The sequence below is a fragment of the Falco cherrug genome, chromosome 6 (assembly GCF_023634085.1).
Source record: "Falco cherrug isolate bFalChe1 chromosome 6, bFalChe1.pri, whole genome shotgun sequence".
In the NCBI taxonomy this organism is placed as follows: domain Eukaryota; kingdom Metazoa; phylum Chordata; class Aves; order Falconiformes; family Falconidae; genus Falco; species Falco cherrug.
This window is the reverse complement of record NC_073702.1, coordinates 65,534,270-65,822,627: the sequence shown is the minus strand read 5'-3', so window position 1 is coordinate 65,822,627 and position 288,358 is coordinate 65,534,270. Positions and strand designations below refer to the sequence as shown.

Sequence of the window (288,358 nt, the reverse complement as noted above, 5' to 3'; positions counted from 1 at the left end):
TGGGAGACAGGGACAAGAACTAAGATGCAGTGGGTTCCTTCCTTTCAGAGGGAAAAGATTAGGGGAAAAAAGTGCAGAGCAAATTGGGGCTGGGGCAAGGAGGCATCCTGGGGGGTGGTGGAGGGTTGAGAATGCTTTGGTAAAAAGATTATTTCAGGCTGCCCAAAACCAGTGATATCAGGACTTGCTAATCAAGGGAGGGGGGATGAAAATTACAAGTTTGAGGTGTGGAGACAGAACTGGTTAGATGAAGAGACTGTGAAGATGGTGATGGCTAAGAAAGTATAGAGGCAAACTAAGGGCAGAAGGGCACAGCCTCTGAGGATACTCCCCTCCCAGCCCTAGAGCAAAACCCAATAATTACTTATCCAGCATCTCTCTGCTGCTAATAAAATCCACTGGCAGTGCCCCACTACTTTCTTGTCCACAGAAGATCTCAAATGATTCTTTGCTTTTTACATTTTAAACCCTAGAGGTCAGTGGCAGAGATCTGTGCGTGTATCAGAAAGTCACCGCACCGCTGTTGCCAAGGGGGAAAGGAAGGGATTTTGTTGTGATTACTTCTTGCCCATTCCTTTTCCTCCAACAGAAGCTGCAGATGTCCAAGTAGACAATGTTTAGAAGACACTAATGTTGTAAAAGTCTAGCATTTAAATTTTAGGAGATTTACTTTTGCCAGAGCAAATTTAATTTGGTTTCCTTTTGCATAGACATGATGATGCAGTCTTTACATGATCACATGTTGTTTTTCCTTATGACTTGGTGTGCCAAAATCAACATATCTGTCCTTCCTGGACTGCTTCTTTTGTGACCCTGGATCCCATTCTTCCATGTTTTTCTAACCCTTTATTAAGGATGGTTTTACAAGATCCAACTTTTATTCCCCATCTGACTTCCTAAACGTCTTTCAACTTCATAATAAACAAATTACCCAGGGGTGAGGTACAGATGCTGCCAGCCTGGGAACGTGGTTTTCCTATGTAGAAATATCAGAGAGACCATATAAAAAGAAAAGTGAATTCTGGAATTACAAGATTAAATGATCCCAGGGAAGCTGTGAGATCTTTCTGTCTCTCCCCAAGCCAGGATCAGCTATACTTATGTTCTTCACATGAGATACATAGCTGTCCTGTTCTTAAACACATAATGTGATAGACTTTTCCAAGCAGTCTGTTGTAGTGCCTCACCAGCTTCACCATTATCAAATCCTTCTTAAAGTCTAGCACAGATGTGCCTTGCTACAGTCTAAGCTTATTACCTCTTCCCTTGTCCTTGTTGGAAATAGGGAAGATGCTATTCTCCTTGCAGCAGCTGTGAAGAAGCACATAAAGATGGGTTGTCCTGTTCCACCCACCCAAAGTCATAGAATTACAAAAGCACATTGTAAAGTACTGGGTAAAAGGGACAAAATAAAGTTGCACAACTTCTGACACTTGGGGTGTTGTCTTTTCAAACTTTTTTTTTTTTTTTTTCAGTATAACTGTTAAGGTGTAGCAAATGGCAGGTGTTGAAAACTAGACTTTTATTACTAATAACTGCACGGCTGGGTTCAGATTTTCTCATGATCTGTGATTCACTGGCCATAAACTGTGACGTGTGAAGCTCTTCAGCTATAGCAGTGGCCACATCTATCCCATCTGACATGAGCAGGTGGTACAGCTGTACAGGTTGTGACAGCTAGAGACAAGGAATATCTTTTCATGCATACAGAACCAGGAGTTGTTCTGTCACCACTTCTACAGCACAAAAGCCAATGGACCATTGTCTTCGTTCCACCTCTCCACATTACCAAGTTGCCACTTTTGATAATTTTTCTTTCCTGGGGTTTTTGCTCTTTTGGAGGCTTCCACCATCCCAGTAGAAAAGGGGTCCAGCTCTGTTGAGTTAGCTGACCATATGAGTTTGCTGTCCCTGTTTTGAGACCATCATACATACAGTGTCACATGTGCTGGGATCCGCACACTCTTTAGAGGAGGAATGGCCTCAGCTAGCAATAAGTGAACCAAGTTACAGAGCCCCTACTTTAGAGAGGTATATACACCTGAAAGCATTCTGAATCTTGATTACAACAAAAAAGGCAGTTATTACGTGTTAGATATTAAAAATAAATAAAAAACCTTTAAGTCCTTCAAGTAAAGCCAGGTTTATAGATTCAGTATCTTTACCTTTGAAGCAAATAGCAAAATACCAGTGTATTTTTAGGGGTCAGGACAGGTCAAGGTGGGCACAATTCTAACCTTGCATGAGTTGCAAGTTAGAAGCAACTCCAGTCATGATTTAGTCCAGAAAAAGAAATAGGAGAATGGTCTCCTAAGGTATTTAAAGACCTTTGTTATTTGTATGTAAATGATTTCTCTGTTTCCTTTTTTTCCCCTTTGCAGTTATTTGCTGAGGTACTGATAGCAGACCCTGTGCTGGTGCACAAGATTGCCTTGTCACTATTAGAGGTGGGAGCAGATAAAGAGAAAAAAGACAGACAGAGGAAAGCAGCTCTTTACCCTGGATTCCTTCTCCACACTGCTGGAGCTTGCCACGCTCTGCCGTCGGCTGATGGAGGTAGTGACAGAGCGCGCGGTTAGCCAGGTGAGCGGGTCAGTAGTGCTGTTTCAGCTATGGTGACCTCAGAGAGGTGTGGTTTGTAGGGAAAACGTAAATTATTTTAAACAGACCACCTAGTGTAGTTGGAAAAAAAACACATAGAGGGGGAGAGTGTCTGCATTTGTGTTGTAGGAGATATGTTTACTTGTTATGCAGAGACTGAGTCTACACAGGGTTTGCAGATGTTCCTTAGTTTCCCAAGTTGAGGCCACGCTGCTCCTCAAAGCTTAACAGGAGAGGCCCTTTCCCAGTGAAAATACCAACGTTTTGTCAAAAGGAGGAGGAGGAGGAGGAGGAATTCACTGATCGAATGAACACGAAGATGCCTCCTTCTACAGAATTTTACACAGACGATTATTTTAACTGCCTTCTTATGGAGAGTAGTGCAATAGAAGAAAAGAAGTACACACAAGAAGTACAAGCTTTGTTCACCAGAGGTAGGAAAGCATAAAAATTGTTCTGGCTATTCTGATCCTTACAATGATAAAGAAATAATTTGCACAAAAGCAGTCAGTGTCATGCATTTTTGGAGTTATCAGCTGGAGGAGATGACAATTTGTATAGGAAGACAAAGAAGATAAGGACTGAGCTAATGGGGAGCCTACAAAGGGTAATGTTGAGCTACTGGCTTGAAGGCAGGTTATTGGTGAAATTCCTATTGTCCAGCTCCATATTACTTGACATTTTTATCAATGATCTCCCTAAAAAACATAAGAGGGTGTTATTAAATTCAGGACATTGTAGTGCTGGTGGGTAAAGCTGATATGGAAAATAAATGGAATATCTTACAGGAAGAACTCACAGTTCTAAGGACTGGAGTAGCAGAAAGGAGATAAGCATCAGTAACACAAAGCTTAAGGTTATGCATAATAATAAATTCTTCTGTGAAATTTGAGCTTATTAGTTGGAAGCAGCAGAGAAGGAGAAAGAACTGGGTGTATAGCTGGCCTTAGGATGATTGTGAACTGCCAACGTATCGCAGCTGATGGGGGAAAAGCCATTATATCTTACTGTGAATCAGGCAATGAGTTTTGTAACAATTAGAGAGAGGGAGAATTGATGCCGTGTACGTGATTCTGGTGAGGCCTCGTCTAGATCATTAAGTATAATTTGGAGATTTGTGTTCAGGCAAGATAAATTCAGATTGGAACGGGAGCAAAGATGATCTAATAGCATGCTGAGGGGAAAGAGAGAACACATTTTACACAAGAAATGAAATATGTTGGCTTGTTTATCCTAGCAAAATGACGGCTGAGAGAAGATAAGATTGTTCTCTATAAATACACCAGGAAGATAAGCACTGGGAATGGAGAGGAGCTATGTAAGCTAAAGGCCAATTTTGACAGCAGAACAAATGGATATAATCACTGTGAATAAATTTAAGCTGGAAATTAATAGGGATTTCTAAGAATCAGGTAACAAAGTTCTGGAAGGGAAAGAGCAAAAAGTAGAAAACTAAGTTTTAAAATGGGGCTTGATTCATTTACAAAAAGGGTTTGTGGGATGCGATCGCTTGTAATAGCAAAGTTGGGTATGTAGGACAGATGACATTCCAGTTGTGGTTTTTCTTTGTTTTAGCCTTTAGCTTTCTTCTTGAAAATTTAGAGTCTGTACCAAAAAGTCAGCAGCATTTATTTTCAGCAGCTGAAAACCTAGACATCTTGAAGATATGTGAACCATGACCTTTCAACTTAGTTTGGTGGAAAACCAAATTTTCTGTCACAACTCTTTTCCCTTAAAATAAGAACTTTTTGAGCTATAATTTGGTATCTGGAACTTCCTTGGGCAAATTGACAAAAAGGTTAATTCACTTCAATCCAAGCAATTCCACAAAGCAAGAAGGTCTCCTTTCTTGGCAATTTGTGTTTCTTGTTTGGATGCTCACCTTTCTAATAAAATAAAGATTCTAGTTAAACTTCCTCTTCTGGTTGAGTTATCTCTGTGTTCCTTCACTCCCACACATACATACATACACACACATATATTTTCTGGCAATTAATAAAGTGTAAGGTTACACCACAACTTTTCACTTAGCTGAAAAATTAATATCCAATCACCTTTTTTTGTGTGAAACCTGTAGGAACTTAGCACTTTGAAAGCCCTGTCTCTGTGTCAGATTTCATTAATATTCACTAACTGATTTAAAAGTTATTCAGAGGACACAGATGGGCAGACCAGCTCATCACATGGCTGCATTTCTTTCAGGAACAGGGCTGTGAGGACATACTTATCTGAGATGACATACTTAGAAATTCCTGAAAAATAACTGTAAATTGTCATTTTCCAGGATGGGAATTCAGGGGAAAGTTAAGACAAAAAGTAAGACCTCATGATGCATGTGTAAAGTCATTAAGTACAACTTTATCTTCATTTAATAGAAGATGGTTAAACCAGTCCAAATACAAGTATAAACCTATATAGGTTTTAAAATATATTTATATATATTATATATATATATATTTATAGTTTGATGTGACATTTTGAGGTGCTGTTTTTACATCTTCTTTTGATGGGATGAAGTTCATAGTTCATTATAACATGAAGTATTAGAGACTCAGATTCAGACTGAAATGACAGAAAGGTTAGTAACCTTCCTTTCCTGCTGCGGGGTAAAATGGAGTGCACATACATTTGTGGATTCCTCTGTCTCATACCATAGCTTCTATCAGACTTTTGGGGGGGACCTGCCAGATTACTCCCATTAGTTGACTGTCTCTCCATTCCTGGAGTGCAAGGTCATTTACATCTCAAAGTACATATTTATGTTGTGTGTTCTGTTCCTTACAGCCCTTGTTGCTTCTCTTTGTTCCTCAGTTCCCCAGTATTCGTCTTCTACCGTCTGATGAAAAGGGATAGCCTTTGGTAAAACAGCAGAGCTAGGCAATGTGGCTTTAGTTTGACTTTTCCTTCTTTCTGGTTTTGTTTGACACAGTCACATTTTTACTGTCTTTTGTTTTTCTCTGTTTTCCCCCTTTACACAGTAATAATAGGCTGATTTGTGTGCCAATGTCTGTTCTGCACAGACTATCCATATGCCTGTACTGGTCAACTAAGACAACAACATTTATAATAATTACAGAGAGCTCTTTGTTTTAAGACCTTAGAGTTGATTTTGGCTGTGCTCTGTATGATAATTGATTGATACTCAATGGTGTCTTTCATATATTATTTGGTCTCTTCCCCTTTTCTTCCCCTTACTTTGCAGGCGGGGAATGCTAACTGATGTTAAAGGACTAAGAGCTCTGTCTTCTAGGTCCTATTTGTGTCTTTATCACATTCTCACAAAACAGTGTCTCTGTGACCTGTTTCTTGACTGATAAAACACCTGCCTTTGATGTTAGGGGGAAGCAAGGGAGTATCTTATTCCTTTGAAGTCTGTATCAAAAAGTCAAAAGCTTTCTTTTTAACATCTTCTTCCACTATATGGGAAAAGCCATCACAGGCCATATCAGTGTTTCTGTGGTCTTGCATCTGAAGGAGTGCAGTGATGGATCTGTGGTGAGGGAATACAAAAAGCAGGGCAGTGCCCAACTTCTAACACTTGGTGCTTCAGAGATTTCCTGAGCTAGTGGTTGCATCTAGACCATATGTTTACTGGCTGCTGATGGACTGCCTTCGTAATTTATAATACAGGGGAGCTTGTATTTGGGTTATGTCATAGTGGGGGCTTCTAGAATAAATATTTCTTAAGTTATGAAGTCACTGTTTTAATAGTAATGAGTATGAGCTCTGCTTGTCTATTGAAGCTTCCTCTCTGGCAGTCAGTCCTCTTCCCAATTTCTAGTCTAAAATAGTATTCTTCATCTCTCTGCCAAACGCAGTCCTTTCTAAATAGGAACAGTTAGCATATTTCCCTTGATTTTCCCTTATGACATTGTAGACTTACAACTTACTGTCCGTTGTTTGTAAGTGCTGTCTGTGTCAATTGAATGTGTGATACTGAGCAACCATCAGGTGTCTGGGTGCAACGCTTCTTTGCCTCATACCCATCATACCATTGCAGACGCCAAGTGTATTAAGTTGAATGTAGGTGTCTCACTGAAATGAACCCAATGGATGTGGGTTTCTAGGTGTGTATTGCTTACAGCAGGAAGAAAGCTAATTTTTTGAATACATCCATGTGTTTTTGTTTCTAGGTTATATAAGGCTTTTGCAGTGGAAGCAGGTTTTACGGAGTTCCATTTGTACTTGAGGCCTGTGCTCTTTGAATCTGCATCTCAGAGGGAGAAAGCAGACCACCTCCCACCAATACTCATTACATCTCTCCTGGAAGATGGCAGCTGTGTTGACAGGTAGACTGAACTTTTTTTGTGTTTCATGGGGCAAATCTCTTTTGATTAGACGGGACCAAGCCTTCAGTCTGCTTAGGTTCGCATGTAAGCTAGAAAAACTTCAGTATGTAACATACATAAAATTATTCAGGCTGAAAATGTAAAATGCTGCATGTTTTGTTTCCTTTTTGTATAGAGTCTGGGATTGAATAATGCTAGTTTAAAGCTGTTGAGCAGTGAAAGTGAGGAGACACTGAATTTGTGTGGAACACTGGCAATTTCACAACTAAAGTGTATTTTCTTTCAAAATGAGGGATGCCTAATGGGGCTGGCCTGAAAGTGATTGCCCCAAACCCCACAGGTAGCAAAATGGGACCTCAGAAACTGTTGTGAATAAACTTAATTCTGAGCATGAAGAAAGCTTATTCCTCTAGAATTATACTGCACTTGAGTGACTCACTGAGTACTGGACCCAATCTCTGCACAAGGAAAAGGTTATTTATTATCTTCCTTTTTCCTGTGGGGAAAGTGACTAGAACAAGCGGATTTTACAGTTCCTGTGATTTAAAGAGTTGGTAAATATGTGTGCGTATACACACACATAAATACCCCACTTTGTGTGTATGTTTGTGTGTATTTCAGATCAGGGTTTAGCAGGAAGAAAGGAAACAACCTGTGAATTCTCTTACTAGATTTGGGGAGGGCATCCTGCCAGCTGTCCCCTGTGGCTAACATGAACAGCAGGGTTCCCTTTTCACCTGTACATATACCACTGGCAGTCCCATGCTGTTGTCTGCATCCTATTCACTTGCATATACTCTAGCCTGCTGTGAAAATTGGGCTGTTCAAAACAAGTTTAGCAATTGCAAGAAACCTGGAATGAAACTTCAGCTGCTAATTGAACAGGGGCAGTGATGGATATCGGAGCCCAGAAGACAGTACAGCAGCACAAAAAAAACCCCAACAAAACACATTAGGAACCAATACTTGCAACAAGGCATGATTAAACGGAACAAGCAGATTTTTTTGCTGGTTTAGATCAAGCTTATCTAGGAGGAGCTAATAAGTCACTGTAAAGTGAACCACAAAACATCATGACAGTATGTTCTTTTTCTTACATAACTACTTCTGGAAACTAAAGAAACACCCTTATATCACTAAATTAGGGACTAGAGCAACCAAATCCATTATGTGTTCTAAATTTAAAGGGGGAAAGAAATCACAAGTATTTCTGAATTTATCAGTATTTTCCTTTCATCCTCAGTTTGGCTTCTTTCTGTGTCAAACTCCATGTTTATAGATAATTTTGCTTTTATTGCAGATATATTCCATCTATCTTACCATTAAGCATTCAAGAAATTGACAGTCAAATTGAAAAATTTAGTTTCTGTACAAGAGATGGTGTTATGCAGGTGACTGATTTAATCTGCAGAATAATAAAAAAGTGTATTCTGTTATTATTTATTTGCTGGACTACATGAGTCTCTCCGTCATGTGTTTACTAGATGCTGTAAACTTCTCTACTGTTTGTCTTTGAGTGATACATACCATTTAGTTTACTGCTTTATAATTAACATCATAAAATTGTACTGAAAACCTGATTGTTAATGTGTCCTAACGCAGGAATTTTTACTGGGATGAAACTCTTCTTAAGTCGGTAGAGATTAGTCTGAGGAACTTTCTTCAAAAAAGCAGGATGCCTGTGTGCAGCTGTGTGCACACATAGTAACAACATTTGGTTTAGAGCATCCTGTAATGAAAGAAAACGACCTTAGTCTTCAATGCTATTTTTGCATACTTGGTCCTTTCCTCTTTGTACAAGTCTATAAAAACAGTGTTGCAGGCTGCCAGGCCATGGAGGTTTCTTCTTTAAAGCTCTCTGCAAAGTCACCTCTTGCCATCAACTCAGTCATGACCTGTACTTTGCAGCAGGGTGGCATGAAATTAAAAATTTGCCAAGGAAAACCAAGTATATTTTATTTGGTACTTACTCCTTTCCCAGCCTGTTTGCACTTGGCTGCACTGGCTGGCACCATCCGGCGCTATGGAGCAGAGCTGAGAATACAACTCACTAAATATAAATGAATTAAATGTTTCCTTGAGCTCTGCATTTAGTCATGTTTCAATGATAACAACATATACAAATATAATAAAATGCTCTGCCTTACCCCTCCTTTTATTCAATTAAGCTGCTGAAGTACTACAAGACAGAGAGCAATGTTGGGAAAGTAACCTGTCTTTTGAATTGCAGAGGAAATGCCTAACATGTTGTTTTCCCTCTCCTTAGCTCTTTTGTACATCTGGAATAAAGAATATGCAACTTATCCTGGCCTGTCAGGTCATTCAGAAAAATGCTCTTTTTGTGGCCATTCAGCAAGCCTCCCCATACCCTGGACATAAAGGTTAGCAGCATCTTCTTCCTCCCATTGCATTAGTAATAATGGGGTTTGTCAGACTTTAGCCCATAAGAGGGTATCTGTTAATTCTGCTTATAATCAATGGGATGGCAGTCATGCACAACACTTGGAACAGCACCACTGGTGACTGCAGGGACTGCAGTGATTGTGTATTAGCATATGACATAAAAATAAATGGTGTCACGTCACTGATTTATTTAAAGTCTATTAGTTAGGCAAGTGATGAAGCACAGCTAAAAATATACCTCAAAAGAGGACTGAAAGAGCTTGGAGATGAATGGGATTAAAAAAGCATGGGTGAAATCTTCTAGTCTGTGGTATGCAGTAAGGCTAGCAATCACAACCTGACCTTGAAATATGCATTCTTCTGGGATGATGAAACCATCAGTTCCTGCCACTTTCATTTGTCCTGTCTTCTCAAAACAGAAGTATGGTCAACACTATTTGCAATGTGAAACGTGCATGTCAGCCTGATGCCATAATGTTGGTTCAAAAGCTACCTGCCACAGTCACCAAGCCATTACTGTTCCTTATATTTGGCTTTTTTTTTTTTCTTTTTTTCATTCTGTGTGTAATACATGCTGCTCAGGAGCTGCCCCTGCTTTATACCTGCTAAATTGTTGTAGGGCTCTGTGTTGCATTTTCTTACTCAGCTGTTGCATCTCTTCCAGACAGCTGTGTTATAGTGATGAGCTAAGTGACCTCGTATGCATTTTTGAATTCATAAGCGAATAAGAGATTCTTTAGGGTTTGTCTTGCCTTCTCCGTGCTTATATTGACATCTCTTTCCATGCTCCTTAGGACACCCCATGCACTCCACCTCACCCCCCTCCTGCATCCCCAAGGCTCCCCATGTTCAGTCCCTTGCCACCAGGCAGTATCCTCAGCTCATTCTTGTGTATGGGAATTGCCTGCATACTGCTGTCTAGCTGGGCCAGAAGCACTGTATATTTTGTGGCAGGTTCATAGCGTGCATGTGCTGGCTGCCTGGCTGTCATGCTGCGAGCCCAGCTGGCCACTGCCACCTGGGAACTGAGTGAGCCATGCAAAAGGGCTAGGGATCAAACTCTCCTTGCCTTTTCCCTGTGCAGGGGGGGATGTCTCACTAGCTGAATGCTGATTTTGCAAAACTGAAAGGAGCTTTATACCCCTGAGACCTCTCTTCTTATGTCAAATGTACTTAAAATCAGTCAGAGGGTTCAAAAGTTGTTAGAGGTGGGTTGAACCAGCTAAGGGAATGAGGCCAAAACATTTCCTGTGTGACATCAGTTTCTTTCTGAGTTTAAAAGTGTAAAATAGATGTTATCATGACTCCCGGTTGTCTCATTTTGGGTCACTCAGAGCTGCAGTGTGGGGAGGGGAGGGAAAGGCGTCTCATGCAGCTGTGACAGGGAAGCTTCTGAGAATGAACTACCATTCCTAGAGCAGTGTCTTATTGACATGGGAGGTGAATGTAAGGGAGGTCCTAGGGCCAGCATTCACTCTAGAGAGCGTCAGCTGCACCAGAACAAACTTGTTTCACCACTGCATGGTTTGCATCCTGTCCCAGCATGAGTAGAACTGTGATTCTGCACCGTACAGCTGAGATCCATTGATTGGCCCAAACGAACTGATATCCTGACGGCTTATCAGAAGAAAGCTCAGTATCCCGTGGTCAGAGCTGCCTGCTAGCTGCTGAGCAGCAACCCTTTGCACCACTGATCTCATGCAACTTTTGGCAGCACACGGATGCGTCCATGGAGCTGCTGCACTCTGCAGCCACTTGGTGAGCACCCAGACGTTGGCAGCTGGATGGCCAGCTGTGCAGCCTCCCAGGGCCAGCTGTGGTCTAGTTCATCCCAGAGGCTGGTTTCCATTCCATTTCACAGGGGAGTCTGAGATTCCCCATCTTAATTTCTAATCAGATCCTGCAGCACTGAAATCCTCAGTGCAACCAAGCAACTTCAGTTTCTTTTGCAAATTGATCCTCAGTGCTGCCATACAATGATATGCTGATAACAATGAGTAGTCTTACTCTGGAAATAGCTCTTCATCCCCTGGTTGAAAAGGATTAATCTTCCAAACATTTGGAGCTTTTACTCTCTAAATGCTGAATGGCTTCTTTCCCACAAAATGGCAGCAACCATATTTTTCATTTTCAGATGTTTCCCCTCCACTGTAAATCATTTAATGGCTGCTGCATCCATTCTGGATCAGTTTTTGCTGACTTACCCAGTCAGTGGGTATTAGCTAACTAATCAAACTCACACACAAAGGACAATTAATACAACCAACAGAGGCAGTGATAAGGAGGTCATCCATCTGTTACTCCAGATTAACATGTAAAACTGGAAAAAATCTTGTACGACTTCCTTACATAGGAAAAGGAGATGGGTGCAGGATGTCACAGGCTGCATCAGCACTGAGGGACCCACCGGTGCTGTGACTGGTATGGCTGCCCACCCAACCCAGGTCAAGGCCAGTGGTGTCTCCCTTCAGCCAATGTGAAGGAGAGCAGGTTGCGTGATGCCAAGGAAGCTGTGTGCTCTGCAACACCTGCCACAGGTCTGGTTGTTTGATAGCCGAGATCCATGGGCTGTGCCATGAAGGGCACAGGCTTAACCAACCCAGTCTCACCGTTCAGCTAGCCCACATGCAGACCAGCTGGTTTGGTACTGGTCTAGGACCTTCAGAATGGCAAACTCCTATGCATTTGTAACCTCAGTGCCCAACTGCTCTGCACCGACTTTGTTTTTAAGCTGAAATATTTCTCAGGAGCAAAGGCACTGCTCATGTCTGCCCATTTACTTTACTGCTGACCACTGGTTTTATAATACATGGTGTACATTCCCTGTGTTCAGCCAAGCAGGAAGAATTGTCCTCTGGGCAGTAAGTCCATTTTCTACTACAACAGAGCAAAGGTGTTCTTTGGTACATCCATCTGCAAGCTGCCACTAACGCAAGCCAAGCCAGTACTTAGTGAGAAAGAACTCAGCTCTCAAAACGTGGTGCTTTTTTCCCATTTTGGTCCCACTATATGCAAAAGACCATAGCTCTCCTTGATTTGTAGGGGAATTAGTGTGCCTTTTTAGCTCCCGTGGACTTCAAAGTGCCTGTGCCATTTTTGAAATATGACTTCAAGAACCTGGAAAAGCACAACTTGTTCCTACTTGAAAATTAGGATTATTTTTATATACTTATGCAGAAATTTCTGAGATTCTTCCCTGCCAGGAGCCACTGGGACTTAAATAGGTGATGTGTGGAGGATGAGCATAGTTTTTGTGTTCATGCAGAGGAAAACTGATTTTCCAGACAGGTGATCTAGATATACAATTATTTGTACATATTTGAAAATGAGAATATCTGGGAATATTCATATTTTATTTGCAGCTGATTGAATGTCAAGAATGTTGTCTGATTTATAAGTTAAGTACTGCCTCTGAGTCTGTTGCCGCTACAGTTTCATTATGCCCGTGCTCCATGAGGGTTTTTTTGTGACTTTCAATGATCCCAGTGAATTATTAATATCATAAAGCTAGAGTAAATGAAAGCATACAGAATTGCAGATCTGCATTGATTTAATAGGAAGAGCTGCCAGTCTTTATGAGAGCAAGCACAGCATTGATATTCATGATATTTTAAGAAGGAAACATAATCCTAACAAGTTGGAGCAGTTCAGCAAGTGGAAGGAGTTCAGTGCCTGGGGGTGAAATGGGATCATCTGCTACAAGCAACCACACCAGCCACTTCATTTTCTCTTGGGCATTCTTTAGGTTTACTCTGTTCCATTAAAAGTTACTTTGTTACAGACTGGTCCAGATACCTCATAGGAGTTCCTCAGCATCAGTGATTTTACAGTTGAAAATATTGCAAAATTATGACAAAAAATAAGTGGACGAGGGTAAGGCATTAAATATGACTTTGCTCTTCCTGGAGAACAGAGCTCGGTCTCGGTGCTTTTATGCCCACTTATTAGCTCCTTGGCCCAATTTCCTGGCTTTTACATGGGGTACTGCATACTAACAGGGTACTGGTAAGACACAGAGCAGTTTTTTGTATTATTCAGTGCTGATCAGCTGGGAGGTGAGCTGCTATGTGTGAAAACTATGTTAATTTAACAACCTGTGGTTTGAAGGTACAAATAAAAAGGCGTTGAACACATCCAGGTTAGCCCAGGCAGCCTCACGATTCCTGTTACTACTTTAACGCCAGCATGAGGAGGTACTATTTTTATATATATATTTTTTTCACTATCTCTTTCACCATTTATTTCTCTTGCACTGAAATGAAAAGTATGTAGACTGGGAGACTTTCCCCAGAGCTCATCTCATCTCTGATAGCTGAGCCACAAGATCCAGTGTTTTAGTATCTGTTATATGTAAGGAATTAATAAAATGAATGCTTTTGGAGAAGCTGTGTCTGATCTAAAGAAGTTAGTTATTTGAGTGGTTCAGAAGCAGGTTATCAGTTTACCTTTTGAGAGGTGACTTTTCTCAGGTCACATACTTTTTTCCCCACATTAGGCCTACAGAAGCATTCGTTTCCATTCAGCTGGAGAAATGGGCACCCTGAGGTATGATGCTGAAAGCTTTCACTCTAAAGAGAGGAGCACTGAGCAGCAGGCTGCAAAACTTTGTAAGTACATCAGTAGGCTCCTCCACGTTTTTGCAAGGGACTGTTTGGTTTGGGCATATAGGGGAAGTGGTAGCTTTGAGTTAGCATTGTACTTTCTGGTTACTTTAGGGAGAAAGTCAAACTGGTGGCAGATGTGGAAACTCTAGTGGAGGGGAGGGGGCTGGGATGTGGCCAGGGTGTGCAAGTCAGGTACAGGCTGCAGACGGTGGCCCAGATCCACCAGCAGTGGTGGGAGACTCAAGTGAACCTTCTTCCACTGCATCATCTCCCTGAGGTCTCCCATGGGCACAGTTGCAAGGCTGATGATGGAGAGGTGCGTGGAAAACAGCAGCAGTCTGCAGACGCATGGCTAACTAAAGGTTGTAGACACTAACGGGCATTGCTGCTAAACCATTTTTACGTTATTTTTATTTAGGTAATATTCTTCCAGCCAGAAGGTAAATTCTGACTATAGTTAAGCTGATAGGTGCGGAACTGTTCTGGTCTTTTTGATTTGAAGCATCCAACAGCTGTCCTACCTTGAGACAGACATTATGTCAGCAGGGTTCCTTTAATAAATATTTCTAGCAGTTTTATTATTTTTTAATTTTAGAGGATGTAAAAGTTATAAAAAATAATAATCACAAAGATACCATGATAGGTATAGATTTTGCCTTTTGCAAAAGTGTGTTCAGTGTGTATAGGTGAGAAACTAGGTGTATTAAACTTCTTGTGATTCTGTATCTTGTGCTGAATACATTACAGGTTAGGCATGGCCTTTAAGAATTTACTGGGCAGTAAAATCAAACTCCTTCTACACAAAACCTTAATGGTTATTCTGTTTTCTAAATAGTCAGCATAAATTATTTAGTTTAATGTACTCATAAGCTTCTTGCCAGATCAGTAGGCTATATGAGTGGATGAGGAAATAACTTCTAGCTGCAGACCCTTTTGGGAAATATTACAGAATTTCTGAACAAAATTATATGGACCAGACTTGAATAAAATAATTCCAAATTTATTTACAAGACTGCCTTAACTGTTTACTGGGTCTGGCACAGTGGTTGAAATCTTTCTTGGTGTTTAACCTCCTCAAAGTTTTGGAATGTCTTAGTTTAGATATTTGTAATACTGCACATAGTCTAGAAGGTTTTAAAAAATTGTATTAATAGAAAACGTTACAACTGTTTTGTCTTTGTTAGATTCACAGTATGTGTATGTCCTACATGATACTAAGAAGAAAATATTGTCTCATTATAGGATGAAGTTCTGAAACTCAAGAGAGGTATTATTCTTGAATATTGCTGTAAGTATATCAGATATAGATGTTTACTATATTTTTAATATACCTCTAGTATAGACATTTCCATACAAGCACATTATGTTTTAAACATAACTCTTGCTCTGAGGGCATCTTTTTCATGTGGATATGAACTTACAGACTTTGTAGTCAGAATATTATGAATATACTTATAAGCCATTTTGCAAGTGGAGGAACAGAATGTTTTCAGTGGTTTAGTGAGAGAACATTACAGGCAGTACAAGCCATATTGCTGGATTAATAGGAAATATACCACTTGGTTGCTTTATGAGGAGAAAGGAATGATGATGGGATGCTAAGCAGAGGCACATACCACCAACACTTTTTTGGTATTTCAGCAGAAATGCCAGCTAAACTTCATTGACATGAGCGATAAATTGTAGTGGAAATAATGTGTAGTAGATCAGAGAATGAATGAGTGGGATGTACTATCCTGTGAATTCAATCTAGTTTGTAAGACAACTTGGGAGAAACCAGAGGTTCAAACAGAGTTGGACTTGATTCGTTAATTTTTTTTTAAATCCTGTGTTCATATGTAAATGTTCAGTATTTTATGGTTCTAATTCCCAGGTAAATTTACATTTCTGGGACCTTTGTCTTGCACACAATATCATGAGATTGTGCACACATGCCAATAAAGAAGGGAAAATAAAAGGAAATGGGCTATTTCTAGTCTACTCTCACTGAGGAAGACCATACTTGATATACCACCCCAGGCTAGTTTATGTGTTACCTTTCCACTGGAGTGCACAGTGTGTTATGAAGCCACCTAAGAGCATGTGTTCCAGATCCACTCTGTCAAACATACATCCAGTATGTTCCAGATCCTCTCTGGGCAAGAACCTGGCATGTGGCCAGCATCCAGGTCTGTCTTCACCTCATATGCCCAGGTATGCAGAGATGCACCTGAGCAGCCTTGGGAAAGAGCACAGCAAAGAAGCAAGCTGCAAGTAGGGCAGCTGTTTCGGTAAGCCATGTTTTGCAAATGACGTAGGTTTGTGTCATGCTGCAGATGCAGACTACCTTTAACTCAGGTCTAGCTTACTAAGTGTGTAGATAAGGCCAGACCGATGGGTCTGGAGGCAGCTTGCAGCTAGGGGTTGAAGTGGAGTTTCAGCACAGCTCGGTGATGATGAAATCTGACTCAGGGTCACGCTGTCTAGTTCTCAGTTGTGCAATAAACTTGTCATCTCACTTAGCTCCTTCCTGCTTTTGCTTCCTTATTGTAATGTGAGTATCAACAGCTACCACAAAGCAGCTGCCGTCTTAATTTGCAGGTATTTCTAAAGCATTGTAAAGAAATCTGTATGATGAAAAACATTAAATCTAAAATTTACTTGGGTTCTTAAATGCTACTTGCACAATATTTATCATGCTGGTTGCCACAGAACAGAGGAATCACAGCCTGTAAATTTTGCTGAAGAAGATGCCAAAGATGTCCATACAGAAAGAGATTAGGTTCAACAAAAGTGGAGCTTATCTGGACGAATGACACCCTGCACAACCCTGGATATTTTAATTATACCTGTTTAGGCTGAGTCAGCGTGTGTCCCAGCATGCCCTGAGAGGTCAGCTCATTTGGTACTACAATAGCCTAAGGAGCCTTTTAGATGATTTCCCTGTCATCAGAGACAAGTATTTCATAACTGGACTATCTCAAAGAAAAAAAAGAGGACAAGACTTAAACAAAAACCTTGCAGCTGAACCCAGGTTTTTATGACGTTTGCAAGCGTGTTTCTGGGGTCCAGAGCCCTCAGTCAGTGCGTATGACTAAGTAAAGGTGAATACATGTTTGTAAGGGGAATGACAGTCTAAAAGTGCCCTGAGCAGTGTGTTCTGCCCATCTTCAGGTGTTTTTGGTGTATGCAGAATGTGAACAGAGTCTCCTGCAAAAGCTGGCATAGGGAGAGGGACAACTTTGGAAATGCGCTTGCTTCAAATCCCAGCACTACATGTAAGGGGAAAAGAAATGGATGATCTCATTTTCAGGATGTATGTCTCCTGCTTTCATGATTAAACCTGGGTAGTGAATGTTGGTTTACCCTTTAAATTTTACTTATTTAAGATTTAAACAAAACCTGTTAGAAGTTGCAGGCATGTGACTCCCTGGAAGTTAGGAGAGGAGGGGAAGAACACATGGTAGACTAGGGGGTGACTCTGTATCATCTTGTCCTTTCAGAAGGAACATTTTTTTGGCCACGCCACAAGGATCTCCTTCCTCAAAACGTGTAGCTAGTGAAGCGAGCCCTTCTTCTGACTCTCTGTTAAGTCTCTGGGTTCCCCATGTTAACACCATCGGGCAGATGGTTTCAGATTTGAAAGCAGTTCCCTAGCACATTGGTTTTGCTCTTGATCATCTTGTTCCCCAGCAATAGAGAGGCTCAGCAGCAAACACAGATTAAACATTTGTTAAGGTTCAGGCAAAAGCTTTAGTTCCAATAGCAAAGGCTGGGAGCGTAGTTACAAGCCCAGCTAATCATAAAATGTGGTTCAATGAGATGCTTGAGAAGGTGATGGACACCCCTCCCCTGCTGTTTAACTGCATGCCAGCTGCAGGCTTGTGGAGCTACACCGGTTTGGCGCTAGCTCTTACCTGGCTAGTAGTTGCTGGGAAGTAACCCCATCACAGGCCCACAGTATGGGTCGTTTTTTCTTACTTTATCTGCCTGCTGTTATTGAGTGTTGTCTAAGCCACTGTATTTTGTACTCCCATCTCAGATGCCCTGAGAAGCTTTTAAGCTTTATGATTTTTTGCATATTATCATAAAAAGTTGTACATAGGCCATTCTTAACACATTCACTCTTAGCTTTATTGGGAGACTTCTCTGGACACAGTAACAGAAGATAAAATAGTAATCCTAGAGTAAAATATTTAAGCAAACTTGTGTTTCAAGCTCAAGCTACCCCCTACCCCATGTTGTTTCAGTCTGGGGGTTCGTGAGTCACAAAGTGTCCATCTTCTGCTCTGAACTTGTTTGGGAGTTACAGACCAAGAGTGGTGACTTGTCATCGCAACCCTTTTGGTTGCCACCCTAATTTTTTGTAAGGACTGCATTAAACGATTTATTCATACAGGGGGAGTGGGGTTCAGCTGCAGAACCTACACTTCTGCAGTTCACGCCGTGTGCTACCTGCTACTCTTAGTGTCATGGGGACGTTGAGCAAAGAACAAAGCCATGGTGCATTTCAGGACTATCCATCTTGTGACAGAGAAGGTCTTGCAGAGCATCGACTCTGTTGGGTTATTCGGTGTACAGATCTGAGAGTCCTAGCACTGTGCACCCCAATCAGATATTGACTTGTGCCTCTTGGACCTGAACTTCTCAACAGCAAGAAAATATTTCAATACCCTACAGTACTTTACAGGGTTATACCACTACACTTCTTCAAAAATGTTAATATATGCATATTAACTTTTAAGCAGTTACACATTGTCCTTTTACACTTTAAAATAAAACATTGAAACAATGAAACATCCTAGAAAATAAGCATGTACACATATGTATGCACTTTAATTTTTTAAATAGCCCTGAGTTTTCTGAGGTTGCCTTTTCTCCTTCTGTGCTTCCAGACTTGCCAGTGTCTCTCCAGCAGCTTGTGGCCCAGCCACTCACTTTCATCTGGCTTGCTGTACCATGCTGCTTTTGTGTGTTTTATATACAAAGGAAGCTGAGGGCAAATCCGTACCTGCAGGAGGGAGGCAGAGGGGAAGGTGCCCGGAGAGCAGGAGTGCGGGGACGGCTGCAGCATGCCTTTTGTACCGGCATCAACCTGCCCCTGTGCAGGCCAGCACGGAAACTGGTCTCCATGCCAGAAAGGGAGCTGCAGGGAGGTGGAGAAAAGGTTTTAATTAATAACATCTCCTGCCCTATCAGGCCCTCTGTCCTTTCGTTGTCCTCACTTTATCAGTTATTACCAGTTGAAGTTTCATTTTCTGCTGTTGTTTAACTGCAGCTAAGAAGCACCTTGTAAACAGCAACTGTCAATTAGTTATGATGAAAGCAGAAATTTAGCTTCCATCTTGCTGCATTTAGAGGGTTATACCAGGACATTAATTCGATTTCTTTCTTACCTCCTGACCTAATCTTGTTGCCTGCATTTGTGGCTGCCAGGCACTTGGGGTTGAGCAGGTCCTACCTTCCCTGTCCCTTCCTCCCGGGAAGGAACCTGCAGCTGGATGGAAGAAACAGGGTATGTGGTGGACTGAGGGGAAGCTGGCTAGTTACAGGGGAGGAAATATAGGGAGGAAAAAAAGATAGATGGGGAGTGAAGAGGGAGAAAAAGTTAAAAAAACCCCCATGGGATAAAAAAGAAAGGAAGAAAGGAAAGAAGAGACTCTGGGGGGAGGAACAGAAGAAATGAGAATGGGAATAGTTACAATGAAAACCTTTCTGCAAATATATATATATACATGTACTTCCATAAGCCTAAAATTCATTAACATCAATAGGAAATCTTTGAGAATAGCCCACCTAACCTTAGACAGCTGTATCTGACCAGGGTCCCCTGATTACAAATAGGTGCTTCAAAAGGGATGACTTGTTTCAGACTCCTGCTTTTGGATGAGACGTGTGGTGTCCTGGAAGTGGCTCTTTCTTTCTCCAGGGACTCAGGGGAAGTGCTTACATTGTCAACATCTGCATTTGGTTGGGTGAACCCCCTACCCTTCCTGATTTTGCTGTCTTTATGTTACATAGAGTCCAGCTGCAGTGGCCCAAAGGGAAGGCTGTGGATACATGCTCTGCATCCACCCTTGCAGGCTTACCTAAAACTTAGCAGTATCCCTTAGAAAAAGGCAGAAGCACAGGGTGAAGCAGAAATGTTGTCTTACGGAAGACAGTAAAAGACTCCCGCAGTAACTGTCATCTTAAAAGTAAATGTTAGAAGCAGGAAGAAAGAGAAAAATGTAGAGCTGTGGCTTTTGTGGAGTGCTGCCATCCTGTTCTTCCCTTCCCCCAGCCTTTTCCTTTGTTCCCAGATTTGGCACGTGAAACTAGGTCACAGCTCTTAGCCATACATGTTTTAAAAGTACTAGTCACTATGTGAGCATGACATAGCATCTCTGGAACGTTTCGGGGTGTTTTAGTGTTTTTTTTACATAATGTAGAAAATCTGTTTTATTTGGGATTTAACTGTGTTTTGTCTGTTTCTTGGAAAATGGCACTGCAAATCATTCACGTGTTGCTGGGGTAGGCAGCACTTGGGTTTATCTGGATGCAGTGGCCTGTCCTTATTTTCTCTCTGAAGAAGTTAAGTGCCAAATCATAGCAGGGTGACATAGTGTTGGGACTCTTTTGCAAACACTGCCACAGAGAAGCCACCCTTAACGTCCTGTGGTGAGGTGGGGAAGTACAGCATCTGCGACAGGCTGCCCACGTCACTGGCCACCGAAGTCTGTCAAGACAAAGCACATCTGGACAGTGTGTGTGTTTCTGCCTTTGGAGGAAACCCTGCCCTGTTTGCTCTCTCCCTGCTGGTATCGTTTATGGGCTGTGATGTAAAGTGGAGGAAACAGAGAGTGTGAATACTAATTTCACCCTGAAAAGCGTCACTTGCCCGGCTTCCTTAGGTACAATTTGTGCTTATCATTCTTGTGCAAAAGTTAGTAGCACAGCTGGTTAAACAAACCCTGCCCAAATATAATTTCCGTGCTTAAAATATGGAGTATTTAACCTTTCCTTACTTCATCCCACCCAAACCAAAGGTCTATTTTTTGCATTCAGCCTTGATTTTTTTCAGACAAAAGAAAAAAAAAAATTAAAAACTCTTCAAAACTTGCTTCAGAAAGAGCTGAACTTAATGTCCAAGCTGAATTTGTATGTCTTATTTTAAAAGCTACTAGCTGCATATTGTACTTCATTTTCATGTATGTGAAGACAAGAAATGGCACATTGTATGTAAAACCAGGAAAATATTCATGTAATAAATGTTGTATTTTCATATTGTCTGGCAAAAAAGTGAACTGCCTACTAGTAATTGCACGACATATTTAAAAATAATGATAGAGATTTTTAGTGCCTGTCTGCTGCTTTGCCCTGCCTGCCTCCTGTTCTAGCCAGAAAAAAACATCTTCCTGGGGGAAAAGACCCTGAATGTCCTCAGCACAGCAGCTCACATCCTTGCTTTATAAATCAGATGCTTTAAGAAAGTTTCTTTCAAATTTCTCTTAAATTCAGCAGGTTTTGGAGGTCAAACCTTTACCTTGTATTCTACACATCAAAGCTAAATCATATTATGTCTAAAATACACTTGCTCCAAATCTTAGAAGCAAATGCTATGTTCAAGTAACAGTTTTATCAGATTTTTGAAAAATGTCTTTCTGGGAAGTGACAGGGAGAAAGAAGCCTCAAAATGCTAAAAACCTCTCACTTCTTGTGATAGGTCAGATCTTTCCACCCTCAACCATGCTTTTTGCTGTCTCCAGATGGATGCACCTTCCTTAACTTGTGGTTCATCCCTCACCCTATCGAAGCACTGATCATATTCAAAACGCTTTTTGCTAATGCCAAAAGGGATTTTGTTGTAGGCACTAAGGCACACACGTCTTTTCACACGCGTTGCAGTTTACCTTGTCACTGGAGACAGGGCAATAACCATCAGTGGTTTCAATCTGGATGTAGCTGGTATGTGCCACTGATGCAGGGTGTTGATGAGCAATGCCTGCTAGGAAGGAGAGCGCTCCGGTCCTCTTGGGTCAGAGGCAGAAATGAAAGTAAAAGGAAAGGAAGGATCCTTTCATTTAAAGATCAAAAGTTACTAAACCAAAACCTGGCCATGCTGTGTTGCCTTCTCCTATTTGTGAAAGTATTTCCCATCCCACCAGTTTATCAAGTACTGTCCCTGCCCCACGTACACAGAAGCAGCAGGCCAGGACTTTTATGTCCTCTGACTTATTTCTGCTGAAATGAGGAGGAGCGGGGACAGGAGGCAGGAGGTGCCTGGGCTGGTCCTGGCAATGCAGGAGCTGGTGCAGTGTGGGGGAAGGGACTGTGAGGGGAAGGCTGCCTGGCCACGTCTGTCTATTTGGATAGATATAAACACTGAAAAAAGTGGAAGCAGTTTCTAAATCAGAAACTGTGACACCAGATGGGGTGGTGACATCTGGGAGTGATATCCTCAGCCTGAACAAAATCCAGCATTGACCTTGCCAGATCTGGGAGCCCCAGCATCATCCCAGGGAGGTCTTGTTTGGTGCCCAGGAGTGCCTGTGGCCTGGGAAGCAAAAATATTTGCTACTTTGTTATGTTTGCTTAGGGACAATCATATGAATGGTTTTATTTGTGCATTTGTCTTGGCTGCAGGCTGCTCTCAGAGCTCTCCACCTAAGCCTAGAAATTGTTGGTGCATTTCACGACACGGTTTCTATCTCCTGGCTTTTGCTCAATTAGGAAATTCCCCAGACTGCTTTTGTGCTTTAAACCCAGAGCCTCTGACCCCAGACTGGGGAGGGATCAGCAGGATTGACAAGTAACAAATACTGTGTGCTTAAGGTAGATGGTTCCAGGTGCAAATGAGTGTAAAATGCTGATGGTGAGAAAGGGACAAAAAGAGCTCGAAGATGAGATTAACATCACCTGAAGAATAAAGTCAAGACAAAATTCCATCCTTCTTTTTTTCTTTATACTGCTCCATTTTACTAATGGAAGACTGTCATGTTTCGGGAGCGTGTCCACAGCATCACAGATCTGCTGCAATCTCACAGAAAGCAATGTACCTGCTGGGCTTGGGAGGTTTTCTCCATCAGGGAACAGAAAAAACATGGTCCAAAAATTGCTCTTTTGCCTCTAGCAAGTGTCTGTTAAGCCATCTGGTCAACCCATGATGAATTAAGCCATCTGGTCAGCCCATGATGATTTTGTCTCTACCAGAACATTAAGAAAGGCAGGCTTGGGTTCCTCTAGTATATCTGTCATTTGATTCTCTTTCCAAAGATTGAAACAGCTGAGGTGTGTGTCATCCTGCATGAACATGTATTTGTGCAGAAATAGTACTGGTTTCCCTAATAGTTTTAACCTGTTCAAGTTAACCTGTACTTGAGGAATGGGATTTACCTACCTTTCCTTTAGTGGTTAGCAGCAAGGTATGTAACTACTGGTATCTAAGCACCAGTTGGGTACCTCTGCTGTCACGGGACACCTTTGCTGGACACTGACTGTTACAAAGACACCTTCAGAGGAATTGCTTGTCCCAAGCTAAAATGCGTTCTCATTGAGTGGGATTAACTCCTCTTTGGAGATGCCTGAGACTGCAGGAGCCCAGTTAAATGGTGCCTGACAATTAGGCAGCTAAAGTTACACGAGACAATCCTGTCCCAAGTGCTGAAGTGCTTTGGGCATTTGCTTTTTCAGACACTGGATTATTCCCACAGCATAGGGAGCTGGAGTTTTGAAACGTGGCATGGTACACATGCCTCCTGCTCTGTGGGGGTGTGTGCTGCCTGGCTGGACTGTTTTCATGCTACCTAGAAATGCCCACGTTTATATATCCGTGCATCTGGTGCTGCTCAAATGCAACTCAGGAGTAAAAAGATTACCTGCACAGCTTCCCTTCTGTCCTGGCATCTTTTAAAAAATGGAAAATAGATTATGACAAGTGGGTAAAAATATTAAATTCTTTCTATCTTTGTATTTTAATGTCTCCAGATTTTACCCCTTATGTATTTTACTTTTTATGCGAGTAAGGTTTTTATTATCAGTTCTGAATTTATCTTCTTGAAATTTCATTTTGGAAGGAAAGAAAGGACTCAGTGAATCATAAATACTTATTACAGCTTTTATTTTAATACTGTGCTTGTGAATGTTTGATTTTGAAGTGCGTTTATTTTCTCTAACAAAAAGCACTGCCTGTTCTGTGGTGTGCGCTCATTGTACCATCAAGTGCGTATTAATGACTTCATTTCTATATGGCTGAGAAAGCTCACATAAATTAGCATGTTTAATGAGCTTTAAAACAATCAAGAAGACTGACTCAGTGATCAGTGAGAAACCACCTAACCAGATGTAGGAGGAATATTATGTGCAAAGTGTTTCAATTTCATATGTACCTAATGTGTGTGTAGCTACCACGCTTTTAAAACAGAAAATATGGACAATGATGGAGTCCTTAGTACTCTGCTGTCTCTATAACATGTCTTTTAAAAAAAATTAACTCCATTGCTCATGACTAGGAGACCTATTTTGTTGCTGCTGCTGAGGAATCATTTCCCTCTCCCCCAGGTGGGACCATTTAACTTCCTTAAACGATGGCAGCTCCTGCAGCCTGACAGGGAGAACATTGGGTTTCTATAACAGGTGATTCCAAGTTAAATCACTTCTGCTGTGGCTGTGTCCTGGGGGGCAGTTAAGCTCTGTGCACACATCTCCTACAAGTACCAGGTAAGAGCAGGAGTCTTGTAATGGTAATGACTTGTAGAGACCCATTGCTTTGATAAGCTTTTTGCTAGGCTTAAAGGGAATAAAAAAAATTCAAAGCCTCAGCAGAAAAATATTCACTACCTTGCAGAATTGAGCCCCAAGAGTATTTTGCTAAAAACAGTTGGAAAAGTTGTCCCTAGCATTCCTTACCTTATTAATTATTATATCATTATTACCTTATTAGTTACTTATAGGTAGTAACTAGTTTAGGTCTTTGGAGTGAGTAAAATGCCATCTCAGGACCTGATTCTGCTATAAGATACGCCACCATCCTTGTTGGCCTTTTATAATAATTGACTCTTTAATAAGAACAGCTAACAAAAGAACTATTCTTTTGAGTTACTTGTAACTTTTCATTCCTATGCCTTTTCCTCCATGACCTTACTACATCCTCCTAATTCTCCACCTGCCACAGTCGCTTTTCCTAAAGCTTGGCTTTGTAGTGTTGAGGGGGATATAAGCACATTCTTCTTCTGCCTTGCAGGGCAGGGATGAAAAATGAAGAAAGTCCTGAAGTACAAAACTCCTGGAGGGAAAATGGGTTTACAGAAATGAGATATTTTAACGTGCATTTCCTGACAGCTTACCTGATAAACTTACTGTTCTTGTGACTCCAGAGACTGAACTTCAAGACACACAGAAAATTATTGATGGCCTCCAGAATCCACTGGATCCCAACGAAGTAGCCCAGCTGCTAGCTGTTCACAGGGAAGTGATCTTTCTACAGTTTGATGCAGCAATCAGGCATCGACTATGGTAGGAATTACAGCCTGTTAGGGATGGGGCTGGCACCCTTTTGTATAAAAGGGCTCTTCTGTTGTTCACAAGAAAGAAACAAATGTAGGAAAAATTAATTTAAATTTTGTCCATAGTATCTGCTTCAAGACCATGAAATGTGCCCTGTGAGTGTAGAAATTTTCCTTTCATTAGAAGTGCCAGTCTTCCTTTAACTAAAAGTGGTGAGAATCCTTACATGTTTCATTGGTGGATCTCAACATACCATGTCTGAGTACATCTGTCATTATTTGAGAGTTATATCACCTTTATGTTGTGATTCCCAGTTTACTAATCAGGGAGTCTGGTAGCTGCTACAGAAGTAGACTTAGGAGTTAATCTTTTTGATTTGCTGTGGGATCTACATTCAATTTTATATTTTCCTCTATTGAAAGACACTTAATAAGCAGGTACAGGGCTTACGTGCTTATACCAAGATCTAGGTTTACCTTCCTGTAAAATGTTGTTATTTACTCCATCACAAAAACCCAACTAAGAGATACTTTTCACGTTTTTCTAAAAAGTCACTGTCTTCCCTTTTCCCCCCCCTTTCCTCCCATATGTTGTCTGCCAATGATGGTCACAGAGTGGTTTGAATATACTCAACGGAATAACCTTGGCAGAACCAAAACAGGGGCAGGACATGCAAAGGTAAATGTCAGCTCTCCTCCCCTCTGTAGGTGCCATGTGGTGGCGTGATGCAAGGCTTGATTTGGAGGAGTAGCCTGCATGGGGCGGGCAGGCCGTGGAGTCCACCAAAAGAGAAACAACTCCTGGAATTGCCTTTAAGTAACACACAGGACTGAGTTCAAAATGCTGCAGTTGCAGAACTGTTCTCTAAAAGCAGCCATGATGAGCTTGCATAAAACATCCCCGAAGGAACAGTGAAAGCCAAATATATAATGCCATAGCTGAGCACAGCTTCAAAATGGGAAACTACATGAAAAAGGAGAATACTTGCTGAAAAAAATGTGGAAGGATTAGCTAGGGGAGTTAAATCCTTGCAGATGGCATGGAGACTGGGGACATACTGGAGGCACTCAAGAAATGCATACCACGTGAAGAAAGACTTAAGAAAGGGTAAAAGGATGCTGGCATGGCTGAACAGCAGGATTAAACAGATTATTAAAGCAAGAAAGCATCCTTCAAAAAGCTGAACTTTCATTCAAATGAAGAAAACAGGACTATAAACTGTGACAGAATAAATTTAAAAGGATTCAAGACAGTCCAGCAAAGATTTTGAGGAACAATTTTGCTGAAAGCTTCAAGACTAAATAAATCTTATTTCAAATACACTGGGAGCAGGGAACTTTCCAGAGAGTCCAAAGGGGCAGTAGGTGATCAGGAGTGTTCAGTGAAGATAAGTCAACAGCATGCATTTTTAAAAATTATTTGTTTCTGCATTCCCTGTGGAATCACTTGGTAAGGTCCCCACACCAAAACCTTTCTTTATGCAAGAAGCATCAGAGGAGCTGCTGGAAGTGGAAGTGTTGCCAGGGAAAGTTATGGGACAAGCGGACTAAAATGAAGATGAACAAGTTGCCAAGACCAGACAATGTTCAAGAATTCTGAAAGAACTCAAGGATTTTTTTTTTATTTTTTTTTTTAAAAGAAGCCAAAGTACTAGCTATGGTGTTTAGCTTCTTGCTTAACACTGTCTTGATACCCGAAGACTGGAAGTGGGTGATGTGTTGCCAGCTGTTAAAAAGAATTGCAAGTGTTATCTGGCTAATCACAGGCAAACAAACCATTACACATAGTGTTAAAACTAGCAGAAGTTGTAATGAAGTGGATGCATGGACAAATATGATGTATTTGGGAAAAGCAACACTGCTTTTGGAAAGTGCAGTTATGCCTTACAAACATATTGAGGTTCTCTAAAGATGTTAACAGACATAAAGAGTTGGTACAATTTGGATTCCCTGAAAGCTTTAACAACTTCAACAGAGGCTCTTAAGGAGTCTGAGCAGCCACTGGATGTGTGAGGAGATGGTCACATTTGTAAATAATTTGTTGAGATTAAGGCTTTAAATGGGTAACTTTTGCAGTGAATAAAGAAAGTTACTAGTGGCTTCCCACAGGAGTTTAAGCTTTCTCTTGAACTATTTGAGTGCTCACGGATGACATTGGAAAGTGGCTGAAGCTGAGGTGGTACCATGTGGATGTGATACTGTGGTACCCAGTATACCAAGGGCAAGGGCTGGCCAGAGAAGGACTTACACAATATTGACTGCAAAATAAAACAGCAGATGGAGTTCAGCGTGTCAGTAAAATGATGCACCTGGGGAAAAAAAACAACCAAACGATCCCAGTGTATAAAATGACAGCCTCTGACTGGACCATTACTATGCAGTAATGAAATCTCAGAGTTATGACAGATAACTCTGTCAAAACTTCAGCTCAGTAGCAATAAAAAAAAAAAAAAAAGGCAAATTGATTCCCTTTAGGGCAGCAAAAATAAGAACACCACTACACTGCTGAATAAATCTGAGTTGATGAGCCTACACAGTTCTGGTGTCCACCTGAGGAAGGGCAAAGAAGTCGGCAAGGTTCCCAAAGGAGCCACACAGATGATGAAAGGCTGCTGGGTGGAACAAGTAGTACAGCTGAGGGTAACAGCTAGGTGTAAGAAAGATGCTATTTTCTTTCCTTTCTGTTCACACCTGTAAACTTCCAGTGATTCTTTCAAAGGGGCTACAAATCGCTGAAACTCCATTTCCTCCATGGCAGGGAGAACACGGCAAAGAGCTGGGGGAGAGCTCAGTAAAACTGTCAGTCAAAGGCAGGGGATAAAGGCAGAGGAGTATCTGCTCATGGTCTTTTCCAGTGTAAGGTGCATCCCAGCTGAACAGCAGGCAAGCAGCTCTGAACAAACAAAAAACCCAAAGAAAATGTGGTTCTTGCACAGGGCTTGTAATTAGGCTGTGGGATGCAGCAGGTGGTAAAAGTTCATGGGACTCAGAGTGAGACTGCACAGGCTCATGGAAGACAAATCTACCAAGGGTTATTAAACATTTAGCAATCACCTCCGGCTGAGGAAATGCCTGAGCTACAAATTCTTGGAGGCCATAGAATATCAGTGGGAAATATCAGCGTATGCTTGTTCTGGACATTTTTGCAATCTTTTTCGTGAATCCACTTTTGTTCCCTATGGAAGTCAGGGCTCTGAGTTGGATGGAACTTTGCTCTGGCCCGCTGTGACCACTCTTGTGCTATCCAGTGGAGTTGTGATTGTACGTATTTGTAGACTAAAGGTTTTTCTAGAGACTCGCAAGAAAATAAAACTACCTTGTGCTTTTACTTCTATTTTTCCTGATTAAAATTCTGTAAAGGCAACTGGTGAGGGAAATGTTTTTTTCAGATGAGGAATTGTGTGCTACCAGAAAGTAAGAAAAAATGCAGTATTATCAGATGCTTCATCTTTCTTGTTCCTTATGGCCAGTGAAATTAATTTCCATTTTCTCTGCACCAGGGCTTACAGCGTGACACTAAATCACATTTAATCTCTTTTGAACTTCTCTGCCAAGTTTGATCCCGGAAGCTGTTATTTGTCCCTGTAATTCCTCTGTTAGTCCTGTGATTGATGCAAACTCTGTGTCATTTTTAAAAGCACTTATGTGTGTCTGACAAAACAAAAGAACAAGATCCTTGTCTTAGAGTTGCCATTCAAAGGAGGATGTGCAGCTACAGAAAGGGTTGCAGTCTAGATTGCTTCTTTATATTCAAGCTCTGGTTGAACAGGGGCTCTTTGTTTTAAAAGCATGTGAATGAAGCACAGGAGAATTGAGGGTGACAAAGAGGCTGCAATGACAAAGTCATGCCTAAACTTGGTTGAGTAATGTATTTACATGACGCATAAAGTGTAGTAAAAAGTAGCTTCAGGTGTGGGATTGCACAGCACAATGCAATCCAAGCATGAGGAGCCAGCTGGGTCCCAGAAGTGCTATACAACCATGTTGGAATAGCATTCCTGTGGTTTAGCTGGGCTCTGGTGTCACATGCATTGCTGTGTGAGGCTAGGTGCATTTGCTAGGTGAGACCTGGTCACGTGAAAATCAGTGGGGAGTGTTGCTAAACCTAGCTCAACTCCAACTTCAAGTATCCTGTAACTTAGGTTCTAAAGTTCACAAGCACTTTTGAAAACTTTGAAAAGCTTTAGTGTCTCTCCCACCTTGTATAGGAAGCTGTCCTAATATCAGGAATAGCAAGCCTTAGAGCTCCTGAATTATTTATTATCTAGTCTATTAGCTACCTGAGCATCCCGCTCCATTAGCATAGACATATGTTTTGCTGTAAATGTCCCCAGCCAGTGGCCCTTTCACACATGCGTCTACATCATTAACATTTGTGTTTATTTGTTTTAATTGTCATTGCTGCTATCCCTATCAGTCGCTACCATGTTGGATTATAATGAGGTGCAGGTAATTTTGATATAGACCATTTGGAGAATTTTGAAGTCATCTTACTTTTTTTTTAATACAAACATTTTGATTCCTTTACAGAGAGACATTTTTGTCCTCGGGGAACATTTCAGCCTACCAGAGTGTTACAGACATGACACACCACGTGTTGCTTCCATTGAGTAACTCTGTGATTCAGAGTGCATTTGCTTCGTAGCTGAGGCTCCCACAGCTTCTGGATCCTCAAAGCTGCATGGTGAGCAAAGTACACCCTCAGAGGCACTCTTCCTCCATTTACACTGAGCTCCTTGGAGAATAAGGTCCTCTGCACTTCTTGCCGGTGTGCTTACTCCTTCCCCACAATGCTGCAAAGAACCTAACATTAATAGCTAATTGAAAAAAATCTCATGATCACAGTTTATTAACTTGATTCACCACTAGGAATTCTAGTAAACACTCTCTACAGAAGTGAGTAATTAAGATTTGAGGTGTAATGTAATCACACTGATGTCACCAAAATGAAATTATTCTGCATGATAGATGTTGGTGATTCTACTAACTTTCAGTTTAGGGTAATTAACCTTCTGAGCTCCCTCATTACCTGGCAGCTGTTTTGATTGACCAGTGAGTGTGTCATGGTTCTGTGCAAATATTTAGGTCTAGTGGTTTTCTTAGATATGACATCACACAGAGTTACATAATGCCAAATTACATACCTATGTGCTTAAGAGGCACCTTGAATGACACCAGCAATAAAAGCTGATGTTGTGTTAAGGAAAGTAAAGATGAGCCTTGCTGGTGATATTAGCATGTTCCAAGGCAATAGGTAGCTTTAAATAATCATTCTAACTTCAGTGTACTCTATGCTGGGTTGGATGGAAAAGCCCAAAGAGCAGTAGTAAATGGAGTTACATCTGACTGGTGGCTGGTCACAAGTGGTGTTCCTCAGGGCTCAGTATTGGGGCCAGCTCTGTTTAATATGTTTCCTCATTTTAATGCCATCCTGCTAATTATTCAATATCAGATACTACCTTTAATAATGCCTTTCCCAAACATGAGCGATAGGAATATCGTTTTCTGCCATCCCTGCTTTGATTTAGGTGACAATGATAGATAGAATCTTCGTAGCATGACTGAGAAACAGGATTTGTGCTGGCATGCAAAATCTGGATGTCTTTGATGAATAACATGTCCTGATGCCTCTGAGATAGAACCAGGAATAAATGATTGACGATAGGTAGGTAAGGACATGGGAGCTATTCTGTGGAGGCAGAAGTAGCACAGCATCTTGGTAGGAAATGTATTCTGGAAAGAATCTTACTGTTTCTTTCCCAAGGAAGGATAATAGATGCTTCTCTCTTTTCTAATACATGGCCTACTTTCAAAGTCAGAGCAGTGTATCACATACCAAATAGCAGCTGGGCCTCTGAATTGACTTTTCCTGATCAGATTACATAGGACTCTCATAACTAATTGAATGTTGTTCTTATTTATGAACAGTCATCTCTATTCTTTTAGGCGCTTGTGCATTTTCCTTGGAGGACATTCCTAATGGATGGAGGATTTTTTCCAGTCGCCATCAACAACACAATTAGTATAAATTACAACATGCAGGTACAGTGACACAGCAGCCTTGCGCTTATGTCCAAAGACATAAAGACAAGATGAATCTAGGATGCAGGAGGAAAACAAACTAATGCTATCTTGCTTCCTGTCTTTTTTTTTTAAAGAACAGAAGTGAACAAAAAACATCTCCCCCTTTTCTGTCCAAAAGCTCATCTTACCATTGACTTCACATTTGATCTTCAAGCAGAGCAGAGCATTTTTGTTGATAATTAACCTATACTTATCATTTTCCTAGTGTGCTAGAAATAGAGAATCAAATAATTCTTATGCACGGGCATATGTGTTTTAGGGCCTTAGTGCTAAAAGCTTGAAATCCATTTGTGTTTATAACATAGAAAGCCCGAGATTCGCTGTTACCGGTTAAGCTGTGTATGGCACACCTTCAGAGACTCTCCCTTCCTCTTCAGCCATGCCTGTGAGCCTCAAGGATGCAGATCGAAGAGTTGCTCATGGGGAGCTGATGGCAATGCAGTTTCTGATGGAGGATGTAGTGCAGAACAGCTACAGCTGTGCTGTGGGAGATCACGCTGACTGTCAAGCCTTGCAAGCAGGTACCTCTGAGAACTCAGTCCGTTTGGGACTGTACAGCTTCTATGTGGGACTCCCATCAGTTTTTGCAACCAAATCCCTGTGAACAGAAGTGACCTAGACCTAAGGTATACTGTAATAACCTCACCTATTCTTGACCATCTGGTAAGAAGCAAAAGGAACAATTTGTCTCCCATAAATCCTGAATGCTCTTGAGAGAAACCCTAGTGATATGATAGATGCCCCTGGAGGGTCTGTTAGTATCACCAGACTTCTGGAGAAATCAGAGACTGTCCCAACTTCTTCCCACACCCCAGCGAAGGTCCAGCTCTTTCTGTATCAAGAGCTACTTGGTGCAAAGGGGAAAGGAACGGGCTGGCCATTGTCTAAGATTGAATCTAGTCAAGGAGAGGCAAGGTACTTCCAGGCTGTACTTCCCTGAGTACTTGTGTTGTGGACGTGTATGTGAGGAATAGTAGGGCTTGTAGCAATAGGGCAAGGGGGCATGGCCTTAAACTAAAAGAGGGCAGATTTAGATTAGATATTAGGAAGAAATTTATTACGGTGAGGGTGGTGAGGCACTGGAACAGGTTGCCCAGAGAAGCTGTGGATGCCCCATCCCTGGAAGTGTTCAAGGCCAGGCTGGATGGGGCTTGGAGCAACCTGGTCTAGTGGAAGGTGTCCCTGCCCATGGCAGGGGCCTTGGAACTAGGTCATCTTCAAGGTCCCTTCCAACCCAAACCATTCTATGATTCTATGGTGCTAGGAATGTTGGTGGGGGCACCTGAAGACTGCCAGAAAATACACAAAGGTTTGGTTCAAAGAACAGGCAGAGATTCAGACTGTTTGTGATGGAAAACAGACACGCAGATCGATTTGTAAGGTAAGGTAAAATGAGCAGAAAGGACAAATTTAGTTATTTTAAGGTCTGCTTCTTTCAAGATCTGACCTAAGAGTTTGATTTCTGTAACAGTACATTTAGTAGAGACCAAGCAGAGAGTGCTGCTGTTGAAGCTATTCACTTGAGGAAAGCAGCAATAACCCAAAGGATTTAACTTCTGTGCAGTTTTACCCCCATCTCTGCTGTATATGAGCACTCATTGCAATCCAAAGGTAGGCTGGTTTTTTCCTGTGCCATGCTCTGAAGGACACTGATGTAAGGCCCCATTGCAAGTTCTGATTGCACAATAGCCTGTTGCATGCCTTGTCTTACTGTGTATCTCAGGAGATGATATTAAGCAAAGAAAATCATGTGAAATATTTGTCATAGCTTTTTGAAGCAAGACATTTCCCTGTGACTTCCAGCAGAACTGGGCAGAAGCGGTTGACTCAAGTGGTAATGGGTTGCAGAACAGCAAAAAGATGTGCAAACTTTTGCTGAGGCATCATGACTCGGTCATGTCACTTAACTTGCTGAGATCTTTTCTGATACTATGGAAGCAATGGGAAATATTAAAGGCAGAATGAGGCTGACTCAAGCTGAGGACTGAGGATATCAATACAGTTCCCCTCTACAAAGAGTTTTGCGAGCAATATGGGTAAGTAACCTTGGATGTAAAAATATTCCAGAGAGACTGAAAAGATGAAAAAAAAGTCTTTGCCTTCTCCATCCATTTTCCTCCTGTCCCCCCATTTCATCTGCCTTTTAAAATTTTTTTTTTATTTCTACCTTCCTTTATTTTTGCTTATAATTAACCTAGTACTCATGTTTTTCTCTAAAGGCTTGAGAGCTACCTTTTGTTTCTTTGTTTCAGTACAGTTGTTTTTTCCCCTCTTTCAAAGTCTATTCAAACTGTTTGCTGATGATGTTTTCCAAATGCATTCTTCTCAGCTGTGTGACCCACCTCTGCATTTCAGGCTGCATAAACAATGTTAAATACAGTACTTGAATAAATGGAAATTCTGGAAGCCTGTTAGATGAATTGTAGTAGAATTCTTCCTAACCCTCCTACTTGGCTCAACTTTGAGCAGTCGAGAATAGAAAATTGGAAGATTTCCATCAGAGAGGCCCTTCTGAAAGCAGAAAATGGAACATCACTTTTGAAAAAGCCTCGTTCCCGGAAACTACAAGAAAGGAAGTGAAAGAGCAAGATGACACAGCAAGGGTGAAATCTGTGCCTGAAGGCACTGCATAACACTGTTGTCATGCGACAGAGTACGGAGGAAGCAATGCTCAGTGGGCCTGTCCCTACAAGGCCAAAGCACTTGAGTCTGACAAGTCTGAATCCGTCACAGAATAACTGTGTGTGTGTGTGTGTGTGTGTGTGTGTAAATAGCTGGTATCAGATCTGCTCTGTTCTGGCCTCCATTTGTCTGTACCCCAGTGTCACCTCCCGTGCATTACCACCAGATCAGAGTGGGCACAGTCCAATGCTGGGGCCCCATGGTCTTTTCCTCTAACTAATTTATAAACTCTGCCAAGGGAGCAGCTCTGGGGCAGAGCAGGACTGGGTTGCAGGAGGGTTGGGAGTCAGGGGTGCAAGTTCTCCATGCAGAACAAGCAACAGCTTGTGCTTCCACCATGGGGCTGGGCAGGAGAGCCCCAACCTCAGTCTCTCCTAGTCTCTCCATGCCCAGAGCTTTCTTGTTTTGGTGCCCGAGATCTGGCTTAGCAGTTATTGCCTCCTGGGAGGAGAGGTGAGCTCCTTGCCCATGGCTTTGCTTACACTGGCCTTTGAGTGGGAGAAGATTCTGTAGCGGCACCTGCAACAGCTCCTTCCTAGCAGGCAATCTACCAAACTTACTGTACTCAAAAATCCCACAGTGTTTCCCTCTTCCATATCCCCACCCACCCCCTTCCACAGATAAGAGCTCCCTACTTCCCGCTCTGAGCTCTATGCTAACCTTTGTGTCATGGCATCAAGGGTTTAAAAGGCAGCATGATTAAAGCAGTAAAACGAAATGAGGTATATATACCTTGCTAATGGCTTCTAAGAGCAAAGTGTTCATCTGCCTCAGCACTTAGCATTCAGGAACACTTGGCAAACCCATGATCTGATGCAAAGGAGAGCAGGGGGAGGGGGTGGAGGGAATTTCTTGGTCTATTTCAACAATGGTGATAGACAAGTTCTTACCAGTGATCAGACCTCCCCTCTTTATCTGATTCACCTCTTGTTCCTTCCCCACTGTTTTAGTTTTGTACTATTATAAACTTGGAGAAATCATTGAGCCATGTAATAAGGCAGGAGCAGTGAAGAAGAGAGTGTCCTGTCCCACTTGCAGGTCGGTTGGGTTAATGCGGTGAGCTGAGACTCAGATTCTGCACAGGTTAGGAATGGGGGCAGGGGAAGAAAAAGCAAAGTTAAGGTCTAAGGTCAGTAAATGCAAACAGTGATTTTGAGAGAGAATGTGTTGAAATACTCATGTCTTGGTGATTCTAGCACAGATATCCTGTACCTGGCCATGAAAGCCATGGTCAGACAAATGGGCACAGAGGAGGAGTTTGGAGAGCCTGTTATAAGTGCTTGGCATATACTTGCCCCCAGAGGAGCATCAGAAATTGAACTGCAAGTGTACCAGCTAAAGGGAGGGTTATGTGGGGCATTGCGAGGGACTGTCTTCCTTAAGGGGAAAGGCTGTGAGAGCTGGGCCTGTTTAGCCTGGAGCAGAGAAGATTGAGAGGGGACCTTATCAATGCACGTAAGTATCTTAGAGGCAGGTGTCAGGAAGATGGGGCCAGACTCTTTTCAGTGGTGCCCAGTGACAGGACAAGGGGCAACAGGCACAAACTGCAGCACAGGAGGTTCCATCTGAATGTGAGAAAGAATGTCTTTACTTTGAGGATGACAGAGCCCTGGGACAGGCTGCCCAGAGAGGCTGTGGAGTCTCCTCTGGAGACATTCAAAACCCACCTGGCCATGATCCTGTGCGACCTGCTCTGGGAGAACCCGCTTTAGCAGGGGGTTGGATGAGATGATCTCCAGAGGTCCCTTCCAGCCCTGAACATTCTGTCATTCTGTGACCACACAACATCACGTTTTCCTACAATTTCTGGTAAATGAAGTGGTGGCCTGTGGAGGCTGTCACGGGGGAAAGTTTGGCAGATGTGGCTGGGAGGCTCTGCAACAGCACCTCTGCTGCGTGGACTTAGGTGTGTGTCCTGGGAGGGCCCAGAGCAGCAGGGGAATCTGCTTCTATCCAGAGTGTTTGTGGCACAGCACTAGGCATATGGTCACCCCCAAATGGTATTGACCTTGATACAGTATCTGAAAATACTGTGTTTAGAGAAGAACAGAAAGAGAATTGCTTTGGTTCAGTCTGCTAGTTTTGGCTAGCTGGCGAGTTGCTTTGTAAGCAATGTAGAAAGTTAGTAAGAGCTAAGTATCAAACTTGATTCTAGCTTCAAAAGCTTCTGGAAAGCCTAGAAATTGACATGGTCCATGATGTGCAGAAGAAAATTATCCAGGAAACAACTCTAGTGATGTCTGAAGAGCCAGATGAAAGCAATCTCCCCACTGGTAAGGAGAATCAATCAAAATACCCTTCCTGGGAAGTGTGGGAGCCCCAGTCTTGAGTGGGAAAAGTAGCCTTGATGCATAAAGGCAGCAAAGATTTGCCCTGCATGTGAACAGGAGAGCATGCTTGCTCTCAGCTCCCCACTTCCCTGTGCGCTCGTTTGGAGGCCAGGGGCTGGCTGAATTGTGGAGAAGGTATCACTGATGAAAAAGGGCTTACCCTCAGGAAACTCTCCTCTGCTCTGGAGAGCCCATTGTGAGAAATTCCAGAAACACATCAAGGGGAAGCTGTGCAGAGTTGTGTACTGGGACACTATACACCTTTCTGCAAGGACCTGCTTATTCTGTCTGTTCAACAGATTCAGATTCCCTAAATCTGAGTTCACTTTCTCTTTATACATTGAATGTTTAGCCATAATCATTGAAAAAACGATTGTGCAAACAAGGCTGAATACTATGCTGCAGTTTGCAGGCAGCCTGAAAAGAGACTGATAGGAAATTACTTCTCTACTCTGTCTCAGAGTGTTAATATCTTAGGCCTAGTAGTGCAATTTAAATGCCAGACTTTTTAGTATGTTGGGTGTTTACTTGGTACAATTACTGCATAGGTGTGGGCAATTTGGGTATTCACAGGCACGAACAGTAAAACAAAGAAAAAGTGGAAATAAAAGGGAAGAAAAACGTGTCCTAGTGCCACTGGATGTGGTTGCAGGCAGCAATGACCAGTGCACAGAACTGTTCAGTTTCACACAAAAGCCACGTTCTTTACTCAATATTTTCAGAAAACTCCAGTACACAATTGTGGGCCAGGCCGTTATTGACAGGACTGGTCCATAACAAAATTGCGTTTTGGCTTTGATACTGGAACGAATTTGATATTGCAGTTCAACACAGCCTTTGCAATCTGTTTGCAATGACATTTACTTTTTGTGGTAAACATTTTAGGAAAGCTGAGAAACCCTAAGCTATAAAGCGTACCCATCATCAAATCCCAGGGATTACTGAAGGATCAATATTTTGTGACAGTGGTACCCACTGATGTGTAGTTTTATTCTGTTGAGTTTGTTTGTTTGTTTGTTTTTCTTTGCTTCTTCCTCTGTACCTGAAGAGCTCTGGAAACACAGGGTAATGCAAGAAAATTTCTCAGTTGTACAACCATAGATAGTGCAGGCATTTGTTCAAAGGCTGATGGAAAGCTACCAAGAATCAGATACAGAGGTACGTATTCTGCATTTCTATCTAAGCAACAGCTAAATCATGTTTACAGCTTTATTTATTAAAGCTCTTGTCAATCAGTGACCTAAAAAAGAAACACATTTCTTAAGCTTATGAGCTTAGATTCAGATTATGTTGGTTTGCAATAGCAGCGTTGGCAGCAAACTTGTGTATTGCCCTACTGCCTTCTGACAGGTTTATTTCAGCTCTCAGGACTGTAATAATGTGAAGATGAGTTGGGGCTGGAGGTTTATATGCAACCGCAATGCAGGATTGCAGGACTATTCACGGATTCAGTAGTGGGAACTCTTCTTCCTGAGTCATTGCTAAATCAGGGGTCCAGCACGATGTTAGGAAGCAGTTTTAGGTGGGTTTGTTTGTTTGTTTTTTTTCCCCAGTGAAATTTAAATAAAATATTTATGGAAATATGACCACTCCTGGTTAAAAAACACACAACATGTTTTCTTAAGAGAAGGGATGATGGGGCCCAACTGCAACCCAGGAAGTTTCTGAGTTGGTAATTTAATTTCTCTACCAAAAATTCTTTTAGCTTCAGATGGAAAAAAACCCCAACATTATAGCTAGAATCAGTCAAAAAGCTAACAAATCTGTTTTCCATTAGTTCAGTGAAATTGTAGATTAGGCAAAAACATTTACATTGAATATTTTTCTTTTTGCTTCATTTTAATATTGCAGAGGCATTTTATTTACAATAAGGTGATCATGTTCCATTTTGATGGATGCTGTATATATAGCAACTCTTGTGACTCAGGCCACCTGCAAGGTTTCTTATTTTGTTTTCCTAGGTGACTTTTTAAAAAAGCCCTTTACAACAGTGTCTCACCGTAGTGGGCTGTGACATCGTGGCCAGAGAGCACCGCAACTTTGAGACTGCTCCGTGTTTTATGAAAATGTTCTCCAGTAGCAGCAGCATTTACTTTCCCCAAAAGAACAGGTATGCTCAGAGTGTTGATTCTACTCTTTGAGAATGGGGAAGGTGGTTTCTCTGGGTAGAGGGCAGCTGCTAAGTAAAAAATAAAGTCAGGCTGTCAGGCTGGGAAGTTGTTGAAGTGGAGATGGGCTGCACAAGCATAGCCACCATGCACCTTTGTGCTTTGCCTCAGGAGCCGCACGCAGTGCAGGGATGTGGCAACCAAAGCAGTATGGCCCTGACGCAGGTCGGTGATTGTGGTCTATCGGTTGGCAGCGCTTAGTGGTCTCATTTGGAACAGAGTCCCACCGTGCAGATACATGGTGACAGTCTTTGAGAAGAAAGGCAGGGGGGCTGTGGGGCGGCTATTTCTGTGCTCAATGCCAGACGTCATACCAGGAGGACTGGTAAAACAAAGATAACCTGAAGGCAAAGGTAGTGGCCTGCTGTTCTGCGGTTAATATTCACAATAGGTGATATACTGGTAACCTTCAAACTTAAACTTCTGCTGATGGGTCCCTTCCTTCATGAGGCATTTCCCCAGAGCAATTCAATCCTGTGCATTGACTGAGATAGAAAGTAGAAGTAGGTCAGGCACATAGGCTCAGCTGCAGCATGGGTACCAGGTATGCTACCTCACAGCTGCGCAATTCCTGCCAAGTTCTGAGAACCTGACTTCGCAACTTCAGCTGTGTTTTTCAGGATAGCTGGTATGTGTGGGTAGAATTTTTTAAAGAAGTAAACCCAGCCAATAAATCAGAAATGCTGTTTTGTGGAATCATGTGATATCCATGTAATCCGTTAGCTGACTTGGAGGCTTGGCTCCATCAGCACAGACTCCACTGCTAGAGGTACGTCAGCTTCTACAGAAACCTGTGCTAGGGAGAAGAATGCTTGGGTTTCAGGATGTTTGCACAGTAGTGTTAGAACACCTGCATTTTGGATTTCATTCCTAGGCTCTTTTTCTTATCTGTCCTGATCACTGACTACAAGATTTCAGTTCTTCTCTGGGCTTTTTGCCCCACTTTCTCATGCTTTTCACAGTTTTTTGCCCCTATATCCTTTTCTGTAAAGTGTCTTGTCAGCAGCCTCCCTTATTGCCTGATTTCACTGTCTTGTCCACATGTTTGGGAAGGCTGGTGTGAGAGAGAAAACGAGAAACACGTGTGAGGTTTCAGGTGGGTGGAAGGACACAGGAGGAGCCGGTAGGACTTTTCTGGAGCCTCTGGGCACTGGAGTCTCTCTCCCCAACTTTGCTAGCCCATCACCACCAAATCCCTGTCTCATCTGTGTTGTACTTGAAGGGAGCAGCCCAGGGTTGCCAGCTGCCTACTATCTCCGGGCTCTGCTTCAATCTCAGAAGGGATTTCCTGCTCCCAGTTCCACTTCTGGCTAGCCTAAAGCAATTAACAGGGGCTGTTGCAAGTCTGAAGAGCAAGCTCAGTAGAAACCATGAGAAAGGTTCAGGCACGATCAGCTAAACCGGGATAGCAGATAGTTTAAAAACTAAGAAGTCTCTAAGGAACATACATGAACCATGTAGGTTTTTTCCTCTAACAAAGTCTTAGGATGTGACCAACTTTTTGCCGATTTTACAAAAACCCCCACCCAAAACAGAGGAAAACTAGTGCTGCTCTGAATAAAGGTCACCAGAATTTTTCAGAAGGGCTAAAATACATGTATTTTTTCCCAGCATTCATTTTCAAAAGTCTCTCAGTAATGTTTGCTGGAAGACAAAAAAATCGACAAAAATTGAAATAGAAAATTTCAGTGAGAATCCAGTGAAGTTATTAGCATTTACTACTTAGATCTGGCATATGGAGGTGCCAGGCAACCTTGCAAGCATACTGTGCTGTTGGCTCTGCCTACAGTCTGCAGTTGTGCCTATTTCTTCTTTGAGTAATGTAATATGCTAAGAATGATTTTTAGCTTTCCTCAGCTGTGTTCATCCGGTTGTGAATGCTGTTTGGTGGTATGAAAACAACCAGACATTTATATCTAGCAATGACCTACCTATGTGAAATGGAAATTCTGTCATTTAAATCTGTTCAAGTTCTATCATGTACCTTCCTATTTGTGCCAACCTGAGTGTCCTTTCTGAGGGTTTGTTAATTGTCAAATATCAACAAATGGAACACATAATAGTTTTTATTAAATGTTACATGGTCTGTATTTACAAGCTTATCAGCAGACAGCATATTTGCTCCAATAAATGCATTACCTCATAGCTTACTGAACAAAGCCTAGTCACAGTTCTTCTGACTTTCTCTCCGGAGTCAGGGGAGGTTACACTGTGGGAGGCCAGGTTCACTGACACAGCAGTCATGCACAGGATCTTCTCCTAAAATCAGACTTGCTAATCCTGCTCCCTAATCGTTCTGCTCCTCTGTCCTCGGCACACATCTTCTATCAATTCTCATACCTGTTAGCAAGGAGATCTTTCTTTCCTGATGACCAGGAACAGATATTTTGAGGTTATGTATGAAACTTATGCATTTGCCTCCTTCAAATACTGGTTGCGAACTGCCACAATTCTTCCTACTGTTTTCAGGGAACAAATGTTTCTAAAATGAACAGGGATGAACAGGGATATACAAAATGGGTTATTCCGTATCATTAAAGGATTATTTTCATCAGGCCACTCACTTAAGAAGATATTCTTGCTCTACTTGATTAGGTACCACATAACATATTCAGAGCTCTGGATCATTTATTCCTTGGCTAGTGTTTGCTCATCCCTAGCTTTGCTCATTCTCTGTCTCTGCTGTGATAGATGACGGGGCTGTGCCATGGGATGATTATGGAAATAACTGTGCTCAGAGCCCAGCTCACTGACTTACAGGAAGAAAATCTTGGTCTCAAAGAGATGATTAGAAAAGTAGTACAGGATGAATATGAATCATTAGTGCAGAACCTATTTGTGACTTGTGTCCATCTAAAAGTAGGTACAGAATAATAGGGAGTACTTGACTGGTCTTTTTTGTGCTGCTGTATAATTTGCCAACAAGTGTAGCACTCAAAGGAATAAATTGCTGCAGTGTGCCAGGTGGATGAATGGGTGAATCATTTATCTCCTGCTGCTAGAAGCATCTTGTAAAACTGTCTGGTAGAAAAATAGCGTGCCTTTTCCAAGAGAGGAGGCGTATTCTCAATGGAACAGGTACCACATTAGAGAGAGTGATGGAAGCTCTTTTTAGTTACAGTGGAGTGAACTTTTTGGATATAATACTTCAAGTCTGTAATATTCTGCATTATTTTTCTTGGATACTTTATGTCTACTGCATAATTTTATTGGTTACTCTAACAATGCCTTTTGTTTTCAAGTAGTCCACTGATTTCTTTGGGGTGACATATATCATTACTTACAAAAATAAGATACCCCAATCGAGCCTGTAAAAACTGACCTGATTGTGACCATATGTATTATAGAGTAACCACCTGCATCAGATCCCCAGAGTATTGATGGATGGTCCACGAACCCATTAATGTCTGTGTCCAGGGCAATGGTCACTTCAGGAATATTGTGATTTCTTTTGCAACCTTGAGCGTGAGTTCAATTATCACCAGAGAGCCTATTTTGTCACCATGATGCTGCTACTTCCATTAAATACATACATCCCAGGACTGCCAATAGGTTGCCTGCATATGGTACAATTGAAATTCCATTTCTTGCAGTGCCTGGATGCAAGAAGAATATTGCTCTGTCTTCCTGATACACTGATTCTAGGAAAATAATTACGGAGAAAGACCATCTGGTTGTAGTTGAGAGACTTCTGAAATCTTCTGAATGTTGCTTTCCCATATGTGCACGTTTCATCTCTTATGGGCTCTGTTGATAATTGCAGGGAAAGTTGGATGTCTATCACCTTAGCATTGAGCAACGAGTGTTTGAAATCATCGGTGAAGTGAGAAGAGGAGGTGACAATATGATTGATCTGAAGAAAAAGTTCAGCTCCACTAAGAACAACAGTGACTTGGAAGAACATTTGTCTAAAGTAAGGAAATACATATATGCATCGGTAAATGAACACAAGGATAATATCAAGGTAAAGCTTGTTGAAGATAGCTTAAGTTATTATACTGTTTCTGAGACATCAGTTGTGTGAAGAGCATGGAGGTAGTCCATTACTAGACTCTGTTAATGGCTACTCATTTGTCAGGCTGTCATAAATCGGTCATCTTTGACTGTGTGTTCATGCTCCAAGTGCAGAAATGTTGGGCCAAACCCAGATCTTGGACCCTGAATAACTACATGTATTTGAAGTGAATTTGGTTCTAAACTTAGGAACTATGCTTTCAGTCTGTTCTGAGGGAAACTAACATAATGCTTTCTACACAGGTGAACATCAGAGAGGTTAAACCTAGATCTGAAGAAGCATAAATGTGAACTCACATTCAGCCTTGTGTCAGCATTGTCGTGTGTTGTCATTGTCCTTTTTTTTGGGTGGGGGAAAGAGAATGTGATGTTTCAATAAGCCTGATAAATGTGTTGATGGGAATTTTATCTTCTTGTTGTGCAAGCCGGTCACATAAAAGAATGGGGACAGAATCCTCTTTTCTATTTGGGGTTACTTAAAATAAAAAATATATTCAGCTTTATGTTTTGAAAGAGTGCCCCCAAAACTGATGGTCTGGGAGTTATAAACTAAAGCCTGGAAATTACTTTCCAGGCTACAACTTCCAAATCAATCCCTTTTATAATCAAACGTATTCCTCCTCAGCAAAGTTCAATTTGTGCTGAAATCATCATAGTCAGACAGTGAATACAAATGAGATCAAATGGATAATGGCTGAATACTTCTGTCTAAAGCAAATATACTTGCAGATCTCTCAAGCAGAGCAGTTTGTGAAGTGTGGATAACTGGCTAGCTGAAAAAGGTCTCATAGACATAGTCCAGCTGGCTGGACAAAAATGCACATCGCTCTCAGCTTATCTGAAGTAAAGCAAAAGTTACAAAATAACAGGAAGACTGCGGTGGGAAAAGAATGTTGCAGGTGGGAACCGATAACTACAGAACAGAAACTAGGGGCGGACTTGATATTTAGGTAACTAACCAATAATGAGCTTAACTTTTGTAATATGTATGAGCTAATTATAACAAGGCATAAAAGGTGACTGTAAGGGACAATAAATGAAGTCTGCTGATCACTCATATTGAGTGACTGTGTCTTCCCTCCGTCGCGACAGTGAAGCAGGATGTAACTGTAATGTCTACAGAGTGAGAAGGACTTTCAACACCCCCAGTGAACCCGGGGGATAGGGACACCCAGAAGTAAATGAGAAACCAGTAGAAATGGAAGAAGTCCACGTGTGAGAAGGCTGCAGGGAGACTTCCACATCCCCGCTTGGAGAGGACAGTGTGCAGAGGACAGTGAACAAGGACAGTGGGGAGCTTACATGCAGTTAAATGGTTGTGGCTTGAGCAGAGTTGTGGAAACGTGGTGGGCTGGTGCAGTCCGTGATCATGGACGGTTACAGGGTGTTTAAGAAGGATCAGCAGGTAAGAAGAGGAGTGAGAACTGTACTTTGTGTAAGGAGTTCATTCCCTGCACAGAGCTCATGCATGAAGTTGGAGATGTACTACTGAAAGGCTATGAGGAGGGAGGAACGTTAGTGATGATCAATGACTGCGGTGAGGAATCTGTCACAGACTGCTTGGTCAAGAGAATAAATTGGACGGGCCTGTCTATAGAGAGCTAAGAAAAGTGGTTTTGCTTTGAAGCCTTGGTGGACATGGAAGTTTTATCCATCTGGAAATCTACTGGAAGTGGAACACAGCATTGTGAAAGCGTAGGCAGTTCCTAGGCCGCATTAGTGATAATATCCTAAAAGCAAATGCTAGAGGAGCCAGTCACAGTAAATCCCTACTTCTGCTTCTCACAAACGGGGGAAAACTGGTGGTGAGTGGCATCTAGGGCTGCAAGGGCTATAAAATTATTTCAGGATCAGGAGAACGATTTTAAAATCGTGCTGCAGAGCTAGGACTTGGGACTTCAGGAGAGGAGATTGTGACTTATTTAGGGAATTGCTAGGCAGAATCCTTAGGAAACTGCCAAGAGGGGAAAAATGATGAGGAAAGCTGGTTAATTTTTAAAGAAAACTAAAAGAGACTTCAAAACCAACTACCCTGTTCCACCATAACACATGGGAATTCAGCAGAAACTTTGCCTTGCTTGCCTTAGCAAGGAGCTGCTTGAAGGACTAAAATACAAAAAGAAAGAATGCAAGCAGTGGAAATATGGGTAGGCAACAAAGGTAGAGTATCAGAGTTCAGACCCATGGTGATGAAATTAGGAAGGCCAAAGCCTGGCTGCAGATAAAATTAGGATGGGACACAAAGGTGAGTTGACACTGAATGGTAGAGCTTCTCTGCAGAGATATCTCTGCCAGGAGGGCCAGGACCTCCAGTGGTCCTCTGTAACAGTTTTCAGGCAGAAGTCTGCTATTTTGAACAAAAAAGAAGAAAACCTGATGACAATACTTTTCATGAATGCACTGATTTTGTTCTTATTAAGGATACTGTAATTAGGGTGAATCAGGTTACCCAACTTGGTACAAACCAGAATCCTCATTTGGCACAAGAGTGTTTATCACCATTAACAGAGCTTCATTTCAGTGAGGTTTACCTGTTCGCTGTTTTGGATTAAATTTCTTCTGTTTTTCCCCCGGTTTCTGGGCAATGCTCACATTTCCTGTTTCCCTGGAGACACAGTAATAGAAATCTACGGCCAAAGGCTGCGCTGTTTCGAGATGCACAATTAGAGCATTTGAAAACAAAACTGAAATACAAATAGTTGCATGCTTTTACAATTGTATTCACTTCCAAAGCATACTTTCTTCCTGGGGAAAGTAATCTTTGTGGGTCTACTCCTCCCAACATCTTCTTAGTAGGAACAGCTGCAGCTCTTGTGGGATGAAAATACCAGGCTAAGCAAGTGGGTGTGTAAGCTAAAGGCTCTGAGCTGTTGGAAGCAAACTGCTCAGAAGGCACAGCTTTCTGAAAAGCTTAGAGATGCTGAGAAGATGATATTTCCTGACCATTTCATCTGTTCTCTAATTTTCTGCAAAAAACGTAGAATGTTTTCTGCAAAACTAATGGTCAGATTGGGCAGGCTCACTATTGTTCGGTGATCCTATAGGAGCTCACTGTAACTGCCAATTTTAGGTAAAAATGCTAAACTTTCTCCCCTCTATAATATGGGTATAATGGTGGTCTTCAAATGTGAAGAGTGTGAAACAAATCCCTGATGTTTGCTTGAAGCAAGAGTTTAGGAAGCAGGAGTAGCCTATAGTACTCCTGGTTCTGTTGTTGACTTGGAAGACTACTCTGTATCAAAATCAACTATTTCAGAACTGACCAAAAGGTATAAAAAAGAAGACAGGCAGACATGAAGTGAAAAAGAACTGGATTGTTGGCTTGGGAGGTAGCTCAGTTGTTTTTTGGTTTTTATTTTTAATTGGTATCTGCTTAAACAAAGCAGAACACAGCATGAGGTTTCTAAATGTAATTACACAAATACAAGATGAAGCACAAAAATTACTAAATTAAACTGAAGTGAAGATGGATGGAGAGAAAAGAGCCTCACTGCTTTAAATGAGGCTGATTCAAATAGAACAAACAGGTTATTGATTGTTATATAGGCTAATTAGCTGCACATGTCAAGCAAAGAAAAGGCAGAATAGATCATATGTAACTTAAAAAGAGTGAAAACAAAATGTTTTTTGTGTGCTTGTTAATTTTAAACCCAGATGAAACTGGATGTGCATACAATTAGTTCAGTTATATGAGGGAGATGCTGAATCATTAGAATATTTTATTGATCAGATCAGTCAAAGATGGATTGAATTATTGCAAATTTGTGGAATTAAATAAGAAGTAAGAGCTATCTTCACAGGATTAAAAAGAAGTCTGAAACTGAGAAAATTAAATGGGGAAAATTGGCTTTTTTAAATTAGAAACCAGCTCATCTTGCTCAGACAGAGCTTTCTTGGATCTGACTGTGGAATGGTCCTGAAGATCTAAGGGCTTGTATTTCACTGTTCTCCACACCAAGTGCAGAGGATCCTGGACCTTGCTTTTTCCAGTTTAATGGCTGGAAAAGGAGAGAGGGCTGCTAAATCTGTGTCTGACATAGTAACATGTACATACACATTGGTGTTTGTGTTTTGAAACAAACAAAAAGACCCTGCCCAGAAGGAACGCAAGCTTCATCACACACAGTTAAGCAAGGAATAAGCGGATTAATAAGATGGACAGGTCTTTCTAATGCGTAAGATCAAATTTTACATTGCTCTGAGCTTCCTTGCACACAAGAACTTGAATTGTTGACATATGAATAAAGATGTGCAGTGACACCCACATGAAAGATTATCTTACTTTTTCCCCTTTAGAGAATGCCTTCTGTCTATCCTGTTCACTTTGCCTTAAAAAAAGGTCCAGCTTTTAGCAGAAAATAGGAACAATGCAATCCCACTTTACTAAAAATCTCAGAGAGATTTACCTTTCAAGCAACCCACTGCTATATAAAAGAGAGAAAATCACTGCTCTCCTTGCTTCTGTAATGTGCTTTGTTTACAGAAAGCTCTTCAAAACAAAAAAAAGTGTCTGAATACTAAGATGATGGGAGAACAAGAGGTGACTTCACTTCAGGGTCAGTTCATGACTGTAAGGAAAGCTCTTGCAAAATCTCAAGCAGAAAATGACAAGCTAAACCAATAGCTTCATAAACAGGTATCTGAATTCAACAGGTCCCAATTCATCAGTGCAACAAGCTGAATTCTCCTCTCCATCTCACTTGGTTTAATAAGGATTTTGTCTACTGTGATTCTAGGAAAGAAATGGCTTCAGAACTAACTGCATAATACAGTTGTTACTGAAGCTGGATGTGTATTTTGTGGCATTGAAACTATGCGTTCATCATCTGAGTGTTTTCACCATTGCAGGTAGAGAGAACTAGAGAAAAAATATAGCATCTTGGATAAAGTCTGAATCATGTACCAAAATGACAGCTACAGGCACTACATTTATGTATGTCATCAACAGTGCTGGATGTATGTTTTAGTAGAGGAAAAGATGTTACTAACGTTTTATTCCACAGATTTAAAAAAACACCCTTAAATCTCAGATCCTGAGGTTATTAGTCTTCCACCCAATCATTAAATTTCAAGGAAACATTCAGGGATGTTGTCATTAAATCCAGAACAAATTAATTATTTTTTTTTTCCACCTGAACACCTTCATGGCTGTATCACTGCCACAGCAAGCTGCCTTTCACTTCTACACATGGCTACACATGCTGAAATGGCCCATTCCTCAAAGTCAAACTGAAAAGCACACCCTTCCCTTGCAATATACTTAATGCCAAGCAACATTATTTTATAGCAAATAAGTCTTGTGAAACCAACGTTATTTCATTCTGCTGATAAGATTAGAAGTTAGATAAACATAATGCTAGAGATGTAATACATGTTTGGAAGTGCCTTGTAACGCATATAACTTTTGTATTTTAAATTTTGCAGGATCAATAAAAATGCCAAATGGATTGACAGCTAGATTTTTGGACATAGAAGCATGTGTTATTTTCATTAAATGAAGATGGTTTCTGACAGATGTCTACAGGTGTTGGTAGCAGGAACTATCAGTATTCAACATTTTTGTCAATGCCTTGGAAATAAATACAAAATTGCAGATTATAAAATTTACCAATGATATATGTGGGGAAGAATGTTAGTGAATTTGGTAAGGCACATTTAGTGAATAACGATGTGGGCAGAGCAGGAGTACAGAATCATAGGGATAGCTTGGTAACTTGGTTATTCCTCCAAGGAGTATTTCAGCGCCTGAGTAGATGAAGAACGAGAAGAAAGCAGGGCTTGTACAGAACAGGGTGACCGCATCCCTGGGCAGGACAGGGTTCGTAATGGATGACTGGCCATGTAGTGCAGTACTGGAAAGAATGGATGCTATAATCTTTTCATTTATAAAAAGGAGAATAGTGCAGACATATTAAAAATGTGTTTGTAGCTCTGTGTACCACATACTGAAATACTGTTGCTGGATCCAGAGCGTAGTACCTAAAAAAGATGAAGAAAGAATGGAGAAAGCGCAGAGGAGAGTTAGGAAAATTCTTTGAGGGCTGCAAGAAATGCTTTCTAGCAGAGGGCTCTTGAAAGGGACAATCTATTTAGCCTATCTAAAAGAAGAGTGACTCGATTACAGTCTACAGATATTTTTGTTGGGAGAGAATAGTAGATATATTAAAGGGTTCTTAGGGAAAGGTATAACAAGAGGTGGTGCCTAGAATTTGAGGCCGGAAAAACTGAAAATGGGAAATTAGAAACAACATTTTCAAAATGTGATTAACAGGGGAAATGACAATATGTCTGAGTGTCTTCAAGTCAAGATCACATGCCTTTCTGGGAAAAATGGTTTAGCCGAACCAACTTGCTCATTCCAGTACAAGGCTAATTAAGGCAAATGTGATATTAAAAAGTCAGATCTGATGGCTCGATTGTGCCATTCTGAACCTACTGGTCTATGAAACTCCAACCTCAGTAAGGCTTAGAGAGCCCCCCAATGAAAAATGTTTGGCTGTGGCTGCTTTTAGTTATTTGTGTTCAGATTTTTCACCACAGTGGCGTGCCTTTGGCTGATAAATTGGTTTTCTTCACTGACAAGCTGTCAATTTACTTCCAGAAGACCCACTGCATCTATCATCTTTCTAGCAGCTGCTTTTGTTGCTTCTGTTTTTGATTTCTGACATCAGCTTCTGATTCTTTCTCTTCTTTCTCATTTCTTTCCTTGGTATAGATTGTGATGGTGATGTTTACAAATAGCAGACTCCATTCCACAACCCTTGGCTGTACAGGAGGGTTTGACCTGATGTGAGTGGCTTGTAATACCATTTCATTCAATTGTGTTACAGGTTCTAAAATGTAGCCATACTTACTGGCTGTCTCTATGAGCTGCATACAAACAGCAATGTTTGAGAAAGCTCATTTCCCCGCTCTCTTTCTTTGTTTATATGTTTTAAAAACAAGTTCCACATGCAGACCATAGGCTGGCTGCAGAAAGCAAATTACAGCACACTGAGGAAATTGGAAGCAACTGCCTTCTTGTTTACTTGCCATTGAATGAATTCCACACATGAATGTTGTTGAGGCTTCTCTCTCTAACAAGCAACGATGTAAATACAGCATTCTGCTTCCCCTCCCCTTACCCTCCTCTTGTGCTTCCCTTTCCCACAACCAGATCTTATTTTGGGTTTAGGTCTGACTGTGGTCCTTTCATAAGATCATAGGATAATTTGAATTTGTTTACAGACATCTTATTATCTTCAGTATCAAGGCATGTGGGATTGGGTATCTCCCCATTCAGCTCAGCTGGGCGTGACATGTGGAGTGGTCATCAGGGTTTAAAAGCATAGCTAAAAAGGTAGGGGAACTAGAGAAAAACAATTTAAGTCTGAAACTTTAGTGATTGGATGTTGTAGAAGCAAATGCTGTTAGAAGTAGTACAGAGGAAGATACAAGAAGTGACAAGTACTTGGCATGATGAAAGGTGAAAACAATGAGAAGGTGCTTGAAGAGATGGAGGAAAAAGAGCAGAGAGTGAAATGCCAAACCAAGGAAGCTGAAAAATCTTCTAAAACGTGCCATCTTCAACAAAAAAGAGATACAACAGGTAAACTCATAATGCAGAGCTGAAAAATAAAAACAGTAGCACTTCTGGAGGGATGTCTCAAGTTTTAACGCTGTCTGACCAGATCTGAGGGTTTTTTTGTGTTTGAGCTTCGCTGTAGTCCTCCAAGTCCTCTGGATGAGGGTCTTGTAGCATGAGCCTTGGCACGGTGCTGGGCCCTGCCTGCTGGGGGCTTAAGGTTGTGTTCCACCTCTTGGTGGCACCTTGTGTTTCTGATGCTTCTCAGGGGCTTCCTGTTAAGCCTGGTTCAGTATCTTTGCTCTAGAAAGTGAGTATTATTCTCCTTGGTTTAGAGGTAAACTGCCCAAGAGTCTGTGCAAGGTGCTGGTGCAGTGGGAACAGGTGCACAGCGCAGACAGAACATGCTTGCACCCCTGGGGGAATTGGGGGGTGCAGCAGCTAGAGCAGCAAGCAGCTGGGCTCAGTGGCTCTGGAGGCTTTAGCCAGCTGTTCATTCCCTGTTGGGGTGTTCCCCAGTGGTGTGCTCCATGCCTTGGCTGTAACTGCTGTCCTTGCCACCAGACTAAATGGGAACTTTGGAGCCTTCCTTGGGCTCTGCCTCTCTGCCGGAGCCATGTTCCTGCATCTGCAGTGCCTGTTGCTTTCCTGGCTCTCCCTGTGACATTTCCCAGGTGGGGCTCTGACGCTAGTGCTGCTGCTGTCCTTTTGCTTTATCGACTGCATTTGACATAAACCCTCTGCCCTTACCTCTGTTTCCCAAATTCTGGTCTACCAAATGAACATATTGGGAGCTGCTTTAATCCAGTCTGGCCACAGAAATGGCATTAGTTTTCACTAAACTGATGCCGTTATGCTGCACTGATATATTGAGTTTAAATCTGTTACTGTATTGCTAATCATTGATTTAGTGTGAGTAACCAAATCCACTTGTAAGATTATCTCCCTGTAAAACAGGCTGTAGAGCTTTCACTACTTCAATTTAAAAACTGATTTGGCCAAGTAAATACAATCTCTGTGTTTAGCACAGCTGGTAGAGTGGGCTCTTGGCTGCGAAATGTGCAGTGCTGCTTCTGTAGTGTGGCCTGAACAAAGTATTTTTTTGGCAACCATTTGATTAGACCTTAACTAGATGAATCAATCTATTTTTGCTGCTGAAGTCTCCTTGCCCTTGCTTTCTTGGTCTAGAGAGAAAAGAAGCTTTGTAAATATATCTGAATGCCTCTCATGTAAATCAGCTCAAGTATATTCTGTCTTCTAAAGCATCAAGGTGAAAGCATGAGTTGTTTGTTTTCCAGAGTCAGGATGACAAACGCTGTTCTGCTGGGAATAATTTCTCAGGCTGCTGGCAGGAGACCACTGATTTCACTGGTGCCTGTCTTTGATGGGGCTCTGCACTGTTTTGCTGTGTTTACAAAATAACCCTTCAAGAGATCAGAGATGTCAACAGCTTTTGAAGACGGCAGAAAGGAAAATGGCAACTGCAGCGTGCAGGCTTTTATTGCCGTACAACTGTCCCAGTTGCAGCTAGCACCTAAATGGTGAGTAACACTAACAAACTTTAAATATAAACTTAGTAAATGACAGAGTCTGTGGGAGAGTAGGGGGAAGAGCTGCTATTTTTTCCACATACCTCTGCCCTGAAAATGGAGGTAGGGTCTTGTCTAATTGTGGTTACATGCAAAGAACAGTGAGAAAAGGCCTCTGTATTGTTTTTATCTTCCTCCAGCAACGCCTGAAATGCAGATTCCTATTAAACAATAATGAGAACGTCAATTTGCACTATTTGTGCTGTATTTTGCATTCAGAGGGATTATGGATATGTTCAGCAAAGCTGTAATTACAGATTATTTCAATCAGCAAGAAGCGATGGCCTCTTATTTGCAAGTGAGGATCTTTTCCTTTAAATCTAGGCCTCTGCTTTGGTGCAGAGCTGTCAGATGATGAATTTTTGTTGCTGCCATTAATCCTTTTACCACCTTTTAGATAAGAAGTCAGTTAACCCAAGAGTGCAGTTTAAAATGTGAGGCCTTGCAGCAAGTTGATGAACTGCAGCGTCAAGTTTATGACCTGGAAGCTGCAGTTTCCCAGAGGAATGTGACTGCAGATGAAGATGGATTGTGTGTTATAACCTGTTTTCTTGGGAAAGTAAGTCTTATGAGCTATGGTTCGTGTCTCTGAATCCCTCCTTGACCTTCGAAGCAATAGGCAACTTAAGCCAAATATGAAAGAGGAGAACACCTCCTCTGTAATGAAAGCATTTAGGTGAAGGAGAAAGACGTAAGACAATCTTGAAGAAAAATCAGACAACTCAAAAGCCATATGCCTTGTCACACCGCAGCTGCTCAAGCAGCACAAGAAACATTGACTCCCAAGTTAATAACTTTAAACCATAACTTGCATTGTCTTTTGCTTTTTAGGGATATCATGGGAAATATGAGGGGAGCTGCATTTAGGGGAGTAGGCAATTAGGAAACGAAGGATCCTAAGCTGTAGGAAACCAGGCTTCGTTAGTGGCTCTGGTGTTGGCACAGCTTGCTTACAAATCACGTGGGGAAGCCAAACAAGACTGTACCTTTGTAATTCGATTAGATACATGCCTATAATTGCAGGTATTTTTAGAGAATCTCAAAACAGCAGTGATAGCTCTTAACTGAATTAACCCAGAATTTAAACCTTTAACAAAAGTCTTTCTTCTCAGCTGTTTGTTAGCTAACTTTTTAATGTAATGCTTACATAATTCATATAGCTTAAAAAGCTTGTTTAGGGATTGCTATTCTTACCTGCCTGAAGTTGCTGCTTTTCTCTGGGATATCAAAATCCTACTACCAGTCTGACAAATGTATGCAGAAAAACTGATGACCTAAACCCTAGCAAATTAATTAAACAGGAAAAAACTTCAATGATCTTTCAAGGTACGTTTCCATACTGTGAAGAATATAAAGTACTACAATTTAATTAGTTTCCTTCTGCAGGAAAATGCTAGTTATTCCTGCCACAGGAAACTGAGAAATTCTCATTAGCACACTGTTGAAGATATGAACCAAATATGGGGAAATAAATGAACAGGGAGGGATCTTTAATTAAGACACAAATATACTTGGCTTCTCTGGCTTTAAACCAATCAAGTTCAGGGGGAAAGTTGATGCAAAACTTTCAGTGACATCGATGCTATAGAACACAATGAAAGCAGCTGTGACAGAAAGGGGATGATTTTTCTTTTTCTCCTGCTGTAAGTTACTATTGTCAAACACGAGGCAGAGCTGGAAAGATTGGCTGAGAGGCTTGGACTTCTCTGTGCTCGACACAGGAGGTCCGTGAAACTATGGACACCTACTCTGCAATGAATTGTTGCTACCTTTTTACTTGTGATTTTTTTTAATTTCTGTATCTGTAACAGTAGATGCATGTTGTGAGGTTTGGTGGCTTTTTTTTTTCCCTTTCAGAAAGGTAGAAAGAGGACTGCAGAGCTGTTCTCCCATAGTACAAGAAGTAGTTTTCCAGGTAGTAAATCAATATTAAATAGCTATATTTTTTGATGCAGTAATACTAGTACTTCTCAGAAGGCAATCCAGACTTGCATCATGTAAAGATTTGTTTTTCTATTAATCTAACTTGCACTGTGCCACTAACCTGACTTCAGACCTATAGCATGTGGCCAGGCCTATTTGTATAGGGGTGGCAACTGTTACTTGCAATAGCCCTGTTTTGGCTGTAAAGGTGATGATGTTTTTGAAGCAGGTCCTGTCAGCTCCAGGAATTGCCCTCATAAACTAAGACTTCAGCTAGTTTGTAAGAATCTGTAGACAGCAGCCTGAGCCATGTTCTCAAGCTTTCTTTTCCCCATTCCTTCCCCTCCATCTTCTCATCTTCCTCTCCTATGGACTAGGGCCCAGGGGTCCTCAAACTTTTTAACCAGGGGGCCGGCACACGGATGCAGTGGCAGGCAGTCATCTGCGGCTGCTTGGTTCCCCCCCAGCCCCCGACGGGGGGGTCTGTAAATACCAGGGGCCGGATTCAGGACCCTGGGGGCCGTATCCTGCCCGCGGGCTGTAGTTTGAGGACCCCTGCACTAGGCCACGGCCTGTCTCAGTGATGTAGAACAGTTGCTGTGCTGCTTCTGGGTTCATGTCATGCTCGTATAGTCAGTCCTCCCAAGCCCCTGCTCAGGATGCATGGATGCTGAACACAGTCTGACCAGACCGGGTAGTTGTACACTCTGGCCTTCTGCTGAAGCAGCAGGAGAGCATCTGGCAGCTGCCCAGAGTCCCTTGGACCTGAAACAATGCCAAAGCCAGCTAACCAATGTGATCGGAAACATCCTGGATCATGTCCGAGGAGGAAGAGGAACAGTGTCTGAATTAACAACTGCAGGATTACAGCTACACAGCAAAAATACCCTCGCCTTTTTACCTAAAGTTAGTAGGAAAGGTTAACGTAGGGTTAAGAAGTGGTATGGCAACACCACACTGTACATAGATACAAATCAGGGTTACATCATATCATGGCTGAGAGCAAGCAAAGCATTTGATTCAGTGGGGATTTTTTGAGTGGCTGAAGCGTTGGCATTAAGTAGCTGCATCTCTGATTTTTCAGAAAAAGACCAAGACTGGAATTCACTAGCAAATTTAGTGTCACTGGGAACAAATAATTAATACCCATCCACACCTTTTAATCTTGGCTTTCAATGGGTCCAGAAAAGACAGAGTTGTGGGGAAAATAGCCACATATAATGAAGTAGACTTGGGGCAGCAAGTTTTCAGTTTCACTGAGATGTCTCCTGCTGCAGGAACGAATGCTGATACACTCATTACTATGAATGAAAAGGGCATGGGGTGAGCTGCAAAAATTGCAGATAGTTGCAAATAGTTTTTGCAAACAGTTGCAACTATCTGCAAATAGTTTTTGTTCTACTTTAAGTCAAGATCACCCATGAACCACTTTTTCCTGACTAAGCAATCTATTATTCTATTAGTACTATTAGTACTATGCTGAGCGTTCACAACTTGTTGTAGGGTTTTTGTTGTGTGGTTTTTCTTTCTTTTCACTCTAACATTCTGCTTAGAGATCAGAAGCAAGAATTTCTGCATTTACTTGAGTTCTGCTCTAACTCTGTGTTGTTGACAACACTCATGTTCTGCAGCTCCGGTCCAAAGCAACAAGCTTTCAGCATCCACTCTGCATGGGGATGACCAGCAGCATCCTTTGAATTTTGACCCAAGCAGCAGTAATGAAACAGGAGGAAACACTCCAAGACCACAGACAGTAACAGCGGGATTGGGAATAAACTGATACGGCTGCAAAACAACCAAATGCTTTGCTAGCCTGCAAACTGTGATTTGTATATATACCAGCTTTCATCTGGATGGTAAATCAAATCCCTTTAAAGATTTATCTTTAAAAGCAAGGTAAGCAGGATGTACAGCTAGCAAACAGGGGAAAAAAAGTTGCAAGTGTTCCAAAAATTAAGGAAAGGAGGCAGAAGGAAGGTATTTATCTAGCAATGGTCCCGGAATAAAATTTTTTTTTGAGTATCATGCCATGGTTGGTGACTTTTTATATGTTACTTGTGTTTTCAGGTGCCTAGCAGACGGGAGGAGAGAATGGCAGATAGGCTATTACCACACCTAAATGAAAAGTCTCTTCCCACTGTCCTCCTGCAGCTACAGAAACAAAGGCTGGTCCAGAAGTAAACCTAAATGTATGTTTAATCAGTCCAGGGCCTTTTAGAAAATGCCACTGAACTGGCAGCCTTGAAGTAAGAAAGAACAATTTACATACAAATCAGAGAGAGGCAGTAATGCTCCAGTACTGTGTGTATGTACTTCAACATACTTGGATGCAGTGTTCCATAGCAGCTCCAGCCAGTTCACCTGCTCACCCATTTTAGGTACTGGGTGGTGCAGCTCCTCCTCTCAAGCATGAGCAGCTCTGCATCTCCTCCCTTCCCAGACAACACAGTGCAGTACAAAAAGGCAAGGCTATCAGCCAAAACTAAAAGGCTTCCTTTTATTGTGGTAACCTTGGAACATGGGTGGTGCAAAGCATAGCTAAGTGCTTAGAGCTAAAGCATTGGGTCTGGTGTTTGCCGGTTTGCTTTTTTTCTTCTTCCACTGCTTTCCTACTGCAAGCCCTGACCACCACATCCTGCCCCATGCACTGCTCTCAGCCCCAAAGGTTGCAGCCTGTACACTGAACCTTTCACGCCTGTTTAAAGATGACTCATCAGAAGCCTCAGCAGCTCCACCTTCCCTAGCACCTTTTCTCCCCTCCTCCTACTGAACTAGAAGAAAACAGGAAAAAAATGAATAAACTTATCTGCGTTTCTCTTGCATGGAAAAAAGCTTGCTTTTCTAGCCTAGCCAATAAAGGACACAAAGCTGTCTTTCAGAGATGTGTCAAACTGTATGGCAGCTTTTGATGAGTTAGAATACTAACCTGTGTGTCTTTTAACACTATCCACATCCCTGGATGCTTGTGAACATGAATAATCAACCCCCTCAGTACTTTTTTTTTAATAAGTAACTAAGATCTAGAATTAAACTCAGCAACCTTTAACAGCATTACACTGGTTTAACACATAGTAAAGGAACTCTACTTCTGTTAGAAATGCTGCAGTATTTAGAGATCAGGATTATTATTATTTAGAATTCCTAGAATAAGGTTGACATCCTTCACCATTACTGAAACAAACTTTTATTCTGTTCAAGCTTGCTGCTACATCAAAACAAGTCACAACATACTCTGAACACTGTGGAATCATTTATCAAATAACATGAATTCTTTTTAAGGTATGTATGCCTTATATGAAGGACAAGGTGACTGATAACTATCCAAGGTCAACTGTCACTAGAGAAGCCATCAAATGTGATTCTAGCACATTCCAGGGACCAAATGCTGATTTGGAAGTAGAGCAATAATCATCAGTATGAAGCAATTAGCCCCTTTTTACTGCTGCAGCAGCATCTATCTCCAGCTAATTACAGCTTCTTGATAAAATACTTCAAGTATTATTTGGCTTCATCCAGAAAAATTCAAAGATTATTTCTGAGCGAGTCCTATACCTACAGAAGACTACCTTCAAAGAACAGCAGTAACGTAAGACTGGTACTATGCTTCAGCTTTCAGTGTTGCACTGTAACAAAAACTTAATGAAGTCTGACTGCATGCAGCAAAGGGATGATTTCCTGGAAGGCATAGCAATTTTAAGCACATCAGGAAGCTCTAAGATTCCTCCATTTCTATACAGCCTTTCCAGAAAGGCTACTAAAGTTTTTGCAGTTTCCCCATATGAGACTGAGTTATAGTCAATACAACCTGTGACACATTCGCACATCACTCACGACCCACAAAAGCATCGAGGTCATGACATGCAACTGAGGTTACTTCACTCAGAGCTGGTTATCATTTTTAATCAGTCTGCAACTACAGCGTTGCACCCCCTCTGTTCTCTTATTTCCTAGCAAATATCCTCCTCCTACTCAAGGAATGAAGAAAGAAGGCTCAGAGCAATACTTTTTTCATACAGGTCAAAGATTGTAACACAAGAAGATGCTACAATGCAGGGGTTATTAACAGCCTCCCTGGAACCACAGACTGCAGTCCCTCTGCCACCTCACAGGTGACATCCAGCATTACGAGCTTTGCTATTGGGAAGAGGAGCATTAAGCCTTACAGGTTGTTGCAACCGGAACACCTAGTAAATGCCTTGCCGTTCTTTGGCTTTAAAGGGGAGAACAGGATTAAACGAACATGGAAAACACTACCTAAATAAGAATTCTTTTGGAGACAATTCTAAATCTGTATCAGTATTGCTGCACATACCAAATGCAAAGTCAATGCTGTATTTAGGAGAGCTAACTTACCTCTTAAAAACTTTCATTCTCCTTCTTTCCCCACCATGTTTTTCAATCGCTATGGAAAACAGCTCTTATCTCCAGCAAGTCAGTAGACAATCCGCCCCAGGATTGCTCACATTAAAAAAAGTTTACAAGTAAAATTCCATTCAACCGATTTTTATTTATCAATTTGGTTTTGTGATTACAACCATTTCAGTTTTCTTCCGCTGAGGACAAAATACAAACTTTTACAGCAACACCTGCAGAGAACATTCATAAGATAACAGCTTTATATTTGCACAATTTGGCTTCAAGAAAAAGCCAGATAACTTGAAGAGTCACTACAGTTCAGTGCCTAAAATTGATTTAGGGGCAAATACAACTACAGATCTATGAGCTACCTTCCACTTCAAAACACAAGGCCAAGAAAAACTGCAAGTTGTTACTCCAGGTTTTTTTGCAAGTACACAGCACAGATCAGCTGATACTGCTGTTTCACAAAGGAGCAATTACTTCCTATAGTGAGGCAGCCAAGCACATGCTGAAGACATATAACCGAGCCTCCCTCCCCGCCCCCCAAACAACTGAAAGGAAAACAATCCTAGCTACAACTCTGTAAACTGTGGATTATACCTTGTTGGCAAGGCTAATGAGCAAGCGGTGCATAATGCAGGCCTTCCAGAACGTCACTAAATTGGTATAGTACAAGCTCGAGTTTTTCAGATTGGCATCAGTACATGTCAGAGATCCTGGGTTTCCTAAAGACTTGGAAAGTAGCAATTGCTGGCACCAAGAAAAATTCAGTAACTAAGGCAAGGTATCCCTTCTACCCTTTTAAACAAAATTTGAGGCAAAAGATTAAGCAACTTTAAGGCACTTTAAAAATTATTTTTAGTTTGCTTTACCAGCATACTTTATCAGCAACCTAAATCATTATCAGCATAACTCAGGACAAGCATTTTAGCAACATTTAACAGAGCAGTAACTTTTTGTGGCAATGCCTTCCATGCTATGAAGTGTTCTGTAGCACTTTCCTGCAAGTTTCCCAAAAGATAGCCCTTTGAGGGCAAAAAAAGTTATATACTAGGCATACAGTTTTCTTTGCCGAGCTGAAGAACTGTCACACTTTAAGTACGTTGCTCACTTCAAAACACAGAATACAAGCTCATGGGTATCTTTTTAAACAAATAAATGTAGTAAAATAGTTCTGAGATAGGGAAAGGACAGATTATGTGATTTCACAATAAGGCCAAGGATATACCATCTAACCCACACACATACTGTTGCTGGAAACTGGCCACTCACTCTGCTGTTTTAATAAACCTGAGCTGATTGTCTTAGTTTTGTTTAGAAAACCCAAAACTAATGAACTCAAAGATACAGTACTGGTGAGTAACTTCTGTATTTTGTAGGAATTAGAGTTTTCTATGCAGCACGATAAAAACAATTCCATCCAAACTAGAAGAACACAAGAAGGCAACACTGTGCACTTTAAAGTTTCCAACTGAAGTGCACTTATTTTTGCTTCATATTTAAGTTCTACTGCTGTGACTATTATCTGCACTAATGCTATCATTTTGTATTGGGTGCCAAATTCCAGCCAAGCCAGGGCCAGTAAGACAGTACTACAGATTATCCTGAAACTCATAATCAGGGATATTATCAAAAGCTATGTATTATGTTCTACATCTGCCACTTTTTTCACAAATTTTATCTTTACCTCCATTTTTCCTGTGGGTTTATTTTCACAGGTGTTCAAGTCAGTCTACATTGGACATGACCTACCTTTGATACTCAGATCACACGGCTGATCCAGCCAAAGAAAAGAAAAATACTATTTGGCTGAATAGATTTCTTTAACCATTTTATTGCAGGGTGACACAAACCTGATGGCAGGAAGCAGGGAGAGAGGAAAAAAAAAAAAAAAAAAAAAGATGTAGCCCTGGCAGTCCCAGGACTACAGCAATCCTGACCAGGATCAAATCAGCAGATCATCTTAACTACCCTTAACTGCTCCTACAGCAAGCAGACATACAGAAGGGTAAAAAAAAACCCAAAACCAACACACCAACAAAAAGCCAACACAAAACCAAAACCCTGAAATTAATTGCCACAAGTTTAAGAACCATTTGAATAAGAAAAACCCCAGGATTGCCCAAACACCAGTATTTCAAGTATAAATGTAAGTTGTTGCCTTTTTATATAGGGAGTGAACTGAATTTTATCACTAGTTTTATGGTTGGTCTTTGTAGGCCAGAACAAAAGGTAAGCTACTTAGTGTAAAAAGTTTTTAACCTGGAATGCTCAAGTCATTCTCCTATATAAAGCCAGTATTAACAGTTTTATTTATTTTTTAAATAGGTGGGATGCTTTTATAGCCTACTGATTTCTAGTCTTTAAGGCACTAATCTTCATTTCCCCTTTAGAAGGATAATCCCTACATCCCCCTCTCCAGCCTCAACATTACCTGGAAAGGACATAGGATCTCAGTTTGGAATGCAGTATTTAATCAGGCAACCTCTATTCTTTTGTAAAAAAGTTTATGGGTTATGTTATTCTGTTAAGACATTATCTACTTCTACAATTTTGTTCGTCTTTCTAGCAGCATGCTGTAAGAGCCATAACCTAGTATAAATGGCATTTCACTCCCTGAAGTCAATCACCAATAATTCACATCCTGATAAAACCAAAGGGATACTGTATCAAATGTTGATTAAATTAGCTGTCACAACAAGTCATCATGAGATTGTCTACTCAAGACAGTGTCGCCACTGAATAAGAATCTCTGAATGTCTACTTTTGGCATATAAAAAAAAAAAGTCCCACAGCAGCAGCCACTAAAGGAAAGTAAGACAGCCATTAAAACCCATGCAGCATATTGCAAGTAATCCTGTTGAAGAGATTCATATCACCTCTTACCAAGTATAATGTTGCAAAAATATTCTTTTAAAGTCTTCTTTTAAAGATTGAAAGGAAATTATGAACTGCTGTCTTCCATGAGCAACAGAAAATATTTTGGTTCAGTGAACTACAGGTGTTGGGCTACTAGTCCATTATAAAGTGGCAGGTTCTAAAGTGTATGATAGTTTCGGTCTTTCGACTTGCAGAATTTGTACAGAAAGAAAACAACAGCCTGCAGACCCAGAACAAGGACAATTCCACCTATGAAACTCGCAGCATCAAATGTAGATTTGCGTGGAGAAGGTGCAGGAGTCACAGTAGCATTCGTACCTGTTAAACACCACATCAGAGTTTGTGAGTGCACAATACTCACGGAAGTTTTATAGATTTTAGTATTGGCTTCACTGTATTAAGATTACTGAAAACATCCAAGTACCAATAAGAAAACAACAAAAAAATCAAAAGTAAAGACATGTCAGCAGCTGCATTTAGCTTAGTGTTACTGAAATGTGATTAAATTGTACAAGGCTAGAGTTATTTATAGGCAAACTGCACTGGACCTCAACACTGAGCAAGTCCCAGCTGAACTTTATTTGTACAGGAGGAAAGCTTTGGCTTTTTGAAGTACATAGGAGTATATTATTGATGTGCTCACATTCAAAACACATTTTCCCACCTATGCTGCTTGCTCTAGTTTTTAGCTTAAATTCAAATTTAATTATTATCTTCCACCTACTGTACTTTACCCCAAGAGTTACACTTAAAGAAGTCAGCTGAAGCCACAACACATATGAAGCTGGAAATAATAGCCATCTGCTGACAGCTAGTTTTAAAGAGCTTTTCAGCATCAGTCATGAATATGCTATTTCATGAAGTAATAAAATATTTCAGCTTATTTCCATCACTGTAGCTCAATTTTCTTTTTTTATAGGTATCCCATTATTGTGCTCCAAGTGAAAAAAACTAAATACCACCTCCCGAAGATAAGCAAGTTAACAAGTGACTTCCAGCCACACTATTAAAAGCAGCCAGCTGATTTCATTTGACCAACACTTCCAACCGTTAATATCTCACCAATTAGCTCTTTCTCAGGGTATTACCTTGCTACATACATATATCCACGACCTTAACAAAATGAGATGCACCATAAAGTTAGAAGTGACAACAGCAGATACACCAATACTCCTTTAATGTTGTCACTTGGTAGGTCTTTCAAGATAATGCTTTTAAAGCAACACAAAGTATTTTATGCTGTAATTATGCTAGTAGTAGCAGTTACCTGGAATACTGGGTGTTGTAGTAGCTGAAGTAATGGCAGCATGTGTAGTTACGTTGGTGATGTTAGCTGTTTGAGAGAAGACAGTATGTACACATACCATAAACTTCAAGGGCAAAGTTTGCAAGCACTGAAGTTCTTATGTAAATCATTTGTCTTGTTTTGCTTAAACAAGGAGAAGCTTTGACCTCAGACTGCACCCCACACAATTCAGATGTTCAGCTGCATGGCATTAAGCCAAGTTTCTGCAATAAGTATTTTTTTCAGACTTGCATACCACCCTTATCCAAATATTTCAAGGTTCTCCACAGATCAGACAACGATTCTTTATTTAGAAAAAAGCACTAATATAAATGCTGGTATTTGAACAACAATCAAGACAGCTGCTTCAGGACACCTGAGAAACTGCATCAAGGAAAAAGGCTTTCATTAAACAGCCTTTAATCAATTAGCATTCATTGTACTAGAAAAATTACTTATTGTAATATCTCTAGATGGGAGAAACACTTGCAGGACAGCAAAGATTCCCCTTTCTACTCCTGTCCTGGGTCTCTGGCACATCCCACCCCCAGATTAGCATTACTAAAAATTAATCTATATTGCACTATGTGCCTGGGACAAGAAGCCAACATTTGTAGGTTTACTCACACATCACCCTCCTGTACATTAGGCTATTCTGAGCCTAATCAAGCATCAACTCATTACCTTCCACATCCCTTAAACATCAGATGCTTTTAAAGATTAGGTTTTTGGGGTGGGTTTTTTTGTTTGTTGTTAGGGGGTTTTTTTGTAAGAGCTTCACTGTTAAGATGGCAGCACATACAAGAACAGAAAATTTTGAACTGGTCAACAACAATAAGAAAAAAAAATCAAACTCACAGTAGCTCATGGTTAGCAGAAATTACTAATCTAATTCAAACAATTACTACTGAGCCAATTCTTAATTTTGTTGAAAAGGAGCATTTTCTCTGTTAACTTCTTCCAAACTTTGGGACCATTTCTGCATTCCATATGTCAGGCGTTTAGTATTCATGCTACTACAGTGATCTGTGGAAAAAGTCCTTGTCCTTTATTCTCCAGTTCCTAGTTTACTGCCATTCTATGTTCAGTAGTACTATATTACCTATAGTAGTATGAGCTGTGGTAGCAGGACTGGCTGTGGTAGTATTGGAAGATGCTGTGGTACTATTGGCAGGTGGTGTAGTAGTATTGGAAGACAGCGTAGTAGCACTGGAAGGAGGAACATCTGTAGGAGCTATTAAAGAATAAAGAGTTACATTAAAGAGACCAATGACAGTGTTTAACAAAAAAAAAACCCAACAAAACAAAACACCAAAGCCCAAATTGAACAGCAGCAGGCTGAGTTTTAGGGAATTTGTATAGCACTGAATTCTATTGTAGTTTTGGTTTGAAGTTACAAAGCAGTTGGAAGTTCAATCTACCACACTAACAGCAAAAGTTGCACAATTGAATACACGAACCTTGTCACAGGCAGCCCAATCAAGCCAGTGTCCAACTGGCAACTCAAGATTCCTCAAACCAAACAAGAGGGAGAAGAGTCCTATCGTATAAGCATAAACTGTGCATGCTTTAGACAATAGGAAACGAGATATTCAGTACTGCTTCCCAACCCCACTGCAACTAAAATTCAACCTGAGCTATCAAGTTCAACTAGAAAACAGAACGGTTAGCTGAAGCAGTATGGGGGGAAACTCAAAACATCCTCAAGAATTCAAAAGTTTAAGCTTTCTGTTCTGAGAGCTGTTGCTGGTTGTAGGTGCTCTCAGCTTCAGCATGTGCTATAAAAAACCCCAAACCAAACAACTGTGAAGCCTTCTGCAACCTACTGTATTAACTGAATTAATCACACATGGACAGCTTATCCAAACTGTTGCTTAATCATACACTGATAAATCAGCAAGCTTCCTGATGAAATACCATTATGTCCAGAAGCCTTTAATGCTCAGACTAATTTAAATGTGGTTATTTACATCTTGAAACAATTCAGCATGGTAGGCAGCCAGAGCTGACTTTCTAGAGATAAGCTGCATATATCAGAATCTACTGTCTCTCAGGTCCCATTTGCATCTAGTCAGTTTAAGTCCACCTTAACGTTCCTCCATGTCAATCCCAAATATAGTGCTAAGCCATGACTCTGCAAGTAAGAGCTGATAAGGTATACAGGCTCCTTTCACACCAACAAAGATCCTCTAATGAAGGTGACAATGTAAGTTTCCTTGAACATGCAAAGCTAAAATACAATAAACTTGTAGTGATGTTATCAGGTTAACAGGAACAGATTGTAGAAATTCTACTCTTAGATATAGAGTAAGGCATTGTAACAGCATGCTCTCTTTGCAAAGCACTGAGAAATGGTACTTTTAACAGTCCTGATTAAGAGATGATTGTTACAATTTTAGAAACGGGGTCATGTGGAATTATTTCTGACTTGCTGCCACCACCACAAGATGCCCATAGCAGTATGGAAGCTTCGTCTCTATTGATGTGAGCCAGCCTCTTTGGCCACACTGTTGAACTCACCTAGACAAGAGTATTAAGAGTTTTCATTTTCTGTTCTAGACCTTAAAATATGAAAATCCTATTTTGAAGTCTATTTCTGGTCAGCTTTCAGAAAAACTAAAACTGGCAGGCTTTCACAAAAGTGAAATTCAAGACTTAATCTAAATTATTCATACCCTGCAAATCTGCTTTGCACAGCAAGCACAAATTAATGAGAAGACTGAAGTAGATATGCAACAGAGCACGTTCCTAGCATGAAGAATTTACCTTACACAGTCCTATAACCCAGACCCTGCACTTCAGAACTGCATGAAGAGCTGTACTAGTTAACAATTAAAATTGGGAGGTTCTTAAGTTTTTCCTTTTTACTGCACCTCAGATGAAACAATGGACTTAACAGGTATGACTTTTTGTTGAATATGAAGCTTGCTGTCTTGAGGATGCTGACAAGTTCCTTAGAACGCACTGTATTTAACAGGAAACGTTATCCATGTTCACCTAAGAAGCCAAGCCAGTAGCCAGAGATGTTTGTCTAGTAAAGTAGATCAGGCTTCTTGAAACAGCAAATGTAAGCTGTTAACTGAATGCACAATGAAACTATGCATTTTAGCATCACATCACAGCTTTAAGCTAGAAGCAATGGGCTTATTTACATACTTGTATGTGCTTACGTAAGTTGTAGAAAGTATTACCAAGGTCTACAGGTGAAGGAGCTGTAAACACAACTGCTTCATATTCAACAATGTGAAAGCTGAGTATCTGAATACTTACAAGAACATTGTTCTACAGCTGTACAGCTCTGATTCTTCAAAACTATTTCTGTTTCATTTACACACATGCTTTCTCCTGTCAGAAAAGTAGAGACAAGAATATTTACAGTGGCAGAACTTTAAAGCGGTTGAGACATTGTTCCTAAATACTAATAAACTGTTCGTAGGACAAACTAAACACCATCTTCAAGCCAGGATAACAATAAAGCCACTTCAATATGTAAGACTTGAGTATTATATTAATAATTGGAATTTAGAAAAGTTTTAGTATTTTCTTTCACTAGTTATTCTACCACTCAAATCAACACTTAGGCAATACTTTTACATGGTTATACAACATTTTGCAGTAACAATACAGCTTGGTATTTTTCCTTCCTAGGCTATAAAATTAGACTGTGTTTCTACTATTTGTAGCATTTTTCAAGTTAAATGTTTTGCATCTCTATGGGTAGCATCATAAAGTCTGTCTTAAAAAAATCCTAAATGCAAGCAATTAGTTCCAGCTTTTCAAACAGATCTTTGACCTTGAAATTGTTGAAGGCACCAGTTTCTTATTCTCTGCCTGCATACCATCCCCTCCCTCAAAGAAGTTACACAGATCTCCTGCATGTTTGCTGTATGTGCCTGCTAGTCAGAGAGCACATGCAGATTCAGAAAAAGAGCTTCTTGAAGGGCACTCTTGTACCAGACAAGTTACATCCAAAATTCTTTTCGTTAGTTCCAAAGCATCTTAGCCTTTTTGCATAGCCTGTCTTGGTTACCTACAATCAAGTGCTACAAAATCACTATTACAGTCAAGCCATTCTCTCATCTTACTCTGTTTCCACCTCACATAGGAAATACAAATAATCCACCTGATGACTACTTATGTAATCTCTGTATGACTTTGTCAGCTGCAACCTCCTCCAGGGCTGTAGGTGCCAGATTTTACCTAAATGTAGTTAAATCCAACTCTCCTACAATGGAAAAAACATGGCTCAGAATTAGACCAGCTAATGCTTCTTTGGCTCTGTCATGTTCCCTTCAGTGGGCTGCAATTTTAGAAACACTACTCTTAACTAATCTTATTTAATGGACTCCTCTCCCTTATTGCACTTCAGTTCAGGAGTAGTGGTTGTGACCACCAGCTCTATGACAAAACCCCAAAAGGGACTGAAACACAGGTATACACGTCTGCATATCAGAATCCACTTGTGACTCCTTAGCAAACACTAGTAACTAGTTTGTTCTAAAACCAGTCTGAACCATCTAGAAAACATTAACTTATCAACAGTACAGATTTATATCAGAAGGCTTAAAAATCTGGGATTATTTTGAACATGTTCAGCTGTCACCACATAAGAACTTGAAATGTTTAACAGATACAACCTATGAATTAATGCTCCATTAGGTTATGAAACAAACCAGCTTATTTATGTAATGAACATTAATATAGATGATGAAGTAGGTCTAGTTGGGTTTAAAGTTCTGTATGGCATAGTAAGAATCTGCACTGTGTTGTCCTCCTTACTTTCACATGTGATCCACTTGCAGACGGCTACATTTGTATCATTGTCAATACATGAACTGCAGTCAGAAATGTTTTCACAAATACCTAAAAAAAGAAAAAAAAAAAGCAATGCACAGATTAAGACAAAATTACCACTGTCAAAAGAGCAACTTCACCCACAGAATCAGTTCTTAGATCCATACCCTACCATACGTACATCTCCCAGGTTAAGGTGCAATCCTTCGCACTAACCTAACTACAACTGAAAGCTGCAACTTAGGAATGCATTTGACAAAACAGAAATGCATTTCCCTCCAGACACTACTGACACTCCAAAACCAGACCCCACATGTACACCAAGATTTTGTCTCATACTCAGATAACGTAGAATATACTACTCTAATGAAGTTACCAAATTAATTTTTCAAAGTTAACTGAAACCTCAGATGGTAAGAGCTGTGCTCCTTTCAATTGTATTTTTCCTTTAGGTAATATAGCCAGCTATAAACAACCCTACAGCAGAAAGCAACCCAAGTATGGGAAATAAAGACAAGAACCTAGAGGACTTTGTATACAAACGCATATAAAGCGGAGCAGAAAGTCAACCTATTCACATTTTGATCACAGGAGAAGCCAGCAACCTAACCAGTCCAGCAGCTTTTTAATGTCAGTCAAACATTGTTGCCTTAAAACCACAATGACAACACATCCACCACCTGGATCAAATAAGATTGTCTTCCAATCTACGACTTTACTGCATTAATTTTAATTAAGACTGACTCATACAGCATCGTACTCAGAAAACCCACATACAACCCACAACTCCTTATACCCCATACGCTCCAGCACATTTCACATCATACCCACCTACTCCAGGCACCTTTGGGTGACCTTTCACCTTTCTCCTCTATTCACAGCTCTTCAGCAGTCAGCATGGTAATATACATCTCAAGATAACAACTACAGATACATTAACTTCATTATTTACTAAATCTGAAGTAAGACTGAATCTACCTGGCCTTTCTCTTGGTTACTGCAGGAGCAGGCTAGAAATACTGGTGCTATTTTTTCACTTTCAAGAAATGAAAAAAACATATGAAGAGACCTTCGTCGGTTTGCATGAATGAGGTATGCAACAGACTTGCCCTGTTCCCTTCAGAAGGCACTTTAAACCACTTCAAGAGCTATATGACAATTCCTAGGTAACAGATTTCAGGGAAGAAAAAAGTAGAAGTCATTTATTGTTCTGGGTATACACATGAAGAGCGATGACAGCATGCACAACACTCCTGATGAACGAATAATGCTTGCTTTTGTAAATGCCTCACTGGTACATAAAAGATGTAGCACAGTACATCTGCAGAGATAGGCAGACAGTCCGTGCAGCCAGCTAATGCCAGGTGCACTAGGACTTCTAGTTTCAAAACACCTTTCCCAGACTAGCATGGGGGAGGAACAGATTCACAGGAGTGAAAGATCAGGAGACGTTTATATCACAACAAAAGGTTTCAAGAATGCGCTGTTAACTTCAAGAACCAGTGGCAGGGTGTCAGGCGTTTCCCCAATGCTACTCCTGCTGCAAAAGGTTTTCTTGGGGAGCTTGTTATCACGTAGAAAGCCTCTCAACTCTACCCATCAGCAGGTGCCTGCTCTTCACTGGAAAAGTAACTCAGGTACCACGAACTCTGATCTGAAGTGCAGGCAAGCCCACGTTTGCTCCCAGGATAAACCTGCTTGTTGTACCGCCTCTTGCACATTCGGATATTCCCCTTACACTTGAGGGGGAAACCTGAAACACTAACAGAAGCCTGTCCCGCTGAACCGACACTGCCCTCTCCTGCTGCACGCCGAGGCTGCTCACCGCCGACGCGGCGGCCCCCAGCAGCTCACGCTGCCCACAGGGCGCCCGACACCGGCCCGCACCCCGTCGTCGGTGGGGCCGCAGAGGAAACGCAGAGGGGCCGAAGCAGAGGTTACTGGCCAGCTTCACACTTAGCTGCACCCAGCACCACTACACAACGTGGCCAGAGAACATTAAAGTGCTTCCAGAACAACTTACTTCCTTCGCACAGAGCCAGAAAGATCAGGCGAGCCCCGAGGAGCAGCAGGGCGGCCACCACCAGGGTAAGGAACAACCCGCGGCCGTGACAGACGCCCCCTACGTAAGTAACCCCCGGACCCGGCCGGCGCCAGGTTCGCAAGGCACAAACGCGCCGCGTACGTTTCACCGGAGACGAAAGTAGCCGCTGCCCGCTGCCCCGCCCGGGAGGGGCGCCGGGGGCGGCCCGAGCCGCGCTAACGGACCCCGCGCCTCACGGGCCCCCGCGCCCACAGCGAGCGGGAAACGAAAGCGAGGGGCCAGGAGGCGGAGAGAGGCGGGCGAAAAGCGCGGCGGGCTGCGGCCCAGCCGCCAGGGAGCGGGGGCGGCTCCCCCGCCGGGCGGCCGGCACCGCGGGGCTCCCCCGCCGGCGGCGGGCACGGAGGGTCGGCCCGGCCCGGGCGCGGAGGGTCGGCCCGGCCCGGGCGCGGAGCCGCCTCGCCGCCGGCACCAACGGGCAGCGCGCGAGCGCGGGGGGGGGGGGAGGGGCTGCCCCGTCAGCAACCGCCGGGAGGGGGGGGGGAGGGGGGATGGCGAGGCACTCACCAACGACCTCGACGCCGTTGGCAGCCCTCTGCGCGGCCCCCGCGGCCAGCCCGCTGAGGCAGGCCAGGCAGAGGGCGGTGAGGGGGAGCGCGAGTACCCGGCCCATGGCGGCGGCGAAGCGAAAGGTGGCGTCTCCCGCTCCTCGGTGCGTCCCTTCGCCAGCTCCGCTCCCGCCGCCTCCGCGCACCCTCTGAGCGCTGCCGCCCCGCCCCCCGGCGTCACGTGAGCGCCACCGCCTCGAGCCGGCCCCGCCCCCTCCCTTGCCGCCCGGCCCCGCCCCCATCCCGCGGGTGGAAGGACAGCCCACCCGTGGCTCCCCCCGTGCCCCCGCCGCCCCGCGGGAGCGTTTCCCGCGAGTCACGTGGTGCCCGACCGCCTGCCCGTCCCCACGGGGCCCCGCCCCCGCTGGGGCCGCAGAGCGGCGGTCGGTCATTGGCTGGGGCCGAAGCGGGAGGCGGGGCAGCGCCGCGGTGGAGCGGAGCGGGGAGCGGGCGGCGGGGCCGCCGGTGCTTCCCGGCCAGGCGGGCCGGGCGCGCCGTGGTGGCGGCGGCGGCGCCGGGCGGCGGCGAACGAGCCCCTCCCGCCCGCGGGCACCAGCCGCTCGGGGAGGGCCGGCCGCGGCGTGTCGCCTCTCCCTGTCCTGCGGGGCGGCTGCCGGCCATGGCTGGGGCCGGGACCGCCGGGGGCAGGGGGTTTGCGGTGGCCCGCGATGCCGGGGCCCAGCTGCTCGGCGCGCCGCACCCGGGCCCTGGCTCGCAGGCGCCGGAAGGTGCCTGGGCAGCGCTGCCTTGTGCCCCACTCCGGCCTGGCCCCGCTGCACTGCCAGCTCCAGGGCAGGGTTTTGCGGGGGATTTCTCTCGCAGAGGTGCGAGGTTCACCTCTTCCCCCCTCTCCCTTTTCTATCCTGAAAAAACTTAGAAATAGTACATCGTAGCAGTGTAAATAAAAGTTGCTGGGCGGTGGTCACACCTGAAGCGCAGCACCAGCATGCAGCGCAGGAAGGTGGATGTCCCCACGCCGGGGGGAGCGAGCGCTGGGAGCGTGGCAGGCTGTGGTGCCATGGCTGTAGCACTGGAAGGGAAGCTCGGTGAAAACCAGAAAACCATAACCCTGGTCTTCACTGCCGTCACCCCCAGCTGCACGGTAGAGAGCAACTGGGGGGGGATGTTTGACCATCCCATCGCTTCTTTCAGTGGACTTGGTAGTGTCGGGTTTGCAGTCGGAACAGGTGATCTCAAGGGTCCGGGTGATCTCAAGGGTCCTTCCCGACTCACCCTGTGATTCCCTCCTGACCACCGGGGAGAGTTTCCCCTCTGCCTGTCATACTCCCCATCTCTCTGTCCCTTGTTTCTCCCTAATGCAGCCTGAGTCAATGTATACCATCAACAGTGGACTATGCAAATAAAAATAAGGTTGTGTAAATCTGCCTCGACATTTTGTGCAATGCCAACGCAGGCAAGTGTTAGGAAACCAAGAGGAACATTCATGCTTGCTTGTAATCAAGGAGAGCCAAGCTCAAGCTATAAAGCAAATTGTAGTATGGTCCTGGTTTGACAAAGGCTCCATCAGAATGACAGGACAGATGAAAGAGAAGAGTTATAACCCGGAAAATTCTCCCCTGATTCTCCAAAGTGTGACCTGGACTTGGACAGTAAAGGGGAAAACGCCAAATAAATCCCTAGCTTAATCTTCCATTTACGTCCTTTTGTGGAGGTGTTTTATTGCCAAGAGCCAGGAGACCAATACGAATTCAGAAACTTTAAGGCAAACTACCTATCGTGATTATTGTGGGAGCTCCAGAAAAGTCTGCAGGACTGTTGGCAATATATAATTCGGGTACAGCGCTTTCTGACAAGCCTCCATACCATCATATATTGTGGTGCTTCTGCTAGCGGGCAAGATGGCTAATGCTTTACCTTCCTGCAAAGGAGTCTTAGAGTGAAAATACAAAAGAAAAAGGGCTGCAGAGAAAACAGCAGAGAATCAGTTTTGTGGTAAGAACAGGAACCTCATAGCAGCTGCAGTGAAATGACCGAACACGTTTTGTTGGATGTAAATGCCAGTTCCATCTGAATTTAGTTCTGAGAAGTGATAAGGTGGCTGAAGTCACACACTCACTTTAGTTATCTTTCATTCTGCGTATACTTTTTACTGGAGCATTACTGTAAAATGGTTCAGTTATTCTTGCAGTATGGTTACAGTTGCTGGCTTTTTATTGAGAAGAAATGATTTCCACATTCATTATTAAAATGCTGTGTCCCTGTTCTAACTTTGAATAAGCAGCATGTAAAATAAATTGAGGAGCAGCACAAATAGATACTGCAACGTCACTGAAACTACAGCGAGCACTGAATATGGGAGTTTCTTGTGGCTTCCACCCATCCCTCCTGGCCACGTCTGCAGATATTTTTATGTCGTTTTGGGACAAGGGACGCTAGACATGTGGCATTATTTGAACTCAGGTTTTCCTTTTCGCAGTTCTTGTGGGTTATGATGCTAAATACATCTTCAGCAGTTATCATAGTGTTTTATGAGGGATGCAGTGGCAGTTAAGTTGATGTGCTGGACTCATGAGGTGTCATGGTTGCTGCAATCTGCATTTCATGAGGACTACATACTACAAATCTCTCCTTGTGGGAAGGAAAACAAATAGGACATACGTTAAATGTAATGGGTAAAAGGCAAGACTCTAATCAGTGTGTGTGTGTGTGTGTGTGTGTGTGTATATATATATATATATATAGCAAAACTCGGGGAAAACGAAGTACCTAATAAAACAGAGCTAAGATTACCAGCAGAGCAAGAATTAGAGCTACAGCACATCTCCACAAGCGAGTGAAAACACATCTATCATGTAATTCTGGGGGCTGGTGGGAATCCAAGTGAATGATAAATGTGGCTTGTCTGTTTTTTTCTTGAAGTCAGCATCTTGGGACTTCGTTGTAGCATACAGTCAGCAGGATCATGGCAATCTGGGTTGTTGTTGTTGGATTTGAAATATCACATTCAACACAGTATTCATTTTTCATTGCACTGTTACATACTTAGTGGTTAGTAAGGCATTTACCTCTGTTTTGAATCTATAAGGAATTCCAAGCACTGCATTACTGGAAGTTTATGTAAAGTCCTTGGCAAAAATGTGTAAAACCTAAGGATCTGCAGATGTCCATTATAGGGAAGCACATTTTAAAGGTAGTAAACACCCAGGATTTGCAGCGGATCGCATTGTATCACTTGATGCTTGGCAAGATGTGATAATGGGGCTTTTGAAGAAGTTCCAGAGGAGCACGCTGCAGTTTGGGATGGTAGCAATAAATGAAAAAAAAAAAAAAAAATCAGTAGATAAACTGAAGGGAACATATATTTCATTCAATTTGCAAGCATTTGTTCTGATTTCCAAATTGTCATTTTACATGCATGGAAAGAGATGTGTATATGGAGCGTAAATACATGGTTGGTATTTTAACAAGGAAAATACACTGTCCAAAGAGGTTTCAGGGTGTTTCATATCAGTACGTAACGATGCATTATTAGATTCGGGTGCCATTCACCGCCTTTGTAATCATTCAGAAATAATGCATCAACTCCTGTGCTCAGAGCTTCATAACCTCAGTTAATCCTTGCATTGTGAGACAGGTACAGTAGCAAATCGCGCTGCGGAAATGTGACTTATTGGGGCTGGATACAGCCCCAAGGCACATACAGGGTTGCGCATGCCATGCTGTATGATGTCTAAGTGTTCATTTAAGGTGCCTGTGTGTCTGTCCCCAGCAGAAGTTCTGGGTGAGGACCTTGGCCCCTGCACTGTACGACCTGCTCACCTGAGGCAAGCAAGGTGGAGCTGTGTCTGGTGCCCCCTCACACATGCTGTGGTACAGGCACTTGTTCAGCCCCACCAGGTTGATTTTAACATAAGGAACAGATAAAAATAGATACGCACAGTGGTATAGAGGATGTAATAATAGTAAAAGATTTTTCTTAGCTCTTCTAGAGATAGTGGTGCAGGCCAATGCCAATGCTTGTAGCCTAAGGCAAGCCAAAGAGAGATGCCTTAAGAAGAAGAATGGAAGGCAACAGGTAGAGGCAAGATGGAGTGGAAGAGCTAAACATTTCACCCGTGCAGCTGGGACCAACCACAGAACGAGGTCAGGCTGGTTTAGGTAACCAAAGAAAAATAAGGCTAACGTTTAGATAGAGTCTTCCTGCATCAGTACATCCATTTTGTTTATTGGTAACATGCATTTTTCTGTTGGTGATGGTGTAATACAGCCCTGGGCTCTGGTCTGTGTCAGGACAGGAGCATAGCCCCATCTCCTAGAATGTTGGCTGTGTCCTGAAGCCTGGCTGGCTGGTAAAAGGTGCCTTGGCCAGCCTGGGAGCTTTTCAGGAGGAGGAACCTCAGGAGAAGCTCCCCAGCTTTTTCTCAGTAGATATGCTTTTAGGCTGAGGCTCCTACACTTGGCCCCTGCCTGAGCTGCAACCCCATGGGCTTTGCAGCCCTGCCCATGCCTGACCCAGCCTCCGTCTCTCTCTGCACCCTCAAGACCTAGACCAGTGCTTCTTTGCTCACAGCATCTGAGATACGGGCACAATTGAGCTCTGTTGAGCTGGCCACCCATTACTGCTTCTTAGCATCCTAAACCTTATCAGAATTACAGTATCAAGATTCTTGCTATTAAGTGTGTAAAATCATTCCACTTACCCATTTCCTTCATGCAACAGCTGTATCACATCATTTTGATCTATTTGATATGCTGCATAGTTGACATTTTCAGTTAAGTTCTTTCAAACCAGCCCTCCGGAGTACCTTTTTCTCCCTGGAATTGATGGCAGGAACTCTTTTGTCTCTGAGTTATGGCTGTGGGTCAACAGTGGTTTAGTTAAGTGTATCCCAACCAATAAGTATATGAAGGACAATAGCAGAGAGCTGTAGCCATGGCAGCCTAAAAAGGAAAGCAAGGCTGGTCAGTAGGAAGATGAAATATGCTGTCTAAGGCCCACCTGACACAATTAAAATTAATATACACTTGGGAGACCTCAGGGCTTCTCCAGATCAGTGTGGAGTACCTCCGTAGCTGAGGAGCCACACTAACAATTTCTACTGGCCTTAGCAGCCCTCCTGGATCAGATTCAGAAACCCTCTTGACCTCAGATTAGGTAAACTACATTGTAGTCAATGACTTTGTCCTCCACCTTTTATTTGATCAGCGCTTGAATTAGTAAGGGCTAACGATTGGAGCCTGCTGCCCATGGTTTATTAGCACACTGTCCTTGCAGTTTTAACACATATGCCTGTACAAAGATTTTATTTAGAGCAGTTTCTAAGAGAGTGTTTTGATGGAGTAAGAAGCCCAGCATAAAACACTAATAAAGTAAAACGTGAACGATACCAGGTTTTCTTACATAGCTAAAACGCTGTAATCCAGTAAGATAATAGTTTTCTCAGGATGCAGGTTGCTGCTGTCTGCCCTTTATAGAAGGGAGTTTTTTTATATGGTTGCTGGGAAGGGAACTTTTCCAAAACCACCAGCTGGCCACGGAAGCCTCCACCTCCCCATCTGCAGTCTGCTCCTGAATTTCCCAGCTTTTGGAGACCCAGCAGTGTGCCACTGGACTTGTATGTGTCTTCTGGATGCTTGCACACACCACTTCTCTGGTCTGGCTCTCTCAGAGGAGGCAATGCATTCTTGGTGACTTGATTAGAGATGTATGTTACCGTAGATGGCACAAACCATCATTTTGGATTGAGGTTAAGCCGATTCTTCCTTTCGTGTTTCATTGTTCATCACCTTGGGCTCCTTATGTATATCCAGCTTGCAGGTACTGGGGAACCAGGGTTGAAAGATGTGCTTTTTCTTTTAGGCGACCTCCTTAATACTGGATGAAAGATTTTACCACATTTTTTCTGGCAGAGTGTCCTGTCATGACCGGCACAAATACTGTAATTGTGGCTTGCCTGAAGGATCATTATGCCTGAAACTCAAAATATTTCCTGGTTGTTCTCTCCTCTTCTCGTTATAACATTTTCCATGTCGTGTAACTTCAACCCGTTGTCCCCTGCCCAGTCACCCCACACAGCTCTCCTAGATCCTGAGTGTGCAACACCCTGTATGTTGTTACATCCAGCCAGCATACTTGTTACCAGGTCTGTGACTTTTGGCACAGGATCAGCTTTCTGATACTTGACATGATTAGGCATTTGTCTGCCCTGCGGGATCCTGAGTGCTGCTTATTGCCAGTGCATCAGTTTCTGGGCTTTTGACTGCTGCCCAGAGAAGGTCATTTGGATTCAAAGCACATGCTGTGCTCTGACTCGGTCCCCCGTGGGGACGCCGGGGTGCAGCAGCGCTACAGAACAGACCTACTGTGGGTGGCCAAGCCCAAAGCAAATAAAAAAATCAATTAATTGGTCTTTTAGCATTGTCTTCTATAGCCTGCAGAACTAAAATTACTTTTCTGACTTTCATTTTCAAACATCTGAATATAATTTAAAATCCTTGCAACAAATATGAGCCACTGATCTGCATCCCAATAGTTGAGTTTGAAAGCCATATCCTTTCATAGCAATAGTCGCTACTACTTATGAAAAGTAATTTGTCAGGAAATGTGTTATTTTATTAATGAAACACAATAATGTATTTTCATCTTTGATCCAGAACTATGACGTGACAATAATTACTCTCTAGGCAGTTTAATTGATTTGAAATGTTCCTACAGAAGACAGTTCCTATATAGTAGTCTATGTACAGATTGCAGAATGCTTTAGAAAATAGAAGGATAAAATGTGTTAAAGGCTCCTTAGCTAGCTACAGACATATAAAAGTATTTTAGGCTAAAGAATCTTTTTGGTTTGTAGCATAAGTAAAGAAAAAGCTAAATCCCCTTGCTAAAATTAAGACGACCTCTATACTGACTCAGAGCATGTGGAATCAGACTAGGTCTGTGCCCTCTTCAGACACCCAGTTAAACATTTGCTGATCTGTTACACTCATTCCCATTTAGCAAACAAACTCAAGATTGTTACTTTTCATTAAATCTGTGGGTTTGAGCTTGGACAAAATTAGGTTTCTCCTAATACTTCTTTAATTCAGCATTTCCCATCTTACACTGGCACTCTTTTGTGAGGTTTAGCAGCTTATATGGTGAGCTGAGGAGCAAAGGTCACTCAGCACAGCACTGGAAAGAGAGGCGGGAGAGGTGTACACTGAAGGTGTCTGTGCAGCCCTGGAACAGCGGGGCTGGTTTAGCCTTGTATCTACATTCAAGCCCAATGACTGAATGCTCTTTCCTTTGAACTTCCAATGCACTGGGTTATAACCTTTCTTTCCAGGCTGCATTTTGGCCTTTCACACATCCTCCCTTCTTTTAGTGCTGACCTGCCATCCTCTGCTGAGGCTACCCATGCCCAAGCTCTGCACTTGCACATCAGAGATACTGCATATAAGACACCTTGCATATAAGAAATCACTGACACTAGCAATCATCGTGTATGGTATATTTGCATCCACACATAACCTTAAAATTCCACATTTTGCAGTAACTTTATAAGCAATATTTTTCCCTGTTTTAGTGGCAATACTCATCCTTTTGCTATTTGAGACTATCTGCCAAAAATAATTACTTAAGCTTACGCCTGCTCTAGAATTTCCCAGTTTTAGCCTGATGCAGCCCGACCTGATTTCAAGGGTGTTACTTGTAGTCAGTGCAAGATCAAATGTCTGGCATTCAGAGAGACCACAGTCCTACAAATATATTTTTTCCTCCTTCCCTCTGAGATATCTGAGTTACTATATGCAGACTACATCTGGTGTCTGAGCTGTATGGGGCAAACGTGGCAGGGCAATTGTGCTGCAGAGGTTGTGGTGGAGGCAGAATTTAGCCAGGAATGGTTATCTTTATCCCTATAGGTGTGTATCCATCTGTCCACCTGTGCTTTAGCCATATGTGCATTTCATCATGTCTGCTTGTCACTATATGATCGTATTAGCACTATTTCCCATAAACTGTAGGCTGGCACTGAGTTATGTGCACAAGCCTTTTCCTGTATTTCTGCAAAAGTGCTTTTTAAGAGCTTATGAACATTTTTTTAAGCCAAAAGAACATTTTGAAGCCATTCACATGTGTGAGAAGTGCTTTTATTTTTGCCTTAAGTGAAAGCCATCAAGGTCTGTAAAAAGCTGAGCGAAAAGTTGAGCTTTGCCTTACAGCAGGCAGGACTGCCAGCTGGGGATCATGGCTCCAAGGTCCCACAGTTCATAATCCTGCAGGCTACTGTAGGCCTTTCCTTATATGTAGGTACGGCTTCCAGTCTCTGGAGTACCTCCGTGCCCTCGATCAATTGCCTAGAGGAAGGAGAAAGTGCACATATGATCCACCCGGAGCCGGCTGTGCAGCCTCTGGCTGCTGCAAGGCCTTAACAAACCCAGGCGCTGGCTCCCCACCGGCGGGCTGCACCCACTCTGCTCTTTAAAAAGCTGTTCTTCGCAACGGGGTCGCAAACACCATCAGTTCTTGATTAAGTAGCTTCTAGTTGGCGCTTTAGGAGAGGTGAAAATACCACGGCTTTATGCAACTGCATTTATTTAAAGAAATAAGCATTGTACTATGTGTCCCAGCTACAAATGGCCATTACTTTTGAGAAGAAAGAAATCAAAGAGACACGCTGTCGGAAGTGAGAGTATTAGAAATGACTCCCTGAGAAATATCTGTTTCCTTCCTTCATAGCGCCAACCTGAATCCTGAAAACAGCCCAGCATTTTGCAGTCTTTACAATTTTCAGCCCATCCCCCTCTGCACTGTGGGACCACGAGCCGTGCCTCCTGCAGGCACCAGCACGGCGATGGATGCCAGCCGTGCTCCAGAAAGCTTCATGCCGTGTCCCCTCCCACCCCATCCCACCCAGGACAGTGGTACCAAGCGGGGTGGACACTGCAGGCAGCCCTTGCCCAAGTGGGGACATCAGAGCAGAGCAGAGATGGGAAGTGCCTGGCTGTCCTTGTCATATGCTGCTCTCTGCTCCCTCGGGATTAAACTCCCACCCAGGTTTAAGAGGGCCTGGCTAGAAGATCATGGATCCTGTGCCTTCCAGATTACACAGAGCTGGTGGCAAGGCAGAACGCTAGTGGTGAACACTGCTGGTTATATGTATATGCAGCCAGCGACTGTTTTTGGTTTCTTCTTGTAGGTTAGGCAGTTATGCTTTTCACTTCCTTTAAAAATGCTGGTTTTCTCCATGACGGGGTTTACGTGGAAACTGCACCGTGAATTTCTCCCTCTATACATAAACATTTTGCTTTCTTACATCAAGCAAACTGCTCAGAGCAATAATCTTCCTTATTGTATTCCTGAAAATCTAAAAATCTTAACAGGGCCAGCACTATACATCAACCTACCGAGAACAAACTCCCAGTGTGCATTTGCTAAAATAATTCCTCCAGCTCGTGAGGGCTGAGCAGAGCGTGCAGGCTTTGCTCAACAGCCCCCTGTCCATCAGGGCCCACCTTGAGCTGATGCTGAGCTATGCAGCCACAGGTCTGCAGCCTTGGTCCTGGGGATGCCCTGGCAGCTACTTTAGCTTTGCCATAGGGTTTTCCAGCTCAAACAAGCCAGGCCAGGGCAGGGAAAGGAGGGATGGGTGTCATTAGGTACTTCAATCTGACTCATCCATCCTACCCCTGGCTAGAGGCATTTGTGCTGTAGCTGCCGTAGGGATTTTGTGGATGCTTCATCCCAGGCGGGAAGGGCATACAAGGCCAGGGTGACCTCCTGTGCAGTGCAGTGGCAGCAAGCTGGTGCATACCTACCCAAAAGCCACATATTTTTTGTCCAGGTAGGGAGCTGGCTGGAGGGTGATGTAGAACTGCGAGCCATTGCTGTGGCGGCCCTTGTTGGCCATCCCGAGGATTCCTCTTCCCTTGTGACAGATGGAGAAGCTTTCATCTAGGAAAAGAGTTTGGGGATGAAAGGCTGCAGTTGTGTCGCTCCCTTTGCAGCTGTTGACTGTACAGCACCCTTTTGCCAGCTCCCACATACTCCCCTTTCCTCCTTCCTTGCTCTCCCTTTCCCTTCTCCTTTTCCCCAAAAGGTCCCAATGAGTCTCATAGAAGCAAAGTCTGGTTTGAATTAGCATCCTTCCTAGAAAGAGCTTCCCACTACTTTCTAGTCCTTAAGCCAGTAAAGAAGCTAATGAAGAAACATCCATTAAAAAAGCGCTCTATGTATTTCTGAGTGATGGAGCCAGAGCAGCGATGCCGCTGGCTCCCCGGTGTCGGTCTGTAATGCCTCTCACTGGAGGAGGTCGGAGCACTTAGCACGGCATTTTCTTGCGGCTGCTTGGGATTATTCCCACTGCACAGGTGGAGGCAGAGCGGGTGCTCCAAGCACAGCCCCTGCCTGCAGTGGAGAGGCAAGAGATGCTCCGGCAGCACAGACCTGGCTGTGGGGGCAGGATGCGCAGCAGCTCCCAGCACTTGGCAACTCGTGCGGAACAGTGAGCGGGAGGCTGCTTTAGCCAAGTAACGTGACAGAGCTGAATAAATGGTGAGTAGATACTTAGTTAAGAAGGCCGGGGTGCCCCCAGAGCAGAAGCTTTGTTCAGGGCAAGGAGAGGAGGCAGGCAATGGGAGCGAGAGCTGCGGGGAGGTGAGGAGGAGCCTCCATGCCGGCTGAGGAAGGACTGGTGAGGGAGAAGAGAAACAGCTCTCAAGAGGGATGGCTGGGGAAGGACAGGCATTAGGTGTGCTTGGGCTTGGGGGATGATGGCAAGGACTTGATTCCTTCCTCTCCACGGAGGGGAGTCCAGCTATAAGGTGGGGAGCAGGGTCCCCACTGACCTTCACCTCCTGTGTCACCCATCTCTGACCTGATCACACTAAGCAGTCCAGAGCTCCATCGAGCTCTCAAAAAGCTTGAAAGAAACTAGAAATATTTAATTTTTATTGTTCTCTGTTTTTTTTTAAATTCTTTTTACCCTGTTTGAGTGCCCTTCTCAGAAACTGATTCATAAAAATAGTAATTAAATTTTAACTGAACAGTTACTCCCTGACTGCTGCCTTGTGGTTGGCAAAATGACTTCAGCAGACTAATTTTGGAGTCAGATGCTTTGTCCTATGACATGATGCTCCACTCTGACTGATTCTCTGTAATTACCTCAGTCCTTTCAGCTCATTACAGTAAAATGTGGTTGCGTCCCATTAATTTCAGCAGGCACTGGTTGCAGTGCCCAGACGCGTGCCAAGCGCAGAGTCTCCCAGAACATTAACAGCTGACAGAGGCATCTCTCACCCTTTTCAGATATTGAAGATATTTGTCCCCTGGCCTCAGTGTAAAATAGTTTTGCGGGAAATACTGGGAAAGCATTCTAAGCCTTAAACTAGAAAGGCGCCTGCAAGGGAACGCCTTTCTCAAGGATGAAAAGCAATTTTTAATTAAAAGGTGGGAGGGAAAGAATTAGCAATCTTCTCCTTTAATACATCAACACATGAAGTATGTGCAACATGGATAATAAAACTCTTCCAGGGACACTTTCAAGGCTGACAGATTCCAAATTAAATCCACCTTAAAATTACTTAAGGAACTTTTGACACATTGTCACCTTCCCACCTGACATGTCAACTTCTTTCCTGGGTAGCACAGGGAAAGCCTAAGCTCTGCCTGGAGGAGGATGGGGGCAGGAGCAAAACGCCAGATGCTGGGCTGTGGCATGAAGCCCCAGCTCCGGCAGCGTGCGCGGGGCTGTAGCTCTCCTGTTTGCAGAGGTGCCTACGTACGCTCAAACTCATTTTCCTCTGCGGACGATTTCTACCCCAACAGAAAGTGCAAAGGGTGTGAGATGTGCGCTAGCACAGACCCATTGGGTAGCATTGCTGGGAAAGAGGATTCACAAACTTTTAAATCTTTGATGACATCCACCTTCCAAACAATTTAGCAGCCAGTCCTGTATTTTTCTAATAACAGCTTATCTTCTTTCTGAGGTATGCGTGTCCCTAAAGCCTAGGCTTGCTGCTGTTCCAGGAGCTCCAGCATCAAAGAAGTGACTTTTGCCCCTTCCTGCCTACTCTAGGCAGCCCGTAGCTGTACTGCCTTAAATCCCACACACTGGGCTTCCACTTCCAGCGGCTTTCGTGCCCGCCAGCGCTGCAACTCAGCCGGGCAGAGCGGGCTAGTGACCCATGTCCAGCCCGGTTTTGCTCCACCTGTCCTGGGACCTGGAGGTGAGAGCAGCTCCTCCTTGCGAGCGGGCTCTCCAGCATCTTGGGAAGGAAAGTTTTCAGCTACACTTGGCGTTTCTGATCTCACTGTTGGCTGCTGCCCAGCCTGCTCAAATGTCACATCATTTGTGCCATTGGCAGTGGGAAAGCTTTTATATAAGGGAACATAAATCAATTTCAGAAGTGCTTTAACTGTCATAAAACATCTTTATGGGTAGCATTTAATCTAAACAGAAGATCCCAAATGTCTATGTCAATTATACGGGTTGTTTTTCTTAAATATTGCAAGTTATAATGTTCTTTTTTCTTTACATTTTATTACTTCATACCAGTATGGGGGAACATTTTTTGTTAAACTTAGCTCATGTTTGTCATTTCTTGACTTTCATGGTTTTATGTGAGATTCAGAAGTAACTCCCCTCACACCCGCAGAGTCATGTAGCTGCTGGCATCGATGCCTGCAGCATGCCCAGGCCTGAAGAGCTGCCTGAGGTCCAGGAAATCTAGAGTTAAAGCCATTTAACTTTACTTTAAAAGCATTTAAACAGGTGATATTGTGTGCCTGGAGATCTCTGTAGCTAATCCACTTCTGCATTTCTAAGGTCTTGCCCACAAAGGTGAGTATTTGCAGTCTGGAGTAGGCAGCAGGTGACCATCAGCCCTCATTTAGGCAAGGAGAAGGGGCTAGTGGAACTAAGCCTTGGGCCAGGGACATCAGAGGACAGGGACAAGGTTACAGATCAAAAAGTGTCCTCACTAAAGCAGTCCACTCATGCTAATACAAACAGATAATAATTCTGGCTGAAAAGCAAACCCTTTTGCTTTAGGGAGATGAAAGGGAATTCCCAGGTTATTCTGTGAGTAAGATCAGGTCAACAACTTGTCTTTGTGGAAATTTGCCCTTTGCACAGTTAAGATAGTTGAGGAAACATACCTTCAAAGGTGGGACCATAAATTGACTCTCCTCTGTCTCCCTTTCCAGTTATGATGTCTGCAGGGTAGATAAAAGTAACCGTCAGAGACCAGGTGTTATTGGGGGTTGTCAGTGAGCAGCTCAGTTGAGGTCAGAGGCGTGGGTTGCGCATCAGCCTGGGGGAACAACTGCATCCATCTTTCTGTTTTGCTACTGAAATTTTAACAGACTTTTGGGAAAAGCTCAGCTTCCATCCCAAGAGACGGTCTGTCTACAGAGAACTATTTCATGTGGTGCATTTCATCGCTGCCCCTCTGAGATGGACCAGCATCTCCTGTTGGGAGAGCTCCCGCGGTGGCAGCACCCAGCCAAGGAAGGGGCGCCCTGGAGAAGGATGTCCGTCGGAGGGATTAAGGTTAGAAGAAGGAAGGTTGAAAATGCAGCTGTGATGCTATGGTGAGTTAAGACCACTAACTTGACTAAGAAAAGAGATTTGATAAGAGAGAAATTCCTATTGAACCAGATTTATGATGAGTAAGGCACTAAAGAAACCTGATGCATCTATTTATAATTTTTTTTAAAACAAAATTCTGGCTCTTACTTTATTTAGACATTGTCTTAGACTACCAGGTTATCATTAGTTCTCTACAGTAACAAACATGTACTTTTAGGTTGGTTTTATGGACTACATAGATATCTGAGTAGTTATTCCTGAAAAGTAGGAGCTGTATCTTTGAAGTATAAACATGAAACGTATTTATACACACACATTTGGAGCAAGGCAAACACAGGTAAAGAATACAGGTAGGTAAGATGTCCGATAGACCAAAAGGGAGTAACGAAGGAAATGCCTTCTGGTACACTATACTGACTTCCCTGGGGTTATCAGTCAGGCAAGCTGCGTGCCCAACGTTCCTGGTGCCTTTCTTCTTGGTGCCACACTCCAGACACAGTGCTGGCATTCAGACAGCTCACCAGCATGTTTGCAAGGGTTCTGACACTTGATTAATGCCGCCATAAGTTAATCTCTCTATAAAACAAGTAATAGTTTCTGATGGATATTCTTCTTTTTTTTTTTTCATGTTTCGAATTAGTTTCCTAATTACTTACCAAAGAACATAATGGAAAAGAGTTTTAATATTTTCAGTTTCCTAAATTCTTTTGAAAAGGGCTTGGATAATCAAAAGAACAAATACTCCAAACTTTTCCTATGTTTATAAAGTGAGATGTCTAAAAGAGAAAATGTTTTGGTTTTTTGTTATATATATACATATATATACACACATATATAGAAAATTTAAGATACTAGATTTGTCCTGGAGTTCAGTTATGTCTCCCATGGATGAAGACTGTTATTCATGCAGATCATCACACTCCCCACCCTCTGCCTTGCACTGTAACTTGGTTTTACTCAGGACCCCTGGAAACACACCTCCTCCTTGGATCCATCCGTTTTTCACTAGGCGATGGAAAAGGGAGTTTTTGTAGGTGAGCTCTCGGCCGTCACAGCGGGACTTTGCTCCTCCAGCACACAGAGCGCGGAAATTCTCACAGGTCCTGGGACATGCATCTGAAAAGAGCTGCAAAAGCGTGAAGAGGAGAATGTGTGAAATTCATAGCTGATGTCCACTGGGCAGATTTCTGTTCCCCCCCCCTTGGGCAGGTGAAACCACCGCACTGGGCAGAATTGTTCCTTGCTTTTGCTTTTCTCCTCTGTAACGTACCTCAAAGAGCAGCCTCCCGACGGGCTGCTCCTCAATGGCTATCTCCAGGTACACAAACACATGCTGTTTAAAGCAGAAAAACAAATGCAGTGAGGGAAAGGCCAGCTCTGTGTGCTGCACTCGCTGCCTCACGCAGGCCAGGGTCCAGCTGCCTAGGGCCAATGGTCTCAGAAAACGTCCGTGAGGTTGTCAATGCAAAACAGCATTCCCACTATTTTGTTCAAATAAACAAAAAAGTAGAGGATATTGCACTCATTCTGGACAGAAATAATCCTAACATCATGTTAAAGCAAACTACTGGGCAGGGCCTGCTGCTTCCTCTTGCATTTACTGACATGCCTATTGCAGCCCATACAATACAGGCAGGATTAAATGAATCTGCAGGAATACTGGCCACCCTGCCAAAATGGACATTCCTTGCCCTTCCCAGTCAGACTGGTATTCATTTTGCTATGACGTTTTCCTCTGCTTTCAAAACCATGTCAGTTTTTGCTATGACATCTTCCTCTGCTTTCAAAACCATGTCAGTGCTGGCAGCATTGCACCTCACATCACCACAGCATTTCGGGAGGTCTTGGCCAGGAAATGAGAGGTTTGGCAGTTGGGCCTTTGGTACCCAAGAATTTTGGTACCCAAGGATTGGGCGCTTTGGGATTCTGGAACAGCACAGTTGCAGCATGGTCAGCAATGCACTTTTGTCTGTTCAGCCCTGAAGCAGTAAATACATGTCAAGCATCTGGGCTAGCATACGTCCCTTCCTGGCTGCTGGCAGGTGCGGAGGCTCTGCCATCCTCCGCATGGGATTCTCCCCATCGACCTCTCCAGTCCCAGCTCTGGCCCTACCATCCTGGGACAGAAAACCAAAAATCTGCCACTGCTGTGCTCACTCTTTGTCCTGGTTTTGGCCAGGATAGAGTTAATTTTCTTCCCAGTAGCTGGTACAATACTGTGCTTTGGATTTAGTAGGAGAATAACTTTGATATCACACTGATGTTTTAGTTGCTCAGTAGTGCTTACCCTAAGTCAAGGACTTTTCAGTTTCCCACGCTCTGCCAATGAGGAGGTGCAGAAGAAGCTGGGAGGGGACACAGCCAGGACAGTGACCCAAACTAGCCAAAGGGATATTCCATACCAATGAATGTCATACTCAGTATGTAAACTGGGGGGAGGTGGCTGGGGCCTGCCGATCGATGCTCAGGGACTGGCTGGGCATCGGTCAGCAGGTGGTGCACAACTGAATTGTGCATCACTTGTCTTTCTTGGGATTTATGTGTCTCTCTCTCTTTTATCATTATAATTATTATTATTATTACAATTATTAAACTGTTCTTATCTCAACCCATGGATTTTACCTTTTTCCAATTCTACTCCCCATCCCACCGTGTGTGTGTGTGTGTGTGTGTGTGTGAGCGAGTGGCTGCGTGGTACTTAGTTGCCAGCTGGGGTTAAACCATGACACTCACCTTCCTCCCCTTGTACTCTTCTTCTAAACCAGTGCTACTTGGCTACTTGCCTGGCTGTTTTTCAGACGTTTCCTGTAGAAGTCCTCAGCAATTGCTTGGTAAAGTGCTTCAGGCTTAAAGTCATGATAGTCCCACTCACGGTGAGACCACTTGAGCAGCTCCTTCTCATCCCCCAGCAGCTGGCCGTCAACAAAGCACATCACGGAGGAGGCATACGCCCACACCTCACCTCTCAGCTCCTACATATCAGAAGGACAACAAAGCCTCCAGGGATTAATTACACACTTAGTGAAGAAGCAACCAGTAATATCCACTGCAGCTAAGGTGGCCTGTGGTATTTTTATGCCTTTCCTACTTTTAAAATCACAAATCCCACCAACTGGAAGGGATTGGGCAGAAGCTTTTGGTGAGGCGTGCTGACACTCACACAGTTATGTGCTTTAAAGGTCTAGATCCTGCTGCTACTCACACAGTTATGTGCTTTAAAGGTCTAGATCCTGCTGCTATGGGACATTATCGTGACAGGAGTCATCTGGGTGTCACTTTGGAGGTAGCTCAGGCTGAACAGGAAAAGTGCTGGAGAGCCCCATCTTCCCTCGAGGGTTTCTAAGAATGTAAGCCAGGGTGGAAAAGCTCACTTCCAAAATCTGCAGACGACACCAAGCTGGGAGAGGACTCATGTCCAAACCAAGCTGAGGACACCAGAGTTACCTTCTTTTTCTCCTGTAAATATTCACACCATGCAAATTCTACTAAAGGCTGTATTACAGGATCTGCAAACTTGCTTGGAAACTTCAGCTTCAGAGCCTGTATTTTCAAGGTAAGGAAAAAAAATTGCTTACAAGCAGTTCAGTACTCTCCCACACCCTATACTATCGCAGCTTGTATTTCCCTCATTAACTACAACCTAAGCCACATTCTAATTGAGTTATTGCTCTGCACCCCCCACACCTCTGGTGTAATTCCTGACACTTGGAGCAGTACATGCAAATTGCTCTAAATCCCTGTTTGCAGATGTGGCAGGTGTCTTGAAGGGCTGCTTCACAAATATTATTGAATTATGCTGGTACTCTCCCCACGCTTTCCCCCTCCAGGTGAGATGGATGTAAGCAGTGAGACATTTGAAGATGTTGCTGAGCATCATCAACTGCATTTTTTGCATGCATTTTTGCATGCACAGGGAGTTGTGACCCTCTACTGTCCCAGGAGATTGAGCCCAGGGCCTTGGGGCAAGTGAATGGCTTGGTGAAGGCTGCAAGGTGAACAGTTTCCAGTCCCCACTGCTTGTACTGTCTGCCTCTGGAGCACACAGCTCTTTAAGTACAGGACATTCCTGTTTAGCCTCATCTTCACGTGGGCCGTGGCATACGAGTGCCACAAAGTTTGTGGCTTCAAGCCAGCCCAGCCGGACTTCAAAAAAATAAAGCAAGAAGCAACTTTCTATTCAGCTCATGGTCCCTGTGCCTATTGTTGGGACATTGGCTGTAACAAACAACAACAAAAAAAAAAAGGTAAAAAGCCAAGAGGCACACACACCCTGCAGCTATTGGCTTGGCTTATCCTTAGGGCTGCTGATGGCAGAGTTTTGTCAGCTGTAAATAATGCTGGGGAACGAGCCTGGCAGAAAAACTCTGACAGGCAGGGAGGGCATACAGGTCAGTGCTGGGCACCCCGCGGCGGGGTGGCACCTGCCACACAGCCAGCCTTCCCATGGAAAAGTCTGCCGAGCCCCGTCAGGTTTGCAGCGTTTTGCCTTCTCATTTGCACCGATAGAGCTGCATTAAGGGACTTGTCATAAGCTGCCGAGCAAGTCGGACAGAGCTGCGATGTGCATCTCACCCAGCATCGCGCAGCTGTGAAATTTCTTGGAGCTGCAGCAACAAGGAGGCAAGGATGCTGCAGCAGAGACCCTCATGCCAAGCAGCACCAAGCCGCGAGCCCGTAAAGCCTTGGTGCCTGTGCCTGGCAGCACCAAAGAGCAGAACCCCCAAAGTCAGAATATTTTCTTCCTAAGAACCACCCCCTGGGTGCAGGCATTCCCCTGCTGATGTACTTCCAGCCCGCACCACTCCGCACTGCTCCCACCCGGTGCTGGGGTGATGCCCGGGGGTTACCTCTGCTGCGCACTTGGCCACGTGGAAAGTCGGGTCTCGGAGCAGCCCCACCACCGTCACCTGCCGCGGGCCCATGGCACCCTGGCCACCACCAGCCCGAGTCTGTCAACAGAGCCTGGCTCCACGGCAACGCCAGACACCGCCCCCCCCCCCTCCCCCCCACATTTCTAAGCGCTTCCCAAGCCCAACAGTTTCAATGTGTCGGGAATGCGGGAAACGCTCCGATTTCTGCTTTCTCCCGGAGGAAGGAAAACGAGGCCGCACAAAAACGCGGCAGAGGATTGGAGCCGGCTCTTCCCAGAGCCCGTGCCGGACGCCGGCAGCACAAGACCATTTACAAGAAAGGATGAGAGGATGAGGATCCCGTTGCTGGCGGCGGCTGACAGCAGGTGCCCAGCAAAAAGCGGCAATCGGCAAACAGGAGAGCAGAGCTTCCCCGTTACCTCCCAGCCCGTACGCAAGGATTTCCCGGTATCTCTGTGTTTAATTCCCCTCGGCGGCTGCTATGCACATGAATCTCTTTGCTCTTCAGACAAATGTAAAAATCCGGCACCCACAAAATCCCGTGGCGATGAGATTTACAGCTTAATTACACCCCGTGCAAAGTGCGCGCATCCTTTTGACGCAGCAACTCCTACCCACAGCCGCGCCTGCTGGGCGCTGCTGGGGCCCTTCCCGCCGGCAGCGCAGCACAGCACAGCACCAGCACAGCACAGCACCAGCACAGCACCAGCACCAGCACCAGCACAGCACAGCACCAGCACACGGACACAGCAGTTCCAGAGGGGTCGAGGCTCCCACAGCAAAGCTTCGTGCCGCTGCCCCAGCTCGGCTCCCTTTTGCCTAACGCAGCACGAGCAAAAGCAGTTTTGTGGGACAGCTGTAGGTTCAGCGCGGGATTCTGTCAGTGTGGCTAGGTCTGGTCCCCCTTCACCCTGAGCAAGGTGAATTTTAGAGGACACTGGTGTTAAAAATGACAAAACTGAATTGTGTGTCACGTCAAAAAATTGTGTAACTTTTCATGACATCAGGGAGCAATGGAACAATTGGCGCATCCCCAGGAAAAAATACATCTTTGACATGTCAAAATCCTATTGCACGTGAGACAGTTGTGATTTTCATGTGGAAAATACATTCTGCAGAACACACCCATGTTAAATACAATGCAAATTATATTAATTTATCGTATTAATAAGAATGTGCACTTTTTTCCAATTGTATATCCACACGGCTTTATAGAGTGGTAAATTTGTACATGACCACAGCGCTGGAACCAAAATGCCCCTTAGCTAGATGTTTCTGAACTACCCACGCCTGTAAAAAATTCAGACTAAGGAAGAAATCTGGGGTTCCAGAAGGGCTCCCCCATGTAGCCCTGAAGTTTCTCCAGTCTGTGTATGGCTCAGTGATATTTTCTTACAGCAATTCACTAGGGCAACAGCTCTGCAACTGTTTGGCTGGGATTTGTAGCAACGTTCAATTCGAAAAGCTCCATCCTCACACAATCAAAGATGGTGAAGATGATCAGTTTCTGAAGGTTTAGCTACCACAGCCGCTCCCTTACCTGAAAGACCTGTGCACCAGATGTTATAATTTTATGTTACGATGGTGTTTTGCTGAAAAAAATGTATAGAACCGAGGGAGATGAAACAGTTTGGACAAGGGGACATGTTAAGATCCTACAGTAGACAAGGAGTTTTTAATTGACACACAGGTACTGGGTGGCAGCAGACAAGCCGAGGCGTGATGGCAGCTAACAGCAGCTAACAGCAGCAAGCAGCATGTGCAGCTACAGCTGCGTTTTGTAGGCTGTGACTGAGCGAGGCAAAGGAAAGCCCTCTCCTTCCTCCTCCCAAAGCCTCTGCAGGCTGTGACAAGCAGGATCTAATTTTAGTAGCCAGACCATATGGCTTCTGCCTATAGCAAAAAAAAATAAATCTATAGCAGCCTTACGTAAAGTCGAGAAGCAGCATACCCAGAGTCAAATATAAGGTCAGCAATGCCGCAGAAAATACTCTTTGCTACCTATTTTTCTCTACATCCATATTTTTAGTTTGATACAGATTAATACAACTGGAGTTTATCTGGCCTTTTTAAATGTCTCAGTCCTCCTTTTTGTACTATAAAAACAAGTATTAACATCAATCTACTGCATATTATTTTTTAAAAAAACAGATTGATACCTGCATTTCATAAATGTGCTTAAACTTACAAATGCTGTTCCTGAAATTTATATCTGCACATATGTACAATTGGCTCCTGTTATTCCTTTTTCTTTTTTAAAAATAAAATATAGCTTTTTTTTTTTTTTTTTTTTTTTTACTGATAATTTCTAGGCATGGAAAGTCTTACTGTCAGTACGGCCAAGAAAGGGAATTAATCATAAACATGCTGCTAATGGTCAACTAATAGTCAAAAAGAAAAGCAACAATTAACCAAACAAGCATAATATTATTAGCCAACAAGCTAATAATATTATTAGCTGGACAGGACTGTTTTCTGAAAATTTATGATTGTCTTTTTTGAGAAAAAAAAAAAAAGAGCAAGCCAAGAGCTACCGTTTACTTGCTGTCTCTATTCTGATTTTTCTTTCTCCCCCTCTTTTTGCATCACTTTGTAGTTCAGGTACATTAAAATCTATTCAACAGTTTGTCAATTACCAAAATTATGAATAGACATGCCGTGCTGCATTTGGTATGGAAAGAAAAAGTTACTGTGAAGAAAAACATGGAAAGCACAAGAGGTTGTGCAGTACGTTTACAGGATGATACCGAAACCCTTTCAAAGACCACGCAGCAAATGTTCTTGGAAACACGAAATCCTTTGAAATGTGCACACATGCCCTGATGCAAGACTTGAGAGTTTTACTTTGGCGTGATTCTCAGAGGGTTTCCCTGCTCCAAGCCTCTGCCCCTGCTGTGGCTGTGGCTGTTTCAGTTCCTTTCAATCCAAGATAGCATCTGAAAGAGACTGGGAAAGAGAACAGAAAAGCAGACTGGGTTTATAAAAGGAATAAATACAGTATTTGGAGACACCCCCCACATGCAGGTACTGGAGATACTCTGGCAGGAAAGCTGCTCAGGGGTCACACAGCGACATTTTGGTGAAGGACGAGCCAGGTGACTGCAGCATCACCCTGCTGAAAGCTGCGTAAAGCGTAACGATGTGCTGGTCGAAGATGCAAATGCCAAATAACTTCACAGCAAATACGTGGAGAGGAAACATCGCACAGCTTATCTGCTGGGCCACAACAGCATGCTGTGGTGACTAGTGGGAGGGCCACCACCACTATTTCACACCAGGCCCTTGGGCTGCCACAAGTCTTTTCTGAGACACTGTGCGGGGGAAATGCAGTATTAGATCACCCAGCACTCAAAGCAAACAACGTGGGAGGCTTCAAAGGTCTTCCTACTGCCAGGGAATGGACAGATTCAGCTCCAGAAAGAAGGAAGACCTCTATAAGCTTAGCCTTCCAGGTGGAAGGCAGAAACTGACATCACTTCATCAAGAAATTCAAAGCAAAGCCAAAGGGATAAGCTGATTTTCAGGATGACAATACACCAACAGGGCTGTCCACAACAACCTGAAGCTCTCCAGGTGACTGCTCTTAACAGCCATGAGGCTTGCCACCTTTGAGGGCAGGGAGGACCCACAAACACGTATGAATCAGTCCCCTTCAGGAAGTCACCAACAGTGGGATACAGCTGCAGCTGTCAGAAAAAGTTGCAGGACCGGGTAAGGAGTTGCTAACTAAAGGAAAAATGTGTCCTGCTATTCCAAAGATGCTTTCAATTAGGTAGGATTAAATGAGTAGTAGCCAGAAATGAGCAGCAAGTGTACTACAGCAAGGTGCTGGTTCACCTAGAATATGCCTGGATGTTTTTTTCCATTTGGAAGAACTGCTTGGGCCAGAGACGAACAGCAGTCCCTCTGTTGCAGAAAACCATTTATTGTTCACCATATTTTATGGAGAATCTGAAAAGTGATGGAGCATATAGGACTGCTGTATGGCATTACCTACTCCTCCATTCTTGAACCTAACCTGCGATAGCAGAAGGATTGGGAAAGCGCCTGCACAGACGGACTTCTGACCATGGGAAGATAATCATAACTAGGGAGCACCCTTGACTGCTGCCCAAACTCCAGGGCACACCTGCTTTGCAAATTGGTCTCCTCCCAGCCACTCCCAAGTTGGACTCAGCTTCTCCTGGATGTGGACACTTGCAGTTGGTGAGACAGCCTGCCATGGAAGATGTGGCGAGACAGAAAATACACCAGGCTGCTGTGCTCACATGGACATTGGGTCATGATTAGGAACAAATCCCATACTAGGTTTCATTTCTGGAAAAAAAAAAGATAAATCCTAGCACACTAGGATAGGTCTTAGCAAACACTATTACCTTGATGATGACTAACCGGCTAAGATAGTGAAACAATTGTTTTTCAAATAAAGAGATGCAAGCAAAACCCTTTCCTGAACAACTGGCAAGATCGCTGCCAGGCCCAACATCCCTAACTTTAACCTGTGAACAGGCGGTCAGTTTGAGAGTTCATGGTGAGGCAGTCATCTCTTCCACTCAGGTGCTGAGAGCTAATTGTTGTACAACCCCTAGTAGTGCTTTTTTAGTCCCTCTCAGCAGAAAACAGAGCATAAAACGAGTATTAAAAAAACCACATGTGCAAAGTTACATATGGTGGGATGAAGCTTTTTGTATTGGCAGGGTAAGTACTCAGATATTCATCTATCAAAAACGAGATGCTGGACTGGAAGGCCCATCGGTCTAATCCTCACTGCTGGCGTCTTGGCTTCCACAGATGGAGCAGCCAACTCTCTTGAACTTTAGAATGCTGAGGTCAAGAAATACTACCCACAGCTAAACCATGGATATAAGCGGCAAGCAGAGTAAAGGTACACAAAATAGTCAAGTACACACTTAGCAGTGTGTTGCTCTACCTCTCAGGGATTTATTTCAACTTTAACCTGGAGAATCAGCCAAAATGTTCAGAAAAAGCTAAAATTTCATAAACTTGCATTTGAAAAAAGATCAGTAAAAATCCTTTTAGTGTTCAACTGTGCTGGGTAACTTACAAATGGAGTAGAAGAAATGCACAATGGTGTTAATTGCTCACAAAAATGGATCTTTCTGTAGTTATCTTATGGTCCTGTGTTTATGTCTAAAATCCTAATCTCATTTTAGCATAGTAAGCAGTGAGATGCCTTTGCTAGTAAGATTAGTCTATGTGAGAAAATGAGAAGTTAAGGTGTTTACTGGCTAAGGAGTAAAGGAGAAAAAACATAATTTAGAGAGCTGCTTTGAAATGTAGTTTTTAAGGTATGCAGTTTTTTGTTAGCATTTCTTAGCAGCAGCTGAACTAAAAAGTAAAGCCGAAGGGGTTTCCTTTCAAATTCAAAGCTATCCTAGACTTCGCTTATACTTCAAATGTGCACACAGAAGAGGGATTTTCATCTTCAGTAGAAATGCATTCACTAGAAAGGAAGCAAATGTTGTCAAAAAAACATTCGTGGTATAAGAAACCACACAAGCTTCTCAAGTGCAAGCTACAATGTGTGCTGACAGCTTGAGCAATGCAGGGTGCAAGATTAGTCACTGCCGTGCTGCTCATAGAAGCTCGTTTCTTCCAAACCCCAAACTTCACCTTTTTTAGTTACAGGGAGAGCATTAAGCAATCACTATGTGATAGCGGCTCATGAGTAACCCTAACATCACATTGAATTCTGCAAGGATAACTTCATAATAAACAAGTAGAAGTTAAAAAAAAAAAAGAGGAAAGTATTTAACAGGTACTTGTAGTCTTAGAATTTAGTTAGTAACTAGCTTTCAAGCATTTCACAATTCATAAATAGACGTCAGAGAAGGCACTCTGTTCAAGCTCCTGTAAACTTAACCACCAGCCAGTATTATGGCTGCACATTTTAGATAAAATGAGAAGTTGTTAGGATGAAACCACCGGAGTATTTATTGTAAGCTTAAACTTATACAATCAGTAAGATTTTCACAGATTTAACTGTAACAAGCTTTACTATATTTTTTCATCTGTTCTTACAGCATCAAGACTGCAAGCTTCTCCACTCTGAAAGGCAAGAAAAGGTGAAAAGCCTAAACAGACTTTTGCTGTGGTTTGGGTTTTTTTTGTTAGGGTTGTTTTGGTTTGGGTGGGGGTTTTTTTCCCCGCTGATTTATCCCTGCTGTCTACCCTTTTTACAATCCATTTATATAAAATCTGATCTAGTATTTGGAAAAAATGGAGGTCCTTACCCAAACCCCCGCAGCATGTGGTCAGTAGCCGGCTGAGTCATCTGGACCTGAAGGAGGAATGTCATCCAGAATTTGGGTTCCCCAGAACAAGACAGACGTTGACATACTGGACTGAGGGCAGCAGAATTCCACCAAGGTGATTAAAGAGCTGGAGCACAAGATGGAAAAGGCTGAGAGAGCTGGGTTTGTTCAGGCCTTAAGAGTAGAAGGCATTGAGAAGACCTTACTGCCATCTTACTTATGTAAGATGTAAGGTATGTAGTAAGAAGACCTTACTACAGCTAGTGGGAGGGTGTAGAGAAGAGACTTCTTGGAAGCACAGCAGTAGGACAAGAGGCAGTGGACACCAACCGCAACATGGGAAATTCCAGTTAAATATAGGAAATTTTTTTTCAGTGCAAATACGGTCAAACACTGGGACTGGTGGCCTAGAAAGGCTGTGGATCTCCACCCCTCGAAGTGTTCAAAACTCAAACCAGACAACAGCAACACGATCTAGGCACACCTCCTCTGAGGAAGGTGATGGACCAGATGGCCTCTGGAAGGCCCTTCCACCTGAAATTAGTCTATCACTCTATGCGCTGGGCTTTTACACCACTGACTCTCTCTAAGCAGCCACATAAGCCAAGCACGCACAAAGATCTTTTGTTCTGCTTTTAAATTCACCTTAATCTTTATATTTTTCATTTGTTAAAACATAAAACACCAATGCAAATCCCAAGGGTGACATTTTAAAACTGAAGTGATGACTGAGCATGTTGTTTTAAGCACCACTGGCATTTTAACTGGATTTTAACACACTAGCACACTATGTGAGAAGCATGTATTCTAGCATGGCATTTTATTAAGATGTCAAATCTTTTTTGTTAGCAGTCAGTCAGTCATTAAAAACAATCTGTACACATCTAATCTAGTCAGCGAAAAATAGCTGTACAACTTTAACGCCATATGCCCTATTTATATAGCTCATTATGCTCTGAAGTGATTCTATTCATCGTTCATGTCCCCACAAAAACAATGACCAGCTTTAACATATATTAAAAGTAACATTACATTCTGCTCTCAAAAGTACAAAAAATAACACTTTAAATATACACTGGCTCCTAAGCTTAGACAGAAACCTGTCAGGAAGAGAATTTTGCACTTCAATAGACAGTGCCTTCAACATCAAGAGCTCTTCAAAGTGCTTGGCAGTGTGTGAACGCTATCTCCACTTACTAGATGATGAAATAAGGCACAGTGGTCAACTACCTTGCCCACAGTCACACAGAGAGTGAGTGGTAGAACTAACAGAGCAGAATCTGGGCTTGTTGTTTGTCCAGTGTAACCATCACATCTCATTTTCACTATTTAAGTGCAATTTTCTGAGGAGCAAAACTTGTACGGCATACAGTAAACAGAAGGGGTAATCCAGGGCCAGTCAAAGGCTGCAACGATTTAAACCCAAACCAAACACATTTGGTAGTCAATAAATCAAAATGCACTTCAGGGAATGATCACATCGAAAATTATACATTAACCTGCAGAGAGAAAGCTCGTTAAACATAAGACATATGGTGTTAGCTTTGCAAAAAGTACTGGTTATCTTAAGCTTGACAGTAGTTCTGATAACGACTTCATCAGAGAAGTCGTATTTTCTCATCAACAGACATCTTTAAATGGTGTTCTTCTACCAGCAAGGTACACTTCTCTGGAGCGTCACGCAGAAATGCAAACAAGGGGCCAAACATCTCCTCAGTAGGCATGGACGTGTATGAGGCACAAAACCCCACACTAATCGCTTGTGAGGTATGGACTAAGTGGTACAGAAATACCAATCTGGAAAAAGAAAAAAAGTCTAAAATAAATAAGGTTAAGAAAACAGAAAGTCACCCATCAAAATCACCAAGAAATGCATCATCAGACAGATCATGCTGCAGAAAAGAAAGCGCAAGACACATAATCACTGCTTGGATGAGAAGCATGCTATAGCCTAGTCCTCTGATGACAAGCATTTCAGAAAGCCTGTCCTTGAATAGGGTGCTCATGAGATGACTCATTTACTGACAGAGACTGCTGACGGGATTCAGAAACAGGTACACTTTGATTCTGTTCTTCACTGATTTGATGGGAAGGAACTGTATCTTGGCTAGAGTGAGACTGTTGACTTGATTCCTGAGTCAGCTGCACCTGCTGAGCTGGATGGGAAGATCCTGCTAAGTGGATTTCTTCATTTTGTCCTTGATGAGCATGGAGGTGTTCTAGCGCTTCCTTGGAAAGAGTGATGACATGCATTTGTTCAGGCTGGGCAGTCTCTATTTGGTTCGCAATCATATTGATACTTTGCATTTGTTCCGCTTGCTCCTGCTGAGCTGAAAGCAACAAGTTTTGCAGCTGCTGCGGTGGCTGAGCAAGCAGCGTCAGGTTCGCAGCCTGCTCTGTGGTCATAGCTGGGGCACTTTCTGCAGTAACAATACTAATGCCTTGATTATGACCAGGCATGAAGTTTATATTGTGTACTGCATCTGTAACCAGGAGCTGAATTTCCTGCCCTCCAGAGGTGGCAAGTTGATACTGCTGCAGCTGGAGAATGTTTCTCACTTCTTCTGAATTAGTGTTGGGGCCTGGGGCAGCACTGGCTTCCTGAAACTGCTTTTCCTTGCTATGAATTTTCAAATGAGACTTCAGGTTGTCCAGACGAGCAAACTGCAAACTACATTCTGGGCAGGAGAAAGGCTTTTTGCCTGTGTGTAAGATACAGTGTCTTCTCTTTGCACTGGAATCAGAGAAGGATTTTCCACATATACCACAAGAATACGGCTTTTCTCCTCTGCAAAGGAAGGTATTTTAGCTCATTAAAATATTCACTTTGACAGTGCTGCTTTCTGCAACTTATTATAAAATATAAAACTTATTATTTTGTTTTGCTAAATCATAAGCACTTAAGAATAGTAACATTAAAAACCGTCTCTATTTGACTTCCTAATTATTTTATCCTAGTTGACTTCACGAACTGTGCAACACTTTCATTAGTACATACTCAAGAGCTACAGAGATAACATAACTGCCCTCCCATCGTAATACCAGAGGTACAAACTCTGTGCTGCTAGACCTTGACAAAAATGTAACAATTTACTCTGGACTGGAAGGAATGAGCATTTTAAGAACATTTATTAACAGTGTGGGCTTTAAAACAAAAAGAAGTGTCCAAATCCTAACTTACTGCCTGACTCAAAGGGATGAGAAATGTTACTAGAAATGCTTTATTTTACATAAGGCCCACAACAATTTTCCAACAATTTAAAATCTGACATGCCCTTATGCAATACATCACACTGACAGGGGTAAAAGATAACTAATGCTATTAAAGAGACATGATAGACTACAGGGAAACAGGACAATGCGCCCGTAACTTTGTTACACCTTGGCTACTGTTCTGCTGTCAAACAAAGTTCACTGTAAAATTTTCAGATAAATAATAAAGCAGTCAGTACAATGTCATTAGACACCAAAGAAGAATCTAACAATGTCTTGGCACACCAGTGTTTAACTGGTGCAGTACTTTCCACTACCAATTACTTCTTTAAATAGAGTAAGATTTAGTCTTTAACCATCCATCCAAAATGCAAACAAGCCCTGACCATCCTACATTGAACAAGCACTACATACAGGTATCAGATTAGAAGTTACATTTTTAAAGAACATAATGAAAATTAGACATACTCTACCTGTGAATTCTAATGTGAGTCTGAAGAGAACTTTTAGCTGTAAAAGATTTGCCACAAATTTCACAAGTGAAGGGCTTCTCACCTAACAAAAAGAAATTTGACATCATTTTTTATATAGCACTTCCCATCAGAGTATTAAAAAACATTTTATATTTTACCATACACAGTATCAAGTGTGTACTGTCAAATCCTCACACTTCTGCCATGGGTCAGGACAGATACCTGAAACCGAATGAACTCACTAAGTTAAATGTGAGTGTAGTATCTTAAACAGAGGTCTCTGGTGCTTCTCCCCTTTGAAGATAAAGAATTAGGTGATTTGAGCCCTCAGAGCAACAAAAAAACGTACCTATGACACAGATGCAGGTGTTCCATGTGAAACAGGTTTGAAAAAGGCTGACCCTGAACTAGTAGGCATTAATACCAGGCTCACATGCAACACCCTGCAGATGAGTGGGCCTGCATTTCCAAAACCAAAAAGTCAATCCATTATCTTAAGCTGGCTGGCTTCCAATAAGGCTCCACCATCCTAGGCCTGTGATACCCTGGAAACACCAGTCAGAAAAATTAAATTATGGTGGACTGAATAAATTGTGGGTTTGGTTTTTTGGTTTGGTTTGGTTTTTGTTTGTTTTACTGCATTTGGAATTCTTGTGCCTAACTGAGTAGAAGCAGAAGAACAAAATTAAGTAACAAAAAGGTTCACAAGAAACAGGACAGTACCCAACCAAAGCAAATCCTAACTCACACCATCATATATTCTTGCTGCATCGAGCTTATTTAAGACACTAGACATGAGAATCCAGATCATCACTGTGGTAATTCACACCATCAAAGCACACTGAAACTGAGGATGGGGCAGCAGCCATTTCCAAGGAAGCTTCACATTTAGCATAGCACTGCAACGCTTACCAGCTTTCATATGGCTTTGGAGGGCAGGGGTAAAGGATGAGAGAACAAGAACATCTGCCAGGAGGGACCTCTAGTCATCTAGTCCCAGCCTCCTACTGAAAACAGGAGTAACTTCCTAAGTAGACTGTATTCTTATGACACAGTGTTACAAAACTTCTGCCAAAGCAGAACAGTCACATCAGTGTTAACACCTGTCTCCTCAGCTCCTTAGAATTTTACTTCCTGCTTTTGAGATGGGACAGCTCAATTGTTACTTCTGCATCATTAATACTGGTATCTGACCTGTCTTTCTGGAAGCAAAATACATTGCAAGCCAGTTTCTGCTAGAACTTATCTTAGTTCATCTATTTTTGCAACTTACCTTGCTACTTAGTACACGTCCCCTTCTAATTTCCCACCCCCAAACTCATTTCCCACTACATTTATAGAGCTCTAACAGCAAAATTGTCCTGTGTCAAAACCCACCATGTTCTCCTAAATAGAAAATGCAGTATTTTAAGTATCCAAGGTAACACTATTCTGGATACACAAAAAGCTCCCAGAAGACTAAGTTCTGGCCTCCTCATATCCCAGGGAATTTAAAGCTGTGTTATTTTCACTGAGAAAGAGAAGGAAATGAATGAGATACATAACTCAATCTTGTACATACTTTATTACAACTGCAGACAACATGCTTAAGAATAACTTGATTTTGGGAAGAAACAATTGCCAATACTTATAGCAATTCTAAAAGAAATAATTATTCATACATCATCTTATGAACTTACCCTTCAAAGAGAACTATTTTAAGAAGCTTACACTTCGTTATCGCGAGAGGGGAGATCAACCTTTTTACTTCTGTTATCTAGCCATTCAAGTATCACCTCACCCTCTAAATCTCTTAAAACACCCTCTGACGCATTTGTATTAAATCACCCTCTCAGCCCATCTCCTGCTAACATCTGGTTTATTACACTGCAATAAAAAGGTAAAATGGAAACAATTATTTTTCCGGTCAGCAGCAATTTTCATTAGCACCCATCCCTCACAGGCATGGGTGCCCAACTCATTTAGGGAATACACTTTCTGTTACTAGTTAGCTCACTTCATGCTCCATATATGCCACACGTGACTCTCCTGATAAACTGAGTTCCTAGTGCAGGATTCTGTCACAGGAGAGCTAACAGCTATTTTCTGCAGCAGGCTTTACAAGAATGGGGAAAAAATCCTCTTCCTGTAACAGGCACTGCTTCTGCGCTGTTGTAATACAAGCTTTTTCGCACACCTATGATTCTAATGTCAAATCTCCTTCTTATCTACACAGGCATCATTATGTTCAAGCAGAGCAGAAGTTCATCCCACAGAGGCAAGTGTCATTTGCCTAACATTTTGTCTGTTACTTCAAGAAAAAAACCCAAAACACAAACCATGCTGGACAGTATTACCTGTATGTGTTCTTAGATGTTTCTTTAACTGAGCTGCATCCATGAATTTGCGACGACACTGGTTACATTCCGGCAGTGAACGGCCTTGTCGCAATAATAAAAAAAGTGTCAGTGCATAAGTGATCCCCTGTATCTCTTCAGTGATCTTTGTTAAAGCACTTTCCTGTAAAATAACCACTTTGATATAATATAGAGATAAAACAAAAAGTGATTCACTGCCTTCTCCCCATCTTAACTGCTGCACTCCTATTTCTCTATTTAACATTACCATAGGAAAAGAGCGGACTGTCACCTGCTCCCCCCAAAACACACCTTCTCTTGAAGCTTTGTAAATACTGGGGTTTTCCCACCACTTCCTGTGTGTGTAGCTTAGTCTCCATCCTACTCAAGAAGTCAGGAGGACACTTCTTAAAGCTTGCTTGCCATTACTACTTCAAAGTAGTGGGAAACTACAAGGCAATTTGCACAACAGGCAGCAGACAATCGCTTATACAATTCCTAGCTTCTATGTAACACAGACAGTGGGGGCTAAAATAATCAAGTTGTATATCGAATACAGAGTAACTGATTTCCAATCATCATAAGAGTCTGTCTCAATTAACTATTTTTCTAAACATTCCATTTATTATACACCATTTTGTCTTTTTCACCCTATCCACTGTTATAGCAAGACACCACACATCAGGGTAGCAGAGACTAAATACGTCAATGAAGAAGAATTTTCAGACTTAGTCAATCTTTAGGAGGACAAATCAGCGTGGACTGTAAGTGAGCTCTTCAACTCAGATCTGCGATACCTGTGTGTACTCGATAGTGGCTCTTGAGCTGTCTCTTTTGGCTGAAGTATTTCCCACACTGATCACATGTAAAAGCCTTCTGCCCTGTAAAGAAAATCACTTATTAAAATGTAAGCCACATCCAAAGCAAGTACATGGAAACAAACTAACAAATAAACCAGCACACACAAGACAGCAGAAATACCTTTTTTTCAAAAAGGCAAATTCTTGGAGGAAAGAGGTTACAAATTGCCTTTAAACATTTACCTGTATGTAGGCTCATATGCTCCAGAAGAGAATGCTTTGTTGTCAGAGCCTTATTGCAGACGGTGCACGTGTATGGCCGCTCTCCGGTGTGCATCCGCTCGTGGACTTGAAGAGAATGCTTCTGGGAAAAGCCTTTGCCACACTCACTGCACTTAAAAGGACGCTCCCCTAAAAGCAAAAGATGACATTTTTTAAGCACACATACATTATTTCTCACTAGATATTCTGAGCTAATAGTGAGATGCACTGCAATGTTGAGGCTACTAAAAGATCACTTTTGAGTAGCGATAAGGAGAATTAAGAGACAAGCTTCACATAGCATTAAAAGAATTCTTTAACTATTACCATATAATTCAATGTTTAGATATTGAAATGATTAACTAAACTGCAATCAATGTAAGACTTAAAGGCTATGAGATCTGCCAACAAGAACAGAACAGCGAACACAGGAGACACACCGTAATACGGATCAGCATGCTGTTTTGGTTCTTGCTGTAGACTACAGCCCAGATTTCAACAACTAGCTCACATTTAGCAACAAGCCACTAAACCCTAACCCAAAAGAGAAGTCTCTCAATGCCTACCTGTATGACTTCGCTGATGAATAGCTAAGAAGTGATTATATTTAAATACTTTGCCACAGTCTTTACAGCGAGCTTCAGAACCTGCACGTTTTCTTTTTCCATCAGTTCTCTTTGCCAGTCCTTTTTCATCCTCATCACCAAGAAGTTTATAGTCTTTGAGTTTGATTGATCTCCTTATCCTACGTTTGCTGTAACGGCTCTGAGTGCTCTGTATTCCTTCAGATTTGGGATCATAATTTTCATCTTTCTCAGCTGAGAGACTGACGGCAGCTTCTGAGCCACAAGCAGGTTCATTTTCTTCTGCATCTTTCCCAACTGGAGCCTGTTCGCTGGCAACTGTTTCTTCTGGTGCACTGTCTCTTTTCATAAAATTTTGCTTATTTTGCATGGAGTTGTTCTCTCTCAGCTGCACATCTTCGGCAGAATTTGCTCCCGATTCTTCCTCTTGGACATTCCTGACTTTCCTTGGTCGCCCTCGTTTTCGCTTTGGTGGATCTCCATTCTTCTTGTCGCTTCCAATAACAGCTACAGAGGCTCCACTGTTAGGTGGAGCTGGTAACACATTACTTGGGCTACGGCTGGCCTGGTAGTCTGTACAGGCCCACACCAGGTCAGTCACTTTCAGCAGCTGTGCAGTAGCCAGAATTTGTTCTGTGCTTTTTTCACTGGCGCGGAGGCAACCAGTGTAGATAAATTCCAACAGTGCTCCAAAGGTGTCTGCAACCATTCCCTCCAACATGTAAATTGATTGGCCTATTTCACCCTCATCTACAAACATCATTGAGAAGTACTCACTGCTGGCAGCAAGCAAAGCTTTATGGGCTCTGAACTGCACATTCTCCACTATTAGAGTAATGTCACAAAGAAAATTCTTTTTCCTTTGTTCCTCAAAATTAGCTAGAATGGTATCTTTGTGAGCTTTGGAGTGGATGACGACCAGTTTCTCAGAAGCATCAGGAGCCATTTCTGCCATTTTAATTGCAAATGTGAAAGGATGTGCCTACAAGAACAGAATAACTTCAATAAAGAAGTATTTTAGAAGTCTGCATTATAAGACACCAAATATAATTTGCTTTACCAGTCAACAGAGTTCAACAATTACTGAAGCAATTCTGAAGCCCCCGAACTTTCTTTACAAAATCAACACCAATGCTGACAGACTTTCTTCAAAAAATGTTTTTAAATCCTAAGGAATGGTTCCAAAAAGTTTCTTCTTAGATCAGAATTACTGCCTATTATTTCACTTTATCTCTGATGTACTGTGAACTGTATAGCATCTAAAAAAATGGCCACCCCTTCTGAAAACCCCTTTCACAACTACAACAACTGGAGAAAAAGAACTCTTTGTTCACAGCTCCTAAATGGTGTATTGGGTTTGAATGGCAAGGTTTTGGTAGCGGGGGTGGGCCTTCTGTGAGACGCTGCTAGAAGCTTCCCCTATGTCCGACAGGGCCAATGCCAGCCAGCTCCAAGACAGACCTGCTGCTGGCCAAGGTCAAGCCCATCAGTGATGGTGGCAGCGCCTCTGGGATACTGTATTTAAGAAGGGGGAAAAGTTATTGTGCAACAGCAGCTGGGAGAGAGGGGATGTGAGAGCAACAACTCAGCAGGCACCAAGATCAGTGAAGGAGGGGGAGAAGATGCTCCAGGCATTGGATTCTCCGGCAGCCCATAAAGAAGGCTATGGTGACACAGGCTGTACCCCTCAGCCCATGGAGGTTAATGCTGGAGCAGACAGCCACCTGCAGCCCATGGAGGACTCCATGCTGCAGCAGGTGGATGCCCAAAGAAAGCTGTGACCCCATGGGAAGCCTGTGCTGGAGCAGGCTCCTGGCAGGATCTGTGGACCCATGGAGAGAGAAGCCCAGGCTGGAGCAGGTTTGCTGGCAGGAGCTGTGACCCTGCAGGGGACCCACACTGGAGCAGTCTGTGCCTGAAGGACTGTGCCCTGTGGAAGGGGACCATGATGGAACAGTCTGAAAAACTGTAGCCTGTGGGAATGACTCATGTTGGAGTAGTTTGTCTGGAGCAAAATGTCTCCTGTGGGAGGGACCCCATGCTGGAGTAGGAGGAAGAGTGTGAGAAGTCCTCCCCCTGAGGGGGAAGAAGCAGTGGAGACAACTCCCTGGCCCCCTGTGCTACTTGGGAGGAGGAGGCAGAGAATTCAGGAGTGAAACTGAACCCAGGAAGAAGGGAGGGGTGGGGGGAAGGTGTTTTAAGATTCGGGTTGATTTCTCATTATCCTACACTTATTTGAATGATAATAAGTTAAACTAATTTCCCCAAGTCAAGTCTGTTTTGCCCGTGCTGGCAATTGGTGAGTGATCTCCCTGTCCTTATCTTGACCCATGAGCCTTTTGTTCTGTTTTCTCTCCCCTGTCCAGCTGAGGAGGGGAGTGATGGAGCATCTAGTCAGGGTCAACCCACTACAGCGGAAACAAATAACAATTAAAAAAAATGATAACTGCAGCTTCATCATTGCAAATGCTGCATCTCAAATTATTCAGGGACAAGACTACAAAATCCTGTAATCGACAGAACTTCACTGCCATCACTTACCCACATTACCCACTTCTATGTTTCCAAAAACTTCTCTTTTGGAACACTTACCTGCTAAGCTGCAGCCTATGGAGGTGGGCAACAAAAGCAGAAAACCAGCAGCTTTTTTTAAGAGCTCTAAAAATTGGGTCAACCATGCTATTAGCATCAGGCTTCTTCAATTTTAAGTATGTAAAAATTAAAACGAAGAAACAAATAACCCAGCAATTTCAGAATCATCCATCAAATACTACTATAGAAGAGATGTACCAAAAATGTCCACTTCAAGAGGACCAGCTGAGCCAAAGGTGAAACAGATTGGCTAGATGTCATCTCTATTTATAAAACTGTCACATTAAATACAAATACATACTTGTATTTGTATTTAGTGAGCACAACAGTTCCAATCACCTGATTGAATGCTGCAAGAAATAACTTATACTACATACAGGTGATACCTAAATGCTACTGAGGCAGCCATCAAGTGATTTGTTTAGCCCCACTCTGCTACTGGACAATTCATGCTGGAGCCAAACAGTTTTATCTGGGAGCTTTAACTTCTGGAGGATGTGAGTGTGACGTTGCTGAAGCCCCTTAAAGCATGGCTGCATGGTGGACCCAACTCTGCCTTACAGTGCATTACAAGAACTCCTGAAGACCTGCTGCCAACTCCAATGTCCACACGTGTCTCAGCATAGTAGGTGATTTGTGGGTTTTGATCACATGAAGGACTTCGGTATTCCATCACGAGGTGACATAATTAGTATTTTGACTGCAAAATCCAAACCAGCACGTGTACCGAAAAAAACCCCAACCCTAGCAATTCCAGGGTAAGGCTGTATACAAGAGGAAGGCACCCACTGCGCCAGCGGCGCGGACAGGCTCCGGCCCACCTGCCGATGGCCTGTGGAAGGGCCCGTGAGCCACACTCAGCTCCCGGGGGCTGACCCCAGGCACAGGGCCCGGCCCTGCCGGCCCCGCTCGGCCGCCTGCTCGGCTGCTGTGGACCGCGAGGGGAGCGGGGCGGCGCAAGCCCCGCCGGGCCAACCCTCCCCGCCCCAGAGCCCACTTAAGCCCCAAGCTCCGTAACTCGCTCCCGCGGGTTCTGGCCACCCCCCCGGGGAAGGCCGCTCGCCCCTTCAGTGGGGCGAGACGGTGGCGGCGGAGGGAGCGGCGCCCGCGGCCCAACTCCGCCGTGCCGGGGCGGAGCGGGCGCTGCCCCGCATGAACAGCCGGCGCGGGTTCCCCCGGCACGGCGCGGGTGCCTCCCCTCCCGCGGGGCCCCGCCGCGGCCGGGTGCTGGGGGATGGACGTACAGCGCCTGTCTCCCAGCGGCGCCCAGCACTCACCGCTCCGCCGCCAGCCCCCTCTGCGCAACCGCCGCCGCACTTCCGGCCCGGGTGCAGCGGTACGCCTTGCGTCATGACGTACGGCGCAGCCAGCGGCGCCCGCCTACCCCCCGCGACCCGCGGCCCCGCCCCCCGCCCCCCGCGGCCCCGCCCTCCCGCGGCCCCGCCCCCCCCGCGGCCCCGCCCACCGCCCCACCGCCTTCCTGCGTGCCCGGGCCCGTGCGCGGCCGCAGTCGCGAGGCGAGGCGTGGCTCAGCATGAGAAATTTTAATCTTCAGGTTCGGTGGCTGCGGGGATGCTCCCGGGCGGGTCGGGCGGCTGCTGGCGGCGCCCCTGGCTGTGCTTGGGGGGAGGTGAGCGGCGAGGGCACAGCCGGCAGCCCAGGGCCGCCGTCTTTCAGGGAAAGCGCTGTTGGCTCTGCAGAGCCCGGGGGTCCCGCCGTGGCGGTCCCCAGGCGGGGGACGAGCCGGCAGCGCCGCAGGAAGCGCGCCAGCTCCCCGCGGTACGCCTGCCGCGCCGGCTCCGTGCTCCGGGGGTTGTGCGCTGCAAGAATTAAGCGGTACGTTAGTGCCTGCTCTTCGCTTTGTGGCATGACCTTAAGCCCTTTTTTTTTTTTTTTTTTTTTTTACAAGGGGTCGGGCCTGCGCCTGATGATTTTATCCCTGGTATGGGTGGAACGGCCGTGAGCTGTACCAGCTGGTGCCAAAGCAACGAGTCAGGTATTTCAGAATTTCCTGGCTGCAAAAGTATCATGACAGTCAGGAAGATAAGGCATACGCTCAGCTGCCATCAGCTTCCCATTCCTGGGGAATGCCAATTCTCCGTGAGGGGCTGGCAATACCAGGCGGTGACAAATTGGGACATGGTGGCACCGCAGGGGCATAGCCCAGGCACAGTGTGGCTGGTGCTGGGTTGCTGCGACCTGGGCACAGCTGTTCTGTGACATCAATGCTTTGCCCCTGAAAATGCAAGAGCTGCCAGATAGCTCAGAGGAGGAAAGAAACGTTGAGGCTAAAAACTACAATGAAGACCGTAGTGTTTCTTTTCTTTCTGACCTCCCTGCCCTAAGCCGTATTTTGGTGTACGTTAGTATTGAGTGCCAATCCTCAGAGTGTTCCTTACTATTTTAACTGTTATACTGAGATAAAGGGAAGGAATGGTTTAAGACAAATTGTAACCATTTTTTTTCCTGCAGATGGTACTTCATATCTCATTACAAATAGCAGACAGCATAAAGAACTGTACTATATAGACATACATAAGGCCACCAAGTTTAAATTGTAGACAAATACATTTACCAGCAGCCAGTTCTCAAGCACAGGTGTGCATAGAGCTCTTACAGGAGTCAAGTTTCAAGGGCAGTAAATCACTCTAGTAATGTGCGGTTTCCTACTATTCCCCCTTCCCCAGGAGTCTCTCTACATTTATGATTAATCACCTGTACCTTCTCTTCTTGGATACTGAAATCAATCCACTATTATTAGAAAAGCTCCAGGAGCAACGAAACTGATGTTTCTTGTCCCTGACACAAGTTGAAGACAAGGAAGTCTTACTTCAGACAGAGATAGGATGTGAAAAATTTCCAGGGGACCACAACATGAAGTACTTGGATCAAGCTTTTTGATCAAGGATGGTATGACTACTCTGAAGAGTCCCACCATAGTAAATAATACTGTATTTGCAAAGGAGAATTTTCAGTGTACTGGAATGCTGTATCTTCAAGTTGGAAGCAGTTCTACCCAATGTTAGAAGAATATGATTTGTTTTCCTGGATTCCTATGGTGAAACTGTCGCTGCATGAGATTTGTGTACTTGCATAACCTTTCCAGTTCATCATCTAGTGCTAATAATGACTTAACAATGCAATGTATGAGCAAAGCATTCCTAGGGCGGACATCGTTGTGTTAGCAAAGCTGCGCTAATGGTCTTTGTGGATGAAACAAACTACAGTATAAAAGCAGTTTTCTGGCTTAAGAGCTGTACATTTACACAGGGACCTATCATGTGCCTACACTGTTCGGTGGTCTTCCATAACAAAGCTGTGCTAGCAAATACTGTCATAGTCCAAGAAAATTCTGGAGGGCTCTGGAAACTACGTGAGGAAACACAGGATGTGAAGGACTTAAAAAAGAGAGAGAGAGATAGCCATTATCTAAAAGAATTAAGCCAAATTTTAAAATTTACAAAAGGCAAGGCAAGGGAAAATTCTGAATAGGTTGGCTTATAAAAAGCAAAACCGGTGGGTTGAAGAAGTGGCAGTCTTGCTCCAGAAATCTCCAGCAGTACTGGAAACCAGACAAAAGCTACAGCAGAGCTGCAAACTAGGTTGTTGAAATCCTAAAAGCTGGCACTGTTTAGGCTGATTGCAAACTATTAAATGTTATTAGCTGCAGCTGCTGTCTTGGACTGCAAAAAAACCAACCAAACAAAAATTCTAAAAAATAGAAAATATGAACACAGGAGACAAAGCTTGAGCAACTTTCCTCATGAAGTAGTAGTCCTAACCTCTGGTAGCTCCATGAGACGTTTTATTTTATCACTATTTTGTAGGCTGAATACAGGCCACCCGATTTTAATTTTGCATGGCTTATCTTTGTTAAGGAAAAGATAGCTGGTCAATTGGACTATCAATTAAATAAAAAAGTTTAAAATAACATGCTGATACTCTGAATCACATTAATATTCAGATCTTCCCAGATAATATCACAAATAAGCCGACATCTTACTTCCCTGAGCTAAAATCTAATTCAATCTACATGGATGTCTATTACTTTGTACTGTATAACTTAGTGTATCAGTACTGAGCCCATGCAAAAGAAGGGCTTTTTTAAAAAAGTGACAGGTGTTCTATCTGCACTTAAGCTGTTTTTCAATACAATTAGACCTGTCATTTACATATTTGGCTGATGTGGTTTTGGAGATATCTATGACCAGAAAGTTGTCTTCAGGTTATCTGCAAGGCAAGGTTTTTTAATAGGTTTTATTTGACCACCTGATACAGTTGAAAAAAAGCAAGCACTGAGGCACCTAAACCATTCCTCGGGTAATATTTCAGCTTTTTATCACAGTAAATTTAGTCAATTTTTGAGGCAATTCAGGTTGTGTATGACTAGTTTAAAATGTAGTACCACCTAAATGACAACATTTTAGTTTCTGTTTAAAAACTCCAACGATGCATGTTGGAAATGTTTTCAAGGCCATCAGGTTGTTGGTGATAAAATGTCATTAAAATCTTAGGATTTGTGAGAGATCACTTCCCTATCTACCTATCCTATTAACCTTATTTTCCTCCCTGGTCTTTACACTTTTCCAAGAAACTTGGCCGTGTGTACTTATATCAGGATATAATAGTATTTTCCCAAGTTGGACATGAGAAAACTACATAGATTGGTTGTCAATGTTATATCAGATGATTTACTGCATTTATATAATTATTTTTATAGCATATTATTTTATACATCACCTTTTAAATGGTAGGCAACAAACAGCAGAGCAGTCTTTTTTACACTTAGGAATGGATCCTTTGGCTTTAAGCAGCCTACTTCATTCAGAGCTTTTATTAGAGAAGTTGCTACTCCCTAAAGAAAGAAGACAGTTTTAGAAGACTGTTACAGAAATCTTGAACAAAAATATACTCAAAGCCTGATCCTGTCGTCATGCAAATCTAACAATATAGGATGATACCTAAGTTGGTGAATTGTAGAACATAATAGTATAAAATAGGAAGGGAAGTGACCATGAGTCATTTTTCATTTCATATTCATGCCTCAAAATGTAACCAGCCATCCTTAAATGGTTCTGGATAGGTTTGTGTCTATCCTGGTGCTAAAAATCAAAGCAAAATGTAATCTCACCAGATATAATAAACAAAAAATTCAGAAAATCCATCATATAATACTGCAGTTAATTATTCCCCTCTGATGGTCTTGTATTTTTTTCATTAAAGCTACAAATATATGTTATTTTAAAGCTTTTAAAAAAAATTGCTCTCAATTGTAAGAACACAATTTTCAATAAATATAATCCCATTAACAAGCACATGACTCTCATTGCATTAAAAATGAAATAAACTGAGTGGGATATACTATACATTGCAAAATCTTGTTTTAAAATGGAAAAGCAAAAACTGGCCTGTTCAAGGTATCCAGCCAAAGGGAGTGCAGTGAGTGGTATTGGCTCCTTTACTGGAGGGAGTTTACGTGGAAGCTTCAGATTCCAGTACTTCTCTGGTAGCCTAACCAGATACAAAGTAAGAACTTTCAAGATGTATAAACTGTGACAAGATTAAAGATTTAAATGCAGTTAGTATATTTACCTCATAAACTTAAGAAGTTTTTCTTCACTTTCAAAAATATACACCTTATCTTGATATTTTGCTGCATACTCAATGTTGCCAGGCACCAAAGCTTCATATCTGAAGAGACAGAGCAAAAAAGACTTAATTGACAAGAAATGTAAAACATCATTTGTGTGGTGCAAATTCATGAGCTTCTGGGAGCCTTCAGGTAATTTAGCAAGTATAGAACTACAAAAAGGTAGCAATTGGATCATCCAAGTTTCCACCACATGACTGAAGTTACAAGGCTCAAAATCTGAGAGAGTCTCTGCCTCAAAATCTGCTTATTAAGGGGCTTTTATAGCGCTTCTTTAGATCTCCTGGAGTTGAAATGCCAGCCATAGCTGTTCAGGAGATTAAGAAAGGACAACATAGAATTGACTTACTATGGTTCTGACTTGATGAAAAATTCCTGCACACTGAGGAAATCAGTGGGGCTTTATGGATCTCATAAAAATCATATAATAGCTAGGTTTGCATCTACTAAGGTTTTGTGAGATTTGTTTGAAATTCTGAAGGCTTATGATAAAGAAAACTCAAACTATATCCAAACAGTCGTCATCACAAAAGATGGTAAGCCAACACAGATCCTTGTAGAACCTGTAGCCGTATGTATCAAAAGGTGATTTTACATCAATTTCTAAAGCCACAGGCACAATGCTTTTTCTGTCCAAACCCTGAACATTATTAAAAAGTTCTTTGAAAGTATTTCCTTATTAATGTGTTAATATAGGATACATAGTCTGTAATTCAGGTTATGAAAACTGCAGTGACGTACCTCTGTTTTCCATCTAAGTAAGTGACTGGACAGTGCCCCTTCATTTCAGCACTTATAGGGAATAAGGCTTTCACTTCTGCTGCAGTCAGTTTCTTTGGTAGCATATCTGGGGGTGGGAAAGGGTGAGGTGCCAGTGGTGGCACATAAACCTCTGGTCTGTTCAAGAATTTCTGTAGAAAAAGAAATTAAATGTTCTTATAGTGAAAGAAGCACTGTAAGACTGTTAGTCAAACTCCAGAGGACTGGCTCACACAATTTAGATACTTGTTTCTTCTACACCACCTCTCTTAGTGTGCTGGTGCTGCTGCTGCTCCTGAGTAAGTAAATTATTTTCCAACTTACTCTCAGTTGGAGTCATCACTATCTGCCCACCATCCATCACTATTCATTGCTATCATTAGCCACTGTCTACCCAAAAGAGATGGAGAAAGGAGGTTGTTTTAAAATAAAAAAAAAATCACACAGATCTGTGACTATTTGTAAGAGGACCTTTGGGCTGAGCGGACTTGCTGCTTTTTGTCTGCCTAGACATTTGATAGCAGAAGGAGACCAAGCAAAAGCTTGAATACTTAGCCTAATTCAGATTACATATTGCTTGTTTCTGTATGGAATCAAAGAATCTAAGCAAAAATGTTGCCTCTTCCTGTAATCCCCTCCTGACCTGCTTTTTGACACTTACATCTAGTTCTTCCTGTGAAGCCATTTTGTAATAGCGTCCTTGAAATTCTGCAGCAAACTGCAATGATGACGTTACGGAGCAGTCAACCAATTCACCTTTTTCTGCAAGGCTGACGGGACAGTACTGTCCAAACTCCCCCAGCCGATACTGCAGCTCCTTGGGAGTGATACATAAATCAGCGATGCCGGCTGCTTTTCCTGTTAATAGAAGCAATTAATGATAAAGTTTTATTAATGAAAGGCATAGAAACATCAAACATTTCTATTCAGAAAAGTTACAGTTTAGAAGATACTATAATTCATCATGTGAAAATAATACGAAATAATGAGAATTACAGTAGCATTGTTTTTATAGATTGATATTAAAATGAAGTTGCAACCCATTTTACAAACTAATTTTAGTAAAATTTTTCTAGCACTTAAGAAATGCAATAATTATTTTGGGGGATACTCTGCATGCTTAACTTATTAGTCTGTTTTCCCTGGGACACTTTTATTTCTAATTTATTGCTTTATTCCTTTGTGTTTCTAAGGAACATTTCAGTTATTATTGTATTTCTGTACATTGGTGAAAAAGAGTACAAGGTGTGATGAAAGCCTCCCCTTTTATTCATCCATGTCTTGCAAATGCTACAGTCTATCTGGATGAAATATATTCCAAATCTTGAATAAAATGTCATCTCAACCCCAAAGTGTTTAAAAATTGTGCTTTTCAAGCTTGATGTGAGAAAGTTAATTTCTTTTTTTTTTGCTTATGACTGCAATTTTAAAGAAGGGTGCAGCTACAGAGCTGCAAAAGTTAAAACCAAAAGGTAGATATAAGATAAAGAAGTCTGTTTGCCCTTCAGAGGGATTCTAGTTAAACTGTAGGCATGTTTGAAAGGCATATTTAATCCTGAGGAATGCTGACCCACAAAAATTCAGGTGGGAACTGTTCATTCTAGACTAAAGTGGTTTTCCTCCCATAGCACAGAGATTAACTCAGATGGCCTATTTAACCTTAATTCTGAATTTATAATTAACATTTTCCTCCTCCTTCCCTCTTTCTCCACTGACACCTAAGTAAAACTACAAGTCATAGTTCCTTTTGTTTACTTTGGGGTACCCTTTGTGATTCCTCACCCATTGTTGAGGAATCTGCCATGGACCATGAGACCTCTGACTTCTTTCAGCTGTATTCTGTTACCCTGTTCTTTCAAGGATGGCCTCAGACTGTCCTGTAGCTAGTTTTGTCTCTGCTCTCAGAGATCACTTCAGATGAGAATGAAGAATTTGAGGGGAGGTATGTGCCCAAAAGTTAGCTTCATCCAAAGCAAGTTGCACTTGAAATGCACTCATTACATTGCAGCTTCTTAAAGAAACAAGTATTATTCTGAGAAACTTTTTTGTTCTTTTACCTTCTCTTATTCTTTCCAGGTATATCTGAATTTCTTTAACAACCACTTGCACTTCCTGCAGTACTTTGTTCCAGATCCACCACTTGCTTTGAAAGGCATCAATCACACACCAGTTCTGATGCTCCTTCTTATAATAAGTCCTAATTGCATCTATGTGCTGTTCATAGCAGGAATTTTTAATCGCTAGAATCTGTGAGCTGTCGTGTTCAGGGTAGGGAGGTCTGAAGATAATGAAAATAACACTGATTTAAGTCTGGAGATCAGATATTTCATTGCATTTCAGGCCTAAATTCTAGAGTTCACTTTTAAGTCCTTTTTACAAAATTCTGCTTATTTGACACTGTAGAACATATTTGAGAAATACAGATTTTGAACTAAGAATATTACCAGGTACATACGAAAAGCAGCATGCTTCTTATCAGACAGTTATGTTCAGAAACAAAGAACAAAACTTCTGCTATTTATGTCCCAAGTAGGACTCAAAAATTTTGTTAAGGATTTGGAATGTATCAGCACATATTAACTGACACACACTACCAATACACCATTAAATGGTACCCGAGACAAAATGCTAGGAGACTTTTTAAATGGAATTCAGTGGTTTATTAAAAAACAGGCTTAATTTTGAACTGTGCCCTTGTTTGAAATCCAGAAGTAGCCATAATCCTTGGATGTATTTTGAAAACTGTCTGTCATGTTTACATATAAATAAATGAAAGTAATCCATCTAACCTCTAAAAATATTATGCAAGACCAGAAGAGATATTTTGACTAGAACATAGAAGAATTTATTGTTCTGGTTCTTAATTTAAATGATGCCCAAACCAATAAACTTCTGTTTTAATTGGATTAATTTCTCTGTAAGTTGTACCTTTCAGAAATACCTGATATTGCACATTTTATTTGTGTTTAAGCCTATGAAATGTAATTAGTTTGGTATTTAAAATTAAAAGTTTAAAGTAAATACTTTTTAAAAGACAGAATTAATTTAATTTTTTTGCAATGCAAATTGTCTTTAGGCTTTCAGAAAACAATTAAACATTGTACTGATTATGTGATAAAAAGAAAGACAAAATGAAGAGTCATGCAGTAGTGCTCTAACCTGTCTTGAACTTCTTAGAAACACTTCCTTTAATGAGAACCAGGTTCTTATAGAATTTAATTTTAACATGAATGTTCTGTTCTTTTTAATTCTCTGTTTATAAACTACTTACTGCTCTTCCTCAAAAACAACCAACAGCTCTTTAATATTTATCTCCTTAGAAAAACAAAGAAGGGAGCAAGCTGAAGTGAAAGTTTTAGATGAGTAACTCATGAATTGTATGTGTTATTAAAATATACATTATTTCCATCTTTTAAAAAGGACTCCAATTAAGACTTAAAAGAGAGCTTATTAGATGAAATAGCAATTTCCCTTATGATGATAATAATTCAATTGGTGAATATTAAACTTCAGCAGCAGAGTGAACTAGTAACGTTTCTGATGTACAGTTTAATTAAAACAAATTTAACTAAGCAGTGGGTGCACAGCATTGCACACCTGTGACCTCAATCATGCAATCACAGGGGATCTGGCCACAAATTCCTTATGCCTCCATTTCTGGTCTATGGAAATCAAAGCATTAGAATGTAGAGGGACGGGTGCCCATGTCTTTTCATGTGTGTTTCAGAGTTCAGAGTTTGGAGACAGCTGGGTTATGCATTAGCTTAGACGCAGCCTCTGTGGGTATAGCACTGAGGCACATAAACAGAGAAATGACAATACCATGTGGGTAAAATTATTGCTACCAGGGAGCATCACTACCTATTCATGCTTTCCTTATCCAACAGTGCTCTTCTGGACACTTCCTTTGCATCCATTCCTAATTCAAAGATTTTCACTGGAATTATCCTAGCTGATTCCAAGAGGTTTACTTGTTTTCTTGTTACTGGATATCCATCAATTACAACTCTGCATGCAAACAGAAACACAGTTTTCTTAAGAAGTCAGTTTCTAATTAACCATTAAGACTATGTATATTCCTAGTACATTCTCAATAGAGGCAAAAGTCTACACCCATGCCATGAAGTATCTCTGCCCTGACTTGATAGGTGCAGTCTTCAGTCCTAAGAATTTACAATCAAATTAAAAAAGAAAAGATCAAGTAGACATAATAAGAAATAGAAAAGATTAAAGGAAATACACAAAGGGCAAAAAGTATAGGAATGTAAATGGATGGCTCTGACTTATAAAAACAGTGGACTTTAAAATTCTGACACATCAATCATTCAGAAACATAATTTTAACTAAGGTATATCTCCACATGGATTGGGAGGAGTAGTTTTCAAAGTGAAAAGTAAAATGATTTACAGTACTTGAAGAGTTTTTAAGTTGTATTGAAGAAGAAATGCTTTGCACATGTTAGGCAGTACTGGGGGAAAATATACTGAAACAATAATCCAATATTTAATATGAAAGAAAAATTGAAATAATTATGATCTCAAGCTCAAATAAGTTTCAAAGATTACTGCACAATTGCCTTTTCCTGTGACAATTCTCCTTTTTGGGGAGAGGAGTTGAAAGTCATGAAGTCACGATCATGAAACTTTTTAAGTCTGCCCAGTTTGGAAGGTGTTTCAGTGGTGGAGAAAGAGCCTAGGAAATCAGGATCACATATGAATGAGGTGGAAGGACGCACCGGTTTCAGTTCCTCCTTAAAAACTTAGTTGCTAACAAAGCCAGAAAAAACCTTGTGTACTGAACCAGTTTGCATGACCAAAGAGAATCAGATGTGTCCAAGTTGGTATTGGAGTTGGTATAAGAGAGATAAAATGGTAGTTCTTAAAGGATAATAGAAAATATTGGCTTATTGACTGAAAAAAGGTAACTTTCATAAAGCATACTACTGGAATTTACTGCAATATAGCTACTTGAAAATTACAGAAAATTATGCTTTAGCCTGGTTTCCCAGAGTAATGTGAAGAACCTCATTTTGTATGGATTATTTTGTTAATACATAAACAGCTGAGGTGTTTATAAGAAATTGTTTTACAGTAATAACATGGGAATCACTGCCTATGAGGGACTGGCATATCTTGAAAAAAACCTCCAAAACCCAAACAAGACTCTTACCCAGTGGTATTGCATACGTGATTCATCAGAGCCACATCTAGAGCCTGGATGGCCAGTTCATCAGGTACGGTCAGTCCTTTGTGAAGATGCCACTTTAACATTAGTGCCAGCTCGCTCTCTGGCTGGTTGTTTAACACAAGCCGTATGGCATCTCCCATACTCAGGCGCAGTAACCCATATACACTAGCAAATTTCTTGGCAACTGCAAAACATGTTGATTTCAACTTTTACATAAGCAACATCACAAACTAGCAGTCTGTTCAAGTATCTGCTTATCTCCTCAGTCTTAAAAACTAACGGGTCAGCTTATTCCCTGGATCATTTCCATTGTGTAATCTTGGTAAGTGGGTACCTAACCCTGCTTAGGCCCCTAAGGGACCCAGAGCTTGGCAGATGTGCAGAGCATGCCCCGTGCACTAACAACGTTCAGTTCAGCACAAACCTCAGCAGCAATAGTCCATGTCATTATAAAATATCTTAGAAAATATGCTTCCACTGCTGCCCCTTTTATAGAACAGCCTAGCGGATAAATCATTTATTTATTCAGGAAATGGAAAACAGGGTTAAAATTTCCTCCTTAATGTGAGATGATTTTCACTTGTCTCTTCTTTTTCTAACACCCTATTCTAATAATTAAGCTATGGTGTTAGCTGAATTTTCTCCTCCTCCAGTTAAAGGCAGAGGCCTGTGGATTGAAAGAGTCACAGATGAAGATGGAGAGGGAAGAAAGATGGAAATACTGTTCTTTTTTAATCTAGAAGATTGGAAACAGACTGGGGAATGTGGAGTTTTGGGTTCTGGTCCTTGATCATAGGAATATTTATTTCTTCATTTTACATTAGAATATATTGAATGAAACAAATAAGAAACAATTAGAAAATAATCAGAAATAAATACAAGGGGTATAAATAATGTAAGTCTGGATTTTCTAAGTGCCAGTCCAGGTCACTAACTTCTTAAGAAGCTGGGGTAAAATTCAGATGGGCAGCATGTAAGTATCTGACTGTCAGATGAGACCCTAGAGAATGTAACTAAAAGAATCTATACCCAGCAAGAAAAGCAGGAAGACCAATGATATTAATGGTTTATGATTTTTTACTAGCAGTAATGATAGATACAGCTTCAGTCATTAGATAAGGTTTTGCTTTATAGATAATACTGGCTCCTACCTGTAGTCTTTCCAGATTTTGGAGGTCCCACAATTGCAATCTTAATTGGCACAGCTGGTTTAGGTTTTGGCTGACGAATATATTTTATGGGATTCTTCATAAATGTTTCTTTATTTTCTTTACTTGAAAAGAAATAAATATATTGCCGATGGATTACAGGAAAGACTGTGTTTTCATGGTTTTGTTGTGCTTTGATTACATCTCCTTCCCTGAGCTGTAGCATATACAAAATGAGAAGCAGCTGATTAGGTTTGACAAAGCCTCCTCTCCCTTCATCCTACAGAAGTGACTTTATAGGCAGGTAGAGGAGTACCAACTATATTAAAATAAAACATCAAAGCATTCTCAAATTCATGCATATGGACATAATAGTTCATCTAGTGTGAGGAACTTGCATACACAGGCAATTCTTATACAAAAAGACAAAGTAAAATTGAAGATGGAGAGAATATTCACTATTTCCAGTAGGTGGTACCATAACACTTTCTGTCCATCAAGTCAGTGTAGTCAGGTGTAAATTTTTTTTTATTATTATTTTCAAGGAATAAAGAAAATCATTTTATTCCCCTGTGAATTAAAACCATTTAGCTGCTTGACAGGAGAAAATACACTGAGAATACTAAGAATACAAGTACAAATGAAGAAAACAGAAAAGAATATCAATACTTACTTAAGGTGAAGTGTAAAACCACAACAAGGCAAGCCAAAAAAGCTTTTGGTAGACTAGATACACTGCTGGTGAAATCTTGTCAAACACAACACAGCCCACTAGAAAATCTGTAGCGTTGATGGGTCATTGAGATGTAAGAGGAGCACTAATGGCAGAAATGGCCATTGCAGAAATGCTAAATGAATTCCTTGCACTACTGTTCACTATGGAAGAACGTAGTTACGTCCCTGTTGCAGCCCTTCTTGGAGGAACTGCCTTAAAGCATCAATAAAAGATGTTTTAGAGCAAACTGTTGACATCTGTAGAAAATTTGCCCAGACCAGATGACATTCACCTTGCAGTTTTAGAGGGACTCAGAAATGAAATTTTGACTGACTAACGTGTAACCTATTGCTTACGTTCGCCTTTCTTCCACAAAAGAGGAAGGTGCAGAAAGTGACTATTTTTTTAAGACCTCCAGGATGGATCCTGGCAAACATAGTCCAGTAAATATGACCCTGTATCGAGCAAATTGAAAGATACTAAGGAAAAAACTAGTTACAAGCATACATAAGAAATAACAGGGAAGAGCCAACACTCAGCTTCTTGTAGAGGGAAATCACACCTCACAAATCTATTAGTATTCTTTGAAGGAGTCAGTAAATACATGGATTTGTTGATTTGGTTGTTACAGTAAGAGATGGGACTGTTTAACTGCATGGCATTACCTGCCAGACCATTCCCTGATTCTTAGGTTCCTGTTCCTGCATCGAGTCATTGCAGGGTGCTTGCCCTCAATTTATAAGATGTCAGGAGTCTGTTCTACTGTATATCTGCTCCCATTCCTCCCTCAGCTCATCCTTTTTATTCTCTGCTTATCTAATCAGTTGCATAACTACTTTCCTCACCCCCAAATTTAATCTAAAAGTAATTGTCATATACTCTATCTGCCTTTCTATTAAAAAAACCCTCTGGTCCTTAATCAATGTCATCATTTCCATTATATCCTAAAACACTCTCAAAATGATCTATTTCCCTTTCATTACTGTCAGCATGTACATTTCCACTATCAGCACACCACTCTGATTTTATATAATAGCTTTCTATGACTTCTTTCTTCTAACTGAACTGTACTTCTTGGTTAGTAAAATACAGCATAAATGAATGAACTGGAGAAATGAGAAGACAAAAATGTAGTGAAATCTAGTAGAACAAAGTGCAAGGTCTAGCATGGAGGGAGTAATAAGAATTCAACATAAAAGCTGGGATTCAATTATTGGAAATGACAGAAGAGAAGAAGTATCTACTTCTATTAATATGCCCCTAGATTATTAGCTGCCAATTTGATGCAGCCATGAAAAAAGGCAATTCTGATCCTAAAACATTTTAAGTATTTTGATTATCTAAATCCATAGTAAGAGTTGATCTGTATACAATGCTGATTGCCAAGGTTAAAGAAAGGTAAATGTCATCTGGAACAGGTGAAGATCCAACATGATGACTATACAAAAGGGAATAAAATTACTTGATTAATTAGCATAGTGAAATGAAGGCCGAAGTACGTTTCTTTCAGGAACTTCCTCCTTTCTGTATCTTGTTCACTGGGGTTTTTTTAATCAATTCTCCTTTTTTATTTCTGATTTACTCACAATCCAACTTGCTTTTATTTCTAGCATTAAAACCAAAAAAATTACCCACTAATGTTTCACTTGCCACTATAAAACTTTATCAGCACACTTTTGGGGATAGACATGAATACTTTCTGACCTCAACTACCAAGATCTTTAGTAAAGTACTATGGAATTAGTTTTGTTACTCTTCAAAATTTGTAAATTTTGACAATAAAGAATTATTGCTGATGTATTACATGCATTTAAAATTTGTTGGTTTACTTTTCTGCCACTGCTAGGGCTGGTGGCCACCTGTGTGGCTTCTTACAAGTTCAAACACCAAATCCTTTTAGGTTTTTTTCATTGCTTCTGGAAGGCTTTAAGATCTTCTCCATTGTCCTGTGTTTTGTTTATCATTAGAAATTAAGCATTTCTTTATGATTCAGTGTCACCTTTCATTGTGTTGCCAATGCTAATGTAACAGATGTTACTGAATGCCTCTCAGCCTCAATTTAGCTGCAACACTGAAAAGACACTGAAAAAACACATTTTATTATCAACGCTTGCTGTATTTTGTGTGTATTCAATGGTGTAATTTTAATTCAGTAATGTAGTTTTCATTAAATATTTCTGGTATTAGTTTCTACTGTCTGATAATTTTTTTAATATGAAATACATTTTTAAAAAGTATTACTTCTTGAAAATATTCTTTAGCTATCTAAGAACATTACCTTGATTGGATCCCACTGGCCAAAAGAACTCAGAAATTTATATGAGAAAGCTAGCATCTTATTTGCAAGTGGCAAACTTATTGGGTAACATTTCTCAAAAAGGCTTCCACGATTTTCCAGTAAAGAATTCAGCTTGCTATATATTTGGTAGCGTACAATGTGAGGCTTCCGTCCTCCATTGATCTTGATTTGTGGTATTAACAATTTTTCAAATTCTTCCTGGTTAATGAAAACATAATGAAACATTAGAACCATAAACACAAACACATTTTTAATAATGACTGACAGCAAGATTTTCTGTGAACTATCAAGGACTTCTTGAGCATGTTCTCAGTCACCGTAAATCAGAAAAATTTGATTTGAGATGAGAATTGGTCTTCCTGCCCATTGAAGTTTAAATTACCCAGCCTACATTAAGTATCACACTATTAAGGAAAAAAAAAAAAAAAAGACAATCTGACAATCAAGCTTGAGAAGTATCTTTGTATCTTTTTTAAAAAAAACACCCATATATCATTCTTTCCCTACTCCAAGCAATTCAGGATAGCTTATTTAGCTACTTTATGAAAATAGTGTTCTTCTCTGGTGATTTATTGCTCTCCAGCTTATTCAACGAAAATATAAAACCAACCCATTTTCTACAGATTTTTTTTCTAGAAACTTAACACTTTTACAAGTGCTAATGTGTTTTAATGTCATAATTTATTTTTCAATAAAAGACCAACATTCTACAATGTCAATGAGAACCAACAATTAAAGAATCAGAGAACAATAAAGAAAAGTCTTGAATAATGAATCAGAAATAGTAAGTTGATTAAGGCATAAATGTTTTTGGAATTAAAAAAATAAAGGGAAAAATACTGAGTAAGCTGTAACTAGGGGACATCAGTAGTATCTAGTCCCAATATGTAATTCTATTATATGATACTACTTCTGTACAATTCCTCAATTTCTATATAATATCTATATAGATCCACAGTCTCGTATCTTTCCACTTACTGTCATAAGCAGAACTCAATATAATAACAAAATTCTAAAACAGTAGTCAGCTCTCTTAATTGCCCGTACCTTTTCTGATCAAATTTTTCATCAGTCTACTCACGGAACAAAAGATAAGCTCCCAAATGACAGAGAGTAAAATGCTCCAAGAACTATGCATAGTATTCCACTGGCTTTAACTTGAAACATTGTATTGTTTATGTAAAGAGCTAAGGCTGCTACTGGGGTTTCTTGTTCATGGTGTGTCCTGGGCCTTACCCTAAATTCTTTCCAGTTCTATTTCACAAATTCAGTTTATATTCAGAAAGGCGAAATTAGCTACAAGCTACATTCAGAACCCCTAAAATTATTTTTGTGATTATCATTGGGATACATGATTATATGCAATTAATAGTTCAATAAAATCATGATTTTACAGTCACTTTTGGAAGTTGAATGTACTTTCAATTCACCTTCTTCCAAAATTAATGGAAGGGTGGATCTCTGAGCACAAAACATTAATATTTTCCACACAGCTTATGGTTCCTTGTAGCACAAAGAATGTTAGGAGTTTATTCTTGATTCGTCTGAAATTTAATCCATCAACTATTAAAATAAAGTGAACCCTGAGTCAGTCACACTTATGGTGTTGGTAAAGGTTGGATTCATTTTGCAGATCTTACATCCATGTGTTGGCTGATCTATTCTGTAAACTTTCTCTCTGGTCATTGGGTAGAGTTTCTTCTAAAATATGGTAAATTTCCTCCTGAAGTAAGATACTTATTATATAGTAAACAAATGGCACCAATCTACTTACTGCCTTCATATGTGAGCATTAAGGTTGCAGATACCTAAAGTTAGGTGAGGTTACCTCAACATAGGTAGTTGTGCTGTTTTCAATAAAATTATTTTACTAAGAACTGTATTTTTAAAAAATCAGAGATGTCTAATAAGAACTCTGCCTTAAAAATTATTTCAAAATACTGTTTATATATTTATGACTCTCTAGTTTGGTTGCCTGCATCAACTGACCTATCAAAAAGGAAGTGAGGACCCCAAGACTGGGTAGGTCTACCCAAAATTTTCCTTTGTTTTTTCCTCACAATATTAGTCTTATGAATTATATATTTTTAAAAGTATTTACCTTCTCACTACAGTATTCATCTTGCTTACGTACTTACATCATGAGTACAGCAGCACAGCTGTTTGAGCACTGTAACTTTTAAATTTGACAAAACTGAAAACTCTTCTTGCATCATGTGATCATATAATTTAACAAAATAAGCAGTGGAGTAGGTACCTGTACTCCTTGTAAACCATCTATTTCTGAATCAAACTTCTCTGTAATTTCATTTTGTATGCGGTCAACAGCATCAATCTCCTGTTCTTCTTCAGGCTCTTCTTCTTCTTCTTCTTCTAAAAACTCTTCTGTAAGTATAGCTTCAACATCTTCATTTTCATTCTCATCTGCCTCCTCAGAATGCTCTTTATTTGCTAAAGCCTATAAAGGTAAATTATTTTGTATTTTCATGTCTATGATACAGATGTTTTGAAGGAACATATGGTCTTCTTGTCTCTTTTTTGATTGGAAAAATCATTAATTCAACAAAACCTCATTACGATAAAGGGTATCCTTTATCGTAAGCAAAAATCTAGTACATTTTAGAATTGTATTTCAGAAGAAGATACAGAGGTATTGTGTAGTGCATACAGTGAAGCAGTGAAGCATTGTACCAGTTCCAAGACTGCTTAAAAACCAAAGCGCTACATGGCAGTTTTGATAAGAGGAGTATTTTTTTCATACATGGTATTGTAGTTTGGCATGACTTTGTTATAAACAAGCATGTTAGCTGAAAGTGTTGTTGACAGAATTTCATGAGCAGTCAAGTAGTACATTAATGCATTTATAAATATACTGTGTAATTGAGTTTGGGCAGAAATCCTGGTACAGTCCTATTCTGGATTAACCATGGATTCGACAGAGTACTTGAAACACATGCCTAATTGCAATTAGTGGGGCTACTCTTATGCTTACAAATTAGATACATTAAACACATTTGTAAGTATTTTGCTGAATTGAAGAACATATTGAGAATTCTTTAAAAATTGGTTTTATTGTTCATGAATCAATAGTTTCTAAACCAATTTAAATATCATGTCAAATTATTTTTGAAAATAAAGTTTCTGATTGTCTATCACATTTTTACTATTCTACATTGCCCTGAAAACTCTGCAACTAAAAGCTCTAGAAATTTCTAAGATATGACTGCAAACACTTCTCTTTAAAATCTTTCTCACTGGCTTGTTTTCTTACCTTCTGTTTCTTTTGGTTTTGTTCTGCTAAAAGTTCTTCCCTTCTTCTAGCAATCCTCTTATCCTGTTAGTGAAAAAAAGATGTAAGATGACAATGATATTTGCTAATAAAAGCTTTTCCTTGAGAATTGGTAATGTGATTTAGAATTAATGTTGTTCTTTCCACCTTGAAACTCTGTTTCATGTTGCTTCTAATGTTAAAAATACTATCTTGGCAGCTTGATATTTTGCAGACCAGATGTACCTCTGTATAGGTGAACATGTAACTAAATTTTAGTAAAACCAATTTGTCAACTGCTGAGGCTGGGGTGGGGGAGAGGTGTGTGTAAGACTGTGATTCTGATCACACTGAAAATATAATATTGTTATTGGTAAACTACAGAGTTTCTAAGCTTATAGGTGGTTTATGCCATTAGGCAAAGGGGTGACTGAACATACTATTAAATGTGTGCTGTTCCCTATGGCTGTTTAGAACTGCACAATTTTTACCGTGTTACAAGCATTTGAAATGTAGTCCCCCATACATACTTAGCGGATACATGTCGAACACTTGATGGTTAAATCCTAGCTCTGAAGTAATATACTTAAGGCCAGTGGGATTGATGGGAATTCAACCTGTTACTGCTGTTCTTGCACACTGTGATGCTGTTGCCTGGACTGAGATCAGGAAAACTAAGTATGTCAACATGCAGGCAATAGTATAATTTCAGAAATCCATGTTAACTCCAAGTGAAGTGGTCTGGATACCTGAGCATTCTAAGCAGAGCAGCAAGAAACTCTGCAAAGAGTAATTTGCTCTACTCTTTTGACTAAACTCTGGTGTTCCTGAACGACAAGGCACTGCAGCTGTACTCATTGCTCTCGGTGTCTTGTTGCCAGCTTCTTACAGTGGAGAAGGAAGCTCTAGGGTAGCATTCAACTGGTCTGTCTGCTCTGCCTGGACTCTCTGTATGCCCTCCAGCTTTAGGAACAAAGGAAGGGTTAACAGTACACTCAGCAATGCTGCATTGGCACAGCACCATCCAACTTGCTCACCTACTGGATGCTATGGAAGAGTACTCCATGTGTAACTAAAAACTACACTGCAATATGCAGGAGCAAAAGTATCAAATTACTGTTACTCAGGAAATCCTGATTCTGATCTTTCATTACTTCTTAATGCCTTTACCAGTTTGTATCACTGTTTTGTGTATGTGTTTTAAATAAGAACCTGCTCTTTTCCTTTGTCATCAGGAGCCATATTGATGCCTACACTGTTCATTACAAGTTTGGACACTAGAATCTGTAGCACAGGTATTTGCCACTTGAATTATCAGTGATTCCTTACATGGTGAGCTTAGTACAGCAATGTAGGCTGCTCACTAAAATGCACCTTTTCCAACAAGATTTACAACTTGCATCAGGAAAGATTAAATAGAAAAATATTTTAACTCTCATAGATTATGTGCATTCTCAGAGCCAACCTCTGGCACAAGCTGTTCAGAAAACTTATTGGTATTATATGAGCCCTGTCCCAGATTCCGTTGTACTAATGTCCTTTGAGTCAGCTGCTCTGTAGTACCTTATGCTCAGACCTTTTCTGATAGTACATATGAAGTACTTTATCTTGCTTTTATAGAAAGTTAGGAACCCTGAATATATTGCACGTACTGATTGTAAACATCTGCACAGAGGTTTTAGGTTACTTCAAGTAGCTTGAAACTTTTTCAGTAGTAGTCACAGCTTTGTTCAAATGAGAGACTCTGCAGGTGTAACAGCACTGAGAATGTAGCTTAGTGCTATTATATTTCTGTGCAGGGTATCATAGCTGGAAACACAGACACATACACCATATACAGTACCTGTGAAGTCAGCCTATGGAAGATACAGATCAGCTCAACAGCACATGCTCAGGGAATCTGGGATGCAACAACAGTACAGTGTGTGAGCTGGGTATTTGATTTTTTATGGCCGTATTCACTATTTCCATCTAGTTGTTCAGGACTTCCCAGATGTCTGGCATCATCAGCTGCTTTTCTTGGGCTGCACGAATTAGTTGCACAGAGGAATGGAGTCCTAAATTCTTTGTAGTTCCTATAGTAAATCTAGGAATGCTGTGAATGTGTGGAGCTGCGTCTTGTGGCTCCCCTATCTGTTTCTCTGTGAGCTCTTCACTGCTTTGGGAGTTTTAGAATCTGTGTTCATACCTGTGCCGCTGAAATTACAAAAAAAGGAGAAAGGACTGAAAACTTACCCTTATTTTTGCTTTCAGGTCTTTCAGTTTCATTCTATTTTCCATTTTTTTATATTGTCTTTCTTTCCATTTTTTCAGACGTGGAGGAAAAAGACGGTCAAAAACATCACTTTCTTCTACTTGAATATGAACTGCAATATCAGGACAGAGTCCTCGTTCTGACAAATACTGGGCTTCATCTGAAGTACGAGGGAAACCGTCTAGTATAAAACCTGTGGACCTAATTGGAAAATAAGATATTTATCATTACACAATGTACTTTAAAGTGCAACACAGTGAAAATGCAATTAATTTGAATAACACTTTAAACTCCCTTGTTAAATATGTTGCAAGAGTAAACATAAGAATACTTTCAGGTATTATCTTTTGACAATGTAAAACTGATACTTTACTATACGATTTTAATTGGTATACTAACAAATTTATTTCTTCTGAGGTTTTAATGTGCAGAGATTAATTACTTAAGAAGAACTTCAAAGAACCAAAATGAATTGTGTTCTCAGTATTGCTTGTGTGACTCTAAAAACAGTACTTCTCAGGCACTGCTCTCAAAAAAATAGAAGGTGCCCCAAACATTATGTTGGTAACATCTGGCGCAGAAAGCTTGTCGCCTGAAAATGTATTTTTCAGAAATGCCTGACAATTTCTTCTGTAGTACAGGATTTTGCCACATAGATATCTTGTAGTATAGACAATTTTGCCACTCAGCATGACCTACACCTCCCTTCCTGCAGATATTAAAACCAGGTCAGATATGTCTGGAAGCTCTACGGCTTGTTGGGGCTCTTACAATCTCAATCAGATGACTAGTTCTGTAAAGCTAAATGTTGTGTTAATAAGAGGTTAATATGTCTCTTTATTACTTTAGACCTTGGTAGGATACATTGTGAAACTGCAGAAAACGAAAGAATCTACAAGGAGTTGGAGTGGATGGAAGAACAGGTGGTCCTGGATGCTGTAGGAAAAAGTTGGGGCAGGATATTGATCGTGATGAAGGTTCTTATCTGCTATACAGACCCTGATGAAACTGCATTTATATAATCTAGTATCACACCATGATGTGTAAGGCAGGGCAATTTTTTGTCTTGGTGCGTTCTTTTTCCTAAAACTGATCTCCCTCTTTTTACACCATTAAAAGAATGTTGTCCCCTATCTGTGGGCTGGCAGGACAAAAGTTTATTTGAGGATGTCGTTTATTCTTTTTAAGGCATTTCTCATACTGTTAGGAATAGAACCCTAATGATCAAGCTGCCAGCAGCTATGATCTAGATGGAAATGGATGGAAGAGATAGGACAGGGAAAAAGGGATTTTCCCTGCTGAAATTACATCCTAAAAACCCAGTCTGCTTTCTAGAAGTCGACAATCTTATTTATTTATGCAACAATAATCCACATTATCACAGTGTTATGGATGTACTTTCTGATATGAAAGGAAGTCTATCAGGGCTACCTCACTGGAGTACAGATTGTGAAGAATGAATAAGGTAACCTGATTCTGTGTCATTTTGGAGACCATTGATACTTTGTCTTTGCTTTCCACACAATATTTACAATATATGGAAACCAATAGTTACAGCTGGATTCCAGCTCTTCCTGTTTATTAATTACATGGAAATATAAAAGGTTTATTTACATATCTATCCCATAAGCCCACAAAAACTACCTGGCTATTCAGGAGATTTATTCCAACTCAAGTGGGCTAAGTACTTTTGTCCAGTCCTGTGTAGAGCGCATAAGACATTTTATTACACTCAAAATGTCAATCAAAATGGAGCAACAAAACTGAGAGGTAGGTCATGATTCATAAGAAGTACAAGAGCATTGAAATAATCTCTGAAATAGTTATTTGTAATTATGGACACAATGGAACATCTGCTACCTAAGATTAATTAAAGAAAGAGAGAATCTAATTACAGTTACCGGAATGGCTCCTTCCTCCACCAGTCAAGAACAATGTTATCAAGGACTTCAGGAGGCAATGCCTCATTATCCATTAGATTTGCTTTGATTGCCTCTTCCTCATCAGTTAACTCCACTTCCTTTATATAAAGAAAATCCACAAAAAAATGAAAAAAAAACAACCAAAAATCCAAACCCAAAACATTAGGAAAGAAAGATCTACTTGACACATTTACTGTTTTTTGGCTAAGTAAGGTACTGTCTTTGTTTGATTTAAACCAGCAGAAACAATCTCGTTTGCCACATTTCACTGTACTACGTTCTACATTTTGGGATATTTTCCATGTGCTTGAAGTTGGGTAATTCCCTAAAGTTGGGGCAATTGCTGCTGTATGAGTTATAATGGAACTTAAACCAAGCACAATCATTAAGTATTTAATTATACGTACAGTTAATTCCGAGAAATAGAAACTGAAATGATCCTAATTAGTTTCACCTAATTGCCTACAAGAAGTTTCCCACTTAATTATACATGTTCTCGTGCTGAAGACTATCTGCACTACATCAGAATGTTTTTCACTTTTTAAAGGCAACTTTTATCTTTTGATGCAATCCAAAGAAAGATGTCAAAGAAAGATATGTAAAGGTTACTGGGTATGGGCACATGACCAGAAATCAGACAGATAGCATTGTTCTACAAAGCAGTAGTAGTATTAGTGACTAGTCAAATGCAGAACATTCAGATACCAAATTTAGCTGATAAGTTCTTGTGAAAAAACTTTTTTCAGAATGTGTAACACTGTGATATTGATATGGCTGAGGATGCACTTCTCATACAATGGCTTCCTGACACAAACTGCTGTAAAAAGAATGAAAAGAGAGTATAGATTGGTGGTTCTGTATTAGTTTACACTAGTCGCAGTATCAAGATATGTGTTTTTACAAGTATACTGGATAAAATACAACATTAGAAGTCAAAAAATACCACTGTTCTTGGCCTGCTGACCATGTTACTTTTTCATGGTAATATTCACAGAAGAAAATACTATTTTCTAGTTAGTTGATGTTTTTTTTTTTAACTGAAAACAGAATGGCTAAGTTCGTAAGATAAATGTATCTGGTATCCTTCAAAGAGTTCAATACTCTTTCTGCCATACCTTATAAAGGCCTCATTTGTCAAAATTCATCTATATTTGTCTAAGAAGACTAGATATACACTACCAAAAGAGTGTGTTTTTTAAATGTCAGTGGCCATCAAACATGCACCTAAGCTGTATCCAATGTCACCTGGAGAGAAAACTTGATATGCAGCTAGGTATTCCCCTGTCCCTCTCAGCAAATTGATTTAAGTCCTCCGAAACTCTTTCATGAATTCATTACAAAGTTCTGCTGTCCTTTCCCCATGTAGTAGTCATATTAACCCAAATTGCTCAGGAATTTGTTAGCATAACCTGTCAGAAAATAAAGGAATAAACCTTTTTTAAAAAAGGATCCAGTGATTCAGGAACCCTCAGAATAATGGTAGGGAGCTGATTGCTGCAAGGACATGTCTAAGTAAGAATTCCTATGCTCGACATCTTTTCTGATAATGTAGCCAAAAGAACTTGAGAATATGCTGGAAGCCACAGGTCTAATGTAGTATGTGTGTGTGTGTGAGTAATATTTTCTCTAGTGCCTGTCACAGTGAAAATACATGTATATAAACATATATATATATGATGCAGTGAATATATATTAAGAGATGCTAGTATGGCATAACAGATACCTAAGAAGGCAAAGTGGTAGCCAGATCTGTAACACAGGCATCTTAAAAGAAATGTGTAAAGTGGGAGAAAACTGTAAAACCCATATGAAAATCTATCACTGACATCATCATTGCAGATGAGCTACTGAAATGGCATTTGTATCTGAGAAAAGAAAAGAAACATGAGAGGTATATTCCAGGTACAGAAAAGAGAACACCCCATAAAGCAGTGGTTTGAAGGACAAGGTTTCTCTCCAGATGATCAGTGCTGTGAAGGCTTTGGTTGACGCATCCTAAACCAACCAGGATGATATCTTTTTGCTAAACTTCCCAGATTGCATGGTAAGCTTTGTTTGCCTTCAGTATTTTTGCTTTGAATATTATAGCTGACCCTTACCTTAAGCTTTGATAGGTACAATTCTAGCATTTTGTGCCAAAGTGAAAGAGCAAATGAAATCAAATGAAATTATTTTGGAGAGGTACTGGGTCAGTGAAGAGCAGGGTAGTTGGACAGTCTGGTGGTAGTCATGCTCAGAGAAATTCTTAGGGAGTCCACAGCCTTGGAAATTATCCTCTAGAGTTATGTGCATGGACCAATGAATGGGTTTCTAAACGGAACTGAAATTGCATCAGCTGTGCTTTGCTCATGCCATCAGATAAAGCACTTTACAAGAAGTGCAAAAAAACCCCAACAACTAATGTAGAAGAAGATTGTTTACCAGCATGATGATGAGGAAAAAATACTAACAGAAGTGTCTTAGTGTAAGACATGTATTGATGCCAAAAAAATAAAGATGAGTGAGAGCCAGCCGTAACCATCAATGCCAGGAAAGCTTGCCATGTTTTTGGCTGTGATGACCAAGTTGTAAACTGACTTCCCAAACATCCTCTTAGATTTAACTGATGAAACCCGAAATTTTTGTTCTGACATACATGATTTTGATCTGTAATCCCTCTGTGTTGAAGCATTTGATTCCAATATTACCTGCTCTTGTATTATTTAATCAGGAACGCTACCTTCCAGTGATCAGGCACCTCCTCTGCTTTTCAAGACAATAGAGAGTGGCCTTGAATCCACCTTTGGCAGCTTTCTTGGCACCTGTGAATGCACTCCATTGACTTGTACATGTCCAGACTACATAAATGGTCCCAAATTTGATCCTATTCTGCTGTGAGTAGTACCACTGTTCACCCATTCTTTCCTATTAGGCAGAGACCTAGCAGGCCACAGACTAGACTGTACTTGTAAAGACCACGGTAAAAAAGGCACTGAGCATCTCAGCCTCTTCTGCGTCTTTCATCAAAAGGTCATCTACTCCACTCAGTAGCAGACTCATATTTTCAAGGTCTTTCTTTTACTGCTGTTGTTCTATAGAAATTCTTCTTGCAGCCTCTCAGATCTGTCACTAATTTCCTCTTCCACTGAGTGCTTGTCTTCCTGCCATCTTCCTAACACTGTGCCTGGATGTTGTTTCTGTATGCCTCCTCTGTAGGCTGCATCCTCTCCTGCATGTTTCCTTAGATACGGTGGTAGGAAGTCTTCGAAGGTGTTTGATGACTAGTAACTTGAAGGAACACAGCAGGCATAAGTAGCACAAAAAAAAATGGCTCTTAGAATGTGACGCAGGAACTTGTTTCTTCCTGAAGCTCTGAGAGTTGGATAAACTCTTATTTGTATTGTCTAGGAGGTAGATTTTCAATTTCTTTGTATTATACATTTTTTGAAAGATTAATAGGCTCTGTACCTGTATTGAGACTTCTCCACATAATGAAGGCTTTTATCATATCCATTGTTGCCTAAAGAAGAATTCATTTGCATTGAAACCTTGTCCACTGATGTCTAAAAAAAGAAATCACTCTCTCCTATTAAACATTCATGTAAATGTATATTGTTCAGGGAAATTACACCCTGTAAGGGACGGGGTTTAGAATGTACATGTATAACAATTTTGAACCAGTATTTAATCTGATTAAGAAAAAGAAGTAATCTTCTGAAAATGATCATTCATTAATTATTTCACCAGGATCATGAATATCAAGCTATTTGCAACAGTTTTTAAAATACAAGGTGCAGTTTATGCTGCCCAAGAGTGTTTTTCTGGTTTGAAACTCTGCTGCCCATAAGCAAAGACACTACAATCCAGGTTACAAAACCTACCATATTGAAAAAATATTAGCTTAGTTACTTTGTTAGGAACACTGAAATATTTCTGATTTTTTGACAAGGGGTGATCAGACTGAAGGGCTGGTTGAGGCATTCTATTCTTTTGCCCCAAGAAAGTGAAAAGAGCACTGCTGGGGACATTTCTAAACTCCTGTGCAATTGGATCACGTGCACCTGACTGAACTGGCATATTTTAAATATTTGAAAGAAACTATACCTTCCCATTATTTTTTTCCTCAGTTTGTATTCCTGTGCCCCATTTAGCATCTATGTCCATCTATCTATTTAGAAAAAAAATCTGTTTAGAAAAAAACCTATGTGTAATTCTTGGAAATGTTTTGTAGAATGTTTGTGGCATTTTTAAGAAAACATTGTCAAGCACTATTACTTCCAAATTTCATCAAGTAAGTAATTTAACATAAGTAATTTTTATCAGGCTAGAATTTTATAGGAAATTCCTATTCTGGTCTGAAAATGGTTAATTTGTGTATGGACATAAAGAAGATCAGGTTATTACCTGTTTGCTTTTTTCATTCTCAGTTTTAGTCATGGTCTGAGAGAAGTCTTCCAGTTCCTGTGTCAGAATTGTCATTTTGTTGTCGTCTTCTTCAGGTTCTTCATTGAAATGGGGCCCAACTTTCTCTTTAGTTTTGGGTAAGATCAATTCCTGTAGATACTCTTCGAACTGAATATGGAAAATGCCTAATTTGTCTGCTATGTATCGTGCACAAGTAGTTTTACCTGCTCCATGAGTCCCAAGTAAGCACACCCGTAAAGGAGGGGCCTATAGGAAAAAATTGGAACATTTTGTAACAGTTTGGAGTCTACAGTGCCACCCCTACTGTTTTTGATATTATTATAAAAATTGCATCAAAACCAGTCTATTTTGGATTTTGATTTTTCCAGGCTTTTCTACTCTCTAGAAACAGTGAACAAATCCACTATGGCAGTTTAAACCAGGAAGTAAAAGTAAAACTTCATTAAACAATTCTTCTAAATCTTCCCTTCTTTTTTTACTCTTCTTTCACTTACAAAAAACCCCCAACAACTTAAAGATAGTAAAAAAGAACCCAATATGTGTGATTTATTAATCACATCTTATGATTATTGTAAGCCTTTATACACTCTTCCTCTCTTTTCTATTTGCATCATTAACTCAATGTGTTAATTTAAGTGTACCCTAAAAAGTCATGAGGGAAGCAATGTGTTTTGTTTGTTTCAAGGACTTGCCTGATACTTTTATTGTTACCTAGAAAAAATCAGCGATAGTAAACCATTACAAATGGGAATGGAAAATTGTGATTTTAATCTGTTATTATCTGCTTAAACAATTTTGAAGATTCTCACTTGTATTGGTTCATTGTGAGCCACATACTCCTCAGGGTTCTTCAAAAATTTATCTCTGTACTCAGACGTTGAAAAGTAATAAATCTTTTCTTGATATTTAGCTGCATGTTCATAGAGTCCTGGGTAAAGGACAAAGTTCTCTTTCAGACTGACCGGACAAAAGTGTTTTGTGTCTCCCATGTGCCTTTTCTTTTCCTTAGTTTTTTCTTCATCCTGAAAATATGAAATTTTTCAAAAACTATTTGTTCACTTAGACTTAAGTAGTTCACTTGGATTAGGTAAACAGAATTGATCAGATTAAGTAATGTCAAATACATCAACTGGGCATTGAATGAGAATGGTAGTTCTCAAGATAGTTTATAAACTGAATATTAAGTCTGTGAAAATACACATCTTTTAGATTCAGAGTTAGAAAACAAACTGCCCATTCTACTGAAAGGATTATTGAGTAAAGAATAATCATTTAAAATTTGAAATTATAATATCATACTTAGCTGTTGAAGACCAAAATTAGGCTAGAAGTATCTATGGTAAAATCTTTTTCTGCTGTGTTCTTGAAACCCACAATCTGTTGCTTCTAAATGTGCAGAAGTAGACCTCTTCAGAAAAGGCAATGAGAGCTGGTATTATGAAGTCAGATTACTTATTTAGTAAAATCAATTTCTAAAAAATCTCATCAGTACTGCTCCCTTACAGTATAAGGATATCCTGTACTGTTAAATCTGGGGATAAGAATCTTCCAATATAGGATGAGAATAAAGGAAAGGTGAAGCTAGAGCTTTAATTTCATTAAAATGTGTGTTTGAAAATTATCAATAGCTGAAATGAAACAGAGGATTGCACATTAGGACTCCGCATCTTCTGATGTTTATATGATGGCTCACAGAATCATTGTTAATTAAAAGAAATCAAAGTTCACATTTGTTTCTTTAATAAAACCTGTCTTTACCATCTGGCGAAGCTAGGTACATTCATCCTCTCTATTAGCATGGGGTATTTAGGCTTCTCGCTGGACTAAAACGACTATCAGCCAGAACACTGTGTTCCTATACAATGAAAATCTTGAAGCATATGCTGATCTTTATTTTGTAAGAAGGCTGAAATTGGATCATACAAAATCAGGTGCAAAATCTGACTTCTCTGGGTTTATGTTCAAACTGAAAATAAATTAATTAAAATAAAAGCATAAATAGAAAAAGCCAGCATGCTTACTTCTTCATTTTCATTTTTCTCTTCTTCGTCTTCCTCTTCAGCAGCCAGATCTTCAGCTTCCTCATCTAAGTCTTCAGCAGATAATTCCCAACCATGGTATTTAAAAGGTTCTGAAGAGGTTAATTTTTTTTTTCCTGATTCAGTATTTTTCATTTGACAATGTCAAAATATAATCCTTTTGTCCATAAAAGTAAGCACGTATGTGAAAGCAAATCATGCCAACTGTATATTGCATTCCTACTACTCATAGCACAAAATATTCTCCCTGGATGCAGGAATAATATATTACTTCCTCCAAAAATGGAAACTTACTGGTTGTTTTTTTGTTGAAGTAAATTGGTATTTTCAACAGGAACTTGTAGTACAAAGTATTATACAAACACATGCAGAGAGTGCCATTACTGTTTGCAACAGTGTGTTAACTATTGTTCATTGGGGAAAATAATCAGTCAAATTTTACTTGATTATAAAGCTAGCACATTTTGGTTAATGAAACACTTGCATTGTAGCAATGGTAGGAAAAATGTAGTGTTAATATTATTTATCCAGTACTCAAAATTATAGATTTAAGCACACAAGTGAAGAAAGGTAATTTGCCAAAAAAATACCAATACTGTAAAAACCCAGTCTTGAAACAGTCTGTGCAGGTGGGCAGTTTAGATTATGACACACCCTGAAAGTATCATTGACTTCAGTGAATGCTGTACATAAGCGAACCTTTGTTACCTGTCCATGTCTCAACCAGTATCCTGACATGAACAGATAGAGCAAGTAACCGGGGAAATGCACTGTCAGAATGTTTAGGGAGCTATTATATATATATTTGTATAGCCATATATATTTTTTTCAAACATATATATTCCCCACTCTTCCTATTGTCTTAAAGGCTGTTAGTGTGCTTTTCAGCTCAATCACAGAACACAGCATGTCCTGTTCCCACTTGGTGTGAGTAATACAGAACTGAGTATAACCTACCACCCGCCCCCGCACCCCACACCCCAAATATACTCATCATACAAGCTCTCCAAAATCCCTCTTGGTAGGTTAAGTGTAAATCACATAAACAGTATTACTTACTTTCCATAGCCAGCACAGTTTGATTAAGCAGGCTTTCTGGAGTTTGCTCAGCAATCTCTAAAACAAGAACCTGAACTAGAGATGACTGCTTGATTACTGACTCCACTGTTTGCCAGTCATGCATGAAAAGGTCAATTTTCCTTTTAATAATTTCCATTTCTGGTATATCTTGGAAGTCATCCTCTGCAAAATCAGGTAGCATGACTTCTGAAAATCAAAAAGTACATAGAAAGCAATACTTCTCTAAAATGTTTTGCATTTAAAAATTATCATTATGCTTTGGAATCATTTTTATTTTCATCAGATATGGTGGCATATTTCTTTTAGTGCTCCTTCATTCCCCAACTCCCCCCCCCCCCCCCCGATTATGGTTTATTATATTATTAGTTTATAAAGACACTTAGAAAAGGCCAGGTCCGTTATGCTGATATAGTATACACTGATGCTTCCCCAGGAAAATAAACAAGGTCAAATTACATAACTACATTTGCATACGGTTATTTAAATCAGCACAGCACATAAATAAATATAATGACTCTTTCTGCAAAGAAATATAAGGAATATACATTAACTTAAAAATTATTATTTAATGATGAACAGTTTTTGACAGGCTATCCATATGGTCATGACTCATAGGGAACGTACCAGTATAGGAAAAAAATAAAGAGTTGGAAAACTAGCATACACCGCAAAAAAGCAATGTCATGTTCTGACCTGGTTCAGGTTCAGTTACTGAAGCTGTTGTGGGGTGTTCAGGTTGCATGTTAGGTATCTGCTCTTTTTAAGTGGAGTATGTTCTCTTCATGTGAATAGAAATATAATGCATATTCCTAGATGTTTTTCTTCTTCAGCATTTCAATATACAGATGTTAATTAATTAAAACTTCATTTACTCAAATGAAGGCACACAGATATATAAAGAGCAACATGGTAAAATTGCAGAGAAAATAGAAGATTTTTGGGAGAAAGGAAAAAGAAGGGACTAAACAGAGAAGTCCACATCAGTGTAAATATCAAGGATAGGAGGATGGTATTGAAGACTAAAATCCTAAACTGGTAAAGGCAAAGCAGTGAGCTAAAACACTAAACCATGCAATATAGGAGTACTTACAAGTGATGTCTCTAACCATAACTAACAAATAAGGCGAGGCACACTTACAAAAAGCAGCCTAGGGAGCACTAGCAACCAGGAGCGCTGCAGAGCGCACAAACAGCGCATGGCGCGTCAGGGCATGGTGCAGCAGTTTGCACAGCAGTTGGTATGGAAGGGCACGCAGGAAAACCATAGGCACCCTGCCAGCTCAAGAGGTGAGTTCAATTGGTGGTCATCACCCTCTCAGAAGGAGCTTAGCTATGTTATCATCCGGCAGGAAGCTATGTCCTCTGCACTTGCCAGAATGGCTGAGCTCCCAGGAAATGCTCGCAGAGCAATATGGAGCTCCCACGAAAACATGCAGCCACCCAGGTCTCAGGCTGCAGGACTTGCTAGAGCCTTTCATGGTTAATGGATGGCAGTAGTGAGAAAAGCAGTGTGAGATGTGACCAGGTGGAGTGCCTGGTGGCAGAGCTAGAGATGAAGCAGAAAGGTTAAGGAGACTCAGGGAGTCTGAGAGAGACTGCCCTCCCTGAGACACAAACAGGAACAGCCGCCAGAAAGAACCCAAGGTCAAGGGGATCCCGTATCCTTCCCCCTGCCAGGCTGAAGGTAGTAGCTTAAAGGAAAGGAGTAAACCAAGGCAAATCCCTGCTTGGGATGGCAGGTGAACCCATTACCGCTCTTCCCTGTGGGTGGCAATGAAGCTGCAACAAATAGTCCAAGGGTGATCAAAAAAAGACTTCAGGGTTTTGGGATGGTTGCTAAGGGAATCTGCAGCACAGGTTATTTTTTCCTTTCTCCTTCCAGTTGTAGCAGCAACATGGAAGAAACAGACACACCCAGTCTATTAATACGTGGCTCCATGGCTGGTGTCACCACCACAGGTCTGTGTTTTTCCATAATGGGATGGCCTACATGGCACCAGGCTTACTGGCATCAGATAGGATTCACCTTTCTTAAAGGGGGAAGAGGGTCTTTGCTCATGAGCTAGCAGGGCTCATTGACAGAGCTTTAAACTAGACTTGAAAGTGGAGGGGGATAATATCAGGCTTGCCTGTGACAAGCTGTGGGATGATACACCAAGGTTAGAGGGATGGGGTGCTAGTGAGGGCTCTCAGCCTGTTGTTCTGAGACATGCAGGCTACACTGGAGTACACTTGAAGTCTTATGGAGATGAGCCAGGGGCTCCTGAGGTAATAGCAGCCAAAAGGGGAACACCAGTGAAAAACCTCAGAGGAATGAAGGGCTGCACCTCTAAGAAGGTGACACGGCCAACAGCCCAGCTGAAGTGCCTCTGAACCAATGCAAGCAGTAGGAGCAACAAACAGGAGGAGCTGGAAGCCACTATACTGCTAGAAAGCTATGACCTGGCTGCCATTACTGAAACTTGGTGGGATGAATCCCATGACTGGAGTGCAGCTATCAATGGCTACAAGCTGTTCAGATGGGACAGGTGAGGAAGGAGGGGTGGAGGGGTTGCCCTTCACATCAAGAAATGGATAGAGTGTGAAGAGCTGTCTCTGAAGAATAGCCACAAGCAGGCTGAAAGCTTATAGGTAAGAATTAGAGATGGAGGCAACAAAGGGAACCTTGTGGCTGGTGTCTACTAAGACAGCCTGATCAAGGAGAGCCTACTGATGAAGCCTTCTTACTTCAGCCCAAGGCATTGCACTCACAAGCTCTTGTCCTTCTGGGGGACTTCAACCACCCCGACATCTGCTGGAAAAGTAGCATGATGAGCTGTAGGCAATCCAGGACTCTCCTGGAATGCATTGAGGACAACTTCCTAAGCCAGGTAATAGCCCTACCAGAGGGGATGTAATACTGGACCTGATGGGATCAAGTGCACCCTCAGCAAGTTTGCTGACAATACCAGACTGTGGTTTGGTCAGCATGCTGGAGGCACAGGATGCCATCTAGAGGGACCTGGACAAGATCATGAAGTGGGCCTGTGTGAACCTCAAGAGGTTCAACAAGGCCAAGTGCAAGGTCTTACACCTGGGTTAAGGCAACCCCTGGTATCAATATAGGCTGGGGGATGAAGGGATTGAGAGCAGCTCTGCAGAGAAGGACTTTGGGGTACTGGGGGATGAAAGGCTGGACGTGAGCCGGTAAATGTGTGCTGGCAGCCCAGAAGGCCAACTGAATCTTGGGCTGCATCAAAAGAAGCGTGGCCAGCAAGTTGAGGGGGTGATTCTCCCCCTCTGCTCTCATGAGACCACACCTGGAATACTGCGTTCAGCTCTGAGACCACACCTGGAATACTGCGTTCAGCTCTGGAGCCCTCAGCACAGGAAAGACATGGACCTGTTGTAGCGAGTCCAGAGGAGGAACACAAAAATGGTCAGAGGGCTGGAACAGCTCTCCTGTGAGAACAGGCTGAGACAGCTGGAGTTGTTCAGCCTGGAGAAGGCTCCAGGAAGACCTTATTGCAGGCTTTCAGGACAAGGGGTATTGGTTTTAAACTAAAAGAGGGTAGATTTAGACTAGATATAAGGAAGAAATCTTTTACGATGAGGGTGATGAAACACTGGAACAGGTGGCCCAGAGAGGTGGTAGATGCCCCATCCCTGGAAACATTCAGGGCCAGGCTGGATGGGGCTCTGAGCAACCTGATCTGGTTGAAGATGCCCCTGCTCATTGCAGATGACCTTTAAAGGTCCCTTCCAACCAAAATCATTCTATGATTCTATGATTCTATGACAGGTACACAGAGATTATGATCCACCTTTTAAAAGTGATCTGTAATAGGTATGTCTTCATTCCTGGATACCTAATGTTTAATCTTTGCAGAGATGCTGAACATACTTTTGCCAGTTATGTGAAACAGAAACTGTGGGTGTTAACCAGCTTGAAATTTAGATCTATTTGTTCAGAGAACTGGAATACTTCCATTTCGTAACAAAGTCTGCAACAGAATTGAAAAAGCGAATTAATTTCTTCTGACTTTCAAGCCTCATTTGTGTGATTTAACCACTAAACCAGGCCTCTTAAGGGTTATGAATGCTTCTTTCCAGTTGTGCATTGTTATGAATGTACAGAAATTAATGAACAGATTATCTGTTGCATATTCAGAGACAATTTGGTCATACATGTGTAATGAAAAAGTTTATAGCAGATAATGGCATTAATTATGCACTATATATGCATTAAGAATACAATGAATATCGTAAAAGAATTTGTGCCAATTTAAAATCAGTTATTTTTCCCGATTAATAATAACTGTAAAAACTCCAAACAAAATAATACTTGAAACATCTATTCATACTTCTTCAATCTTAAGAACTGTTTTCAAATGCTAAGAATTCCAATTTAGAATAAGTTTCCTATTGAGACATTTTGGCTCTTCCCAGTGCATTCTCGTGGAAGAAATGGATATTGCCTCTATTTATCCTACTGAGTAGAGGGAGAACATGCAGGTGTTGAAGGCTGAAGGTCCTCCCAAAAAACAGAGGAGTCATATTTGAAACTCACTGTGTTATTCGCAGGATTCTCAGGAACAGCTTCTCTTACAATATTGGCAAAGCCCTTGCAAGTAGCAGCAGCCTAGGTTTACCATTCTTGAAATATGACTTTGTCTGCTGTTGCCTCTGCACTTTCTTAGGTATACACTTACAGGGATCTTAAGAATATGCTTACTTTTGCAGACAAAGGTGTGTTATACCTATGACCTATAGAACCCAAATTGCTATGAAGCAATACAAATGTATGTACGTGTGGAGTAATTCTAAGAAGTATCAACAATGAGATGCAAAAGTGTAACCCATTTCTCTGGAGGCTCCAAGTCATCCATAGCTACACTAAAGACTGTGGATGTAAATCCCATCTGCCAGTCAATACACTCCAGGACAAGGAGTATATAAATGATGATAATAATAGTAGCATAATATTAATGAATAAATAATTATTTTTTTTTAATTATACCATGGCTTCCCTCTGTGGATACTTGAACTATGAAACTCTCACAAAAAAATTTAACTTTAATGAAGCCATGTCTGCATACAATAGCTTGTTTAATGAGTAAGGGAAAATAATTTAATCTCTTCAGATACATTGTGAAGAAATTTTTTATGTCAGTTGTTTAAGATCAGAGAAGTCCAAACCTGACTCCTAACATTGTCTCATGAAAAGTAAACAAAAGTTAGAGATTCAGAGAATGCATTAATATAAGTAAGAAATTAACAGGTACTACTCTTGGTAAACATGACAAATCCATACTAAATGTGTTGTCATACTTGGTGAGCAAAATAACAAAGGGATAGTTTCTTCTACTGCCATCCATTTAGCAGAAAAAGCCAGTGGGAGTTAAAAACTTGATATTGACAGCAGATACTGATTTAAAACTTGACACTGACTCATCAACAGAAAAGGAGAAAGATACTCATTTTTTCCTAGGGCTGCAATTAGTAACCATTTAGACATTGCTAGGCCTTGAAAGTCCTGAGACGAAGTTCTGTTTCAGCTTGAAGAAGATAGAGTGGCGCCTAGATGACACCATCACCACCTTGTCCTTACTAAATCATGAACAGTCTCCAGCAGCAGCAATATGGTGTTGCTGCTATTCCCATTCCCTGAACTCATATAACTTTCAACCCTCATTGTTTTCTTTTTCTTATTATTTTTGTGTTCTGTTTAATAAGTCTGATATCAGTGCTTTCAGCTAACAGACGAAAAAGCAGTTGAGAGCAATGACTTCAATGGTCTGATAATACTGTAGGTTTGCTGGGACTTACAGTGTATGCTGTGATTGTCTCCTGCCAGAAATGAAGCTGCATGAAAGAGCTTGAATGGCGGATAGAGTGATTTTCTACTTTCCTATAATTTTCCCTTCCTCTTGTTATTTCTGTCTTGTTATTAGTTTGAAAGAGCAGGAACAGATTTTGACACAAGCAACAACAGGGCCAGTCTATTCCAATGGACTTTTACTGATTTTTACAGAAAAGGACCATTACTACTATTTTTCCTTATATAACTTCCTACACATAGAAAGGAGCAGTATTACTAAAAATGAAAGCCTTATGTAATGCCTTGTATGTTAAAAGCTTTGACCATTTTTTTCAAAATACAAACCCTCAAAACATTAAAAAACCAGTGTTTCATGGTTACTCCCTGGCATTAAGCAGACCAGTGTTTGCTATGTGAAATTGCAGCACTGTAACATTCATGTTGAGTTTGTTACAACCTGAAAAATGCAAACAATTTTCCAGCTCATGAAGAGTTAGATTGCCCTGTTATAATTTTCTTCTTTAAGAAAACTCATATTTCCTCCTGGAACTGAATGACTCTCAATCTTCTCTTGTGGATTGTTGAAGAAATCCATGAATGCCACACTTAATTTTCCAAAATGGAGCCAGATCAAAAAATGCTGTTACTAAATACAATGTAGCTGGATTTCAGTGATTAGGTACCAGTAAGATTCAGCAGGAATAGGACTAAACATAATGGTCACAGTAGAGATGCTGCCTAACTTTTGTCTAACATACTACCAACAAAAGCATCGCCTGGAAGTGTCAGTAGCAGCTGGGATATATGAGTGCCTGAAGGACAAGGAACACATCTATTTTTCTGACTTGGATGGCTAAGCTGCCTGTGAAGCTATTATATCAAAGGTCAGTGCCACTACTGTCTCCTAGAAGAAAGCAAGCCAGTGCCCTGCCTCCAGCGAGTTAATTGCCAAAGAGCTAGAGTTAGGAACTCCTGTTCTTTTGTCATCAGCCAAATTTAAAACGACACAGGGTTTCAAACACATGCCTCCTTTTGACGTTCCTTCATGGTGCACTGTGGTTGGCCCCTTGCTAGTTTGCTACTTCTTGTGCCTGTTTCTACAACCCTTAATTCCATATATGAAGCCAGGCACTTACAAGTTAGTATGGCAGTTTTGGGTGCTGCAATGTCTACACCTCCTTATGGACCAGGCCTTAATGGGCAGTCCTCTAGAAATACAGTAGATTTCTAGATACTCAGGTGCTTTTAAGAATTTTATTCTTCTGCTTATGAAGCTGAAACTTAGTCTCTCAATACCCGAATTTACATTTACTATAGATAAACTCAGATTTGAAGTAAATCAGGGCCTCTATGGCAGCTCATATGCTGGGTGACGGACCCGAGGGCACCCCCAGGCCTGGCTGTCCCTGCCCAGGCCCCTGGGGCTCCCCCGACCTGCCCACAGCCCAGGACCCCATGGCAGCCCCTGGGGCCACCAGCCCCTGCCCCAGCAACGCCGCACCAGGGCTGGTCTCCAGCTCCCATGGCAGAGCCATGGGCTCTGCCGAGTTGGGCCAACATTCCAGCGTGGCCTCAGCTCGTCCCTGTCCCCAGGGAGGTGCCCAATGCCGAGGGCTGGGGCTGCCCTGCTCCTGGCTGGGGTGGTGGGACTGGCTGTGGCTGCTTGGCCCTGCCCTGATGGCCATGTTACCACACCGTGCTGCCAGCTCCTGGTTTCTTTGGGAGTAGTTGGCCTTTACAGTGTCCTGACATGCTGTCCCCCAAGATGAACTGCAAAACTTTATTTTAATTGAACCACTTTTAAACAATAGGTTAACAAATAAGCATTTTAGCAAGTGTTTTTGTGATCTTTTATAATAAAGAATACTTAATGAATTTCCTCTCTTTTTTTTACAGCTTTGACTATTAGACTGACACAGCAGTGGCTAACCTTCCTTCTATTTGGATGATTATTAGTCTAAACATAAACAAAAGTACAAAAGGGCGTATCATTGACCTGGAACACATTGCAGATTTCAGATAGTCTGATTAGAAATTAATTTTTTTTACAATGTTTCTAAACATTTGCATTTCACTAAACTACACATTCATTCTATATATATAATTACATTAGTTATCCCCTGCAATGACAAATCTGTCTCTTGCTGTGATTCTAAATAGGAACATGAAAATACCTTCCTTTTTATGTACATCAAAAGATGTTGTGTAAATGGTACAATTAATTATGTTGCATTGTGCAGTGATGTATTCTAAAAGGGACAGAGATGTATCCAGGTAAACTGCTTAAATTTGAGCAGCTTTAATGCATTATGTAATGATTATGAACAGAGATTTTAAGAAAATAAGCAAAGGATACATTAATAACTAGCTTACGCTAACTGCTTTTTGCACGTGTTATCCCTGGCACATTCACACTGTAGAAATCACATGTACTGCCTTGTGAACCACAGCCCTATTCAAAGCAATATCAGCTGGAAGATGGTAATGCATGCTGTCTGGATCCAGCCTTCAATAGATCATCGTTTCTAGGCCTGCCCTTTAAAAACCTCTCAGTTCTGAGTAGGTCATGAAACTTTTGAAATATACAGGCAGAATGTATATTTAATGGCTTTAAATGAATATTGGACATCATCTGAAACAAAATATTGAACATGGTAACAAATCCACTCAATAGAGCGCTTCCCATATGAACCTTAATCTCAGAAACACAATTCTTGCTACACCTCTCCTGATAGGCCATATTGGTGGATGTGTTCCAGCTTTGATTCTGTACTCTAGGCTCACAATTCCATCAGATTACCTCTATCTGAGAGTTTTCTTGTTTAAGGAAACTTATCCAGCAGCAATTATTGCATACTTATGGAGCTTTTAAATAGATTACACAGGCCTAAGCAAACTGGAGAAACTCTCTCCTGGAAAGAGGGGAGAAGTAACAAAAGAAAAAAGGATTACACTCCTTGGAAAAAGGGACAACCCAAAAGTTGGACAACCCAAACATTATTTGGGTTTGGTTCAGGTATTTGAACCTTATTATGACAAAATTGTTGCCTCCCTGGCATCTGGTTTGTTTCAAACTGAGTCTCAGGGACCAAAAATATTGAAAGTATTTTCAAGTAACGCAGCTGTACCTTTACCATTAGATATAAGTTATATTAATTCTGTTTGCAGAGCTGATTTATGGTGAAAAGATATTTTTTAAGAAATAGAGAACATAGTCAAGAGAAGTACTTTAAAAGACAGTAACAGTTTAAAAATAAGCGGATCTAAAAATGCAAACAAGGTTTCTTCAGAGGAGGTGGCGGTCTTTCTAACAGTGCTGTTCTTGATTTCCTTATCAGAGGTGATAGGGAACAAACCTCCCCATCCCTACATCTGGAGCTTTCACAGGGAATGCCTATATGGCAATCTCTCATATTCTTTTGCTCTGAGTCTTCTTTGCCTTAACTGAGCATAGTTACCATAGAGACAAACAATCCTCAAAGGCTTTCTGCCCCCATGTTCTCCAAGTGAGTTCCTGGGGAAAGAAAGGGTTTAATATCTTTTTTTCCAGTGTTCTGCTAGCATGAGATATGACTTGTTCTGCCCTCAGTCCATATTCAGCAACAAAAAAGATTAAAAAATCCTTTTTTCCTCCCCTCTCACATCCTGCCAAAACTAAGACAGAGACACCAGCAACCAGCATTTTTTAACTATCAAAAAGTTTAACCATCAAAATAAACAGAAAGGCAAAATGTAGCATCAGTGACACTTCAATTTCTTGGAACCAATGGGTATTTCATTATGAATATATTTTCATCTGTCTTTTTGAAACAGACGATTTAGTCTGTTTATACAGAATTGTCATTACTTACTTCTAAATATATGCTGCCAAATAATTTCCAGCATATTACAGTGAAATGTACTTAGTAGACAAACTTATATTATGTGTACTGTTTTATGGTGTTGGGGAAAAAAAAGCAGTTCGGTTTGATCAGGTTGTTTCTTTCTAATGCATATGAATGTGCATATTTAACAACTTTCTATTTACAGTAAAATATTTTACATTGGATTTATTTTTCCTTTGGACATTAACATATTCTAAGAATTCTAGTAGATAAAAGCTAAAATGTGTATTTTGAAAACTAAAGGAGACCATCTCCATTAAAGGTGAGCTGCCTTCAAAGTGTTTTTTGAGAGAAGACTGCTACAGGATTTCGTGTATCTTTTCATTAGCTTATGGCTCTATGCAGTTCCATCGGCTGCAGAATTTTACTTGCACCAAAGGGAAGAAAACATGATTCCATGTGAAACCTAGTAAGATGTTAGCAGGACAACATATGACTAGGGAAAATACAGGACATATTTTGATCATTTACATCCAAAGTTAAAATTCATCCATTCCCATTTTTCCCAAGATCCCTTGCCACAGGGAATGGACTAGTAATTTCTCAGTAATGTGGATATAATATTAATTTTAAAATGGTCTGTAGAAATGAGGCTTGTCAAAATCACATGTAGGTGTTTGTGAATACTGCAATTTTATTATTTCCCAGCGTACCCCTGACCCCTCCCCCCCCCCCCCCCCCCCCCCCCCAATATTTTCCTGGTATTTTCTCGTCTGTACCTTTTTTTTTGGGTGGGGGGGCGTGGGGGTGGGTCAAATTACATGAAAGCAACTCTCTAAAGTTCTTTCTCCTCCGATTTCCCTCACTTCACCCTGTAGAGAGTGCTCATGGATTTCTGAATACAAGAGGTTTTATTGATTACAAATAAAGTAATGCTCACTTTATTTGTTATTTCCATAGCTTTCTGTACACATTTATTAATTTGGTATTTAGGCAGTAGCGGCAATAGTGGGCTTTAGTTGTTTTTTTGAAGTACAAATACCTGGTGCATTATTTTTAACAGGAAGTATCAATGTGCCTTTAATTGCATTTATAAGTGTTTAAATAATTTGAACCTCACTATTCCATTATAAACATCTTCAAAAGGAAAAAGCTAAGGTAAAAAATTATATTTACAGCCAATTTTCAAATATAGTAAAAGCTTTCAAAAAAGGAAGCATACAATTCTTGACACTAGCAAATCAGAGAGATTATATGTGCTATAAGGCCAACCTGTAGGTTTAGATTCTTCTTTAGAAGCTGGAGAGTTACTGGACTGCTTCTGGTGCATTTGTTCAGTTTCAGGTGGAAGCTGCTCGTCACTGTCCTCAAATTCTGTTGGCACAAAGGAAATAATTTGTGACTTTTACAAACCCATTGAGGGATGATGGAGACACTATAGGAATAAAGATATGTTTTAATCACACTGAAAAACATATTTGTTCACCTGCCAAAAAGGAGTTGGTTATTCTAATGCTCAGGTATTGCACACTGACAAAAACATTTTAAGATCAGCTACGTGATCCGTGGGGAAAGGCAGACCATCTACCAGATGCCACATGACTGTGAATAAAGTACTTTATTTACCAAGACCTTGCAAAAGACTGCACTTGCTGTGCTACAGAACAGCTCCTATTGGGTGGAAGTGCTTCTGACTAGAAGAAGGGCTTCTGCACTTGAAGGCTGGTGCATTTTTCCAACTGTATCAGTTGGTCAATAAAGAATATTACTTTTCCTACAAGCCTTGTTTTGCTTATGTCCTTAGGTCACTGTTAGAGTAATAAAACCACTAGTACCTCTCAAGTTATGATTAGCCAAACCTCAAATCATATTAAATAAGAATGTATTTTAAAATCTGAAATTAAGGCATTTGTTTTCATGCCCATCTCTTTTTTGGCAAAGAAATCACAAACATCATGAAAAACAGGTTGGAAACATTGAATTTCTGATTTATGCAGAATTGGGAAATTTCGTTTCATAAACAAACATCTTCTTACATGGTTAGCAGGCAAAAAACCCATGACCTTTAGCATGTGTCAAATTGAGAAAATTCTTCACTTATTCTAGTTCCTTATTTCCTTTTGATATATACAGGAATGCAGTCAAGCAAAATGAGTTTTGATGCTCTGTAATAAATAAATCAAGACTCCATAATATATACAAAGTGGAAAAATGACATGGAAATCTGTGCAAAATGGAAGACACTTTGCTAAGGCTGTCAGCATGCAAATTCTCACATGCATACATAACTTAAGCACAGAGAGTCCTAGAGACTTCAATGGAAACAGCTGTGGCACAGAAGCTAAGCATGTCTAAATTTTCACAGGATGTCTAAACAGTTAAGGGGTTTCATTTAGAAGACTGATGCTGGATAGTGTCAAGGAAGAGAGATGGACAGCCATTAAACAAAGTAAATTAAGAAGATGGCCTTTTTCTTATAGATGTTCAGAAAGTGATGAAAGCTTTCAGAGAGGATGATAGCTTTAATCATAGGTTTTTATTCTTATTTTCTGCAAAGGAATGCATAGCTGTACTAAACCAATATCCCATAGCCTTTATTTATCTGAATGAGACACTAAAAGAAATCAAGAACTGAGGGTATTTGGGATCTAATTGAGAAAGTTATTCATAATGTTTCTGTTTCACATTTTGAAATTTCTATCCCTAAAATGCTGTGATTACATATATAGGAATGTATTTATCATATCTGGCTTATGAAGGAGGGCAGAAAATGTCTTTGAAGATCATGTAACTTTGCTCAAAGACTGAAAAAACTGTGAAGTTAATATCACTACAGCTTGTTTTGAAGTTCGTGGTACAAGTAACTTGCTGTGCCTTGTCTGCAGATTAATAAACTGTCCTTGTTCAAACTCTCTCACTGAAAAGCCTCCAGTTAGAGGTAGGAAAAAACCCCAAACCACCAGGATGCAAGCCAGCTAAGAAAAACAAAGGAAATATATTTAGAGGCTGTAGGACTGAGCACACATCAACTGTGTGGTAAACATTATAATTACAATTGATTCCTTCAAAGACTAAAGAGAAAATGTCCTCACATGTACAGGTTTAATTATTATTATTTTTTGTTGTTTGAAATAAGTTACTGAATTTTACACTATAATAAAAATAAAAAAAGCAAGAACATAAAATAAAGAGATGGGTATTGATTCAACCCCCCACCATTTGTAATATGAGAAAGGGAAGGTTGGAGTCAATATTAAGGAGTTTATAACAAATATTAACAGCTGTGAAGGACAGGCATGGGAGGTGATGGCTGGAATTATCAGCTCCAGCTATCTATTTATTTCTTGCAAGAGCTTCTGCCCAAATAGTAAGAGTATCAAAAGAGACAGTGAAGATGGGGTTGTATTAACACACCACCCTGAGCTACTGAGACGTGGGCGTATGTGTGCTTGCTAAGTTTGCCATAGGAAGGGGGTAATCTCTGGCAGAAAAGCAGGGCTGACAACTAAGGTACAGAAAATAAAGTCTTAAACCATGACAACTGTTTGCTTCAGTAGATAAAATCAGTTGTATGGGATATTTTATTGCTGAAACATGGCAGGAAAGAAATATGCCATTTTACTTCAGGAAGATTGGAATGAACCCACAGACCTACCTGAAGCTGTATAACTCTTCTACAATGCTTGAAATATATTCTCATGAAGTCATATAGCTGTCACCTAGTATAAATAAATCCATACTCATGCAAAGCTGTTGCAAAAATGCTTAAATACTGTAAGAAATCCCTGAAAATAATTTAAGCTCAGATTAATTGTGTCAAGGGACATGAAAAAAGATGTAGGGCTAAAATTTTCAGCTAGACACACCAAGCAGGAGTTAGCACATGCATTTTTTTGTGTGCCTTCAAGAGAATTTTCAGCATTGAGCTTAGCTTCTTACCTCAAATTCATTTGTGAAACTTACACAAGGTTTCCTTCTCCACTTATTTTCACTTTCATTAAGACACATATAAGTACCTTGCTCATTACTGGATACATTTTTTCCCTTTTAAACACAAATAATACTATAAATTTGAATATGTTCAGTCCTGAAGCAATCCCACTTACTTCAGTGTCCCACTGAGGTTACAAAAAATGCTATTATTGAAATGCACATTCATTTACATAGGCTAAACTAGACTATTTCAGTTGTAAGGGACCTACAATGATCATCCAGTCCAACTACCTGACCACTTTAGGGCCGACCAAGTTAAAGCATGTTATTAAGGGCATTGCCCAAATGCCGCTTAAACAGTGACAGGGTTGGGGCATCAACCACCCCTCTAAGAAGCCTTTGCAGTATCTGACCACCCTCTTGGTAAAGAAATGCTTCCTAATGTCCAGTCTAAACCTCCCCTGGTGCAGCTGTGAACCATTCCCATATGATATGATATCTGAGACATCAGAAGAGCATGACTGGGACTCTGGAGTGTTTCTCTGAGTTTTCATTTTTATACCATATACTGCTATATAAAAACAACCAAAACTGCAAACATATCATCCATTTATCTATTTGTAAAAACATGTCACATGGGAGAAAAGCTGCAGTCAATGTGCTGATGGCAGTACATGTGAAAAAACAGATGTCAGGCTAAAAGCAGCATGACTGAAGTGTTTTGGTGAGTCAGTATTTGATTACTGAAATCAATAGGATTTCAATGTGTAGGAAAACATGATTTTCTCTGAACAAGGACTTGTCACGTGTTAAGAGGACAAGTGTGTATATGACATTGTTACTTCTACCATTAATAATTGTTGTTTTGATGTACTCAGATCAAAATTAGTTAGATATTCAAAACTAAGATGAGCTTTGTGGTTTGAGACAGAGATGATAAAGTATCTGTGTAGAACCCTGTATATTTAATACTTTAGAACTCATTCACTTTGAAGAAGAGCTATGTGTTTTGTTAGAAACTATAAAAAGCTATAATGTAGAAATTTTTTTAAGTTTATATGTAAATGAAAGAACCCTACAAAGCTAGCATTTTTTCCAGCGAGTAGGTGAAATGCTACCTAATCAAAAAATTAAAAGCAGGTTATCATATTCAGTCTATCTCATACTATCTTTAAAACTTAGGCCTTGTTATATATAGGTAAGTTAAATGCCAGACTGAATAACAGAAGAAAATGTATATGAGACATAGTGACAATACAGAACTTAAGCTTGGCCATGATATTTTTCTACAGAAACCAGTATGTTATGTCTGAATGTAATGGCAGTCTAGGCGTCCACTTCCGAGAGAAAAAAAAGAAAGTGGGAATTCATGTGCTTCAGTTTTTAATTTCATCCCCAGGCCTTAGGTGATAATTTAGGCTATGACGGAGAAACCTTGAGTTCCCTTAGCAGAGGAAGAGAATACTCTTAAGTCCCCAACCTAGTTCTTAATGTAGAGGCAAATACTCTCACGTGTGTACTTCATCTTGACAGCAGATCCAAATCAGACAACATTCTTCTAAGAAAGTAGGTTGCTATTAAACAAGACAAAAAGGAAAGTACAACCCTGCAACTTTTTTGACTTTTGAGGTTCAAAAATGTTGAAACTAACTTGAATTAATTCTAAACCTTGACCCAACTGACAGAATTGTCTGAGGTGTAAAAATTCAGCCGATTTGTGACAGTTGGCCTGCCTCCAAAATCTCACTTCTCACAGATTATTCACTCCTGCCCAGGACAACTGTATTTTCATTGCTGGAAACAAAGTATAGCATAGTTCTGACAGGAAAGTAGGATCTTTACAGGAAATAAAAGAGTGGGTAAACAAAAATAATATGCAGTTCTTCAATACAGGAAGAAGCAAAGTAAGAAAGTCTTTATCCAAAATGTTTCATTAATATTGTTATTAGAGGAGAAACCTTATGTAATACACACAATTCCATTACTTTTTATGTTGTTATGTTATTAAAGGCTAATCTCAGTAAGTACAAAGGAGAGGAGGAATGATGACAGGTGGGAGAACCCCAGTAGCTTAATCAGAACAAACATAACCTTGACTTGGCTCCCCTCAGGGTCATTAAAAAAGGATGATGAAGGCATTGTCTGGGTGTGAGATCTATTGAGATGAGTCAACCAGAGACACTGTCCTCATCTGAGGGTGATTACTGCCTACAGGGTATGACACTCATTAGGGGGTACCAGGAAAAGCAGTTTAGGATTGTGAGAGACTTAGAATATTATGAGGCATTTCTGAGAAGGACCAAAGGCAAGGAGAAGAATGGATCAAAGTGGATTGGAGAGGAACAAGCATGGATAATAGAGTAGGAAGAGGATGAAAGGGGAAATGGGAGTGGATGCTCATTACGACATGGTCCTGGGGACATGAAGCTGCAGCAGCCTCACCTTTACTGGGCTACTGGATTCAGCAATTCTAATGCATGTTAAGGGAGCTGCTCCTGAAATTATTTCTGTTCCTCTTTAATTGCTTCAGGCTGAGCTTCTTGGAGGAAGAACAGAAAATCAGACAGTTTTGCAATTTTCTTACTAGCTATTGGCCAAGTTCTAACAGTTTTCTAACTTGTGAGGGGATACAGATTTTCTGATGAGTAGGAAGTTTCAATACAGTTAATAACCTACTTAGAAAAATTACTAGAGGAGATAGAGAGTCCTGTCCTTCAGATTTATTGAAAACCGTAACCGTGTTGGCTGATTTAATATACGTCTTTATTCTGTAACATCCATTAAGAATGGCACATAGAAATGTGTGCCTGAATCAGTGAAGGAAGCGAAGATAGTAATATAAACGAATTTTTCTAGATGCTGAGTGTAAAAAGGAAATAAAAACTGTAAAATCTGCATAAAACCTAAATTGCTAAATTATTTGAAACACAAAATGAGATAAAATAAAAGTCAAATGATACACACTTTCACCTTTCTCCTCAGCAGCCTCTAGATATCGGTCTTCCTCTGATGTCAGTATTTCTTGCATTTCTCTTATAGAATCATATCTTCTGTAAGTAAAAGATTATTTATCTTAAGACACGTATTAGTGAAGCAAGTTGCAGATATATTAATTTAAAGTAAAGATTTGGAAATATACTGTTGGGATTTTAAATATAAGTTGGGTTGTACAAAATAGAAGTCAAATACATTTCATCATCTAAACTGTTACTGTTTCATTGCATCAAAAGGCTGGACTAATGAAAGGCTAATGAAAATGCATTTAGCAAGAGAATATTCTGACACCATATTTACTGATCTAAATGAGATATTCCTCATATTTAACACATTGGATTATTTTTTATACATCACAACTAGTCTTAGTGTACTGTCTTAGTACATTTGTGTTGATAAATGCACTGATACCTTTAACACATAATAAAACTAGAATTTTTTTGTGCTCATTTGATACGTTCAGATATTTGGAATATTTTACCTTACTTCTTTCTTTTCTAATGCTTCATCTGTTAGCCTTTTCAAAATCTTAGACTTAATTTCATCCCTCTTTGCTAAGTACATTCTGCGTAGTATACAGACTCCTGCAGTACAATTACAAACAGTAATGACTTTTATGCATTCGTATAAAGCTGAAGTTATTTGAGTTAGCAAAATTATTTGATAAATGATAGACAACTTTCCTGCTTCTTTTTAAAGTCAAGAAAAGGCATATATACCACAGAAATATTATTATACTGCTGCTTTCTAAGGTTTTAGAGCTTTGTTTTCTATTTCAAACACCTCATAAACTGAGTCTGGGATACAGGAAGGTTATGATGAAGGCTATAAGGGAAGACAGCACTGAAAAGATTTCTCTTATATTTCTGTATAGCATGCATTACTCTGGCAAACAAGCATTTTGTTTGTATGTGTACAAAGAGAACTATGGAGAAACAAATGAAAAACATTCAAATAAAAATTTAAAGAATGTAAATACCTATACCACTACACCTGGTTGACAGAAATTAATAATATGCTGTCCCTACTAAGAACTCTACTGACTGACTTACTTTGGCAAATAGATTTATGACACACGGCTGTGTGGCTCAAATCCATTTCCATCAGTGGAGTTATGCCAGTTTAGACTAGTTCAGGGAATAGCTTACAAAGTAATGACTCAAAATGCTGTGAAAATGTAAACTCCACAACTACTTTATTAAGTGACAGAAATTAGTGGGAAACAAATAATAATAAAAAAAGAACAAAATGAAACAAAATATCTAAATTCAAGGAAACATATCCATAGGCAAAAAGCTACACTTTTAGCCAAATCATACAGCGGACATTGTGATCTTGTCTCTTTCACCTCACTCTGCTCGTACTCCCGTATCTCACAGGATCACTATCATCAATTAACATAAAATATATTTTTATTTAAATTTGAACTGTGAGAAACATGTTACTTAATTTTTAGGAACATTGGTGTTGATTTGAAGCAGATGATAATTCTGTGCAAATGGTTTATATTTTAAACCAATACTTTCAATTAAATGTATTTTTTAAAAAGGGAGGATGAGTGAAGGGAATTTTTTTGAAAATGTAGTTTGTAAACTAACTCATCTTTAGATAATAATCTGTCTCGGTATTCTTCAGCACAAAAGTTGTGAGAGTTTTCAGTCACTTTGCCTGGTGGCCCAGGCATGCACGTTTCCATCTTTGTGTTTTCTCACAGTATTATGAAAAGCAGCAATGACAAAGAGCATTAATTTACTTCATTATTCGGAGTCAAAATTACAGAATTATAATATGCAGAACATCTAGAAGAATCACAGTTACTATACTACAACTAACCATTCTTTTTCCCTTGGGTACCAGCACATGTGTTTCTCACTTAAAGAGTTCAATATTGTTTCATCTGATGAAGGATTTCAATATTCCTTGATCAAATTGAGCAAGTGACCTATAAGCCTTTAGAATAATGGATAATAAATTAGCAAATCCTAAGTGGCTGACCTGAAAATATCTGCTACTGGTATTAACCAGAAATAAGCTAGCTCGCTAATGGAGTGGGTTTGTAGGTAGCTCAGCTGATTCTGGTTGAAAGAACAATGTTCTTGCAATGTCCTGTTTTTATGCAACTGGAAATCTGAAATCTCTATGTATTTCACTTTGGTTTGTTATGATAGGCTACAAATAGTATGACTTGTATTCAATCTGTGCATGATTGTTTCAAGCTGAGACTGTAAAAATATATGCTTTATCATCTAAAGTATGTTAATTCATTTCCTCCCACCAGTGAATGAAACTTTGAAGAAAAATAAATTGTCATTGATTTATATGAAAGCCTGACACAGCTCCAGGGATAAAATTAGAGTATAGACTCATTATCATCTCAAAAACATTAAAAATGGGAATGGCGGATTTCCTTCCAAGCCTGGAATCTACTTACACATAAGGCCAAATGGGTTGTAATTAAGAAAGCAGTCTTTTTTTGCCATGTGATACAAAGACTGTAACAGTGTTAGTTCAAACAGAGTTCAATCATGATTGTGAGCACACAATTTAAGTTTCATGAAGGACCTCTCTAACTTCTAGGAAAGGCTTACACTTATGCTTTAAAGAATCTCCCACCTGTCAGGCTAGTGAAACAGAAGGTATGGGAGACATGGCTACCAAGACCATAAAATAGATTGTTCAGATTAGAACAAGTAATTGAGAGCTAGGTTTTGAGAACTAGTGGGAATGGCAGAAAGGTGTACATTGCAGCAAGTAAGCACATAATTTGAATGTCCTAGAGAGGCCTTAATTTAAAAGCCTCTGCTATAGACTCCCAAGTTCTTCCCTTCCCAAAAGAAAAGATGGGGCTGTTACTATTAACCAGTGTTCGACATGAAGAATTATCTATTCCCAAAGACTTTCAGGGACAGAGCCAACCTTTTCTTTTACCCAATTAATTCACTTATTTGTTAAATTCTAAGAAGTGAGGAGAAAGTTAACATAACTCTGAAAGCACCTCTCCCACCTCAGTCCTCTCCCTGCAGAAAACGTTAGAGCATGACTCCTGCTGTGTTATTTAGTACCCTGTATGAACATTACATACTGCACGCCAACTACATGAATAAGGTGCTTTTTGTGGTTGTAAGAAAGGCCAATGCACTGTGTCCCAGAAACCAGGTTCACGAACATTTCGGTATGCTTGCAATGTTTGGGAAGCAATGATGAGGCATGGAAATGCAATTTATCCTTAAGTTTCTTCTGAAAGTATCTGAGATGAGGTCTTCTTGAATGATAGGAACAGAAATTCCAAACAAACCAGTACGATTATCCGAAGAACACTAGATCTAGAATTTTCTTATAGAAATGTTTAGTCTGTATATGAGCTCCAATCACACTGGAACACATAGTTAGGAAGTTTAAGATGTTGCAAAATTTCACAAAGCTATGTGACATAAGTAGTTAAGGTACTGTAGCTGAGTTGTGAGGATGATTATCTGACCAGATGACATGCTTCTGAAAACTTTTTTTTTTTTTTTTTAAAGTAAGAAACCTGTTCTGATTAAACTGTGTGACCTTGATTTGCTCAAGTTGATTTTTATATTCAGGGACAAGAGTTTGAAAAGCTCTTTAGGCTGATTCTAATATTGGGGAGTTACTGAGTTTTCTTGAACTAAGTATGAATAAACCTATCATTCCTTTCTTGAAGGGAAGTTTCTACTACTGAAAGACCTTTTGATAATGGGCTGAATAGGTAATGATCAAACATTGCTGACAGGCAATGAAACTTGTGGTGTGGCATGAATTAAGTAGGCATAATTCATTAAGACACTATTTGGCAGACAAGACTTTTACCAGTGTATGAATCTTTCAGTTTATTATGCTTGGTACCACACTTCCTTTCTGCTTGAAACAATAAAGTAAAAATCCCTTCCCCTGAATTTATGGGTACTAAGCTATTGTATCCATCTGGATAAGAAGTTGCTTACATTTTGTGACCCCAGGAGGGGAACAGAATACACCTGCACGGAGGTATTTCTGTCTCCTTTTTTTCTCTCAAGCAGAGGAAGTTCATATTTGTAACCTGATTTTGCGAGTGAGGAAAGCAATGTGCAGGGAGGGAAATTTGACTGACAGACACATCACAAGTTGGTGTCCAGAAAGACACAGAATACAGAAAGTCTGAAACTGCAAGAGTCCAGTGGTATTTACTGCTGATTGTAAATAGGAAGAAACTGTAAACAGGAGGAATTTTCTTTACTGCTTTTGTAAATCATTCCTGTTTTCAATTCTGTGCAATTCCCTTAATCCAAATTGTAAAAAAAAAATGGTGTACCCTTGTTGATTCACTGGATTCTTCCCTCCCTAGACCCCTGAAGCTTTATAAATGGAACATAACTACTAGGTTTTTTTATAAGTGTGTTTTATATACAGATAGCAACACAGAGAAAAGAAAATAGAAAGTTTCATTAGTGTGCATTTACTAACCATCTTTTTCTGTATCCTTCAGACAGACAACAGTGTCAGGTAAAAGTCCTTTTTCTGATAAAGCTGACCAGTGATCTACTGACAGAGGGTAGTTATCCACCACCCATCCTCCTTTTGCTGGTGCACCAGGAAACCTGTTTTTGTTCTTCTTCATAAGCTGTCAAAAAATGTCAGATTCAGTAACACAAACAGACTAAAATATTCTGTGAGCTGTTTAAAAAGACTGCACAATACAAAATGATTTTCTAAATGTTATGATTTTCCCCTATTGTAATTTCAATAAAAAGTAAGACTTTTATAACTTCATCTATCTGAAAGAAATAAAAACATTTTAAACAAAAAGAGATTAATGTGCCAGTGATTTTTTAAGGTTGTCTATAAAGAATGTAGCTTCCAGTTACAATAGTTATAAACCAGTGAACAAATTTTAAATAATTCAAGATGCTTGGATAAACCTTCACATACAATTCTTTTCAAACACTTGTATCTGGTGCTGAGCTTTTTAATAGTGACTATGAGTATAAAAATAGGGCAAGCTTACAGTGATACTTCACTCAGATAATTCTCCCAGCCTCTAACGATTTGTAGCCCAGGCACTTTGCAAGACAGAAATAACTTGTATATATAGTAGTCCTCAAGAGATTTGTCTTTCATGATCTTGCTCAGTCTCTCCTCAATCCTGTGTAAGCTTTCAGACTATGTGATTGAAACTAAACTGATCTTTCAAATGGAGAAATTAAGAATGTATATCAATAATGTATAAACTGTTACAGGTTCCTCTTAGAAAAAAAGTGCTTTGCTATATAGTATTTCTAGTTTTACCTCTGCAATAGCTCTCTCCAGTACTTCAGCATATATTTCAGGTGACAGTGTAACTTCGGAGACTGCTGCACTCTTTATGGCTTCTTCTACCATTGCTTGAACTTCTGGGTGGTCAGCAGTTATCTCTGACATTCCTAACAATACAGATTTTTTTAAAGTGCTTTACAAAATTCTGAAATACTTTTTTTTTTTGTCTGCTCCGGAATAACTGCTAGGCGATTAAATCCAACCATTTCATAATTGCAGTCATTTTAAACAATATTATATGATCATGCTGAGAAAGAATCAAATACCAGTTCTTTTGAATGCAGTTCTAGACAGTATTTCATAAAGATAAGTTTTAAGATCTTTAAGATCTTAAGGTTTGCTCTCTTATTACAAAAAAATCCATTTTAAACTGTACAGTATGTTCTACCACTAAGTGAAATTTTGTTTCATTATGAATAGAATGACATTTGCATACTAGAATGATCAGGCACCTGCAGCACCTGAGAATTTCCTTTGATTTGATTTCTCTTTGATTCCTAAATCAAAAGATTGACCAGAGTGATTTAAAAATCAATACAAATCATAGATGAAGACAGTATATTGTCAGCATTCAAGCAGCCTAAGCATTCCCTAAGATGCACAAACTGTTCATATTGGATCCATATTTTGTTATTAATTGATGACACAACAGACTGTAATTGTTTAAACACTTTTTAAGGAACACTCAGAGTTAGTTCACAGTTTTCATATTAATTTGATAAAATTATTTAATTTCCATTTTTTTCTTCCATGTTTGCAGCACCAGAGGAATATATGGACTTCTTGTTAGGTATGTATCTATACATAAGTCAAATATGGTGATTCCTTGCTTAGTTGAACAAGGCAAAATGGCCTGATTGTCCATTTGAACCATAACTAGAGCTAACTGGAAAAGGCAATTCCAGTTCAATGGAAAATTTTGCAATTCAAAAGAAATAATTTTGAAAAACCCCCACTAAATTTCTTGCAAATAGAAAACACAAATTTTGATTAAGTGTTATTAAAAGCACATGTTCACCTTTTCAAAATATTTTCCGAATTCATCAAGTTGCAAAAACCTGGGCAGCTTAAGAAGTCCAAATGTGATCAGAGCAAGAGAGTCTTGTGAACATGCCATCTGAGGCAGCATACTTGGAAAGCTGCTCCAAAGTGGAAAATCTATAATTGTGGGTTCACATCACCCTAGCTGACAAGCTGCTTTCTTGAAGAAAATTTCAATTTTGCAGAGATTTAACTTGTCTGAAAGTCATTCAAATGGAAAGTTTCCAACCAGTATCTGTCAGAACCGATTTCTTCTTTCAAAAAGAGCTCAGAAAACTCTCTCTTACATACTCATGGCCCTTAACTTCAGAGGATTTGTACATAATATCAAAAATACTGAATTCTACTCAGCTATTCCCTATCTGCATGTTCTTTTAGTTCATATTTAATGCACAACAACTGTAACAACTTCTGTGATATTTTATAAGTCAAAGTAACAGCCATTGCTTCAGTTTAATAACCTAAAGCAAATAAGATAGCTTTAAAGACCATGGAACACCTTATTCACCTGATTCTCTTGACTGTTTTTCTAATCCCAACCTATTTTTCACTGCTGTTACAGCCTTTTCTACTCTATCGCTTCGCACTTGCTCAGCTTTTTCTTCTCTTGATTCTTCCACGTAGGGTTGAATGAGTTTGGCCATATCAAGAACCTAGTGAAATGATTTGAAAAAAAAAAATATCACAAAAGAAACATAAAGCATCTGATCCGGACTCTATACAATTAAAGTAATTTGGAGAAGCTCTGCAAATTTCAGAAAAAATTTACACATAATTCAAGTCTAGGGGGTTTTTTTTTAGAAAAATATTTTTAAATTTGCATTTACATTTAATTGTCTTAGACACAAAAGTTATTCTATTCTTATGCTAAGAAAAATAACTGACACATAAATATTTGTCTTTTAAATAATATTTTTGAAATTTAGCTACTTTTATATAAATGAATTTCACTAAATTAATATTTCTCTGTAATCCATATGCTTGCAATGTGTATGTTAATAACACAACAGGAATAAGAATGTGTTTAACTGACTCCCAAGCCTCAGCTGATACACTAGTTACAGAAGACATTTATAAACTTACCTTTCCATTATATTTGTGTGCAATTAGGTTACAAATAGTTGTTCTTCCAGAGAATGGAGGACCAAATACTAGTACTTTACAAGGAGGGAGTGGCATTGGTGGTGACAGGTAAGGCCGTGGATTCAACATAAATCTTTTCAGCGCCTCTGGGGATGACAGTATGTACATTTTACCTAGAAAACTTAAAACAGAAAAGAAGCTAACATATATAAACAGTTATCTTCTAAAATAGAAATAAAAATTAAAAGTGTCAAATTCTGCTAACCTGACAGCCAAGTCTGGGTTCCCCCTTCGAATATCACCTTCCTTTAGAGCCACAGGACATACTTGCCCCCACCTGCTTCTACGCCATCGATATCTGTGTGCTAGTAGTTTATAAGACGACAGAGCCCGGAAAAGTTCATCCTGTTTATTAAAATAGCAATAACAGTATATGCAATTGTTGTCTGAAGCTATATATGCTTTGTTCTTAGCTTTGTTTTGAAATATTTTGTTGGAAAATAAGCAAACCTAAAAAGAAAACCACATCATGCTTTTTCGAATATTTATAAAACACACACTGCAGAATTGTAGGACACTTCTAAGGAGAAACTACTTGGTTTTTCGAGTTTATTTAACAAAATCAGCACTTAACATAGTTCCTGGAGGCTTTGTTTGGTATTTTCAGAATGTTAAAATGATGAAGAAGTACAAATCAGCTATTTTTTGAAGATAACAGAAAATAGCCAAGATGTCTTCTAAAGGGGATGAAGAAAGGACCATTGTTCTCTGGGGAGGAATAGCAAAGCCAAAATATCTCTTTTAGGCATGCAGAAATATCATGTGATAGGAGTGAGTTTAATAAAACTTTTGCAGCAGGTGAACAGTGAGTGAATCCTAAAGTTTATGTTGACTAATTTATCCAGAATAGTACAGACAAGTACTGCCTGTGAAGAACTGCAGAAGAACCTTTGGAGTCTAGGAAGCCAGGCATTAAAATAGCAGTTTTACACAGCAGATGATGAGTAGTCATTGACTGTCACTACTCAGGAACAGATCTTGAAATTATAATACATACTTCCATGAAAACATTTGGTCAATGCTCTTGCAGTTAGAAAACCGAGGGGAGGGGAGGGGAGGGGAGGGGAGGGGAGGGTATTTTTGTTGCATAAATCCTGCCATCATCTTTACTTCTATGTGCATTCTGCTACCCTGCTATCAAAAAGTATGCAGTAGAATAGGAAAAGTTTCAGAAAAAGGTAATATGACTGATCAATCACACAAAAAGATTTTAATGTAAGAAGAAGTAAGATTAAGTAGACTGGAACTCTTCAGTCCAGGAACAAGACAGCTATATAAGAACAGGACAGAAGTCTGAGATCATGAGTTACTAGAGGGCAGATAGAGAGAACAAAACTATTTACTGACTTTTGCATATCAACAACCAGAGGATGCTGAACTAAAAACGGGCAGGTTCAACACAAAGGGAAGCAATTCTGTATGTAATGTCCAGTTAAGCTGAAGAACTCCTTGTCCCAAATACTATGAATGCTAAAAGCTTACACACAGACTAACATAAACACACAGGCTAACTAAATGATAAATAAAGATGACCTCTGACACAGAAAGTCTTTCACCTGTGAATTTGTCAGAGACTAAGAAAACAGAAAAGTGAAGGGAGAGGTGTTTCTCTGAAAATGTAGTGGAGTCTTTCAGTTATAGCATAATTCATATATTCAGAGTTTTGTTTAAGAAATAAGAAAGATGACTGCAAATGAATATAGGTGAAGACACTTGCAGAGACTTGGTTTTTCAGTTTTATATGGAAGAGACATGAATTATAATTCTCATGATTCAGCAAATTTCAGCACTAACTTGTCATGTTTCTAATTAATTAAAGGAAATACAACATACATGATTTTAGCTATGCAGGATGTTGCTAAATTTATATGAGCATGCTGTTTCTCAATCAGAAAAAGAGTAAAGACTGAGCTAAGAGTCAGCTGCTGAGATTGCTATCCTTTGGCTAAAGTTTCTTTATTTTCTTAGAAGGAATTAGTTCTTCTTCTATTGCTAAAACAAATACTTTGTTCAAAATTTTGTTATATTCATCCATCTTTTTTTTTAATTACAAACCTTTTTCTTTTCATACTCTTTTAAGTGGATTTAAGTCCCAGAATTATACTAAATTCACATTTCTGGAAAATCAAGGGTCAAAAAATGCCCTTATTGCATGGTAAAACAAACCGATTGCTGTGAAACAATGTTGTTATATTATAAGCTTAGAGCAGAAAAAAAAAAATCATTACAGTTAGTCACGTTTTAGAAAAGCACACTTACATCTTCCAGCCCCTCCAGCATTTCTTCTTGCTGACTTTGAAGTCTAGTTATAGGAGCTCCCTTTCGAACACCCAGAGACTGAAGTCGAGCTTCCACTGACTGAAGAGGAAATAACACTTGACTTAGTACCACTCAAAATTGCTTTTGTGATCTGAAAGGACCCACAAAGTATTTTTAAAATTGCATTACTATTTATATAATGGTTACATATACACTAAGGCCCAGTTTCTAGCTTGAAGTCATGCTAGTTATTGAGCTGAGTTTTAACAAGCTATTTGGTAGATACAGGCAGTGCAAAATGCTGAATCATAGGCTTTATATCTCCTCATTATGCTGTGAATCCCAAGCCTTCTAAAGGAACAGGCTGTAAAGGATTCTTTCCCACAAAGCAGTGGAAGTATTCAGATGAGCTACAATCTGAAAAGGAGGAAAGTCTCTTGAGGAGATTCAATTATGCACACTCAGAAGTAATACAACTTTAGGTAATTTATTTAAAGAGATGCTTAAAACAGATGTCTGCCAATGAGAATCAGATGATATTAAATTTAATTGAAGTATCCTGAATGTAATCTTGCTTGAATGCAAGTGTTCTTGAAACAAAAAAGCAAATTTTGTCATGTTTCGACTAGTTTCATAAGTCTTTGCCTTACTTACAGGTAAATTGGTTGGAAACATTACACAACTTGACTGCTTTTACTATAAATTTTCTGTTGCAATGTTCACAAACAGATCATAAATGAGGAAATTTTATGTTCCAATTCTGCAAAATTAGTGGTTTTTTTTCCCATAGGACCATTCTTGGTAGTAAAGTTAAGCATAAATTGAAATAATACTTACAGAGTTGTAATTGAATAAATTTGTTTCAAAGAACAGAGGGGAAACTGTAGGAGCAGCACACTTCCTATGTTGTCAAAGACAATCTCTCACTTCATTTTTAACCCCATATTTTCAGTTCTGATTTGAAGCAACTCTTATTTTTGAGGCAGAGGGTAAGATTATTTCTCTCCAAATTTTACCATTGTAGCTTTTTTAACAGGGAGAATGAGTTCCTATGTCGTGAGCTAAAAATCTAGATACAAGCACTCAGCAGAATTGTTAAAAGTATGAAGTGTTTTCTATTTCAATGTAAAACAATATCAAAGATCACAGAAAATCTATCATTATTTTAGACACCACCACAAAGTATGAAAATTGTGTAAATGTATCATACTGGAAGTGTTTTAATTTCTCATGTTAATAACGCTATTTTACACTAATAAACAAAATAAAGTGCTAAAAACAGATGGATGTGATATAAAAGAGTTCGTAGCCTGCCTGAAAATATTCTCATGGGACATATATGTAAGCCTGGGGGTGGTGCAGTGAATCTTATAATTGTTTTAACACAGGAAGAAAAGCAAGCATTTCAAAGGTCACATTTCTAAAAGCAATTAAATGAGCTTTAAACACAAAATTTTGCCAACACTTTAATAAAGAAAACAATCCACAGAAGTGAGAAATTATTTTCTAGTGGAGGTTAACTAAGTTAGTGCTTAGCTTGCTTACCATAAAGAGATCATCTGGTTGTTGATTTCCATCCAGTTCAATAATATATTGACTATCCTGTTCAGCCATCAAATCCTGTTTAAGAACAAAGACATAAATTGAGTATAGCTAACCAGATAATGACATTGCAGCTGATTTTGTTTCTACACATATCAAAGGCTGGGCTCCTGTGGACTTCATCAAAGCCAAGAATCACTGTATTAATGGCTCATAAAATCTTCTGAAGAGAAACTTCTTTGGTGAGGGATAGATACAGGATGAATTCAAAACCTGGAGTTACAATGGGTTCAGAAAACAGATTAGATATCCTAGCTCAAATGAAAGAGAGCTACAAAGAATCAAGATACAGTAATATTTTCTGTATGAACTCAACCTCTTATTGTCTAACTACTTTAATTCTCTGCTGGAAAATGGTGACAATGTCAATTAACAGATTTCTTGCAAATGCCAGCCACAAGGCTGATGTTTTCATTTTGGTTCTGACTCTCAGCTTCTGTGAAATTGAACAATATATTTGATTTTTCTTATTTTCAATTTTCCCATTAGTAAATAAGATATTAGTCTAAAATAGACATCTCATGTCCACTGTTAATATCTCTGAGGACTGAGAACACTCACTCCATTCCTGACAGATGTTGGTCTAACCCCAGCCCTGGAAAAGCCTAGTGAAGGTGACTTTACAACTTGGTAGGTAATCTGTTCCACTTCTTTATGACACTTATGGTCAAGAGTTCCTTTCCTTGCATCTAGTCTGTCTTCTATGCTATAAATTATTCGTCCTATCTTTGGTAGAAATAAATAATAACTAATTGCTTCTTTCTAATACTCTTATGCAGAGAAGATAATACTTTGTGTTTCTTTTATACACAATGGTCTTACAAGTATATCCATAATATTTTCTTGTGTACAGTAGCATCACATTTATTGACTCAGTTTATGACTAAAGCCCACAGACTGCAGACTGTTTGCAGTACTGAGATCTAGCTAATTATTTCACATTGTAGTTGTTCATTAGGTTTCCTCCCTAACTGTAGTATTTCACACTTATTTCTACTCAATTTCATCCTAACAACTTACCAAGAACTCAAAGTCTGTTCTCCACAGTTCTTTCTACCTGTTCCAGTTCAGTACAAACTGCACATCTTATAAGCTTTTTTTTCAGTTTCATCATCTCAATCTCTACCTGGGCCAATGACAGACCCCTATGTTCTTTCAATGTATTAGTGGACCACTAAGTATGTTCACTAATATATTCACCATTAGTAAAGCCTAAGTAAGACCTACCAACTAGTGTAACATGGTGGAAGTGCTGAAGTTTGGTATACATCCTAAAGTAATTTAAACAACTTTGCATTAGTTTGCTTATGAGAAATCCATGTAAGGTTGTATAATGATTAAAGTTACCACATTTTTTCCTTTCTTCTTCACAGCAGTAACAAGTTCGTTACTCTTGCAAAGAACATTATACCAGTTTTACACAATTTTATCTATAGGTTTATCTAATCCATAGGGAAATTGAAGGGCATAAATAAACTGTAATTGTCCAGTGTGCAGCAAACATAAGGCTTTTGCAGTTGCTTGTACCAAGAGATTAAAAAAAAAAAAAGAAAAAAGAAAAAAGAAAAAAGAAAAAAGAAAAAAGAAAAAAGAAAAAAGAAAAAAGAAAAAAGAAAAAAGAAAAAAGAAAAAAAGAATTATTGCCTTGGACCTGTTCTGGATTTTTTGGAGAAAAAAAAAGATACATACTAAATCTAATTTTCCTGAACACAACAAAGAAAGAAGAAATGTTACAGCTTTAGAAATTAAATAGGTGATAAAGCAAACTGATAGGCTAATTATTGTGTATATAACCCTGCAGCTAATGAAGTAGGTGAGGAGGGGGATTTATTGGAGTGGAAGGCAATGGATGTAGGGAGTAGGTTTCTTATAGGATTGCATTCTAGAATGGACTTTGGTAATGGTGATGATACACTGGGCTTTTCAAATACTTCAGTTTCTAGGTTTAGGAAGTGCCTGTGACAGCACCTATGGTTTGCTTTTAGAACTCAAAGTGGGTTGATTTATCTTGACTCCAGTGATATGTAAGGGTTACAAGAATAAGAGACCGATCATCTTTAGTGAGTTGGCAGGGGTTCACTAACCTTTGTACAATGTGCTAACATATGTAGAATGTAGGGAAATACTTAGTTGCTACATATTTGTGGTCTGGGAGTTTAGACTAGGGGATGTAGAACCGTAAGGGCATGTCATAAAGAACCTTAGACAATGGTAAAGAGGCACTGCTAAGGAAGATATAAGTTTTCTGTAACTAGAGAACAGGATGGTGTGTTCCAGAACAATAGGATAAGAAGATTTTAAATCAGTAGAAATGAACTGCGCATGCGCAAGAGACTCCGGGTCAAAAGTTTATGCGGACAAAGACTTTGAGCCTTCATCAGAAGACCCTCTGAGAAGACCCTCAAGGTGGCAGCATGTGTGCGCAAGGAGGTGGAAAAATATGTAAACCATTTTTGGGAAATAGTTTGAATATGTATTAGTTTTCTGGGAAATGTTATGCATATGTATTAGATTGTAGCATAAAAACAGTGAGAACTAGAGCTGAGGTGTGCATACTAGGAGGAGAAATCCCCTATGCACCCAGTGCCACAAATAAAGGAAAACCTGCTGCATAACGACTCTGTCGTTATTGAGTTTTATCTCGGAATCCTGGCCCAGCCGCACCTAGCCTCCTGCCTTAGCAAGGAGTGCTAGAAAGCGAGGGGGCTTGGAAATTCCAATTTTTGATATCACCAGAGTAGAAACAACACCTACAGATGACAACTTTATATCATTGATTTCAGGATGAATTTCAGAACCTGGGGGGATATTGTAGCATCCCTTGTGCCCACCTCCATACAATAAATCACAAACTAAAAAAAAAGAAAAAAGAAACCTGTGCAAAATATTTTAAAAAATATTTTGTTATGTATAATCATATTATTTTGATTTTTCTTACTTCTAAAGGATGAAGCATGATGTCCTTATACAGTCCAACTCTTTCCTCTGCGTTTTCAAGAATATCTTCAGGCCTCTGCACCAACTGATGCAAAAATTCTGATATCATAAGTGGATTTTCTGCAGTCTGAAGAATGAAAAATTAAATATTTCAAGATACAGCAATAAAATACTGTTGTAAACTAATTTTTGTCTTTATTCAAATGTAAATGAAGTAGCTTTCCAGAGTATTGAAATGAGTATTAGTTCAGTGATTGCTGACCGTGATCCTATCCTGATGAAATGTAGTTTCTGCAAACTGAGAGGAATGTGCCTAGAACTTGCATTGATAAGGTCTCTGGCCAGTATTACAAACCAGAACAGTTCATCCTGAAGTCAAAATTAATACCTTCAGGAAAAAAATCTGTTTGTAGTAGTCCAATGCTAAAACCAGAAAACAAGCTAGTATCCTGCAAATACTAGTAAAACTTGCTACAATAAACAAATATTAAGAAATCTTATTTACTTAGACCAAGAAACAGACAATATAGAGTCACCATTCTCTGATACATCCTTTTAACTTATGACAAGAAACAGCTCAGTGTTAAACTATCCAGGTTAAACTATACAATAACAAGCATTAGCTGTTATTTAAACCTACTGTTTAAGTATTATCTCACATCTCTTAAAGCTGAACAGAAACTGCATTAAGATTAAAGCTGAGCAAAACTAAGTCATAATGTAGTATGGTGATATTTTAGAATATTGGATTTTGTTCTGCTTTGTCTAAAGTACATTATAAAACTTTGTGCTGTTTAGAAATTGGCAGTATTTACCTCTTCTTCCTGTTCTTCTTCTTCTTCTTCATTCTCTTCTTCATGCTGATCTTTCTTATGCTTTTCAATAATGTTAGGATCCCACTGGTTCCTCTGATATACCTGCCCTGAATCAGGGTGTTGCCTTTGTCCAGATATTCTTTGGCATAAGTCATAATCTGAACACTAGCAAGGAATAATTAAAAGGAAATCACATGTTTATTGTCCTGCTGCTATAATATTTTTCCTGCAACTGAAGAATGGGGGGTAGGAGTATGTTTGCCAAAAATCTGCGTTCATAAACAACTTCCCCAGTAACATTCTAAGCAAACACAAAATTTTCAAAAGCAGCAAATATTAAAGGAAGACTTTAACACTTGCATAGTTTTTTCCCATCAGCATTTTACATTCCATGTCAGGAGTGTAGCCACTACCTGAGCACATTTTACCATGCAAGGTATACCTTGTAGTATAACAAGTATAGGTGTAGTTTATAGATAAAAATATTTTACAGACAGGCTTGTGGTTGCCCTTGCAATTAATGCCAGAGTGAAATTAATTAGATTTAAATCAAGATTAAATAATTTTTACTAGGTGCCTCTGACTTCTCAGAGCTCTACTGTTACCCCAAAGCATAGCGCCATTGTGGCAGAGGCTAAAGGAATTCAGCAGTTTGGAGCTCCGGAAGAGTGTAAGCAATGGTCTTTAAATAAAAAGCCCTACAGACACAAATTTAGTTTAACATTAAACACAGATAAATCTGGATGTGGTCTGTGGTGATAAAAGTATTAATATTTAAGATTTGAGAGGTCTGTCTAAGAAGTTTATGCTAACTAAATTTCCTAACTGAAACATTTGCCCTAACTAAAACATTCCTTTCAACTAGAAGCTAAAGACTCTTTGCCTGTTTCCACCTCCCCACTTCTGAGCCAAGATAATACTGGGTGTGCCACTCCTATAGGCTCCACTAGGACAACATTCTACATTGTCACATTATGTACTTTTTGATTCCTTCTCAGAATTGTGGCTCTTAGCAAGTTATTAAAGGAGTCCATCCATTCCAGGGATGGATACCTGACTTTGTTAACATTGAAAGGATTGTTTTTCCGCATCTCTCTCTCTTTTTTTTTTTTTTTCCCCTGCAAAACAAAAAGCTGGTTGGGTCTCTGCAATCACTTAGCAGAGAACAGGGGAGTAGAGAGGGACATTCTGTCTGAATGTTCCCTCACTATGATCATAGTTAAAAGAGCTTCTATCTGACCTGTTCTAAATTGTACTTGCATTAATAGACACTTGGAGTCTCCAGATCTCCAACAGGTCTTAAGATAGGTATCTTAAAAGTCTACTATGGAATTGGGGGTGGGTCCCAACAAAAAATAAATAATCATTCTTCCTTTCTAAATTACTAACACCTACTCTTCAAACATATATGAAAAACCTGAAATAACAAGAAAATACTGTAGTCATTTAAGGTCAAATTGTTACAGAAATGGAGAAATGATTTCTACAGAGCTTTTGAGATTGCATTGCTAGCGACAGGCACACTACACTCATTTCCTGAGGTATCCCTTGAAGTATTACAATACTTTAGAATATTTCTGTATTTCTATGGTGAGTCATACAGCTGACTTGAATGCTATATGACAGCGCATTTTGAAATAGGGAAGGAGAAATTTGATCAGATATCATTCTTTTTTTCAAAGGTGCATTTTTCATCCTTTTTCTTGGAGAGAAATTTTCTCTAAATTGGTCTGCTAAAAGAGTATTTTATTATTCCCAGAGTTACCTAGAATCTCCCTTCTTCCTTTCTTTTTAATATAATGAAAATGGTTACAATTCTGACATATCTGGGTGATGTGGTGGTCAGAGGCCATCTAAGGCATAATGATCACAAAATGATAGTTTTTGATTTTTGGAGAAGGAGAGGGGTCAGCAAAACCACTACCTTGGACTTCCAGAGGGCAGACTTTGGCCTGTTTAGGAGACTGGTTGACAGAGTCCTTTGAAAGGCAGTCCTGAAGGGCAAAGGGGTCCAGGAAGACTGGACATTCTTCAAGAAGTAAACCTTAAAGGCTGTCCCCGTGTGCCAAAAGACAAGCCACTGGGGAAGACCACCAGCCTGGCTGAACAGAGAGCTTTGGCTGGAACTCAGGGGGAAAAAAGAGAATTTGCCACCTTTGGAAGAAGAGGCAGGCAACTCAGGAGGGCTATAAAGATTTTCTTAGGTTATACAGGGAGAAAATTAGAAAGGCAAAAGGCAAAAGCCCAGCTAGAACTTAAGCTGGCCACTGACATAAAAGATAACAATAAATGTTTTTAGAAATACACTAGAAACAAAAGGAGGGCCAAGGATAATCTCCATCCATTATTGGCTGCGGTGGGGTGGGGGTGGAGAGGTGAGGGGGTGGGGAGCATTGCCACAAAGGATGAGGAAAAGGCTGAGGTACTTAAATGCCTTCTTTGCCTCAGTCTTTAGTAGTCAGACCAGTTATCCTCAGGGTACTCAGCCTGATCAGGAATGGGGAGTAGAATGAAGTCTCTCCACAGTCCAGCAGGAAGTGGTCAGTGACCTGCTGCTCCACTTAGACACACACAAGTCTATAGGGCTGGATGGGATCCACCCAAGGGTACTGAGGGAGCTGGCAGAGGAGCTCACCAAGCCACTCTCCATCATTTGTCAACAGTCCTGGCTAACTGGGGAGGTCCCAGAAAACTGGAAGTTAGCCAGTGTGAGGCCCATCAACAAGAAGGGCAGGAAGAAGGATATGGGAAACTACAGGCCTTGGCACCAAGGAAGGTTATGGAACAGATCATCCTGCATGAAGGACAACCAGGGCATCAGGTCCAGCCAGCACGGGTATACGAAAGGCTGGTCCTGCTTGACAAACCTGATCTCCTACAACAAGGTGACCCATGCAGTGGATGAGGGAAAGTCTGTGGATGTTTTCTGCCTGGACCTTAGTAAAAAGCCTTTGACACCATCTCCCACAGCATTCTCCTGGAGACACTGGCTGCTTATGGCTTGGATGGGTGTACTGTACGCTGGGTAAAAAGCTGGCTGGATGGCTGAGCCCAAAGTGTGGTGGTGAATGGAGCTACATCCACAAGTGGTGCTCCCCAGGGCTCAGTATGGGACCAGTCCTGTTTAATGTCTTTATCAATGATCTGGATGAGGGGATTGAGCGCACCCTCAGTAAGTTTGCGGACAACACCAAGTTGGGTGGGAGTGTTGAACTGCTGGAGGGCAGGAAGGCTCTGCAGAGGGATCTGGACAGGCTGGATCAATGGGTCAAGGCCAGCTGTATGAGGTTCAACAAGGCTGAGGGCCAGGTCCTGCAGCTGGGTCACAACAACCCCATGCAATGCTACAGACTTGGGGAAGAGTGGCTGGAAAGCTGCCTGGCAGAAAAGGACCTGGGGGTGTGGGTTGATGGCTGGCTGAACATGAGCCCACAGTGTGCCAAGGTGGCCAAGAAGGCCAACAGCATCCTGGCTTGTATCTGAAACAGTGTGGCCAGCAGGACTGGGGAAGAGATCATTGCCCTGTACTCGGCAGTGGTGAGGCTGCACCTCAAATACTATGCTCGGGTTTGGGCCCCTCACTGCAACAGGGACGTGGAGGTGCTGGAGCGTGTCCAGAGAAGGGCAATGAAGCTTGGTGCAGGGTCCAGAGCACAAGCCTTACAAGGAGCAGCTGAAGGAACCAGAGTCATTAAGTCTGGAGCAAAGGAAGTTCAGAGGGGACGTTATAGCTCTCTAAAACTACCTGGAAGGAAGCTGTAGAAAGGTAGCTGTTGGTCTCTTCTCCCAGGTAACAAGCGATAGGACAAGAGGAAAGAGCCTCAAGTTACACCAGGGGAGGTTTAAATTGGATATTGGGAAAAATTTCTTCACTGAAAGGGTGGTCAAGCATTGGAACAGACTGCCCATGGATGTGGTGGAATCACCATCCCTGGAAGTGTTCAAAAAATACGTAGATGTGATGTTTAGGGACATGGTTTAGTGGTGGGCTTGGCAGTGCTGGTTAACAGTTAGACTTGATGATCTTAAAGGTCTTTTCCAACCTAAATGATTCAATAATTCTGTATCTGTGAAAACAGCTTGAACTCACTGAAATTGAAGGCAAGATTTGACTGTGGGGCAAGGATTTTTAATGACTGTTCAGGTTTAGCCTTCTTCCCGGTGGAGAAGAAGATGTACCTACAGGAAGTCAAGAATTCTGTTTTCTTTCTAATGTAGTTAGTATCACTCTTCTATTTGTGCTGCTGCTGCAACTATACAACATATATACTCAAGAACTGGGATTTCTTACTATCCAGTATTAAAGCAAAGACTGACTTTCTGTAGCTAAAAAAAAATCAAAACTGCTTGAAAAGCAGCACAAAAATATGTTTCTCTGAGCCTTTAAGAACTTTCCATGAGTATAGAAAAATAGATTTGAAGTAGGCATTCACAAATTTTCATTATGCACGGTCAAACAAATCTCAAAAGTATGGAATTAAAACAAACACAAACTTAAATCTGCCAAAGCGATGTGATAGACTAGGTCCATGCACTGAAGCTTAGCATCTCACAGACTGCATGGATATGACGACTAGAATCAAAATCCCAGTGAGAGCAGAGTAGAACACCAGAGGTCGATAGCAGCTCATTCTGCACATTCAGAGTAAAAAACACAAATAATCTAGTTGACAATCAACAAAACATTGCAAGAGGAAGGGCCTGAGCCCTTGTTCATGATTATACATACTGTTACTTTGTCTGTGTGGACTATGGCAAAGTTTGGTGTGGGTCAGCTAGTATTCTCATTGCTGAATAGCTGTGCACAATCTGGAGAGTGGCACAGGCCTTGGGACTATCCCAGTGGGCAGTTTGGACATGGCCATGCCATTGTTACTAACAAGACACATTAGCTGTGTTCTGCCAGAGCAGCTGGCCTGATGTCTGAAGAGTCACTCTTGCTTTGTTTTATTTACTAATATGGATGTAGTCAGCAAGTCCATTCTTTTAAGTTACGTTGAGAAAATCCTCTTAATCCTACACTAACATTGATTTATGTTTCTCTGGTTATATCAGAGTCATTTTTGTAAAGTATCTGGTATGTCATATTACTACTCATGAAGAAACTGAGATTCGTAAATGGTATGAATTAATAATGACTAAGGAGAAGTTTCATAATTAATGAGTAAAAAATAAAATTTTGCTTTCTAAGTTCCGTATGTGAAAAGTTTCTTACTGAAATACATGAATGTTAAATGTGCAGGCATCCAAAATCCTGTAATAATCACGTTATTCAAAGTTTTCTTTTCTTGAAAACATGTATCTTCTAAGTGGTAGAAATGCAAAGACTGTAACTGCACCAGAAGTTTTAAGAAATGTTCATTATTTTACATGAGCAATGCTTATAATGGAACAAACCGGTGTAATTCCATTCCAGTATAGAAGAGAATAATTTATCATTCCTCAATAAATACTATACTCAAATACACAGGGGAAAATATTATCTTTTGACTTATGCAACATATGAGTCTACTAATAATTAGGAAAATTACTAGCAAGTTACTGAAGATGACATTACCTTAACGTTAATCAGGAAATCTGGTTTTAATTTTAGATTCTTTATTTTCTCTATTTGCTGTGAAACAGACATGTATTCCTCTGAGAGAGAAGGAAATCCACTGAGAACATAACCTGCCAAAATACACTTCATTAAATATATCTTCTAGAAGGTTTTATCAAATATAGGACTAGTTATACTCATCTCCTTTAAACAACACATCTATTTAGTGGCACAATTTTAAACCATATACATGATATAACACTATTAAAAAAATTGTGCATCCATGTCTACTTCAGATGAAGTACAGACAAAAAAGTGTGGCGTTTTCAACTTGATATAGGAATCAAAGTTTTTTAACTCAGTTAAGAAATGGGAGGACTATGTAGGCATTAAAGATTATACTCAGACCACCTGCTTCATGTGCCTAGTTCAGACATTGTAGTGCCTAAAAAGTAACAAACTTTTAGTGACCATTTTTGTCACTAAAAGCCTTTGTAAAATGCATTGCAAAAATTAGCCACTCTGTGATACAAAACATTTAAACTAGGAGCCTAGGCTTTTTATACAGCTTTTAAAGATCTTGGCTTCTATGGACAATAAAGTGAACCTGAACAACTCTCCGGGATACACAGCACTCCTGGATGTTAAATCTTCTCAAAAGGAGGCACTATGCACACAGCTGCACACTGAGGCACCTATGCATAAGCACCCGCTCACTCAGGACTTGTAATGCTGAGTCCTCACTACATATGGCAAGCATGGGGGTACTAATACCTTTTTCCTAGTATTAGTGTGCTCAGCACCACAGATGAATTTGTGGCTTCAAGTTCCTAGGAGAGTACTGTAACTACTGATGGCTGCATGCAGTGCAGTAACAAATACTGTACAGCAAGGAACTCAGTATTGATGAGGCCAGAATGAGAGACTGAATCAAGCGGAATTTTGTAGCCTAATGATGAGAATATTCCCTTAGAGAAATGGCACATGTGCTCCAAATGCTTAGAATTTTATGTAAGAACATTTAAATGCAGATCCATGCAGCACAAAAACATAGCAACAGTCTTTGCAAGAGGTATTAGGCCAGAAGACTTCTTTAGGGAACTACTATCCATAGATGCAAAATTTCTGGAAAAGGATCAAGAGAGGGTATAATGTATAGTCATTCCTCTAGAAAATTAAAATCCTGGATTCTAGGTTGTTGATACTTTCAGAGGATTCTAACTGGTAGCGAGATGTGGGGGTCTGCACAGCCTCTGCTTATCAGCACATCTCAGATATCAACAGCTAATGTCAGAGGAATGGGAATGTAACATGGGAAAAGATTATCCCAAACTGTTTGTTCTCAGAGAAGGTGTTCACCCCAAACCAGTAACGTTGTGGGGAGACTAACAAGCATGAAGTTTACCTAAGACAACCATCAACCAGATCAAATAGTAACCAGGGGATCACCAAGAAGCTTTTGAGAAGGAATCATCTTGAAAAAAAGCATTAAAATTTGTGACTGGGGGAAGAGACCTTAGAGCGAGAGCAAGGTAAAAGAACGGCAGCCTAACCAGGTTTGATGTGCCAACACTACAACTTACTGTCTAGGCCTGACAGAGCAGCCTCCCTGTTGGATGCTGTGATTAACCTGCATTTCAACTACTGGACTGACAGAACAGGGTTAAACAGATAGTGACCCACCCCTCCAGCACATGTCAGCTCGTGAGGAGCTTTCTCACTGGTGTCTGGATTAGTAGACTGTAGGAAATGGCACACAAAGACAAAGCTAGAGCACCTACATTTCCAACAGAAAGTGTGCTTAAATAGGTGAACATGCATTCTCATAAAAGGGAATGTGTGTTTGTAACTTCCACCTGTCTTTGACAGAGGGTTTGCATACATAATCATGCAAATTTGAGTATACTCTTTGGAATTAGTTTTAGAAGGTTGTTCAGAAATTTGAAGGTCTTTATTAATATTTGGCAAGTGCCTAGTTGTCTGTTGTGTGGCTGATACCGAATCACTGATCACTGGTTCACTGATTGTCAATTAATTACTTGCCATTAATAAATCAACAACTTTGGTCCTGATTTGATTTAAATCATGTTAATTGAGTAGTTTTCTCCAGTGATAATGACATATATTTTTCCTTTGCAAGCATTATTTACATTAACATAATAGGAACTTCTGGTTGTTTTCTTGTTCTGGTTGAAAAAAAAATAAAATATCAAGCGTATCGGCTACACAGAGGTTATAATGCTGTATTTTCTTAACAATACCCTAAAATACAAGTTTGCTTGTTATTTTTCAGTGCCGAAGTTATTTCAAAAAGACACTGTTTACTTCAAGAAACACCTTAGAAGCTTCATATCTGACCTCCTTCAGAAAGTAAAAAAAAGTTTTCAGTGACTTACAATTTTTAAGTATCATTTGCTTTAGCACTTCTGAATATCTGACACTTCAGTCTTCAACATAATATGTGTTTATTATTTAAGTCAGAAGAATATAATTGAAAAGAATATATTATTGTGTGTACTGTTTAGAAACTTATATTTTACAATGTTAAAGCCAAACATTAAAAGTAAAAAAATCAGCCTCTCATACAAAACTGTTTCTAAAATCTTTAATTCATTTATTTAATTAATAGTGAATTGACTGATTAATTCCTGCTGAAAGCCTACTTAAGCTTTCCAAGGATTATATTAAGATAATAGTTGCTAAACAAAAAGTTGTTAGGACTAGAAAATACTTAGCAAGAATGGGTTTTAGAGACAAGTTCTAATTGGTGGGAAAAATAGTGAGGATGTAGGTCATTCTATTCCTTGCTACTCTGGGGCATCTGCAATACAGAAAATGGCTAGGCTATAAGAACTAAACTTTTATCCATTTTGTCATGTTTAGAGTCTCAAGGATCTCTGTAGTCCTCTGTGATACATGCATCTTAGGCATTCATCATCAGTGACTCAGTGGGGAAACCAGGCAACACAGGTGTCTCTTCAGGCTTTTATTAAGTCCTGACATATGGATTAAGAGACTGGTATTTCTGCTGCTACTTCTTACCTCAATTTTTTGTTTCCTCATCATCTCTTTTTAAAAATTTCTTCCCTACTTCTCTGTCTTTTGCCTACTGTTTTAAAAGCCTAGGCATTTAAAGGTTTCACTAGGTAAGGCTGCATCTTTTGCAGAACTGTTGAGTCTTGGACTAGAGAAGGAACAAACCCCATTGCAACTGAAAGCTTATAGAAGCATGCTAGTTTTCAGAGCAGTAGAAACTTAACATTTTCTTGGCACTATACCTGTCTCACTCCTATAATGGAAATCTCAAATAAAAGTCAGCACCAGAAAAAAACCCTACATTTTCTTTTACTTTCTTTCCACTTAGCAGTATATTTGTTTTCTCTTCAGGGAAGAAGGTTCAGACCCTAGCAAGATGTGCAACACTAGTCTTAACAGCCTCAATTAACATAATCTTTCCTCAAAAAGAAGAATTATTATCAATACCAATACTATTCTCATCTAACTTCAGCTCAGTAACAAAACACAAAGGGAATAAACAATGCTGTAAGAAAAAAAATTACTGTAATACTTCACATTTTCAATAATTTTTCTTTCTTTTTCTTTATTTTACATGTTTAAAATATTTTTACTGTTGCTGGTTTGGTTGTTTCTATTGTTGCTATAGAAGTACTCAAGCAAAAATAACACCAAACAAGTTTGTATTTTAAATCCTAAAACTTTTCTAACCGGATAGTATTGTCAAATGAAAGTCTTGGCAACACTTAAAAGTTGGGCAAATTCATTTTCTCAAAATTAACACAACATAGGACAGGTATGACACCTTCTGATCTCTCATATCAGTAAATTAATCCCTAAATACACTCTTAGTTTATGGATATTCCACAGCCTGAGAAGTACAAGAAAAAATGTTACTAATACAAAGTAAATTATATTTGAGCAGTAATGGATGCAAACTGTGGCAAAATTATAGCTAGTTTATTCTGAGAAGTTTAGGTTATAAATACACTTACCAAAATGAGCAACTTCTGGTGACTCAATCTTCTTCAGAATCATTTCTGTAACCAGTTCTTCAGAAATAGTTTGACCTTTAAAAAGCAATTCTTGACACTAAGGTAAAATGCAAAACATAGTCTTATATAACACGTATTTGTCAAAAAGATGACAAAACTTACCAGAAGATTAGACTTTTACCTTAAGCCCATATTCTGTTTCTTCATGAATATTCATTTGAATTACTTCCAAAGCTGAGGAAGCACATCAGACAGAATAAAATTAAAAGAATACAAACATTTTCTGTACAGACATGTACATGCAGTTACATACATACACACACAGAGAGGAGTATGGATGTGTGCTCCAAGCAACCAGACTATTTTTGAATGAACAGCCATTATATTTAGGGCAATTATTATATTTTGTCCATCCAGATCTTGGTGCCTTCTGGCAATGTCTGGGTATATATTTTTCCCTACAATTTAACCCTATAGGTACTACAAAAAATGCACAACAGCAGCCTTGCAGGATTATTTTAACTACTGATTTATATCAAATTAGCATTACTGTTGCGCAATCCAGAAATTAGTATTTGAGCCCAAATTTTAAAAGCAAGTTTTAGAAAAAGAACTGTTTATAGACACACAAAACCATCTGCTTTAAAAAAGCCCTTACAAACCTAGTCCTTATGTAGTCTAATTACCTAAAATTAAATAAATGTTAAATTTGACACCCATCAAATTCAAAGACCTGCCCTCTGTCTTTGTAGAGAGTGACATCATAGCAGAATGATCCTGGAAGTCTTTCACATTTCTATACCATTGAAATAAGCAGACACTTAAAAGTTTTCAAGAAGTTAATGGTTGCACTTGATTATCTTAAAGGTCTTTTCCAAACCATATGACTCTATGAGGCTACATCTACATTACTCATAAACCAGGCCAGGGAAAGGTCCTGAAGTGAGGTGATTCATGCCTCTACAGCTAAAATCTTTCTTCCCAAAACACAGTGGCTGTTTTTTCAAGCTGTTCATACCAGCAATGATGACTGTTGTGTGTACTATCTTATGAATGGGTGTTCAGGAGAGCAGTATTTGTCATGGGCCAAACAGATACAGGGAATATATTAACAAACAATACAGACAACTGAAAATCAGCACCGTATGTGTACCCTGGACCTGTTTTGTTCCTGACTATTGACCTACTTACTGGATAAATGGATAGAAAATATTTTGTCAAATTAAAAAGACTGTGAATATCTTTTCTATTTATTAATTTTCTATGTTGGATTATTTTTTCAATAAGTAACACAGCGCAGGACAGATATTGATACATTGGAACGGGTCCAGTGGAGGGCACAGAGATGATTAGAAGTGTTGAATGTACCAGCAAAGGCCAAAAGAACTGGCCTTGTTCAGCCTGGAGACAAAGGACAGCTTTTTATTTCTGTCTAAAATTACTTACTGGGAAGGCACAAAGACAGAAATGCAGATAGGGCAGGACACAACAGACACAAGCCGGAAAATGAGAAATTCCAATGGGGTAATTAGGAAGCAATTTTTCATCATGAAGATGGTCAAGCATTGCAAAGTGTTACCCAGAGTGGTGGTGGAGTCTTCATCTTTGGAGATATTCCAGACTGAGCTGGACACAGCCCTGAGCAACCTTCTCTAACTGACCTGCTCTGAGTGGAAGGTTGGACTCAATGACCTCTGGAGGTCTTTTCTGAGCTAAATTATTCATGTTTATGTAAGCTGAATTTCTTTGTTTCTTTTTTGATGTGGAAAATGTAAAAAAACTATTACAAAAGTTGAAGGAATGTGTGTATGTATACATGTGTGGGTACACTAGACAAAAGATTAAAATACCATGAGCAAAAGGAGAAGAGAATAATTCTCGGAATCTACTAGAAATAAGGCATTAAAATGCAATAAATTAAATTTATATCAGTCATTAAGAAAAACTTTCTAATGGCAAAAACTGTCTTACAGAGATAGACTACCTAGAAATTTTTAAAAACAAATGTGATAGACATTTGTCAGTAATGGTTTAAATACATTCAAACAGTGTGGATTGGTTTAAGTACATTCCTAAAGTCCCTTTGATTTTGGTTTGATCTATGTTTTGGACCAGGTATTAATTTTTTGCTAGACAATCCTATGAATTAAAAATTATATATTTACATAAGTCAAAAAAGCATTTTATTAAAACTCAGTTTTACAATATTATAATTCCAAATCTTCAAAATAAGATATTTAATTTGATAAATAAGACTACATAGTCTCAGGAATATGAAGAATTACACTGTCCACTAGAGGGCTTTTATTAGAATGATTAAAAATACTGGGGGGCACATTAAAAAGAAAAAAAATTAATGAAAAATTATATATAAATAGTTAGTTGATAATCAGAACAACGGTACACATATATACCATAAAATCAGATTTGTAATTTGGCATCCCTGAAGAGGCACACAAGTTAAGGTTATTATGTGCTTTCTTTTCTTGTACTTAAAAAGATTATATTACTCTTCAAACTGGTAAGACAAATCTAGTGGAAAATTTTTCTTTTTTTTTTTTTTTTTTTTTTTATAAAACCTGAGTGGATTAATCAAGATTTGTGAATTATAACATCACAGATAGAAAAATATTACCAGGGCTTTAAAAAAAATCACAGATTTTAAAATAATTTTTAATTATGGCTGACAAAATTAGTACAAAAGAAAACTGCAAAAAAATTTTGTAAGAAACTACTTCCTTGCTGAGATGCCTTGAAATTAGAAAAAACCAAAACAACAAAACTCTAGAGATGTGTTGATAGGGAATGTTACAAGCAACAGTTTTTACTCCGCAGACCTTCAAAAATCTTTGATGAGAGGGACTGTCAGAAATGGAGCTAGGTATCTTAGAAAATGAAATGGTATCTTGTGTTCAGGTAAAGGTATGGTGAGAGAAATTAACTACATCTGAAATAAGCCATCAGACATTTTTGGTTTAGAAATTCAAAAATGCCAGCTCCTATTCCTTCCATTATTACTTATACTAATACAAAAGCTACTTTTCTGTTTCCTGAAGTACACCCTGCCTTGTATTAGGCACTGCACAAGCAGAAAGGAAAAATGCTCCTATTTTTTCATGGTCTGAATTGGAAAACCTCCATGCTCTCTGGAGTTGAATGATTTGCCCCCATGTGAACAAGAGGGGTCACATGAATCACCTTACAGGATTGAGAACAGCATTTGATTATTATGTGTTACAAATATCCCCTTCTTAAAAACAAAACAAAACAAAACAAACACAAAACAAAACCAAGAAAGTTATTTTCTAAGTCTCTCTAAAAGGCCATTTTTCAGCAACTGCATTTCTGGCAAAATGGTTACTTGGTCACTTGGTCCTTATCAGTAGTCTTTACTGCAATTAGAAACATGCCATTCTGAATTACAGGGAACAGCAAGGATATTCTAAACCAAAAGATATGATAAAGCCAATGCAAAGTTCCAAATATAGTGTATATTTACCTTCTATGAAAATGCATTTCCATATTTGTGACAGTTTTCTAGCTAATGTTTTCTTTCCCGAACCCTTAAATTAAGAAATACACATTTAAAAGAAAAACAGGCATAAGGAAAAAACAAAACAAACATGTTACACAATAAAGAATATATTTTCATATGATAAAAACAAATAAAAGCTACCATCACAATTAGGGCTTCTGAGTTACGCACTGAGCAAACACATACACTCTTTTTAATACTATCCCATTTTACACTGCCTAGCATTGCTAATATATTGTTACTGCCCTTTGCAGTTAATTATCTGCAAAGTAATTATACTGATTTTGTTTCTGAGTAACTCTATCTAAAACTCAGCTACGATTTGCCCATAAATTCCTATGAGAAACTCTTTAGGACTGGAACTTATTATCTTCAGTCTCAAAGCAAATTTTGATGCAAATCATTTCAGCTGTTTCTGAGTAAGAACGGGATGCATAGGGATAGTATTCTTTGACTAGAACAATGAATATGTAAAAACTGCCCTTGTTAGTCCACAAATCTGATTTAGATACTGACAAAACGTTTATTTTATCACTTACATGAATCCTGAGGAACCAACATAACCAAGAGTAACAAGGCCTCTAAGAGTACAGCTACCTGACTGGGATTTTGCAAAACTCACTGTCTTTCACCCTTAGGATTATGCCCTCTTTTCAAGGGCATACAAGAAGACCTTTTTTGACAATCTGTTTAGCCTAGATACATTTTTTAATTAAAAAATAGTAAAACCCCACAAATAAATCACATTCCCAATTAACAGCATAACAGCATACACTTCAGCCTACTCACGCCTTACGTCTCACAGGAGTGATGAGAATATATGTATTTGGGTTTGCCTTAATAGCACTATGTTTTTAACTTAAAAGATATATCTTAAATAAGATAGATTCTCTACATATAAGCCATATAAATAAAATACATTATCATAAAAATGGAATATTTAATTCCTTGCCCTCCTGGCCAGGCTTGTGCAATTTCAACCCTTTGCTAAAATTTGTATTAATATCAAGCATCTACTGCAGGCCACAGTTTCAGATGACAATATCTATTTATTACATCTTTCTTGCATTGTCTTTCAATTAGTATTTTATGTTGGTTTGGTCTACAAAAATGTAAAGCTACTTTTTTAACATAAGGTTAGAAATTTTATGTTTGTTTAAAAACAGGTGAGCCCATCCTCAGTAGTTTTCCACTGAGCTGAATGCACTATCACCTTCTACAGTCTCACTGTGGCATTTGCATCTCATACATGTGCAGAACGCCACTCTACCTCCTTTCTCAGTTTGGTCAGATGCAAAGATTTGCAGTCAAGCATTACCTAGCAACTGGAGCCAAGGAGTAAGAATGGATGAAGACCTATGCAAACACAAGGGACTGGGAGCCTTCCAGCCTGCTGAAAGTCTTTGAAAGAGAGGAAATGTAGCTGCATCGTAGCACTATGGCCATTTCTCGTGATATAATCTGTCACTGTCATGTGACTACTTGCTGGCATACTGCACCACATAGAATGGCTCTACGTTAGCATGTGGTGTGGTGTAGAGAGAGACGGGAGCTTGATTTGGCAAGCCAACTGGCATTGAAGTTTGGGTTGATTGCCAGCTCTAGGTACACACCATTTATCTCTCTACCTGTGGGCAGCGCAAAGCAGATTTCCGTATGGTCATTTCAGGCTCTGTTTTGGGAGCTAACACACAAATGCAAAGGGCAAGCTGCTAGAGGACCTTCAGTTCACATTCGCAAAGTGCAATGCTCTGAAGGTACCTTTCACAGGCAACTGCAATGTTCAAGTGGAAGGCAGCTTTCAGGCATCAGTAGTGTATTTAAGTGCATACCAGTTTCAGTACAGACATAAGGCAAACTTGCACCAAAAAGAACCTCCTTCAGCAAACTAAGGCACTAATACAAAACCACACATAGAGTCTTCCACATTTGGGAAGAAGAAATCTGAGAAGTCTAGGATTACAAAACACCAAATTTAGGAGGCCACAAATTATTTGAGAAGAGAGACCTTGAATTATAGCCAAATACACTACAAACATCCTTGTAAGACACCTTGGTAGATTTCAGTTATTCCCTAATATATGAGATTTAATTACAACAAAGTTTAATATTAAAGTTAAAATATTTAATATCTCATTGTATGTCTGTAAGTCATTATATTAAGCTGAAGGTTCTTTTAGGCCTATTTATGTCTTACATCTGTCAAGATTTTTAAAAGTTAGAAAACTGAGATAACATAAGAACAATCCATCTGCCAATGAGAAAAGAGAAGAAACTTTTTGACCAACATGTGACTTTTAAGTACAGTAATAACACTTTTAATTGTAATTGACTGGTCACTCAGGCTAAAAATTGTCCTCATTACATGAGATCAGAATCTTTACCACCCTCTACAGGATTTGCAAAGTGGAAAAGATAAAAAGGTAGGTCTTTAATCTTTTTGGCAGCGTCACTAAACTAATGTTTTGAAAGGAAAAGTAAAATTGTTAGCAGAATATCTAAAGAAAAAACTTCTGTCAGACATCTTACTGGCTTTCCAAGGATGATTAAGCAAGTGGGCTTTGACAACAGAAAGGATTTTTCAGTTTCATCTTCATCGAAGATGTCTGTGAAGGGCGGAACTTGTTCTTCCACTTGTGAAGCCATGTATTATCTAAGACTAGGAGAAAAAAAAAGCAGCTTGTTATAAAATATAGTAGCTTACCTATGTGTAAAATGACACATGCTTAAAAATGGAACTGGATAATAATGTGATACAAGGCAAATTGCTTTGTAACAAAATCTGTTACAAAAAGAAAAAGAACATGTAGACAACATACACAATGAACGTATTACTAAGAGAAGAGGTGCTTCTGAATGTTAAAGGAAAAATTCACACAGATGTGGGTACCACTAGGCTTGCTTTAATCACAACTCAGAGTTGGGCCACCACTTCAGTGAGTGGCATAGAACAAAGGGATCCAGCACAGCTTATATACACTTATCAAATCATTAGTCAATGTCTGAAGTTTTTAGAAGTTTCCTTTGGTCTTGTCAGTTCTGCAAATCCATCACCTGACTGTCCCACTTGATTCATCTATTCAGTTCTAGTGTCTGCCTCAGTTCCAAGGTCCTCCTTGGATCATGATCTTTCTGCCTACTTTAACTCACAGAATCCTTCAAGCACACTTAGCCTTTGAACAGGCAATTCCTATTCAAATACACTGATTTTTCTAAAAGCACCTGTGTTTCTGAGGGCACCTGTGCATACAAATTGATCTATTGTTTCTCTATTCTCCTACTGATTAACTTGACTAAGTTTTAAACCAGCCTTGGATTAGGGCTATACAAGGGACGAGGCCTGGTTCTGCCATTTAGCAGCTTCAGCACTTTAAATTTCTAAATTCAAAATACATTTTCTTTACACCGAAAAACAGAGAGGATTGTCAGAACCACCCTCGATCCCTAACTGGAACTATATGGTTGTTGATAATAACTTTTTCCTGACTCCCAAGCTGCCTGTTGCTCTTTTTTTAAACTGCATGTAGTTGTTCCATTGTTTTTTCCTTTCTATTCCAATTACCACACAGTTATAACTTCTCTCTGGTCCCTGAAATGGACCATGACCCTGCTAAGACCTTCATTTGTGAGCTGGGGACACAGAAGAGGCTCATCGTGGTCAATGGAACTGCTTGCTATGTCCACAGCTAGGTACACGAATAAGGTTTTGCAGAATTAAATCAAGGTTCATGATCTGTTCTGTAATCCTCTCATAAATCCCAGCTCTTCCAGGTCTGCAAGAGATCACACAGACAGTGCTATGCAACAAAGTAAACCAGAAACAAGTTTCCAGTTCAGGTAAAACAGAGGAAAATTTGGGTGGGCCTTCCAAACAAAGGGAGTCCAAAACCATGAGGAGCTTGATGAAACGTGTTTGAAGGCAGCAAAGTAAAATCTTGCTTTCTTTAGAGGGCCACTGAAGTCTCCACCCCCCATCCACCCCAGTCATTTTTAAATTGAAAAATTATACTTCAGGATGAAAATCTGAAAAAGTTTGTTTTGAAACATCAAACGGAAATGTTCTGACGCTTTCAGAATAAAAGCTTCTGAACAATAGGGACAGGATTTTAATATTAAAAAACCCACCGCATACAACCCAACCCTCTATTTCTCTCACAGAAACTTACTGGCTGGACTTTACACCTGGTGTTTCCAGCAGCTTCGCTCCTTCCCAGACCTTTCCAATCAAGGGGCAACTTGCTAATCACAAAAACTGCCCCAACCAACCAAGCAAACCGGACCCCCCAGCGCCCCGACTGGAAGCTCTACGGGGCCTCGTTTCCCCGCCGCCCCTCCAGCACCCCCCGGACCGCGGTGGCTCCCCTCAGGGCCGGCCCGGGAGGGGCGTCACTCACGCTGAGCGAAGGGCGGGGGGCACAGCGCGGGCGCATCAGCCGCCGCGCGCACTCCACCGCCACCGGCTTGTGTTTCCCCGTGACCTGGGCAACAGTGAGGCCCCGCCCCCTCCCCGTCGGCCCGCCCCTCGGGAGGCGTGGGGAGGCGTGGGAAGGTGGGGCGAGGCGGGGGGCCCCACCCCGCGCAGGGCGGCTCCGCCGGGCGGAAGGGGGACGGGGCTTCGGAGCTGTTCCTGGTGCTGACCCTGCGGGCGGCCTCGCCCGCGGCGGCAGCGCGTTCGGCACCCCGCAGCAAGCGGGCCCCGGCGGGAGCAGCGGCTGACGGCGCCGCCGCCTGCCCGCCTCGGTGACCCTGCCCCGCCGCGCCGGGAGCGGCGCCGCCGAGGGGCCACGCGTGACGCGGCTCCACCGCCCCCTCGGGCGGCAGCGCAGGCGCGTTCTCTCTCTGCGGGTGCGCCTGCGCGGCGGCGCGCCGGCACTTCCGCCTTCCGCCCGGGGCCCAGCAACGGGCGGTGGGCGCTGATCCCCAGCCTCGTTGCGTCTCCCCGCCCCCGGCAGAATCTCAGCTTCCCCCCCGGTGTGCGGGCGGCCGGCCGGCCGGCCCCCTGCCGCTGCTGCCCTCCGCCGCGCCTCAGGGCCGGGGCGAGGCCCGGGCCCCCCGCGGGCCATGCCGGCGGCCGCCCCCCTGATCAGCTCGGTGCAGAAGCTGGTGCTGTACGAGACCAGGGCTGTAAGTAGCGCCTGCCCCGCCGGGCGGCCCCGCGCGGGGGCTGCGGCAGCGCGCGCCGGGCGGAGCGGGAGGATGTCCCGGCTCCCCCGCCGTGCTGGCTTGGCCCTGCCCGCGGCTCCCGCCCTTGCTGGCCTGCAGTTGTCAAAAGACCGTTCCTTATCTTTCTCTTGGGTTTTTTTCCTGTCTTTTGGGTCACACATCTAAAACATACGAATAACAAGTTGTTAAAAGTTCCTGTGTTCGCCGTGTCTCTGCCCCGTGACTTAAGCGAAGAGCTGGTTTCTGGCCCCAGCGCCGTTGGCGAGCACAAGCCCAGGCTCCGGGCCACCCGGGGCCGTAAGCTCCGGGCCACCCGGGAGCTGTGGGGCCGGGCAGGCTGGGCCCAACGGCACCGCCTCTGCCGCCGGTGTTAGCGCCGCCCGCGCTTGGCTGCGGTGCGGCTGTTGCGCTCGGCCAGGCTGACCGGGCTGGCTCCTGCCGCTGTGCGTTAGAACCGGACAGCTGAACCTGTCCGGGGTTCAGGTCTGACTTACGAATTTAAACGGGGCGGCTGAGGCAGTTACCACCTGTGCCCGTCTGTTTAGTGCTTCTGAGAGATTCCCGATCTCATCGGCTGAAGGACTTGTGGAGCCAGCTTCCAGAGTTTTCAGTCTGACCTCTGGAACTAAGCTGTTCAAGGTTTTTAGCGTTCCTTAGTATTTTGTTGCAGAAACTGTAGGCATCTGCTCTTCACAGTACTTTCTGCTGTGGGCAGAGTGGGTTGGAGGTTTGAGTGGTAATGGCTTCTTTAGCCATGTGATGAGCACCGTGTGTGAGAACCCGATGCCTGGTGTGAATAACCTGAGATGACACCGCTGTTTGTATCATCCTTCAGCTCAAGTTTCATTGTGCAGTTTCTCTTGTTTCATAGTAGGTTGTTCTTTTCAATTGAGGTAGTTTCGGATAGGGTTAGGTAACACATGGCTTTAAATGCAACAATTAGCTCTAGTTCTAATTTAAGATGGTACCTGTATGATAATAGAAACACAGCTTATACACTGAAGTCAGTGTAGCCAATTGAAAACTTCCTAAAAGGGCATACACAAGTTGAAGGGAATGCAGCCTGCCCTGCATGAATGGTCCCAGTATAAAGAAGAATGTGGCTTCCAGAAGTAGGTTTGTGCTTCTGTAACAATTGCCTGTTAAACAGCCTGTGAAAGAGGAGAGGAGGATTAAGCATGCAGAATTATTGGTGCCAGTAAATAAAAAAATTGAGGTCACACTTGCTGTCCAGAATGTTACTCTTTTTTTTTTCCCCCCCTATGCCTAAAGGAATGTTGATAACTGTTTTAATCATCTTTTTCAGCATTGCTTGAAAACGTTGTTTTAGTTTCAGCTAAATTGTTGCTATATGAGAGGAGGGTGATGGAGAAACATGATTCCTGAATTGAGTCCCAAATTACTGAATTTACTTGTTCTTGGCTCACAACTCTTGCTACTCTTCAGATAGCTGAGGTTTGGCTTTTTGTGACTGACACAAATGGATACCTGGCTTGCTTCTCTCTGAGCTCTAAGGCTCAGTTGCTGAGAGACAACATGCTATGTACAGGGACAATATTACGCTTTAGAGTTCTGTCAGCTGGCTACAATTCTCTAGGCCTCTCAAGTTGATTTTGTTAGTTCAGGAACCAGTGTCTTTTACATCTGGCTAGTGATAGCTGGCAATACCTGCCTAAATGGATGGGTTTGCCCATGCCTTGTTGTGTTCAGAATTTAGTGAGGGGCAGATCCAGCATCCCTCATCACTCCGGGAAGAAAGTTGGTTTTGATCAGCTATGAAAGGCAGTAGTTTGTGGATCAGCATGTGCCATTTGAAATGTCTCAGCTGCGTAACAGTGTCTCAAAGCTATTTCTTCAGTCACTTCTGGTGGGTGATGAAAGTGAAGTATTTTCCCTGAGTGGTTATATTCTTAATTAAAAAATAAAAAAAGTGCACATTGCAGCACTTTGAGTTTTGATGTTCAAGTTCTAGTCCTTTTTTTCAAAAGGAAAAATGCTGTAGGAATAATTTTGGTGTCATTATTTGAAAAGGGTTGATGCATTTAAGAAATTCACAGGCTGATGTAGGTTAGAAGGGTTTTCTGGAGATCATCTGGTCCAGCTGCCCCCTGCTCAAAGCAGTTTCAACAAGACCATGATACTCAGGGCTGTGTACAACTGAGTTTTTAATCCCTCCAAATATGTAGATTTTACAGCCTCTGCGAACATGTTCTAGTGCTTCACCATCCTCATGGTTTAAAAAAAAAAAAAAAAAGTGTGTGTGTGGGAAAGAAATTCCTTATAGTAAGTTTGAATTTTGCATGTTTCAACTTGTATCTGTAGCATTTTGTTCATCCACTGTACACCCCTTGGAAGAGTTTGGCTCTGTCTTATCTATACCTTCTTGTTAGACAGTTTTAGACAGCAGTAAGATCCTGGCAAAGCTTTCTGAAGGCTGAACAAACCCAGTTCTCTCAGTCTCTCCCAATGCGTCATGTGCTCTGTCCTCCTGATGATCTTGGTAGCTCTCTGCTGGACTCACTCTGGTATGTCAATGTCTGTCTTCTACTGGGGAGCCCAAATCTGGACTTCAGACTTGATTGGGTTGCAGAGAATTTTAGAGGGAAATTTGCTGTTACAGCTGATTCAGTGTCACATTGGGCTGCTGAAAAAATGTCCCACTTCTCCCCGAGGTACCCCTCATGTAGCTTCCTTCGCATCACAACTCAGTCATGCAGTTGCCAGCTGTGATGGAAGCATTACCCAGGCACGGAGTTGAATAGCTTTCTCCTGGTTCAGGTTAGTCTTCTGATTTTTCTAAGGCTTGAAAGATACACTTTTTAGATACAACATAAGCATGTGGGACCTGGAGTTATGTCAGATACAGGGTAACATGAAACTATCCTAAGATGCCTTGTGGAGACCTTGAATGGGCAAGGAAGCGATGACTTCAGCTGTCAGCAGTGGGAGAAACATGGAGTTTACACTAATCATAGTGCTTATTCCTGTAACCTCCCCTGTGTTGAAGGAGGAAGGGAAAACATGGATGAGAAAGCGGAAATGGTTTAGGGAGGAGTTTTCTGGTTGATTTTTTTTTTTTTTTTTTTTTTTGAGTTAAGAATACAGTAGCATTTTTTAAGTCAAACAGGAAACGCTCTGGCAGTGTTACTGGAGTCAAACAAGAAAGACCCCTAGAGGTGAGGAGAACAGAATTCACAGTGTCAGTTGAAGCAACAGAGAGCAAAATTCTGTATTTTCTATTAACATTTAAATTTAGGGTAGTTGCCAAGACCGACCTTTTAAGCTGATGCTTTGGGTCAATAAATACTATGGAGATGTGGATTGCATCTCTTGTTTGTTTAGGGAAGTTGAAGGCTTGTTTAGAAGTAGTCAGAAAAATGAATTGAAACAGTGGTGCTCAGATCAATGCCAGTTATCTTTCATTTTGTGCATATATTTACCGCTGAAATGCACAGCAGAGGGCAGTAAAGATATCTCAGCAGTATGACTAATAAGAAACAAAAGATACTGCCTTTCTTCTTCAGGAAAAGATGGAGCTTTTGTGTATCCCTCAAATGAAGCTCACCTGAAAGCTGTAGGGTTAGTTTACAGGAAATTATCATTCCCCTGAGGTGGTGTGACATTGAACAAGTCAATTTATGCCATGTCTATAAAGCATATCACTTGCCTATCTTTCAGGATATTATGAGGCTTAATTAATATTATTTTATTCTAATCAGGTTCTTCTACAGTCTCTATCTCCACAGTATCCAAATGACTTGCACAAGCTTATTAAGAAATGTGACTAGCATAATTACCTGTAGATTTTACTGCCCTTTTCCCCAGGGAAAACTATGTGGTTGTTTTGTTTTTTAATTTCATTTCTTCTAAAAATAATTATGATGTTTTTATATTAAAACAAGTTTGCTTATTTAATGCTGAAGTTAGTTTGTGCTCAAATTGGAGAAACTTTAATGTAGAAGACAATTTCACAGAAAAAGCTACAGAATTTTTACTGAAATATGAAGTGCACTTTTTTGTGTAGATACTTTTCTGATATACTTTAAAAATGTTGAAAGTACTGAGCAGTCTGCTGGGCAACCATTAGCTATCAGAATTTTCTAGCTAGAAGTGGCTGTGAAATTTGGTCTCTTTTGAACGGTTTCATTAGCAGAAGACAACCCCTCATGGCTGACTGCCCTATTCCCTCTGTAAAGGCATTTCAGGAATGATGATGACATAATGGAGCAGAGGATGGAGTTGAGACAAGAGAAGGGGTTTTTTGAAACACAGAAAAGCACTGTTTCAGTCCTAAATGTCTTGACAGGCTGTCAGATATATGGGCAATGAAATAGGGAAACTTAATCAACTGGTGTATGTGGGATGAGACCATTCCTGAGTACAACAGATACTTGGTGGAACAGCAGTGATGAGAACACCACAGGTTTTCAAGGGTATAATGCTACTGAGGCAGAACAAAAAAAAAAAAAAAAGTTCAAAACTGGTAGCCCCACACTACATGTGAAAGATGTGCCTTCAAATGTCTGCCATATGTTTTATTTCTTTTGTCTTGTATTGTCCTGGGTGCTACTATGTAGTCACTAGATCAACAGGAGAGAGACACTCTTACAGATTTGAGTTTGTTGTGAATCCACTTTTCTGGATGCAATGGTTATGAGGGAATTGTGGATAAATGGTCACAAATTAATGAAGTTAAACATAACATAAGGCTGAGGAAAACCAGGTATTTTCTATCACTACTTTTTATTTTCAAAGTGAAGCTTGTTGTGACCCTAAAACTAAATGGGTATGTTTCCTTGTTTAACGTAAGAATTTACTTTGTAAGTACCAATGTGCTGAATGAGGAATAAAGATAATATGAGTAAAAAGAATGAAGTTATGAAAAAGGGAACAACAATCAGTGTTGGCACAGAAATAAAATTAAATATATTCAACATGCAAATTTGAAGATGTGGGCATACTAAACAGTGAATGACTAAATATTTTCAACTAGTTCAGGTCAAGAGTGGTGCCGTGACTGGAGTGTGACAAATGGAATATTTAATCCATCCTGAAGTCCTGTATGTAAATTTCTGTAGGAAAGTAATTGAAAATTGTGGTAAGTGATATAAAATGCAGTTTAGACTTACAAAGTTGTTATCAGATTAACCTGGTTGTTTTGCACATCTTCATCTAAAAATGAGATGGCCATAAGTATTTAAACTAAATCTTCTATGGAGGTGCAGTGCCACAAAGAAAATCTCTGGCTTTGCTAATGAGAGGAGGGAGGTTATTGGAGAAGTTAGTGTGAAGCAAATAAGGAACCATCTCATAGGGTTCATTTTTTTCAAGTAATGCTTTTACAATCAATATACTTCAGCATTTTTAGTAACACTATTAGTTCAAAATGTGGGTCAGCTCTGACCAGAGTTTTGAAATATTGCAAATAATTAGCATAATCTGAGCACAAGATAGCAAGAAATGATGACAACCCTCAGGAGTAGATAAAAGAAATAATTTGAAATAGAATGGTATGCTATGAAACTTCATGCACCTTAGGATAGATTACATACCAATAAAGTTTTGTTAAGAGTTTATAAATTCAGAAGCAGTAGAGTGGAAGGAGCAGGATCTGGGTGTTTTACCTGAAGAAGGGGTGGGAGGCTGAGCTGCTGATGAAGTACAACTGAAAAAGGCAGATATGTTTTTTGTGGTATCATCATTAGTGAGAAATACTAATTATCACTATAATGAGACCTTATATGGTATGTTGTGTACATTTTCTGTCCGTATTCATTTAAGAAATAAGAATTCAACCAGGAACAGGTCCAGTGAAGGTGTAGTGAGTTAACATAGATGTCTTAGGAGGGGCAAAGGGACAGCAAGATTTCTTTAGTCTATTGAAGTGAGTGCTGAAAGGCATCCAATTACTTGTATTTCTGAAAGCATTCCAGCAGAGTAGATGCTAGAGGAGAAAAGTATTTAGCTAAAGGAAAATGTATAGATCAACCATTAACAGATTTAGCTGAATATTCGAAGGGAGAATCTTGAGGAACCTCTCAGTGGAGCAGCAGTAGCAAAGTCCTGTTTGGGACAAAAACCTTTGGTTGTCCTGGGACAGAACGGAATTACCGAATGCTGTGGCTGTAGGATGCAGAATGGGTAGCCATTTCTACATGCCCCAAAAGTGGTGCTTGGCAGAGTGTGTTCTTAAGATTTCTCATCTTGAAAGGGCCTCTTGAAGAGTTTCAACAGGTTACGTGAAGCAGGCAGCCTGGCAACTGAATTTTGCTATTTTCAGGTGCCTCTGTTTGCTCCTTAGCATCTCTTCCTTTCTTCATGTCATTCTGCCAGTTTCTATGAGAGATGAAAGACAGGTACTTCCTGAATTGTGTAGGTTCCATAGAAAGAAAGAAAACAGTAAGTTTTTGCTGTACCTTACATCTACGTGCAATTATTTTTCTCCCCTTCTTTGGTGTAGTAGAGAAAAAAAGGCTGAACCTATACCTTTTTCAACTCTATTTAATATCTTGTTTATGCCTTGACGATTTCTGATCTATGATCAATTTCAGTACATATTAAAACTGCCAAAAAGTTTGAGGAAGAGGCTTTTCCTTGTGTAGCTTTATGCTGGTTGTGAAGGAGGGTGGAGGTTTGATGGCAGGTGACCATTGCAGTGCCCAGTTAAGCATAAATTAGAGAGATAACAGCAATCCAGAGTCAGTGTTCACATGAAGGTTTGTCATCTGGCAACCTCGTGTGTTTCTTTAGTCTGGCAGAAAGCGTGACCAGTGTGTAAATACCTCCCTGCGTTGGTGCAGGTGCCCAGGTGCTGATGGGGGGCGGCGGGGTGGGCTCTGTGAGGAGAGGCTGGGGCTGCTCCATGCTGGACGTGGCCGGCTCCAACCAACCCACCGCCTGGCACGGCTCTGTCCCGCAGCCAAGATGGTGGCACCTCTGTGGTGATGTGTCTGAGAGAGTAAAAAAGGCTATGTGGCAGCTGTGAGAGAGGGGAGGGAGGAAAGCTGTGAGAGAAACACCTCTGCAGACACCAAAGTCAGTGAAGGAGAGGGTGCCCCAGGTGCTGGAGCAGAGACCCCCTGCAGCCTGAGGGGGGGGACCCTGCTGGAGCAGGGGGATATTTCCTGAAGGAGCTGCAGCCTGTGGATGTGGAGGGGGACCCACACTGGAGCAGGGAAAAGCGTGAGGTGGAAGGAGCAGCAGGGAGGAACTGTTAGGAACTGACCACAACCCCCCATTTCCCACCCCCCAGCGCTGCTCAGGGCAGGGGGAAGAAAGGAGTTGGGAGTAAAGCTGTGCCTGGGAAGAAAGGAGGGTGAGGGGAAAAGGTGTTTTAATTTAATTTTGTTTCTTTCTATTGGAACCTATTTTAATTGTCAATAAATTACATTCATTTTTGTCAAGTCAAGTCTGTTTTGCCTGTGACAGTAAATATTAGGCAATCTCCCTGTCCTTACAATTGACCCATCACCTTTTCCATCTTGTTTTCTCCCCCTGCCCTGTTGAGGAGGGGGAGTGAGAGAGCAGCTGGGTGGGGGGCTGGCAGCTGGTCAAGGTCAACCCACCACCCTTCCTTAGGGCTTTGTGGTTTTAGACATATCCGTGAGCTCAACGGGTATCTTTTGCAAGCATTTGGTATGAGTTCTTCAGTGTTTTTTTCTTTATGCTATTTGCAGGTTTACCAATTGGCTGTATTAGTGCACTGCTGTATTTTTCAAGTAATTTTTAGTGTATTTTCACTTTCTTTTCTGCTGATTAAGCTGTGCGCTGCTTTTTCACAAATGAGTGAATTAAGTTCTTCACAGTGCTGACACTTCTGAATGATAATTAGCCTATACAAAGAAGTAAATCATAGTTTTAGATCAGGAGTTGTAGAGAAATAATCGTCTTAAAGATAAAAAAATAAAATAATCATGGTCAAAATGTTTGATTGCAGAACTATTATCCTGCCATAAACAACAGTTTGCAGTATGGAGTTTTTTTATTTTGTTTAGATTCCTTGTGGAAGAAGGTATTTTTATTGGTTTGGCTAAATCAAAAGATTGATAGAAGAAAGCCTTTCAATTAGATTGCTTTGGTTGAAACTCAGTCCCAGATGGAAGTCACTAATGATTGTTCCTATCTTGTGGTTGCTTAGTGATAATTGTGCGATAAATTAAGCTTCAGTCCAGGTCTTATAGCTGCATGGTGCAGTGCCATGGTTGGTAAAGTGCACTTGTTAACAAGTTTCAGCAAAGGCCAAGGGCAGAGTAAACCTGAAAATAGCATGTTTTATCTCAGGTGATGGTTGAAGGACTTTGGCAGAGTAGTATGGGGAAGTCTGCACAGTTTCTCCTAGTGTACTGTTCTGTTCAGAAAGTATTTTGGTGGTCAAGGTTGTCCATTTATCTAAATGTAGTGGCTTTGTTGTGGAGTGGAATTGTTTGAGGCACTTGGAAAATGCTTCAGTTTATTCAGTTCAACTTAGTAATAAGTGAGGTAAGAGAATAAGGATATAAACTCCCAGAAAGTTTTCTGTAGCTTACCTGTGGATTCTCATTTCTTTTACTGTAATGATTTCTGTTAATGAAAATAGATGTAAACAGTACAGTGCATTTTAGCTTTGATTAATATTACAGTTATATTACAACCTCAGAAATTAATTTATTTGATGTTACATGCTCAGTGCTGTGTTGATTTGATATTGTTCTTTATTCTTTCCTAGTATTCATGTGATGGCAAATTTAATTGTGGTACACGTCACTGATACGGTTTTATTTGTGCTCCATATCATCCAGTAAAACAGACTTCTTTATTCATTAGATGCATAAATTAGGTAGCAGAAGCAGCTAATGCTGAAATGTCTTTTTTTGTTGTTGATGTTTTTAGTTTAATTTTTGCATTGTTAGTTTTCATATCAGATCTTGGAGGTTGAATATGAGCTGCCGTATCATAGTGTTTGTCGAGTAACTCTGGGATTACTGATTGGTAGTCAGTCCTGATAACTTACCAAGTAGAAGTCTAATTTTGGGTTCCTAATTTTGAAGACTAGTCCAAATTCAAAAGTTTTTGCAGATGTTCTCTTCTTTATTACTTCCTCAAGAATATCTTCTAACATGCAGTGGGTAAGATTCCCATTTGCTTAACAGAGATTTCCCATTGCCTGGATTTCTAAGAAGGTGGCTTCTTTAAGGCCACTGATGCTGGGTTTTGACATTGTTCTCAACTGACCTTCCTTAATGCATTAGAAAGCTAGGCTGTGCAACTTCAAACAAAACCCCTGCATTAGTCCTTAAAGGACTTCAAAGAGAGCTTATTAAGTACCATTCGTTATAGTGGTTGCTGCCATAGTCTGCAGATACAATTACTTCTCATCCAATCTAACTGCTGCTGTTCTAAGCAGCAGCAGCGTTTAGAGCTGGCACTGTAGCTCACTATAGCAGCTGCCAAGGTGATGTGAGTGATGCATTCCTCATAGCGCTTCCTTGTGCTTTATTGGTCTATTAAAATGGAAATAGAGAAGTATCCAGCTGAACTTCCATAGTAATAGCATTTGCAACTCTGTATCCATCTCTCTCTCTCTGTTCCTGCGTGTCACGTGCCATGTTCCAATTTTAAATGTGGTCTTAAGTTGTACTGTTTTATTTTTATTCAGGACCATTTGTCAATAACCACAGGTCTCACTTTGGGAAGAAAATACGCTTATCTAATGAGCTGGAAATGAGGGGAGATCACTGAGCTCTATTGCACTATTATGGACTACTTATAATTGTTTAGCTTTAATTAATAATCTTCTACAAGTAGAGAAGTAGCACTCTTAAAATACAAACTTATCATCCATGTGTTACAATTAATATGATATTTGCCTCTGCCCATTCACCTTCTAGTGCATGAAGGAAAAACAGGTGGTATGATGGCAGGGTCTAAGCAAGTGCCCGTCTTGGTGGTTTCGTGTTTCTTGCTGGTGGGTGATACCAACAGAAGAGCTCCAGCCTCCAGCTTTGTGCCATTCAGTACCACGCAGTAGGGGTTCTGACCCCCTCCCTGTCATTACAATTTTCCTCCTGGATCTTGGCACTAAGGGATCTCCTGCACAGGGTAGTCTGGGGGGGACAGGCTGAGGAGCTTGAGCTGTGCACAGCAGCACATTGCTGCTAAAGAACAGTAGGAAACTGTCTCCTGTGCCAAAGTGCTGCCTCCAAGGCTTCAGTGAGGGGGTGCTGTGATGGTGTATGACTTGGAAGGCCCTTCTTTACTATCATTTAGGAGTAAACAGCAGAACTTGCCTCTCAGTAAGCACTGTAATGTCAGTGTACAAGGTAGAGCCAGGAGTTGGTGGTGTTTCCTTTTATAGCTCTTAAAGTTAAGTATTTTATTTTCTTTTTTAGAGCTTACTGACTATCTAGATGCTTTTGTGAATTCAGGGAAGCTGAAGAGGGCTTTAAGTTCTTTCACTTTAAATGTTTTGGCAGTAAAGATGTTTCTTAACATCTAATTGGCTTAAATTATGATATTCTGAGGTTTCTGTGACTTACTATTGATTTCCTCTCCCACATCTTAAATCCATGTGACTTTTAAAGTTGAGCTGGCTGCATAGATCCACGTGAAATTGCCGTGCTTTCCTACTAGGCTGAGCATTAATAATGAGTTACACCTTGCTGTGTGGTAGCACCACACTGATTAAATGAATTAGTAAAACGAGAGCTGCTTATAGCAAGTTAGTCCTGTAACCTGTGCTTACTGTTGATACCTGTAAATGTAAAAAATCATTTATAGTTTGATTCCCTTAAGTGAGAAATGGACACATATGTTTTCCTGTAGTATTTCTTTCATATTTTAAATGAGAAATAAACTTTTTTTTTTTAAAGTGGTATTTTTAACCACCATTAAACTTGAGTGTTGTGGAAGAGCAGTGAGAAGCCAGTCATAGCAAATATAAATAAAACCTGAAGATAACTTCTTGTACTCAAGTACTTACAATTTTTCGGTGTTTAGTATGGACTAGGAAAGACAAGGTGGCAGAAATAGCAATGGACTACAATATAGCAACAGTAATTTTAGATTGTGAAAAGTTACAAATTTGTGTATATAAGTTTCTGCTAAATTCTACAAAGCAAATGGGAAGACAGTAATGGCTGGGGCAGGGTGTAGTTGGACAGTGCCTGGTACAAGTTGCTTCTTTTTCCCCTCTCTTAAGTTTTTTACCTTTCTTCAATTTTTGATTTTTTTTTCTTCCTTGTACAGGGGAGGGAATGAGGTCTTTTAAGCTGTGAAGGCTGATTGTATACAAGTGTACCTACCTAAGGTACTGATGCCTAAAACAGTTTTCTAACAGTTGAAATGGATCTAGTTGAGAAACTATCTAAATGACATTGTTGATGTCTTATGTTACAATGGACTTTGGTTGCTTTATCTTGTGTAATATTCTGACTTTTTTTTTTTTTTAATGTAGCGGTATTTTCTTGTTGGAAGTAATCCTGCAGAAACCAAATACCGTGTTTTGAAAATAGATCGCACTGAACCAAAGGATTTGGTTATAATTGATGATAAGGTGAGTGCCTCTCTAGTTTGGTTTTTTTTTCCCAGTTATTCCAAACAATACTGTCTATATCGAACTGAATTTAAATATTACACATTTAATCATAATTTAATTTAATTACAACAAAGGTATGTCACAGAATCAGAGTCATATAAAAATTGAGGATGGAGGGAATCTCTGGAGATTGTCTAGCCCTACCCTCATGCTCAGAGCAGTGTCAGCTACATCAGGTGGCTGAGGGCCATGCTCAGTCATGTTTTGAATATGGCTGGAGTCTCCGCAACATCCCTGGGTAACCTGTTCCACTGTTATCCCATCCTCAGAGTAAAAAAACTGCTTCTTGTGTTCAAATGGAATTTCCTGTATTTCAATTTGTGCCCATTGCCTCTTGTCCTTTGACTGGATACTACTAAGAGTCTGACTCAGTCTTTCTCCCTTTTGCCAGGTATTTATACACATTGGTAAGATCCCCTCTGAGCTTTTTTGTTCTGCAGGCTGATCAATCCTGACTCACTTGGCCTCTCCTCCTATGTCAGATGCATACAGTATTAGCATGGAGATGATGAGTTACAGTGTGGGAGTGGCCACAAGATCTCCAAACAGCATGTTAACTTTTATGAAATTTTCCCAAGTTTTTCAGTTTATATATACTCCCAGTGATTTTCTTATGTTCAGCTATGCGGTTCTAAGTGCAAAATACATTTAAATACGATCTAGTCAATTTTTTTGTGTTTCTGATATATATGAAGCAAAATAAACAGCGGCAACAAGTTTTAATCTGCACAATAGAATAAGACTTGATTCCTTTCCAGGTAATTTATGGTTTAAAATCTTAACACTTAAGATTTAGAAATGTTTGAATTCACATGTGACCATGACTATTTCTATTGCAGTGAACAGTGAATTTTGTGCATAAAAAGCTTGTTGTATTTGTTGGTAGGACGGAAACAGGACACAGAGGATGTAGAGCAGTTGTTTGGTTTATTATATGTTAAGTAAATTCTATGATACTCTGATGTGAAATAACATTGAACTGCCGAAGCAGTAAGTTAAATGAATTTTATTTTAAAGCATGTGTATACGCAACAAGAGGTGAGGGAACTTCTTGGCCGTTTAGACCTGGGAAACAGAACAAAGATTGGGCAGAAGGGCTCTTCTGGGTTATCTCGAGCTGTCTCTGCTTTTGGTGTAGTAGGTAAGTGTTTAGTTTGATTTTATAAAATCTTTTATTTAAGGAGGTGAGGCTTCTGGTGTTACACTGTATGTCTTTGTCTCCCCTTGACTTTTTTTTTTTTAAACTGAAAAGGATTGAGTAATTTCATTCTCAAAGATAATACATTTCTGCATATGTTGTGAAAACAGGTGGTCAGTACAGGGGTGAGAGTTGTGCTGTAACTTATCTTTTTGTCACTAAGGGAGAAATCTAGGAAATAGCCAAACTCTAGAAGCTTGGTTGAAGATCTCACCAAACTCATCTGATTGTAGGATACAAATCATGTGGAACCTGGCCTCCTGAATTCCAGAGCTCACAGAATACTTTTTTAAAATAAACTAAGTTGACGTTCTCTGTTAGGTTGCATTTCTGCATCACACACTATTCAGAAAGATGACTTAATTTTCTTTTTGGTTAACTTTTTGCTGTGACATATTTAAAGATTTCTTTTTCATGTTTGAACAAGTATAACTGGCGGTATGTCAACTGAATTTTTAAATGCTGATCAGCTGTCCATAATCCTAGAGAACTGTTTCAAGGATTCAATAGATTCTAACTCCATCTGCAAGTCACTATTGTCAGGTACTGAGGGTTGATATATCGATGGTGATGTGTCCAAAGTAAATGCTAATGTGTTTTAGATTGTGAAAAGTTATAAGTTTCTGCTAAATTCTACAAAGCAAATGGGAAGACAGTAATGGCTCTGACAGCCCCAAGAATACTTTGTGCTATATTTGTACCAATACACACCTATACATCTAAATGCAAAGCTGCAGAGGAGGTGCAGAATGCAATTCCTTTAAAAGATGCTCCTGAATTTTGCATAACAACCAAAACATAAGAAAATATTATTAGTATTCTAATCTAAGGTGGAAGATTAGGCAAACTTTCTTCTATATTCTTTTTGCCCATGAAGCGTTTTGGAACTTATCAATGGATCTACTTTTCAGGAATTTCTCATGTAAGGTTTGTAATTGTAGAGTAAACCTAAAGAAGCTTCTAACAGTCTTGCAGCACTGGCTGTTTTTGTACACACCATCAGTGCTCACTACCTAAATGTCTGATAATATATTCGGTTGGAAATTAGTTGTGTTCAGTGAAAATTTTGCATCCCAACTGTATGTTGGTTTCTATGTACTCTTCATAACAGGAGGGTTTCTATTCTGTAGCCTGACATATGTATTTGTTATCAGATACGGTGTACTATTTCTAGGTTGTTTTTTTTTAGAAGTAACTTGCTCTCTTTGTGATCTTCAGATTATCATGCACTTCTAAAGCATATGCTTTAGATGTCTTCCATCTTGATCCTATCTAATCATATCTGTATAAAGATGTAATTTGGGGGAATGCAACTGGTCGTTTATTTCTGCCTCCTGGCTCAAGTCAGGAGGACAGGGCTGGTTTTTTGTAGAAAGGACAGCTTTGTTCTGTTCTCTGATTATTCCATTAACCAGGGGCAGTGTGTTCAGTGCACTCACAATGGGCATCTTCTGGTTCACTGTATAGTGTTAAAAAGTAGAAATTGCTTTTAAATGGAGAGAACCAGGCCAAGGGGAAAGGCTGGGTTCCTTATCAGGCTTTGGTATAACATTTGGTGAAATTCAAAGGATAGAGGCTGTTCGTGTAATTTCAGTACCTGGAGAATACAAGAAGAAATTTGACTGCTATTTAACAACTGAAATTCAATAGTCTGGCTGCTTCAAATGGAATACTTTGTTTCTTATTGTCAGCAGGGTCTCCTGTCCTTGTGCAGGTGAGAGCATTTTTCCAAGGGGGGCTAATAAGGTAGAAGAAAAAATTGCAGTTTATTCGATCACATTGCAGCCTCCAGCAGTGACAGGGAGGAAAATGTGTGCTTCGCTCATCCTTCTTCTTTAATTTATAATGCAAAGCTGAAAGAACTGAATATAAATACAAGTAAAAATGTGAATTGTGAGGGGGTTCCCTCCTCCTCCCCGCCCAAACTAATATATTTGTTGACAGTGCAGCAGTAACTGAATTTTAGGCTTTTTGCTAGTAGCCACCCATCAAAGCAGCTGCCTCCAAGAGCTAATTCATGTAATTTATTAGCTACTAAAACTTAGTATATGCAGTGATACAAAAGTACTGTATTAGAAACAAATTTGGATTCAAGGTGGTTACATATTTCTATTTTTTAATTTGAATGTATAGCAACTCAGTGGAGAAACATGCCTGTGCTCTGTAGTGTTAGGGAACGAGGGTGGAGGCTTCAGAAGCCTTCTTTTTATTAGGCAATAGAGCCAGACATTGCCTGTTGTACCTCCTTAGCCCTCTGGCCTTCAGCAGGGTCAAGTGTTGGTATCTGAGAGAGGAAATAGAAAGAAAGGATTACCCCTGATGCTCTGAAGGAGTAATTTGGGAGAGATGGTGCTGCAGACAGGGAATTTAATTCCCAGCTGTTAAGGAGAGAGCGCATAAAGGTGTTGTAGTACCCGCAATTCCTTTTGCTGTTCTGTGCCTTTCTCCAGTAGGGAATACATAAACCTGAAAAGAAAATTGGCGTTGGGGTTTCCTTCTTGCCCTGGAAAAATTAACCTTTTGCTATCTGAAGTAATTGGGGCATGCCTCACTCTGAACAATGAGTCCTATAGAAAGCAAATACGAGTATCTTAAGTAGACAGCAACTTACATATTAAAATAGGCACGGTGGAAAGAGAAAAAAAGGTAAAAATCATGTACTTAATTGATTAATACAGTGGGGATAAATTTTAAGACTCTGTCTATGAGTGCATATATATACACATTATACACATAACATTAACAAACAAAAATTCTATGAAATCTTAATTTGAGATTGTTTTTCTAAATATGTTTGATAAAATCAATGCAAACATCCAACTAATAGGATTTTTGTGCTGTTTTAACAGGTTTTGTCAGGTTTTTAGAAGGCTACTACATTGTGTTAATAACAAAAAGAAGAAAAATGGCAGATATTGGAGGTCATGCCATATATAAAATAGAAGATACAAATATGATTTACATTCCAAATGACTCTGTAAGAGTCACTCATCCTGATGAAGCCAGGTAAATAATATGTAAATAAACAGTGTGTACTTTTTGAATATTTTCTAAGCAGTGAGCTGCAACTAGGAATTTAGTCATGGATTTCCTTCTGTTAGTATGTCATTCAAGCCATTTCATCTTGGTTGATAAATCGGTGTGGAAGAACGGAGAATAGGCCACGAGTTCTGTGGTCTCTAACCTGGAGGGTAGATAAAACTGTTACAGTCTTTCAGAGCTTTTTGTCCACATTTCCATGTCACCTACATGTCAAAGCTACATCCTAGCAAATGCGCACCAGGAAGCATCCAATGTAGACATTGTTTTTACAAGGGCAAAGTAATGCTAATACTGGTTTATATTGTTTGGGGTACTGTTCTTTTGTTAGTAACTCTAGCATCATGTTAATCTCACTTGAAGAGATCTTCTGTGCTCTTCAAAAAGTGCTAAGTAGACTATTTAATGATTCTGTGCTGTCAGAGTCTTGTGAATGTTGCTGTTGTAAAGGCTGATAAAGTTTAGCTGCTGCTTTCTTTTTTTTCTGAAGAAAGAAATTTGATCCTTTGGTCAGCAGAGAGCCTTGTACTTGAAATGTACAACTACATACTGGTGGTGTTTTTATCAGGGTGGTGTAACTTTATGTCTATGAAATTGCAGACAAATGGTATCAATACACTGCTTTTCAGTCTGTAACAAGCGTGACTAGTCAAAAAAGTGATGGATTATGATAAACTAATGTCAGGTAATAAAACAAGCCAAAGGTAACTATTAAAAAAGTTTCCACTTTCAGGTATGACTGATTGTAAACCTCAGTCTCCCCTCTCAGAATGCAGTAGACCACATTATCTAACCTGTATATTTATGGTGTTAGCCATTTTGTCATTCGTAGACAGTGTTATGGTTTCTTCTGAGAATTTGCAAGGGTCTGATGGGTTGAGGTAGATGTTTCTTTTCTTGTTCATTTATTTGAGAATAATTGTGAAAATCTTTAATTCTTGTATAGTATTGTTGGGAGTTTGCAAGTCCTAGAGAATTTGGCCCATATATGTAGAAAATAAACTACAACTTCATCTACAACTGCCTAAAGAAACAGCATGTACATGAGTAGACACTGGGTTAAGAAAAGACTATTTGATTTATTTAATCCAAATACTGACATTCTAGTGGAATTACTTGTCAAAAAAATTACGGTAAGATAGGAAGAGAATATATGGCAAGAGTCTATATTTATATGTATTTTAATTTCTGAGATCCTCTGAATTACTTATTTGGGTCTGTCCAGTTAAACTAATAATTTTCCCTTTGACTTGAACTATTTTGCTAGGTATCTGAGAATCTTTCAAAATGTGGACCTTTCTAGCAACTTCTATTTTAGGTAGGTATTAGTTACTAATTCCTTTAAAAAACCTGTATGCTTACACTCGCTATAAGATTCTGGTTTTGGATTTTGATACCCAAGATCTTTACGTTGGTATTCTGGGGAAATAAGACCTGTGATCACACTGCTCACGCATTTTCATCAGTGTCTTTTGAACCTACTTTCTCTTTCAACAAATTGATTAAGAATGTAGTCTCCATAAAGTTAAAAAACTATTAGAAGTTTTAGTGGCATTTAGTGGCAAGGTAGACACTGGAATTAACATTTCCTCTGACTGTTAGGCTTTGCCAGATTATGCAGAAGTTCTGTCTTTGGAGAAGTATTGTATTTCAGGGGGTTTTCTTGTCCTGAAGTTTTTCTTTCTAGATCTCATTTTCCAGAAATAAAGCTTTGCCTTGATTCAGAAACAAAGATAGAGAAATAGGTCCTCGTCTAAGATACACCCTGCCTAGGGTACATCTTTCATAGGGCCTTATAGGCATTACCAGCTCCCTTTCTTATTGCTTCATAAATGCTATACGTAAGACAAGTTCCTGTGTCCCAGCTACTATTACACATGAGATGTTTGGGACAACAGAAGAGTGGGGGAAATATGATAAACATGGCAGTTAGAAGACTTTAAGACTTAAACTAAACAAAAAAACCCTCTTGCAAGTACCAAAAGGTATAACAGTCTAGAAGCTACTTCCTCTTGGAAAATAAAGGCTTTTTGTCACAACTGTATCTGTGAAGACAAAACCTACCAATGTTTCATGTCTGTTTTGTGGTTTTGCATAGGAAGGCTTTTTCACAGTGTAAAACTTGAGGTTTTCATCCATGCTTTGTCTCCCAGCCCTAACATTACGCAACTTTTTTTTTCCCTCTCCTTTTTTTATTCCTGCTTGGAGGTGATGAATAGATACAGTTTCTGTGGTTGTGCATAGAGGGGAAAGGAGAAGGTTCTTATATGACTCTCTGATAAACACATTTGTCAGTTTAATTTAAATTGTCCTTGGCTGAAATCATACCATGTTTTTCTGCATGGTTTTCACATAGATCCTGGACAGAATTAGTTATACTAAAACTAGTTATACTAAGTTAGTTATACTAAAACAATTGATCTAAGGGGAAAATGGAGGAAAAGCCTGAAAAAGTCTTTTACAGAGATACTGTTTAAAGGTTCTGTCATATGCAAACTGAGCATGTAACAGCTGGGGTTTTTTTTCTAACAGATAAGAATGTCAGGTCACTATTATGGAAATGTGGTGAATACATGGGTTAGACTTTGTTATCATTAGTAATAAATCTAAATGTCCAATGTTTAAATATTTTTTTTATTATTAACAAATATCTAGAACTTGCAGGAGAGCCAGTAATCACTGATGTTGTCTTAGGCTAAAATGGAAATCTCTGGATTTCTTGTTCAAGTTATGTGTAAATTTGCTTCCTCCTTGGGGAAATGAATCCTAGTGGGTTATAAAGTTCAGCATTTAGGTAGTGTTGTCAGTATAAAAGACAGAATTTGTTACTACTATGGAACTAATAAAAACCCCTTTTGTTTATTCAGCCACTGTCTTTAAGATGCATCTGTGCTGCAGTCACAGATTTAAGGGTAGATAAAGTTTTTGTGGACCAAATCTTAAGACTGTTTTGAGTTCAGGTAGCAGTTAGAGAATAGTACTTAATTCTCAGAAAAATTAGGTTGTCTATGTATAAGGATATTTCTGTTGGAATAGCTATTTTTTATCTTCAAGACTGCTTCTTGGGAAATAGTGAATTAAGTTTGTTGATATGCTTTGTTCAAATAGCATATTCAGCTTTCAGTTATAAGAAGAATATAAATACAATTTCAGCTAGTGTACTGTAAACAGTTTCTATGTTTGTAAAGTTTCTTGTGGAAATAATTTGTATAATTTGCCATTATAGAATCAGAATCTATCTTGTTTTAAAGTCTTTATTTTAATGAATAAAATAATACCATATTAAATATAAGTACTGATGGAGAGTAAGGGCTTTCTGAAAAGTCCTGTGCATCTACAATTAGTAACAAATGTTATCTATCAGTTACAGCTATGATCTGTCTCACTCCCTTCAGTATAATCTTACTGTCCTGAGAATGCCACTTGAGACATTAAAAACTGAAACAATCCAGACCCGGCAAGAGAGTTTTGATATATTTGAAGATGAAGGACTTTCAACACAGGGTGGAAGTGGTAAGCAAATACGCCTAATTAAACTCATGTTGTTGGTCATGAGTACGTTTAAAATATGTTCCACTTGTAAGTTTAATTTTGGGAAACATTCAGGTGTTCTGTATTGATCAGCAGTTTCTTAACAGTTGTGAGTTAATAAAAGATTACATAAAGTGCCAATTACAGACATTTGAATTTGAACAATGCAATTTCTAGAGGTGATTAGTCATTGTTTTGTTAATTTACATTGCAACTCAGGGAGATAATTGAGCATGCTGACATTTTTCAGCAACTGATTATTCAACTGACTTGTAAGACTCCCAATAGGAATGAATTAAAGAGTGGGAAACAATAACTGATTAAGTACTAATAAATCTTTTAGTTTCTTGTTGGAAAATATTGATGATGGACAAATTGTATGAAGTCAGTATCAACTTGATGTAGTAAACACTATCAGGAAGTCTTAAGAAAAATTATTTATTTTAGTTGTAAGCTAGTCTTCATTTTCCATCTAACATACTCATAAGAGTGTAAAGATGGCCAGCCAGAGAAGAAAACTGTTTTCTCTCCCTTTTGCTTCATGCACAAACAAAAATGTTTCCACTGAAATTCTTAATGTTGGATTTCTTTCTGTTGAAATCTATGCTTTTTACGTTTTATTGCCCTGTGACTTTTACTAATTATCTGAATGCTTGTCAAAAAATTACATTTTGATTATTTTTTAATATTTTTTTTACTTGTTGGTATTGTATATATGACACCACTTTTCCTTGTTTAATCATGAAATATCAGAAATAACAGTGCTGCCTTTGATTCATAATGAATACATTGCTATAAAAGTGGTCTCAGACAGCTGTGGAGATTCAACTGGCCACCTTAGGCAACAGAACGCCATACCTTTTAAATACATCATCTGAATCTGTGCTTGTATTGGTTGTAAAGAGTCTCAAAAGCAGAGGCTGTCTGCATTACCACCCTTACTTACAGTCACTGTGTAACTTCTGTTGCACAGAAAATATGGTACTTTTAGGACAAGTGAGATTTTTGTAACTTTGGTTCTTTGAGATAGTAAGAATTGCATGACTAGTCTTCCACCTCTTCTAAACCAAAATTAATCTTCTGAGGCATTGAAGAAGAAATGTATTGGTCCTGCTTTCTGTGCCTCCGAAGGGGACTGAAGGTCTAACAAGCACATAGAATGCCTGAAACAACCGCTGACCTAAAACTATGCAGAATAAACTTGGACATTGTTTGTCCGCCCTTTCATTTTTGACACCCTTTCATCACAACACCTAGAATAGACCTACACTGACTACAACTCAAAGAATGATAATGAACGTTAAGTAAGTAACTAATAATCGCCTTTGATGCTGAAACTTACTGTGTTAAATAGTTGTCACATCTATCATACTGCCATTTAAAAGCCAGAAAGTAGTGCTGTATACAGTGTGCCCTAAATCTAATGGAAAAATTGAAAGATAATAAAATAAAGTATTTAAGGAAAGGCAAACACCACCACCACCACACCCCTGAAGAAAAAGATACCAGTAACATGGTCATATATATCAGGAATTGGTTGTCAAATACTACAATGGCAGAAATGACCGTAAAGAGTGGAGTGAGCAATAATTCCTCCTTTGCAAAGGCTCTTTTCCACAAGATCACTCAGGAATCCATACAGTGGCATCATCTCTTCTATGTCTTTGTGAAAACATTGGGAGATAAAGATGCCATAACCTTGACCCCATCAGCAATATGTTGATTGCGCACACAACTCCATTTCCAGTAGGTGTTAGTAGCCTATCTGTTCATGTGATAAAATATTTAAGAAATAGCTGCCTGCCATTCAAGAATAAATTCTCAACAAAGTAATGCTGCTAGCAATGAGAAAGAGGACAAATTGCAGGCCAAGTGCTTGTGGCTGGGTTCTGCTGAATGTATACACTTCCACCAAAATCATTACATCAATTTCCCATAGGCTTATAGTGACTTGGATGACTAGGTAGCAACAGTTTGTTCAACAGCTGCATTTTCACCTTCAGGCTGTTAGGAGAACTCATATTTTTCCCTGAGCAGAACATTTGGCTGCTATAATTGACATACATACTGCTACGATATAACTCAACCTGCCAGAAACTTCATTTGAAAAAACTACACAAAAAACGTAGGTAGTAGAGTTTTTGTCCTATTCCTTCTCTTTAAGATTCAGACTTGTTCAATTCCCATCACCACCTTTTGGTGTCAGTTGTCATCTTGGTCCTGATTTTGAAACAGAAAAAGATTCAGGTTCCAGATGTATCAGGAGTTGAATTTTAATTTGCAGGTTTGCAGTAGCTGCATTTCTTGATGTCAGTGCAAATTAGGAAAACCATGGTAAATTATGTGAGAAGCAGATTGACGTGCTTTTGATAAAGGGTGACAGGGCTATGCATGATCTGTCGGAGCCTACTGGGTAACTCCAGGGCTGACCCAGAATTGAAAAGCTTATAAAGTCCTCCTATGAGAGTATTTTTGCTTTAACTGAAATTCTCAACTTGATTTATTATCAAATCCTCTGCTGCTACCGTGCAAAGATCTCTCTTCAGTACTGGAAGTATCAGAAACTTCTGCATACTACAGTGACTGGCAACCATAGAAAAGTTGCATGTCTTCATAAATGCTGAACATCAGCATGTGCCTGAATTATCAGTGTTTGGCAAACTTCAAGGATGCGAGTAAATGATACACTGCCTTGCAGTGAAGGGAAAATCAAAATAAAAGTCCAATGACCTGGATTTTAAAACAGTCCAATGCAGGTCATCTTGCTTCTTAATGTCTAATGCATTTTTATTGCAACAACTTCCTAGGTGTATTTGGGATTTGCAGTAAGCCTTATGAAAAGTATGTGTGGAACGGCAAGCTTCTGGAGGCAGTAAAAAATACTGTTCATCGTGACTGGCTGCTATATATTATTCATGGATTCTGTGGGCAATCAAGTATCCTTTTACTGTTGTAACATGTTTATCAATTTTCTTGAGGTTTGAACATAAGAAATACATTGTATTATTTCCTTGTCATGTAAATACTTCCCAATTTTAGAATTATTGGTTGACCTGTATTTTCATTACTTTTCTGTGTTTTCTGCTAAATGAGAAATAAATTTGTTCTTTTAACAGGGCTTTGATACAGGTAGACTGCATTCTCAGTGAGACACTGTTTGTAAGCATAGGGTTTCGTAATAAAGAACTTGAGAGGTCTTTAAGGCTCAGCTGTGTTTTTTCACAGATATTTGAGGAAAGGGAGAAAAGCTAAAAAGAACTGAACTGCTGACATAGAAATGTTCTCTTTGTAATCTTATTTAAAACATTTCTTTTAGTAGCTGAGATTTGCAGAAGTTTTTGTATTTACTCAGTTTCTGTTGAAGATGACGATAGAACTTCAGGCCTGCTGTGCGAAGAGAGTTAGGTAAACACGAATCTGAAAATCTTGTTTACCAGACTATATATTATTTAAAATGGGTGGATGGGTCTATGTGTATTGTAGGAGGAGGAGAAAAAACCCAAATGCATATCACACTCCAAGAAATGCTGTCTCAGCATTTTACTTTAGAAGAATTTAATATATTACAGAGACACTCTAATCATCAGTAGTGTCATGTTAGTTTAAAAGCCTGTCATCAAAATATCTGGGGAAGCAAATACAATTATTGTTAGTGGTTTCTGCAAAGCTTAATTTTGCTTTTTCATGATTGTAAGGCTGCTTAGTCCCCAGACAGAAAGATAGATCTGTTTTTATATACCACTATTTCATCTGTGGTCTTTATTGAAGTAGTAGCTGTGGATCTGTCCACCAGTGTTGTGCCTGCAACTGCTGAGTCAGTGACAATAGTTTTTGCTTAAGGTATTTGATGAGCAAATGTCGTCTTCCCTCCTTCTTGTGCCTCCCTTATTCTAAGGAAACAGTGATAGTCTTGCTAGACATCCGATTCCATCTTCTTTTGGTTTTAATGAAAAAGAAAAAGCCTAAAAGAAAGCTACCACTGCATCTGTAGCTGTTTGCCTCTGGCTTTCAGTTGTTGTTACTTTAGTTGCAAATTTTTCTCTCTTCCAGACAAACAATTAGAGGGTGGCTAATATACCGCATCTGAAAATAGAAGCTCCCATGCTTTAATCCCAGTATTCACAAAAGCCATATTTGCTGCACAAGGTGAATCTTGTACTTACTTCGCTTCATAAAATAGAAATGCTTTCTTCTGTATGTTGTGAAAAGTGGTTGATGTATTGTAATGTAGATTTCCTTTTCAAAGTTCTTAAAAATGATTGTTGAAGAAGGCAACGGTCTCTCCCAGCTGCAAAAGAAATTTGGAAGTGATACTCGTCATTGTTAAGGAGATTTTAGTAAATCAGATGTTTCAGTTTCATACACTTTTTTTAGAATTTATTTTTGCTTGCATGAGGTAAGTGAATGAAAAATTGCATGTATCATGTAAACCTTAACCTGCCTTTCAAGAACTGTTAATATATGGTCGCCCTATATATGTCACTCTGATAGCCAGAAGATCAAGCAAATTTGCTGGAACACGTTTTCTGAAACGAGGAGCAAATTGTGAGGTAAATGAAATGTGATTTTAGGGATTCCCCATGCCTGCCCCCCCAACAATATGAAAGCTTCAACTTGACTGACTGGAGAACTGAAATGTTTTAGAGGGTTGTTAGGGTTTTGGCTGTAAATCATGCTATTAGATAATGTTATCACAGCTGTCATTACATTTTTAATTCAGATAATACACCTATTCTTAAAATAAGTCTTAACTGGAAGTTCTGGTGGGTTTTTTTGGTTGGTTCTCATTTTTTTAGCACACTTAGAGATAATGTTATTTCCCAAATAGAGGGGTGGGGGGAAAAAAAGATAATATACATTTAAGGACAAATGAGAATTTAACCTTCAGTGGTGTTCTCACTACTATGATTTGGTGTATTACAGTTTAATTGTACTCTGTAATAATCAGTTCTCTATTAATACATGTAGCTCTGAAGTGTCATGTCTACATCATATGTGTGTTTCTGTTTGGTTTAGGGAGATGTTGCTAATGAAGTGGAAACTGAACAAATACTTTATGATGCTTCAGTTATGTCATTTTCTGCTGGGAGTTATTCTTCCTATGTTCAGGTTCGAGGATCTGTCCCTCTGTACTGGTCTCAAGATATTTCAACTATGATGCCTAAGCCACCCATAACGTGTACGTACAAATTATTCTTTGTGATAATTATCATTAGCACTGTGTCCTATAGGAACACTTGAGATAGTGAAAACGAAATTTGCGAAAATGAATGGTCTATGCATTTGTTCTTTGGGAAGGCATAATTTAAGGTAAAATCAATGTTCTTGATAATAAACATCAGGGTATACAAATATTCAACCATACAAAAATCTGCATTTAATGAAATTTAATAGAAAAAGTCTCTGTCTTGGACTTCATATTCAGAAATGGAATACAAAAACCTTCTGTTTGAAGATGTCACATTTCTTTGTGCTTATTTTGTATACAAAGTTAGCTACATTTATCTTAGTATTGTGGATAAAATCTTGAACCTTTTGAAAACGGTGGAAAACATCAGGGCTAAGTTTACTGGGGCCAGAATAATTGTTCTTTGTAAGCATTTCAAGGTTTTGGTTAAGAAGTTGCTTCAAATTTGGAAAAGGAAGGGGGCATTTAACAGCTTTTGCATGAAAATTGGGGAAAGTAATTGTACCATTACCACCAGAGAATTAGTATGTATTTTGTGAAAATTACTTTTAAGAAAAAATAATTTCAGTGACTCTACAGCTTGCTTAATATTGTCCTGAGCATCTGTATTTGTTGCAGTGGACCAGGCAGATCCTTTTGCACATGTTGCTGCTCTTCACTTTGACCAAATGCTTCAGAGATTTGGCTCTCCCATTATTATTTTGAATCTTGTGAAGGTACAATATTTTGAATATGTTCTATGTTTTCTAATTTTTAATATTATGCTTATTTCTGTAGTGTTTATGTGTAATTTTGGTTGAGTTCCAAACTAATATTAGCTTATAAATGGAGTATTTTCTTCATAAATCTCATTCTACATGGCATAGTACATAACTCCAGCTGCTTCCTCTACTGCCCTTCAAAAAAAGTTTTCCATGTTCACAGACTTCTTAAAGTAGTCTTTCACTGTTTTCAGGTTTCTGCTCTTACCCCTTAGATGTAAGTTGAAATAAATCTACCACCAAATTTAGTTTAGTGCTAAAAAATTCTGAAGTAGTACGGTTCCATGCAAAGTGAGGTTTGTAGGCTTCTTGACACAGATGACTGAGTTATTTGAAATATTATGCTAAAGACTTATCTTCTGTTGTTTGCTCTGTCTGGTAGAGTTACGGAAGTATGAGTGGGAGAGAAAACTGAAGCGTTCAGATGCTAGCTAATGGGCAGTGCCATTGGTAGCAGGGCTGGACTAATGGAGGGAGCTTCATGATTGCTGCAGTAATTCAATTCACTGCTGTGTGAGGGGTTGTGGTACAAAGCCTGGATTCTGGGTGGCGCTGTAATTTTGGTCCTTGTATTTGGGATTCTTTTGTTTTGTGTTTTTTCTGTTCTGTTCCAGCCATGTTCTGTAGTGGTGTGTTTCCACATTTGGGTTCAATATATTGATTTGTTTTGCTTAAATCATATCTTACTACTTTTTAGTCCTAAAAAAAAAAAAAGAATTTAATTTATCATGTTGTAGAACTGTATTAGATGTACATGTAGGATCTGTTCCTAGTATAAAAAAATAGGGCACATACAAAAGGAAGCCATTTCAAACTCTATGTTGTAATAAATGGCAAGTAGATAAAGTATTTTCTATTTCTAGAAGTTTTCTTGTGTAGGAGTACTTTTAAGACTGTTCAATCTGTGGAATCACTTTAGGATAGCATTTGTTCATAAGAAAAAAATTTTATCTCTTGCAGCCATAGTTTTCGAAAGCTATTGTTATAGTGTGTGTCTAGGCTCATGTGACCCTGACATGTGAATCATTATATGCTTTTCTATACAGGACTTTTGATACTGTGCTTGAAAATGCATGTCTGTCTTTCCCTCTCTGTAGATGCTTAATATTAAGATGCTAAAATTCATGTTGCTTTATTAAAGTACCACTTAAAAAACAAACAACAAACAAAAAAAAAAAACCCCTCAACAACAACAAAGAAATACATGCAAAACCCTGGGGTGGGGAAGCCCCCAGATCTGAACATCTTTTTTTTTGGATATTGCTGCTGCTTTTAGACAAATGCCTAAGCACTTCTATCTCCAGTAGTTTTATTATTTAATTTCTTAAATGTTGATAAAATATAGATCTATACCGTTCTATATCTGTCTGTCCTAGGAACTTGTTAGTTAGAAATGAATGTATTAGGCTTCCTTTGCGTTTGTTTATTCAGGACTGCTATTATATATTTAAAGCATTTCTATAACAGGTTCGGTATAGGTTTTACTCTGGATGAAGTTGAGAGGAAAGCCATACTAACGTATACAGTGCCAAAACATATGGTATATTCAGAGAATGGCAACAGAATTCTTTTTTACAATTATTGCAAAGCTGGGAGGTGGGAGCTGTTGTTCCCCATCTCCTGTCAGTAATCAAGAAGAATTTGCCTGGATCCTCTTGTACCTGAGAACTGAATGGGATACTTTCCTTTCTGCCTTTCGTTTTCCTTCTTTTTGTCCATTTCCTCTGTATTACCACTTCTGCTTTTACAGGGTTCCATTTTTCAGCCAATGATGATGCACAGTTGAAACAGATGACTTTTACTACTAACACAGATCAATTGTTGAAAACCCAGAATGTTCAGTTTTTTCTGTCTCTTCTGTTCTTAATTTAACTGTCCTAGTTATAAGGAACTGCCTGCTGTTGTTACAGCTTCCACATTTAATTTCTGTTATATACATACATGTATTATGTATATGTATATGGGTTATGTACATTTGTTAAGAAAATTGTAATGTTAACTTCCTTTTCTTTTTGCTAAAGGAACGTGAAAAAAGAAAGCATGAAAGGATTCTCAGTGAAGAACTTGTTGCTGCTGTGACATATCTCAACCAGTTTTTACCCCCAGAGCATGCAATTATATATATACCGTGGGATATGGCCAAATACACAAAAAGGTAGAAAAGATCCTCCTTTGTGCTAATGTTCTCAGCCACAATACAACTAACTGTATGCTGCTGAGTGTGTCGCTTTTCAGTTGAATGTAGCTTAGAAATTATGGGAGAATTTTATGAAGATCTATAGACAGAATAAAACTTCAGCTTTTGAAGGATTTGTAATATTTTTCTATGGTTTCTTATCAAAGTGGAGCAAGGCCGAAAACTTTTAAATTCTCTGCAATGGAAATTTTACAGAAAAGCCAAAAAAAGCCATAAATATTCACTTTTTATTTTGAATTACTCAAAACACTGCATTTTCTTAGATGTTTCATTTCAGTCATTGAATTTATTGAGTTACAAAATTTTGGAAGACAAGAGGTTTGATATCAATCAATCTTTTCCATTTCCTCTTCCAAAAGGAAATGAGGGCATTAATTTCAATGTTATAAAACTTTTAGATTATTAGAAACATGTATCTTAGAAAGGCAAATATATTCTTTAACTTTTTATTCTATAATTTTGGACAATGGAATGCTGTACTAGGATCATGTGAAAAGGATGAATGTTTTCATAAATGTAGAAATATTTACAAGGCATGAACATTTTAAGTTTACAGTATAGATTGCTATTGTTAAGTAACACACAGCTCAGTTGTAAAGTTCTATGATCTGCATAAGTCTATTGTGTCTTACAATGCCAGAAATTCTAGAAGAATGGTAAGAACTGTTGGATCAATGTTTAGGTGTTTGTTACTATATCAGTCTTAGCAAAATAATGGAAAAACTGGTATTGTTCAAAGGGCAGGAATATAATCAATGTTTGTTGATTTAAATTTTATGAAAAAAGCTTTCGGAAACAATCCTTATTCACTATTTGAAGTTACAAGTTGATCGATATGGTTGGTCATGCTGGTGTGAAACTGATACTTAAGTGTTTGACATGGTTCCACACTATGTGTTTCATTCTGAAATGGCATTGTGTACAGTTAAGTGTATATGCAATTGTTTGTGTTATGATTAAATAAAAAAACCCTCAAAATAAGCCTGGATTGCCTTTCAGAAGATATGCTAGGTGCAAATTCTTGGGTTTTGTGTGGAGTGATGCTGATGAAGCATAGTGGTCTGTCCTATGTGGGAAACGATACTAGGTCACCAAAGGATTCCCCTCCTAGCTTTAAGCTTGAGGTATATTTATATACATATCCACCCTAGTACAGGTATCAAAAATACCTGAGAGCTTTGAGCAAGATTCATTATTTATGCAAGTAAGAGTTATTTAAGAGTGGAAGAAAATGTGTATATCTGCCTGAAGAATTGACCTTTTCAGGAATACTGAGAACATGTTTGCTTTAAAATGTAGTTTCAAAGTAAGTTTGCTGGAAAGTAGTACTGGTGGAAACATTCCAAAATATTGTATCCATCTTAGTATAAGCAATCTTTAAAAAAACAAACCAAAAATTGTTCGTGTTACTTGACATGTAAACACTGTAATAAAAACTTTGAAAATAAAATTATGAGTAAACAGAAGTTAGTCCCCCACAAAGAACAGATGGATGCCCTGATCTGAGCAGGAGGTGTGGGACATCATGAAGGCCACACACAAACAAGTATTACCGGACAAAACATCACCCTGCAAACCAAATGAGGGAATATGATTGAGCGTAGTCATACATCTTTTTCTGCCTTGTTCTTGTTTTGTGAATCACAGAAAGTTTGGTAGAGGAAAATTAGTGTGATGTAGAAGTCAAGGACATTTAGATTTTTGAAGTCTTCCACTTCTGGTTTATGTAATATTTTGTTTACTTTTACAATAAAACATTGCTTGGATACAGTCAGTGTCTGTTTCCTAAGTCTGTAAAATCTAAGAAAACTGTAGATGTAATTACTGTTAGATAAATAAAGCTGTGATGTGAATCTTCCTCCAAATGATTTTTGTTATTGAAAGGCTTTCCAAACAGTGAAATGTATTTATTTTTTTAGTGTTAATGTACCTTGACTGTATTTTTTTTTCCTCTCCTCAGCAAACTTTGCAACGTCCTTGATAGACTGAATGTGATTGCAGAAAGTGTAGTAAAGAAGACTGGATTTTTTGTTAATCGACCTGATTCCTATTGCAGTATCTTGCGGCCGGATGAAAAGTACATACAATTTAATTGATGCAGAATGAATAACATCTATTCCTTGGAGAGTTGTCTGGAATTTATATGTCTATTACATTATTTCTTATTTTAAGGCTTAAATTAATATGAAAAAATATAATTCATTATTAAGTTATAGCTAAAAGGATTGCAGTCCAAGGCACGTGCCAAGAAATACTAATACACTGAAAGTGTACAGTTATGCTGCAGCTGTTCTGCCTAAAATGGTTTGAAGTAAGAATTCATTATTTGTAACTTGTAGTCTGTGCCATGTGTGATTTATATAAAATGGTTTTGTTTTGGATTTTTTTCACCTTAACGAAAGGAATCCTAAATTTGGGGGTAAATTTAACAAAGCTAACAACATTTGGAATTTAGTAAGTGGCTTCTTTTGAGGCATACTAATAAGATAACTATAATTTAGAATCAGTGTGAGGGGGAGGTTTAAATCAACTACATTTATTTTTGTGCTACAGTGTATGTTATGCCTCTACCTTCTAGTTGTTGGTGTTGTACCTACTACAATTTTTGTGCCCTCAAGACCCAGTCTAGAAACACTTGTGTTGCTCATACTCTGTTTTATGGGGAGCAAAGGAGAGATATTTTATATGGCTTTGGAATAGTTCTACTTTAAGGCTAGATTGATAATTTTTTTTTCTGCAATGTTGTTTAAATACAACACACTACTACTGCACAGAGTTTTCACTGCTTTCTGCTATTCAGGGACATCAGTTTTGCTTTGTGGCAGGTTTTAATTGTCCCCATTTTTCACTGAGCCAATCAGTACATGGTATGATCTGTTTTTTTTTTTAAATTATTTGCAAGTCATTCTGTTTTGTTTCTCTTTCAGATGGAATGAACTGGGAGGTTATGTTGTTTCCACTGGTCGCTTGCAGGTACTAAAATATACTTCATTAATTCATAGTTACAGTGATGTAGATCAGCACTCCCAAAGCACCAGTGAACCATTTCACTTAAATACCTGATTGGTGATTCACAGAGTGGTCTTAAATTAATATTTATAGTAAACAGCATTATTGCTATCCATCCCAGAAATCCAACTGGGAGACAGAGCTTAAAGTTCTTGCAAGGTACCAGAAAACCTAATGCTGTTGGAGTTTATTTTTGATGGAGGTAGTCTGATAAACGCTCAGATTTTAAACTAGTATTCATTGCTATTTAGTCTGTAGTGTTACCAGTGCAGTGAAAATTAAAACAGCAGCATTTTAGCAAACTGCATAATATAATATTATACAGAAGAGGTGAGGCATAAATATACTTAAACCTGATGTGACATATTCATACACATGAAAATGGGTTGTTAAAAGCTTTTTCACCAGCGTTGAATATTCTGTACCATGTTACAATTTCCCTCACTAAAAGAAAATAAAACTAGAAACACTGCTTTCTTTAAGGTTAGGAAAGTGCCAACTAAACTGTAAACCATGTGGTACCAGATTTATACCTGAATGTTAGATTATTACTCTGAACACAGGGCATAGGCTTAAGAAGCATTAGGTACTTTTGACTTGCCATTCATAATTTTGTAGTTTGTGTAAGTTAGAAAGCATGTTGACCATTCCTTTATTAGCTGATCACTGGGTTGTATGTGTTGAGGGCAAATAAACAGCAGAATAGATATAATTTGATCTGTTTTAAAATAAAATGTAACAATACTACTTAATTTTTTTTAATGTTAGTCTTACAGGTTTACCTTTATTAGGGGCATGATTATTTTATCTTTCAATTTTAATCGTTTGAGGTAGTCACCATTGGCATACGTGTAAGCATTTGGATCACAGTTCATCTCGGAGCAGTCAAGTCATGCCCAAAGACTGCTTCTTTATTAAGGCAATGAAAAAATTTTAGTTGACTAGCTCGGATGGAGTGATATATATTTGAGCAGAAAAATCCCGCACGTATTTCCTATTAAAATATGTTTCTTGCAGCTGTTGATATTATAAAATAGCTTTGTGTGCATTATAAAATTGAGGAATGGTGGTAAAGCAGCATAAAAGAATATATGCATGACTGACCTTCAACAAAATGTTCATGTGTTGCTCCAGATATGAGAAGCTTAAAATACAAGCACCATCACAGTAGAACCACAGCAAGTTAGAAGCATGATTTATTTTTGCAGTAGTTACAGAATACTTGAAAATAAGACCCCTTCTCTGAAATAACATAGCTTTTCTTTTTGAGGTAAATCTTCAGAGCTGTTTGTGAGTTGAAGGAGTGATGCAGTTTGTGTGATGATAGGAGCAAGAACGTTTTGAAAGTCATTACAGCAGTCTGATATAGCTTGCTAGAGATTATTGCTTATTAAAATTTCTTAGAAATTACTTTCCTCAATTTTTTGTTAAATGAGAAATTTGAGATTTGATAAGTTTTGGATAGTAGGAAAAAAGTAATAATCATGCATGTAGTAATCTGTTAATTAAGAACAATCTGTTATTTGGATTGCTTTACCAGACTGGAGTTCTCCGAACCAATTGTGTGGACTGTTTAGATCGCACTAACACAGCACAGTTTATGGTGGGAAAATGTGCTTTGGCTTACCAACTCTATTCGTTGGGATTGATTGATAAACCAAATTTACAATTTGATACGGATGCTGTTAGGTAAGATATAAGTGTGTCATGGTTTTATTTTTTAATTTTTTGTCAAGAGATTTAGGAAAACTATCTCTATGTAGAATAAAAGTGCAACTCTTTATGTCGGAACGATTAAATAATGTTTATTCATCCAAGTTTAAAAAAATCTTCCATACTTGAAATCTTCTTGAGAAAATCCAGTCACTCTGAAAACTTGCTCCTCTGGGAAGGTATGTTAATCAGGCTTCTTACAACATAAGTGCTTATCTCTGTTCTCTTTATATGCCTGAACTTAAAGCTGATTTTTCCTTTTAAATAAATGTAATAAAAGACCCACCCTGGTTTTTTACACTTACTTCACTTGCTTGGGGCAAAATGCTGTCAAAAAAATGAAAACTGAAATAAGTATATGCTTTTATGGAGAATGCCAAACTGATATTTGTATAGAAGTACATCTTGCCTTTATTTCCTATATTTTCCTTTGGAAAAATGTTGTGCTTTTTGCTTCACTGAAGAAAAGTTGTTCTCTCAGATGAAGTATCAATGATACTTATTCAAGCATCCTCAAACCATTTAGGAAAACACAGTGTGTAAATTGAAATGCTTTGGGGGTCAGGGGGAACTAAGCTACTCATTTGTGAGTATGCTTCAGAAATTAGTGTAAGAGTCCTTGAGGTGATGTGGTTTTATTTCTTTAAACTGTTGCTGTGACTGTGAAACTTATGACTTCATTGCTGGATTTGACTAGTGGTTTAGTAGTTTTAGAACATGGAAAGGTAACTCGTATTTCAGAAAAGACAAAATTCTCAGTCTCCCCTCCCCTTTATGTGAGACACATCTTCAGCTTTTCTTCTTTCTCCCATTATCTTCCAGCACTTGCCTGGTGCCAGGAGCTGGTATGTGTCACAGAAACAACCACAGTTGCAGCGTGTTGGCTCACTGTGTAAGTGGGGCTCCTGACCTCTGCCTGATGGCTAGGGAGAGCACCTGCTGGCTGGCTTCCTCGGTGTGCTGGCCATGGCCTCATCCACCATGTCCCAGCTGCTAGGTGCTGCATGTTTACCTCTGGGAACGAACAACTGCTCTGCAAATACCAGTTGCTGGGTACCCCCCTGGGGACTCAGCAGTTGGCTCTCGAGTTCTAACTAGAGGGGATCAGGCAGTGGGCAGGTCTCTCATATCCACTCTCTGTAGTATCCTCTGCAGCTACCACTTACTTCAGCACCTCAGGCTGCATTTTACTATCTTTCCTTAGGCTTTGCTAGTTCCCCCCTTCCCGCCCCTATTTTGGGAGCCCAAATTTCTTCTGTTGCTTCCTACTGCAGTAGTCCTGTGTTTCCTCTCTATTTTCTCTCCTTCCTGTTTCCTCTTATGCCCCACCACCCAAATTTCCATCTTTTACCATAAGATTAAGATTATAGTAGTTGCTTTGTCTCTGATTTTCCAGATATCTTATTTCTCTATCTCTCTAAAATGTAACTATAAGCCTGGCATAAAAGGTTACTTATATCTGGTCACATTTGACTGATATTTTTTCTTCTTCTCCATTCCACTAGATGTATGCCTGTCTGAAACAGATTTTGTCATCTGTTAAGACTTGTTTCTGAATTACTGAATTCAGAATAATTAAAAATCCATCTCCATAATGCAACAAATTGTGAAGACAGGTGTGTGATATACCCTCTCCATTGTGCAGTCTCTCACTTTGACCATCTGCATTCTTGTTCCCTGCATTGTCTCACATCAAGTATCTGCTTCCTGCGTATTCTGCCTCTTCATTTACACTCTTCTTCCTTAATTTAGCTAACATGTCTGAAAAACCAACTTTTTAAAATCACGTTCTCCAGCTGGCCTTTTTATAATTCTGACTTCTCATATGGTGTCACTGGCTGGTTACAATCCAGAATTTCTGTTCAACTAGATTTCTGAAGTCAACATTTTATTTCATTTGGCCATCCTGAAGGGTAAGGAAACTGTGAGTCTTAAACAGTCCAATATTATGTCTAGCAAGATTAATCTTAATTACTTTGTTGCATGGGACCGTTTCTGCAAGCTATATTTTGTAGTGATTCCTTCAGTGTAATTGTTGTCCCATTTTTTTTCCTAGACAAAGTGTACCTTAACAGCTTATTTTATCATAGGTAGTTAACTGTCCTCTCTGTAAAACACTAGGCTTTGTTTGACTGCAGGCTTAATATTTTGTGTCTGTGGAAGGGTAACTTAATTGTACAATTTTTTTTAAACCAAGTGGATCAACATACTTAATTTAAAGTTGCCTGTGAACCTTTACTGCAAGGTCATTGGAACTGTGTTCATCAATCCCCCGTGGGTGACTGGGAGATTTTTTTACCTGCTGGTTTTTGCCTTCAACCAGCTTTTTAGCTTTTAGTTGACCAGCGTTGCTGTCATTCCCCTTGTATAAAAAAAACCAAACCAACAAACACCCAAAAAAACCCCAACCAACCCGCCAAACCCAAAGAATCAAACAGGAGATTCTCATATGTGACATCATGAGTTCTGAACAATTCATGTGGAGTCAGGTGGGTTTTGGCTTTCTTGTTGATGGGAGGTTTTTTGTTTGGGTTTTTTTTTTTGGTTTGTTTGTTTGTTTGTTTAAGTTACTAAGCAGATGTTTCCTTCTGATTGGTATTTTGTACTGGACCTTGGGCAGAAGATTTGCTGGACAGATATTTTTTACAGAAATTCATTTGCCGCTGAGGTAAGTGTTCTGCATCCAGAACCTTTTAAGGACTTCAGTCAGAGAGTTGCTGGGTTACTTATGTGGTACTCTCCCTTTATTGGAAAATTTCTGAAAGGAATACTTTTGGGGTTTTTGTTTTCATAGGGTTTATTTTGTTATTGTTTTGTTTGTTTCGACCTTCTTTCTTCTAAGGTGTTACCACATGTCGGCCTGAGTTACAGTGTCTTGCTATACTGATGTGAAATATGTTTCCACGGGTTTGGCGGCTGGGGCTATTTTTTTGAGTTCCTTCTGCTTTGTTATTTTGCCTTTTAACTAAACTTCCTGCCTCTTTTAGCAAGGTGTCATCCTTGTCATTGTCTTTCTCAAGCAAGGCCATAGTCTGCATTTGAGAAGCACTTTTCAATGTTATCTTTTAGAGTAGGTGTCATCTTCTTAGGTTTGTCTTGTTTTCTGAGACTGATGTTTTGTTTTTGTCATTCATGGGGAACTTGATAATTTTTGCTATTTGGACTGCTCTCAGTTTGGAGTCTACTGTCAACTTCTTGATGCTAGAAGACTGAATTGCTTTTAGCCAGCTCGCCTTGTTCATCTTAGCAGCCAAGTCTTAGATCACCTTCATCTTCTAAGATGTTCATCTTGCATCTCTTCTTCTTACAACATGCTTTTTCAGTTCCAGCAAATGGTATCTGACTGCCATTCATGCTTCTTACAAGTCATGTTTATTTGGTTTGTACCTTTGAGCCATCGTTATTGTAACTGGGGAGGTTTTTAGAAAGTTATGACAACTTCATTCCCAGTGGACTTGACAGAAAACGTAGCCTTGAGATATTGACATGTTCTGTCCCATTTAGTGTATTTAAAATCACTTAGTTTGTGAAGGTATGTAGTTTGTTTTCTCCCTGCAGACTAGTAGGACGTGTTATTCTACCTGAATCTACAGAAGTGCATATTCTGTAGTGTGAATGCATTCTGATATACTATAAATTACTGAAAATCTTAGTTCAATCCTTCTTAGTAATTATTATATCTGAAAAAAATTTCCACATATTTATCTGAATAAAGAATAGATGCATAGCTTTAAATTTCAGTGTTTGTAAGTTAATAGCATGTTTTAATGAAATACTAGTCTTTGTAAACTGGCAGAAGTATTTAGGAGAAGAAAATGTATTGCTTGTTAAACAGAAAGATGTTATAATTACAGTACTTTATTATTTTTTTATCTTAAAAAACTTTTCAGTGGTTTGATAAATGACACATTTTGCTTTTCCTTCAGATTATTTGAAGAATTATATGAAGATCATGGAGACACACTTTCTTTGCAGTATGGAGGTTCTCAGCTTGTCCACAGAGTAAAAACCTATAGAAAGATAGCTCCATGGACTCAGCATTCCAAAGATATTATGCAAACGCTCTCAAGATATTATAGTAACGCTTTCTCAGGTAAATTTAAAGTGCTTTCTTTCAAGCCATTATTTAAAAAACATCTTACTTCTGATGTTCAGTAATCAATACTATGATCTTATGGCAGAGATCCTCTATACTATAACTTCCAAATAATTTGGTAAAGACTGATGGCTATCAAATAGGTATTCTGATCTGATTAAGTATTTCTATCCTATGCAAATGCATGCTGTAGTGCGTAGCCTTATTTGATAAAAGTTAGTGAACTGATGTGAGAAGTATTTAGAAAATGTACACGTGTAGCACTGAAACTGCCAGTGACATTTGTAGATCAACAGAGAAGCAGGTAGCTGTTACAGAGCTGTTAAAATGATGGACAGAATGGCTTCAACAAATATAAGGAAATGGCTTAAACACAAGTAGAAGGCTTCAAGTGGAGTAGTTCTTGTGATGTTTCTGGGGACTTCGAAGAAGAACCAAGCTCTGATGCACATAATTGTTTTGTATGAATAGAAGCTACTAACTGTTGAATCTGTAGTAGAAAAGACAAAATTAAATTAAAAGAGCCAGGTCCCCCAAGTAAATAAGCTGGTTTTTTAATTAAGTTATAAAATATTACCTTACTACTATACCAGCTTATATCCGTCATTGATACTATTCTGCTTTGTTGTGGACATTGCTAATTGAAAAACCTCTTTGAAAAATGCTGAACTGTACCTTGGGCCAAATAATTGGAAAAAATAACCTTTAGTGTTTTCAGAAGTCATGAAAGACCTAAAAGAATGATTTTAGGGCAGTCTAAGACATGTTAGGATGACAAACGTGTAGTGCTACTGTGTTCTATATATTGTGTCAGTCCTCTGTTAGTCTTTTTTCACAAAAGCTGCATAGCCAGGGAAAGACGTAGCCTTGTTTTTTTTCCTGGTAGACTGCAATTATTTAGAAACTATGTGAACTGTAAAACAGCGGGTTGGACACTGGCTAGAAATACTTCAGTAATCTCTGGTTGCTTTGGCTGAAGTTACTGCTTTTGTTAGTGACAATTCTGTGTATGTAACAAAATGTGAGCATACGGCTTTTAAAGTACTTTTTTCTGCTTGTAATTAATGTAATTTGTGTATCGTATTCACCCAAATTAAATGAGAAATGGAGAGCTTATTTATTTCAGTGATATGGTCTCTTATCATTTGTAGTGGCAATAACGGCTTCATCAATTCTTATGAGCAAAAGGAAGCACTCTTGCCCTATTGCCTGTACTGATATGTACAAGATGGAACAAGTCTCTGAAGCTGTTCATTTTTATGCCAGCCACTTAAATGGTTAGGTGGAAGCTTGAGCAAAGTTTTACATCCACATTTGGGGTTGTGGTCTGCTTGCAAGGATAGTCACAATATGCATGTATTTTAGTAATAAAATAATTTGTTCTGGAAAGTATCTTACTAGAAGAAGAAGGTATACAGAATGAAAAAGTCCATCTTGTCACCTGGGCAGACTTGTAGCTGAGTACACAAACAGACGTTAGTCTTTACTGAAGTCAATATGAAAAATGGAACTTCCATAAAGGTGCTGCACTGGTTTCCCTGATTTACTTATGGTTTTGGTATTTGATCCCATTTGAGCCAAAAATTTTTGGTGCTTTGTATTCTGTGTGTTTGAAGATAGCATTGTTAAAACATAGATTTCAATATTGTATTTACTGCATTTTTACTATAAAATTTTAAAACATTAATGGCAGTGAAATTTAGAGGTTCACTTTCCAACACTGCCTGTTCAGATGGCATCTGCAAGCCTATTAATGTGACAGACTGAGAGAGATCATTTTATTCATGAAGTTTGCTCTGAAAGCAGAGATAAAGAAAGCATTTTTAGAATGAGACGTGCAAAACAGTGACAAGTGGTGTTCCTCTGGGGTCAGTACTGGGACCAGTGCTGTTTAACATCTTTGTTGGCAACACAGACAGTGGGATTGAGTGCACCGTCAGCAAGTTTGCTGTCAACACCAGGCTGTGTGGTGCGGTCAGCGCACTGGAGGGAAGGGATGCCATCCAGAGGGACCTTGACAGGCTTGAGAGGTGGGCCCATGCGAACCTCAAGAAGTTCAATAAAGTCAAGTGCAGGTCCTGCACGTGGGTCAGAGCAATCCCAAGCACAGATACAGGCTGGATGGAGGATGGCTTGAGAGCATCCCTCATGATGGAAGAGGTGGATGGTTAAAGGAGATGGTCATGGGGATGTTGGTTATGGAGAAGCTCAACATGACCCAGCAGTGTGCACTTGCAGCCCAGAAAGCGAACCGTATCCTGGGCTGTGCCAAAAGAAGTGTGGCCAGCAGGTCGAGGGAGGTGATTCTTCCCCTCTACTCAGGTCTCCTGAGACCCCACCTGGAGCCCTGCATTCAGCTCTGGGGCCCCCAATGGAAGAAGGACAGGGACCTGTTGGGGCAACTCTAGAGGAGGGGGCCAGAAAGATGATCAGAGGGCTGAGGCACCTCTCCTATGAAGACAGGCTAAGAGAGCTGGGGTTGTTCAGCCTGGAGAAGGGAAGGCTCCAGGGAGACCTCATAGCAGGTTTCCAGTACTGCTGGAAAGGTGGCCTACAAGAAAGCTGGAGATGGATTTTTTAGAAGGGCTGGTAGTGACAGGACAGATTAGATGTTGGGAAGAAATTCTTTACTATGAGGGTGGCAAGACACTGGAACAGGTTGCCCAGAGAAGGTGTGGATGCCCCATCCCTGGAAGTGTTCAAGGCCAGGCTGGATGGGGCTTTGAGCCACCTGGTCTGGTGGAAGGTGTCCCTGCTCATGGCAGGGAGGGCGGAACTCAGTGATTTTTAAGGTCCCTTCCAACTCAAGCTATTCTATGTTTCTAAGATTCTGATTTACTATACTGTACTTCTTGTTACTATACATCACATATCCTTTAAAATACAAATAAAAATCTGAGGGCTAGCCAATTAATGAGCCAGCATTTCCTTGTGTTTCTGATCTGAGAAGTTTTTAATGCTTATGAATTCTATGTAGCAGTAGTAAACAGACTCAGAAAATGTTTATGATTTCCTTGAAGTCATGTGGTATATCAGATTCCGATTGCAAGTGGCCTGCTAACAGTGCCACCTAAGCAAATTAGCACACTTCTTCTGTTTGTCTGTCATAAAAAATACATGATTCTAAAATCTGTTGACCTCAGAGCTCTTAGGATAATCACTACTGATCAAGTTGTACAGATGAGAAAAAGTGAGACATATCTGTTAAGTGACTTGTCTGGACATACTAATCCAGTAGCTAAGCCTTGGACTTGTAAGAAAAGTAACTTTCAATGTGGTTTCACCCTAGTTCGTGATATGTGGCTTAGCTTTTCTATAGATTTTCTATATGTTGCCTGTATAATAGAAGAGTGAAGAATTAAAAATATGTTCTCAGGATCAAGCTAGTGACTGAAGGTTAAAGAAAAGCATGGTTTCCTCCTAAAAATATGGGGCAATAATTCTACATTAACTTGAAAAAATCTTCCAGTTTTAGGCAAAAATTCAGACTCTTTCACGCAATTTTTTAGTTCTAGCATTTGAAAAAAGTAAAGGGTGCAGTGTAGTTTGGGAAGGCAACTGTTTGAAGTCTTCTGCTTATAAGCAAATGAGTTGTACCAGAAAAAACATCATACAGCTAAGAATTAGGTGTTCCTTCAACACCCTCTCTGGGCAAGTATTCAGATTATTTGAATTCTAAGATTATTATAACATTTTTCTTCCATTTGTGATTGTCAGAGAAATTAGGAAATAGTATTCTAAGTAATATTCTTCTAGCTTTTATGCCTTTTAGAATGTAATGTGATGTTGCAGCCTTCAGTGCTAGAGTTGCAAGACGCATAATAAGCTTCTGGAATCTGAAATAATCTATTTATCCACAAACAGGACTGGATATAGTAAACTACCTTGTAGTGTTGTAGGAAAGTAAACTTAATTACTACAACCTTTTAGTCATGGGACATTATAGGCCCAATTGCATTGAATCTCTCATGATTTAGTAATTTGTCATGTAGTGCAGTTGCAAACTCAGATTGAGAGCAGTAGATTATTTTAGGCCAATTCAATTAAATGGCCCTTTCAGTTCCTGTTTTCTCAAATGGTCTTAAAAATGTGCTAGTATACACGTACATTGTAGTATCTTTTAAAAAAATCAGTGTAGTCTTTCTACTTGCATGTACATAATTAACATTTGGTGCTAACAATGAAGGGAGAAAACCTGTTTGCTCGTTTGTCTGTGATCCACAGTGCATAGACACATTCTTATTTATTTATTTTTGAAAGGAGATATTTTTCTATCTAGATAAGAAAATTGATCTGAAAAGCTCCATATCCTGTTTTCTCTGGCCACTGTTTCAAAGAAAGACAAAAGCTTTCATTGTTTTTGTTCAAAATTAAGCCTGTTTTTCACAGAACAAATTTCATTTAGTTTTATTTCATTTTAGCATCTGTCATATAAGTAGTAACATAGTTTAACTGTTTTACAATTACTTACTTAACAATTTCAGTATACTTTCTGTTCCTGGAGGCTTGTCTCTGCCTTTCACTTCCAGAAATTACCACCAATTTAAACCTATTTGCTCCTGCTAATTAATTTTGTCTTTAAGGCTCCTTCAGTTCCTGTGCTTAAAGTAGAGAACTTTCTTGGATTTTGTTCAGCACTTTCTTTAAACCACTAACTAAATAATTTATCAGGGAGAAAGAATACATGCTATTGCTTGTGACTCTTTCTTTCTTTATAATCTCAGTGACCTCAAAAAGTTTTTGGCTTTTGTTTGCTTTTTTCAGACCTTTTTACTGAGTTTTGCATCGCTTTCTTGTACTGTTCCTGGCCTTCCTCATTCTCTCCTTACATCTTGGTTAAACTGTGACACTATTTTGCAGAAACAATATGACCTGCAAACCATAAGGACTTGCATATGCTTATACTGTGTAGAAAAGTTAATGTTTATAGTTGGTCCTCTTAAGAAAATTGGGAAGGTGAGGAGCAAGAAAGAAGGTAACATAAGTATCTTTTTTTGGAAGAGTGCTCTGAAGCAACAGTAAAAATATCCAGAGGGAGGATGAGTGGATAGAAAAGGAAGAAAAAAAGCCAAATTACAGATGAGAGGCCCTCTAAGTAGGGAAGGGGAGCCAAGCAACATCAAGAGGTTCCCCCTTTCTTTCCCTTTTCTGTACCTTGCCCTGTTGCACCCATGTGACACTCTCTACAGAAGATCCCACTTGTAAATACTGACCTCCACATAGGCACACTTCTGTAAAGTACCATACTTTTCTATGATCCTACTGTCACCAAATTTCTACAGATCGTTTGTCAACTGCTTGTGCATCTTAATTCCCTGTGAAAAATGTTACTTGTTGTACAGAGAGAAGAAATGTTCAAATTCTGGGCAGAAGAAGAGGTAGCGACTGAAACTTTGGTGGTCAGGAACCAACTTTGTCCTTGCTGTCATACCACCACTTTGTGGATTTTGCCTGGTTTCTTACCTGCTTTCTTGTATACTGAGACTTCAGTTTGTCTTTTTGATGCAGTGTTTTGCTGAAGGGACGCTCAACTCTCATGATACTCTTTTTGAAACATGGAGAAAACTGAAGGAGTAACACTATTGAACTAGTCTGAACTATTCCTTGTCTGATGATTAATGAAGTGCAAACAAGAGTTGGAGATGAAAGCTTTCCCTGTGCTCATTCCTCAGGGCACAAATAGGGCTCAGTTCTCCATATATTCCCTCCTATCTAAAGATCCTTTGTGTGTAAGCTGCCTTCTGCCCCTACAGCTCTGCTTGCAAAGCTGTCTTTATCACAGTTCACCATCCCCAAGCCCTCATCTGACTCCAACTTTTCTTTGGATCTGTTGTAACTCATCCTGTCTGCAGCTAGGTAACAAAAGAGATTTTAAAGATGTAAGTGAAAAACAATGTTTGTTGTCATGCTTCATCTACAGTGGTATGTAACTGCTGGATTTTAGCACTTGCCTTACTTAGTTTGGTGAAGCTTAGAGTATGGCAAGAGAAACTGATGAATTAAGCCAACAGAAAAAAAGTCCAAATTATTAAAAGGTGTTTGTGAAGTTTAATAATAATTTCATTAACTATTTTTGGCTAGAAAACCCTCAAAGAATTAGTAATTTTTGTGTTATGTCAGAAACTTGTGTATTGTATGGATACTGTTTAATTTCATTAAATCATTCTGTTATTTGGGCTGCAGTAAATTCATCATGATATGTCAGATTCTCTGAAATATGCATTAATAGATGCAAATGCTTTGTGCATACACATATAGGCAGAGATGGGAGACAGAGCTGCAGGGTGAGGTCTTCTGTGAGGGCTCTAAGCAGAGCTTCTGCCTCAGCCCCTGTGTGAGAAGCCAAGGAAAGAGGCTTTGCTGGTATCAGCTCCACATGCACTGCAGCATGGCAGAAGGTCGGGTCTAAGTGAAGTTTTGTTATGGTGGTTGAAGCCCAGAGGTCCCTGTGAAAGTCATAGGACATACACACTCCATCTGTGAGGAGCAAACATAAGAAACAAGGCAATGTCTGAATGGGCTTGAGCTCTGCAATGTTCCTGCTGTTAAGTGTACCTCTTGTCTAACAGATGCAGACAGGCAAGATTCTATCAATCTCTTTCTGGGAGTATTCAAGCCTACAGAAGGAAAACCTCATCTCTGGGAACTTCCCACTGACTTTTACTTGCATCACAAGAACACCCTTAGTCTGTCACAGACCAGGCGAAGGTATTTTGCTGTTCTATTTTTTTGTTCGGTATTGTTCTAATAAATTTTAAAACCCCCCACGTTGTTAAAAAAATAATTTGGTCAGCCTGTCAAAAACTTGCTTACTGTTTTCTCAGTTTTTGGGAAAGCTTGGGAAAAAAGCTTCCTTTAAGAGATTACCAAAAACTGGATGTTGGTGTTTTGAAGGGTTTGCTTTAGTATGTTATTTTCCTGTTTAACTGAAAAAGAAAGTTTCATTTCATATGAAATCCTATCCTGCAATGTGAAACGCTTCACTGTTTTGCTGAAGTACAGTTACCACTGTCTTATTAAGCAAGGTACAGGTGTATTTTTGATGGTCAGATTTATTAAGTCATTGTTGTATTTGAGACTATGTGATGACGTTGTTTTGGGGTTTTTTTGTGTAATGCACTTAGTATGCAGCTGTGCATACCAAGAAGCCCATGATTTTTTACCTTCCTTTCAGCTATGCCTAGCCTGTTTTGAAGAATATTTTTCTTAATTTGCATTCCATTGTAGTTGCACAATAATATGTGGAAGTAATAGAGCTGAAGCATAAAAATTTTGAAGTCATTTTAGAGTGCTTCACAATGTGGACTTATTTTGTTAAGTATTATAAATACTGTGTGTAAAAAATATAATTAAAAATATCTCCATTTTAGTAGTAAGGACAGTACTAGACTTGTTAACTAAATCATCTCTCTTAGGAATTTCACTGTTTGTATCTTTGTTCTCTGAGTCTTAAAGCTCTGTATTGCCAGCAGTAGATCTGAATATCTGCGTTTAGATTTTGGTTTGGGGAAAACTGCATGTGTTGAAACAGTGCGTTCAATCCCTGTTGGCTGCTTATTCCATTAACCTGTTGTGGCAGCTGGCTTGTGATACGACTGTTTCTAAATTTCAATCCTTTTGTATTGTCTCTTGAGGCTTCTCTTGATGCTAGCTCATGTGTAGGAAGTAGTTAGGTGAAAAAAGCTCTTCCAAGCAATTTTTTTGTTTCTACCAAACTATTGGACAAGTTCTTTGTGTAATTTCTGCCTGCCTGGCTGTGCAGTGCCTCTTTTGGATTCCTTGGGCACAGCAGCAAAGGAAATAATGAAAACCCAAAATAAAATCGAGGATATAGGAAGGGGAAGGAAGATGTTGTTTCCTGTCATTGAAACTTCTTTTGACTGTGCTTTTCCTGTATTGTATTTGTCTCCTCATCAAAAAGAAGAGATTTCATAATGAGTTTCACATATTTGCTTTTATATAACTTGTGGTTCATGTGAAAAGACAGTGAATATGGAAAAGAATACTTTCTGTTGCCCTGTTATTTATCATTTATGCAAGCAGCAAAACTGGGTATGTCTGCATAGTTTCTGAAGGCACTGGAGAAAATGGCTTGCTTAGCACGGCCTGATGCAGTGCTTTAAGAACAGGTGGGACTGCTGGGCATAGCTCATTCCTTTCTGTCTAGGACATACATAGTTCTTGGAATTGAGGTGTGCCTGTTATGCACCATTTGCTGAGTCCCACTAACAACTCTATCTCTGGACATGGGAATACACCCATTGTTTCCGCTCCAGGTGGTTACAGTGACGTGGGTAGGAGGTAACTTCATTAATACTCTGATTACAGCCTGCACACACACATATTTGAAATAAAAATCAATGAAGATGAAAGTCTTTTCATCCCGACTAATGAAATACAAGAAACCATCAGAATTATTTAGAGAAGGAAGTAAAGTATAGTTGAGAAAATAAGAATATGTAAACACAAATGAAAGATAAAACATACTTTATTTTATGAACGTTGCTTGACTTCCTTTGTTGTTGTTCAGAAATCCTGAGTGAGCTTCCAGCAAGACCTGGTTTTTGCTGTTAGCTGTGCCAACAGACAGTTCCCAGACTTAGGATACCTGTCACATCAAAATGTATTGTCTGTGTGGAAGTCAGCTGCCTTGACAATCTTCTGATTTTATTATCATTGACCTCCATTTCCTCAGACCTTTTTCCTAAATTTTAGGAGCTGAGTAACAAGTGGTGGGTGGCATGGAGGTTGATGCCTTTTTTAAAAAAAATAAAATAAAATACCAGAACATGAGAAATATGTAAATACCTTCTATATGCACTAAGACCTTAATTTGCAGTGTTGTAGCAGTAGGCACCTGAAATGTATTTTGTTTAATAGGAAAAAACCGCTCCTTCATCCATACCTGTCTTGATCTTCATGTGTTTAAATTTTGTGGCCTGAGATAAAAGTAGTAGGATAAGGAGCCTGTTTAAATCCTCCATCCAAGGATAATTTTTTACTTTCTTCCACACTTGAATTGCTAATGTTTACTGAAGTGACACTGTATGGTTGGGTAACTGTTATGTTCAAACATTTAGACTGGGTACAAGATCAAATCTTATGTATCTATTGCGTGTCTGTTTTTCCCGTACAGCTATACTTATTGGTGGACCGCAGGTGTGCTAAAGCATTTACCTCTCCCTTTTGATGAAGGTAGGAACCATATTTGTTCCTTGCCTTACAGAGTACCCTGAAAAAAAAGTTTTAGTCACAAAAGCTTTTTAACTGTTTTAGATCCCAAATCTGAAAAAAAATCATATATTTCATAATGACTGCTATTTATTTCCAACCTGCCACATACACCGCAGCCCCTCCAGCTCTGATGAGCTATGATTTTTCAACTGCAGGATGCAAGAGAGACCTAATTAGCTAAAACTTGTTCTGCATATGTTTATGTGCCATGAGACAATTCTTTCCAACCCCACCCCCCTTGCCTACTAATATATTTATAGTGTCTGCTGGTGGTTGGGTTCCTGTTGCAGATGACAAGATATAGCTAGTGTGTCTTATTTCTCTAGGATACTGTACAGCATTTATTAGGAATTGTCATGAAAGGAAATCAAATTATGGTGGTTGATAATGGATATTTATTAAAGATGTGCTGCCCATCTTCATATCATATTTTCTTGTCTTAGAGGGCTATAGCTATAAAAAGATGCCTGGTAGCATGGTTAGGTAAGCAGGCTACTTTTTGTTTAGGTGTTTGCAGTCAGTAATTGTTAGTAAAAAGATTATTTTTTTCTTTTCCTCAGTGACATGTGCTGAAAACAGGCGCAAGCTGACAGTGAAGAAATTCCACAAGTATGAAGAAGAAATCGATATCCACAATGAGTTTTTCCGGCCGTATGAGTTGAGCAGTTTTGATGAGACCTTCTGCTTGGCAATGACCAATTCTACACGGTATATTGGGATGTTTTCTGACTATAAATCCTTAACTGAAAGCAGATTTGGTGTGAATTAAATATGTTCCATTTATTTGATTAAATCTGTGTAACACGATAGGTTTTGTGGGGTGTCTGAGGGGTTTTTTTAAGCTTCAAATTTAGCAAACTTCTAGAAACTAAATCACAAGACTGAAATGGAAATGCTACTCTAAAAAAAATCTGCTAAGATAGCACTTAAATTTCCAATTATTTTCCATTATGGGGTGCTAAATGTTTGGGCAGTTGAAGTGAGCTTGAAACAAGTTTTTCCCTGTGGACTCAGATCTCGGAGGCTACCTTCAAAGCAATCATTTCCTAACTGCTCTGCTCTCATTTTACAGTTGTTTTCTTCAGCTCATTGTGTTCTCATAACGGGCTAGATAACTTTTTTTTTGGCAGCAATCAGCTGGATATGCTAAGCATAATTAATCACACTTTAGCTAAAGACTTCTAGGCAGATTGTTACATGTAGCTTTTTGACCCAATTTGACTGTTGGCAGCATTTTGAAAACAATATAGCAGAGTTAGAGGGCTTCTTCAGCACGGGGATGGAGCACATTGCCCTAGCCACCTTAACAAGTGGTAACGTTTGCAGATGTTCTATGGGACTAGATAGTGCAACTGAAAACTTTTAAAATACCTAAGAGGGTTATATTAACATGGTCTGTGATCATGAAGTTAGATCTTGATAATTTTTTTATAAATTTTTTTGTTTTAATTCAAAGGTAGATGTTAGAGGTGGTTCTTCCAGAAAATTGAAAAATTCTCTGTGTTAAATTTTGCTCATGAACAATTTTTCCTTTTTATTTTGCCAGAGATTTTATGCCTAAGAATGTGGGGATTGATCCAAGTCCATTTACTGTTCGTAAACCTGATGAAACTGGAAAATCGGTGCTGGGGTAAGCCTGAAATATGAATTTCTGTTCTGGTTTAGTAGTAGTGGAATTGTAATGTGAATAATTAAACATGTGTGTCTGTGTAGCATATTCTGTGTTACATGGGAAATAAATAAGAATCATTGGTGTTATACTGTAGAATTGCATACTTTGAAAATCATATCTGATTTGAGATTTTTATTGACACTGGGAATTCTTTATTCAGACTTGTTTAATCTTCTGTTTCCTTGGACTCTTCCAAGTGAAACCAATGAGAAGATTTTATCTAGAATAAAGATACAGAGGGTGTTAAAATTTAATTATCTATTCATACTGGTGGCAACTGTATTCTCTATTGGCGATAACAGGATCGTTATTATTCTTGTCTTTTTTAAAAACAAAAAGTACAAAGTAATAACTCTTGAGTAAATAAAACATATCCTGAAACAGGAATAATTGACAATTTCAGCATAGTTTTTTATTAAATGTTTTATTAGAATATTTATAGATAAAATTATATAAAACAATTCAGCAACAGTTATTGGGACAAATTAATATTTCATTTAGCTGCTTTTGCATCCTGGACTTGCTTAGTTACTTTATGCCATTGTTGTGTTTAACCTGCTGTGTCACACAAGGGCTATGGGGACTCTTCCTGGACCAATTCATTTTCTCTTTGATACCTCATGTTAAGGAAATGTTTTGTCAATAATGACTGAACCTCTGCTCTCACACCATTGTAAGTTCTTCTGAAAACTTGCCATTCTGTTTGACTGTCTCGTAAATAACATCCATTGTGCCTTGACCCTGAGGGACTCATGGTCAATAAATATTGAGAGCAGATGATGCTTATCACTAGTAGCACCTGTTTTCATGCTACTGGTGTTCCCTCGGAATAAGCAGAAAGTTTGTTAAACAGTTACACAGTTTACCTCTGCAAAGAATTGTGAATTTGTGGGTACTTTTGAGGATAAGCTTTATATCTGTGCTTTGGTATAATGTCAGATTTTGGACTAACTGGTTTCTCTCCAGATATTCCATTAAATACTTGACCATTATACATTTTCCTCAGGCACTTTGCTTCAAGCTCTCCACTGTGATTTTTAGGGATTGTTATGAGATAGAGAATCAGCTGGATCAAAGCCATGTTCCAGGACTCCCTGGGTATTGCTCATAAGGCTTCCCATGCATTGGCTGTGCAGTGTGGTATAAGATGGCTTCCATCTTCCACCTTACCCATATTTAGCTGTTGGTAGAGGTGATATCTTTGCCTTGCACATTTGTCATCATCTTTTGATCTTCTGTGACCTTCTGTTTCTGGAGAATTTGGAGATCTGTTTTCTTCTGTAAGTGTTCCAGTCCCTTAGGACAATTGGATCTTGGCCAGCTTCTGAGTATGCATTGGGGATGGGGTGGGGATATTGCTTTTACCAGTGTTTGGTTACTTGCTCTATTCTTCAGCTTTAAGAAAGGACTGCTTTTCTTGTGACCTTCACCTCATTTAGAAAAGTAGGGAACATAACCTTATTTTCTTTAAAAAAAAAGCAGCATGTCTTCATAACTTCCTGAAAAATTCCATCTCAGGAGATGTCAGTTTCTGCTGAGTCAGAAATTAAGCTTATTTGTGGTGGTTTTTGTGCTAAGGTATTTGTTCCAGCTATAAGAATTCTTCTGGTATTTTAATGCCTTTGGGGGTGGGATACACTCTCAGCTCAAGAACGTTTGTAAGGACTCTCCTACTTGTTTATATGTGTTCCTAAAGTGTATAAAGTTTAGCTAATTCACTACAGGGATAAACTGCTGTATGAGTTTGGCTGCAAAAGACAGAACTCTGTGACAGTCACGGTGTGCTCTGCTAGAGCTCGAGTGATATTGGTGACCTCCATGCCTTCGCTGATGAGAACACTAGAGCTGCAACTCAAAACTGCATTTGCAGCAAACTGCATGCTGTTGTCAAAGTCTCTCTTAGCATGCTGCTGTCTTCCTTTAGGGCCTTCCTTTACAGTAAGTCTCACACAGTGTCAGTGTGTATATTGACAGTCACTTCAGCAAGGAGGAGATGTTGCTTCCCCGTTTCCAGAACTGGTTTATCTATAATCATATTCGTTACCTGCTTTCCAGTCCCTCTTCCTCCAGAGTCCTTGAAAGATTGTGACAGTGTCTGGAGAGGAAAGTGTAACCGCATACCCTTCTATGGGCAGTGGGAAAGGATGTAAGAGTGATGCAGTTTCTGATGGGTGTGGTGATGTATACCTTTCAGAGTCTGTAGGTTAAACCCAGCATTAGTCCACTGAAATACAGATGCTGTATCTTAAAGAATTCTTACAAATAAGGCACCTCTGACTAGAAATTCTAGGAGTGAGAAATATATGACACATAAAGAAATGTTGCTGATTAAAGAACTGAATTGAGGGGAGAGGTATGGAAAGGCAAGGGAAAAACGTGGCATTATGATTGAGATTTTTGGGCCAAGGAATAAGAAAGCTAGTGGAGGAGGTAATGTTAATCAGAAAGTGAAACTTTTTCCCAGATCAAAACCAAAGATGTTATGTCTCAGTGAATTTTTATTCCTTTCTATTTACTCAGTCTGGGGGAACGATTTAAGTAAAGAATCAGAGAATTGGTGGAGAAAAGCTGACATAATCCTTTGAGCTCTTTTTAAATGCTCTGGAATAAGAAGAGATTGAAGAAAAGTGAATCAGCTGGGGGATTCAAAAGATGAGCAACAAGTTGCTCCAGAGGATAGAACTCATTTCCCCCTGTAACACTGTAACCAAAATTAGACATTTTAAATAGCTGTTAATATCTTGCTGGTTTCATAAATACATGCTGCCTTTAATAACAGGAACAAAAGTAATAGAGAAGAAACCGTGCTGCAGCGCAAAACAGCTGCTAGCGCTCCTCCACCCCCAAGTGAGGAAGCAGTGTCAAGTAGTTCTGAAGATGATTCTGGGACAGACAAAGAAGATGAAGGTGCTGTTTCTCAACGTTCAACTCCAGTAAAGGTGACTGATACAGGAGACAACACAAAAATCACAGAGGTAAGAAATCATTGTGGCAGGCAGAAGGCTAATCGTGGACATTTCCTTAAAAAAAACCACAACAGTGAATGTTATAGAACAGTCAAAAGTAAAGCACTAAGAAATTAAGTGAAAAAAGTGTCCATTGTCATTTCATCGTGTAGATATTAGCACAGCTGCTTATGAAACTTTGCTAGTACCCTTGTCATGTAATAGTGAAACACGGCAGAAAATAACATTTTTCAAAAAATGGAAATTACTGCTAGAAACCTGTGTCATTTGAAAAGTACTCAGGTCAGGTTTAGTCCATTACATAAAGCGTAAAATATATATATGTTAGTGTGTTCAGAGTAGTAGTGCACTTCTGATCATTGTCCCTTACACGTTCGGGCTCACATCATGAGGTAGTTTTAGAGCATGCAAGTGGGATTGCTTTTTGGATGAAACTAAACAGGGAGATGCTTCTCCAGGAAGGTACCTGATCTACCTACTTAATCAACATTTAGTCCATGGGAGCTAATCTGGACCAAACCCCCTGAAAGACACGTAGTATGGTTCTGAGCACCACCTCTTTCAGATACAATTGTGCTCCTTTTGAATGATGCCACTCGCTGAGGTGGATATAACTGTAGATTAATTTTCAATCTGGCAAAATTTCGGCCTCATGTATGTGAAGATTTTTAAATTGCTGTTTCATAATTGTGTGGTCTGACAGTTCAAAAAAAAAAGTTAAGTCCAAAATGTGCATGATAATGTTGTCACATTGGTCCTATGCTATTACGACTACTAAGGGTGAAGATAGTGGCAGGATAATAGTGAAATTCTGTATGCACAGTCATATGAAAACTATGTGTATTCTCAGTTGTGGGCTATTAATCTTTTTTTGCTAGCATAACTCCCAATTCTGTTGGAAACCCCTGGGTGCTAATTTAATGAAAATATTTGCATAAAGTATTATGGAAATATCTATTTTATTAATTCATGTAACATTTCTTCACATTCTTTCTTGTAGATACCCACTTTGAGTACCCCTGAAAATGTCTTAGCAAAAGGATATGCTAATGGAGACTATACAAATTTGGAAAATACTTATGTTGTTTTGGGGTTTTGGTTTTTGTTTTTTTTTTTTTAAGTCACAGCTAATTCAATGTGCTTGTACTCGTTATAACTTTTGAAGAAATGTCAGTATTTATGACCTTAGTCAGTATAAAATGTAACACCTGATTGGCAACAGAGAATAAAACTTTTTTTTTTCCTGCTACAATTAAAATTTTCATTCCATTCAGTCATTAGCCTAGGGTTGTGTATTATCAGATAATGGAAAAGCCGCCTGTACAATACTGTCTTCTTCCTAACCTTAACAAAGCATTTTCAATCAAATAGCTATGAATTCATGCAGTATTGATTTTGGACAATTTGGATTAATTGTTATGCCAATACAAGTTTTACACATTTTATCTGAAAATTTTCCATCTGAATGACAGAGTACTTGTTTTCCAGCACGTCGCATTGTTTCTAGATTTTTTTTTAAGAACAGAAATCCAACCTGAAATTTTATTCTTGATACTTTCAATTGCATAAGTTACCTCACATCAGTTTTTCCATCTGTGTATTGAACACACTTCAATGCTCAGACCTAAGGTATTTTTTTTAGATTTTTAAGATTCTTAAATGAAAAATGCATATAAACACAAAATACTATTTAAGATAGTATTGAATTTTAATGACTTACAGTTGTGCAAGCTATGCTGGTTCTTAGTAATGCACATGAAATATTTTCCATTTTATTAGCACCTTTTCAAACACTGAATTTTAGTTACAATTTGTGGTGTTAATTTGTGTCGTTGCTAATTAAAGTTGCAGTGCTAAAAAGGATTACCTATTCAGTTATGTTGAACTACTACATTAGTAATTAACTTGGGTTATTATTAATGTCTGTCTGCCATTGTAAATTTCTTTACTCTCTTCAAAAGTACAAGGCTTCTTTTAATGTATATTATTTTTGAGGGCATGATGTTTATGGGAACTTTCTGTTCAGAATCCAAACATACAAATTAGAAAAGTTAAAGACTGTGTTAGACCTTAGATTTTAACACGTTCACCATTAAAAAGTCATTTAATTTGTGAAGTGTTGTTTTTCCATTACCAGGCTAAGCAGAGCATCAGATACAGGCTTTTCAAGAAATCCTTTGGAATTATTTTTCCGGCAATGGCAATTATTTGTTGTGTCTACACATGTAGTTAAACATTTTTAAAAAGACCTTTAATGGAGGGTTTCAAAACTTTATAGCTAAACTGAATAATGTAACAAGAAACAAACCTGCTATGACTGGAAAAGGTGATAATCTATCTAGCTGATTAAATAAGTGTCTATTTTCTAGAACTGGTAAACCATAGAAATGTTTCAGATACCTTTTATTTTTTCTTTCAAGTTAAGCTTAACTTCAAAAAGAAAATGTAATGAAGAATTCACTTCAAAGCCTAAGCTCACAAATACTACATTTTATGTCTCTGTTTGCTAAACTGACAACTTACTAGTACTCTAACCAGTGTCAGTCTGCATTTCACTGGTTTATTATTTGTGAAAATGGATTGTCTATAGTATTGTTCAAAAATACTAGATGTTTGGGTGAAAAACAGTAGTGTGGGGTATTTTTGTATGTAAAAGAGTTGATACTTGTAAGCTTATATTTTTGGGTGCATTCTTGAGTAAATACGGTTATTCTGGAGTGACTGGATGTTTGGTCAGGGAGTTGAATTCTGGTATTTTTTGCATCAGCAACTGTAGAGAAAAATCGTGTTGTTATTTTTCAGGGAGAGGGGAAACCTGAAACAGCTAGTTCCTTTCTATTCACATCTTACAGAAGTTAATAATAAAATGCTTTTATACTTCGGGTCAGGACATATCTTATCGAAGTTGTTCTTTGTCTCTGGATCTTTTAGTTCAAAAAGAAAACTTATTTTTATAGTTCACTGACTTGCAGTCACAGATGTCTTTTCAGTAACCCCCTGCAGTTTAACGCTGAACCGTTAGACACAGTGATGTATTGCATGTGCATTGGATCCTTGTTATAGTTGACTGACATGATTGTGTAATGTATAAAGTAAACCCAGTTTTGTTCAACCTGAAGTTTGTAATTATTTCAGAATTAACAGAAGGAAATGTGGAAGCAAATGTGGGAGCATGTTCTGAATTAATATGATTTATTCTATATTGTTTCAACACATAACAGAATTTAATAACTACATCATTGTATGTCCTATAAATAAGATTTATTCTCCTAATATGTTGTTTTATCTGATACTATCTTTCAATAAACCTTTCCTTTACTTGTTGAACAAATGTCTTGAATAATATTTTTAATGAATGATTTATATTAAAATAAAAAACAACAGATATGCACAAGCTAAGATTACAATGTATTTGTAATACGTCGTTTGTATTTTTGATAATATAAAAAAGTGTATTTGCTTGCACTTTTGGAATTATTTTCAGGCTTAGAAAGAATTCCTTGCTTGAAAGCAAACTTATCTTTGGACGTTGCTGATATCCTCAGTCTGAATCTTTCTCTGTATGTTCCAGAATGTAGTGCAATCAACAAAAGATGTGTATGGAGTCAATCTTTCCGATGTTCCTTCAGAAGATGATCTCACAATATACACTAGGTGAGATAAATTTTCAGTGGTAATCAGTAAAAAAGATAATTGGAACTGGTTAAATATTGTCAAAATGCTGTCTTTGATTAAACTTATTAAACTATAAATTTTAGAGGCATTTGTATATAGATACTTTTCTGTTTTTAAAATCAAACTGTTTTCAGATGTCTGTGTCAACTCTGATTTCAGTGGAAGTTACGCATATGTGTCTGCAAAATCAAGAAATTAATGGCGTTTGAGAAAAGGGGTGTATGAAAACTACTCATCATCTCAGAAAAACACTGTGTGTATATTGAAGTGAATACTTGACGCGTGCATTGAAATGGGCTTGTGTGCATTTATTTTTATTTTCTAATGTATAATAGCAGGGATTACCTTGTTATATTTGAAATATTTTCAATTTGCGATGGAAGTTTTAATTCACTGTATGTTCTTATTTGGTGATATGTGATGGTTAATCCTGACTTAGTTCATTAATCATCCCAAAACTTTTTTTAATTTTTATTTAAAAGTCTTTCTGTTAATTTTTCTTCAGGGGTAGCCACTTCTCTTGCACTCTCTAGTAATTTGAAATTTCCATTTCTACCTATTTCCTACATGCTAAGTAATTTGAAGATGGTACATTTGAATAGGGTTGAGGATGATGTTTCTCATTATCTCTGAAATTTTTAACTTCACCTATGCCTCTAGGGTTGGTTCTTTATTTTAACTACTTAAAAATAGATACCAATTCGACAATTACCCTTCAGTGTACTGGATAGTTACTGTTGTTCTGCAAATGGCGGTGTGAGCTGGTGTCTACTGTAAGTCACCTTGTGCAGAATGGCACTGATAACATCCAGAATTGCAGCTACTTACCATTTTATTATTTTTTCAGGCTGGACTAACATTGTCTGTTGTTGCAGTAGCACTGTGAACTCTGTGGGGGCTTTGAAGCTCCCTGTTCATATCTTTTTAAAGACAAAAAAAAAGTTGCATATATTTAATTTCCCTCAAGAAATGCAGGTTCTAAAAATATAACAATTACAAATTCCTTACCTCTTGCTAACAAGACATAGTGTTATTTATGGTCAGATGTGTTGATTTCTGTGGAAAGTATAGATTTTACTGACATCCTTTGTTACGGTGTACATCGTTTGAGAATAGCAGCAATTTATTTCACAGTATGATTGCTGTTCTCGCTTCAAGTTTTTCTCTATTATTGTAATAAGGGAAATGGAGACGTAAGATCCTAACTCGACATCATTGGACATGTTATGTATTTTTTCCTTTATTAGCATCAGGGACTCACAGATTTAAAGTACCTTAGGTTAAGTTACTTTACGTCAACTGATCCTCGTTAAGTCTACATGCAAATGCAGACAAAAAGTAATTTGAATCTGTTCAGCCAATTTTTACTGATGGCTGAGGTATCTTGTGTTAATTCTTATCAAAGTAGAAATCGCAGAAGCAGAAATCACAGATGGGTTGAGGCTGGAAGGGATAGGAGGTCCCTCAAATAATTTGAGGATGTATACTGCAGATGAACTGTGCATGGTGTCTTAGTCTGGTAACTTCCATGTGTTAATTTAGGCCTTGTTAGTTTAAGAATATTGGATAATTTGAAGCAATTAATTAAATTACACCTTTAGTTTACCTTTATTTGTTCTTTATAAGCTGGTTTCAATAGCCAGCTCCTGCAGTAGAATATCTTAGTTATCTTTATTTCCATTTATTAATTTCTTATTTAGAAATGTATTTATTCCTTCAACACCCGAAGTGATGTCGCATGTTTCTGAGGCTTTTGTTTCTACAGCATAGAATCTGAACGAAGCAGAAAGAAAAGCCCCAGTAATTTGTTCAGGAATATATTGTGCCTTTGTCTTCTGTACACTCTTCCATGTAATTGCTTTTGCACTGTTAATTTTCCCCTGTTAAAATGTAGTAATTTTTTTTTTAAATAGACAAATAAGACTATTTCTAAGCTAAATGGAAGCTAACCATTAAGAAAAACCCTCCATCTCAGAAAATTAAAGTATTAAATCATAACACTTCTGGTTTTACTAGCACAGATGCGTTGGGTGTGAGATAACTACGTATACATGTATTTGAAACCCTTTAACCGTTCCTCTTAGAATAAGTGAATAAGGTCAGTGATTAAGTACTTGTTTTAATTTTTCTCCAATTCATTGCTAAGAAAAAAAGCCATAACAGTATCTTCCACCTTCAGTGTCTTCCAGCAAATATTTGGAGATGGGGTAATTCTCCCAAAAGGTTGTGCTTCTCAATCAGTGATCTGGACTAACAGCATTTCAGCTAAATAACCTAGACTCAATTTGGCTGAAGACTTGAGAGAATTTTTGTCTCTTCTGCTGATTTTTCCCATAGGCTATTTATCTGACTGCTTTGAAAAAGACATGGGAAGTTGACTGCAGTGGGCTGCCTGTTTCATAGGAGTGGAAGCTTGTTTCTATCCCATGGCATACTAGGTGACACCAATTAATAGGCAAACCTTTTTCAAGCTAAAAGGAGCTGCTGAGTTCTCACATACACCTACTGTAAAGTTTTAAAACTTGTTTACCAGAGAGGTAGATCATGATCAGTCACTTCTATAACAGGACTTAAAGACTCAGGTTTTGATGTCGTTTTCTTCCATTTGTTGAATTTTTGGGGGACCGTTCTTTTATTTCTTTGATTTATTTTCCTGTTTACTGTTTTTCACAGGTTTGTTCAGCTGGGACAGAGTCAGTATAAACAAGATAAGAGTAGCCAGCAATTTTGCTCAAAACACCACTTGGAAAGGGTTATAAATTTGTAAGTACTCTCTTTCTTTTCCCCTTTAGCCTGTTTTGTTTTTGTCATTGGACCTGAACGATCATCAGGTAGATTTGACGTGAAATTGTTTGAGGGTCATATTTCTGTTGCTTTTACTGCATAAGAGGATTCAATGCATAGTTTGAAGTATTGGGTTCCTACTCTTCCTTGTAACTAAAAAAGATTTTTTTTCTGGGTTTTTGGTTGTTTTTTTTTTTCATTAGGTTTTTTTTGGGGGTGGGTTAGTGTTTGGGGTTTGTTTTGATTGGTTTTGGTTTGTGGTTTTGGGGTGGTTTTTTTCTGTTGGGTTTTTGCTTCATTTTAGTTTTTGTAGTGGCAAGATTTTTGTATTCAAAATTCTTAGCAGTCCTGAGTTATCACAAAACAAAGTGCTGAAGCTATTGAGTTTAAAAGGCAATTTCTTCTTGCTGTGATTACTTTTCAAAGAGGTAGTTCGAAAGGGATTTGTTGACTTGCATATCCTTCATTAAAAAAACGTTCAAGATTGCAGTTTAGTCTTTTAGTGTTCAGTTATCTGATTTTATTTGTTCTGAGAAGGCTACAAGTGCGCTGTATTTGTTTTAGTAGACACTTGAAGAGTATGGTGAGGTCAAACAGGATATTTTTATCATTTTATTTTTCTGGTGAGTGCTGGAGATAGGGAAAAGTGGGAATTGATTCCTGCTGTTTGTGCACTCAATGACTGTACGTTTCACTGAAGTCAAAGGATCTATGCTAGCTTTAATCAGTATGCAGAGTGTTTTAATTGAAGAAAAGAGCATCTTGAATATTGCATAGATGTTACTTTTAACAATTTTAACAAGGCTGCTACATTTTCCTCAGAGGTATCTCCTTGGGTTTTTTGGTTGTCTGGTCTTTGTCACATACTGGTTGTATGAATTTGTCAGTCATGCTTCAAGCTGAAGAGATAATGTTCTTAAAAGTTCATTTGTTATAATAGATAATTTTTGCATCTCGTTCCAAACAAGTAAGTAGGTCGTGACAGGTTTAAAGGGAAGATCAAGCTCCAAATGCTTCTTCACAGTTAAACACTTCTTGAATACTTCAGTCCCAAAAGATTAGTATGGGAGCCTGTCCTGATTTGAGCTGGGATAAGAGTTAATTTTCTTCCCAGTAGCTGGTATAGGGCTGTGGTTTGGATTTAGGATGAGAATAATGTCGATAACACACTGATGTTTTAGTTGTTGCTGAGCAGTGGTCAAGGACTCTTCAGCTTTTTATGCTGCCCTGCCAGCGAGTAAGCCAAGGGCCACAAGAACTTAGGAGTAGACAGGTCAGCCAGGACAGCTGACCCAAACTGGCCAAAGCGATATTCCATACCATGTGACATCACACTCAGCATATAAACTAGGGGGAAGTTGACTGGGGGCCACTACTGAGAACTGGCTGGGCATCAGTTGGCAGGTGGTAAGGAATTGCATTGTGCCTCACTTGTTTTGTATGTTTTAATTCTTTTATCTGTCCTTTTCTGTCCTATTAAACTGTCTTTATCTCAACCCACAAATTTTATTTTTTTTTCTGATTCTCTTTCCCATCCCACTGCAGCAGGGGATTGAGTGAATGGCTGTGTGGAGTTTAGCTGCCTGCCGGGTTAAACCACAACAGCCATATTCAGCAAAGCCAGTTGTGGTGAGATGGTAGGAGGATTGCTCCCCAGGGACATCTACCAAGGGAAATAACTTCTATGTATTCTGTTGCGAACGGAATAACTTTCAATTAATATGAAAAATAACTAACATTAAAATTACAATAGGTGCATATATTTAATTTATACTGAAACAAGGAATTTAACTGTTTGAGATTATGGATTGATTACTGCTGTACAAGAATGGCCTCTAGTGATAGGCCAGATCATTTGCATCTTTTCTTAGTACTGGTATAAAAAAAAAGGTCATGGTATTATCCAAATGTCATACTATTATTGAAGCAGCTCTTAGAATTCAGATTACCAAGTCCTAACTTCCCAGTTGACATCTTCCTTTACTGTAGGCAGCTTGAAGTTTCACCAAGGCAGGTTTTTATTTACTTTTGTCTCTAGGGTACATGATCTCTCACCCAAGAGTACGGCCATTTCATAGTACTGCAAGACCTTTACTGCAATCCATTGATTTAGAGAAGGCTCAGCTTTGTTTCCTGCACTGCCTCTAGTCCACCCCCATATGTACTGAAGAAGTGAGGGAACCTTGAGCATAGCATTCTCCCAAGTAGGGATAGAGACTGGGCATGTCTCGGTGGGGCTGAGGGTGTAGGATAACATCAAACAGGTTTAATATTGTGTATGAGACAATACTGCCTAATATCAGCACTTAGTCATTTGGTACTATATACATTTAAAATGGTGATACCACCGTGCATTGTTCATCATTAATAAGCTTACACTTTGTAGGTATATATCCCTGTAGTTTTATTATAAAATATATCTGATGGATATTAAAATAGTAAATTAGGTTGGCAAACTGTAAAACTGTTTTTAAATATGAAGAAACAACCCTGAATGTTTTGAAGGGAAATGGTTTTTAAGAAAATTTTATCCTAGGAATATTTTTGCTATGAATGAAGGTGATTCTTTTTTTGTAATTCAGAATCTCCCAGCATATGTTTCACAGTGTAGGAGATAATCGTTCCTTTCTTGCCTTCTTAAAGTAGAATAAATTATTCCCTATGCTATGCTGCTGTAAAATGGACACATTAAAGAGAGTCTATACACAGTTCTGGTGGGTTTTGGGTAGTTAGATGTTCATTTTTCTCCTTTCTCAAGTGTAATTTCCGTGTGTGTCCAAATAGTGAAGTGTAACAGTCATAGAACACACAAATCTGTGCTTTCTGTCACTCCTCCTCTTGAAGTCATGTAGGTCATCTTTCTCTGCTAGTTCTACCAAGCATGCTCTTCTGTGCAGATCTGAGAGGAAACAGGGTATCTTCTAGTCGGTAATTTATTTTATTTTATGGAAGTATATCTTTATACAGCTTAAAAATTGTCTTCAGCTTTTGTTCTGCATCTTTTTAAGAAGGTTTAAATACTGTTTGGACAGTGACAGATTGCTCTTTCAAGAAGAGTCATAAACGTAGCCATTCTTTAAAGGCATGTTCAATTCTGAAACAAGGAAGCTTCCTGCGCTTGAATTGCTGCTCTGAATCAAGAATCTCCTTGGAGAATACTATTTAGAGAGAAAATAACATGAACATACTATACTCAAGATTAGGTCGAGAGAGCAGCTGAGGTACATCTTGCGCTTCTTGAACTGTATATGTCCTTGTTTTTCAAGGGGCACATGAAGAAATTGAAAAATTATGGTAACTTGTATTAATTTGTTGTTTAGTGCATTTTTAAATTGAAAAAAATCTGGCAAATTTGATTCTCCAGTAGTTCTTTCCAGATACAAATGCAATTAAACCTCAGTCCTTTTCATAATAAAATGAAGTAATCAATCTAGAATGTTGGTTTTTCATCAGCAGTAAGATATAATTTAGGCTTAGGTTAAGTTGCTGTCATTTCCACATTTTTTAAAGAAATATTTTTTTAATATCCTTTTTCTACATTAAAAAAAACCAAACAAAAACCCCACCAAAAACCAGCCTCACAACCTTAAACCTTTTGGCCATTTTTATCAAATATGTAAAGCCAATATAAAAAAAGATATTTCTTATTTTTGCAATGTGACTTTAGTGATATTTATGAATTCAAATATGCATTGTAGCAATACTGAAGAGAAATTTCTGTCTTAAATTTGAGACTCTAAGTATAAATTAGAAGCAAAAAATGGGTACTTGAACAGTGACTACAGTGATGGAGTGGAAATAATACTGAACAGCAAGTGGAGAATGTAGGGTATTGAAGTTTCTCTTTTTGTTCATGGAAATTCTATGAAGGAAAAAAAGAGTAGAATTTTAGTTAGAGCTATATAGAGCTAAACAGAGCTGGAATACATTTAGCACGATTTCTTATCATGTATGTGAAGAGAGACTTTGAGTACTGTAGTATAATTACTGTTGGCTGACATGGTGCACCTGTTCCTAGTTCCCTAGTACTCGTTGCGGTGTGGTATAAATAACGCTGTCAAAAAATATAGGCTAAATCACTTTCCAGAGTGCTACTTATATTTATCTAGGAGTATGAAAAATTTGATTCCCTGCTGAACAGGCTATTGAGTGTTTTGATTTACTGCAGCACTTCTGGAGAACAGCGCATGTCTTGGTTTAACCCCAGCCAGCAACTAAGTGTCATGCAGCCACTGGCTCACCCTACCCACCCTCCCTGATGGGATGAGGAGGAGAACCAGGGAACAAGGTAAACCCCATGGGTTGAGATAAGAACAGTTTAATAATTGAAATAAAATATAATAATAGTAATGAAAAGGGAGACAACAAAAAGAGAGTAATAAACCCCAAGAAAGGCAAGGATGCATAGTACAATTGCTCACCACCGACTGACCGATGCCCTGAGCAGCAATTGGCCCCTTCCAGCCAGTTCCCCTCAGTTTATATACTGAGCATGACGTATGGAATACCCCTTTGACTAGTTTGGGTCAGCTGTCCTGGCTCTGCTCCCTCCCAGCTTCTTGTGCGCTCCCTTATTGGCAGAGCGTGGGAAACTGAAAAGTCCTTGACCTAGGGTAAGCACTACGGAGCAACAACTAAAACATCAGTGTGATATCAAAGTTATTCTCCAACTAAATCCAAAGCACAGCACTGTACCAACTACTAGGAAGAAAATTAACTCTATCCCAGCCAAAACCAGGACAGTGTGGAAATAATAATATTAAAGATAATAAAGAGTAGCCAGGTGCATACATTGGGGTCCAAGCTGTTGTCAGTGCTTTACTCATTGTAGCCTATGCAATATAGCAACATTGCTTGTACACCAACTTTAATTAATCCCGAGGTATCTACTGTCCTGTTCAGTTTTGTAGGGCACTGATGATGCTCAAGCAGGAGAACTTTAGTAGGTGATACCTGCAGCCTGGTCTGGGGCTGTGTTCTCCTTAAATATCCGAAAAACATACCCTATCTTCAGAGATATATCATAGTAATTATTTTCAAAAGTTCCCTGGATGTTAAATGTGTAATCTTAATTTTTTAAATCAAGACTACCTAGATTCTGCTTGTCATCCAAGTGATGACTCAAACTGAGTAGCAACTATCTACAAGTTAGCAGTTAACTACATACAAGTAGTATATGGGCTTTTTTACCATTTGTTTCTGCATATATGCACATTATATACATTATTTTGTCACCAAGATAAAAGTAACAAAGCAAACTTCTTTGAATGAAGTGAACAATGGAGGACCTTATATTTTCCATTTTTGTTAATTAAATCTTCTACTGGCATATTTTAATCTATAATACCACTTTTAAATATAAAATTAAAAATAGAGCAGTACATTTTATAATTTTAATGAAGTGTTTTACCCCTCTAGTTACTTTTGAAAGCTGTTACCTCAGTATAGAGCAGTTCTCTTGTTCATTCAGTACTTCCATATGACTTTGTTAGTATAAGGTCTGTTTCTTGGAGGATTAGATAAAAAATAGCTTTGTATTTGTATTTGGCATTATCACTCATAACTGTACTGAAGAAAAGGCTGATATTGAATTTGTCATCTTTCTGTGTATTCACATCCTAGGAGCTCTTGGGGGCTTCCTTTTGTTCAAAGGCAGAAGTAAATGAATGTCTTAGGGTGTTAAGTATATTTATTTTTTATGTTAAATCCATGCAAAATATCTAAATAGTTTCTTGACGCTGCTGTGGAAACAGTGAATCAAAAACTGTCATAATTAGTCAACAAGTGGCTTTGGAATTTACAAGTTATCTTGGATTCTCAAGTGTGTTGATAGTTTCACAGTACAGTGCTTTTTTGCATGCTCTCTGCTTCATATATGCACCTCTATATGTTGCTTCACATAAGAAGGTTAGATAACTTCAATGAAAGCATTTATTCACAAAATAGGGGATTGTTATGAATATTCATGGAAATTATAGGTAAAGAAATTGTTTATATTCTGTCATCTGTTGAAGTTTAAATCACAAAGGTGTCTTATCTGTCTTCTGATAAGGTGGCAGTCAGGGTTTCCTTTAAAAAAAAAAAAAAAACAAAAAAACCCAAAACAAAACAAAAAAACACACAAACCAACACAAAACTAAACTAAACATTTTCTGCACTTCAATAGAACACCTTGCTAGACAGCCCTTTGTCTGAGCAGTGTTCAGTCTTCAGCAAAGTTGGGGTTTTTTTTTATCCTTGGTCTCTCCTTTGAAATCTCCCAGAAGTGTCTGAAGAGATACTACCTACAACTCATTTTATTTCTTCCTTTTCTTGGAAACAGGATAGCTATGCTTCTAGATTAAAACAAGCACTGCTTCAGCTCCTTGGAGATACGAGTATCTGTGTTTAGCTGGGAGTCATCTACCTTACTTCCCTCCTTAACTAAAAACTCTTTGCCTCTATGATGGATGAAATTCTTTCCGGTTTGGTGATTATTTGGATTCATTTTACTTTGTCCTCCACTGGATCTTGTATTCTTTAACAGCTGTATATTAAGAAGCATATATGATCTAAACTTCTGTGTACCTCTAAATAAAACAGAAGTATGCAGCTCACTGTTAGCTCTTGATTCAGAGCAGAGATGAAGATAATTAACCACTTCGGGCTAACTGAACCAACATAGGTGTGTTACAGTAACTTCAATTTCTCCTATTCTTTTGACTCACATATACCCACTGTTCTGATACTATAAAAACAGCTTTAAGGATTAGTTTTCCTTGCTTAATTTGAGTCTTTCATCTCTCTGAGTCTCAGTATTTTAAACAAAGCACTTCTGTGATTCTTCAGCATTTATTGGCTGTGAGAATTCTCGTGAAATTTACTGATCAGGCTGTTTATAAATTACCTGGATTTTTTCTTCTGTCTGAAGATGAAAGATTGTCTTTCACTGGGATTCAGAGTGGCTTGAGCACTATGTGCTTGTCTCTTGCAAAGTGGCTTGACTAAATGACAAGAGTTATCTTCATTTTGTATTCTGGGGAAGTGGTTTTAAAGTCACTGTGGGCACTTGCCCTGAAAGTACTTGGTACTTCATGTTGGCTAGAAAAGACAAGTATAAGGAATTATTTTGTCATTTTGGCTTTGAATGCTCTGTTCATTTTTAGTCACACATCTCAAAAAGGATACTACTGGGAAGGGTCTGGGGAAAACCAATAGTATGATCAGGGTTGTAGGACTCTCCAGAAAAGAGCTGGCAGGGGACTGAAGGAAGTAAGTCCGTGTTGTGATGTTTTATGAAATACTCTACTGAAGTTTGACAGGTGAAACGATTTGGTATTATGATATAAGTCATAGCATGACTGGATTTGATGGGAGCAATTAACAAAATATCTGAGCCGATTCTAACTGCTCAGTGCCACCAAAAGGGGGAGGTCCTGCTCTTCCCTCCCTGCTTATCACCTACTTTTTCAGCTACTTGTGCAAGCCTTGCTACTTCCTACAGTGCTCCGTAAAACAGTTCAGCGCATCAGTCTGCAGCAAACTAATTCAGAAAAAAAAAAAAGAGGGGAAAAAAAAAAAAAAAAAGGCAAATAGTTTCCTGGTAGATTAATGAGATTATTTAGACCAGTGAAGGTCCCAGTGCCAGCACAGAAGAGACAGAGCCACAGGGTCAAATGCAGCAGGACTTTCTGGTGTGGCTGTTGGCACTTTATTAGATTGGCTCAGTCATCTTGTATAACACCCTTATGACAGATCGGGGAGCAGAGCATGAGTTTTTTCCAGGGATCTGGGGAAAATGGTTTGAAGTCCTTGTGATTCAGACCCCGATGTATGTAGGAAGAATTATCTTTTTCCCATTCATCTGTTCTGTCAATATTGAGCTTTGAGCTTTTTTCAGATGAAAAAGCTTATGTGCCTAGCATTTTTGGTAGCTGTCAACTGAGGTGCTGAATGTATTTTAACAATAAAACAATAAAATTAACCATTTATCTGCCTCATGCTGATTTAGATAATAACTTTCATTTATTGATATGTTTCAAATATATGTATAAAAAAACCAAACCAACATTTTTAATTACTGAATGTTCACACTTGATCTCTGGGTCCTCTGTATTTCCTCCTTATCTACACTGAACCCTGAATATAAAAACTACATATCAAATTTCAGACTGTCCATTGATGGTAAAACAAACAAAAAAAAAAAGCCGCCTGCAACAGTGGATTGCAACTTCTGAATGATACACGACTTGTGATGAAATTTAACCATAATTTTTCAAAACCCAACTGCTCTTTTTTTAAACTGAAAAAATATTTTGAGCTGTAAAACAATAGTTCAGTACAATTCTGACTTGACAGGGACCTTGTTGTTACTGCAACGCACATAGAAATTTAATTTGTATCTGCTGTCCACCTGGTTTAGCAGGTTTATATGTCATGTATTAAAAAGATAATGTAGTAGTCTCACAAGACTAGAAATTTTTTTATTATTTTTATAAGTGGTCTTAGATTAATATTTTTTAATTGTCTAAATATTGTCTGTTATTAAATTTGCATTTTTCAAAATTTTAAATAAAGAACTATTGTATCTTTTAGTACAGTGATGGCTGTTAAAATACTTCAGAAGTTCCGTGTCTTGAAGCTTGGTTTTTTAAATTTTGTTTTGGAGTTATTGAGCTGGTGTTTCTTACTTTTGCCTATGAAGTCTCATTTTGATCCTGATGTCAGCAGCATTGAAATCATATCCTCTAAAAATGTGACTGTAACAGATTCCTGTGAAATATGACAGTAAATCTAGTTATTTCTACATTGTATACTATGGTTTTGTTGAATTTGGGATTTTGTAATATTAACAGTCTCTAGCAAAAATTAGAAAGTACTGAACTATATACCACCTTAGCCCATCTACTTTTAGACTTTTTAATGAAAATTCTCAGGATCCTTCTTCAACCTGTTTCTCTGTCTTCTCTGTGAAATGATGAATATTGCTGTTCATTTGTTTAAGAGAACTGCTGTATTCAAGTAATTCTGTTTGAAAAAGTAAGTCTAAGCTTTTCCTTACCAAAAAGAAAACAATATTCCTCTGGTTTTTGGTAGGTTGGGGGTTTTGTTTGGTTTTTTGGAGGGTTTTTTGTGAGTTCTTTTGGTACTAGTTTTGTTTTGTCCTGTTCTATCCTAAGGTTCCTTTGTGTGTTTGATCTTTAAATTTTGAATTAGTTTGTGGTCAGTGTAAATCATCCCTACTTAAAAGATTTATCTTTCCTTTGAGATCACCTTTCTGTATCAGATGTGCTGACCTTCTCTCATATTCCTTCTGTCTGCACTCTAGAGAAGCTACTTCTAATTTGGATTGTAAAATGTGCATTTAGATATATGCCTGTGTAAATAGAGTCTCTTCTTTCTCTAACATTTTGAAATTATCCATGCCGTTGGAGTTTCAGGTGATTGTTGTGGGACCTGGATGCAGTCCAGGTTTTGCTGCTGGTAGGCTCTGTAAGGCTCAAGTTGCAGTATTATTGGAGAGAGAAGGTTTCCTGCTTTTCAGTCCTCTCCACTCACAAAGAATGTGACTGAAAGGTTGTTGTATGGAGGCGGTGGTGTTTAAGGAAGGAAAATTCTGTTGAAGGCTTTTCATGAGCACAGCAAGCAATTTAAAGGGATACCATTTGAGGGGGGAGAGGATACCAAAACCAAAACAAATAAAACCTCCAGATTTGCCAGAGTTTTGTAGGTCACATATATGTGCCTAGGATTCAAACAAGGCAACAGAGTACATTTTTGTCTCCTTCCTTAGATATACTTTAGAGACTTGAGGAGAACTAATCAATGTCGAAACAGATGCTGTGGCTTTCTGGTGAACGCTATGTTTAGGAGCTAAGCACATCCCCATGCACTCCTCAAAGTATGGAACATCCTCATTGTAACTGAAGATTTTGGCTGTATCTTTTACCGTAGAGATAATGCTAGTCTTGGTGAAGCCATTAAACCATGAAGCCTGCTCACAAGTGGGAAGAAGATAATTGCACTTGCATGTCAAGGATGCTGTCCTTCGTGACATGGTGTTTATGGTCCTATCTATGTAATTTTCATTTAGAGGCCATAGAGCTGCAGGTCTCTAGGGAGATCTGATAGCCAAGTCATAAATAATGTGCTCTCCTTCATGACTCTATTGTAAGATATTAAACTTATTAAGTAGATTAGATTTTTACATGAATAGTGTTAAAGAAATTACTTTAATTAAATGATTGGATAATACAAGCACTCCACAAATAGTTACAGCTTAATACAGGATTATTAATCAAAACTGGCATGCATGAACATGTGGTTCTTTCAATATATTTTTATCACGTTGAAGCAAGTAGGTGGAAAATTGGGATTTAGTTACTAAATACTTGAAATATGCTTTCTGTCCAGCTTCCATTGTGCCTAAGGAAATTACTTTTGACTCAGTAGTACTTCAGAAATGTCATGTCTTTAGGAAAAAAAAACCCAATAAATAAAGAAGGCATCAAATTAGTCTTATGGCTTTGTTTTGTTCTTAAGTTAGTCCTTACTTAGTTCGCTTGCTAGTGGACTAGACAGGCCAGCTACATTTGAGTAGGTGATGTCTTTTTGGTGTTAGATAGTGACATTTGTAAGTTAGTACAGTGTGCTAGAGTCAAATATGGTTGCTAGAGTCTCAGCTTGAATGCTTTAAACTAGATAAGTATCTGCAGAAACTATGGGTTCTTTGAAAAGCAATCTGCTTTTAAAGCATCTCAATAGAAGACAGAAAGTTAGATAGACTAATGTTTGGTACCAGTTCTGAAAACACCCACCTTAATGTTTTACAATAAGCTAGAAGAAGTGATAATGAGAAGAAACTATCACACTGTTGTTGGGGGAAAAAATAGAAAGAAAAGATTAAGCATTATATAATTTCCATAATACTATTCATACAGTTTACCAACAAAAAATAAAACTGATTTATTGAGAGAATAATGGCAGAGGTTGGACTCCTCAGGAGAGCTTCAACTCTTTTGAAAGAAGAGTTTTGTGTGGTTTAAGAAAAGCATAAAAATGGCAAGCATTTTGGAAATTATACCCTAACCGTACATGCAGGTAACTTGCTCACATTTTTAGTATTTGTTTACGTTCTGTTGTAGTGCCACAGAATTCTAAGACTAAGAAGCCTAAACAGGAATTTTAATACAATCTAAAATAAGGAAAAAAATATATATATGCTATGCAGTAAGGCTTCATTTTTTGCAAACTCTTTAGCTTTACTTTTTTCTCCAATTCTAGAATGACCAAATGTTTCTGTGACATAACCTAGCAAATTCTGTTTACATCCTGGTAAAATGTAACTTGATTAAAGTATGTAGCCAAACTCTGTAGGTTGACCAGTGATTTTATTGTCTCAAATTCAGTAGTATACCTGTATAAGTAATTCTACCATTGCAGTTAAAGTATAATCAACTGTATGTATTGCTGTATAAAATGGAAAATTACAAATTGAAATAAGAAATAGAAAAATATGAGTTTAATATGGATACCTTTACCATATTCCAGTAGTAGTGGAATATTAGGCATACTATACTGCATGACACATTGCGGTCACTTTATAAGACTAATGAATTATCACATGATGAAACATCTGAAATCCAACATATTATAATAAAATAAAAGGCTGCATAATAAGGAAACAGGGGGTTTGGGCATTTTTAATAGAGATCCTGGTTTAAAAACAGTGTCAAATATTAGTTTATGCTCATAATGCAACTAGAAGATTATTACTGCATTTCATTTATAGAAGGGCTGTACCATCATTTGAGTGTTCCAGTTCTTCCCTGTTTTTTCCCCTTAAAAGAGGAGATTATACACATAAAAATAACTTCTTGTCTCTTGAAGAGCACCCAGATAGTAAGTCATGACTGTGGTTTCTGTGGAATATGGCAATAATGCTAATATCTGAATCTTCATTGCATTTGGGCTGGTCGATGCTTGCTTTTGGAAATAGTGAGCTTTGACAGTAAATTGCTGCTGTAATTTTACCCAAGAAGTTTTGAGCCCAAAAATATGTGCCTATGCTAATACAGGATGTAACAATAGCATCCTGACTGTCATTCAGCCACTGGCACTGTCTACTATTCAAATATTCTACTGTGTAAAGTATTTAGAAAATTTGTCTTCAGTAGCTAAAATAGTAGATGACAAATGGAAAGCTTGTTTAAAAAAAAATCAGTTATGAAATGCAGTTTTGGTCTTTATTGCATTATCAAAGAGGATAGAATAGAATAGATAGATAGAATAGGATCTCTGCATTAACGGCAAGGTGAGAAGGTAGATCAGAAAATAACTAGTGTGTGAGGTATGAAATACACTTGGTTGTCTGGTAGTGATGTGGAGGCGGCAAACAGAGAATGACTGCTCACCCTTTCTCCCAGTCAAGCAACCAAAGCCCATGCTAACAAATTAAGAGAGTGCCACATCAGACGCAGTTAAGTAATGGAACTTATTCCCACAGGATTCTATAAGTCTCAGAGATACTAGAAAAACTAGTAAAGACCTGTGGAAACCACTTTTCATGAAACAGTAGTCCAGTTTTAAATTTTGCTTCGGGTAGATCCTAAATCCCGGTTACTGAAATCCAGGAGGATATACTAGAGAAGGAATTGTTCAGTACCGGTTCTGTTTTAGTAATCTGTCCTCAAACATCGCTGCTAGTTACTGCATGAGGCGGGCTACCAGGCCTCATGACATTTTCGGTCCACCTATAAGTAATGATCTGATGTAGAAAAGTCTTCAGTGTATATGGTGGTAGGAAAGTGAGTCTTCCAGAATTGAAATCTTTGTGTTGTGCTGAATACCTGGGCAGCTTTGTTTAGATAAAGTTTTTGTAAAGCTGCAGTATTTTAATAGCTATCTAGAAAGTAAATTAGCTTCTCCAGTTGAAATATGAGCTACAAATATATGAAACTGATGATGTAGAAAACACTTTAAAATGTGTATGTTACTTTTTTTCATAACTGAGAAATAATTTAATTCTACTGTTTAGTATTTATATGTGCATTGCATCCACTGTTCTAGATAATCATAGTTCTATCAGTTTTTTTTTTCTAGGAGTTAATTTCAAACTTTGATTTCCTCTAAATCAAATAGTATTGACAGAAGGAAAAGTTAATGCACAGGTTACCTTCAGATGGCAATGTATTAGTCATTGAATGTTCTGTTGATGAGTCCAAACTGATCTGCTATCACACAGGTAAAACATCTGTACTGTTCAACTCTGGGAGTATTTTATAAATAGATTAGAAAATATTGCTGGGAAACGTACATAGTGTGTTTAGGAATGCAGCCTTCACAATATCCAAAGTGCTTTAAAATGAAAATTACTTACTACACAGATATTTCTATTATTTATTCATTTATTATTTATTGAGTATAAATAGTTTTGTTGCTACCTTGCAGTTGGTTGTGGAGAACACATTGCTACTGAGAGTTTGGCTCAGAACCATAGAAAATTAAAACTGAGAAGAACCCTGGAGGTCATCTGATCCACTCCCCTAGAGGAGGACCAGATTAGATGAGGTTGCTCAGGGCTACATACACTTGACTGTTGAATATCCTTAGGGAGGGAGGCTCCACAGCCTCTCTAAGCAACAACAGTGATTGACAACCCTCACACTGGAACAAAGTTCCCTTGTATCTAACTAGAATGCCCCATGTTGCAATTTCCATTCCCTTTTTGAAAGCTGTCTTTTCGTCACACACTCCAAGAAGAGTCTGGCTCCGCACAGACACCCTCCCATAAGGTGGCTGCAGATAGCAGTAAGGTCCCTTTAGCTTCTCTTCTCTGGGCTGGGCAAACCCAGCACTTGCAGGCTCTTTGTATGCCATGTGCTCCAGCTGTCTAATCATCTTGGTGACCTCATCCAGATACTTAATTGTCTGTCTTGTATTGGAGAGCCCAAAAGTGGACACAGTGTTCCAGATATGGTCTCTCAAGCCCTGATTAGAGGGAAACAATCACTTTCCTTGACCTGCTGGCTATACAGTTTTCAAGAGTTACAGTTAAAAGACCAGCTTCTACTTTATGAGTTTGACTGGCAATAGTGCTTAGAAAAGGTCATAAACTTCTAAAACTTCATGTATTTCTCACGACTAGGTTCACATACTAGGATTCAAATATAGTAGTTATTGTATAAAGCTATGTTAAAAAGTATTTTCATTAAATATCAGCAATCCCAATGTACAGAGTGCTGTTGCTGGTAATAAGTCATCTGTTTCCTGACAACTTGATGGAAAATTTTTTATCTGATAAATCCTTTCTATATATTGGTTCAGAGTATACTCACTTGCTTGTTATAATTGCTGCTAAGTGGCTGGCTCAATAAAGTTTTTCTATTATCTGCTATAATGCATGGCACAGATCTCTTTCAGCTTGGGTACTTACTGACGGGTAGCAGATCTGAGGAAGGATGAAGAAATGAGGGCAGAGTGGAGGGAAGTGAGAAAGTATTCTGTAATGTGATTAGTGACAACTTACCTAATTACCCTACTTGGAAAGCTGGGTCTTATCAGGTCTGCAGTAGTGATAAAAATCTAGGTGAATGAATTATCTAGTGGGAAGTTGCCCTTTCATTGCCTCTCATGTATATTTCAAGGAAAAGAAATACTCGTCTCTCTGGAAAATTCTTACCTAAAATTCCAAATATTCTGCATTTTTGTTGTTGTTGTGGTTTTTTTTTTCCAGAATACCCATCTCCTCCTTTTCTCAAGACAATATTTATGAAGTTCAGCCTCCAAGAGCTGATAGGAAATCTATAGAGATTTTTCATGCGCACATTCAGGCTGGAAGAGGAAACATGCAGCCCCTGGGAAAAGATGATTTCCTCATGTACAGAGAATACATTCGAAACAGATACATGTAAATACAGGCTGGATTCTCCTGCCAAGTCTACTGTACTGATAGGTCATAAAAATAATTTTAGAGAGTAAATCTAGTTTTGTTACTTTGCAGTAATAAATTTCTTACCTAACATTTCTATTTATTGTTCTTTACTATTACCCATGTACAGTATTGTGCTTTACAGGAAAAAAGTGATTTAATACCTGCTTTTCAACTAAAAGAGAAAGTGTATTTTAAGAGATGAAGTGAATAAAGAGCACCCACAGTCACTGAATAGTGTGTAGCAATTTATAGCAAAGAAAATATTGCATCTTTAGGTTTTTATATTAATTTCTTATATTGTTGTGTTTGCTAATAAAGCTGAAGTGATTAATACATAAAAATCAGAAAATAATAGTTTTCTTCCTTTGTTCCATGACAGCAAACAATGTTTTTTTACAGCAAAATGTTTTCTGGTATTTCTTGAGATTTTTAGCAAACTGAGTGCTAAAATGACTGCTTGTAATTTGCTGCTTTCTTGAGCAAAATTGAAAAATGTGGTGTATGTTAAAATCTTGTGTCAAGACTAACAAACTTTGTAACCCTAATCTGTGTCAAAGCTAATATCACTGGTGCTACTAGCTACAGAATCTGTGCCACATGCAGGGTGAAGATGGCTTGTGATTAATTACCATGGACTTCTAGTAGGATTCTGAGGTGAACCACTTACTGACTGCATCTGCAAAGGAAGGAGTGCTCTCCACTTTACTAGGTTTAGACTCTCAGAGGGCACAAACCCATCCTGCCATTTTTCTGTATGACAGGCGTTATCCGTTTTGCACCATACCCTTCCTATCCCTGTATTTGTGCTCCTGCAAAATGCTTTCAGGTTAAGCCCACAGCCTCCCAAGAAATCAGTATCGGTAAGTGACATATAAGAGACTGGATCAGCTAGGGTGGTCATGCAAGAGGAAGCAGTAGTTGGGTTGGGCAAGACTGAACATCATGCTCAGTGCTAGGTAAGAAGTAAAGAGGCAGCAGGTATCTGAATTAGGTTGTGTAATATAGGCTTGTGTTTAAAATATTATTTGCAATTACAAGCTAAAATTTCCAACAGTTTTCTAGCCCTTTGCCTTGAAGAATACTGACAGTATCAGCAGCATCCTTGACAAACTATGTTATTCCACAAGCTTGTACAGACCATATTTCAGAATTTTCTGGAATAACTGTTTTAGAGATGTCAGCCAACTGAATGTACTAGATGTAGAGAACATGTTTATGTTTATTGTAAATCGCTTGCAGGCAGCTGCTGCAGACTCTTGGCTGCATGCTGCAAACATGTTCTTAATATGTTTGAATATTGTATGCAGTAAGTTGCACTTTCATTAGTAATTCACTGTAAGAAATTACACAGTGGGTAAAGGGAAAAGATAGAAGTTAGTGTGTTCCAGGGAGTGGCTTGTATGCAGTCAGTGAGAACACAGTACCTCAAGCTACCAAAACGTTTTGGTGTCCATTGTCTTTTGTTAATTGATTAATATTGTTTTGAGCTGAATGGATGTATTTTAGGAGATGCAAGAATGAAACGTCACTTTAGATAATATGTCTTGGCAACTGTCAGTCTTTTTTTCTCTTGGAAAAAAACTTACTGGATTCTTTTGTCCAATATGAAAAATAATTTGAAGAAATAAATTCTTGCTTTGGAAAAATGTAGAGCTGGAGTCCTTATCCTAATGAGGCAAATGCATGCTTTTCTTACTGCACTAAACCTATTGCAAATAATGTTTTTTAGATTATCACAGTCCTTATACTTCTGTTGTTCATAGATACTGGTAATTCGTAACATTTGGCCTTGAAAGCATGCCATGTAATCACAGATAAGGCAAAAGATGGTGCTTCTTTTTTCAACCTCTAATGTTGCAAAATAATGGAATTCTTTTACAGCTGTAAGAGGAAAATATGTTCAGCCTTCAGAAATTCAAACACTCATCAGGAAAAGCAGATTAACGGGTTTTATTTTTACAGTTCTGAGAGATGAATGACATCTCAGTCCATTATCTGTAATATAATGCTAGGCTTTTCAGTGTCTCTCTAAATGTGTCCCATGATGGTCCTGTTGTGGCATCCCCTTGAATCTTTTAGTATAGAATCATAGAATGGTTTGGGTTGAAGGGACCTTAAAAATCACCTAGTTCCAACCCCCCTGCCATGAGCTGGGAAACCTTCCAGGTTGCTCCAAGCCCCCCATCCAGCCTGGCCTTGAACACTTCCAGGGATGGGGCATCCACACCTTCTCTGGGCAACCTGTTCCAGTGTCCTGCCACCCTCATAGTAAAGAATTTCTTCCCAACATCTAATCTAAATCTACTCTTTTTCAGTTTAAAGCCATTACCCCTTGTCCTATCGCTGCCAGCCCTTCTAAAAAAATCCATCTCCAGCTTTCTTGTAGGCCACGTTTCCAGCAGTACTGGAAACCTGCTATGAGGTCTCCCTGGAGCCTTCCCTTCTCCAGGCTGAACAACCCCAGCTCTCTTAGCCTGTCTTCATAGGAGAGGTGCCTCAGCCCTCTGATCATCTTTCTGGCCGCCCTCCTCTAGAGTTGCCCCAACAGGTCCCTGTCCTTCTTCCATTGGGGGCCCCAGAGCTGAATGCAGGGCTCCAGGTGGGGTCTCAGGAGACCTGAGTAGAGGGGAAGAATCACCTCCCTCAACCTGGTGGCCACACTTCTTTTGGCACAGCCTAGGATACGGTTGGCTTTCTGGGCTGTGAGTGCACATCGCTGGGTCACGTTGAGCTTCTCTTTAACCAGCATCCCCACATCCTTGTCTTCAGGGCTGCTCTCAATCCATTCTCCACCCAGCCTGTATCTGTGCTTGGGATTGCTCTGACCCACGTGCAGGACCTTGCACTTGGCCTTGTTGAACTTCTTGAGGTTCGCATAGGCCTGCCTCTCAAGCCTGTCAGGGTCCCTCTGGATGTCAACCCTTCCCTCCAGCGTGTCAACCATACCACACAGCCTGGTGTCATTGGCAAACTTGCTGAGGGTGCACTCGATCCCACTTGCCTGTGTTGCTGACAAAGTTGTCAAACAGCACTGGACCCGGTACTGACCCATGAGGAACACCATTGTCATTGGTCTCCATTTGGACATTGAGCTGTTGTGTGACAGTGTGACTGTCCAGCCAGTTCCTTATCCACTGAGTGGTCCACCCATCAAATCCATGTCTCCCCAGTTTAGAATCAAGGAAGTGATGTGGGACAGCGTCAAAAGCTTTGCTTAAGTCCAGATAGATGATGTCAGTCACTCTTCCCTGATCTGTCAACGCTGTAGCCCTGTCACAGACTACTAAATTTGTCAGGCATGACTTCTTAATGAAGCCATGTTGACTGTCACCAGTCACCTCCTTATTTTCCATGTGCCTTAGCACAGTTTCCTTGATCTTGCCGGGCACTGAGGCGAGACTGACCATCCTGTAGTTCCCCAGGTCTTCCTTTCTTCCCTATTTAAAAATGGGGGTTATGTTTCCGCTTTTCCAGTCTGTGGGAACTTCACTGGACTTCCCTGACTTCTCAAATGTGATGGACAGTGGCATAGCCACTTCATCGGCCAGTTCCCTCAGGGCCCACAGACTCATCTCATTAGGTCCCATGGACTTGTGCACCTTCAGGTTCCTTGGATGATCTCAAACCTGATCTTCTCCTATAGTGGGTGGTTCTTCATTTTCCCTGTCCCTGCCTTTGCCTTCTGCAACTTGGGTGGTGTGGCTGGAGCACTTGCTGGTGAACACCAAGGTGAAAAAGTCCTTGAGTACCTCAGCCTTGTAGTATGTATAACTGCTGCATGTTTCTTGTAGATGCTTATAGGGGTTTAAGCCACATGCATTACTTGATATGATAAGATGCTTGGGCATTAATATTCAGTTGATAGCTTGTATGATCTACCATCATTGTACTCTTGGCAGCTGCTAAGAATACTTCAGGGTGCTAATGTCAACTGTTTACTAGCTTTGTTTAAAAAAACAACATGCACACCAAGACTCCCAGCTTAACACTGACTGAGTGACAAACTTTCAACTGTCTGAACAGAGCTGCTGCTTAATGCATATAAAGGGTTAATCTAAAAAGAAAATATGGTCATCACCCATCTAACAAGTTTGGTTGTACAAAAGACTCCAGAGATTCTGCCTCTGCATCTACCCACTTTATTCTGTTCTTGTGATAAGGTTCACTTCTCAGCCATGTTAGAAGTTCTGACTAGATGCATATATTTCCCTGTCAGAAGCTGAGGGGAAAGTGTGTAAAATAAGTATAAACACAAAAAGAATGGGCTGTGTTGGCTCTGAAGACTAACGTGGTGCTCTTTTTGACTCAGAAGTCCTAATTATTATCTTTACAATTAAACTGTACGGACAAATAAAATATTTCTGAGAAACGTGTTGAGTTTCCTCTGAAATATATTTAGTTTGTTTCAGTGTGTTTGAAGGTTACATGGAAATACAATACCAAAGCATACACCTGGAGAATAATGACTTTGTATTCTTTTCTTGTGGAGTCAGGAAGCACAAACATCGGATTAGGGCTCCATCATTTCTGAGCCAATGGTTCTTTGATGCCAATCCAACAGCTTGAGCTTTGTCCTGTGGCCCTCTTCAGACTGATACTTGTGGCCTTAGGAGCAGTTACGCCTGAGCTCTTTCATTGGTACTTTTCCCTCCTTTTGAGTTTTGCTTCTGCTTGCAAAGCCGACTGACTTTTTGTTTGCTCATTCCTTTCCAGAGACACTCGGCTGTGGCCCTGAAACAGGATCCTTTTAACGTGCACACAGCCACAGCTACCAGAGGGAAACAGTGACAGAGCTGTACGTAGTTCTGGGATGACATTTGTGGCAGCTTTTTGTTTTGTTACTGAGTTTTTGAAGGTTTTACTCAGTCTCCCAGGATGTTCACTTTCATCGACTCAGGCCAGCCTTCACTTGTATAAACTCCAAAACATGTGACCTGTCAAATAGTCACATTTTACAGTAAGAGGAAATACCAGTTTCACTCAGGAGATCATTTCATTCTCCATAAGAGCTTCACCCTGTCGGTACTCCCTGAATAATTACACAGACAAGTCCAGTTCACCGGGGATAAAACTGTGCATATGCTATACTTCAACAGCTGCATGAGTGCTGAGGTATGTATACAGTATTGTACATTTGCTGGCATAGTTTAAATCCAAGTGATCGCCTGGAGGCTAATAGGGAAAAAATATAATGTGCTGGGCTCCCAAATGCCTCCCTCTGTCTTCTAAATATTTTTTAAAAATCTAACTAAAGTTGTCTCTTTTGGTGGTGATTTAAAAGTAATGTAGAACTAGCACAATGTGATACAAAATATTAATGAAAAAATCCCACATTGAAATCACAACCCTTGCAAATATTGATAATCAGCAGTTCCCTACTGGAGGTCTTAAATCTCTGTGCTATACAGAAAACCATTAGAGCTGCTGATCTGTCTGCTAGCATCAAGTAAAAGAGTACTGAGAAAAGGCAAAGACAATGTTAAGCATTGCTATATATTTCTGAAGGAGCAATACATGCTTTTTGCCATATCTGATCCAAGGTTTGAATATAACATTTAGATTCCATTCTTTTGAATACATTCATCTGTGAAGAATAAAGAGATAACGTAATAAAGATCGGACAGGCGCACAGCATGTGATGAACCACCTTTGATGGTCCATTTGCATTTTCCCATTCTAGATGTAACCACTGTGCTGCTGGCACTAAAGCCCAGTGTGGTTTTTAGACATTACAAGAGCCACAGAGTACGCGTTTGTGATCGTCTTGCCATTTTTAGCACACATGTCCTCTCAAAAACCCCATGCCTTGAGAAAGCACTGTTATTTCATAGTCCCTGACAGCTTTGGTACTCTCTCTCTCTCTTTTTTTTTTTTTTTTTTAGGGTTATCTTTCATTATTCTATCCTTCCTATCCTATCCTATCCTTCTTTTTCCTCTGCTTTGTTGGTAGTTTGTTTGATTTCCCTCCCCCTTTCTTCTTCACCAGCTGTGGTTCAGAATCCTTTTTCTTACCCAGAACTGTGCTGCAAGTTGTAGTTTTCCCCCTATATCCATCTCTTCCTTTTGGAGCTTTCACTTGAAGGAAAACTCCATAAATTTTATCCTTCTATTGAAAAACCTTCATGCTTTCTCCAGCAACCCATATCCCTCCTTTTTTAAATGCAGGCTGTGCCATCCCCTGCCCAGCCCGATTTCCTACCCCCTGCGGTGGTGACAGACGCGCGTATTGTCTCTCCTGGGTTCTCTGCGCCTTGGTAACATATTCCTGAGAAGTGCTGCGCCTGGGTACAGGATGTTAGTGCTTGAACAGATTGCAGACATCACTTCAATCTTTTCCTCTAGAGAAAGTCAAGCGCAGCTCTGATTAAGAAAGTAAGAGAGCGATTGAAGCGATCCCCTCCGACTGCCTCTAGCCGTGCCACAGCAGCGCCCCGCACCCGCCCGGGGGCACAGGGCAGCGGGAGGCATTTTTTTGCTCGTACGCCCCAGCAAGCGGATCCGGCCCGTTGGAGCAAGCGGGTGTCGGCACACGCGTCACAGCTCGCCGGTGCGTCCAGTGCGGGAGCCCGCAGCACCAAGCCCGGCCCAGGGGCTTTCACCCTGCTGGTCTTGACGCCCCTGCGCCCTCCCGGTGCCCCTGCCCCGACGCCAGCGGCGGGCCGGGCTGCGGGGCTGCGCGGGGGCTGAGCCGCCTGGGGGCTCGGGCCGGCCCTGCCTGCGGGGGGGTGGGGGGGGTGGGGGGGGAGCTGAGCCGCCCCAGCACCAGGGACAGGGACGGGGTCAGGGACAGCGCCCGCCGGGACCGGCGGCACGGGGGCACCGCGCGCGGGACACCGGGCCCCTCGCGGCTGCCCGGCTCCCCTGGGGCAGCATCCCGGTCCCGCTGCGCCTCGGGGCGGGGAACAGCGGGCGGCCCGGCCACTGCCGCCCTCGGCCCGGCCCCTGCCGCCCTCGGCCCGGCCACTGCCGCCCTCGGCCCGGCCACTGCCGCCCTCGGCCCGGCCCCTGCCGCCCTCGGCCCGGCCACTGCCGCCCTCGGCCCGGCCGGCGGAGCGCGCTGTGCCGGCTCGGGACGGGACGGGGCGGGACGGGCGGCGCAGGGGACGGGCGTCAGTAAAAGCTCCGGCTGAAAAGCAGCTTCACATGCTTAGAATCAGCCCCCGAGGACCGTCCCCTGAGTGCTTTCCCAAAACATTTACTTCCGCCTGGTTCCTTAAAGCGTGTGTTGTCCTGTCGCAGGTATCTCGACTGAATAGGGTTAAAATGCCTCTGAAGACAGAAGAAAAAGCCGCTTACAGGCCGTGTTATTTATTCTTCTCAAGATAAGCAACACGTGACTTTAACGCTGCATCAGGAGCCATTTTTTCTGTGGCACAGACCCTCCTGTGCAAACTGGAATTCACTCGTCACCCGCCCGCACCCTCCAGCACTAGCACATGCCACTGAGGTGACAGGCGACACTGTTGGTAGCTCATGCTGTGTTAGGTTCACAGAGGTGACACTATCTTCGTCTGTCTACTGCAAAGGTTTGCTTCAGCATGCCCCCATCCAGATGTCGTTACCAACGTCATGTGTTGACCTGGTTTTGCAGAAATGCTAGGGTTTCAAATCCCACTGAAATTCAGATATTCTCCAAGCATACAGCCACTTTATTGCACAAATCCAAAATAATTCAGACCTGGGCTTCTGCTGGAAGATGCTTTAGAGTTGGGAAGAGAAATAAAAATGTAAAATAAATTAAAAAATACATATCCTAATGTTGATGCTCTTATGAATGCTACATTTACCTTGTCCTTTACCTTCCTGTTGGCATTTTTATTGTGTAAGCATTACTGTACTCTCTAAGTGAAAACCCGAACTTACTGCAAACCATGGGAGAAGCCATTAGTGCAGCCTTGCATGGCATTTATCCTGTTTCTTATGGTTGCTGACAAACCTATGGGACAGCCCAGTAAATACTTACTGTAAACTTTACTGGTCCAAACAGCATTCCTAAATTACTATGCACAGCTTACATGCAGGGCTGTACTGCAGCGGATACCTGTGTCCTGCCCTCTATATGCCTGTTGACACATTTGCCATCCTTGTTTGACATTGTTTGCTGTGCTTGGCAAGGGATTTCCTTGGTGTTATATTGCTGTTGGAGATGATCTGTGGTGCTGGTTGGTAAAAAGTCTATTTATTTTTTTCTTTAGCCTTCTTCAGAAGTTTTTCCCTGCCAGGATGTTCAGGTGGGGCAATTTCATACTTCATACTACCTATCTGCCCAGCAGCTTTTTATGAGCCTTTGGCTGTTTTGTTGCTGCCCTGAGGAAGGCGTTGTGCTAAATGCTGGAGCTCACCCGTCCTCTGCTGTTCTCAGGCTAGCCAGGAAGATGAGGTGCAGCTGAACTCACAGCATATACCAGCCCCTTGCATCATTTGCTGCAGGATCCCTCACTGTTGACCTGCCTGGCTCAGAATTATGGGACTGCCCTGCACTGCTGAGAGGGGACCACTGGCAGCACCTCCACACCTCCTGCAGGAGCAAATGGCCTTTCATGAAGCTTTGTGATAAGCCCTCCCTAAGCATCGTCCTCTCTCCAAATGCAAGCAAGGGGGGCCAAGCCAAGTACAGCCCATGTCTGTAACTCCTGCCTGCAAGCTGCCTAACGCGGGCTCCGCAGGCTTCTGACCACCCACACTGGCACGTGCAAGTGGTGTTGCTTCGCTAACGGAGACTTGTGGGGTGAGTGATACTGTGGTTTTTCCTGATGAGTGGGAACTGCCCATATGAAGGTAAAATTATGTTTTTTGCTAAACCTGCAATCCTGATTTCCCTTTGGGGGTTTTGTTTGCCTGTTACTAATATATTTGAAATTAGTATACATGAATCACTAGTTGCATATTTAATTTAGGGATTTTCTGCCTCAATAATGGTTGACTCTGAAATTACCTAAACTGCACTGAAACCCTCGATGGTGCCCATGGAAAGTAGCATGGCTACATGTTACAGCACTCTCCAAACTATCATACTGTGACAAGGTCTTTTACCATCTCATACCAGCATACTCTTCATGCGAGTCCTTCTGCTGCCTTCTTATGTCTTCTCATCTCTCCTCTCCCAGAGCATGCATTCTTTACTTCTTCCTCTCCCCTTCTCTTCCTCGGCTGCTCTCTCTTCACTGGCTCTCAACCACTTAACTTAACCAGCCACACCTGCACCTTACCTACATCGGCCAACTCGCTGCCCCTGAAGCCAGCCCACAGCTGTATATTATCAATGCTAATTAACCCAGCTTCATTCCTCTACAACTATACAAAGTCTGAAGGGTACTGTCCCATTTGCAGGTGTATAGCAATTGGTTGGACTACAGGTATATAACACCAATCCACCCTGGCAGATACTGTGATCACCACCTAATCCTGTTGAATCCCAGCTATCCCAGTTAAGTTATTGTTTGCTGGTGAACAGTTGTTAAAGTATCTAGTGAAGATTTGCTCAACTTGCATCTTATTCTGTATAATTAAAAAAAAACCCCACACTGTCAACAACAACTGAAAAACTCAAGCAGCAGCAGCCCAGAATGGCAGGAAGCTTAGATGGGCACTGTCAGGATGCTGGAGATGGATGTGCAGATTTCTAACAGCAGACCTGCTTCTCTTTGTCACCAGCCTATGAACGGATTGTATCTGAAGTTCTGCAAAAGCCCTTTCCGCTTTTCCTGGCATTTCTGATTCAAGTGGCCCAAAACAATAATTCAACTGTGGTAAAAACCTAACTCAGTGTTAGTCTAATAGTATTACAAAGGTGCTAAGAGAGCAGTGTATGCACAGGTGGTTTTCTACACTGTATTTCTAATACTTTGTCTTGCTTATTTTATTACTGCTGTAGTCAAAGTTGCCATCAATGAGTCAGTTCAATTTTCCTTAGTTTGTTTAATTTTCTACATACTTTCCTGGAACTACAGTGTGGATCATGTAGGAAGGAGGGGAAAGGAAAAGGAGAAACTAAGGAAAATGGTAAGATTTCGACTCTCAGTCAAATTTAAACCCATCTCATTCCATGCAGACATTCTCCATACCCAGAAATACCATAACTTCTCCCATAATAACTGTAAGTGTTCTGTGCCACTCTCTTGCCAGGTTTTCCCCTAATCAAACAAACTATTATCAGACTCAGGTGCTTAAAAGTCCAAGCTATGAAGCCTGATGCTGGGCTTCAGTCTCTGCGCTCTGTTTTGAGAGGCTTTGTCTTCCTCCTCCACAGCTTACAAGCACGTTTCGTAGGACCGTGAACTCTCTGCTCAGCAAGAGAGGGAAAACTCAGTGAAACCTCTCCTAACAGAGGCAGAATTTTTAGGAGGAGCTAGACCTGTCATCTGGTAGAGAATCCTTTTTCACCAAAACTCTGATAACCTTTCCTCAGAATGGCTTAAGTGAACTTTTCAGGTATTGTTGGAAGAAGGGTTCGCCGGAGTCAAGAAGACGCTCAATATGAGTTATGCATCTTGCTCAACTTTATTAGTTTCTAACACTACTTATATAGAACCGATACACATGCGTATTCGTAAAGCAGAAATATAATTGGTTAGTAGTCTCTAAACACGCACGGTTCTCACACCCCTAATTATCATGACTAAAATAAGCATTCTATCCATGTAGCTAATTGTGTTGCTGTGCTTCAGCCTTGTAGTTTGTTACTCCCTATTTTCCCATACCGGTCTCTATCTTTCTTGGCCCTGCACCTGCTTTCCCAGCAGCTGTATCTTGTTACAGCCACGGCCTGTTGGCACAACATCATTACTTGGTCTCAGGATTCAAGAGTAGCTCAAGGCTACCTTTCTTGTTAACTTCAGCACAGCAACTTCAGTACAATTCTGATTACAGGCCTGTTCTAATACCAGGCCTGGATTGTGCAGATCTTCAGAGATTCTAAAGCCATGCTTCTGCAGCCATTCTTCTACAATTCCCCCTTTTTCTTTTGCACAAGCCAGGCCTGATTGGTTATGTTAAAAACTACTCTCTTTAAACAAGAAAAAACACAGCTAAAAACTAAAAGCATTACAATATTGATTATAACAAAGCGTATTCCTTCCATCAATAACGTCTTTAACCAACCTGTTATGCCCAATCCTCTCAACCATTCATCAAAGGGATTATCATCAACAAGAATATGCTTCATGTTTCCCTGCAGTTGTGACAACTTCTTGTGGATAGATATGGAATGATCGGAAAGGTTCACACAACACATCCCTTCAAAATCCTCACAACCGTGTCCATGTGCTAATAACAAAAAAACTACTGCAGCTCTATTTTGTAATGTAGCATGCCTAACACTATCTACGTCAAGCGATAACGAACTTAAAGTCTGTGATGTAGGATTAAATTGCTTCTCTCCCCAACACGCTAACCTTCGTATATTCTTAGCGTTTAATGCAGTCATTGCTCCTGGCATAAATATGGAGGCTAAGACATTTGTTGTTACAGACTGCAGATCGACTCAGTCATTACATGTTTCATCAAAGATGCGCAGTGCCCTCCGTGATCTATGAAATTGTGGAGTCATTTTCAATAAGTCTTTCATACGTGGAGCAAACAAAATTAAATGCCCTAAATAACATGGTCCACCGACAGGATTCAAACAAATCCCTGGCCATGCTCTATCTCCACATATCAAAAAGATTCCCGGTGGCAACTGATAGCCCCCTGATACATTTACATGTAAGCCTCCAGCTTTCAGTTCACCCCAATTAGGTGAACCGGTTAAATTTTGAAACCTTGTTATCAAACTCCCATTCACCTTGAGGTGCTAGCCACAATCGCCACGGTTCACCAAACCAAATTACTCCAGTGCCATTTACAGGTTGAAGTGGTGGTACCATGTCCTCACATTCTGGCATTCCCGTTGCAGTCACGTTAACGTATTTAACGGGCGTAATGCTACCTAATAGGTCTAACTCCTGCAATGGCAAATGATACGATCGATTCAAATTCTCAATAACCGTTTTCTGCCACGCTGCATTACGCATAGAAGGCCAAACAAATCGCCCATTCGGACTCACACATGTACCATTCTGACTGGAAGTCAGATCCACTGTTTTAACATTTAAAAAAAACATCAAAATATGTTTCATTCTCTGGCAGGGGAATACCAATTAAACAGTTTCTAAAGGGGTTGTCTGCTTGCTGCAAACTTAAACAAAAGTCTGTTACCCCCGTGATATTTGCCCATGTCACCCATATGTTTGTTCTAGGCAAGATGTCAAAAATACTTTGGCCAATGGGTAAAAAATTCATCAAGACTGTAAACCAAGTCCACCACTTAAACATGTTTAGTCCTACAATTTCCACCCTTTTCTTTTTTTTTTTTTTTTCTTTCCACCCCACAAATCTGTACTTTCACAGATTCTGATGATGTATACTGTCTCCAATCAGCATGGTATTACACTAGTCGTATGCTTTCTCTTGTTTCATGCCCAGTTACTAATCAAACACTTACACTCTTTACACCATTTACATTTAAGCTTTGGCTTACAGAACCGTTTTACCCCACATAGCATACATCGGCACAATACCCACGGGTTACATCCCTTACAACATAGACAGTTTATTCCGTCTGCTCGCTCTGAGTCTTCTCTTCTGTCTTCTGATCTTGACATACAGGTCGCACAAACTTGCTAGGGACCCATATAGGTCCTTTACCTGTGGAGATACAAAAATAACCTCTACCGATAAATAACACCGGATTAGGTCCTTCCCATACACCTGAAGCCATATTTTTATACAGAACATTCAAACCAGGAACTGTAGTTGTTTGGTTCCCTCGTGCTGTTTGGTGATGTATAACAACAGGTGGTCCCTCTCTATCCTCCGTAAGGGAGAGATAGTTTAAGGTGAAGAACACCTTAGTCAACCATTTAGTTACATCTATGTCCTGCGATACTTTCTGTCTCTGAAGATAATCCTTCAGGGTACGGTTTGCCCTTTCAAAAACTGCTTTCAGTTCTAAGGTTTGAAGGTTGTCCCGTGGTTCATCGGTGATCACGTGTTTCTGCCACTGATTATCAGATTGACAAACACATGCAGCCCTCTTCACCTTTTGTCCTGCATCTGTAAACACCGTTGGCCCTTCAGCTGGTCTTTTTGAGCGTAACGGTCTCGCAATCCACTGATAATGTTCTAACATCTTCCCGAGAGGTCCTTTTGGCCGGTTGTTGTGTACAACACCTGTATAACCCGTCAAGGCTTCCTGTATGGCTGTTGAATGTCTCAGAAGCCATTCATAATCATCACCACAGACTGGAATACTGATATCTGCTGGTTCAGTCCCATCAGTTTCAACAATCTTGTCTCTTCCTTTTCTCACCAAGGCCGCTACTGGTTCAGGGCGACTTAAAATACGATGTCTGGGTTGCAATGGCAAAAACAACCACTCTAAAATGATCACTGTATTTTCCCCCTTTTTCTTTTGCCATTGCAAAATAAGGGCAAAAGGTGAAGTGGCAACATTACAAACCAAAAAAGTTAACGGATGATTTGCCATTCGGTGACCACACCAGCCAGTCTGAATCTTGCGGGATACAACTTTCAGGGCAGCCCGCTGTTCTGGTGAACAAGTTTGAGGACTGTTGGCTTCGGTGCCATGCAACCAGGATCAGAAAGGTTGCAAATCATCATTAGTGAGTCTCTTTGTGTATCATCAGGGTGTAAGGGAATCGTGAAAAAGACAGAACAGTATTTTGTTGGGGTCTGCAGCGGGTCTGCAGACAAGTTAGTTGACTTCAAAGACTTAGCCGTGTACCTTTAAGACAGCCACAAATTGTCAGGTATGTAAACAGGGTGTGGAGAATTGGAACTTAGAACCGCAGCATATGGGCACCTACAGCAACAGCAAATAGCAAGCAAGAAGAAGGACACAAAAATCTATCAGGGTCTAACACCTGTGCTGTCTAAGATATATAAATAGTTTGTATAAACAATAAAGGCCATTTTGTCCGAACCCAGCCACGCAGACATAGTTTTTCTTTTAAGTCCGCCTCAACTTGCGTCACCACAGTCTTTCAAGTCTATCACAACAATTTGCCAAATCTGTGGGATCATCATAAAAGGTGGAAGAGCAGGTTGCAACACTCCCGTCGCTAAAATCTGATCATTAATCTTCCATAAATCATGTCCCAGTTATGTGCATCAAGATTATTAATCAGTACTGGACAAGCTAACGAGCTGGTCACCTGCCATTCTCCCTCCAAAATAGCATCACGAATAACACCAGACCAACACTGTAGAATTGGATCTTTTCTCGAGTTCAGCATCGGTGGGTTAGTTGGGCTAACTGGAGGAATTACAGGTATTGAAGTAGTAGGCAGGTTCATTTTAACTCGCTTTACCAGGTTTCTTAATTTATCTATTACCTCCTGTAAGGATTTCTCTGTATTTTTATCACAAGGTTTCTCCCCGCCTTCTTCCTCAAACCCATCCAATGATGTTTCAGGACGAGGAGGAACTTTTGGTTTGTCCGCTGTCTTATCTAAAAGCTCCGGCACCGTTGAACATGCAGGGGCAGACATACCCTTCATAGGACAAGTATGCCAAACTCCGAAAAGTGTAACCAAGAGAGAAAGCTTAGGTGAATCACGCTTCTGCTCCACCGGCTTTTCTACACATCTCTCCCCAGCGCTTCTATGGCTGCCGCCGCTACCATTTTTTTTTTTTTTTTGCTTTCATAGTTTCCAGAGTGTTAACTATTGACCGCCACGTCACTCCTAACGCTCTAGCTTCTTTTCCTTCTTTGCCTCCCTCGATCGTAGTATCCCAGAAGCAATTTCCCACTTCTCTCCATTCCGCAATACTAAACAATTATGCGGGCTCGGGGATCTTATTCTTTTTTCGTGCCCAGCGAACTAAGGTCTCCACTTCTGTCTCTGTAATGCCCACCCCTCTCTTAAGGAGGATGCCAGTTAACAGTTTAATTGCTGCATCTAATTCCATCGCGGTCTTCTTGGAGCTCTCCCCTTTCACAGAAAGGATATCAGTGCGGAGAAGCCCTGCCGCGATTTACTCATCGCGGCCTTCCATAGTGCCCCCCCCTCCTCTCACAGAGAGGAATTTAGCATAGAGTCCTGACGCGATTTACTCTACGCGGTCTTACCACCGGCAGGGGTGCAATCTGCAGCTCTACACCGAACTCTGGACTCCCCTTTTCGCCAGCAGCTGGGGGGATCCGTGGCAGTGGGTGGGCGGGCGGGCGGGGGGAGCTGCAGGGCATGGCACAGCACGCTGGCAGGGCACGGGGAACTGTGCTGGTTTAAGAAGCAATCTGGCTAGCGAAGTACAGTCACTGGGTGTCATGATTTCAGAGTCAAACAAATAAGTCAACAAGTGTTTGACTGGTTCACATTGTAATCCATATTGTGTAACGGCTTGTCGTAGCTGCTGCATAAATTTCCAATCAAAAGGTTTCCACACAGCGGCTGCTGAACCAGCAGGTAAAGCAGTAGTCCACACCGGACAAGCAACAGCAGAAGCAGCTTCCCACTCTCCCTCCAATATAGTGTCTCTTACAACCCCAGACCAACGACTTTCTGGAGCGGCAGGGTGGAGGATAACACCTTCCTGCGTCAGGATCTGAACATCACGACCGGCAGTAGGCAGATGGCATTTAGTCAATTGCTGCTGCAAACGGTCTAGGGTCCAGTCGGAGGGTCTGGTTCAGGGACGGGGGATTGAGGCAGGTGCAGGTGGGGTGGGTTCAGTGTCTTTAGCAGACTCTGCGTTCTCATTCAGAGGTGCACTCGGACCCGCCGTAGTACCCTCATCCTCATCTAACAGGGGGGGTGGCTCTCAGTAGCTGTCAGAGCGGCACGGAGTACCCGATGTGGTGGCACCCTCCGGAGATGGTGTCGGGTTTAACAGCTCGGTCGCAGATTTTTTAATGGGCACAATTATGCCTTTTGCAGACAGAGCGCCGAGACCAAACTGGGAAGACGGCGACTCGGCTTCCTGACCGAGGAGGTCTGAGGCAGCCATAGCCATTTTTTTTTTCCACAACCAGGGATCGTAAATGGTTTATGACCTCCCAGCAGGCAATCCCCAAGTCCTTGGCCGATTTACTGCTGCTAAGGATTGCATCGCAAAGGGAATCCCCGACCTCTCGCCACTCAGTCACACTAAACAGCAATTGCGGGTCTTTTAAGTGTCCGTTTTCAGCCGCCCACCTACAGGGTTCATGGAGCTTCTTAGTGCTCACGCTAGCCTCTCACTTAGCAAGAATATCAGTTAATAGTGTGAGTGCCGCTTCTCTTTCCATCATCAAGGAAAAAACGGTCTTACCGGTGCAGGTCCGCGCATGATGTCAATGCCGGATTCAGACGCCTTTACTCCTTACGGACGTCTTCCTGCTTGAACTCCTCACAGCGACTCTCAATTTTGCAAAGCCCACCATCACGATGCAAAGGCAGAGTTTTTCCAGAAATTACCAGATTTCCCGTCATTCAGGCGCCAATTGTTGGAAGAAGGGTTCGCCGGAGTCAAGAAGACGCTCAATATGAGTTATGCATCTTGCTCAACTTTATTAGTTTCTAACACTACTTATATAGAACCGATACACATGCGTATTCGTAAAGCAGAAATATAATTGGTTAGTAGTCTCTAAACACGCACGGTTCTCACACCCCTAATTATCATGACTAAAATAAGCATTCTATCCATGTAGCTAATTGTGTTGCTGTGCTTCAGCCTTGTAGTTTGTTACTCCCTATTTTCCCATACCGGTCTCTATCTTTCTTGGCCCTGCACCTGCTTTCCCAGCAGCTGTATCTTGTTACAGCCACGGCCTGTTGGCACAACATCATTACTTGGTCTCAGGATTCAAGAGTAGCTCAAGGCTACCTTTCTTGTTAACTTCAGCACAGCAACTTCAGTACAATTCTGATTACAGGCCTGTTCTAATACCAGGCCTGGATTGTGCAGATCTTCAGAGATTCTAAGGCCATGCTTCTGCACCCATTCTTCTACATGGTATTTTTCCTTTTACTCTCCCTTCTCTCCCCATAAATCACAGTCCCTTACAGTGGACTTAATATCAGGGGTGAGCAAGAGCTAGCATGCATCTCAGTGAGACAAAGGGAAAAGGAAAAAGGCAAATAAGAGAAGAGCCAGAGTTTTCTGGGTGAAAATAGAGGGTTGGACCTCAGTAAGGTGTATTTGAACTACCAAGCTGATGTACAAGGAAGAATAGATTGCTGGGGAGGCCATAATTTAGTTGCTAGGAACTGCTGAAGAGCTGTGCCTGAGCCTGGGCACATGCACATCGTCTGCTTTCACGTTGTCAGGCGAGTGGGTAGGTTGACATTACAAAGCCGGAGCACACCGTGTCGCAGAGCCCCAGCTGAGCATGCGAGCATGGGTCCAACACGCACAGAGACACGTGGAGCGAAGGGCTTGTGCCATGGCAGGGAGGAGGCTGGGGCACAGCACGTGTAAGACAAGCAGCAAGCCTGCAGTTGAGACATACCCCATACCCACATGAACCCTGATGGGAGTCACAGCAGTCATTTGGAAGATACATGTGCCAAGTCTAATTTGAATTTCCAAAGGTCACATTTGTCATTCTGGGTGTACCAGCATTCTCGTTAACAAGTGTCTGCAGCTGGTCCTGTGCAATGGCCTCAGGACATGCTGTTGTAACCAAGCATGCGGCACAGGGCTACTACAGAGGCCTCAGGCTCATCTACTCTGCTCTCTGCTTAAGGAGTGTCACAGGAGAGGGGGCTTGTGCCAAACACGCTACATTTGTGACCAGGTTTTGACCTAGCAGGCATGAAATACGTAGAGCCGCTTTCTGGATGTGTAGGTTGGTCTGTAGCACCACCTGATTGAAGCCTATCTTACCTGATGGCAGTGACACCAAAGCCAGGTAGGCTCCAAATAGAGAAGTGGGCTTCCAGAGGTGGGTCAGCTCACCCACCTTAGGGCAGGATGAGTTACCCCTCTGCAGGTGCTTATTTCTCCCCACTGTGCCACCTCGGAGGAACCTACACAATTGGCTTAGCCAAGACACCTGCATTTAAAAAACTACAATTAGATGAGTGCCTTGGTAGCCTTCATAAAACCTGCCAGTGCTGTGAGGTAAGTGACCAGAGCTATAACATTATAGTTGGCAATGGGTCCCTTACAAGATGATTTTACAGTTTTAACCTCTGTCTCAACCACTCCAGACACAGGCAGGCACACCTCTGGTGCAGTGCTTCTCTAAAATAAGGGCATATGCTGCCTCAAGGCTAGCCCTCGGTGTCAGGAGTAGATGGGACTCCTGATCTACCACCAGCCGGTGCAAAGAATGGGCTGCTCAGGGTCAGCAGAGCTTGTCAATCATCAGTGGCTTTGGCCAAAACAGGACTTGCCTGTGTCTCCATTGCTGACAGGTTGTGGTCACCTCTCTACCCATGTCAGGAGCCTCATCCAGGGACCAACCCTCCCTGACTCCTCTGAGGCTTGCAAAGCTTAGCTCTGCTTCTCCTCTGCCTGCTGCCAGCATGTTCACCATCTGCTGCCTTGGCTTGGATCTCTGACGAACATTATGTTATGGAATGGGTTTTCCAGTAACATTTATACCATTAGAAAGTCCACAGACCCATCCACTTCCCACTCATTAAATGCTTTTTCTTCAAAGGCTGGGTTTGGATAGTGTTAGCTTGCACTGCAGCCTGCTGAGCAAAAGCCACACACTCCCCTCGGGGAGCTTCATTCTGCCCAAAGCACAGAAGTGTCCACAGCCCCAAGATAAAGCTACCTGCTTTTTTTGATCAGAAGTAATTAGTGCCAACCAGGAATCTTCACTTATCTGCCATATGAATACTACCTGAGCCCTGGTCTACCTCCTGTATCCTGTTTTCAGATGTTCAATACCGTATGTGTCCAACAGATCACTGAATCTGCTGGTCTGTTTTAATCATCACCGCTCATCTCCTCCGTGCTCCCCGTTACTAAATGCTGGCTGCAGAGCATACTATGGTAGCACAAATACCGCAATGGTTTGGTTGTTTCCAGATGGGCCCTTTACATTCTTTTTCTTACAACTTCTAACTTAACAGACACCTGTTTCACCTGCTTTCATTCTACATATCCTTGCCAGTGCTGATTTTTTAAATCATTCGGCACATCTTGAGCATTATGGGTCCGAGCATAGGGCCACACTTCCTGCTCTGAGTAATCATAAAATTGCCCTTCACTTTTCCAGCTCTGTAGTTGCAGATGTGAAGCTGAGGACTTTAGTCAAGGAAGTGTTTCTTGCTAATTCTTCCTCTAGGCATTTGCTTCTTCATTGTTGTTTCTGGACTGCAGATTTGGGATGACTTGGAACTACATGTCTCTGTTTATATCCCCTAATATTTTCCTTCTGTTTCATTTTTTTTTTTCCTCAGCAGACGCTCAGTGATTTTGCTATTAGCTGTGCCTGTAGAAATAGAGGCTGCAGTTCATAAAGGCAGTTAACACCCTTTCCGTGCTCTCAACAAGTTGTCACTGGCTGAAATTGCAGCATGGTCCAAGTGCTGAGGGTGCGGTCCCAAAATACCCCTCTAGGGTCACTTCATCACATCCTTATAAGAGAAAAGGCTATTCAGAAAAAAGCAAACACAAAATGTCTCTTTTCCCACTTGAACTTCACCAAAGATTCATCTCTTGCAATTGCCTCACCTCTCTCCTGCTGCCACCTGAGATCTCTGACAGCACCTCACCCCCATGCACATGCAGATGGACTCGCTTGCCCAGTCCTGCGGAAGATGGATTCATCTTCCTTCATCTTCATGTTCCATCCAGAGATAGGAACATTCCCAGATCCCACCTATCTTCTCAACAGCATAAATGTGTTTCAGACTGAGCATCTCTGCTCAACTGTACCTCAACAGATGTGGACCAGCCTGGGCTGGCTTGTGTTTTGATCACAGCAGGAGGCGGGAGGCATTTTGACAGAGCATCACTTTTTCCACAGAATCCCCTGAAGCTGCATGGGTTCATATTTGGTTAGAGGGTAAGTTTTCCAGTACAAAATAAAAATACTAATAGAACACTGTCAGTACTACAAAGTATGAATTTTTTCAAAGGAATCACTTAACTTGAGCTGATTATTAGATTAGTCTGCAAATCCTCGGAAAAATATTTATCTCGATGTAAGTGCTATGACTTCGGGAAGGATAGACATGCATTCTTCATAAGCATAAGATGCTTTTCAGCTTCTAATTATGGAGAAATCACAAGCACTCCTAAAAAGAAATTAACGTGCTTTGACATTTGGATGTAATGAATATTTCTTTATTTCTTAGTTCCTTTCTTTTTCACTGGGGAAAAAAAAATTAAAAAAATAAAGATTTGCCAATGCTTTTCTTGTCAGTGCTGTGATTTGAGAACATAGGTTTGCACTCAGCTTAGCGTCATTTTGCATGTTGACCTGCTTGTAACTCAACAACTGTATGGCTGGGAGCACAAGTAGGAAGCCTCCAGTTCTCATATATGCCGAGAGCTGGTCCCAGGGTTTTGTGTTCTCAGCCTTATCCTGCTTCGAGGGGCCGTAGTGCAGTGTCATGCCAGGCACTTGCTCTTTTAATCCTAACTTCAAGGCTGTAAGCATCCTCTTTGCTGACAGTCTGCTTTTTGCCAACATGGCTAAGCTTCCTTGCACTCAACTTCTCTCACTCCCTTTTCCCTCCTCGCCTTTGCAGCCGTTTGTTCATGCTGGCGTGCCATGCTCCATGGGCTCCATCTCACATAGTCTTCCAATAACCTCAACGGGTTTCTGGAGTTTTGCTGCTCTCTTTAACGTGCCTAAAAGCTGTTGCTCTCACTTCAGTCCAGGCAGAACATCCTTCATTTCAAATGACACCAATATGAAGGGAGGTGCCTGTTGCTTCAGCTGAAAAGACTGCAGTGGAGTTTCGGCTCTGGAAACAGGATGGCAGAAGGGAAGTGTGCACACAGCTTTTTCTCTGCTTCATCGATAAGAACTCATTTTCAAGGACATTGATACCTAGGGCCAGGTCTTTCTCACATGGAGCTTTGTGGGAATATTGCTTTGAGTTCAGTGGAAATAGCATCAGGCCTGAAAGGTGAGCATAAGAACTTTCTAAAACCTGTGGTATGTGGGTAGAATTATGCCATACTGTATACATGCAGTATTTCCCTCACATCGTCCAGCAGCACCACATTTAACAGCAGTGAGGTTATGGTTTAACCAGGGGCATCATTCCAGTGACATCCTGAAGATTCCCTGGACTATAGAAGTCTTTTGTTGGCTGTAAGAGCATTGATCTTTCAACCTATGTTAAGCAAGAATAACTGAAAGAATACATTGCAAATCCTGTATTTCATTTACTTAGTACTGTAGCCCATGGGAAGGACTCACATTGGAGCAGTTCATGGAGAACTGTCTCTCGTGGGAGGGACCCCATGATGGAGCAGGGGAAGAGTGTGAGGAGCCTCCCCCTGAGGGGGAAGGAGCGGCAGGAACAACGTGTGATGAACTGACCACAGCCCCCATTCCCTGTCCCCCTGCGCTGCTCAGGGGGAGGAGGCAGAGGGCTCAGGAATGAAGTTGAGCCTGGGAAGAAGGGAGGGGTGGGGGAAGGTGTTTTAAGATTTGGGTTTTATTTGCCATTATCCTACTCTGCTTTGAATGGTAAGAAATTAAACTCATTTCCCCAAGTCAAGTCTGTTTTGCCCATGACGGTAATTGGTGAGTGATCTCCCCCTGCCCTTATCTCAACCCAGGAGCCTTTTGTTGTATTTTCTCTCCCCTGCCCAGCTGAGGAGGGGAGGGATGGAGCGGCTTCGGTGGGCACCTGGCATCCAGCCAGGGTCAACCCACCACAGTGGAAATGTCAGTAAGATCCAGGATGAAATAGTCCAGGTTATGGAGGAATCATCAGGAGTTAATGAGAGAAATTATATTTATTTTTTAAGATTGTGCAATCAGAAAGCACTGACTTGCATTTGGTTTGAATTTTGAGTGGTTTGGCTTACTTTCACTTATTTTGAGCTGCAAATATGCCTAATCTAGACTGTTTGTCCTGCAGAATCTGACACATTATCCATCATACATCGTACATGGTGCACACAGGCGTAACAATTACCAGAGCATGCAACCCGTCACAGCCCCTGTGCATTTCCCTCTGAAAATGTGTCCCAGGAATCGTGCGCATTTATGAAACACTTAGAGGCAGGTGCACCTCAGGCTATGGTTGTGTTTCCCGTTTTTCTTCTCAGTGTCAGCACAGGTGGCAGTCACATCTACCACGCTTCCTTGACCATTTCCAGAATCCTGGTTTTGGTTGCTACATCTTTGCTGAACTTCACTGTTTGGGCTGTCATGGCAATGCAGCAAGAAACTCAGAGCTCCTGTTGTTTTCATGCCATCCCTTCAACGTATGTTACTGTCTGCTATAAGGAAGACAGGGTCCAGCCTTTATATATGTACATAATGTATATATATATATAGTATTATTTATAATGTAATGTGATGTGATTTAATATGATACCATATAATATAATGTTTTTAAATATATTTATATAATTATAACCCAAAGTAGATAAGCCATATTGTTTGCCTTAGCACACCTAGGAGAGGAGCCAGATGGGCAGCCTTTCAATACAAGAGTTTTGTTTGTTCATTTGGGCAATTCTTGCATCATTGCTGGGAAGGGAAAAAAAAAAAAGGAATTTTAAGATTTCACACCTGTCTTTCAACCTTGATTAGGATCCTGAGGGCTCTGAACTATGGGCTTTTTGTCCATGGCTGCTTAAATACTTACAAACAAGCATGTGCTGAAGTGCTTTGCTGACGGAGGGCCAGAGCATTTGGCAGCCTGGGCTGAGCCCTCTCCCTCTCCACTCTGCCAGGCACAGTGCTGGCGGGGAAGGAGCTCAGCTATGTCCTTCAGTCATAACTATTTTTAAAAGTGCAAGGGAGGGGAGAGAATGAAACCAAACCAACTGACAGACAATGGGAACACCTCGAAGGAGGACTTCTATCACTTTTATCCTCCTCTGACCATCTTTACATCCTAGCAATTACATTGATTTCCGTGGCTGCTCTTTGACATGTGCTTAGCAACCCTGGCCATGACTAAAAGCAGTGTATACGGTCATAGATTTTTCATAAGGTCAGTAAAAAGTACAGTACAAACTGACTGAAAGTAACTTGAAGATAACTACAGGGAAGTCCAAAATCCTTCGGAACTCCAAAGAACCAGGCTACAGGGCTGACAGCCTGTAGTTGGCCATATCTTTTTCTTCATACCTGCCTTGAATCTTGTTTAGATGGAAGAAGGGAATTTGACGATTTGGCCATCACAAGCAACATTCAGGACACACAGCAGCTGTGGCTGGCACAGGTTGGGTTCCCTGCACATGACACATGTATTTCTGAGGGTGATTTCACAGGTAGAGGCAAGAGGACTACCACGTGCAGACCACAAAGACGTTTAACGCAACGTGCAGTGTACAGCGATAGCTTGAAGTGACAGGAGCATCAAAAACCCACCTCTGCAGCTGCTTCTGACTGCAGCAAATACACATTTGGACATTATCAGGATTTCTACACACACCACCACCACCACCCAACAGGGGATTGAGCAACAGATCAAGATTTCACCTGCATTAAAGTGAGGGATTGGACCACGAAGGTCTGGTTTCTCCAAGCTGACAATATGAACAGATTTTGAAGTCTGGTGCTTGAAATACTGTCCTGGTACTATAAGCAGAGAAGGGGGTGCACTGGCATCCCTGGAAATAAGGCATGGTTGCCCGTGAAGGGCTGTCAAGGAAGGTGCTGTCAGCATCATTGGAGCAGGGACTGTTTCGTGGGCCTGCAGCGATCTAATAGAAGGGAACAGATGACCAGAATCAGCATTTAATAGGTTTATTCAGCATCTTTTGAACACAGCTGCCCTATTGCTGCATTTTTTTTCCACAGACCTGGAAATAATAGCCTTTATTTATGTGTTTATATTCAGCCATATCAGCACTGCATGTTCCAGCATTAAAGCTTTGAAAGGGGTATTTGATAGGAGATGATTATTTGTTAAGCCATCAGGTTTGAAAGTAAAATTTTGGAAATAGCCATGGCCAGAGCTGTTTATTAAAACTGAACTGCAAACAGCTTTTTAAAACTCACCAGCTTTGCATCTTCACTGTATGATGCCTCATATTCATCAGGAACTGAGCTAATTTCTGAGCACTGATGTCCTCAGTTCTTGATGTCCAGCAAATTAATTGTTTGGGTTTTTAAGGCATCACACCTGTGACCTTGTAAGGCTCAAGCATATCTAGGAAACAATAATATCATAAACTATATCATGATGGTTACAAATGGGTCTCCCTTTTGAATCCTGCATACGCTAACAGTCAAGTACTTGAAAATAAAGTATATTTGGTTGTATTTTGGTGCTAAAAATAAATGACTGTGTAATGAAAGGCATTGTAGGTAGCAGTAAATTAATGCTAACTAATTAAAATACATTCTTAAATTCTTCAGCTTGGATTTTTGGTGACTCATCCAGTGTCTTTCTCTCTGTATGCAGATATTTTTTGAGGATGGATGAATTTCAAGTATTAAAATCTCAATTTAGACAGGACAAAAGATGTAACAGCAGGTTAGGGAAGTGACTAAAATAAAGGCAAACTTATATCAGCCACTTTGATGAAAATGGTTCCTTCTCTTCTGCCTCAGCATCTTGACACCCTGCTCTTACAAGATAACGGGGTGGTAGCCATGGCTGGGACAAGCTGCTTTTTCTCCTGCGCTGTTGAGTGAGGATTTGCAGCTCTCTCCTCCTGGTGCCCACTGAAAAGCTGCACTGGGATAGCTACATCCCCAAAATCTCTGTTCCCTGTGCCTTTGTGTGGTTGCTTGGATAGCTGGCATTCATGGTGCAGACCTGCAAGACTGATGATCCGGTGCCTGCTTCTGTGTTAAACAAACGGTTTATTAACACTTCTTGGTCTGCAATACGGGGACTGAAGTTTTAAAACCATAAATGGTACGGAGACTGGGAGTCCACACCACAGTGTGCTGAAAGCAATGGTGCCTGTGAGGGGTCCTGCTGGTATGGCACAGAGTTATTCTATGAAGTGTCTTGGGTGTTCAGATTCACCCCACATCTCTTCCTCCTTCCCCACAGTCCCCGAACGATCAGAAATATTCTGGATATCTTGAGCTGCAAAGCAGTCGAAGCTGGCTTTTCTGCAGAACTTTGCGAACAGACGAGGTGTGATCCGTGGGAGCTCTGCGGCCCCCAGGCACGGCGTGAGTCGGGGGGGGGGGGGGAGGGGGGACAGCGGGGGGGCTGCCTCCTTTGCCACCTGGTTGCTCTGGTGCTCACTGCTGCAGGGAAGTGTGGTTTTAAAGACACTGTAGGGCACCCGCCATCTGTAGAGCCCTTCTTTACAATCCTTCCAGTGAAATAAGTGCAGAGAGGTGGCTCTCACAGCCTTTCCACGGGCAGGAGCAAGCTGGTTCTTGTTATCTGGCAGCAGTGAGAGGCGCAGCCTGCTTGCTCCGTGGCCAGCACAGCATCCCAACTCTGTCTGTCGTCTCTGCTCAGCCCAGTGCTGAGGGATTTTTGGCTTGTTAGTGCCATGTCTGAGAGTTACAGCCTCCAAGGCCACATCTTGTTCACTGAAATGTGTGGTCCTTCAGTTAAATGCACTTTATTTAAGATCTGTCTTGGTATCAATCATTGCCATCGCTGGGTGCTGAGCTCCCCACGAGCCACAGGCATGCCAGCTCTGTTGCTAGCGCACTGACATGGGTCTGTGATCCAGAGGTAGGACCTACCTAGACATATCTCAATGCAAGATCACCTTCCACCTGGGAAAAACCTGTGCTGCTTCCTATCCTTGAGACTACGTCCTGCAAATAAAATCTCAGACTTATTTGTGCCACATCTCAGCCACCGGACCAGAGGCTTGCAAAGGGCATGCACCCTTCTGACACCCTCCCTGTCTTCTCCTGCCAATTCACTCACTGCATTTCTTTTTATAGCTGTGCTTTTTATCACCTACCTGCCTCTGTCTTGCCAAGGGCTGTTAGCCATGGGGGTCTGATGTCTCTTGGCTTGCTGTTGCCTGGATGGAGAACAAGTCAGCTCTGTAGAGGCATTTCAGGCAATTCTTTGAAAACACAGAGGCAGCAGAGCACAGGCTCCCTCCACCAAGGTGAGGGTGGTAGGGGAGAAACCCCAGAGCCTGTGGCCCCTGTCACTCTTCCCTCTCCTCTGGTACATACAAAGCAATGCAGTATGAGTGAAGGATGAAATCCCTGTGTATGGCCACGCTTCTGGCACTGGTTTTCCATCTGCAACAGGCTTTCAAGCATCAGCTCCTGCATTTGGAGAGGTCCAAGAAGGTAAAAGCCCATGTCTGTGAGGAAACAGAAGGGTTTATTGTGCCAGTCACCTTTGCATCACGTTCCTCCCCTTGCTCAGCAACTGCGTTTTCCTCTCCAGTCACTCAACTGTTCACTTCCAAGATTCTTTACAGGTCCCTGGTGCTGCACGAGAAAGGAATAAAAGTGAATTTGGGTGGTTATAAATGGAGGCATCTAATGCAACCCATGAGAGCATTGTTGGACCATCAGCTCTGATAATGCTCAGATACATAGTAGAGGTGCGTATCCCCAGTACTAGATTAGATCATTCAGATCACTCATTGGGTAGAGTAAAAAAATATTTGTGTTTTAACTGTGAGTATTGTTGGAGAAAGCTGAGAGATGGTTAAAGAAAACACCACTGGAAGTCTATCAGTGCCACACACACAAAACAATCCTATGCTAGACTGTGACATTGTACATGAACTCAAAAACAGCAATGAGGAGGTCAGTAAAAACGCTCTAAGGGATGCTCCCCGGAGAGTGAGCTTCACATCTTTTTCAAGCCAGACCTTGAAATTTTCCCCCACTCCCACAGTAGGGCAGCAGCTGGGCACAGCACGGGGATGTGTGGGAATGCAGGCGTGGCTCATCTCTTACATTGTACTGGGATGCTTTCAGATAAATTAACAAAGATAAATTTTTAATTTTTTCACCTTGAGAGTGCAAACTGATTTAGAAAGTTGTCTGACCTTGATGACCTATAATATGCCTTCAACTGGAGATGAACTCTGACCTTTTGGACATTTTAAAATGAACATTTGTATGCCCTTAGACAATAAACACAAGCAAAGCCATGTTAGTGTTTTAAATGTCAAAAAGATAGGGGAGCATCGTTTTCAGAGAGCTCTTACAAAGCAGCTGTTTTTTTTACAGCTTTTGACTCCCACGAAAGATTCAGAAGTGTTTCTGAACAATTTAGCTTAAATACCAAAGTTTCTAAACAATTTGCTCAGGGAATGGTATCTGAGAATAAACGGTGTTGTCCTTACCACCAACAAAGAGCCCTTTGTGAGATATTTTAATGTACAGTACTAATGTTTTAACATGCAAAAAGAGGCTAGGCTCTACCTGAAGTTTATTTGGCTAATGTGTAAATGCAAATAGCAGGAGGGCAATAAACAAGAAGTGCTCTGGGGCTTATGGAACTCTCTGACTCATGTTTTATGATACAAAGGTTGTCCAAAAGCCACTGGCACTGGGCTGAAGTAGACATAACACTGTGAAGCTCGGTGCACAGCATCCTCCCACAGTGCAAAGGCAACTCAGGACAGGACAGAAGTGCCACTGCTAACGCTCTCCTCTGCGGGCAGCAGGCGTAGAGTGGGGCTTTGCCCCCGCCTGGCACCGCCTGCGCTGCGAGCAATGTCCCGTGGGTGGGCAATGAGCACAGGGCTCCTCCAGCCCCTGGCTGATGGGGCTCCCACTCCCAGCTGTGTCACTGCTGTAGGGCTGGACCCCGCTGCCGTAGGGCTGTGCTGCTGAGTTTGTCTTGGCTGGTCTGTCGGCTTTGGGGTCTGTGCCTGTATCGTGAAAATCAGTATCTTGCAGTCATCATGACCCTCATGTACAAAGCTGATTTCTCAAAGGGATTTTCTTGAAGACCTGGACTTGCTCATTTTCCTTTTCTGTGTGTGTGCACACGGTGTGCAGGTGTGTGAGTGTATGTGCATGCATATAAATAAGGCCTAATAATATCATTAAACTAATCCCGTTTGTTGCTATGGGAACACACACTTACTATTGCACCAAGCGTGTGCAGCAGAGGTAGGTGATCAGGCCGACATCAGACCAGATCTTTGGGCTTATCTTCTAACATGTTTTCTTTTTCAAAGCAGACTGGGGCAAAAAATTAGACCAGAGTGCCTGAAGCCCGGAGGTGCAAATCAGGAACTGGTGATCTTTTCCCAATTTGCAAACAAACCAGTCTTCACACCTAATATTAGCAAGCCCCACCTGGCATGCCAGCCTGCTCCTGGGGCTGGTTCCCAAGGAGATGAGTGGTGGGCTGGCAGGGTGGCAGGGCAGGCAGCACAAAGCATCTGCCCTTTCAACACCTCTCACCCATTCATTGGGTTGGGGGAGAAAAAAATGAGCCCCAAAAACCCACCCGAGGAGCAGAGGCTTGCAGGGTGGCTAAGGATCCTGAAGTCACACTCGTTCATGCCAGGTGGGGTTTGCCTCTGGACTATGAGTGCTCTCAAATCAGTGTCCAAATGCTGGATGCCAAACATGCAGACAACTGTCACCCACCAATAGGCATTGTTTTGGAGGCATCGTGGTCCAAAATGTCTGGTGGTGAGAAGCCCTCTGCCCTGATCACCACCCACTGTGACAAGGTGCTGGGAGGTCACACAGAAGCACTCGGCTTCCTCCTGCCCCATTTGCAGCATGGAGAGTGGTATTTACCCATAACTTCACTGGCAGAGCCATACCGCTGTCTCCCTGTAACACACAGGTTACAGCCCTCTTGCTGAGATGGGCAGGTCACCTCCGGGACATTTTCCTCCTTCCCATGGTCACAGCAGGACTACAAGTCCTCTAAAGGGAAGGACCTTTTCTCCTTCCTTTCTTTCAATTTCTAGTCCAAATTGAAATTTTGAGCGTGGTGCAGCTCACATCCAGCAAGGAGCCCCTGCCCCAGAGAGGCAGCCTGGGCTGGAGCGGGGACATCAGTTGGCACTCTGCCGCTGCCGGCTGTGGGATAGCTGTGGGGACAGCTTTGATCTCAGTGGTGTTCCCTGCTCTGCCTGTCCCCACTATGGCAAGTCGAGAAGGTATTAGTGTGCTTGAAAGAGGCTTGGGGCTTTTAGGGCTTTTAACATTCCTTATCACTTGTTTTCAAAATCATGTTTCATTACACTGGGTTTACTACTCTCTTTACAGCCTCTTTACAACCTTATTACAATCTTACTGAAGATTGTAAAGGCTCTGACACAGAGCCATGCCGTGCAATCTCCCCAAGAGCATGCTTCAGAGGGTAACCAACAGCTTGAATGCAGAAGTAATGTGAGTGAAAATATACAGTGAACAGAAGAGCAGCTCTGCCAGGTCTCTGTTTGACTTGTGCTGGGGTGGAGTTGCAGGCAGGGTGTCAGCTGGACAAGACTGTATCATAGTGTTGAGAACGATGAGGAAGAGACAGAGCTGGATGGATTTGGGCATGTTGCTACTTCCAGGCAACCAGACAATCAGCAAACAACCAGTTATCTGCTCACAAAATGCAGTTAACCCCTGGCTCAGTCTCAGGCCAACAAGGTCTGACATGTTTTGGCTCTGGCTCCCATCTTGTTTCGTTTTGCTTTGCTTTTTTTCATTTCCACAGTGCTTCAGACAAGGAGGGACCAGCAGTATGAGCTCACTTGATGTGTGCTGCACCCTGCGGTCAGCCTGAGGAGCTCAGCCTTCAGCAGGGGGAAGCGGTGGTGACCTCCATGAGCTCCATGCATCCCTCAGTCCCTTGTAACAGCAGGGGGTTGACGAAGGAAGATGAACCCAGTATGCAAACCACATCCTCACAATCAGACATGAGGCTATGACAGCCTAGAGCTGCTGGCCAGGACCAGCTTTTGGGGTGAAAAGGAAGAAAAGGAAAACCTTTGCTGTCACATCACAGGACACGGGTGGCCAATATCTTAGATATTTGAGAGGAAGGTGAAAAAGCACCTTGATAATGATTACAATAATAAAAGGATGAAGCCAGCTGTTCAGTAGGGAAAAACAATTCCTTAAGACTATGTTTTGGAGGAAAACAACCTGCAATATCCTTGCAGGCAAGCAGCTGAGACATTGATGCATGAGGTCTGAAGACTATTGCCTTAATGCAGAAACACAGAGCCCTGCAGAAAGGTGTGAAGCATCTCAAGAACTAGAAGGACCCTCCACCCCAATACAGACACCCATGCTCATCCAATTTAATCCTACCCATCCTTCCACACTCCTTAGCGCCTGGCTTATCACATACCTTTAAAATTATTACTAATTTCCATTTTAACAAAGCAATTTTTGTTCCCAAACTTAGATGCAAGAGTGGTTATCTATGTCAACTGGCAACTCTTCCTTTGAGCTGCAGCTTTCCTAGACAGGGCCGCACTCTCCAGGGAGACTTTCTGGGAGTTGCTCCCAAATGGCTGGCCTGACCTTTAATTGTAACTGAGATGCATCTGCTCAAGTTGCAATCCTTCAGCCACAGGATCCTGCTTTTCCCAGAGCAGTAGCTTGTCCCTTGCTTGTTACAACACCACTAGTCTTTGTGCTGGCTCTGAACTTTACCAGTTGTGTTTGGGTTTTTTTTTTTTTGAATAATTTTCTGGTTTGTTGATAGTGGATGATTTAGAAAATAATTACTAGGAGTCATCAGTGAAGGCAAGAGCCTTTGATTCCCCTCTGCTGCCACTTTGCACTACTTGCAGTGATCTGACCGCAAGCAGGATTTGACCCCTACACCACAGGCCTTGTTAACACCACATCACACACATCTCTAACATCACAATGTTACGCAGTACAAAGTCACACACATTGGAGAAAAGCAAGTGTATTTTCCTGCAGGGAGGTGTTTGTGCCATCAAAGCAGGGGTCTAAGCCCACCGCAGAAGGAAAGAAAAAGTTATATAATGTGATCTGTCTTCTGAGAAGCCATGCTAACCACATTATTTAGGTTTGCAACATATAAAACTTAGCTATAGCTATATCTGCCTCTACTTTTAACCAAGATGGCTTCTCTCAAAAAAAAAAACCCAAAACCCCATACTCTCTGCGTGTGTGTTAAGCTTTTTGCAACATTTCTGGAACTGAACCTGCAACAGCGCCCACAGAATGATCTGAATGATGTCCAGGTGGCATCAACATTTCCACCATTAAACTCACGTTCTCAGCCATTGCATTACACTTTGGGAAACCAGTCATTTTAAAGCCCTAAATATACATCTGAGTGGTTGGTATTGCATTCTGTTTGTACAACATAATGTCAACAGAGCCTGACCAGGGGTACCTAGGCAACAGCTAATTTTGAGGTCAGTGATTAACTCTTCTTTGTCAGAACATAATTTACCATCGAATTATCTCTAGCTGAATATAGCATTTTCTGGATTAAAAGGGGCCTTCTTGTTGTTTTTTAACACTGCAAGCCATTATTATTGGTGGCAAGTGATGTTTGCTG

General features: G+C 40.2%; 6 protein-coding genes and 2 long non-coding RNA genes across 19 annotated transcripts; 3 read left to right on the top strand and 5 right to left on the bottom strand.

Annotated features, from left to right (window-relative positions):
- The first annotated feature begins 29,904 nt into the window (after window positions 1-29,904).
- Window positions 29,905-43,393, top strand: LOC129736398 (uncharacterized). Of its 4 annotated transcripts, none has more exons than XR_008732926.1 (4): window positions 29,905-30,043; window positions 31,306-33,479; window positions 38,417-38,565; window positions 42,387-43,360. It is a non-coding gene; the product is annotated as an uncharacterized LOC129736398 (long non-coding RNA). The 4 variants fall into 4 exon arrangements; XR_008732925.1 differs by lacking the exons at window positions 29,905-30,043; window positions 31,306-33,479 and adding exons at window positions 35,873-36,398; window positions 37,504-37,613; XR_008732927.1 differs by lacking the exons at window positions 29,905-30,043; window positions 31,306-33,479 and adding exons at window positions 35,874-37,613; window positions 43,367-43,393 and having other exon boundaries at window positions 42,387-42,536.
- Window positions 43,394-58,200: 14,807 nt separating this feature from the next.
- On the bottom strand, window positions 58,201-69,849 carry CD164 (CD164 molecule). The gene is made up of 6 exons (XM_055714096.1): window positions 69,640-69,849; window positions 67,017-67,100; window positions 65,508-65,582; window positions 63,340-63,471; window positions 62,220-62,285; window positions 58,201-61,270 (listed from the first exon to the last, which is right to left on the bottom strand). Exons 1-6 carry the CDS (start codon window positions 69,743-69,745, stop codon window positions 61,110-61,112), a joined length of 624 nt encoding a protein of 207 aa, XP_055570071.1. The 5' UTR covers window positions 69,746-69,849; the 3' UTR covers window positions 58,201-61,109.
- A 7,915-nt stretch (window positions 69,850-77,764) lies between these two features.
- Window positions 77,765-88,770, bottom strand: PPIL6 (peptidylprolyl isomerase like 6). Of its 2 annotated transcripts, XM_027814646.2 has the most exons (8): window positions 88,063-88,770; window positions 86,660-86,755; window positions 85,999-86,187; window positions 84,486-84,548; window positions 84,194-84,341; window positions 82,783-82,839; window positions 79,443-79,578; window positions 77,765-77,981 (listed from the first exon to the last, which is right to left on the bottom strand). In XM_027814646.2, the coding sequence occupies exons 1-8, from the start codon at window positions 88,135-88,137 to the stop codon at window positions 77,870-77,872; spliced, it is 876 nt and encodes a 291-aa protein (XP_027670447.2). In that variant the 5' UTR covers window positions 88,138-88,770; the 3' UTR covers window positions 77,765-77,869. The 2 variants fall into 2 exon arrangements, with proteins under 2 accessions (XP_027670447.2, XP_055570070.1); XM_055714095.1 differs by lacking the exon at window positions 86,660-86,755.
- Window positions 88,771-95,162: 6,392 nt separating this feature from the next.
- Window positions 95,163-105,957, bottom strand: ZBTB24 (zinc finger and BTB domain containing 24). Of its 6 annotated transcripts, XM_055714233.1 has the most exons (9): window positions 105,898-105,915; window positions 104,621-105,279; window positions 102,011-103,010; window positions 101,427-101,594; window positions 101,181-101,264; window positions 100,384-100,467; window positions 98,048-98,129; window positions 96,388-97,149; window positions 95,163-96,158 (listed from the first exon to the last, which is right to left on the bottom strand). In XM_055714233.1, exons 3-9 carry the CDS (start codon window positions 102,981-102,983, stop codon window positions 95,960-95,962), a joined length of 2,352 nt encoding a protein of 783 aa, XP_055570208.1. In that variant the 5' UTR covers window positions 102,984-103,010; window positions 104,621-105,279; window positions 105,898-105,915; the 3' UTR covers window positions 95,163-95,959. The 6 variants fall into 6 exon arrangements, 3 of the variants coding, with proteins under 3 accessions (XP_055570208.1, XP_055570207.1, XP_055570206.1); XM_055714232.1 differs by lacking the exon at window positions 104,621-105,279 and having other exon boundaries at window positions 105,898-105,957; XM_055714231.1 differs by lacking the exon at window positions 105,898-105,915 and having other exon boundaries at window positions 104,621-105,580.
- Window positions 105,958-106,115: 158 nt separating this feature from the next.
- Window positions 106,116-182,738, bottom strand: AK9 (adenylate kinase 9). The gene is made up of 36 exons (XM_055714868.1): window positions 182,620-182,738; window positions 180,055-180,118; window positions 176,737-176,789; window positions 176,556-176,652; window positions 172,564-172,676; window positions 167,007-167,171; window positions 166,193-166,318; window positions 163,198-163,272; window positions 161,653-161,751; window positions 159,599-159,738; window positions 159,334-159,514; window positions 158,759-158,903; window positions 157,183-157,316; window positions 156,361-156,517; window positions 152,378-152,480; window positions 151,873-151,949; window positions 135,325-135,531; window positions 134,248-134,357; window positions 133,036-133,248; window positions 132,206-132,472; window positions 129,581-129,586; window positions 127,802-127,920; window positions 125,882-126,101; window positions 123,634-123,712; window positions 122,636-122,820; window positions 120,358-120,576; window positions 117,368-117,581; window positions 116,199-116,400; window positions 114,891-115,037; window positions 113,087-113,307; window positions 111,691-111,887; window positions 111,012-111,181; window positions 110,213-110,311; window positions 110,029-110,131; window positions 109,361-109,475; window positions 106,116-106,440 (listed from the first exon to the last, which is right to left on the bottom strand). The coding sequence occupies exons 1-36, from the start codon at window positions 182,734-182,736 to the stop codon at window positions 106,172-106,174; spliced, it is 5,208 nt and encodes a 1,735-aa protein (XP_055570843.1). The 5' UTR covers window positions 182,737-182,738; the 3' UTR covers window positions 106,116-106,171.
- LOC129736406 (uncharacterized) lies at window positions 106,157-113,218 on the top strand. The gene is made up of 3 exons (XR_008732959.1): window positions 106,157-106,250; window positions 106,530-106,616; window positions 113,106-113,218. It is a non-coding gene; the product is annotated as an uncharacterized LOC129736406 (long non-coding RNA).
- A 1,965-nt stretch (window positions 182,739-184,703) lies between the features above and the next one.
- FIG4 (FIG4 phosphoinositide 5-phosphatase) lies at window positions 184,704-261,890 on the top strand. Of its 3 annotated transcripts, none has more exons than XM_055713572.1 (23): window positions 184,704-185,214; window positions 196,685-196,783; window positions 197,843-197,966; window positions 200,873-201,029; window positions 202,330-202,380; window positions 204,427-204,575; window positions 207,401-207,529; window positions 209,043-209,143; window positions 209,610-209,772; window positions 210,400-210,497; window positions 212,564-212,697; window positions 214,700-214,816; window positions 215,667-215,712; window positions 217,289-217,437; window positions 221,388-221,554; window positions 228,127-228,265; window positions 230,694-230,752; window positions 231,352-231,499; window positions 232,338-232,421; window positions 235,243-235,438; window positions 239,001-239,083; window positions 241,778-241,867; window positions 261,513-261,890. In XM_055713572.1, the coding sequence occupies exons 1-23, from the start codon at window positions 185,152-185,154 to the stop codon at window positions 261,532-261,534; spliced, it is 2,568 nt and encodes an 855-aa protein (XP_055569547.1). In that variant the 5' UTR covers window positions 184,704-185,151; the 3' UTR covers window positions 261,535-261,890. The 3 variants fall into 3 exon arrangements, with proteins under 3 accessions (XP_055569547.1, XP_055569546.1, XP_027670436.1); XM_055713571.1 differs by lacking the exon at window positions 261,513-261,890 and adding an exon at window positions 256,602-258,449 and having other exon boundaries at window positions 184,705-185,214; XM_027814635.2 differs by lacking the exons at window positions 184,704-185,214; window positions 261,513-261,890 and adding exons at window positions 194,191-194,357; window positions 256,602-258,449.
- Window positions 261,891-268,930: 7,040 nt separating this feature from the next.
- LOC129736354 (uncharacterized) lies at window positions 268,931-270,499 on the bottom strand. The gene is made up of 2 exons (XM_055714171.1): window positions 269,164-270,499; window positions 268,931-269,133 (listed from the first exon to the last, which is right to left on the bottom strand). Exon 1 carries the CDS (start codon window positions 270,322-270,324, stop codon window positions 269,389-269,391), a length of 936 nt encoding a protein of 311 aa, XP_055570146.1. The 5' UTR covers window positions 270,325-270,499; the 3' UTR covers window positions 268,931-269,133; window positions 269,164-269,388.
- Between the last annotated feature and the right edge of the window lie 17,859 nt (window positions 270,500-288,358).

Excerpts from the sequence above, each read along its gene's own strand:
- CD164 (XM_055714096.1), bottom strand. The coding sequence starts at position 69,745 with ATGGGCCGGGTACTCGCGCTCCCCCTCACCGCCCTCTGCCTGGCCTGC. Across the intron at positions 67,101-69,639 it reads CAACGGCGTCGAGGTCGTTG|GTATTTGTGAAAACATTTCT; the intron begins GTGAGTGCCTCG and ends TTCTTTTTTTAG. Across the intron at positions 63,472-65,507 it reads AGCTGTAGAACAATGTTCTT|CTCCTACAGATGTTCCTCCT; the intron begins GTAAGTATTCAG and ends ATTCTTTAATAG.
- PPIL6 (XM_027814646.2), bottom strand. The coding sequence starts at position 88,137 with ATGGGCCCGCGGCAGGTGACGGTGGTGGGGCTGCTCCGAGACCCGACT. Across the intron at positions 86,188-86,659 it reads ATTTACAGGAGAAAAAGAAG|GAGCTGAGAGGTGAGGTGTG; the intron begins GTAACTCTGGTG and ends TCTGATATGTAG. Across the intron at positions 77,982-79,442 it reads AAAAAATATGTGGCTTTTGG|GCAATTGATCGAGGGCACGG; the intron begins GTAGGTATGCAC and ends TCCTTCCTCTAG.
- ZBTB24 (XM_055714232.1), bottom strand. The coding sequence starts at position 102,983 with ATGGCAGAAATGGCTCCTGATGCTTCTGAGAAACTGGTCGTCATCCAC. Across the intron at positions 101,595-102,010 it reads TCATCAGCGAAGTCATACAG|GGGAGCGTCCTTTTAAGTGC; the intron begins GTAGGCATTGAG and ends TTTTGCTTTTAG. Across the intron at positions 96,159-96,387 it reads GAATCCCGTCAGCAGTCTCT|ATTGGTATTTCTGTACCACT; the intron begins GTCAGTAAATGA and ends TTCTTTTTCCAG.
- AK9 (XM_055714868.1), bottom strand. The coding sequence starts at position 182,736 with ATGGCTTCACAAGTGGAAGAACAAGTTCCGCCCTTCACAGACATCTTC. Across the intron at positions 166,319-167,006 it reads AAGAAGAACAGGAAGAAGAG|ACTGCAGAAAATCCACTTAT; the intron begins GTAAATACTGCC and ends TTCATTCTTCAG. Across the intron at positions 113,308-114,890 it reads GATAAGGAAAGCATGAATAG|ACCTCCCTACCCTGAACACG; the intron begins GTAGTGATGCTC and ends CATTATCTTCAG.
- FIG4 (XM_055713571.1), top strand. The coding sequence starts at position 185,152 with ATGCCGGCGGCCGCCCCCCTGATCAGCTCGGTGCAGAAGCTGGTGCTG. Across the intron at positions 196,784-197,842 it reads TGGTTATAATTGATGATAAG|CATGTGTATACGCAACAAGA; the intron begins GTGAGTGCCTCT and ends TTTATTTTAAAG. Across the intron at positions 241,868-256,601 it reads TTGGAAAGGGTTATAAATTT|AATACCCATCTCCTCCTTTT; the intron begins GTAAGTACTCTC and ends TTTTTTTTCCAG.
- LOC129736354 (XM_055714171.1), bottom strand. The coding sequence starts at position 270,324 with ATGGCAAATCATCCGTTAACTTTTTTGGTTTGTAATGTTGCCACTTCA.